Here is a 243,793-nt window from a genome sequence, read left to right as displayed (position 1 = left end):
CTTCACACGGTCCGTTGAAACAACGGCTGTGTGAACGGCCACATTGAATGACAAAGGTATGCGGGATGGCCGCTGTTTCAACGGACGTCACACGGACGTTTAAAACGCTCATGTAAATAAGGCCTAAAGTTAATGTGGGTGTATGTGACAGCAGAGGGTGATCTCGTGAGATCACGCTGTGCAGTGAATACAAATGGACATGAATGGAGAGAAGTATATGAGGCTGATTGGTCACTGATTGGTCAGCGTCATACACTTCTCTTTACAACACCCACTTGGTCAAAAGTTAAAAAACGCCCAGTTGTCTATTAAGAAACTAAATAGCATAAATCTAAAATTGCTCACAAGGTGCTCAAAAATGATCGTTTATCAAAAACCACTTCTGTTATCTACATTACAGCATTTATAATCTGGTGACAGAGCCAAAAGCCTGTCCTGTGTTATAAACAGAATCAGCTGCTACACAAGTTACATCTCCTCAGAACTGTGGGGTCCGCTTAGTTTCAAGATGTCACCATATGACGCCTCCCGTCAGTGAAGGGGACGAACCGTCATTTGTGCAGCCTATTTGTTGGCGGACTCGGGGACGCTGCCGCTGTGATTATCATGGCGACAGAACGGAAGCTGAAGAACTGGGCGGAACTCGTATTGGGGCGGGACTACGCGTAAGCGATGAGTGTGGAGTGACTAGACTAGCCACGCCCACCCTGCTCTTCAGTTTGCTGCTAGAGCTCCATGTTTATTATTGCTCCCCCTCCCTCCACAATATGGCGGCTCTTCCGGGGGCGGCCGGAGGGTAGGGGTGGGTCAGCCAGTAAAGCTACCGGAGGATAGTGATATACGAGGCCGGGCAGGGTCTGGTCTGGTATACACAGGCGAGGGACAACACTTGTTTATAATGCTGCGGGGATAGAGGAGCGGCTCGGCCGGCGGTAATCATGACCCTAAAGGTAAGACGAGAACCTGGGGACCAGTGCTTTGGTGCAAGCACTGGACATGGGGCGCTGAGGTGCGAGGGGGCACAGAACATACCGGGGACTGGTCCGGAGACAGCGGGACGATGTGTGATCACTGTGCCCGCCGGGTGTTGGATTAGGGGAAGATGACAGCGGTTACGGTGGGGTGACTGCAGCTGCATTACAGGGCATCGGGTGGTATTGGTGTATAGTGAGGAGCCGGCACTATACTGACAGGGCAGCGCTGTGTGACAGCTGACAGTAATAACGGCATGACATGCAGGGGGCTGTAGTGTTGGGTGACAGACGGGGGGCTGTAGCGTTGGGTGACAGACGGGGGGGCTGTAGTGTTGGGTGACAGACGGGGGCTGTAGTGTTGGGTGACAGACGGGGGGCTGTAGCGTTGGGTGGCAGACGTGGGGCTGTAGCGTTGGGTGGCAGACATGGGGGGGCTGTAGCGTTGGGTGGCAGACATGGGGGGGCTGTAGCGTTGGGTGGCAGACATGGGGGGGCTGTAGCGTTGGGTGGCAGACATGGGGGGGCTGTAGCGTTGGGTGACAGACATGGGGGGCTGTAGCGTTGTGTGACAGACATGGGGGGCTGTAGCGTTGTGTGACAGACATGGGGGGCTGTAGCGTTGTGTGACAGACATGGGGGGCTGTAGCGTTGTGTGACAGACATGGGGGGCTGTAGCGTTGTGTGACAGACATGGGGGGCTGTAGCGTTGTGTGACAGACATGGGGGGCTGTAGCGTTGTGTGACAGACATGGGGGGCTGTAGCGTTGTGTGACAGACATGGGGGGCTGTAGCGTTGTGTGACAGACATGGGGGGCTGTAGCGTTGTGTGACAGACATGGGGGGCTGTAGCGTTGTGTGACAGACATGGGGGGCTGTAGCGTTGTGTGACAGACATGGGGGGCTGTAGCGTTGTGTGACAGACATGGGGGGCTGTAGCGTTGTGTGACAGACATGGGGGGCTGTAGCGTTGTGTGACAGACATGGGGGGCTGTAGCGTTGGGTGACAGACATGGGGGGCTGTAGCGTTGGGTGACAGACATGGGGGGCTGTAGCGTTGGGTGACAGACATTGGGGGGCTGTAGCGTTGGGTGACAGACATTGGGGGGCTGTAGCGTTGGGTGACAGACATGGGGGGGCTGTAGCGTTGGGTGACAGACATGGGGGGGCTGTAGCGTTGGGTGACAGACATGGGGGGGCTGTAGCGTTGGGTGACAGACATGGGGGGGCTGTAGCGTTGGGTGACAGACATGGGACTGTAGCGTTGGGTGACAGACAGGGGGGCTGCTGTGTTGGGGGGCAGATGGGGGGCTGTGGTGTTGGGGGGCTTGAAGTGACGGGTGACGGCAGTGTTAGGGGTTAGGGTCATGTTGGGGGTAGTATTGATGGGTGACCAGTTTTGGTGGCATTGCAGTCATGAGTGATGGCAGTTTTGGGGGGGATTTCAGTGACAGCAGTTTTTGGGGGATTGTAGTGATGGATGGTATGATGAGTGACTGCAGGATGGGGGCTGTTGTATTTAGCAGTGATAGTTATGTAGGTTTTTTGACAGTAAAGCGTGGGGGGCTAGTGATGGGGGAGCTGACATCAGTGCAAGGCTAGAACGTGGAGGAAAGTACAATGAGAAGTTGTTGGCACCATGCTCGTTATTGGTGGTTTATGGAGCTGATGTTTTGAGAGTGTGTAGAAATGAGTTGGCATCAGATGACCCTGGCGAGTGCTGTAGAACCAGGTGATAAGTTTAGGGGTTTACAGCAGGGGGAGATTAGACAAGTGACCTCCGCAGGTGTTGGTGTTCAGGTGATGGACGTCATTCATATGTTCTTGGAGGTGTGCGCGTCTACCTTCAGTGTCTGATCTTCTGAATGACCGGCTCGCACTGGACTTGTCATCTAGCTGAGTGGTGTCCACGCTGGACTTTGACACTTTTTTTTGTCAAGTTCAGATCTGTCATGACTTTATGATGTGATACATGAGCTGAGTTGTCAGCAGTTGTGCTCGGTTGTATCTACAAGTAACATTTTACATCTATGATCTGCCTGTCTATTTCTACATATGTCCTATTACATATATCTGTTCAGTTTAGAAAGTCCCTGGTAATGGAGGCCATAGGTAAGAAGTCCTGTGCCAATAAATAGAGAGGTCCCTGTGATTTCTACCCGTGTCATGTCCGAACATCACCGCTATAAAATAAGCTCCGAGTCTCCCGTGTGACGTGTGTGTTTCTGTTTGTTATTGCTGTGATCAATATCTCCAGACAGCAATGGAGACCTGGGAAACACGAGAATCATGTAGTCCTATTGTCTTCTCGGGCAATGCGGGCACCACTTTATTCTGCAAGGACTATATGCCACTTGCCTCATAGCACAATACATTTTAACTGTGGTAAGTCATGGGTTATGTTATATTAAAGTACAATGGAAGTATCTGTAAAGACATGAAAAATGGAAATGGAAAACATGCTCTTCAAACAACATTTTCATGCGTTGAGAATAATGGAATATACAACAAATCCCTCTATATAACCACAATGTCAGTTTAGAATCAGATTTGCTGTGGCAACTCTTCCTGGCACTATGAACAGAAGGCTGGCATCAATTATGGTGTAGGGGCCGTTATGGCCATCGGTACATAAATACAGCGCCTCTTCTTCTTTCCCCATTCAAAGTATATTGAAGCCATAAACCACCCGTGTATTCTGCTGATGGAGACGTGGAGAGCAGCCGTGGGTGAGTTATTTATAGGAAGGTGCGGGCCGTAGAAGTGTACCCCAAAAGATAGCTCATGTCCTATCTTTTGCTTTTTACTGTCTGTTCTCCCATACTTTGCATGGGCTAAAAATGCTCTGCCCTAAAGTAGGCCATCCCTGTATTCTCCCCTGTTATGGGGGCGCTATGGTATTTTTCACACATCCAAAAGTTGTGTGTATTTTATTTACATGCCCGCACTTGTGGTTCTGTGTTCTCTTCATGTATACTTTGACAAGAACAGATCTCATGAGGTCTATTTCTGAAATTATAATTTTTTTTCCTTCAACCTGTTCTTAGCTAAATGATAATATATGGAGAAGATAAATACAGCTGTGTAAAAATAACCAAATATTTGCATTTGAAGCCCCCATAAGGCTTCGTTCACATCTGCGTCAGGGCTCCGTTCAGGCATTCCGTCGGAGCTTTCCGTCAGAACGGAACCCTGACTGTAACAAATGGAAACCATAGGTTTCTGTTTGCATCACCTTTGATTTCAATGGTGATGGATCCGGTGCAAATCGTTTCTGTTTGACTCCGTTGTGTAAGGGTTCCGTCGTTTTGACGGAAGCAATACTGTAGTCGACTGCGCTATTTATTCTGTAAAAAAAAAACTGAATCCTTACGGAACGGAGACAAATGGAAACCATTAGCAACGGAAGCATTGCCATAAAATCAATGCTAATGCAAACGAAAGCTATGGTTTCCGCTTGTCTTTTCGTTGATGGGTTCCGTCAGGGGACCCCATCAACGGAAACCGAATGATGTCAACACACCGTGTTTGTTTTTGTTTTTTCCATTTTTTTATTTTGACATATGTCTTTGTTTTTATATTTATCCTCTTTTTTTTTTTTTTTTTTTTTTTTTATTATGATACAAAAAAATGGCAGAAGAAAGACATACTTTGTGTATTGTTATGTGATTGTATTTTTGGCCTCTGTCTGGCTGGTATACAGCAAGGGAAAAAATAGAATGGTGTAGTAGACTGCTCTAATATTTCTAGTTTATTTTTTTTTAACATGGCGGCCTATGGGTGACGGATGCCTCTGTTAGACAAGAAGACAGAAGCACGGCAGCACATCCAAAAATAAAGGGAACTTTATTCACCCAGTGCGACGTTTCAGTCCAACAGGAGCTTTCTCATTGTGCTTCCGCCAGGTCCTGTTGGACTGAAAAGTCGCACTGGGTGAATAAATTTTCCGTTTTTTTTGGATGTGCTGCTTTGCTTCGGTCTTCTTGCCTACCTAAGGGGACCCAGGATCAAGTCCTATTGAGGCCTGCGCCCCTATCGTAGATAGCCATTGCTGTGATACTTTTTTGGATGCCTCTGTTAGACATTCATCAGTCTCCGTTTAACGTCTTCATCGAGAGATTTTTCCCGGCGTATATGAATGCTGGATGGGATCTGACTTGTATTATAGAACACAGCGCACACGACTTTTAGATCATTTATCAGAATCAGTGAGACGTGTATTGTCTGAAGTTCATCTTTGTGGTTTCCAGGTCTTGGCATGTGACCTGTGTAGGAAGAAAGGTGCTTTTGATCTCGTGTAAATTGTTGATCCATCACTATTATACGGGATTAGAACAGGGTTTTCTAGTTGGTGCTGCTTGCTTTGTTAGCTCTTTATGTGGAAAGAAATGTTTTATGAACTCGGTGACAGTAAGTTAATACTGGTGTAGTGCAAATATTGTAAACGGCTATTATATATAGTACTGCAGGTACACCTACATTTCTGTCAAAGTGTAAGTAAGGTGTAGACTAATGTCTTGCCCTTTTAATGGGAACATGTTTTTAAATCAGGTGTGTGTGTGTGTGTGTGTGTGTGTGTGTGTGTGTGTGTGTATATGATATATATTTACAAAAAATGTGAGCCGCACTGTCAAAAGGTAGTAGTATATGTATGTATGTATTGTAAATATATTTTTTTGACTTCCACATAAAAAAAAAATATATCTTAAAAGGAGTTGTAAAGGATTAGTAAAACATGACTGCTTTCTTTCCAAAACAGCGCCACATCTGTTTACAGCTTGTGTGTGGTATTGCAGCTCGGCTCCATTCACTTTAATGAATCAGAGCTGTGGACAAGAGTGACGCTTTTTTATTTTATTTATATATAGAAAGCAGCCACGTTAGGCCCCATGCACACAAACATATTTTTGCGGCCGCAATTCACCTGCAAATCTGCGAGTGAATTGCAACCCCATTCGTTTCAATGGGCCTGTGCACACGACCGTGCTTTCCACTGTCCATGCTTTGCCCAGGAGCCTGGACCGCAAAAAGATCGGACATGTCTTTTTACGGCCGCATCTTGCGGTCCAGGCTCATAGAAATAAATGCACGCGGCCATGTGGGCGGCCCGCGGGTGACACTCCGCGACCGTCCTAGCCGCATATCACAGCCGTGCACACCACTACTGTCTAGTGCATGAAGCCTAAGGGTATGTTCACACGAGGTCATTACGTCCGTAATTGACGGACGTATTTCGGCCGCAAGTACCGGACCGAACACAGTGCAGGGAGCCGGGCTCCTGGCATCATAGTTATGTACGACGCTAGGAGTCCCTGCCTCTCCGTGGAACTACTGTCCCATACTGAAAACATGATTACAGTACGGGACAGTTGTCCTACAGCGAGGCAGGGACTCCTAGCGTCGTACATAACTATGATTCTAGGAGCCCAGCTCCTGCACTGTGTTCGGTCCGGGACTTGCGGCCGAAATACGTCCGTCAATTACGGACGTAATGACCTCGTGTGAACATACCCGCATTCTGATTCCAATTGTCACACTTGCCGCTAGAGCTGACACTTCCTGATTTCTGCAGCTCACTTGACTTCTTTGCTATATGAACAGGGAGAAGATGAACAGTCCTCTCATTATCATTAGAGGGTGGGCAGGTTAATGACAGCTCTGTTGTACTGCTAGGCCTAGATAACACCATACACCCAGATAATGCTGTGTATGCATCTCCGCTGTCACTTCCTGGTCTTTGGGTTAGGGGGCTTGGCCAATTGACTCATTAATTTTAGCTGCCATAAAGCGCACACGAACACCCTGCTTCACCTCCCGTACAGACAATACAGAAAGGATGTGTCTCCAATATGGCTGCCCCCAGAAAAGTTTTTAAGGGTCCCAAACTGAAAAAATCATACACAATATTTCTCTTCTACAGACTTGCACACGACCGTAAAAAACCTCAGTTTTTGTGGACCGCAGTTTCGGTCCGCAAAAATGGACCCATTCAATTTCATTGAACACGGACACGTCTGTTCTTTTACTTTGTATGGGAGCACGGCCCGAAAATGCGGCTGTCAGTCGGCGGCCGGCCGTGCCTGCAATCGCGGGCCGTGATTCCGGGCACGGTCGTGGGTATGGTGTAGCTAAATGTTCAGCAAACTTCTGACATGTCATAGTGACATGTCAGAAGTTTGGATCGGTGGGGGTCCGAGCACTGAGACCCCCACCAATCGCTAGAACGAAGCAGCTGAAGTGCTTGTGTGAGCGCTCAGCCGCTTCCTGTCTGTTCGGCTTTTTCCGGAAATAAATGTATCGGTGTACGGACTCAATACAAAGTCTATGAGCCCGTACCCCGATACATCGACTTTCCGGAAAAAAGCCGAAAAGAAACGAAGCAGCTGAGTGTTCACACGAGTGCTGCAGCTGCTTCGTTCTAGTGATTGGTGGGGGTCTCAGTGCTCGGACCCCCACCAATCCAAACTTCTGACATGTCACTATGACATGTCAGAAGTTTGTCGAACGTTTAGCTACACTTTAATGAAACTAAAAACATGACATTCCCTGGGAATCTGTCAGCAGTTTGACTCCTCAAAACTGCTGATAGTGCTATATAGAGGCCCGGGAGAACAATGTAACCATACCCGAGGTGAGACATCTGTTTTATTATCCCCAGTGCTGTGATCGCAAGTGCTATGGAGACAGCACCTTCATGTGTTGTGCCCCAGTCTAGCTTCACTCTGCTCTGAGACCACCTAAGTAGTCCCTCCGAGCAGAGAGGAGGGGACGGAGAGCGTTTAGTGCAGAGAACCCAGAGCACTGCACGTGAAGGGACCGCCTCCATGGCACTTGCAATCGCGGCATCGGGAACAGTTTACTGTGGTTTTCACGGTAATTCAACCTGCATGACCATCACCCCAGTATACTGCTCTCCCCGTCTTCCATATAGCACTGTCAGCAGTTTTGAGGAGATGCCACCCCAGGAGCAGACAGATGTACATTCACAGCATTGCTTCAGACTAGATACATTCTGAAACTAAGGTCTTCATGCACTTCTTAGCAGGGTGAAGATCAGAAACCGTATTCTAGACTTCTCTTCCATTAGAATGGCTGAAATAAAGTATATTTTTAGGCCTTATTCAGACGAGCGTGTTCGTTTTGCGTTCATGTTTCTGCACTTCCTGTCGTCCGTGTTTTTCGCACACCCATAGACTTCAATGGGTGACATGTATGCAATAACGGACCAGAATAGGACATGCAGTCAGTTTCACGCAACAGACGCTGCGTGAAAAAACACAGATGTGTGAATAGTCCCATTGATTTGCATGGGCCAGTCTGCTGACTGTTATTTCAACGGAAAGCGCACGGACGTAAAATACGCTTGTCTGAATAAGGCCTTAGGCCCCATGCACACGACCGTAAAAACGCCCGTAATTACGGTGTATAATTACGGGCCCATAGACTTCTATTGGCCACGGGTACCTTCCTGTTTGCGTACGGGAAGGTGCCCTGGCCGTTAAAAGATATAGAACATGTCCTTTTTCAGGCCGTAATTTCGGTACGGGCAGGCCCATAGAAGTCTATGGGACTCCCGTAATTACGGGAGCGTTGCTATGTGACGTCAGGGGATTTCAATTTTTGAATAAAGAGAAGCAGAGAAAATGGCGTCTGAGCCATCATGTGACCCATTTCCAGCCCCTCTTTTTTTTTTACGGATCCGTAAATACGGGTGACAACGGACCCGTATTTACAGGCACGGGTCCGTAAATACGGGTTCAAGACGTGTGACAAAGGACCCGTATTTACGGCCAGTACTTACAGGGGGGAAAAAATAGTCGTGTGCATGGGGCCTATTTTGATTTTCCGTCTTCTGCTTCCTGCTAATTGGGCTGTCCTGTAGCCTGTAAACCTGGGACCTTGACCTGTGAAATTGTACATCCTGAATTATTTCACTTGTCACTGTTTTATCATCGTTGGGTTTTAGTCCTAGACTAATACTGTCAAAAGTCCCAGAAAGTGGCATGTGTATGTAGCTGAGCAACTGTAGCATAGCTCCCAATCGTCCCGGATCAGGCAGGAGAGTCCCGGTTTCTCACTGCTGTCCCGCCGCCCTGGGCAGTCTGCGAAATGTCCAGCTGGGCGCTGCAGCTGTATCAAAACAGCTGATCGCTGCTGACAGGTGCCCTGCATGCCAGACGACTGCAGCAGCGATCAGAAGAAGGCAGGCGTCTTGTGGCGGTGTTCTCACTAGGATCGATGCCGGCACGGGAGTGGACCAGTCCACTCCCAGGCCGACATCAACACCAGTGAGAACACCGCCACAAGACGCCTGCCTTCTTCTGACGGTGAGTGACGTCAAAGCAGAGCGGAGAGTGGCAGCAGTAGGCTACCTCTACCGCTCTCTGCTCTGGTGGCATTGTGGCACAAAGTATAAGGGGGTTCTGTTGCGCTATCTACAGGCGGAGCTGTGTGTGGAGCGGTCTACAGGCGGAGCTGTGTGTGGAGCGGTCTACAGGCGGAGCTGTGTGTGGAGCGGTCTACAGGCGGAGCTGTGTGTGGAGCGGTCTACAGGCGGAGCTGTGTGTGGAGCGGTCTACAGGCGGAGCTGTGTGTGGAGCGGTCTACAGGCGGAGCTGTGTGTGGAGCGGTCTACAGGCGGAGCTGTGTGTGGAGCGGTCTACAGGCGGAGCTGTGTGTGGAGCGGTCTACAGGCGGGGCTGTGTGGAGCGGTCTACAGGCGGGGCTGTGTGTGGAGCGGTCTACAGGCGGGGCTGTGTGTGGAGCGGTCTACAGGCGGGGCTGTGTGTGGAGCGGTCTACAGGCGGGGCTGTGTGTGGAGCGGTCTACAGGCGGGGCTGTGTGTGGAGCGATCTACAGGCGGGGCTGTGTGTGGAGCGATCTACAGGCGGGGCTGTGTGTGGAGCGATCTACAGGCGGGGCTGTGTGTGGAGCGATCTACAGGCGGGGCTGTGTCTGGTGGATGATTTTTCCATTGACCGGTAGCAGAGTTACTCAACTGGGAAAGAAAAAATCCCTATCGTGTAACTCTGCTACCTGTCAATTGAAAAGTCATCCACCACAGAGTCTCCCTCTTGACTTTCATTGTTCTCAGCCTTTTGGTTTGTCCTGCAGCTGCCGCCGTGATGAGCAAATGTTATACCCAAGTTAGGAAAAGTAACACAAAGACGACCTAACCGGATCCATAATATCTGTGATATCCAGACGGTCCTGAGATCCGCAGTGAGAATGTGTGCGTGTTATTTGCAGAAGGATCTGGCCGTGATTTGATGTGTTTATGCGGGATATTGGGCGTAGTTAGGGGCGTGGTTTAAAAATGTCCCTCTTTTCCGAATTCAAAAGTTGGGAGATATGACTGTAGAGTATGAAACAGCGTAGTGCAGCGAGCTCGACTGTTTCTGTAACTCCACTGCATGGCTAGCCAGTAAAGGCCTTAACCCCTTCGCGACATTTCACGTACAGTTACGTCATGGGAGATGGCCTTTTCGCGCATCTCCACGTAACTGTACGTCCTGGAGATGAAGCTGGCTCAGGAGCTGAGCCAGCGACATCACCGCCGGGTGACAGCTGTATGTTACAGCTGGCACCCTGAGGTATCAGCCAGGACCGGAGCTAGCCTCCGATCCGACCGATTAACCGCTCACATGCAGCGTTCAATAGAGATCGCAGCATGTGAGGAGTTTATAGCCACCGGCGCCCCAGCAACGTGATCGCTGAGTTGCCGGTGGCTGCAAAGGCGATCGGAGGGCTAATGCTTACCTCCCGATCAGCCTGTAACTGAATCCTCCTATGCCCCGTCGTCGGCGGGGCCCAGGAGGCTTCCGGTACCATCGGCAAGATGGCGCCGTCTCAGCTTCCGGCTCAGAAGCTGAGCCGGCGTCATTAGCAGTGGGTGTCCGCTGTATGTTACAGCGGACACCCCGATCTATCGGCAGGAACCGGAGCTAGCTCCGATTCCTGCCATTAACCCCTTCAATGCAGCGATTCAATGCAATCACTGCATCAAAGTGGTTTGTATGCAATCGGCAGCCTTGCCATGCGATGGCAAGGCTGGCGACTGCTACTATGGCAACAGGATGCCTAACAATGGCTTCCTATCTGCCATTACGTTAGCCGATTAGGCCCCGCCCGGAGGCGGAGCCTGATCGGCTTGCTGTCAGTGAACAACTGACAGTTCTAATACATTGCACTACATAGGTAGTGCAATGTATTAGAACATCAAACAAACATTTGGACCTTCAAGTCCCCTAATGGGACTAAAGAAAAGTGTAAAACAAAAAGTGTAAAAAAAGTAAAAATAAAAGTTTCAAATAATAACCCAAAACACAATCGCCCTTTTTCCCTTATCAAGTCATTTACATATTTGGTATCGCTGCGACCGTAACGACCTGAACTATAAAAATATTATGTTATTTATCCCGCGCAATGAACGGCGTAAAAAAAAAACTAAAAAAATACTGACATAATTGCTATTTTGTGGTCACTTTGTCTTCCAAAAATTGAAATAAAAAGTGATCAAAAAGTCGCATGTACCTATAAAAACTATAACTCGTCTCGCTAAAAACAAGCCCTCATACAGCTCCGTTGACGAAAAATGTAAAACCGTTATGGCTCTCACAACTTGGCGACAGAAAAAATCCATTCTCTTTACAAAAGTAATTTTATTGTGCAAAAAGTTGTAAAATATAAAAAGTGCTATAAATTAGGTATTACCGGAATCGGACTGACCCGCAGAATAAAGCTAACATGTAATTTATAATGCGTGGTGAACGCTGTATAAAAAAATATGCGAGAATTGCTGTTTTTTGGTCACCTTGCCTCCCCAAAAAAAAAGGATATCAAGTGATCAAAAAGTCGCATGTACCCCAATATGGTACCAATAAAAACTACAGCTCGTCCCACAACAAACCAGCCGTCATACCACTACATCTATGAAAAAAATAAAATTAGTCAAGGCACCAATAAGCCAGGAAATAAAAATATGCAGTTGTGCCGGCCCGAGGGGAACGTTTCTTCTGTTTCAAGTGGCAAATTATCAAGGCCCCTAAAATTAGGGAACCAGGAAGGGGAGGGCCCAAACCTATCTGCTGGAAGTGAGGGCGCCCGTATTATACCAGGACAACACTTTCCCAGCAAAATTCCCCAAACTGCAAAGGCGCGGAGTGTGGACCAAAAGGGGAATAAGTAAAGACCATTTATTAGTGCGACACCGGCCTGTGCAGAAAGGATTGCTCCCCAGCATAACACACATCTATGGATTATTTTATTGTTTTTTTTTACCCCACTATACCACCTGACTATGCCCCTTATATACTCCGCCCGGCTTACATGTACCCGCACATTATAAACTGAAACACCAGTAAGACTCAAAACAAAACTACTACAAGCAAAATCCACGCTCCAAAAGCCAAATGGCGCTACCTCCCTTCTGAACCCTACAGTGTGCCCAAACAGCAGTTTACTTCCACATATATGGCATCGCCATACCCGGGAGAACCCTTTTAACAATTTTTGGGGTGTGTGTCTCCAGTGGCACAAGCTGGGCGCCACATATTGGCATATCTATTGAAAAAACATTTTCACTCTGCAACATCGAGTGCACACCAATTTCCGCCAATCACCTGTGGGGTTAATATGCTCACTACACCCCTAGGTGAATAACTTGAGGGGTGTAGTTTCCAAAATGGGGTCACTTCTGGGGGGTTTCCACTGTTTTGGTCCCACAGGGACTTTGCAAATGCGACATAGCGCCCAGAAACCAATCCAGCAAAATCTGTACTCCAAAAGCCAAATGGCGCTCCTTCCCTTCTGAGCCCTACTCTGTGCCCAAACAGCAGTTTATGATCACATATGTGGTATTGCTGTACACAGGAGAAGTTGCTTTACAAGTGTTGGGGTGCTCTTTTACATTTATTTGTTGAGAATATGAAACATTTTCAGCTAAAACTACATCTTATTGAAGAAAAAGGTTTTTTTTTATTTTCACTGCCCAATTCCAATAAAATCTATGAAACACCTGTGGGGTCAAAATGCTCACTACACCCCTAGATGAATTCCTCAAGGGGTGTAGTTTTGTGAATCGAGTCACTTTTGGGGAGTTTCCACTGTACTGGCACCTTTAGGAGCTTTGCAAAAGTGACATGGTGTCAAGAAACCAATCCAGCAAAATCTGTGCTCCAAAAGCCAAATGGCACTCCTTCTCTTCTGATCCTTGCCGTGTGCACAAACAGCCGTTTATGACCACAAATTGGGTATTGCCGTACTCCAGAGAAGTTGCTTTACAAATGTTGGGGTTCTTTTATTCCTTTATTTGTTGAGAAAATGAAATTTTGAGCTAAAGCTACGTCTTATTGGAAAAAAATGTTTTTTTTTATCTTCACTGCCCAATTCTAATAAAATCTATGAAACCCCTGTGGGTTCAAAATGCTCACTACACCCCTAGATGGATTCTTCAAGGGGTGTAGTTTCCTAAATGGAGTCACTGTTTTGGTCCCTTAGGGGCTTTGCAAATGCGACGTGGTCTCCGCAAACCATTCCTGCTAAATTTGAGCTCCAAAAGACAAATGGCTCTCTTTCCCTTCTAAGCTCCGCAGTGTGTCCAAACAGCCGTTTATGACCACATGTGGGGTATTGTTTTACTCGGGAGAAATTGCTTTACAAAAGTAGTGGTGCATTTTCTCCTTTTTAGTCCTTGTGGAAATTAGAAAAAATTAGCTAACCTACATTTTCTTTGAAAGAATGTAGATTTTCATTTTCACGGCCTACTTCCAGTAATTTCTGCAAAAAACCTGCGGGGTCAAAATGCTAACTATACCCCTAGATAATTTCCTCAAGGGGTATAGTTTCCAAAATGGGGTCACTTTTGGGGGATGTCCACTGTTTTGGCGCCGCAAGAGCCTTTCAGACCCGACATGGTGCCTAAAATATTTTCTAATAAAAAGGAGGCCCCAAAATCCTCTAGGTGCTCCTTTGTTTCTGAGGCCGGTGCTTCAGTCCATTAGCACACTAGGGCCACGTGGGGTATTTCTAAAACCTGCAGAATCTGGGCAATAGATATGGAGTTGCGTTTCTCTGGTAAAACATTCTGTGTTACAAAAAAAATAGATGAAAAATGAATTTCTGCAAAAAAAAATCACATCTACTTTGCCTTAATTCCTGTGAAACATCTAAAGGGTTAAGAAACTTTCTAAATGCTGTTTTGAATAATTTGAGGGGTGAAGTTTTTAAAATGGGGTGACTTATCGAGGGTTTCTAATATATAAGGCCCTAAAATCCACTTCACAACTGAACTGGCCCCTATAAAAATAGCCTTTTGAAATTTTCTTGAAAATGTGAGAAATTGCTGCTAAAGTTCTAAGCCTTGTAACGTCATAGAAAAATAAAAGAATGTTAAAAAAACGATGCCAATATAAAGTAGACATATGGGTGATGTTAATTAGCAACAATTTTGTGTGGTATTACTATCTGTCTTACAAGCAGATACATATAAATTTAGAAAAATGGTAATTTTTGCAATTTTTCGCTACATTTTGGTGTTTTTCACAATTAAATACTTAATGTATCGAGCAAATTTTGCCAGTAACATAAAGTCCAATGTGTCACGAGAAAACAATCTCAGAATCGCTTGGATAGGTAAAAGCATTCCGGAGTTATTACCACATAAAGTGACACGTCAGATTTGAAAAAATAGTCTGTGTCCTTAAGGCCAAAACAGGCTCAGTCCTTAAGGGGTTAAAGATGAAAGAATAATGACATGGCCTTCTCCCTCACCTGACCTAAACTCTATTGAGAACTTGTGGGTCCTTCTTAAACGGCAGATTTACGGTGAAGGAAAACAGTACACCTTCTTTTTCCCACAAGCGTTTTTTTTCCGTTCGCTGGAAAAAACGCCTCTGCCTCCCATTGAAATCAATGGGAGGCTTTTTCTGACGATTTTTGGCGCTGTTTCCGCCTCAAAAACAGCACCGATAAACTTTGTGAACATACCCTAATAGTTGCCCAATAATTATGCACACACAGATATTCTCCTAAGAAAGCCAAAACCTCACTTATATGTTTTAAGGTTTATTAACATTTTGGATTGACCGACAGCACTATAGTTGTTCAATAATAAAATTAATCCTCAAATATATAACTTGCCTAATAATTGTGCACACGGTGTAGGAGAGCGGAGACGCAGATTTTCTTTAAAAGCTTTGTGTGTTTTTTGCCAATATTTTCTGTGGTTGGTTCAATGCATCTAAAGTAGAAAATGCAACACTATTGCACATAGTTTCGATTGAAATATTCTACTATTTTGTGTTTACAGCTCTTATGCAGAACTATATGTCTCCATGGGTACAGACTACAAACTGACCCTGTATCATGCAAAAGACAGAGTTGGTCGGCACCGCCTAACAAAGTGAAATAAATGGGCAGATGTGACTGCAAAGCAAACAAAAACAGACCCTGTATAGTCTTAGGCGCCGTTAGGGGCCTCTGTCGCAGATGTGGTACAAAATACTGGAAAAGAAACATCACAGAACGCTGCACTATTTTTTCCGGTAAAGAGACGGACACTATGACAAAAACCTGATGGAGCCCATTAAAGTCAATGGGTTAATTTGACACCATTGTTGTCCATCATGCAACAGATACGGCACTCCTGATTTTTCTTTTTTTTTTTTTTTCCTGCTTATGTGATGGAGCTGAACATCAGAAAACCGAATGCCATTTGATTGAGAAATTTTCTGTAAATCCGTTTGATACCCTTGAATGGGGTTGTTTTTGCAGCATGTGCATAGATTGCTGCAAGCCCCATTCAGATGAATATGACAGCCGCAGTGTGTGAAGTGACCTTAATCCTACTGTAGTTTTCTCTTTTTAGATGGATAAGAACAAAAGATATTTGTAAAAATGCACCAAAGACATATATCAAATACTAAGGGTATGTTCACACGGCTTACTTTCGGCAGTTCTTTGGGCCGTAAACGGCCGAAAAATCAGAAGCAGAACGCCTCCAAACAACCACCCATTGATTTCAATGGGGAAAACGGCGTTCTGTTCCGACGGGCCATTTTTTTACAAGGCCTTTTTGAAAAACGGCCGCAAAAAAGTGCAGGTCACTTCTTGGGATGTTTTTGGAGCTTTTTTCCATAGACTCTATTGAAAACCGCTCCAAAAACGGCCGTAAAAAACGCTGCGAGTGGCTTACAAAACATCTGAAAAACAGGAGCTCCGTATTTTCAGACGTTTTTGGTTAAGCGTGGGAACATGGCCTAAGACGTTCTGAAGTCTGTAAATATTCGTTTATTTTGTTAAAAATTTTAGATGCGTTGGAGCAATAAAAAAATATGGATTTACGAAAGTACACATAGCGTGCGCTGGCGTGAATTCCAGGACTATTCAAAACCTGATGGTCCAAGTTATCACAACATAATTTGAGAATGTTACAAAGTGTATCCTGTAATGTCCCTGAATGTTCGTCTAGGGTTGAGGTCAGGTGACTGTGGAGGGTTATCCATGACCGTCAGTTCTCCTTTTGACTTCACATCGTTCTTGTAAAGCTTTAGGCTCTTGTGTAAAAAAATAAAAAACATACTCTGGAACACGCCTACGTTTTTTTTTTTTTTCTTTTTAATGAAATCTGTAAGGGTATGTGCACACGCTAGCTGTCATTTACGTGTGAAAAGACAGACTGTTTTCAGGAGAAAACAGCTGCCTCGTTTCACTCGTAAATGCTCCTCGCATTTTGCGAGGCGTCTGAGACGCTCGTAAATCTTGAGCTGTGCTTCATTGAGTTCAATGAAGAACAGCTCAAATTACGTGGCAAAGAAGTGCCCTGCACTTCTTTGCCGAGGCAGTCCATTTACGCCTCGTTTACGTCTGAAAATAGGTTGTGTGAACCCAGCCTTAGTGCTAGATGTGGATACTGCCGTGGATTTCACCCTTTGCATAGAAATGGATGAAATCCACTGCATAAATCTGCAATATTTATGGTGGATTCACACATCACGGGCAAAATATGTGTTTTGGGTTTTTTGCTGCGATGATGGCAAGACGCAGCGGTTTTGGCACAGGTGTAACAAAAACCTGTTTTGACCGCGATGTGCGAATCCAGCCGTAGGGCAAGGCTCCAGGCCAAAAAAAAAAAAGAGTGAAATGATTTTTTTTTTTTCCGTCTGTAAATTAAAAACCACATTATTACATGTTAAAAAAACGAAACAAAAACCGTTTGCAATAGAAGGTTGAATGACCGGCATATATGCACATACTGTATATACACAACAGTCGCTTACCTTCATGGCAATAGTGCGCTCTGGAGATTGAAAATCCGCAGCATGCCTATAATCTGATGGAGTAGTTTTTTTCTTTTATGATCCATGTCAATGGGGTTTTGTAAACCCTGTGCCCGATGGACCTCATTGACTTATAAGTTTATCGTTTAGCTGTCCGTCATTTTGATGGGAAGAATAGCGCTGCATCTAATGCAGTTGTGAATAGAGCCTTACATAATTTTTGTTTTGGATCTCTATCTTGCAGCAGTATGAATCCTTCCCCATCAAAATCTAACTAGAAGGTATATCATATCTCTGAAGCACGGAGTTGTCAGGACGTAATCTATGTGGTGCACGTGTCCAGCCTGAGGGTAGATAAAGCACTCACCAGACTTCAATATTCCCACCACTTTGTTTCGCTATTTTGCCACACACTGGTATCGGTCTCCCTTCTGTTGCTGCCATAAATCCCAAACTTCAATACATCAAAATAGATATTTTTGCACTGATCTACTGTGAACTTCTGAGATGTGCAGCATAGTATGGGGACAGATCCGCTGCACTATTAGTACAAACAGCGCAAAAAAGAATAATATTGTAATGTTTGGCTAATAGAGCCCAATAAGGAATACAGCGAACTGGTAGTTATTGGTAGTCCGCTGCATTTATAAGGGGATACATGCAGGTACACGGATGCCATCAGTCATTAGGCCTCATGCCCACTTCAGTTATTTTCTTCAGGGTGCTATCCGTTCTTTGTTTTTGTTTTTTTTGTTTTTGTTTTTTTACGGCTGGCACACTGACACATTCATTTCTATGGGGCCAGGCACACTTCCGTTGTTTTAACGGTTCCGTGCGTCTATTCTGTCAAAAGTAGAACATATCCTATTTCTGTCCGCTGTTCAACATCCGTGTCGCCCATTAAAGCCCATGGGTCAATCAAAACAACTTACGGCACATGAAAGGCATTCGTGTGCCATCCGTTTTCCACGGTTCCGTTGCCAAGCAACGGCAGGGCGTGCCAAAGCACCCTGCATTCAACACACTAAATGGATTTTCATGGACCGGTTAAAACGGAACAGATGCCTAGTGACAACGGAAAACACACGGATGTCACAACAGATCAGTTTTAAAGGGACGTGAAAACGGTGAAGGCTATGTGCATGAGGCCTTAGGCGGGGGGGGGAGTGTTCCCCTTAATACAGTCGATTATAACTGATTCTGCGCTATTCTGTGTTAGGCTCAATTAGATAAATGGCACAATATATTTTAATGCCATTTGGGGTAATAGTGCACTGGACCTGTCCCCATAGTATGTTTCCCTTAAACATGGCAGCAGAGTTTGGTAACAGATCAAAAGTGATGGTGTGGTCACTTTTGGTCTGCTTGGTTGCACGCTGGAATCAACAAATCCAGTTTGGCAATACGTTTAAAGAGTTTGTGTTATTTACCATGGGCATTTTTTATGTCTATTTCCATCTGGATATGTCACAGAGGACTGATCGCCTCTCCTGACATGTCTATTTTACTAAATACTTGTATTCCCCATGAAATAACAATTCTGGAAAATATTTTCTTAGAACTATGTTGTGCCGTTCCTCTGTTATTTCTCCCAGCAACGTATACATAAATTGACAACTGGGTGTTACCATTCCCCTTGCGAAAGAGGCGTGTCTCTACAAAATGTCACTATGTCAGCACTGATTGGACATTGTCAGTCTGTGTGGACACGCCCTCAATTTGTAACACCCAGTTGTCCATTTATTCATACATTTCTAGGAGGAATAATAGAACAGCACAACGTAGAGTTTTGAGAAAAGATGCTCCAGAATTATTTAATGGCGAATTCAATTATTTACTAAAACCTTTTTAACCCCTACCCGCACCAGGACGTAACTGTACGTCGTTGCGGGAAGTTACTTCCCGCACGAGGACGTACAGTTACTGAGTTAATCCCGGTGCACACTGTCGGCGACAGTGTGCACCGGGAACCAGGAGGTCAGCTGTCGCCGACAGCTGACACTCCCCTCTTGCCGGCCAGCGGTCCTTTGCCGCTGATTTCGGCGCATTAACCCCTTAAATTCGGCGATCGGGTGCAATCGCCGAATTTTAGGGGTTTCTAACATATCGGCAGACCCCCGTCCGAAATCGCGGGGTCTGCCGATAGTTAGTATGGCAAACGGAAGCCAAACAATGGCTTCCGGGTCTGCCATGGACAGAAGCCCATCAGGACCAACCTTCGGCTGGTCCTGATAGGCTTCCTGTCAGAGTGACAGAAAGTCACTGTGCCGTTCCCGATGCACACTGTCGGCGACAGTGTGCATCGGGAACTTGGAGATCAGCTGTCCCCGACAGCTGACACTCTCCAGTGTTGCCGATCAGCGGCTCATCGCCGCTGATTTCGGCAATTAACCCGTTACATGCGGGGCTCGATTGCGATCTCCGCATGTAGCGGGTTTGTAGCGCATCAGCAGCCCCCATGCAATCGTGGGGGCTTCTGATGCTTGTGATGGCACCCGGGGGCCAGACAACGGCCCCCAGGTCTGCCATGTATGTCAGCCTATGAGGATCAGCCTCTGCTGATCCTCGTAGACCAACTGTCAGAGTGACTGTGACGTCACACTGACAGTTGGAATACGTTACACTACCTAGGTAGTGTAATGTATTCCAGCAGCGATCAGAGCTGCAGGTCAAAAAAGAAAGTGTAAAAAGTAAAAGAAAAGTTAATAAACAAAAATATAAAGTGTAAAAAGTAAAAAAAAGTTAATAAAAATGTTTTATAAAAGTGTAAAAATAAAAGGTTTTGTTTTCCTATAATAAGTCATTTATTATAGGGAAAAAATGAAAACGTTAAAAAAAAAGTACACATATTTGGTATCGCCGCGTTCGTAACGACCCAATCTATGAAACTATAATGTTAATTTTTCCGCACGGTGAACGCCGCAAACAAAATAAACGGAAAACTGTCAGCATCGCTATTTTTTGGTCACCACCCCTCCCAAGATATAGAATAAAAAGTGATCAAAAAGTCGCATTTACCCCAAAATGGTACCAATAAAAACTACAACCCGTCCCGCAAAAAACAAGACCTCCCACAGCTTTTTTGACGAAAAAATAAAAACGTTACGGCTCAAAATAGCGTGTCCCAGAAAATAAATTATTGTATAGAAACTTAATTTTATTGTACAAACGCTGCAAAACGTAAAAAAATCTATACACATATGGTATCGCCATAATCGTACCGACCGGCAGAATAAATTAAAACGTAATTTATTGCGCACGGTGAACGCTGTAATAAATAAAGAATTTAAAGCGCCAAAATCGCTGTTTTTTGGTCACCTTAGCTCTAAAAAAGATCCTGAGGGGCCAAAATCTCACTATACCCCTAGAAAAATTCCTTGAGGGGTGTAGATTCCAAAATGGGGTCACTTTTGGGGGGTTTACACTGTTTTGGTCCCTCCGGGGCGTTGCAAACCCGACATGGCACTGAAAACCAATCCAGCAAAATCTGCGCTCCAAAATCCAAAAGGCGCTCCTTCCCTCCTGAGCCCTGCTGTGGGTCCAAACATCAGTTTACGACCACATATGGGGTATTGCCGTAATCGGGAGAAATTGCTTTACAAATTTTGGGGTGCTTTTTCTCCTTTATTCCTTGTAAAAATGAAAAAATTCTATGTTTCCACAGAAAAATAGGTGATTTTCATCTTCACAGACTAATTCCACTAAATTCTGCAAAAAAACTGTGGGGTCAATATGCTATCTATACCCCTAGAAAAATGCCTTGAGGGGTGTAGTTTCCAAAATGGGGTCACTTTGGAGGGGTTTCGGCTGTTTAGGTACCACAAGACCGCCTCAAACCTGACATGGTGCCTAAAATATATTCCTAAAAAAAGGAGGCCCCGAAATCCACTAGCTGCTCCTTTGCTTCTGAGGCCTGTGTTTCAGTCCATTAGGACACTAGGGCCACATGTTGGATATTTCTAAAATCTGCAGAATCTGGGCAATAAATATTGAGTTGCGTTTCCCTGGTAAAACCTTCTGTGTTACAGATTTTTTTTTATTACAAATGAATTTCGGCAAAAAAAATGAAATTTGTAAATTTCACCTCTACTTTGCCTTAATTCCTGTGAAACGCCTAAAGGGTTAAAATATTTTCTGAATGTGGTTTTGAATACCTTGAGGGGTGCAGTTTTCAAAATGGGGTGATTTATGGGGACTTTCTAATATATAAGGCCCTCAAAGCCACTTCAGAACTGAACTGGTCCCTGAAAAAATAGCCTTTTGAAATTTTATTGAAAATATGAGAAATTGCTGCTAAAGTTCTAAGCCTTGTGACGTCCTAGAAAAATAAAAGTACGTGAACAAAAATGATGCAAACATAAAGTAGACATATAGGGGATGTTAACTAGTAACTATTTTGTGTGGTATTACTATCTGTTTCACAAGCAAATACATTTAAATTTAGAAAAATGCAAATTTTTGCAAATTTTTGCTAAAATTTGAAGTTTTTCACAAATAAATATTGAATTTATCGACCAAATTTTTTCACTAACATAAAGTACAATATGTCACGAGAAAACAATCTCAGAATCGCTTGGATCGGTAAAAGCATTCCGGAGTTATTACCACATAAAGTGACACATGTCAGATTTGAAAAAATAGGCTGTGTCCACAAGGCCAAAACAGGCTGTGTCCTAAAGGGGTTAATCTTGCTCCATTCTATGCCAATGGCCAACACCGTTAATCCATGGGAGACTTACAGCATAAGGCCTTATTCACGTGATCGGCATTTTTAACCGCAGTTAAATAGCTGTAAAATACTGACCCATTCATTTCTATCGTCCTCGGACACCTTCCCGTATATTTACGGGGGTGTGTCTTGGCCGTAGAAATGACCCGCAAAAAATAGGACCAGTCTTATTTTTTGCATTTCTTCACCGTCCTATACTTTTTAATGTGAGTACAGTCCACAAAAGCAGATGAAACACCACGGCCTGTCCGTGCAGTATTTACTGACTAAATACTGGATGATCGTGTGCATAAGGCCTAAATGTGCAGACCACAAATCTACAACATGGTGGTAAATATGGAGCAGAATCACAATGTTTTCCATTTCATTCCTCTTTCTGTTGTCTGGTCTCGAAATTGCTGTCATGCTTCTCTTATTTACATTCAGGCCTCTGTCTCCGCTTGTGGTTCAAGCTAGATGTTTAAAATTAGCTATTTGGCAATTACAATCTTCTTATAAGAATGGTCTCCAGGGGACGGTTCCTCCACACTGAGCAAGAATCTGCAAAAAAAAATCTTTCAAATTGAAAGCCTTCCTGGCTAGACAATAAAATTCTAATCACAAATTGTACATATACAATTTTCAGTCATAACAATAAATAGTAACTACAGTTTAATCAAACTTTTGATATGTTATAGAGACATATCAAAAGTTTAGGCCGGTGGGGGTCTAGGTATGGAGTCCCCCACCGTTGCTGCAACGAGTATGCAGAAGCGCTCAGCTGAGCGCCCCGCACCTTTGGCTGTGATCAACAGGCTGAAGACGCCTCACACAGAACGTCTAAGTAAGCCGTCTTCAGCTTGACCGGGATCACCGTCATCCCAGGAGGCCAGACTGGAGAAGACGTGGTGAACTCTTGGTAAGTATAACTTGATTTTTGCAGTGGAATCGCTGCGATTCCACCACAAATGTTGCAACACAAACTACTTTGTGTTTAAGCACCCCATTCAACGTGGAAAACCTGCAACACAAGAGCAGCGATTCCGCAGCATTAATTGACATGCTGCGGCTAAAAAAAAGAATGCACCGCATGTCAATTTATGTACGTTTTTTTTTTTCTGCAGCTTTTTTCTGCTGTCTGGGGATGAGCGTTCACCCACATTGCTGCTACTGTAATACACTGCGGATTTTCTGCAATGAAATCCGCTTCGGAAAATCCGCAGTCTATTACGCCTAGTGTGTTCTCACCCTTAGGGTACACACTTTGCGGATTTGTTGCAGAATTTTTCAAATCCAATGCGCAGCAAATTCTGCAGCCAATAACGCATGTGTTACGTGTTTTTGGCTGTAAACTCACTGCAAATTTGACCCCTTCTACATTGGAATGTTCACAGCGGATTACACCCTTTTCAAACAGAATGAGCATGCTGCAGTTTTTAACATTTGTCCTCTGTGGATCCGGCCTTACTGTAATCCAAGTAGGAAGATACAAATCTTTTAAATAAACGTACAGTTTTGGAAAAGATTTTCCACTGGTGCAGCCGGTCGGTTTACTTGCTCCGAGCCTCTGTACAAAACTCCAGATAGTGATTTAATGTACATAGTCATGTTGTGCCTCAATGGACGCCGCGTCACTAGGTGAGTAAAGCAGTGGACCGCGGTGGTGGAGACGCTCTCTTTTCAAGGCTGTAAATATAGTTCAAATATTTTTTATTTTCTGACATTGAGTACAGTAGGGAGCTTTCTGAAATTCACCTGGATTTTGGAAAACCTCTACGCTGAATTCAGACATTTGGAATCTTTTGCAGATTTTCATTCCGTTTTTGAGTCAAAGCCCTAAGTGGATCCAGGAGGAAAGCAAAGTAGAAGTTCTTCCTTTTATATTTACCATTGCTCTTGAAACCACTTCTGGTTTTGGCTCAATCTGCACCAAAATATGCAACAAATACGTGATGTGTGAATTCAGCCTTAAAGTCACCCATTTGGTGGCCACTTGTTGGCTGCAGTGAAGCTCCGTCCTTTGTGGCACATCCTCCCGCAGCAACAACTGGCCACTACAGTCACATAACCTGACGTCATTAACGAATTATCGCAGATGGCATAGCCGCTAATCACATTGCTGCTGGAGAAAAATGAAAGCTCCAATGTGCTGCAGTCTTCCCTTTGCTTTTATACGTTTCCCCAGTGCCCATCAAGTGGAGGTTTACTGCCTGGAACGGTAGCACTTTCGCCCTTCACATTACCAACACATGAGGCATGGAGTTCCCTCTATACAGTTACATAAGAACATGCCTTTACCCGAGACATGAAAAACGGAACCAACAGATGATGAAAGCGCTTTTACACAGCGTGCTGGCGTTTTCATGCTTCATTTCAGCTGAGGAGGTTATATAAAGAGAAACTTCCCAAGACGTCGTATACTGCGGACTTGTGAAATGAAGTGACAAATCGACTTCTGAAAATATCTTCTAATGTGATTAGTAGCAAAAATAATACAGAGGTGTCAGAATGTAGATAGAAAAGAAGACCTGACACGTAACTATTTATCCCACATCCATCCTTAGGGAGCCAGGGCTCCAGTTACTTCTGTGATGTTCATAATCTTCATATTATCTTCTCATCAGATCATGACAGTTGCATCATCTAATGATCATCGTGATGACGGAAGGTGCAAGTAAAGGAAAACCTGCAGGGGCGGCAGATCACCAATCCTGCTATTATGTCCACAATATAGGCATTTCCTACATTCTCGAACAGTAATTTAAAGTTGGACCTGTGCATGAATACAGTTTTATACGTTACATGTCCCCATATGGACTACACATAACTTCAACCGTATTGTTTACGTACAGCCACCGTGTAAACGGGAGCATAAATATGGTCTGTAGTTTTTTCATTACATTTTTTTCTATTCGCTCATTTCTACTATTAAAGGAAAAAAAAAAAGCTTTAGGCCTCGTTCAGACCTGCGTTGGAGAATCTGTTAGGAGCCTCCATCGTAGATGTGGTTGACAATAGCGCAGCATGCTGTGCTATTGTTTCCGGTAAAACCACGGACACCCCGAGGGAACCCATTATAAGTCAATGGTTACCGTCGGCTGGTGGGGGTGTCCGTCGTGCAACGGAACCGGCGCTTCCAGTATTTCCATTGTTTTTCTCATCTGACAGGGCAGAACAATGAAAAGTCGATTTGCAGGTGTGAACCCAGCCTTACCAGTGACCACCGCGCAGATGACTTACTAATGGCAACTAATCCAATTGGACCTTTTACGTTCTAAACTTCATAAGGAAAATGAGAATCCGGTTCTTTAGAAGAGTAGTGAGGGCAGAAAAAGACCAGGAGGTCCGTATAGTCCGTTACTAATGCTTCCACGGTGTGTCTGCACTGGCTTTCAGATGTGAGGTCCATCTCAGTGGGTTGTCTTCTAGAATGTGGAGTAGACTTAAACGCATCCTCTCCTAGTACAGAATTACTGGTAATAAGATCTCTAAAATAAGTATAATATGTGTATGTCACACGGGCGCATGTCACCAAATGGCTTTATGACTTTTTGTCCGTTTACCACGCCTAATGTTACAATGTAGTTCACATGGGCGGAGAAGCCATTTACGAACATCTGTTAATTGTTTCTCTGTACATAATATTGTGTATATTATATATTGTCATATGAGAGATTAAAGTGACCACACAATTGTGGGTTTTTAAAAATGTTTGTAAGTCAAAGCCCACATATGCGTAATGCTTATCTGCTATTTCTTCTTTAGTGTTAGAGGTTTTGCCGCTTTTTAGTTTCATAATGGAAACTCTGTGATAAGTATCTGCAGCTTAGCTGCATTGTCTACGGTGTTTCCAAACCAGCGTTCCCTGGAATCCTGGGGGCTCCTTGAGACCTGTTCAGGGGTTCCCCAGAAAACAGCAGCAGCCAGACCTGTCACTTTAGCAGTAGGGATGGCACAATACGGTTCTTGACGAGAATGATAGGAAGCTACTTTGACATTGCAATAGAGGTAGGGGTTCCCCTTGAAGTAGAGAAACATTTTAATGGGTTCTCCGTGTTAATATGGTGTGGAATCACTGGCCTACATGGAGTCCAAAGTTGGAATAAATTCTACTTTCTCCCTAATCCAGGTTCGGGCTGCTGCTTTGTCCACCCCATGTTTTGCACTGCAGCTCTGTTTGTTCAGATTTTTTGCTGTGTTTAAGTGCAAGCCCACCACTAGTCCGTCAGGGTATGTAGTAGTGATTTTATATTTCCGAAAGGATAGAATGATGAGTTGAAAGCAACTCAGCCCCTAGAAAGAAGATAAGGAAACTGCCACAAATATTGGCTTAGGAGTCTTAATGGGGTCGTCAGACGAAAGGATAAACTATTTTATTATTCTGCCTTTGTAAAATAAAGAAACTTTCTAATATACGGTACTTTAGTATTTAGTATCCTGAACAGATTGCAAGTTTTCAGTCCCCGTCGTGTGGACACGTTAATTCGGCGCTGCCGTTGTTGCAATTGTATGAGACAGTAATAAATTAACAGTTGCACCAATGTGACATGATGTATATTCTGACAGGACTCAATATATATTGACCGTTATGTCACTGGTGCTTCCCGACGTTTAATTTATGCTTGTGATGGATGCCTAACAATGGTATCCGTAGACATAGGCTCCAATGTTACAATTCCCAGCCACTCTGCCTGGGACACCCACCCTAGGGAAGCTCCTGACATCACTGTCCATATATGGACAGTTCTGTCAGGAGCTTCCTCAGGGCTGGAGTCACTGGGCAGATCCGATGGAAGGCCAAAACACGTTGTGAAGAGGGCGTAAGGTTTATTACCAGCAAATGTTGGCCTGGAGAAGAAACCGCATCATCAAAAGAGAACCCCTTATGCAATTTTCCTAGACACCGTGACGTGGAAACAGAAAAGTTTTAAGTGTATGAAACCATTTAGGTTTCTCGTCATTTCTTGGGGCTCAACCATATTGATGATTTTTCCTGGTTTCTGCCTCCCCCAGGTGCCGGATCCTATCCCAAATACATGAGTGTTAGGCTGGGTTCACACGACCTATTTTCAGATGTAAACGAGGCGTTTTACGCCTCGATTTACGTCTGAAAATACGGCTTCAATACGTCGGCAAAGATCTGCCCATTCATTTGAATGGGTTTGCCGACGTACTGTGCCGACGACCTGTCATTTAGGCGTCGCTGTCAAACGGCGACGCGTAAAAAAGACGGCTCGTCAAAAGAAGTGCAGGACACTTCTTGAGACGTAATTGAGCCGTTTTTAATTGATTCCAATGAAGAACAGCTCCAAATTACGGCCGTAATTGACGCCTCGCAAAACGCGAGTACATGCATTTACTTCTGAAATTACGGAGCTGTTTTCTCCTGAAAACAGCTCCGTAATTTCAGACGTAAATGCAGTTAGTGTGCACATACCCTAAGGTTTCTGTTTTTATTTCCAGAAACTGTTTTGCTGTATATTACTGTATGTTATTTCTTATATTTTTATTGATTTTAAGAATTTATTTTCTTTCCATCGTTAAACTAAATTAGACTTTAATAAGCTCTGTCTTGTGTTCTTAAATGATGTGCTGAATTTGGTGCCTAGAATGCTAAATTTTACAGCACATAATTGTTCAGAGAGCAGTATTTGATTAAGGCAAATTGGGATCATGTGAGTAAATGAGTGAGGTAGTAACTGAAGGCTTTGGCAACGTTCACAAGCTAAAGTAAAAACTGCTCTAAAATACGGAGCGGTTTTCAAGGGAAAACAGCCTCTGATTTTCAGACGATTTTAACCCCTTCCCGACATTTGACGTACGGTTACGTCATAGCCGGGTAAGGGAAGTATGGAGCGGGCTCACGGGCTGAGCCCGCTCCATACAATGCAGGTATCGGCTGTATGTCACAGCCGACACTTCACAGTAACAAGCGCGATCCCGCTGGTTTCACCCGTTAAATGCCGCAGTCAATAGCGACCACAGCATTTAAATCGTTAGAAAGGAAGAGGAGACCCCCTCTAGCAGCTCATCGCACCCCCCTGCAATGCAATCACGGGTTGGCGATGGTTGCTATGGCAGCCTGGGGGCCTAATGAAGGCCCCCAGGTCTGCCATCTTTGTGCTCCTATTAATAGAAGCCTGTCAGACTATATACGGCAATACATTTGTATTGCAGTATGTAGTGCAAGCGATCCAACGTTGAGAGGCTGATCCTCATAGGCTGACATACATGGCAGACCCGGGGGCCGTTGTCTGGCCCCCAGGTGCCATCACAAGCATCAGAAGCCCCCACGATTGCATGGGGGCTGCTGATGCGCTACAAACCCGTTACATGCGGAGATCGTAATCGAGCCCCGCATGTAACGGGTTAATTGCCGAAATCAGCGGCGATGAGCCGCTCATCGGCAACACTGGAGTGTCCGCTGTCGGGGACAGCTGATCTCCAAGTTCCCGATGCACACCTTGTCGCCGACAGTATGCATCGGGAACGACACAGTGACTTCCTGTCACTCTGACAGGAAGCCTATCAGGACCAGCCAAAGGTTGGTCCTGATGGGCTTCCGTCCATGGCAGACACGGAAGCCATTGTTTGGCTTCCGTTTGCCATACTAACTATCGGCAAACCCTGCGATTTCGGACCGGGGTCTGCCGATATGTTAGAAACCCCCAAAAGTTAATTCGCCAAAATCGGCGGCAAAGGACTGACCGCTCGTCGGCAAGAGTGGAGTGTCAGCTGTCGGCGACAGCTGACCTCCCGGTGCACACTATCGCCGACAGTGTGCTCCGGGAAAAACTCAGTAACTGTACGTCGTCGTGCGGGAAGTAACCTGCCGCAACGACTCAGTTACGTCCTCGTGCGGGTAGGGGTTAAGGCTGAAAATTCACGTCACTGTTTAAGTTTAAACCTCAGCCATAGGGTAAGTTTGCATAGGGCGAATACGCTCTGTAAAGGTACACAGCGTATTCGCCCTGTTGCCCACAGGTAATTCCGGCTGAAAAACCGCACCAAAAAAACAGCCATAGTTACCACGGTGGCGCGTCACTCTGACGTTCTGCAGCCCTGGGATGACGTTTCATCCTATGTGCCCACTGCAACCTGTAATTGGCTACAGAGGTCCCATTGGATGAAACGTCATCCCAGGAGGCCAGCCTGGACGAAGCACAGAATTCTGGGTAAGTATGTTTGTTTGTTTTTTTTTATTTCTGAGTTGCGGTTTGTTTGTTTTTTGCGGCAGAATTGCAGGTTTTCCGCTGCAAAAATCAGAACATCCGTTTCTTGCAGGATTTACCTCCCCATTGAATTCAATGGAGAAAATCCACAACAAAAACGCAGCGATTACGCAAATACAATTGACCTGCTGCGGATTAAGAAGCTCACCGCAGGTCAATTTATGAGTGTTTTTTCAGCTTATTTACGCAGCATGTGGATAAGATTTGCTTAGATCTCATCCACTCATGCTGCTACTATATTATGCTGTGGATTTTCCACAATCGAGTACATTGCGTAAATACTGCCGTTTTTCTGGAACGTATTTCGTAGTGTGAACTCTGCTTTATAGTGATCAGATATGAATTTGGGGATTATTACCATTGCGGACCGTCCAGGAGGCTTAGTATTGATAAAGCCTGTCCAGGTGTTCGAGACATATTGGCGGCAGCTTGTGGGATATTTTTATTTAAGAACTTAAGTGGATAAACTCTATGGTTCTTGCGAGAAGGAATACAGACTCTTTCACCAAAGACGGAACTCAATGTATTTTAAGACCTACAGTGCAAACCGTTTCCCCCCTCCCCTATCTTGTTTCTTTTCTCCATATTTAAATTTATTTGTACAAGGTGACTGAAGATGGCAGTTTTTGCATATAAACGCCAAACTAAAGATGTACTTGCTGCGCAATGTGAAGACCAAATAATTCCAGCCATTGCCAAGAACATAGAGCAGCTGATAGAAATTCTCTTGTAGGAAGACCATGACCAAAATAAAGGAGGACACAGCCCAGCTTTAGTGATGGGGTTTGCCGTGTTAATTGTACCAGCTGTACACTGCCTGGCCCTGATAATCAAAGAAGAAAGGGAGGGAGAGTCGTGCTGTCGATAGGTGTGGAGCAACGGTAATGCCCGTTACTCCAAAAAGCTCATTTGCATATAGGGAATATAAGGATTATCTCTGCAACTGCGCTACTGTGCTGCTGCTTTGATAGGCAGATTTCTGGTGACAGACTCCCTTTAAAGTGTAACTAAACTTCTAAAAAAACAAACAAAACCTTTTTGAGGTGTCAGTGACCTGTCAGAAGTTTTGATCGGTGGGGGTCGGAGCAGAGAGACCCCCCCCCCCCCCACACACCAATCGTGAAACCAATTGTCAAAAATGCTTGGGTGAGCGCCGTGCCGCTTAGTTTCTGATCAGCTTTCCATCTCAGATATTCTATTGAGACCGTACACCGCTCGCTCGACTTTCTGAGCAAAAACCATCAGAAACTAGCGCTTCTGCCACTTTGTTTTAACGATGGAGAGGGTCTTAGTGCTCGGATCACACCGATCAAAACTTCTGACGGGTCCGAAGTCTTTTAAAAGTTTAGTTACATGTTCATACTGACCTTTGTATAATACTTAATATTCTAAATGTGACTAAAGTGTATTGTAGTGCGGTAGCTATTAAGCCGGAAAATAAGCTTTTACCTGTAGTGGCAGCTATCCCTCATCAGCGGGCTAAGCTGTTAGAATTAACTGCTGAAGGTGGGGGGGGGGGGGATAGTCAAGAGGGCTGCAAGCTGACTGTACTAGTGACCTAGAATCTCAGCCCCTTTTAACCCCCTTTCTAGAACAAGCCATGGCAGACCATTTACCACTGACACCAGATGCTGATCAGCAGGTAAGAAGTAATGCATTCCAGCAAGAACAACCAACTCACCCTGACAGAGTAAGGGACCTTAGTATGCCCCAACTAAAAATATGGTCAGACAAGGGGGGCCTTGAATGGCCACTGGGCTGACTCTCCATATAAGGTATGTCCCTCGTTTCCTGTGATGCGATCATGGGCTCCCCCTTTCTAATTTTCACTTTGAAAGCCGCGGTCCGCTTTGATCGTGGCATTCAAGGGAATAACGGTGGAAATCAGAGGTTTGTCAGATCTCTGCCGTCAGAGCAGGGCTGCTGCTGTGTATTACAGCCACTGCCCTGCTCCTGATCCCGATCAATGTGATGTGGTGGGCACTGCACTAATAAGTGGCAGGCACTGAAGACAAAGGACATGGGGGTGTTTTGCAGTGCGCGCACCATGTTCTCGGTCTTCAGTACCGGCCGCATTACGTCATGCTAGTCACTAATTTTATGTATTCCAATACTATCTAAATACATTAATTTACGGTACTAAACCGTTTGAGGGTGCACAACATTGAAATAGTATTAATATTTCGATGAATCGTGCAACCCTACCAGGCACACGGATCTGGGAGCAGGGTACCTTCCCTCAACTGTAACGAAGGTAGAAGCTACCACTGCCTGGCACACCCCTACAGCTAAAAAGAGGTTAGTATTTTTTTTAGAGGCTGCCGGATAATGCCAGAGGTTTTCGTAAGTATTGTCCGTGGTTTTACCGGAAACAATAGCGCAGCATGCTGTGCTATTGTTTTCGGTATTTTCATCCGGATTTGTGACGGAGGTCCCTAACTAAGCCTCCAACGCAGATGTGAACAGGCACTTAGATTTCTAGTTTATTTCCTTTTATTTTAAGAAACTGTTTTGCTATTACTGTATGTCCTTTTTCGTTTTTTTATATTCAGCATTGTGACTATTCTTCATCATATTAAACTTTTGATAAGCACGGTCTTGTGTTCTTAAACGAGTTCATGTGCTAAACTTGGTGCCTAAAACGCTAAATTTTACGGCACATAATTGTTCAGGGAACAGTATTTGATTAAGACAAATTGGGATCATGTGTAGATGACTGAGGGAGTAACTGGAGGCTTAAAGAGTAACTACACATCAAACTTGCATGGGTGGGAGTTTGGGTGCTGAGACTCCCACCGTTGCTGAAACAAAGGTGCAGAAGCGCTCAGCTGAGCACCGTGCACTTTCTGCTTTGATCGGTGCTTCCTGTCAGGCTAAAGACGCGTACTCGACTACGCTATTGATTCTGTCAAAACGACGGAACCCGACGGAACCACCTGCACAACTGAGACAAACCATTGGCAATGGTGATGGAAATGGAAACCCCAGGTCGGAACGGAGCCCTGACGCAGATGTGAACGAAGCCTTACATAGAATGTTTATGAGCCCATCTTCAACATGACAGTGAGCGCTGATCACAGCCGAAGGTGCAAAGCCCTCAGCTGAGCGCTTCTGTACATTTGTTTCAGCAACGGCGTTGGTCTCCGCACCTGAACCCCCACCCTTCAAACTTTTGATATGTCTTTATGACATATTAAAAGTTTGATGACCGTGCAGTCACTCTTTTTAAAACGGTCAAAATGTGTTTTATTGCCAGATTAATAGTGAGTGTGTGATATAAATTGGGGGATTTTAATCATTTAAGACAGACCAGGTGGTTTTCTATTGATTAACCCTGTCACACCCACACATCTTGCGAACTCCAGTGAGGGTGTTTGGGACGTGGTATGAAGATGTGGATTTTTTTTAAGCCAGTAAAAGGGGTTTTCTGGGATTTAAAACTCCTTTCAATAGAACTAAAATGTGAATATAATAAACTTTCTAATAAAGTATATACTTTTCTATTTTCACTTTCTCCCGCTTCTAGTCTCACACTTTGTTCCAATCCTACTTGATCACGTAACCTCCTATATTCATTCTCTGCCTGGATGGGGCAGCCACCCCACCAGGTGGATTGGGGGACCCCCATTTTCTAGATGGATGCGCTACTCGGAGCTGGAACCCGCATCTATCAGACCTTTTATAGCATATCCTGTGGTGTTTTTAAGGACATTTTTTTATTTAAATTTATTTTTTTGGTGCGTTTTTTTATTCTGTGTTACACAGAGAGATGTGCTGTCAATAAGTGGCTATTTTTATGGCGGCATAAAAGATTCAATTAACCAATGAATGAGCGGTTACTTGTTCATCGGCCGATTGCTGCCCCGTTTACATGGGCCAGTGATCGGAACAAAGCATTCGTACAAGTGCTCGTTCGTCCGATCGTTGGTCTGTGTAAAAGAGCCATAAGTCCACTTTTATTTTCAGTTCTACATCTGTTTTCCTGTCGTGCGTGCATAAACAAGCGTTTACAACTGTTATAATTTCAGCCAGCGTGGTTTTCGGCCGCTACGTGTGGCCTCGACATTATACTCCAAATCTTTTTTTCATTTTAAATTAAGTGGGAAATCTTTATTTCGTTAATAGACAGGCGGGTGACAGACGGAAAAATGTAGGAGAACGTTTTATATTGTGCGTGTAATCTGGACTGGAGAAGTGGAAGCTGATGACCCTTCATATATTGTACAAGCGACTGTGGTGACTGTTCTTGGTGCTTGGGGAAAATAGGAACTGTGTCTGTTTCTCTTTTACTCTCTGTTAGTAGATCTGTTATTATCCTTTGCAATCTTTTTGATCAATCCACCTCTCCTTTAGTTTTTTACCCAAATTCCCCTCCGTTCCGCATCCTGTTTAGTGATTCTGGAAGATGTTTCCGGCTTCCAGTGAAGTGATGGAAAGGAAACTGCTTTTTCCCTTCGCTTTCATCATCCATTTTTATCCCTTTTTCCTGGTGGCAGAAAATTGGTCCGAAAATGGATGAGCCTTGCAGCATGCTTAACGTTTTGGGACCCTTATAAAGTCAGGTTCATACAGTGCTGAAGCAGGACAAGTATAAAGGGAAGTTTCCTATCTCATCTGGATGCTCTTCTGGTTTGGGTATTTTAATCGCATTAAAACTGCACTGTGTGAACCTGATCATTGGGAAGACATGACAATTTTCATATCACGCAAAAGTTGGCTGTTTTTTTTTTTTTTTGTTGTAAGTAACTGGATATAAAATGGTCAGAAAAAATGCAAGCAAATACCTTGAGTAGCAACTTATGCAATTTTTCATTCTCAATGTTTTTATACTGTGAATGTTAGGCGGCTGTTTGGTCATTTTTTTTTTTTTTTGCGCTTAGCATTTATCAATCTAGTACAGACCCTATTCAGCTATAGAAATTGTCAAAGCAACATGAAAACATAGAGGCTGATTTACTAAGACTGGCATTTCATACGCCAGTCTTAGGCTCTGTTCACATTGACTTTAATGGGTTCCATCTGCTTTCCGTCAGGGTGTCCGTGGTTTTAGTGGAAGCAGTGGTGTAGCATGCTGCGCTATTGTTTCCGGTAAGATCTGCTGGATCAACAACTGAGTCTCCAGCGCAAATGTAAACCGATCCTAAGGGCTTATTCAGACTAACGTTGTGTTTTTGCGCGTGCAAAAACCACTTGACAGCTCCGTGTGTCATCCGTGTATGATGCGCGGCTGCGTGATTTTCACGCAGCCGCCATCATAGAGATGAGTCTAGTCGACGTCGGGCACTGTCCAGGGTGCTGAAAGAGTTAACTGATCGGCAGTTAACTCTTTCAGCACCCTCGACAGTGAATGGCGATCACAATATCGAGAAACCTGTTTAAAAAAAAAAAAAAGAAAAAGTTCGTACTTACCGAGAACTTCCCTCCCGGCCGTTGCCTTGGTGACGCGCCTCTCGACATCGGGCCCCACCTCCCTGGATGACGCCGCAGTCCATGTGACCGCTGCAGCCTGTGATTGGCTGGAGCTGTCACTTGGACTGAATTGTCATCCCGGGAGGTCAGACTGGAGGAAGAAGCCGGGAGTTATCGGTAAGTCAGAACTTCTTCTTTTTTTTTTTTTTTTTTTTTTTTTTTTTACACATTCATGTATATTGGGATCGGAAGTCACTGTCCAGGGTGCTGAAACAGTTTAACTCTTTCAGCACCCTGGACAGTGACTATCTCCTGACGTCGCGTACCAGAATTTTTTTTAACGAGTTCGGCCGAACCCGGTGAAGTTCGGTTCGGTTGTCCGGGTTCGCTCATCTCAAAGACACTCCGTTTGGATGTTTGTAAACAGAAAAGCACGTGGTGCTTTTCTGTTTACATTCATCCTTTTGACAGCTGGTGCGAGAAACGGGCAGTTTGCACGGAAGTGCTTCCGTGCGACCTGCGTGGTTTTCACGCACCCATTGACTTCAATGGGTGCGTGATGCGCGAAATACGCGGAGATATTGACCATGTCGCGCTTTTTGCGTAGCGGACAAACGCTGCGCAAAAAGCACGGACTGTCTGTACTGCCCCATAGACTTGTATTGGTCTGTGCGTGGCGCGTGAAAACCACGCGGCCCGCACGGACCCAATACACGTTCGTGTGAATCCACCCTAAGTCTAAAGCCCGCAGGAGTAAAATGCAACAAATGGATTCATAGTCGACTCGCCTCTTAATAATTTTGTTGCATCTTGTACTAACGGTGCACCACAAAGTGAAATCTACGGCAGCTGGCATAGATTTCCTCTATAATTTATGCCAGTTTCTGACGTAAATTTGCCGGGCCACCCTTTCCATTAAGCCCTACTCCGCCTTTTTTTTTTTTTTTTTTAAATGCAAAAATAGTCGCATACCTATGGACTATTTCGTCACTGAACGCTCTTTTGGCCTCCGCTGGTATAACGGGATCCTATGGGTAGTTTGACATATGAACCAGGAGCTTTTCCGACACATACGTCAAACGTACATAGGGAAACGCAGTGTAAACAAGCCCTTAATGAATTTGGTACATTTTGACCTTCCAGCCAAAAAAATCTTTCTACCCTGCTTGTGCAGACGCAGATTTAAACCACAAATTTGCGGCTTTTCCCCCTTTATCTAATGAATTTGAACTAAACGACATAATTTTTCGTGTCTCTTTTCTAATTTGATGAGTGAGAAGAAAAGCTACAAAAATGTAAGAATCTGCCACACATTTTACGTAAACTTTTTTTTAAAAGAAAAAAAGCAAAAAAACTGTCCTAAGCACGTTGGTAAATGAGCCCCTATAGTATCTACACAATGGTTCAATGTTGTAGATTTTCCACACGGCAGAGCCCATATAGGGCATAAGCAGTAATAATATTCACACAGAATTACCCATACCATTGTGCCCATCACATAGCCGTGACCATAAAATAATCGCACAGCAATACCCACAGTACTGCTACGTCACTTCTCATATAAATGCACCAGCCACAGTGCTACTTTAATACAACGCATATGTCTACGCCGTGGTCCTGCACTACTCTCTACGCCGTGGTCCTGCACTACTCTCTACGCCGTGGTCCGGAGCAGACATTTAGGCCATGTTCACATTTTCGAGATTCTATCCGGGTTTGGGTGCAGATTCCACCCCTGCATCCTCGCATAATCCGCTCACATACCGATGTCTATGCATGTAAGGCTGTGTTCACACAACCTATTTTCAGGCGTAAACGAGGCGTATTATGCCTCGATTTACGCCTGAAAATACGGCTCCAATACGTCGGCAAACATCTGCCCATTCATTTGAATGGGTTTGCCGACGTACTGTGCCGACGACCTGTAATTTACGCGTCGTCGTTTGACAGCTGTCAAAAGACGACACGTAAAATTACAGCCTCGTCAAAAGAAGTGCAGGACACTTCTTTGGACGTTTTTGGAGCTGTTTTCTCATAGACTCCAATGAAAACCGCTCCAAAAACGGACGTAAAAAACGGCGCGAAAAACGCATCGAAAAATGCGAGTTGCTCAAAAAACGTCTGAAAATCAGAGGCTGTTTTCCCTTGAAAACAGCTCTGTATTTTCAGACGTTTTTGGTCACTACGTGTGCACATACCCTAAATGGAATATTTTATATCGCTTTCAAACGCTCCGGAAAGTATCAGCGCACAATAATAAATGTGCTGTAGATTATAAAATCATCAGGCAGAAGAAATCTGTTGTTGGAACGTCATGTGTCTCCTCTGAGGCCATCACGGATAAATATGTATTTTATTTTTGGTTTCTCTACCCTGTGTACATTAAAGAATGTAGCAAATGTTAGCGTTACAACTAATACGGTGAATGGACCGCATAGAACAGTTTATGTAATTTTGTATTTGCCGTTTTTGCATCTTCACTCTCAATGTGTCTAATGATCCGCTGCTCTTTTCTTTTCTCCAGGCCAGTCTCTCCATATGGGGTTGGGGAAGTCTTGGTGGCGTGCTCTTCCTCATAACGTTTGGACCTTTTGCTATATTTTATTTTGCCTTTTACATCCTCTGCTTCGTGAGTGGGTAAGTAATGTGAATTTACAGGTGACTACGTTTCCATTTTTATGAAAGACTGCAGGTTTATTGGTATGAAAATAGTCTGAGGCCTAATTCACACGAGCGTGTTCGGTCCGTGATCTAAGGTCCATGTCTGCAGTATTTCCCGGACCGAACACCGTGCAGGGAGGAACGTTACTAGCCTCATACTTATGTACGACGCTAGGAGTCCCTGCCTCGCTGCTGGAAAACTGTCCCGTACTGTAATCATGTTTTCACTATGGACAGTAGTTCCACGGGGAGACAGGAACTCCTAGCGTCATACATAACTATCATGCTAGGAGCCCAGCTCCCTGCACTGTTTCGTCCAGAAAATGCGGCCGACATGCGGACCGTATATCACGGACCGAACACGCTTGTGTGAATTAGGCCATACTGTGATGTCACTTTAGTGGAGCAGTAGTTGAGATATGTATGACACGTACTATACTATGACTTGTTAGATGTTTTACGGTGGATTATTTTCATTTTGGCGGACATCTGTAGCAAATAAATTTTTTGGGGTACAACTTACTTTAGTGATCTAATACGTATATTTACTTTTTTTTTTTTTTTACTCCTCTTACATGGTAAGGGACGTTTTACACGGCCGGATATGTGCCGTGAAAACAAACACCGATCAACAAGTTCATTGATCGGCGCTCATTTGCTCCTTTCCCAAGGAGCAGTGATTGGTTATGTATGGGGATGAGCGATCATTACTTGTCCCTGTTTCCATTATGTCGGCAGCACATCTCCCTGTTTACACAGGGAACCAAAAATATTTCCATAAAGCAGCGCTCGTGTGATAAAGTGGTGGGTGCAAAGCAACAAGAGCTTAATCCACCGCTCAAAATACCATACAAGAAAAAAAGATTGCAGCACTCCAACAAGGTCCAGTAAGAAAATCTGTGGTTTTATTTGCCCACGTTTACCCACAGTTTTTTTTTACTGGACCTTGCTGGAGTTCTGCAATCTCTTTTCTTGTATGTTTACACAGGGAGATATGCTGCCGACTAGCGACCATTTTATTGGCCACGTAAATGAGCAGATCAGCCAATGAATGAGCGTTCGCTGATTTGCCCCATAAATCATCGGCTGATCATTGCCCTGTTTTCACAGGGCAGTGACCGGGTACGAGCATTTATGTGAACACTCGTTTGCCTGATCATTAGCATGTGTAAAAGGGCTTTAAGAGCAAGAGCTGTTTTCCACACTCCAAAAACATACTGATAGGTTAATTGGCACTAGTGATCTGTTTTAGGTAGAGAAATTAGGTTTTTAGGCCCTTTGGGGACAGGGAGCGATGAACGATGGTGTTCTATAGGTAACTGGAAATAAAATAAATTGTTATCTTCCAGGTTTTCTTCTGTGGCACTTAAAGGGCATGTCTAATTTAAAATTTCATTTATTGGTGCCATATTGCTAGCATATTCCACCAGTTTCCGATTGGTGGGGCTCTGACAGCTGTCACACTTGCCAATCGCTATTATGAAGGCGCAGCAGTGGTATGAAAGCTCAATGCTACTTTGTCTCCTTTTTGGCTTTATTTGGCTCCCTCCAGATGGCCACATGGAGGCTTCTGATTATAAAGGGCTGTTCAGGTGGCTGTCTGGGGAAAAACCCTGTGGAGCCATCAGGAGATGGTGTCCCTATACCATAATATATATATTAGAGCCTATAGACAGGGTTTGTTTCATAACTGTTCATTTCCTTTCTTTATTGCTATGGAAGATGAATGCAATGTTACTATTCACATTATTACTATGATTTAGAGCTCCAACTTATCCGATAAACAGTCATTTACTAGATTCTACGGTTTGTCGTTCCTGAGGTAAATGCAATAACTATACAATTTAATGCTCTCAGGCTGATTACTCGGTACTTACTATAGCTTTCAAAGAACTCGTTGTATAGATAGAATCAGATCCTATGAGCAGTTTTCACAGCAGCTATGAAGCAGTTTACTGCAATTACACATAGTTGTATCACCAGCCTATAAAGCTGCTGTTTGTGTTACACTACAGTAGAGTTCAGGGTTCAGCAACACATGGGGCATGGTTTGCTGGCACACTTCCTTCTCCCGGTGTCCAGCGCTGTTGTTTGCTTGGCAGCGCTGAACACCGGAAGAGAGCGGTGCTTCATAGTTAGCTTTGTGGCATTGATCACTAGAAGAGAGCAGTTCCAGCGCTGCTCTCTCTCCTAGTGTTCAGCGTTGCCAAGCGTATAATGAAGCACTGTTTTCTCCCGGTGTTCAGTGCCGCAATGACCGATTTCTGTAACCCTTCTGTCAAAAAAAAAAAAATGTTAACAAATGTTGGCAGTTCTCACTCCTATGTTCACCCCCCAAGCTGATATTCTGTAGCTGCGGCCTCTCCTATGTGCACCCCCCTGGTTGGTGTTCAGTAGTCACGGTATCTTCTTTTTGCAGCCCTCCTACCCTAGCTAGTGTTCAGTAGTTGCTCTTTCCTGTCTGCAGTTCCCCAAGCTGGTTTTTAGTAGCCGCGGTCTCTCCTATATGCACCCTCCCAGCTGGTGTTCGATAGCTGCAGTCTCTCCTATGTGCACCTCCCCTTCCCAGCAGTTCAGTAGCCTCGTACGCACTAGAGATGGAATATCTTTCCAAAGAGAGTCACAGGCAAGGGTTATACTGAAATGTGTAAGTGATTTATGATACATACATGGTAACCGTTTTTGTTATATGACTTTCATGTTTGCGTAGCACACGGAGTACTTCATAAATTATTTTCATATCGGCACGCTATATAAAATAGGTTGCCAACCCCTGGTCTACTTGATCATGTATTCTTCCATTTCTACTCTTAGTGGGGCCTAATATATTTTATGGAGAATGGGAGATCTGCCTATCTATGTGCAAAACAAGAGTTCCACCCTAATTGTAAAATTGGTGATGTTTTAGTTAATCAGTCGTTAGAGCAGCAGACAGTTTGGTGATTGTTTGCTTTACTACTTAAAGGGGTTTTCCAGCCAGTAAAAATTGATGGCCTGTCCTTGGGATAGGCCATCAATAGCTGATCAGTCAGGGTCAGACTCCCAGGACCCCCCGCCGCTAAGCTGTTTTTGAAAGGCTTCCCCCGTCATTTCTACTTGCTCACTGTGAATCAGCGTCACACATGTAGCGGTGATTTACAGGTTCTGCAGTCTTTTCCCCCATTGAAGTGAATGGGAGAAGGCTGCAATACCTGTGAATCGCCGCTACATGTGTGTCGACAATTTTACAGTGAACAAGTACAAACTAAGGGGAAGCAGCTCTGCTACGAGCACTGCACTCCCTTCAAAACAGCTGATCGATGGGTGTCCTGGAAGTTGGACCCCGACCGATCAGCTATTCATGGCCTATCTGGTGGATAGGCCATACATTTTTACTGGCTGGAAAATCCCTTAAAAGAGAGAAATGTAGAACGGGCTTTAGGGGTCCAGCGGTGGGAACCACATTTATGGCATATCCCGTGGATATGCCATAAATGTCCAAGATGGGAAAACCCCTTTAAATTGGGATTTTTCCATTCGGTTGCAGCAGGAAGTGCAGCCATGTTGTCACCTTTGACTTAGCTTTTCAGGACTCGGTGATCAAATGTCATTCTGTCAGGATGTTCTGTCAGTAATAGTGACCATTTTACCACCAGTTGCTCAGAAGCGTATTCAAAAGTCACAACCAATATCGCTGCACTTGCTTCCAAATTGGCTGCCACCGCTGAATAGAAAACAAAACGAACATAGTCATCTTTTTGATACTTGTAAGAAATTTGCAGCTTATCCGCTAAATATGGATGCTACCCGTACATGTAGCTGCAGTGAGGCAGTAGTGTAACAGAGTGGCAAAACAGCACGCAGCTCCAATTTTTGCAATGCGGTTTGCGCAGTTGAAGCCATGTATACAAGCCACGCAACCGAAAACCATCTCAAAACCAATGCAATTTGCGATTAAACCGCATGGTTCTCCGCTGCACGGCATAATCGCGCTGCGTGTACGACCAGTATCCATTCTGAAGCCGCTGTACAAGGCCCTCATCACACACCCAGCTTCACACTGGTCATGATTTATAAAGCCTTGTAAATAAGAGCCATCGGCTGCACTTTTTTTCCCATTTTTTTTTTATTACTGACCTTCGGATATTATGATTTCTTATCTTCTACTTTCTCCTTGTAGATGCTTGTTATGTTCTGTTCTTTCCTGGAACTATTTACAAGTCTTGATATTGTTGTTGGCTTTTGCTTAGTTTGAGATGTCTGAGGCAAGTTCTCTTTTATGTGTTAGGGCCCGTCCACACGTAGCGGAATTGCGTATTTTCCGTCCGGAATTGCAGATGGAAAATACGCAGCAGAATGGGTGAGATTTCTCATCCACACGCTGCGTAAATATTCCGAGCAGAAATTGACTCGGCGGAGCATATTTTTCGGAACGCAACATGTCTATTCCTGAATTGTTGCGTTTTTGAGAAAAACGCAGCAAAATACGCACCATATTCTGCAGTCAAAAACGCAGGAAATTGTACGTTTTTGCCGAAGCTCAAAGTCTGCTACTTTCAACAGAATTGCTTCACAAATTTTCTGCAGCAATTCCGTTACGTGTGGACAAGCCCTTAATCTAAGCTCTGATTTATGGACACTCAAAACTTTCTGGTCTCTCATTATGTATTGGGTGAATATTTCGGTGCACCTTTTAGTTATACGGTCAGTGCGTTTTCACTATGGTCCTCTGCAATTTCGACACTTCTACTCTCTTAGATGTGTTATGTGAGTTTACTGACACAGCCAATGGATAAGATTGGAGCCGTGTCTGGGAGAAAGCAACCGTGCTTTTCTAGTATCATTCAACCCATTACTTGCATATCTTTTGTGAAAAAAATTATGCTAAGCAACAAGTTAGTTAAGAAAGTTACTGTATGGTTATACCAGCAAATAAATGTTATCCGGTCCGTGGTGGCAGTTTGTACCTGATGCTTCATGCTCAAGGCCGTGCCCGTAATCATGGTCCATGGTTACAGGCATTGTCGGCGTCTGACTGCCACAGACAGCCACCTGCATTTTCGGGCCGTAAAAAAATAGGACATATCCTTTCTTTTGCGGAGGCTTTATACGGCCCGGACACCTTCCCGTAAATATACAGGAAGGTGTCTGTGGTCAATAGATATGAAAGGGTCCTTAATTACGGATGAATTCTACGGTCGTGTGCATGGGGTTGAAGTCCTTTCATATAACATTAGAACATACTTCTGCATGCTGGTCACATGACCAGGTCGTTTTATGTGGCAACGTACTATGACATACCCTCTTTTTTTTCTATAACATGCCTGTGCCTCATGCACACCAAATTATTTTCTATTTCATTAGTTTTATTGTTTTGAATCAAGAAAATACAATATACAGTAGTTTTATTATTAGGCCTAGTTCACACAGCGTATTTTGCAGACATAAAAAAATCTGCCTCAAAATTTCTTCAGGAATTTTGAGGCAGATTTTGACCTGCCAGCACTTTCTAGCCGCGGTTTTCCTCCCAGTTTTTTTTTGTCAGCGGACATTGAGGACTGCGGGCAAAAAACCCTGCAAACAAATTTTTTTTTCTGCCTCCCATTGATTTCAGAGGTGGAACTGTGGCAAGAAAGAACGCTGCCCTAAAAGCCGCCAGAAAAAAAAAAAGCCTCTACCTGATTTCGGCAGTATTTTGGCGCTGATTCCGACGCGGTTTCTTCATCAAAATCTGCTCCAAAAAAAAATCTGTGTGAACTAAGCCTAATAATATAACATGTACAACTGGGTATATTGGAACCAAGGTAGAAGGGAAGACTTTTTACATTTAATACAATAATCTGGATAACCAGTAGTAAAAAGGACACTCATATCGGATATCATCATTGATATATGGGCCAGACTTGGCGAGGTCACAATAGGGGAATCGCTGAAATAGCGTATGGACAAAGATGATGGTGGCAAAACAGGGAACAGTAGGGAAAAAGGTGTAGAAAAGGAAGAGGAGAGGAGAAAGAAAAAAAGGGGAGGGGGTATTCTGGGTGGACTGTCAAGACAAAGGGGAGATGCGTGTGTAGTTAATAAATTAGGCTGGCCAATGTGATTTGATCAACTACGCTCATCCTCATCTGTAATCCTAAGTTGAAAAAAATTTAAATCGACAATGTTTCAAACAACTTCTAACAGTAAATATAGAATCAACTGTGTAATTGACTTATGGTTAAAAGTTCATGGTTTTATCCTTGCAAATTCTGTGTGAAGGTACTGCCACTAGGTGTCTCTCTTCCTGTAATCTGCTATCCACCCCTTGTCAATCAAAATTTGTCCCTAGTTACCTAGCAGAATTGACGGGCTACAAAAGGTGGGAGGGTGTTACTTTACTGCCTTTTCATACAAATCTATGGATAGGGGAGGGGGAGCAGCAGGAGGGAGCAGAGACTGACACTCTGCCCATACAAGTCTTCAGTGAGAGGAGGGGGGGGAAGCAGGTTGAGATACAGATAGACGCTGAAGAAGCTTCCTGGTATGTTAGATCTCACCCCACTGCTGGATTCTCTGCTATGCTGCTCATTACTGCTGTGTAATCTCCTCTATGCAGCTTCTATATATGTGATAGCGGTAGGAGAGCAGGATTCCCCTCTACTCTGTGTACTGCCTATGGGAGATATGATAGCAGTTAAGGCGGGATTCACACGACTGGGTTTCCCGGCCGGGTGCCGGCCGTTCATAAATCGGCCGGCACCCGGCTGCATTAGGAATAATAGACCCCTAATGGGGCTATTCACACGACCGATTTTTTTGACGGCCGGGAAAACCGGCCGTCAAAAAATAGTACATGCTCTATTTTCGGCCGGGTGCCCGGCTCCCGTAGAAGTCTATGGGGCCGGATAATACCCGGCCATCACCGGAATGTGTCCCGAGTGATGGCCGGGTCTACCGTCGCTCGCGCACTCTCTCTCCTCCTCCTCCTCACAGTGCAGAGTGCATGTGAGGAGGAGGGTCTTTTATTGCTCGCTGTAGGAGTCGGAATCCCCAATCCCCGGCCGGGGATTGGGGATTCCGCTACAGGAGAAGTGCGTGACTACACTGTCCAGATATGGACACAGCGTAGTCACTCACTTCTGCAGCGGAATCCCCGACTCTATGGCCGGGGATGCCGCTACAGGAGAAGTGCGTGACTACACTGTCCATATATGGACACAGTGACGTCACTCACTTCTGAAGCGGAATTCCCGACCTGTGGCAGGGAATTCCTCTTCAGGAGAAGTCAGTGACTACACTGTCCATATATGGACATTGAAGTCAGTGACTTCTCCTGGAAGGGGGGGGGGATGGGTGCAACCTACAGGGGGCTGTGTGGGATCACCTACAGGGGACTTGGTGGCATTACCTACAGGGGGCTGGGTGGCATTACCTACAGGGGGCTGGGTGGCATTACCTACAGTGAGCTGGGTGGCATTACCTACAGGGGACAGGGTGGTATTACTACAGGGGGCTGGGTGGCATCGCCTACAGGGGGCTGGGTGGCATCGCCTACAGGGGGCTGGGTGGCATCGCCTACAGGGGGCTGGGTGGCATCGCCTACAGGGGGCTGGGTGGCATCGCCTACAGGGGGCTGGGTGGCATCACCTACAGGGGGCTGGGTGGCATCACCTACAGGGGGCTGGGTGGCATCACCTACAGGGGGCTGGGTGGCATCACCTACAGGGGGCTGGGTGGCATCACCTACAGGGGGCTGGGTGGCATCACCTACAGGGGGCTGGGTGGCATCACCTACAGGGGGCTGGGTGGCATCACCTACAGGGGGCTGGGTGGCATCACCTACAGGGGGCTGTGTGGCATCACCTACAGGGGGCTGTGTGGCATCACCTACAGGGGGCTGTGTGGCATCACCTACAGGGGGCTGTGTGGCATCACCTACAGGGGGCTGTGTGGCATCACCTACAGGGGGCTGTGTGGCATCACCTACAGGGGGCTGTGTGGCATCACCTACAGGGGGCTGTGTGGCATCACCTACAGGGGGCTGTGTGGCATCACCTACAGGGGGCTGTGTGGCATCACCTACAGGGGGCTGTGTGGCATCACCTACAGGGGGCTGGGTGGCATCACCAACAGGGGGCTGGGTGGCATCACCAACAGGGGGCTGGGTGGCATCACCAACAGGGGGCTGGGTGGCATCACCAACAGGGGGCTGGGTGGCATCACCAACAGGGGGCTGGGTGGCATCACCAACAGGGGGCTGGGTGGCATCACCAACAGGGGGCTGGGTGGCATCACCAACAGGGGGCTGGGTGGCATCACCAACAGGGGGCTGGGTGGCATCACCAACAGGGGGCTGGGTGGCATCACCAACAGGGGGCTGGGTGGCATCACCAACAGGGGGCTGTGTGGCATTACCTACCAGGGGGGCTGTGTGGCATTATCTACAAAGGGGTGTGTGTGGCAACAAATTTAAATGAAATTCATCCGATTTTAAAACGGACAGGGAAAAAAACGGATGCAAATCGGGTCCAAATCGGCCGGTAAAAACGGCAACTCGGCCCGGAACGGAATCGGAACGGATGCAAATCTGATGCAAACCGGCCAGGAAAATCGGCCAAAAACGGCCGATTTTCCCGGCCGACACTCGGACCCTGTCGTGTGAATGAGGCCTTAGGCCTCATTCACACGGCAGGTTTTCCCGGCCGGGTGCCGGCCGTTCATAAATCGGCCGGCACCCGGCTGCATTAGGAATAATAGACCCCTAATGGGGCTATTCACACACCCGATTTTTTGACGGCCGGAAAAACCGGCTGTCAAAAAATAGGACATGCTCTATCTTCGCCCGGGTACCCGGCCGCCCTTCTCCCATAGAAGTCTATGGGGCCGGGTAATACACGGCCATCACCGGGATGTGTCCCGAGTGATGGCCGGGTTTTCCGGAGCCTGCACTCTATCTCCTCCTCCTCACAGCGCAGAGTGCATGTGAGGAGGAGGAGTTGATGCCATTCTGACGAATGGCATCGCTGTACAAAGTGTGGCAGGGTCGGGGTGTACAGCAGGTGGAAGGGAGCGCTGCGCTGGCTCCCTTCCCCTGCTTGAAAAGCATCCTGGCCCGGCGACACCTTCGATGGCGCCGCTAGCAGCTGCAGCTGCGGCTTCTACTACTGCAGCGACGCCACTATAGCAGAGCAGGGAGGTATCTCCCCGCTCTGCTATGTGCTAGCCGCACTTTAGCTCCTTGAAGGAGCGGAATCCCCGTGTTTTCGGGGATTCCGCTCCTGGACAGAGCGCTTGATGTCTCTGTCCATATCTGGGCAGTGACATCAGGGGAAACTCCTGAAGCGGAATCCTCGAACACATGGGGATTCCCCTTCAGGAGTTGCCGCTGATGTCACTGTCCGGATCTGCCCGGCCCGGCACGGATGCAAAACTGAATGCAAACCGGCCGGGCAAAATGGGCGATTTTACCGGCCGACACTCGGGCTCGGGAACGACCCGGTCGTGTGAATCCCGCCTTAAGGCTCCGTCCTCTAGCTCAGGGACAGCTGAGAATTCGAGATAAAGCCTGTAGAGGGGAAAACTGCAGAAAATGCCATATACAAGTCATATAGCAGGCAGAAATAGTGTTCTTCCTCACGTACACACATGACCGCTTATTTTGAAAAAGTGAGGTATGCTTTTTGAGGGATTTTTTTCATGTTTACCTAGTAGGATACTAGTCTATCCCTTATGAAAACCCATTCATCCCGGATTTGACGTCCTGTAGGGGGACATTTTTTTTTAATTTTTTTTTAATATCACGAGTGGGCGATAGTTTGTTTGGCCAAGGAGAAAAATGAGAAGACCAAATTGTGTTCATATGAGTGCTTAGTTTTCATGGTGTAGCAGCAGATAACCTTAAGGAGGCTATTTTTTATACCATAAATTCTTGACTGAAATCAAAACACTCTAGGACAAGTTGTACATTAAACAGAGCAGGTTGTGGGCACATCGCAATATACTATGATGTTCTAACCTGTACTATTATTGGCTAAATTGACGTTACAATAAAAAAATTTTTACCTAGGTGTTTCCATTTATTTATTAACATTATTTAAGCTATGGTCTTATGATCCATAATGGCATGCCTCGGTAACCTATCCCTATCCCCTGGGCTGCGCGTGTGGTACATCATTGGCCACTAGCATAAATCTCAGCTCTACTGATTTTGGCAGTACATTCCTGATTGACATTGCCCAGGCCGTGCTATATCATTACAAGCCAGAGTGGGGGACGTTAAGTCAGGAATCTTCAGCATTGTGGCTACGCCCAGATGACTCGTCACAGGTAATTTTGTATACATTGCGCGCTATTTTCTAGTTGGGTTATGCTGCATCAGCCTGGTGCATACAGGGGCATCTTTATAAACCTCTGCAGGTCAGGTGTTACAGCGCGGTGGTGGTTTAGAGGCTGGAAAGTCATGAAAGGTTCCTTTTTAAATGTGCCATTCCCAGTCACAGTCCAAATTCTAAAGAAAAAAAAAATATGGTAGAGCTGCTCTTGAGATGGCAGTCCAAGTCTTGTATGTTACAGAATGTAACGTCTGTTTTTCTTTCGTAGCTTTATAAGAATTGCGTAAAACGGCATAACTTAGAAACCATCTAAATAATTACAAATAAGAAGCAAATTCCTACTATAAGTTAGATATGTCGTTTTTTTTTTTTTTTTTCGAATATGCTTTTTTTTTTTTTTTTTTTTTTTTTTTTTTTTTCCTTCCAATCTCATTGAGTACTTTTTTTGTTTCCCTCCTAGGGGTATTGTGGTCACGCTACTCTTTGGAAAGATCACCTCTGAGAAATACCTCGAGAGATGTGAGCAGTCTTTTCTTCCTCCAACGTCTGTTGGAATCTCAAGGGTAGGTTAAGTGAGATGTAAAAATCTGTTAATATATAACTTGTGTGTGAACATGTTGGAAAAGGAAACTAATCCTCTTTTCTCCTCCGTCCCTGCTCTCTGCTATTATACCTACAAAAAAAAGTTCTGTACACCGTTTGTTTACACCCATATTACACACAGGCGTTGGATACAGGATGGGAGACATTCTAGAATTATTGTCGGGATCTTTGTTGTCAGGCGTTATGCAACGATGTATGTTGAGCAATGTAGATGTATTTGGCGTCCTTATACACAGGACATACAATAGTGAGAGAAATATATTGTGCTATAACACTTTTTCGTTATCTTCTTAAATTATGCAGAGGAAAAATATCAAAACGTTCTAATTTTTTTTTCCCCTTTTTTTTTTTTTTTTTTTTTTTTTTTTTTTTACGGTTTTTCCTCTCTAAAAAAAAAAAAACAACAATAAAAACCATACTGGATCTGTTTTGGTGCTATGGCAAAGCCTCATATGTTTTTACCACTTCCCAAGATTTGATGTACTTTTCCCAAGCCGCGTCCGCTCCATACGCCGTGGTCAATATCGACTATACATCTGTCGTTAAACTGAAGTGGGGTCACCCAATCACCCCCCCCCCCCCCCCGGGACACAATCGTTTGGTGCCGATGGATTGTCATGGCAGGCTAGGGGCCTACTGGGAGACGGCAAAATGCCCAGTACGCAAAATAGTATTCCAGTGTATTGTGCAAGCGATCTAAAGATCCTTTTTGTCCCCTTAGTGGCACTAAAAAAAAATTACAACATTTCAAAATTAGTTAATGTTTTAAGATTTTAGGAAAAAAAAAAAAAAAAACCCTTTCCGGTTTTTCCACTGAAGTAATATAAAAAAATAACATACTGTAATTGTGTAATCGCCAAGTTCGGAAAAGTCCAGACTGCGCACGGTGAACGCTGTAAAAAGAAAAATGCCAGAATTGCTGTTTGTTGGTCACCTTACCTCCCCAAAAAAATAATAATAAAAAGTTGCATGTACCCCAAAATTGTATTAATAAAAAATCTGCTCACCCCGTAAAAAACAAGCTCTCGCACCGCTCCATTGATAAAAAAAATAATAATAATTATGGATCGAACTAATTTTTATTTTAACAAACTTTTCTTATTTACTATATACATTTTGGTATCGTATTGACCAGCAGAATAAAGGGAACGCCGTTTTTACGGCATGGTGAACGCCCTAAAAACAAAACCCCAAAAAACAATGGAGGAATTAGTAATAAATAGTACGTTTCCCAGTACATTATATGGTATGTTAAATGGTGCCATTTAAAAACCACAGCTCGTCCCATTTTGCATTGGGGCTCAGGAGCTGTCTGATCCCCATGAAACAGAACTTACAGCTACTCCCATTTATGACATCCACCTGATATGCCATAAATTACTGATAGATGCAGGTACCAGCTTGGGTCCTGACCCCGTCCTCGCCTGGTGAAGCAGTCGCTGACCGCCGCATCCAGGTGGGCAATCCGTGGCAAGGTGGCTGGGATTACAAAAACCAAGCTTGCCGAGCTACGCTGTTTCCGTAACTCTCATAGACGTGAATGGGAATGATGGAAACTGCGAGCTACTCTGTTCTCATACCTCCAAATCTCCAGTATCCGCGTAGTTCGTGGTGCCACACGGTTTTCATAGCTCCCTTTTGCTTCTATGGGTGTTTCGAAAACTGTGTAGCTCAGCTGTTTCCTTAATCCTGGCCACATTGGCGCTGATTCCCCACCTGGATGGGGCAGTCAGCGGCCATCTTACCAGTTGGAGTCGGCGCACTCCCGTTCTTGAGATAGGTGTGGGTTCTAGAGCTGGGACCCGCGTTTATCAGACATTTATGGCACATCCTGTAGATATGCCATAAATGTCTGATATGGGAATCCCCCTTATAAAGAGAACCTTTCGCCTGCCTATACATGTGCAGCATGTAATGGGCAGGGCTGCACAAACCCTGGGGCCCTTTGAATTTTTTTCCTACCCTTCTTTGTTATTTAGATATCGGTGCTGTTTTATTTGGCGCCCGATATTTAAATAACCCCCTGAACTGTCAATGGGGCGTATAATGGCAAGGGGGCGTGTAGCATGGCTGTGACACTGTCCAATCAGCTACGGACAGCACCACCACAAGAGCTGGAGAGAGGAGAGCGTGTGTGCACGCTCTCATTCTTCAGCTCTCGGCAGACAAGGACAAGAGTGTGTGATCTCTCCAGAGATCGCACGGTCTTGTCCTTGTCTGTCGAGAGCTGAAGAGTGAGTGAAAGCATGCACGCGCACAGCTCCGATCTGAGCGTGCGCGCACATGCTCTCCTCTCTCCAGCTCTTGCTGTGGCACTGTCCATAGCTGATTGTACAGTGTCACAGCAATGTTATGTGCCCCATTGACCGTTCATGGGGTTATTTAAATATTGGGCGCCAAATATAATGGCACCGATATCTAAATAACAGAGGAGGGTAGGAAACAATTGTGAAGTGCCCCAGGGTTTGTGCAGCACTGCCCATTACATGCTGCACTCAGCTGCACATGTATGGACAGGTGAAATGTTCTCTTTAAACAAGAGAAATAAGGTGCCATTTTTTTAATTGTAATTCTTATGTAGATCGGTCGTTGATCCAGGTATTTATTCTGATTGCCATATTAAAGACTTGGATTAAAAATGTTTTTTTTTTTGTATTACATTTAAAGAGGCTCTGTCACCACATTATAAGTCGCCTATATTGTACATGATGTGATCGTCGTTGTAATGTAGATTACAGCAGTGTTTTTTATTTTATTTAGAAAAATGATCATTTTTGACGGAGTTATGACCTATTTTAGCTTTATGCTAATGAGTTTCTCAATGGACAACTGGGCGTGTTTTACTTTTTGGCCAAGTGGTCGTTGTGGAGAGAAGTATATGACGCTGACCAATCAGTGACCAATCAGCGTCATACACTTCTCCCCATTCATTTACACTGCACATAGCGATATATCTATATCGCTATGTGCAGCCACATAAACACACTATAACGTTACTGCAGTGTCCTGCCAGTGAATATACATCACCTCTAGCCAGGACGTCATGTCTATTCACAATCCTGACACTTCTGTAGCGTCTCTGTAAGATTTACAGCAAGGCAAGCGTAATCTCATTTTAAATGACAGGTTACATTGTAATCTCGTGTGATTACGCTTGCCTTGCTGTAAATATCACATAAATGCTACAGAAGTGTCAGGATTCTGAATAGACATCACGTCCTGGCTGGAGGTAATGTATATTCACTGTCAGGACACTTGGATAACGTTATAGTGTGTTTATATGGCTGCATGTAGCGATATAGCTATATCGCCATGTGCTGTGTAAATGAATGGGGAGAAGTGTATGACGCTGATTGGTCACTGATTGGTCAGCGTCATACACTTCTCTCCACAACGCCCACTTGGTCAAAAGTAAAACACGCCCAGTTGTCCATTAAGAAACTCATTAACATAAAGCTAAAATAGGTCATAACTCCGTCAAAAATTATCGTGTGCGTTAGGGCTCGTCCACACGCAACGGAAATGCCGCGTTTTTTACGGCCGAAAAAAACGCAGCAGGATACAGTAGCAGCATAATGGATGAGATTTAACAAATCTCATCCACATTCTGCAGAAACTTTCCGAGCTGAAATTGACCTGTGGTGCGTGTTTTTCAGACCTCAGCATGTCCATTCCTGCTGCGGAATTGCTGCGTTTTTCATAGATGTCTCCATCTCCTAACATTGGGTAAAACGCAGCAATTAACGCACCATTTTCTGCTGCAAAAATGCAGGAAAAAGCGCGTTTTTGCTGCAGCGGAAAGCCTTTGACTTTCAACAGAAGTGGACAAGCTCTTATTGGTTATTTTCTTTCTGGAGCTGTTGGCTTTCTACAGGAAACCTTACATTAGCATACTGCCATGAGATCTGCTCATCTTATTATGCCTTAGTCAGTCACTTAGGAGATAATGAATGAATCACTTGTATTGTGACCTCTGTGCGGCCTCCCTGCACTGGCTATATGATGGGTGTGTTCACTATATTGCGGTCATGCACCAGCTCACTTCAGTAGGCTGCAGATACACACAGACTAAGCAGTGCTGCGTACGTACGCGACCAGGCTCCGGTCCGCATAATGGAATCCGTGACAGTAAAGATCAGACTGTTTGAAGTTTGGGATCTTTATTCCTAAAAGTAGTAAATGATGTGAAGTCAAATCAAGATGCTGACTTCTCAAAGCAGCAGCTTCAGAGCTGTACTCTGTTTTCCAGGCCTGGTCTGCTTAACGATTTACTATGTTTGTAATCCTATGTTATTTGTTATTCGGACACTTCTTAACAAATCACTAGTATTTATTGTCAGACCAACGCACATATTTATACATATCTCCATTGAAAAAGTGGCCTGTTAATGTGGCCATACAACCTGGATGGAGAGCAATTAGCCGACTGCCATCTCCCCATGTCACCCACGTTCTGCTTGAGTGAGCGTTTATGTATATTTCAGTGGAAATTAGGACTTGTTCACATCAGCTTCTGTTCTTGGGTTCAGTTAGACCTTTTTGTCGGAAGAACCCACCGTTGAGCCTAGTTGACTGGGCTATTGTTTCCGCTAAGCAATCGGAAACCCTACAGAACGGACACAAACGGAAACCATTTGAAATGGGAACATTACCCTTACGATCAAGGGTAATGCAAACGGAAACTATGGTTTCCGTTTGCCTTTCCGTTCATGGGTTTCACCGATGGAAATGTCTAGCGGAACCCATGAACGGAAGGGTGACGCTGATGGGAACAGGCCCTTAGCTGCTTCAAGACAAGAACAAAGGATTACACTTGTTGAAATCACACATGCTTGAAACTCCCTCCCCCCCAACATTCTATTGGGGAATTGTTGGGTTCCCCCACACATATTAGATCATTTCCCGAACCCACTAAAAACTACTTGTTTAGCTGACTTTATCAATGGGTATTTCTATCTTTACTGATCCCTAGTTGACCTCTTACCTTGGCTCCTCTTCAAAGCGATATTGCTTTGCCATAACTTTGATAGACTTTTTCCTTTTCAATATTCGGTGTGGCTCAACATCACAGGTCATATTGGAAAGTGGCTCGCAGCCTACAAAAGGGGAAAAAGAGCAGATCTTGCAGTCGCTGACAGTCATCAATCCACAAAGTACTTCAATAATGATCCTCCTTTGTTGAACATGCTATTTGTTGTGGGGTGGACTTAACCTCTTCAACAGGCAATACAGATCTCAAAACAATCACAATAAAATGGCAACGGTACACCCTCGTCGTTAGTAGGATGTAATGATATCATTAAGAACGTACACTTTCTTAAAGCCACAAATCCATTACGTAATGACCTCAATAAAGGTGTATACTTAGTTAAGCAATGTCAAAAACCATAACATCATTATAAACATGCAATCACGGTTACATGCCACTGCAGCCAATCGCTGGCCTCAGCAGTCATGTGCTGTTCATGACCGCATCACCCCTGAGGCCAGCAATAGGCTGCAGTAGCACGTGACTACAGTGGGAGATCCCGGGGCCGGAGCAGCTGTGTACGGGGGTGTCATTGGCTCTAGCCAAATAAAATAAAATAAAAAAGTTTACACATGCGCATTTTTTACAATAGATAAATTTGATGAACTAGAAGTCCCAAAACCAAACTTAATATACACCTATTTCGTCACGACCGTAACACCCTGCACAATAAGTTTATAGCATCATTTATGATGATCGGTGTATGCTGTAAAAAAAGAATACTACAGTGAAACAGTTTTTTTTTTTTTTGTTTTTTTTGGGAGGGGTCATTTTAGGCCAAATAAAAATTATTTTTAATCAATGCATTGTGATCACCCATACCACTACCACTATATTTTGTACTATTTGTTATTTTTTGTATTGTATATAATGTCATATATATATATGTATTTATATATACTATAGTTGGACACCATTACTAGTGAAATCAGTGATATTGCTGAGGATTTAAAGGCTGTGTAATCTTTTTTAAATGTTTTTTTTTTTTTTTATAAATAAAAATGTCAGCGTGTTTGCAACTTAAAATAGTTTATCAAATTCTTTTTACTTTTTGAGATACAGCTGCTCTGTATCCTGTATACAGAGCACCTGTTTAGACGTGATAGATTACATTTGCCAGAGACACGCAAGACCCGCTGACACTAAATCAGTCAGGTCCGCCGGACTGATGGATTCCGGTCATTGTGAAAGATATATCTGCTCTGTATACGGGACACACGGCAGCTGTATCTCAAAAAGTAATATTTTTTTTTAATAAAACCTAATTTAAAAATAAAAAAAATATCACTTTTAAAGGTTTACATAGCCTTTAAGGATTGGACGCAAGCCAAAGTCCTATTACGTTGAGTGAAGAGAATAAAGGGGTTCTCCGGAACATTAACATTGATGGCCTATCCTTAGGATGTTTGATAGACGGGGTTCAGACTTCCGGAACCCATTCTGATCAGCACATTACAAGAGTGACGTCACTCATGCAAGTGCCTCCTCCCCTTCATTGTTTGCACCTGCACAGCGGCTCGTCCGCACTTGGTACTGCTATGTCCAATTGTTGCTAGAGACAAATCTATTTTGTTGCTAAGTAATTTCTTACATATAATAAAAAAAAAAAATCTTATTAATCAGGTCTCCGAAGAAATGAAACGGGAAGCTAGACCCATCAAGATTGACAGAAGGGTGACCGGCGCCAATATGATTGATGAACCCCTGCAGCAAGTAAGTGTTTAGCATAGATATTTTTTTACATTTCAGTTATACTCAAGACAAAATAAAAATAGAAGAGACAGACGTGTTGGAATAGTGAAAGAGGGCGGGGGGGGGGGGGGGGGTGACCAGGTCTTCAGCGGTTTTTAGTTTTTATTTTCCTTTCAGATCGGTAAATGCATCTCTCTGTTTTTTTTTTACACGTGGCGGGGATTTTCAGTTCTCTCTCCTCAGCATAAGATTATTTTGCTATTGTGGGCAGATCCGCTGAACGAGAACCTAATCTGTCTATTAGAGAGATTTCTTTAGAGGTCCCAAGCTATGTGTTCCTTCTCAATGTAGTAAGAAGGACAATAAATGATTCAGTGGTCGAGCATGTGTGCTGCCGCTCCATTCAAAGTCTATGGCCGTGACGGAAACAGCCGCGTACTGCGGTGCAGCTTTGAGGAGGGACAGGTGGTTTTATTACCTCTCTGGAAATTTCTCTAAGGGTAAGTTCACACTGAGTTTTTTTGACACACAAAAACCGTCTTGCGGGAAAAAGAAGCGACATGCCCTATTTTCAGGCGTTTACGTCCCTGACCTCCTATTGACATCAATGGGAGGCAGAGAAAGCTTATTTATTTATTTGCCCACGACGCTCAATAGCTGCGGGCCAAAATCGCCGTGCAGGCAGAGCTAAATCTGCCTCAAAATTCAAAACGAACCCAGCATAAGACAGATTAGGTTCTCTTTCTGTTCCTGCGATCGGTGGGGGGGCCCAGCGATCAGACTATTATTACCTATACTGTGGATAGGTGATAATTGTCTATTCTAGGACAACCCCTTCAGGGCTCATTTACACGAGCGTGTGCGTTTTGCGCACGCAAAAGGCACTTAACAGCGCTGTGTGTCATCAGCGTATGATGCGCGGCTGCGTGATTTTCGCGCAGCCGCCATCATTATGACGCTCCGTTTGGATGTTTGTAAACAGAAAAGCATGTGGTGCTTTTCTGTTTACATTCATAGTTTGACAGCTATTGCGCGAATCACGCGCATCCCACGGGAGTGCTTCCGTGTGGTGCGCGTGATTTTCACGCACCCATTGACTTCAATGGGTGCGTGAAGCGCGAACAACGTAGAAATATAGGACATGTCATGAGTTTTACGCAACGGACTCACGCTGCGCAAAAATCACGGACTGTCTGCACGGCCCCATAAACTTGCATAGGTCCGTGCGACACGCGTGAAAATCACGCGCGTTGCACGGACGTATATCACGTTTGTGTAAATAAGCCCTAAAGTAAGGGAATCTAGTCTAGTTGACACCCACTTATCTGTTCTAGGTAAAAAACAGAATGTTGTCCTAATTTGAGTTTTTTGTTTCTATTATTGTATTATATGACAAACCCAGAGACCACTTTTTTTCCATTACTTGTATAATCGCTGTATACTTGCTGTGTGTGCGTGTTTCGTAGTATGAAGCTTCTCACCTGCTCTTTTTGTTAAGCAGACAGGAAGTGACTTTTCACATAGACAATGAAAAAGGAAATTCTGCAATAACAATCTGCTGAGGACCTAGAAACATGTACCCGCTGTCAGCACTCGAGTGGGACGTGCACTTTCCTAATATATCACCTTGTTCGTTACAGTTTCAGTCACCTAGAGTAAAGTATTCTATAGTTCATGAAAGATATAAATAATTATCTGCTACAATATTTCTATGTAGATTTTTTTTTTTAATGATATATCAGTAATATTTTTCAGATTATATTGTTACCATGCCTCTTGCCATGACCGCTTTATACGTCTTCCTGCATATGAATCGGTTTCAGGCCTCTGCATTGTTATGTCAGACATTAGTTATTACACTTAGGGCTGATTCAGACGAACGCGCCGTTTTTGCACACGCAAAAACCGCGGCGTTTTGCGTGCGCAAATGGCACTTGACAGCTCAGTGTGCCTTGTTCATATGGATGCGCGGCTGTGTGCTTTTCGCGCAGCCGCCATCATTATGACACGCCGTTTGGATGTTTGTAAACAGAAAAGCACGCGGTGCTTTTCTGTTTACATTCATTGTTTTACTGCTGTTGCGCGAATAACGCTTGTCCCACGGAAGTGCTTCCGTGGGGCATGCGTGATTTTCACGCACCCATTGACTTCAATAGGTGCGTGATGCACGAAAAACGCCGACACATAGAACATGTCGCGAGTTTTACGCAGCGGACTAACGCTGCGCAAAACTCACGGACTGTCTGCACTGCCCCATAGACTTTTCTCTAGGTCCGCGCGAAAACCGCACGGACGCAAAACACGTTCGTCTGAATCCGCCCTTAAAGGGGTCTACATGGATTCAACCCTTCATTGTTTACACATGTATGAGCGCCCGTGCCTAGTATTAGTCTTATTCACCTATATTCCTTAATCAAGAATAGGCCGTCCATGTTTAAGTACCAAAGAAGATAGAACATTTTTTCACATAGAAACATATTTAATGTGACCGTGACACATTGCCACACAGAATTTTTTTTTTTTTTAGGCATACAACTTGTATGACCTAGTGACAGGTCCCATGTACACACGATGCCTATCCCTGAGATTTATCACCAATACCGGTTCTCATGACGTCCTTTTCCACATGACCACAGCAGCCAAAATCTAACCGCTGCTTTGAGGTCACTATGGATTAAGCCTCGCTATAGCAGCCAGCATGAGGAAGAGCCACACGTCATCGCTCCGTGTTGTCACCATTTTTCACACAACATATGGGATGGTTTTCTATGTATTTTAGGTGATCCAGTTTTCCTTGAGGGACTATATCCAGTATTGGTATTATACACTAAGTGAGGATGAATCATTTCTCCTTGAGATACGGCAGACCGTTCAGAATGCACTTGTTCAATTTTCCACCAGGTAAGTAAACCCTTTTATCATGTATGTCACGTTCTGCCTGATCGAAGGACACACAACCCCGCAGTACCATTAACTAACTTAGTAAAATAAGAGTTCTTCCGAGGCTAAAGATAGATTTATGGTCAATAAGGAAAGGATGAAGTGAGTAGCCGCTGTTCGTAGTCCAATATTTTCATTAGTGCTATGAAATAGTAAAGGGGTTAATAGTCTGAGCCTTTTTCTCATCCACAACAAATATTCTCCTGACGCCTGAGGCATATTAATCATTTTAAAGTTTTTAGTTTTATGTAAATAAAACTTTATATGAGTTTTCAAACTCTCTCACTAGTCTACGCCGTCGCTTTTGCAACTTTGTTCGCAGCTAATGAGTTAGAAAATTTCTCACAGCTTTAGAGTTGCTACAATTGTATCCAGTTCTGGCAATTCTCCAGGAGACAAATTTACCAGTGGCACAAATCTCTCCTGATTGCTACAAAGTATCACTGTTGGTAAACGGTATCATCCGGTTCGAAAGCCTTTTTAGAATTGGCCGCTCGGCGTTTCTTCAGCAGGAAAATGTCCTGCCATCTCGCTGGCATCCCCTCCCATCTAGGCGTGATTAACGTCCCTGTAGGGGACAGTGGGTGACGCTGGAAGTTGTCAATCCAATGTGAATGGGAGGGGTTGCTGCTGAGATCACAGGGCACTTCTCTGCTAAAGAGACGCCAAACGGACGCTTCTAAAGTAATTCGCTAGCTGCACGGAAGTTACTAAACTTAGTTTTCCGAGGTGTGCTTTATTATTGCTGGCACAAATCGGTAGGTTTGGAAATGTCTCTCTAGCCCCTATGTAGCAGTGCTCATGGTTTAGCGTGGTCAAAACTGCTGCCGGGTTCCTTTTAATATCAGTTAGCCAGTGCCTTTTCATAAAGGAAAGAAAATATAGCAAATTGAATGATCCTTTGAGGAACACTTATTTTTTTGGTCATATCCACTGATCCAGGGGAAAGATGAGTCATTGTAAACACACTTGAGTTTCTTCTTTAGGAAGCACGAGAAGAAAGAAACCTGATTGTGACCTGGATCTAATGTTGTCAGATACACAAACTGCTGTTAAATCTATTAGAGCTGAGAGAAATGATTTGCCATCTGTTACTCTGTTCTGCTGCTTAAGATGCTCCGGAAATGTGAAAGCTTAAACTCTGTACCAAGGACTGAAAATCTCTGATCCTATTAAACCTTTCGTTCTGTACGGAGGAAGGCTCTAAGAGGTGTGGAGGCAGCGTACCTGCACATACCAGTCCAGCCAGCACCCCAGTCCCCGGGAGCTCGAGGGTAAATATTGTTAGGACATGGTCAATCTTCAGTCAAAGTCCAGTTTTGAGGCTAAAGATTGGCTTTCAAATCCCCATTCCCCCCCCCCCCCTGTCTTCCTTAGTGGGGTATACCATTGAGTCCCCTGAGATGGAATGCGGATTGGACTGGTATGTGCAGGTAAGCAAAGCTACGTTCTGTCTCCACTCCTCATTCAGTCCCAATGCATAATTAAACGCTCTGTAGCATCAGAATATTGACACCTATCAATATATTAGAGTTGCGCCTTATTTAAGAGACGTTCACCTCTTAATAAATTAGGCACATATTACTCCAATTTTCTTTCGATTAAGACTTGCGTATGAAAAGGCCGGTCTTAATAAATTGCCATCAATGTCTTTCAATATGTGTTCGTCTGTATGTATATCTATCTAAATATTATTACTGTTACTATACGTATTATATAAGTAGGGGTTGCCGTTCTGTTGAGGGGTTTCATCTGAGGTTTCCGTTGGGTTAAAGAGGCTCTGTCACTACATTATAAGTGGCCTATCTTGTACATGATGTGATCGGCGCTGTAATGTAGATTACAGCAGTGTTTTTTATTTAGAAAAACGATCATTTTTTACAGAGTTATGACCTACTTTAGCTTTATGCTAATGAGTTTCTCAATGGACAACTGGGTGTGTTTTACTTTTTGGCCAAGAGGGAGTTGTACAGAGGAGTGTATGACACTGACCAATCAGCGTCATACACTTCTCTCCATTCATTTACACTGCAGATAGCGATATAGCTATATCGCTATGTGCAGCTTCATAAACACACTATAACATTACTGCAGTGTCCTGACAATGAATATACATTACCTCCAGCCAGGACGTGATGTGTATTCAGAATCTTGACCACTTCTCTGCACTTCTCTTGTGATTTATAGCACAGCACAGCGAATGATATAGCTATATCGCTATGTGCAGAGTAAATGAATGGAGAGAAGTGTATGACGCTGATTGGTCAGTGTCATACACTTCTCTCCACAACGCCCACTTGGTCAAAAAGTAAAACACGCCCAGTTGTCCATTGAGAAACTCATTAGCATAAAGCTAATATAGGTCATAACTCTGTCAAAAATGATAGTTTTTCTAAATAAAAAACACTGCTGTAATCTACATTACAGCGCCGATCACATCATGTACAATATAGGCCACTTATAATGTGGTGACAGAGCCTCTTTAACCCCTCAACGGAAAGGAAAACGGAAACATAAGCTTCCGTTTCCCTCACCATTGACATCAATGGTGACGGAAACATTGCTAAAGGTTTCCGTTGGGCACCGTTGTGACAGGGTACCGTTGTTTTGATTGAATCAAAAGCGTAGTCCACAGCGCTATTGATTCCGTCAAAACAATGGTACCCTGTCACAACGGTGCCCAACGGAAACCTTCATCAATGTTTCAGTCACCATTCATATCAATGGTGAGGGAAACGGAAGCTTAGGTTTCCGTTTGCCTTTCTGTTGAGGGGTTAACCCAACGGAAACCTCAGACGGAACCCCTCAACGGAAGGGCAACTGTGATGTGAACACAGCCTTATGTACATAGACATGAACTGTACTATTTATTCATGTCTGATGTAAAATAACTGTGTTCTTGTGTTTCCAGACATGAATATGTGTTGTGATAAAATATTTCCTCCATTTTTAAAAGGTCTAAAGAAATTGATTGGCAGCCTTATTTTACCACCCGATTAGTAGATGACTTTGCCACTCACCTCCGAGTGTTTAGAAAAGCTCAGCAGAGAATGGCAGAGAAAGAAGATCATAAGAAAGGTAATCATTCAATGGGGCAAATATAGAGGACAAGTCTTACCTTTCTCCAACTCTTATATCATTTTGAGTTTGATCAAAAAGCATTCCAAAGTTCTTAGTTAAAGGGGTATTCCCTTCATTCGCTGGAATATGCCATAACGTTATGATCGGTATAAGTCTGATCGCTCGGACACCTCCTATTTGGAGAACTAATGGATTGAGGTCTAGTCCGCATTACACCCTGCACAGCGGATCTCCCGGCCACCTGCCTGCAGGAAAATGAAAACACCACCCCATTCAAGTGAATAGTTCCCTGCACAGCGGGTGGCCAGGAGCAGCAGTGTTTAGGATCGCTGTACAGTATTATTTCACCATTAGTCTAGTGAAGAGCCAAAGCGAAGAATGCAATGTACTTTATATAAATATACTCCGTGTCCCGTGATAAAGAAACACTCCAGAATATATATATTTTTGCCTATATAGTGCAGCATACGCTGCTATTAAAGAATAATGTAGAGGCTCCTGTGTATGCCTTGTGTACAACCTGTTTTAGTTAATGTGCTATTTAGGGGTTGTCTGACATATTGGTTCCTTCTTCCCCTCTACATTAGGGGAGCCATATCATACTACATTTCCCACGATGCTTCTGGCTTTACAGAGGGGGCGGAGTCTCCTCACATTGCAGTTGCTATGCTCTGAGTCTTGTCTAAGGGCAGCAAGTGATAGATCAGTGACGTAGAAATTCTGTACTCACAATGCAGAATATCAGTGTATCCCTGTGTAGTTCCAACCTGTCATCTGCATTCTGCTTGTGATATATTTCTGTCAGTTTTTACACAGGAGGCAGTGAGGAGCTGCATCTCATAGACCTACACAGCATTCTCTGATCGTTTAGACAATTCGTGTAAGCCACGAAAGTTCTATAACTGTATCTAATCGTTGTATGGATTCGTCTATTATATCACTGCACTCCTGATCCCTTAGGGCAGAAATGATCTCTTCAGCAGCATTATATGCATGGGGGGACGACTACACACAGAGGAACAAGGGTGCGGAGGGGTATCAGTCCTTCTAGGAGGGATTTGATAGGTGATGTAAACCTGTAGTTCACAGGAAGTCAGACACGCAGGAGAGACGGACTTCCTGTCTACACATGAGAGCATGGTCCGTTCTGGTGGTCAGATTGAGATGACACATGACACAGGTGTCCATAATGAAAGAGTTCGAAATACATGAATGCAACTGAGCTGGGAAGAAACAAATGTCACTGCTAGAATATTGCTGCTGAGTTAGCATTATATGTACAAAATAATAAATAAAACATTTCTGGAGTGCTTCTTTAAGCCCTAGTCTTTGGGGATGAGGGGGGCAGTTGCTGACATACTAAACAAAATTGTACAATATTTGATGCTTTCTAAATGTCTATAAATTCCTACGCCGCTATTGTGGTTTAATATTCTTCTGCAGTCTATTTAGAAAATGTTTTATTAATTAGACTTCCATTTAGTTTGCATTGATTTATTACGTTGTCATCAGATAATGGTTTTATTTTTTGTTTCCTTTTAGTTTACTATTCTAAACTGCGTATTTTTTTGTGAGGGTTTTGTTTAGGATCATGAACTCTACATATTAGACATGAATATAATTAGTGCTGAATTAGCTGGTTTCCTTCGGCGCCCATCAATGTGTTTAATCACTTTTCTTTTACTTCCCCATTTGTGTTTTTACTTGCAGATGCAGCAGAAGATTTTGTAGCAACTTTTTTTGAGGTAGAAGTTGAAATGGAAAAAATGGTCTGCCGTGACCTCGTCTGCACTTCTTCCAATGATGAGGAAGGTTGGTTGAATCAATTGTGTAGAAATGTATTTTTAAACATCCCTGTTTGTAGTGTGTTTATTATTTAAAGGGGTATTCCCGAAAGCATAAATTATCACCTATCAACAGGATAGATGATAATTTTCTGATTGCTGGGTGTCCCACCGCCTGAGAGCGGAGGCTCCTGAACCTCCAGATCCTCCTCACTGCTTGACCACAGTGTGGAGGACATTGAATGGAACAGCTGTTAAGCATTCTCCCGCCGCTTCATTCACGGTCTGTGGGAATGAAGGAAACGGCGTTGGCTGTTTCCGTCATTCTCAGAGAGTGAATAGAGCGGCAGGCACATGCTTGACTGCCGCTCCAGTCAAGCTCCTCACTGTGGGGAGTGCAGCGAGGAGGATTTGGGGGTTCGGAACGCCTGTTCTCACAATCGGTGGGGGTCCCAGCAAAAAATGATCATCTATCCTGTGTAGGTGACCATTTATGATTTTGGGAATACCCCTTTAATATGAAGTCACTATTTTGTTGTTGTTTTGTGGTGTTTATGTGCTTTGAGATGCAAATGTCCTATTTTTAGCATTAAACAGATTAAGGTTCTTTCATTAAGACCTATATAAGTCGGCGCAGCTACTCTAACCCCCAGAAAATTTTAACCTCTAAGGTCCTAGTGCAGTTTATAAGTTAGTTCCATCCCTCCACTGTACATCTCCTCATCACCTTGTTTGTATGTTTTCAGGGTTCCTGAAGGATTTATGTGAAGTTTTACTGTATTTATTGCTACCTCCTGGAGACTTCCAGAACAAGATCATGCGATACTTTGTGAGGGTGAGAACATAAGGATTCTTAGTATAGCAATGCAACAACATTTTGCTTAGTTAATACATTAATGACATTGAGTGACTCTTATTCAGATAATGTATTTGTCTGCTTTTTCTTTTAGGAAATCCTTTCACGAGGAATTCTTCTTCCTTTAATAAACCAGCTCAGTGATCCTGATTATATTAATCAATATATCATTTGGATGGTAAGTTCATCAGTGACATTTTAATTCCCCTAAAAAAAAAAAAAAAAAGATGGAATAAGGGAATTTGACTGCTGTGCATAGTGTAGTACAGAAAATGGAACTGTAAGGCTATGTTCCCACAGGCAGGATATGCTGCAGATTTTGCATGCATGTTTTTAAACCAAAACCAGAATTTAATCCAGGAGAGCAGACCTATAAGGCCTTCCTTTTTATATATGTTTTGTTTAGGTACCGTTCCTGGTTTTGGCTTGGAAAATACAGTCAAAATCTGCAGCAAGTCTGCACTGTGGGAACATGCCCTGAGGAGCAGAAATGCCTCATATGTAGAATAATATTCTAATCATGGTTTGTTTTTATAATTGTAACTGGAATGGCATGTGATATGTCCTGTACCGGCCCTCAGATGGTGTGCGCGTTCTAGTTTTGATTGTTGTGGTCACTTAGAAAGAATTTATGATTCAAAATGTTTGTACATATATAATAATTATAAATAACTGGCGTGTAGAGAACACTGTTGGATTTATATGTATTCAGTGCAAAAAGTGTAATTCTCCATGATTTATTTATATTTTTCATTTAAATTTGGTGATTTTGCGTTTTTTTAAATTTTTTTTATTGTATTTTAAATTTGTTTTTGTATTTATTCATGCTGCGTATATAGCGCCAACATAATTTGCAGTGCTGTAGGGATTATCCGAGAAAAACACACACTGTCCCACAATTTTGGAGTGAGGGAGAAAACCAGAGCACCCCGGAGCAGCCAAAACAATTATAGGAAGAATATACAAACTCCATGCAGATCACTTAGCATTTATTTTTCAATTCAGCCAGGTGCTCTGCTTCCCCATATATACGTCTTTGTAAGAAGCAGTTCCTACCCCTGTATGTACCTCTAAATAGGTGGTGGTATGTAGGGAGTAATAAAGACACCATATTATTGTTTTCTGCTGTTTTCTCAATGGTGATGAACAGATTCTTGGTGACGGAGAAGGTTCCACATGACGTCATTAACGCTCAGTAGGCATCTTTACCGCAATTCCCCTTGTGTTCTCACAACTGAAATGTAGGATAGAAGAGTAACATTGAGACCGAGAATAAGTGCACCGTGTTCCAAATTATTATGCACATTGGATTTAAGTGTCATAAACATTTAATTATTAGTTTTTCAATTAAACTCATGGATGGTATTGTGTCTTAGGGCTCTTTGGATCATTGTAATCAATCTCAGACACCTGTGATAATTAGTTTGCCAGGTGTGCCCAATCAAAGGAAAACTACTTAAAGAGAACCTGTCACCAGCATTTCACCTATTAAACCAGCAATACCTGGTGGTAGGGGGTGAAAAATCATTTCTATGTAACCTATAATTGTCTTCTTAGTCATCTCTGAACCTTTAGTATTCAGTTTTTTAGTGCTCCTGCACTGAATGCTAATGCGAATAAGAGTCATATCTTCATCTGAAAAGAGTCATAAATAAATTTCTCAAGCCTTTCCGAGTTAACCCTGCCTCCTTACTTTTGATTGACAGCTCCTCGTCTCCCCCCCCCCCAGCAAATCCTTTGCTAGCGCATCGATGTCCTATCCCGGCGCGTGCGCACAAAGGGACACGAGATTATTACAATAAAAGGCACAAAACGTTTGCAGGCCGTTATTTACAGTCGGGGGAGGAGTTTAGGAGAGTGGATAATGGCAATGAACTTTTGACAGCAGTGGCCAGCGAGGGGCGAGTAGAGTTCAATAGGTGAAATGCTGGTGACAGGGGCCCTTTAAGAAGGACATTCCACATTATTAAGCAGGCCACAGGTTTCAAGCAATATGGGAAAGAAAAAGGATCTCTCTGCTGCCGAAAAGCGTGAAATAGTGCAATACCTTGGACAAGCTATGAAAACATTGGATATTTCAAGAAAACTTAAGCGTGATCATCGTACTGTGAAAAGATTTGTGGCTGATTCAGAGCACAGACTGGTTCGTTCAGATGAAGGCATAATGAGGAAGGTTTCTGCCAGACAAATTAATAGGATTAGGAGAGCAGCTGCTAAAATGCCATTGCAAAGCAGCAAACAGGTATTTGAAGCCGATGGTGCCTCTGGAGTCCCGCGAACCTCAAGATGTAGGATCCTCCAGAGGTTTGCAAGTGTGTATAAAGCTATTATTCGGCCACCCCTAAACAATGCTCACAAGCAGAAACGGTTGCAGTGGGCTCAGAAATACATGAAGACTAATTTTCAAACCGTATTTACTGATGAGTGCTGTGCAACCCTGGATGGTCCAGATGGATAGAGTAGTGGATGGTTGGTGAATGGCCACCATGTCCCAACAGGGCTGCGACGTCAGCAAGGAGGTGGCAGAGTCATGTTTTGGGCTGGAATCATGGGGAGAGAGCTGGTAGGCCCCTTTAGGGTCCCTTACGGTGTGAAAATGACCTCTGCAAAGTACGTAGAGTTTATGACTGACCACTTCCTTCCGTGGTACAAAAAGAAGAACCGTACCTTCCGTAGCAAGATTATCTTCATGCATGACAATGCACCATCTCATGCTGCAAAGAATACCTCTGTGTCATTGGCTGCTATGGGCATAAAAGGAGAAAAACTCATGGTGTGGCCCCCATGTTCCCCTGACCTCAACCCTATTGAGAACCTTTGGAGCATCCTCAAGCAAAATATCTGAGGGTGGGAGGCAGTTCACATCAAAACAGAAGCTCTGGGAGGCTATTCTGACATCCTGCAAAGATATTCAAGCAGAAACTGTCCAAATAATCACAAATTCAATGGATGCAAGAATTGTGAAGGTGATATCAAAGAAGGGGTCCTATGATAACCTGTAACTTGGCCTGTTAAGTTTTTTTTTTATTGAAAGAGCTTTTGATTTCTGTAAATATGGCCTCCTGATGCTGCAAATTCAACAAATTACCATTTTTGTTCTCTTTACAACCTTTTTAAATGTTTTGATCTCTGTTGTGCATAATAATGTGAAACAGTGCATTTTGAGTTTTTTTACTTCTAAATAAAAATCTGTTATTAGGAGATTTCTTCAATAAAATTCGCATTATACTCCAACGGTTGATGGCTTGAAGATTAGGCCTCATGCACACGACCGTAGCCGTGTGCACGGCCGTGATTTTCGGGTCGGCCGGCTGCGGACTGTCAGCCGCAGGCCGCCCGCAAGTCGCGGGACATGCACATGGCCGCCGCCATTGTTTTCAATGAGCCCGGACCGCAGAACCGGGCCGTAATAAGACATGCCCGTTCTTTCTGCGTCCGGGCTCCCGGGCCGTGCAAGGACCGCAAAAACTACGGTCGTGTTCATGGCCCCATAGAAAAGAATGGGGCCGCAATTCTCCCGTGGATTTTCGGGGGAATTGCGGCCGCAAAAACACGGTCGTGTGCATGGGGCCTTATACTGACTGTCATTTGCATCGACCATTTAGGAAAATCAGTGAAAAACAACATTTGCATAATAATTTGAAACGCGGTGTATTTGCTTTTATTTTCTCAGATTCGTGATTCCAATTGCAATTATGAGGCCTTCATGAATGTCATTAAGTTAAGTGACAATATTGGAGAGTTGGAAGCTGTGAGAGACAAAGCTGCTGAAGAATTACAATATCTCCGTTCATTAGATACTGTGGGAGATGGTAAGTAGTGGTGTTTGTTTGTTTCATTGCGCTGCCCGACATCTAATTGATCTAACATTGTTGTGTTGCACTGTTGAGACTAAATAAGCTCCTCTCGTTCATCATTTCTATCTTGAAATTGTCCTTGTGTACAGCACATTGAAACTGAACATGGATGGAGCGAGCTGCACATCCTCAACCCAGTGGCGTAAAGATAGAGGCGCAGACTGTACAGACTGACAACGTGCTCCCTCTTGAGGAGCAAGGAGCAGACATAACTTAAACTACCCTCACCCCCTTTGTGTTGCCCACCCCTGCCTTTGAGTGACAGAAGGAGAACCAATAATCTGGCAGTGATGTAATGCGCCAGCCAATAAGTAGGCAGTACAGATACGTTCGTTAGGTTGTGTGTTGCTGCCATGAAAGCCGGTGTGTAAATTTTTTAGTTACGATCTCTTCTGTGCCGTAAAGAAGGTCATTCTTTACGGCATGTGGTCATTCTGGGCCGAACACTAAAATGGATCTTCTAATCTACACCCAGGAGATAGCTGGTCATTGGAGGTTGGTGGACAATAATTCTATGCAGGCTGCGCCTAGTAGATATTAGTCCAGGAGACTGGTACCGTCACCAAGGAGGTTGAGCCCCTAGAGAGACTGGTACGTCCACCTGAGAGGCTGAGCCTCCAATAGAGGCTGGTAACTGCACAAAGGCGGCTGAGCCTCTAATAGAATGGTAGCTGCACCCAGGGGGCCCTATTCAAAGGTTCAACCCCTTCTATTTGTTCTATTATGGCAGTCCTAACTTCTGTACTATTTTATAGTGTGATGTGTGGCACGGTGTTAGGTCTACAAGGCAGCGATGCTAACTAAGTCCAGAGGTTGACATGACGCTGACATTTCTGTTTGCATGGATATCATCCAGGCACATCCGTTTTCTCTCATAGACTGGTTTGTAAGAATTTGGTCCTAATATGTATAGGATAAGGCTAATAGGGGGCATTGCTACCAATAATTATGAGAGTTGTGAATATTATGGTTTTCTTGGCTAATTCTCTTAATAAGTGGAGCAGTAAAGCTACGTTCTTTAACCAGTTCCTGCTCCATGACATATATTTTTGTCTGAAGATCAGCACAATATTCTTCTACATTATACCGGTGTCACAGGAACCAGGGTAAGTATCAGTGGTAGCTGATCTTAAGTTTCTGTTTTGGCCGGTGTCACTTTAAATCCGTATTACACAGTATTCCTCAAAGCTGTATACACGTTACTAGTGACATATGTCATGAAGTCATCAAAGTGCTGAGTAATATTATACATAGACTATTTTTAGAATGAAAAGCTGTTTATTTCTCTGTGGAGTCAATGATTATAAGCAATATTCATGTCTGTTGTCTTCCTGTTGTATATACAAGTTGTTAAAAAGGTGCTGCCTATGTTATCACGAGCTGCCATGACCTTTGTTCTCTGTTACGCAGCTGATCATCTTGCTTTACCTCATGTCATTTTTATTCTGCTTGTGTTTTAGTTCTGTATTATACATCATGTTGTCTTTTTTCATGTTAAGGCTTCGTTCACATTTGCGTTTGGCTCCCGTTCTGATGTTCCTTTGGAGGTGACCCTGAGCAGACACAAACTGACACCGATGGAAACCAGAGGTTTCCGTTTCCATCACCATTGACTTCAATGGTGACGGATCCGGTGCCCGTGGTTTCCGTATGTGTCTGTAGTGCACCGGACCCGTCGTTTTGCTGGAAGCAATAGTGTCGTCGACTACGCTATTGCTTCCGGCAAAACGACTGGTCCGGTGCACAAATGGAAACCATGGGCACCGAATGGGGATGGAAACTGAAACCTCTGCTTTCCGTCGTTGTCAGTTTGTGTCTGCTCAGGGTCCCGTTCTGACGGAAACCTCTGGAACGTCAGAACGGGACCCCAACGCAGATGTGAACAAAGCCTAATCTATGCAGGTTTCGTGATTTGTTTGTTTTATTTATTTTTTCAGTATTGGTTTGTAAAATTCGAGAAGAAAAATACTTGTTTACTTTACCCTTTGGAAGGCAAAGTACAGTGAGACCTTTGAGATGACCACGCAAAATTGCATTAAATTTTTTTCTTTTTAGATGGGTTGTTCCTCTAATAGCAGAGGGCCAATATACTGTACATATGATGTAGAGGAATTATAAATCTATCACACAAAATTCTGGTCTATATCAGAGTACTGAGGTCCCAGTAGGGTCAGCATGGCTCCATGCAGGAAGGGCAGTGAGCAAGACCCAATCGCCAAGTGGATTTTCTAGTGCCCGTGGCGATCACGTTTTCTTCAGACTTAATATCAATAGATATTTAATTTTTCTCCTTGGAATTTGCATTATATAACACAACAGGGAGAAGTAGAGGAAGATCTAAAAATCCATTGCTAGGAATTTTATTTGTATACATTTAAATAAGGCTTCAATCACATATTGGTTGTGTTTCTGTTGCTGTTCTCCATCATAGGAGCAGAACAATGAAAAGTGCCAGAAACGCCAGATTATTTTTACATGACTGAAACCATCGGTGCCTAATGGAACCCATTGACCTTAATTTATTTTTGTCCGGTTTCTGCACTGGTGTCCTTCGTTTTAACGGACAAAATAGAGCAGCATGCTGTGCTCCCCTTTTTTTTTTTGTCCGCCATTTTCACGGGATCTGTGACCGAGTTAAATGCAGACGTGAACAAGGCCTAAATGGAGCCAGGGATGTAAATGATGTATTAGACTTCAGCAGCCTTGAAAACATCCATATTGTACTCTTTATCTTTTAGACATCAACACTATCAAAAACCAGATAAACAGTTTACTGTTTGTAAAGAAAGTATGTGAAACACGAATACAGAGGTTGCAGTCTGGAAAAGTAAGTTTATATATTCACTTTGTTAAGGGTTGTCTGTACATTCTGCTTGGCCTGTGTCAATCTCTACTGCCATGAGCTGCTGAAGCGAGAGTATCTCTTTAAAATAAAAAAAAGCAATAATAATGGGGATTGTTCAGGATTAGATTAACCCCTTCACGACCACCCCACGTAGATTAACGGGTTGCAAAGCTGGTCGTTGTGCCTGCAGCCCGTTAATCCACGTGTGCTCCTAACAGAGCACACAGACGCTCCCCGCAGCCCGGCATCTCCCAGTACAGGCTGCTACTAGCAGCCTTAGTACTGGGGCAAAACATCGGGTCGGATCACAGCGGTGATCCGAACCGATTAACCCCTTAATTGCGGCAGTCAATAGTGACTGCCGCATTTAAGTTGTTATAGCAACATCGGCACCCCGCTACGCGATTGCGGGGGCCGATTGTTGCGGGGGGGCGATTGGTATGGCAACCGGAAGCCTAACAAAGGCTTCCTATCTGCCATTACGTTAGCCAATTAGGCCCCGCCCGGAGGCGGAGCCTGATCGGGCCTGCTGTCAGTGAACAACTGACAGTTCTAATACATTGCACTACATGGGTAGTGCAATCTATTAGAACATCAAACAAACAGTTGGACCTTCAAGTTCCCTAGTGGGACTAAAGAAAAGTGTAAAAAAAGTAAAAATAAAAGTTTTAAAAATACAATAAAAGTTTCAAATAATAACACAAAACACAATCGCCCTTTTTCCTTTATCAAGTCATTTATTATTGAAAAAATAATAATAAAGCCATACATATTTGGTATCGCTGCGACCGTAACGACCTAAACGATAAAAATATAATGTTATTTATTCCGCACAGTGAACGCCGTAAAAAAATAAAATAAAAAATACTGACATAATTGCTATTTTTTGGTCACTTTGTCTTCCAAAAATTGAAATAAAAAGTGATCAAAAAGTCGCATGTACCCAAAAATGGTACATATAAAAACTATAACTCGTCTCGCTAAAAATAAGCCCTCATACAGCTCCGTCAACGAAAAAATTAAAACCATTATGGCTCTCACAACATGGCGACAGAAAAAATCCATTCTCTTTACAAAAGTTATTTTATTGTGCAAAAAGTTGTAAAATATAAAAAAGTTCTATAAATTATGTATCGTCGGAATCGGACCGACCCGCAGAATAAAGCTAACATGTAATTTATAACGCGTGTTGAGCGCTGTATAAAAAGAATTAAAAAATAATGTCAGAATTGCTGTTTTTTGGGCACATTACCTCCCAAAAAAAAAAGGATAACGTGATCAAAAAGTCACATGTACCCCAAAATGGTACCAATAAAAACTACAGCTCGTCCCGCAAAAAAAACAGCCCTCATACCACTACGTCTATGAAAAAATAAAATTAGTTAAGGCTCCAATAAGCCAGGAAATAAAAATATGCAGATGTGCCGGCCCGAGGGGAACGTTTCTTCTGTTTCAAGTGGCGAATTATCAAGGCCCCTAAAATTAGGGAACCAGGAAGGGGACGGCCCAAACATATCTGCTGGAAGCAACGGTGCCCGTATTATACCAGGAAAACACTTCTCAGCAAAATTCCTCAAACTGCAAAGGTGCGGAGTGTGGACCAAAAGGGGATAAGAAAGGACACAGTTTATCAGTGCGACACCGGCCTGTGCAGAAAGTATTGTGTCACAGTGTAACACACATCTATGGATTATTTTATTGTTTTTGTTTACCCCACTATACCACCTGACTATGCCCCTTATATACTCCGCCCGGCTTACATGTACCCGCACATTATAAACGGAAACACCAGTAAGACTCAATACAAAACTACTACAAGCAAAATCCACGCTCCAAAAGCCAAATGGCGCTACCTCCCTTCTGAACCCTACAGTGTGCCCAAACAGCAGTTTACTTCCACATATATGGCATCACCATACCCGTGAGAACCCTTTTAACAATTTTTGGAGTGTGTGTCTCCAGTGGCACAAGCTGGGCGCCACATATTGGCATATCTATAGAAAAAATCCCATTTTCACTCTGCAACATCGAGTGCACACCAATTTCTGCCAATCAGTGTTAATATGCTCACTACACCCTTAAGTGAATACCTTGAGGGGTGTAGTTTCCAAAATGGGGTCACTTCTGGTGGGGATCCACTGTTTTGGTCCCACAGGGACTTTGCAAATGGGACATAGCGCCCAGAAACCAATCCAGCAAAATCTGTACTCCAAAAGCCAAATGGCGCTCCTTCCCTTCTGAGCCCTACTCTGTGCCCAAACAGCAGTTTATGACCACATATGTGGTATTGCCGTACACAGGAGAAGTTGCTTTACAAGTGTTGTGGTGCTTTTTTTCATTTATTTGTTGAGAAAATGAAACATTTTCAGCTAAAACTACGTCTTATTGAAGAAAAAGGATTTTTTTTAATTTTCGCTGCCCAATTCTAATAAAATCTATGAAACACCTGTGGGGTCAAAATGCTCACTACACCCCTAGATGAATTCCTCAAGGGGTGTAGTTTTGTGAATGGAATCACTTTTGGGGAGTTTCAACTGTACTGACACCTTAGGAGCTTTGCAAAAGTGACATGGTGTCAAGAAACCAATCCAGCAAAATCTGTGCTCCAAAAGCCAAATGGCGCTCCTTCTCTTCTGATCCTTGCCGTGTGCACAAACAGCAGTTTATGACCACAAATGGGGTATGTCCGTAATCCAGAGAAGTTGCTTTACAAATGTTTTTTTTTTTATTCCTTTATTTGATGAAAAAATGAAAAATTTTGAGCTAAAGCTACGTCTTATTGGAAAAAAAGGATTTTTTTTTTTTTCACTGCCCAATTCTAATAAAATCTATGAAACCCCTATGGGTTCAAAATGCTCACTACACCCCTAGATGGATTCTTCAAGGGGTGTAGTTTCCTAAATGGAGTCACTTTTTTTGTGTTTTCACTGTTTTGGTCCCTTAGGGGCTTTGCAAATGCAACGTGGTCTCCGCAAACCATTCCTGCTAAATTTGAGCTGCAAAAGCCAAATGGCGCACTTTCCCTTCTAAGCCCTGCCGTGTGTCCAAACAACCGTTTATGACCGCATGTGGGGTATTGTTTTACTCGGGAGAAATTTCTTTACAAATGTAGTGGTGCATTTTCTCCTTAGTCCTTGTGGAAATTAGAAAAAATTTCATTTTCACGGCCTACTTCCAATAATTTCTCCAAAAAACCTGTGGGGTCAAAATGCTCACTATACCCCTAGATAATTTCCTCAAGGGGTATAGTTTCCGAAATGGGGTCACTTTTGGGGGATTTCCACTGTTTTGGCGCCACAAGAGCCTTTCAGACCCGACATGGTGCCTAAAATATTTTCTAATAAAAAAGGAGGCCCCAAACTTTCTAAAAACTGCAGAATCTGGGCAATAGATATTGAGTTGCGTTTCTCTGGTAAAACTTTCTGTGTTACAAAAAAAATAGATGAAAAAATTTAATTTCTGCAAAAAAAAAAAGAAATTTGAAAATTTCACATCTACTTTGCCTTAATTCCTGTGAAACATATAAAGGGTTAAGAAACGTTCTAAATGCTGTTTTGAATACTTTGAGGGGTGAAGTTTTTAAAATGGGGTGACTTATCGAGGGTTTCTAATATATAAGGCCCTAAAATCCACTTCACAACTGAACTGGCCCCTGTAAAAATAGCCTTTTGACATTTTCTTGAAAATGTGAGAAATTGCTGCTAAAGTTCTATGCCTTGTGATGTCATAGAAAAATAAAAGGATGTTCAAAAAACAATGCCAATCTAAAGTAGACATATGGGTGATGTTAATTAGCAACAATTTTGTGTGGTATTTCCATCTGTCTTACATGCAGATACATATAAATTTAGAAAAATGCTAATTTTTGCAATTTTTCGCAAAATTTTGGTGTTTTTCACAATTAAATACTTAATGTATCGAGCAAATTTTGCCAGTAACACAAAGTCCAATGTGTCACGAGAAAACAATCTCAGAATCGCTTGGATAGGTAAAAGCATTCCGAAGTTATTACCAATAAAGTGAAACGTGTCAGATTTGAAAAAATTGGCTGCGTCCTGAAGGCCAAAACAGGCTGTGTCCTGAAGGGGTTAAAGGGGCTGCTCTTTTTCCCAGAAGCAGCGCCACTCTGGTCTATGAACGGTCTAGTACAGATCATCCCCATTGAGATGCTGCATTACCAGACACTACCTATGGACAAGAGTTCTGCTGTTTCTCGAGGGGGGAAAAAACCGCAGACCTTTTTTTCTAATCCTGGACAACACCTTCTATATCGGCCGAGCTCATACTAACCGTTTCCCATTCCTCCCATCCATCCCCCTTCCTCCCAGCGGTGGCATGCTCTATCCCTGCCAAAAATGCATGTAAAAAGCATGGGGGTAGTTTCGTTAAAACAAGGAAAAACCAGTATGCAGCTTTGCACTACATCACTACTGCCAAGTGTGAATGTAACCATACAGTGCACCTGTATAGCTATGCCATATTTACTAAACAATATTTTTCCCTGCATTTAAATTTTTTCTGCTATACCTTCCTTCTATTCTACCTATATATTATCTTGATCATAAGGTTGCATTTTTTTTTTATAATTGGACTTCTACTATTGTTTTTGTATGGTCACCACTTCAATGGGTTTTCCAGAACATTTAAAAACAGGCTCCAGGCAGGGTATGTGCGGAAATAACCAAATAAGTAATGCTCACCTGGCAAACCCCCCCCCCCCCCCCCACTGTCGCCCCGTTCTGTTAAATAAGTTCTCTGGCAATTCCCCCCCCCCCACCCGTTTCAAAATGTGATGATGTGAAAGTTAGGGTCACATTAGCCGCACTACCCAAATCCTACAGCGTCTGGCTCTCAATGTAAGTCTATGGAACTCACATTGAGGCTTTCATAGGCTTGTATTGAAAGACTGTTTTCCGGTTCCTAAATCAGACGCTGTAGGATTCAGGGAGTACTTCTTTAACCCCTTAGTGACCACTAATACGCCTTTTTACGTGATTCACTACTGGGCTTTAGGCTAGGCTGACGCCTTTTCACGTCAGCCTAGTCTAAGTCCTGCACGGGTCTCCCGTGCAGGCAGGAGCCGGGGCTCTGCTGTCTGATGACAGCTGAGCTCCTGCTCCAACGCCCGCGATCGAAGTTTACTTCGATCGCGGCCGTTTAACCCGTTAAATGCCGCCGTCAATAGCGACCGCGGCATTTAACTTTGTTTACAGAGGGAGTGCGCTCCCTCTGTCACCCATCGGCGGCCCGCGAATGCAATCGCGGGTCTCCGATGGGGTGTCATGGCAGCCGGGGGACTGACAAAAGCCCCCAGGTCTGCCCTGGACATATATATGCCTGTTAGGACGCGCCGGAGGCACGTCCTAACAGATTGCCTGTCAGATTTACACTGACAGGCAATAATGCTCTGGTATACGAAGTATACCAGAGCATTATAGCAGCGATCGGAACATCGCACAGTAAAGTCCCCTAGTGGGACTAATAAAATAAATAATAAATGTGAAATAAAGATTATTAATAAAGTACAGTAAAAAAATAAATCCATTTTTTTCCATAAAAAGTGGTTTTATTTAGTAAAAGTGTAAAAAAAGTACACATATGTGGTATCGCCGCGACCGTAATGACTCCATTAATAAAGTTAATATGTAATTTAAACCGCAAAGTGAACACCGTAAAAAAAAAACGCCAAAAACTATGGCGAAATTGCAATTTTTTTCCATTGCCCCCCAAAAAAGTCATAATAAAAATGAATCAATAAGTCCCATGTACCCCAAAACAGTACCATTCAAAACTACGTGTTGTCCCGCAGAAAACAAGCCCAAAAAATCACTACATTGATGGAAAAATAAAAAAATTACGGCTCTTGGAAAGCGACGATGCAAAACCAAATAATTTTAGTTCAAAAGTGTTTTTATTGTGCAAAAGTCGTAAAACATAAAAAAACCTCCACATATGTGGTATCGCCGTAATCGTACCGACCCATAGAATAAGGTCACATGTTAATTACGTCGCACAGTGAACGGCGTCAATTTAAAAACGCATAGAACAATGGCGGAATTTCAGGTTTTTTTATAATCCCCCCCCCAAAAAGGTTAATAAAAGTTAATATAAAAATTATATGTACCCAAAAATGGTGCCATTAAAAAGCACAACTAATCCCGCAAAAAACAAGTCCTCATACAGCTATGTAGACGAAAAAATAAAAACGTTATAGCTCTTTGAATGCGACTATAGAAAAACGAATAAAATAGCTTGGTCATTAAGGCCTAAAATGGGCTGGTCACTAAGGGGTTAACTTTGACAGGAAGTGACGATGTCGCGTTCCATCCATGTGACCACTGCAGTTAATTACTGGCCTCAGCGATGACCCTGCGTTCCTGCCAGCATCACCACTGAGACCAGTGTTAGGCTGCATAGGTCACATGGATGGTACGGAACGTCATCATTTCCTGTCAAAGTTAAGACTGGCGGGGATCACTGGAGCGGAGGGGATTTACCAGATGAGTGTTACTTTTTGTTAGAACATTCCCTGTAGGCAGCCAGTCTTTTAAATGTCCCGGACAACCCCTATAATATGATTATTAGATTGTTTCTATGGTAACACCGTTAATATTAAATGTCTCTAAAGAGTTGGCCGACACATTAAAAGATGACCTTCTTTTCTCCGAACACATTAACACAAAGTGCGTTGTGGCTTATGTAAGCATCTGAAACCTAACCCTCATGACCGCTGTTTATTTAGGCATTATAGGTGCTGACATGTAGCTGGAAGTCTCTGTACTGATGTGTTTTCTCGTAGGGGAAAGTTAAGTCTTCTGTATGTGGCTTACTGGGGAAATGAATTCTAAAACTTTAAACATTGATGACCTATCCATTCATTTTTATCGGTGGGGTATGAGAACCCGGTCAGCACAATGAAGCAACACTCATACTGGGGAAGGGGTTGTGGTGGGAAGTTGCTTTAGTTTAAAAATGTCAAAAATCTTAATTGATAGGCTGTCAATGTTCAAATTCCAGGAAACCCCTTTAAAGGGAACCGGTCACCAGCATTTCACCTATTGAACGCTACTCTCCCCTCGCTGGCCACTGCTGTCAAGAGTTAATTGCCGATATCCCCTCTCCTAAACTCCTCCTCCAACCGTAAATAACGGTCAGCAAACATTTTGCGCCATTTATGGTAATCTGCGGGTCTCGTTCGCTCCTCTTCTTATGCCCGTCCTGAATGCCGAAATCTCGTCTGAGATAGCGCGCATGCGCCCGTCATATACGGTCCTATAGCCTTCCCTGATTCGCCCGGGCCTCAAATCTATTTACTGCGCATGTGATGTCCCGTTGTGCGCACACAACAGAACAGGACATCGATGCACAAGTTGCGGAATTTTCTGTGTGTGCTGGTGGGAGGCAAGGGGCTGTCAATCAAAAGTAAGGAGGTATGTTTTTCTGGCAACACATTGCCTTTAACCCTGTTTGTTTTTTTTAAATTAAACATTTAGTGTGTGGGTGATTAAACATTGTTCAAATTTTTTTTATTTTTTTCACGAGTCAGGAAATATTATAAATTAATTCTAATTTAGAATACTTCCCATTTCTGGTCACTAGATGGAGCTATTCCCAAAATTGCAGCAATGCAAAATTGGGTAAAAAGCCCTCGCTCTAGTGAGCTCTCAGCATCCCCCCCTCCTTTATCCTGGCTAGTGCCGGGATAAACGAGGGGTTTGAACGGTGTAACCTCCTACACTGTGTGTCGCCATTTTTTGAGCTAACACACAGTGTAGTAGGTTTACATACAGTAGTAAACACACACAAACACGAACATACATTGAAATCTCTTACCTGCTCCTGCCGCCGCGGCTCCCTCCGGCCCGTCCGCTCCGTCTGCTGCCGCTGGTCCAAGTGCACAAGTCCGGAAGCCGCGACCGGAAGTAGTAATATTACTGTCCGGCCGCGACTTCCGGTCCACAGGAAAATGGCGCCGGACGGCGCCAATTTCAAATTGGACTGTGTGGGAGCGGCGCATGCGCAATTCCCACACAGACGCCGTACACACAAGTGAATGGGACGGGAGCCGTTCGCAGTCCCTATGGGACTGTGGCTGCCGTATTCCATGTCTGTATGTGTCGTTAATCGACACACACAGAAATGGAACAAAAAATGGCAGCCCCCATAGGGAAGAAAAAGTGTAAAAATAAGAAAAAGTAAAACACAAACACACAAATATAAACGTTTTTAATAAAGCACTAACATCTTTAACATATAAAAAAATAATTTGTGATGACACTGTTCCTTTAAGTCGGAAAGACTTGAGGGATGAAGATCTGACTCTTCAAACTAAGATATGACTCTTATGCTCATTAGCATACCGTGCGGGAACACTAAAAAACTGAATACTAACCGATGCCTGTACAGAGCTACTTAGAAGATAATTGTAGGTTACATAAAAATGATTTTTCAGCCAGTTCCACCAGGTATTGCTGGTTTAATAGGTGAAATGCTGGTGACCGGTTCTCTTTAATGATTTCTTTATGGGACAATCCACCAGAAGAAACAGGTTCCTTTCAACAACCATTTGAAAGCCATTTAGATTCCTGAAAAGTAAAGCCTAAAATGTCGACTCGTTGTGAGCAGGAAATCATTATGGCGGATAGGCTTAGAATTTCATATAAAGGCCTGGCCCAAGTCTTTAAACATCCTGCGCCCCGGTTGACTAACATTCCTTCATGTGTTGTCGTCATTGCTCCTGCAACATGTTTCTGTGTAGACATTACACTAAACCATGTCTGCTCTTTCTGCGTACCTTTAGAGACCATGATTAGAGATTTGTGTAAATATCCTGGAAACATCAAATCACGCTGCACATCTCTTACAGGAAATTGATACTGTGAAGTTGGCTGCAAACTTTGGAAAACTTTGCACAGTCCCGCTGGACAGAATTCTCATACACAATGTTGCACTACAGTTTTTTATGGGTGAGTCAAAACCAATTATATAATTTTGCTTTTTTACCATATCACTTTTAAAAAAGCGGTTTAATCTATACCTAATAAAGGGGTTACTTGGGTTTCTTATGCTGATTGTAGAAGTAAGGCTCTCTTTACGTTCTATGATTTATTTATTTTTTTAAGTTCCCTTGGCTGTTGCAATTTTTTTTGCAAAACAAGCACTTCACATATACAATAGATTAGTGCGTATTTACACGGTCATTTTATTTATTAACCCCTTAATGATAGCCTTTTTTAGGCCTTAATGACAAAGCCAGTGATTTATTCAGTTTCCAAATCATACGTGATTTATTTCATTTATTGCCAAGCTCCATTACAATAATATCATTCAGGAGGGGTGTAGGCTTTGATTTCAGCCAATCATCTACAATATGATAATGACTGTGATTCAGCCAATGAGAATATTTCAATGCATTATGATTCCTCACCCCTCAGGTTCCCTGTCCTTTGTCACATGGGGAAGACACCGTGTGTCTACTTCTTATCTCACTAGAGAATGGAGACTGCAGATAAGATGGCCCAACATTAAAGAGGCTCTGTCCCCACATTATAAGTGCCCTATGTCCTACATAAGGAGATGGGCGCTGTAATGTAGGTGACAGTAATGCTTTTTATTTAAAAAAACGATCTATTTTCACAACGTTAGGAGCGATTTTGGTTTATGCCAATGAGCTTTCTTAATGCCCAAGTGGGCGTATTTTTACTTTCGACCAAGTGGGCGTTGTACAGAGGAGTGCATGACGCTGACCAATCGGCATCATGCACTCCTCTCCATTCATTTAGACAGCAGAATCGCGTTCTTACTAGAACATGATCTGCAGACACATACACAGCGATTCTGCTTGATTAACATTAATCCAGTGTCCTGATAATGAATACACATGACCTCCAGCCTGGACGTCATGTGTATTCAGAATCCTGACACTTCTGACTCTTTTCTGTGAGATTTACAGCAAGGGAAACGAAATCTCGTTTACCTCCGTAACCTCGCGAGATTTCGTATCCGTTGCTGGAATCTCACAGAAAAGATTCAGAAGTGTCAGTATTCTGCATACACATGACGTTACTGTTATCTACGTTGCAGCGCCGATCACATGCAATAGGAGATAGGGATTTGATAATCTGGTGACAGAGCCTCTTTAAATCATTTAAACAGAGCCCTTCTCAAGGCTGACCCCCCTCCCTTATGGTAAACAATGTCATTCTCCATTCTTCCAAGGATAATTGATCTGCTCCTTACAAGAATAATAAAACATTCAATTCAAGAACACATAACATAGAATTGCTTCAGGACTGCTGCTGAATTAATATATTACTTATTAATCTCAAGATGGCTCCTTCAGGCCAAAAGGTGGATTCCAACGATTCAAAATGGAGTCCATGCGTTATCTTTTAAACATATTCTAACCACTTTCACAACACTGTTGAGCACTTCTGTTTTAGTAAATGGACATTAATCGTCCAAAAGATGTTACTAGTGCATGGGATTACTTTCGTCAATCGTTTTATATTCATTTATTTTGTCTTATACTTTGTTTTCTTCCTGAAAACAATCCTCAGGACTGCCCCCCCCCCCATCCTCTCAACAGCAGCAAAAGATGTTCGTGTCCCTTTAATAAGAATGTATCCGGCTGCCTGCGCTGTTTTGTATGTAGGATTAAAAGGAAACTACTATAAAGTCATTGTGGACAATGATTTAATTCCAGCAATACTACCAGCTTCTCTGATATACTGCTGGTCTCTGCAGACCTGAAATTACCCTTTACATATTGTTCCTAGCTGTGAAATCCTTTCAGGATCAGTCAATATTTGTAGTGTCTGATCCTCCTCGTGTGGTGTGCGTTACATTACTAGAGGAGTAAAACAAACCAATCACGTAGAATGGATTTATATTGCATGGATGGGAGATTTGAGCTGTATATTCACGTTTAACCCTTTCATGACCAAGGGTCATTGATGCCCCTGTATCCAGGTCAAATTTTCCATTTCTGATGTGCACTTCTTTAAATGATTAATATTTTTTGCAACCGCTTTGAATATCACAACTATTTTTACTTTGTTTTTTACAAGACTTATGAGGCTTTTATTTTCTAGATTTGTTAAATTAATTCCAAGTTTGTAATTTTTATTAGGAGCAGACAAATCACTAAAAATGTGAAAAACAAATTTTTTGTTTTTTTATCGTTGGGCTGGATTCACACGACCTATTTGCAGACGTAATGGAGGCGTTTTACGCCTCGAATTACGCCTGCAAAAACGCCTCCAATACGTCGGCAAACATCTGCCCATTACTTTCAATGGGCTTTACGATGTTCTGTGCCGACGACCTGTCATTTACATGTCGCTGTCAAAAGACGGCGCGTAAAATAACAGCCTCGTCAAAAGAAGTGCAGGACACTTCTTGGGACGTTATTGCAGCTCTGCTGTAACAATTAGTCGTTTCACATGACATGAAAAAAAGGGTAGTTAACAACGGATCAATTGTCAGTTTTTCATTGCTATTTTGCATCAGTGTTTCTCAAAATTTATATCCACTTCCCGGCCATCTGACCGTTTTTAACCGCCATTTGCAATCCGTTTTTCATGGATGATAAAAAATACATTTTTTATTTTAGTGTTTTTTTTTTTTGGTCCCAGCCAGCTGAAAACACTTTAGTGCCCATGTAGATAGTGCCATATTGTCCACTGTAAATAGTGCTACAGTTCCCACATAGTGCCACACACAGTGCCCATGTAGATAGTGCCACGGTGTCCCCTGTAGGTAGTGCCCACATAATGCCACAGTGCCTATGTAGATAGTGCCAGCCCCTGCAGATCGTGCCCAACCTGTTTTAGATGGCACACTCACCCCCCCCTGTAAATGGCACCCCCTTCTTGTAGATGGCACCACTGTAGTGCCCTGTAGTAGCAGAATCCCACTGGCTGAGGATTCCGCTCCTAGAGGGAGCCCCTGATATACCTGTCTATATATGGACAGTGGCATCAGAGGCTCGATCTGAGTGGAATCCCCTGCCAGAGCATAGGCAGCACACTGGTTGGGGATTCTGCCCCAGGAGTAGTCCCTGACATTACTGTCCAAATATGGATAGTGATGCCAGGGGCTTCTCCATTAGCGGAAACCCTGGCCAGAGTGTCGTCCGGGGATTCCACTCCTAGGGAGAGCCCCTGATGTCACTGTCCAAATATGGACAAAGACATTAGGGGCTACTGCTAGAGCGGAATCCCCAGCCAGAGCGATCTGACCAGGGATTCCGCTCCTAGAGGGACCCTAGGTTGCACTATCTGCAGGGGGGGGGGGATACTACAGGGGGGTGGAGAGACTCTCCCGTGAGAGTGTAGCGCTGCAACACGCCATGAGTAAGGACAAGTGATTTGTCTGAAATGCGTAGGCCTGCTATCTGATGCATCCAGCCCTTTGTATATGGACATCTTAATATATTCGGAATAAAGTTGGAATATTACTTTCTTTTAAACCCAGCGCTGGATCAAGTTTCTCTTTTTCTGCTCTGCAGCGCTGCTTACACTGAAGCAGCACTGCACTCATTAAACCCTGTTCCAGGCTGCCAACGTTTATATACGTGACAACTGCATGGGGCATCGGCAATTGGAACGTATATAGCCATATGGCAGTCGAGATGGGGTTAAAGATTTATCGCTTCTAAACATACTACATATTTTTCTAAATGCTTAGGCCTCATGCACACAGCATGCCCGTAATCACGTCCCGCGATTGAGGGCACTGCCAGCCTCCGCGGGTCGCAGCCTGCATTTTCGGGCCGTGCTCCCATAAAAAGTATGGGAGCACGGCCCGTATAATTCCCGGCACAGACACCTACCCGTAGCGATACGGAAAGGTGTACGCGGCCAATAGAACTCAATAGGTCCATAATTGCGAACCGTATAATGGTCTGCAATTACGTCGTTTTTTGTTTTTTTGGTCGTGTGCATGGGGCCTAAGACATTTATAGTTGGTAATGTCAATGTATGAAATAGGTATTCATCAAAGGTATTCATCAAATTTCCTGGGTCTGTGTGGCCTAAGGAGAATTGTTAAGTTATGGAAATATTTTGGTTCTTAAAAGTGAGATTCCACAAATCGATGAAGTTGAGAAGTAACGTCTTTACTTATAAGATGTATTGTGCTGTATCTTGTGTGGAGCAGTATATGGTAGAGTTGTCCCAAGGGAACATATTTGGTGACACTATTAATTATGGAGATTGTAACTTGCTGCATATCTATGAAGCCATATTATATTTAATGCACTTCAAATACATTTAAAGATCGATTCCCTCCAGTATTGATCCTTTGTGTAGGGCATTTGTACCCTTAGAAACTATATTAATCTATTAACCCTTTCCCGCCGCAGTCATTTTTCGGATTTCCACTTTAGTTTTTTTTTTCCCCACCTTCCAAAAGCCATAACTTTTTTATTTTGCCATCAGTATCGCCGTATGAGGGCTTATTTTTTGCAGGACAATTTGTAGATTTTCATGGCACCATTTATTGTACCATATAATGTAGTGGGGAAACTGGAAAACAAAATATTTGTGAGGTGGAATAGGAAAGAAACTGATTCATCAATCTTTTTTTTCTTTTTTTGGGGAGGGTTGTTTTTACAGTGTTCACCGTGCGGCAAAAACGGCATGTCCACTTTATTCTGCGGGTCAATGCGATTATGGTGATACCAAAGTTCTATAGTTTGTTTTTTTTTTTTGTTTTTTTTTTTATGTTTTACTACTTTTACAAGGAAAAAACAGATTGTTAATAATTTATCGCCACGTTCTGGGAGACATAATTTTTTACATTTTTCCGTTGATTGAGCGAAATGAGGGCTTCGTTTTTTGCGGGGCGAGCTGTCTATCGTGTTTTATTTTTTATTTTTTGGGGTTTTTTTTAATCCATTTTTGTTCCTGTTTTGTGGGACTTGGATCTCTTGCATGATATTCTGCAATACTAATGTATTGCAATATATTGTGATACTGACCCTCTCATAGGAGTACAAAGATGGCATGGCAACCAACGGCACTCCGCGATTGTGTCGTGGGGGGGACGGACGTTGCAACATTACAGGGGGCCCCCTGTTGCTAGTCATTTAAATGCCGTGGTCGCTATTGACCACGGCATTTAACATGTTAAACCAGCGGGATCCCGCTCATTACACTGAAGTGTCGGCTGTAACACAAAGCTCATTCTATGGAGTGGGCTCTGCCTGTGAGCCCGCTCGATATTCCCTCACCCGACGCGCGCCGTGTATATATGGCAGATGTCGGGAAGAGGTTAAATAATTATTTTTTTTAATTTTATAATATTTATCCACATTAACAATGACATCACCGTTGGGCCCTGTTTGGAGACAACAGGTTTGTTAAGAATAAAACAAAAGACAGTACAATACATGTGAATGGTGTTTTAAGTCATGACGTGTTACATATATAACTGAAGGACCATTCAATAAAGGAGTTGGGAAAAAAAAGTTGAGTGCGATTAAAAATGATAAATGCAAATCTGATTTACTGTATAGTGCTGACACAACTCGTTCTAATGAGGAAGTCGCTCCCTTCCCCCCATAACTATTATAATCTGATTATTGCACAGATCTGATCATCACTTAAACACCAACATATGTAGTTCTTATCTCTAGCACCAATTAGCCATGACAGAAATATACTTGTTTTCAGTATAATACAGAATCAGTTGAGCAATTCTCAAGAGCGGAGTATTATTTCTATTTAAGTGTCATTGGCTAAAGCAATCCAAAACTGGATTTGCTCTTCCTCCATCACCTGCCTTACATTTACTGCACTGTTCCATGTAGTTTTATAGACCTGCTGTCTGGAAATGTCCAGGTGTCCATATAGAAGCTTAGTCTCATCATTTTCTCGAACATTGAGAAGCCGCTAAACCTTAAACCAGATAGTTGCTGCAAAAAGTTTGCCTTTTTGGGTCTTCCCAAACCCCCATCCCCAGCACTCAAATGATAGTGACAAATGCTGTCCTGGGCCTTGTCTCTCCATACCGGCTGGGGGCTACATACTGCTTCCTTCCCCACAACCATACTTTTACACCCCAACATGAGGAAAAGATTATGTTGGCTAATATGGAATGCATTTCCACAAACGATGAAATGCTGCCAGAAGTATTCATCATTATTTTCACTCTCTGTACGGGACTTTTTTATTTTTTTCCCTCTCTATTTTCAGTTTAATTCTTTGTTTCTAATAATCATTGCCGCCCATTAAGGGCTCATTCAGACTAAAGTGAATAACGTCCGTGTGCTGCGCATGGAAATCGCGCGCAGCACACGGAACCATTGATTTCAATGGGGCTGTTCACACACGCAGGAGTTTTCACGCAGCGAGAGTCCCTTGTGTGAAACTCACTGCATGTCGTATATTGGTGTGTTATCACGCACCTACGTGCCCATTGAAGTCAATGGGTGCGTGAAAACCACGCACAACACACGGATGCACATCTGTGTCTGCGGTGTGCGATTTGCGCAGCAGTTCAATTGAAAATAATAAAACTAAAAAATGTACTTTGCGAGTGCGTGAATAACACAGGCCACTAGCAAAGCACGCTGATGCATAACGCAACACACACGGACCAGATTTACGTGCGTTTTTCACGCTCGTGTGAATTTAGCCTAACCCTCCAATAAAGCCCTGGAATTGATAGACCTTCACCTATTTATAGTGGGGCACAAGTCGGTAGCCACTTACAGCTGCATTGCCGATACCACCGCACCACACAAGGGCAGTATTTTTTTGTTTTTTAAGGAACGCCTGGTTCGAAGATTTGTTCACTGACCGCTAAAATGTTCACATAGGAAAACAGATTAACATGAGAGAGGACGTGGACGGCTTAAAGCCGAAACCTATATTTCTGACTGAAGAAGCAGAAGGTGGTTAATTATATATGATGAGTTTAGGACATAATTGTCCACTTTTACGGCTTCTTTCTGGATTATATGGGAAACAAATGACCTAGAGAAAGCTTTAAAGTGAGGGGCGTCCGGCATCCTATCTCCCCTTTGGAGCGCATGCACACTGAGTGTTTAGACCTTGTTGGTGGCTATACAGAATACAACTTTGACGTATTGCTCCTTACAAACCTAAAATCGAGTCTGATCATTGCCATTTCTCTATAGATCAGGTGTTCTATAGGCATTCTGATGTTGACAATGGCATGATTTCTATGTGTATGTACGGCTTCCTCCTGATGTAACTCTTAACAACTCTCTGATTTCTAAACCACCAGTGACTTGAGATCCTCGGGCTGTGGAAGTTTCACTCACTCATACTTCAGCCTTTAGTAAGGCGCTGCTCACATATACACTTGTACATCGGATATCTAAGATATTATCTTGAGGCAGTATTGTTTTTGTCCCTCCTCCCTGAAAAAATTTTGACAAAAACAAAAAGCTATTTTTTCCAGTTGTGATAATAAACTCTTTCTGGTTGGTGCTTGTTTTGCAGCAGTTTCCACAATGTATAATAAACACTGATCAGCCATAACGTTTAAAGTACCTACCTAATAATATATGTGTAAGCAGGTGGTTCAGTCCCAGGCCAACTTCTTCCATGGTCCAGTTCTGATGCTCACGTGCACATTTTTGGTGGCGGACGGGGGTCAGCATGGACAGTCTGACCGGTCAAGCTGTGATGCAATGTGGTTTTTAACACCTTTCTATCATAGCTAGCATTACTGTTTTCAGCAGTTTGTGCTACAGTAGCTCTTCTGTAGGATTGGACCAGACGGGCCAGCTTTTACTCCCCACGCACATCACTGAGCCTTGGGTGCACATGACCCTGTGGCTGTTTTGGAGATGCTCTAACCCAGTCGTCTAGCCATTTCCGTTTGGCCCTTGTCGCTCAGATCCTTACGCTCGCCCAGTTTTCCAACTCTCTCAACACATCAATTTCTGTTTACTTGCTTCCTAATATATCCCACCCCCTGACAGGCGCCACTGCAGCAAGATATCAATGTTCTTTACTTCACCTGTGGTATTAATGTTGTGGTTGAAGTGTGTGTGTATGTATATATATATATATATATGTGTGTGTGTGTGTATCATCACCCATACTAATAAATGTACTTAGTCCAAGGATCGGGACTACTTTCTGGGCACCCAGATACAGATACAATTCCTTCCTAAAGTGAGTGCTGCTGTTTTTCTTCGTGTGTGTGTGTGTGTGTGTGTGTGTGTGTGTGTGTGTGTGTGTGTGTGTGTGTGTGTGTATATATGTATGTATGTGTGTGTGTGTGTATATATATATATATATATGTATGTGTGTGTGTGTATCATCACCCATACTAATAAATACTATGTCATTTTGCATTCTAATAATTATCATGTTTGTGTTATTTCTTGAAGGATAAATGTATGTGTCCTTTTTCTCATTAGCATTCTTGTTGCCTTAGATTTTATGCAGCAGACCGGTGGGCAAGCACATCTCTTCTTCTGGCTTACAGTGGAGGGGTACCGGGTGACTGCACAGCAACAGCTTGAGGTGCTGCGTAGCCGGCAACGTGATGGAAAACACCAAACCAACCAAACTAAGGGGCTGTTAAGGGCAGCTGCAGTTGGAGTGTTTGACCAGTACTTATCAGAAAAGGTATAAAAATGTCTGGTTTATAGTAAAAGATACAATTCCAGTTTGTAGAAACTTTTATTTACTCTGATTAATTCGTATTTGTTTGGAAACTTGGAAACCCTTTACTGTTGAGGGGTGCTTAGACAAATTCATTATTTCAGCCGTCTTCCATTAAACCAACCTCTCAGAGGAGAGACGAAATGTTTGATAGGAGCCGAAGGAATATAGGACTATGCAAAGTACTTGGTTCTAGCGATCCATGAGTGTCACAGCAACCTGACCCCCACCAATATAAAATGTAATGACAAGACAAGTAGTCTTTGAGACTCCATTATGAATGTTCTTTGCAGATGTACAGAGCCCATAATAGTTTGGCCGGCTGCCTTGCAACAGACATGGGTGACCGCTGTATGTGCAGATGAGAGTGGTCACTTCTTCTACAGAAGTGCTAGTCACATAAGTATAACAATCTATTCCCGGTCCAGCCCTATGCAGATGTAGGAGGCTCATGTGGGGGTGGAATGGCAGGAGAGACTGCGTCTCCTGAACAGGGTTTTTTAAACGGAAGGCATTAACCTATCTCTTATTATAACAAAAAAATAAGCGGAATAACTCTCTTCCCCCGATTTGTTTTATTTTATTATTGGATAACTATAATGGATGAAAGAAAATGTCTTGTATAAAGTACAAATGAAAACCGGCTACTTAAGAAACTCTTTGAGATTGGGCTTCAAAAGTTTAGAACTTGGTTGAGACTTCCACCATCACTTCCCTGTACCCAAATAACATGATAATAAATAAATAATGGGTTATGCCTGCTCTTTCTATATAGACACGTATATTCCAATTATGGGAAACTAAACTGAATATTTATATCACTATCAGCATCTCCGCTCGTTGATTTGTGTTACAGGCATCACCGAGAGTTCACATTGATGATTATTTGTTGGCAAAGCTGGAGGAGGGGGTGAACAATGAAGACCCGACGCCGGAGATCTTTGATGAGGTCCAAAAAAAGGCAAGTGTCTTAAGTTTTCTATCATGTTTAAAGAGGCTCTGTCACCACATTATAAGTGCCCTATCTTGTATAGACAAAGGAGGTAAAGAACTGGATCCAGCGCTGGAAATGAGAGCATCTGTTAAAAACAGGAAGCTTCCAAGTTTTATTTTCATACGGTTTAAAAGCGGTGAAATGTAGTAAATGCAGGTTTAGTCCAGAGTACAAAGGATGATTTGACAAAATAGGCAGTAGCCTACGCGTTTCAGACGCTTGTTGCGTCCTTAGTCATGGCTTGTTGTCATGCCAGGACTAAGGACGCAGCAAGCGTCTGAAACGCGTAGGCTACTGCCTATTTTGTCAAATCATCCTTTGTACTCTGGACTAAACCTGCATTTACTACATTTCACTGCTTTTAAACCGTATGAAAATAAAACTTGGAAGAAGCTTCCTGTTTTTAACAGATGCACTAATTTCCAGCGCTGGATCCAGTTTTTTACCTCTGTCTATGCAAATTTGTGTGCCGACACGAGGACCCGTGCGCTAACCACTATACCCGTGCGCTAACCACTATACCCGTGCGCTAACCACTATACCCGTTAGCTAACCACTATACCCGTGATAAGGTGAGCTGGAGGAACCCTCCCATCTTTTTGGCCTATCTTGTACATGATGTGATCGGCGCTGTAATGTAGATTACAGCAGTGTTTTTTTATTTAGAAAAATGATCATTTTTGACGGAGTTATGACCTATATTAGCTTTATGTTAATGACTTTCTCAATGGACAACTGAGCGTGTTTTACTTTTTGGCCAAGTGGGCGTTGTACAGAGGAGTGTATGACGCTGACCAATCAGTGACCAATCAGCATCATACACTTCTCCCCATTCATTTACACTGCACATCACGATATAGCTATATCGCTATGTGCAACCACATAAACACACTATAACGTTACTGCAGTGTCCTGACAATGAATATACATTACCTCCAGCCAGGACGTGATGTCTATTCAGAAACCTGACACTTTGCTAATACAATCCCGACACTACAGCACCGCAAGCGTAATCTCGTTTGAAATGACAGGTTACATTGTAATCTCGTGAGATTACGCTTCCTGTGCTGTAGTGTCTGGATTGTATTAGCGAAGTGTCAGGATTCTGAATACACATCCCGTCCTGGCTGGAGGTAATGTATATTCATTATCAGGACACTGCAGTAATAGTGTTAGTGTTTGTGTATGTGGCTGCAGATAGCGATATGGCTATATTGCTATGTGCTGTGTAAATTAATGGGGAGAAGTGTATGACGCTGATTAGTCCGCATCATACACTTATCTCCACAATGCCCACTTGGTCATTTAGTAAAACACGCCCAGTTGTCCATTGAGAAAGTCATTAGCATAAAGCTAATATAGGTCATAACTCCGGCAAAAATGATCATTTTTCTAAATAAAAAACGCTGTTACCTACATTACAGCACCGATCACATTATGTACAAGATAGGGCATTTATAATGCGGTGACAGAGCCTCTTTAAGCTGTTTTTCTTTCTGTGTATGGAGTACCTTACATGTTTTACCGCACATAAAAAGGCATATTATGTAACATTGCAAAACATCTGCCCATTGGGTGACTTCGACCATATTCATGTGCATCTGCTTCCAGAGCAGCCCTTTTGTGTATCGTGCACAAGATTTTATGGTAAAGAAAGATAACCGTTATATGCCATAGATATGTAATGGTCCAGGGCCTCACTTATGGCTCACAAGCACAGTTGGCTGTTTCCTTAAATCCCATAGACTTTGCTGCAGAGAGGCACACACGTGTGCCTTCATTTTCTCCCCTCCTAATGTGCGGCCGCCGCCAGCTACCTTGGCATGAGTACTGTACAGTGGAGCTGGTACCTAAATGCATAGTATGCTGCAAGTGTTTTCTATGCAAGCTCAGGAATAAAATGTTTTGTCTTTAATGATTTCTAGGCCTTGATCTGTGTATCTTTATCATGGGGTACTCACGATATCACAATTTGGACTTAAATACCGATACTTTGTGTAGTATTGCGACACTCGATACCAAAATGATACTTTGCCAACAATAAAAAGCTGTGTCCTTCCGCTGTCTGGTGTGAGGCGCAGGGTGTTATCAATGTTGAACCTCCATGTGCCTCACATTAATTGTAATTAACCCTATTATGTACCTCACACATTAACCCAATGTTGCCCATTATGACTGTAAGCGAGGAACTTGATGAGATCGCTTACTATGATGGGGTTAATTAATATTAGGCCTTATTCACATGGCAGTGTTTGGTTCGTGATATACAGACCGTATGTCGCCCGCACTTCCTGGACTGAACACCATTCAGGAAGCCGGGCTCCTAGCGTCAGTTATGTATGATGCTAGGAGTCCCTGCCTCCTAGTGGGAATACTGTCCTGCACGATTATCATGCTTTCAGTACGGGACCGTTTTCCCGGGGGGGGAGGCAGTGACTCCTAGCATCATACATAACTGATGCTAGGAGCCCGGCTTCCTGAATTGTGTTCGGTCCACGAAATGCCAGCGGCATACAGTCCGTATGTCATGGACCAAACACCGCCATGTGAATAAGGCCTAATAGTAATTAACCCCATCATTTCCCTCAGATTAACCCAATGTTGCCCATTATAGTAAGAGATCCCATCAAGAACCTCGCTCAGTCATAAGGGACGATATTGGGTTAATGTGTGAGGTACATGATGGGGTTAATTACTATTAAAGTGAGGCACATGGAGGTACAAAATTCATAACACCTTGTGCCTCACATAAATAATTGACCATTTCCCTCACATAATGGCAACATTGGTGTTAATGCGGGTCACATTATCCCCAATGTACATCAATGCTGGCTACAAAAAAATACTGGTGCCTAGTCTGGTGCCTAGTCTGGTGCCTAGTCTGGTGCCTAGTCTGGTGCCTAGTCTGGTGCCTAGTCTGGTGCCTAGTCTGGTGCCTAGTCTGGTGCCTAGTCTGGTGCCTAGTCTGGTGCCTAGTCTGGTGCCTAGTCTGGTGCCTAGTCTGGTGCCTAGTCTGGTGCCTAGTCTGGTGCCTACTCTGGTGCCTACTCTGGTGCCTAGTCTGGTGCCTACTCTGGTGCCTACTCTGGTGCCTAGTCTGGTGCCTTTATTTCAAGCTTTTGCTCTGTTCCAACTAATACCTGTCCGTGGCTGGTCTGTCACTACACTGCAGCGCAGTCCTGATTCCACACTAGTGCCGCTCGCAACATTGCCCACTCCCCCTTCTCACATACCCCAATTTCTAATTATTGGCAGTAGAGAAAGGAGGGAGGAGCGTTCCTCCCTCCTAATGAGACACGGCCGGCACTAATGTCCGGGGGCGGTAATTGAAGGAAGGAAACATTGCGGGCACGCCTTGTTCTCCTTTTATTTCAATACCAAACTGCGGCCGCACAGCTTAGTATCGAAATATATAAATTGACAATACTGAACAGTCCCGTCCCGTCCCCGCACAGCATCAAAATGGTATTGAAGTTTTCAATGCATCGTGCGTCCCTACTTTATCTTATAATTTAGTGTCTATATGACCTATATGGCTAATTTTATAGTTTTATCTGATTTCTAAACTAAAGGGATTTCCGTTACTTTCTTTTTCTGGAAACAATTCATAATCGCTGTATAAATGAAAAGTTCTACAACCTTCTAATATACTTTGTTAATTAATTACTCACCGTTTTCAGGATACTTGTTTGCTGCCAGTGAATGATAACACTGTTGTTTATATTCACTGGCTGCAAGCTACTACATAGCTAGTCCTGCTCTCCGCTAAGAAGTGTATACAATTGTATCCCGTCTAGGCAATCCTCTGCAAGCTATATACCGATCAGCGGCTGCTGCACCAATCTCTCTGGTAGTTTCTCTCAGCGTTGGGTTCTGTTAGACCTTACCATTGGAGGAACCCACGAATGGACAGACAAACGGAAACCATAGCTTCTGTTTTCATTACCATTGATTTCAATGGTAATACTTTCATTGCAAATGGTTTCCGTTTGTCTTCATTCCGCAAGGTTTCCGTTTTTTTTTTTAGCTGATACATTAGCCTAATCGACTTCTACTTCTCAGCTAGGAGCAGGGCTAGGTATGTCGGGGTTTGTAAACCACTGAATGTGAACGGGAAGGTTCTCACTCACTGACAGCAAGCAAAGATCTTGAAAATGCTGAGGTATTGAAACACATGTGGGAGATGTATCAATGCTGCTGCAAAGTAAAACTGGAGTAGTTACCAATGGCAACCAATTAGGTGACTTCTTTCGTCTTCCAAAGGGCATTGAAAAATAATTAAAGGCATCTAATTTGGTGCCATGGGCAACTCCTCCACATTTCCTCTGCACAAGCTTTGATATTCTGGATCTACCCCAAAGTATATTAGAAAGTTGTAGAACTTTTCATTTGTACAAGTTTATTTACATAAAACCCCAAAATGTCCTGCTTTGTATATGATCTAGCGCACATTTGTCACCCAGTAATGTGACATATGATTTATTTTCTTTCTTGACGTTTTAGGTTTATGACATCATGTTGCGGGATGAACGTTTTTATCCCTCTTTTCGCCACAACGCTCTCTATATACGGATGCTAGCGGAGCTGGACATGCTGAAAGAACCCAGCTTTAAAGGATCTGATGATGGAGATGGAGGTAATGGGCCGCTTACTCCGTGAAGGAGCCTGCACTATTTCTAGGTAGCCACGTGCCATATACTCCTCGATAACAGAGCACTGCCTTCAGATTTATTCCGAAATTATTTATTATTCATAACTCTATTAACGTTGCTGTATTGATCGTCAGGCATCATGTTCCAGTAAGAATTATTCTGTTATCGCAGGTCTTGAATGCATTCTTATGTGGGGCATCTTACATTCCTGGACATTAGTATCTTGTTTAATATCCTGATGAGAATCAAATATAGAAAACCTATTTTAGAAAATGATTAATGACTTCTAGCTGTGTGTGGCCTAAAATAGCAACTAGGCCGTCCACAGCTCACCTTTTACATACACGGCACATGACCGCAGTGGCCAGTGGAGGTCATGTTCGGTATAGAGCGCAGCGTGGCACCATCAGAGCTGGGTATGTAAAAGGGGAGTGTGCCCATTTTTTCTTTTTACCAGCCATAAGATTTAATTTTTCTTGGTGTAAAAAAAAAATAAAAAAGTCTGAAAAAGCCCTTCAAGATGGTCATATACTTGAGATTAAATAGGCCGACAGATGCATGTCTTATGGGTGGCCTGCCAGTACTCTCCTCATTGGTGGGTGACGTGACCTATTAATGGCCGGCAATATAAAAAAAAACTGTCAGAGTTGTTTGTTTCAGCCAAAAATCATCTCGTGCCTATGACCGTCAGTACTAGATTCAATACTGAAGGACCTCAAATTAACATTTTCTCATATCTGGGTATATTAGTTCAAGGATAAGTTCCTGCCCAGGTCTGAAAGCCAGTGTGGAAGAAGGGTCTTGTGATAGTATTCCCCATTCACAGGACCGTAGATTTCGTCTGTGATTACGGACTCATTCATTTCTATGGCCAACGGACACCTTCCCGTGAATTTACGGGAAGGTGTCCGTGCTGTAGAAACCTGTAAAAAATAGGACATGTCCTATTTTTTTTATTTTACGGACCATGCTCTCATACTTTTATAATGGGAGCACGGCCCGCAAATGCGGGTGACTGGCTGTCCATGCCCATAATCACGCACTGTGATTACGGGCACGGTCGTGTGCATGGGGCCTAAGTAACGAAGTGCAGTGATTCATTGTAACTGTAAAATGTTTGACTTTTCTGTATAGGTTGAACATGACACCTGCCTTGTGTTATATTGCCCTCTAGTGGCCAACCTTTGCCTATTGAAATTGCTAAGAGTATGGAAAGTCAAAAGCTGTAACTACCCTCAGAATACCCTCAATAATGTTTATTAGGTTTTCAGGTATATAACGCAGAACAGAGTCGGTTACCCTTTATGGCACTGATAATAGAGTAGTGTGACACATTGTGCACGTAAACAAAGTAGATGAATGTCAATCACAAATCTGCAGCATACATGGCAAAGATCGTAAAGCATGGATGATCAAACAAGAATCCGTTAGGGAACTCTGACAATTTTAATGAGCTTTGGAATGTTTATATCCTTTGACAGCAAGCAGAGATCCAGAAAATGTTAAATAATTCAAAGTACATTAGAACGTTGGATTTCATTATACAATAATTTAATTGTCAGTCCAGTTATACTCTCCTGTGGAGAAATGGCCATGCACGCTGCGCGGTCCAGTTGCCATGGGAACCGATCGGCACTCAGAGTATGGTGTACAGGGTCCACGGCAACTGTACCGCCCAGCGTGCATGAGCGTCTTTCCACGGCCTGATGTTGGTATGGACAGTAAAGTATAACTGGAATAACCAGGAAACACCTTTATGTGTTATGGACTCCTTTTGGTTTCTTATGTACTTTTTTTTTTTTTTAGATATAATTTTTTTTAACCTCTTCCCACATCATCGTGTGTGTGTATATATTGTTTAAATCATTGGGGGCACCACATCATGGATCTTGGCCCTTGCCACTAGGAGACTGACGATAGGCAGTCGTGACCCTTCCCACAGACACTAACTTAATAAGTTTTATCTTCGTGTCGTAGGATTCAGACTTGACCTGATTCTAAGGTCTACTGCTATTTTTTTATTTATTTATATGTTTTCTCTCCCTAGCTGCAGGTTGGCTGTTACCCTGCTCAGCAGCCCAGTCAACCAAGTAGTTTTCTGCACTGAATTTCCCTCCCCACCGGTCCCCTTACCTCATTCTCTGCATCCGCTGGCAGTGTGTCAGTAACTCCACTATAAGGGTATGTTCACACAGGGTGGATACGCTGCGTAAAAGCACACAGTGTATCCGACCTTGCACCGCAGGGAATCCCAGCCGAAAAACCGCACCAAATTGTGGTGCAGTTTTTCGGCCAGAATGTCCTCTGCGGAGAACTGCACACAAAAAAAAATTCTTTCATACTTGCATAGCCATGGCGACGCGTCCCTCTTCTGTCCTGCAGCCCGGCATCCTGGGTTGAAGTTTAATCCCATGTGACCACCACAGCCTGTGAGTGGCTGCGGCGGTCACATGGGATGAAAGATCCCAGGAGGCCGGCCTGGACAAAGGTGCACAGAATTCTGGGATATAAGAAAAAAAAATTCTCTTGAGTTGTGATTTTGTTCCGGTGGAATCGCAGCTTTTCTGCTGCAAAAATCGGAACATCTGCTATTTGTTGCGGATTTTACCCCCCCCATTGAATTCAATGGAAAAAAACCTGCAACAAATAAGCAGCGATTACACAAATACAATTGACCGGTTGCAGATTAAAAAATGCCCCGCAGGTCAATTTCTGAGCGTTTTTTCCACTTATTTACGCAGCGCGTGAATGAGATTTGTTCAAATATCATCCGCTCTGCTGCTACTGTATCCTGCTGTGCGTTTTACGTAATGAAATCCGTTGGTAAAATCCATGGTATTTACGCTACGTGTGAACTTGCCCTAAGTGCAAGGTTAGTAAAGAGTTGAGAGTGAAGAGTTGACCCTCCACACGCCTGAAGACTGTTGAGGGCGAGCATGAAAATCTTCCCCCTAATACCACCCCCCCTCCACTATTTGGATAGGGGAAGGCAAAGGGGAACGAACGCTGAACTTATGACCTTCACTGCTCTGGGGACATTTTTTAAGCCAGTGTGTATGGGAAGGGTATGGCCTGCCTGGGCAAAGCCAAGACTTTTCCCACCTAGTCTCCGCTTCCTAGTGACAGGGGCCTAAACCCATGGTGCTGTGCCCCCTATTGACTAAAACGAGAAAAAGATTTTACGGTGAGTATAAAAAATATATATATTTAAGGCCCCACAGAGCTGGGCTAAAACGTTGCATATGGGTGAATAAAGACCTTCACTTTATCGTCGTTGGAGTGCTGCCTCGTCTTTGAACTAACTGTGTGTGTGTGTATATGAATGTGTGTATATATATATATATATATATATATATACCGTTAATCCTTTGAGGGGTTATTACCATCTTGGACATTTATGTGTATCTACAGGATATGCCATAAATGTACGATAGATGCGTGTCCCACCTACAGGGCTCATACCTAATTCTGGAATGGGGCCCTTTGACACCCGTCCTACCTTTTCTTGCTCTGTGGCCACTGACAGACCAGGTGGTCAGGAGTCTGGAAACAGCAGAGTCTTGGCTGTTCCCGTAACTCCTATAGAATTGAATGGGAGCTATGGAAACAGCGTGCTGTGCTGTTTCTAGAGCTTTCGAGATCCAGAAACTGCGTAGCTCACTACACTACGCTGTTTCCGTTACACCGTTTACGTAACTCACATAAGTGAATGAGAGTAACTCAGCAGGCTCGACTGTTTCCATACTCCTGACCACCTCGTCCGTCAGCGGCCAGAGAGCAGCAACAGAAAAAAAAAAAAAGGGAAGACGAATCAGGGGGCACTGTTCTAGAAATAAGTTTATGTCCCAGAGGTGGGACCCATATCTATTGGACATTTATGGCATATCCTGGAAATATCCAAACATGTCCAAGATGGAAAAGCCCCTTTAAAGCCAAAATTGACTTTGTCCATACGAGGTTAAATAAATCACTAAGTGCAGAACCTAAAAGACACGGAGTTACATGACACAGCCCATTGAGATGTGATCTACTGATCGCTGTTGCTGTGACCTGTTCCTCACTTGTTGCAGGTGCACATGTGTCTGTTTATGTTGAAGACCTATAGGGGATTGTGAGCTCGGGTGTGTGCCGTCAACTGCTCTGTTTTGTATTTTAACTGATGGGATTTTTTTTTTTAGGTCACAGATGTTTATACCTCTATATATAATATTTTTTTTTATTTTTTTTCATTATCTATAGAGTCTTTTAATGGATCACCAACAGGCAGCTTTAATTTGGTATGTAATTCTTACAAAAATATTTGAATTACTTGAAAATTGGTCTTGTACATCGTATTTGCATTTTTAAAATGTGTTTTGTTTTTTTTCCATTAATAACCTATTATCCATTATTAACAAAGCACCAACCTGTTCTGGAGCCGAGTACAAGAATAAATTCACTCACATCAGACATAGAAGTGAATACAGGTTACGGAAACAGTCGTGCACCCCCTGTTCTGGAGATGCGGAAAGGTGGGACCCGCATATATGACATCATTATGGCATATCCTATGGATATGCTTTAAATGTGTATAATGGGAATACCACTTTAAATCCTCCGCGTCTACTCTCCTGGCACAATCCGCAGAATACAGGCTTGTCTACCACACCTGCACCTCCCTACCATTAACTCAATAGAGCGGATATCTTAACGGTTACCTTAGAAAAAGATTACAAGCTGTACATTTTATACATAATGGTGAATGGACTGTTAGTTCGTAGCCTGCTGCTAAGAAGACCACAAGTAGGCAAATAGCATGCAGCAAATCACTGATGCTACACTTTAAGGCTATGTTCATACAGGGCGCATACGCTGCATAAAGGGACACCAGGACGAGGTGGTCAGGAGTATGGAAACAGTCGAGCCTGCTGATTTACACCGTTTACGTAACTCAAATAAGTGAATGAGGGTAACGGAAACAGCGTAGTGTGGTGAGCAACGCAGTTTCTGGATCTCGAAAGCTCTAGAAACAGCACAGCATGCTGTTTCCATAACTCCCATTCAATTCTATAGGAGTTAGGGGAACAGCCAAGACTCTGCTGTTTCCAGACTCCTGACCATCTGTTCTGTCAGTGGCCACAGAGCAAGAAAAGGTAGGAAGGAGGTCAAGGGGCCCCATTCCAGAAATAGGTATGAGCGCTGTACGTGGGACACGCATCTATCGTACAATTATGGCATATCCTGTAGATACACATAAATGTCCAAGATGGTAATAACCCCTCAAAGGATTAACGGTGTATATATATATATATATATATATATATATATATATATATATACACACATTCATATACACACACATTTATTTAGTTCAAAGACGAGGCAGCACTCCAACGACGATAAAGTGAAGGTCTTTATTCACACATATGCAACGTTTTAGCCCAGCTCTATGAGGCCTTAAATATATATTATATATATTTTTTAGGATTTTTGTTATACTCCCCGTAAAATCTTTTTCTCGTTTTATTAATTGGGGGGCACAGCACCATGGGTATAGGCCCCTGTCACTAGGAAGCGGAGACTAGGTGGGAAAAGTCTTGGCTTTGCCCAGGCAGGCCATACCCTTCCCATACACACTGGCTTAAAAAAATGTCCCCAGAGCAGTGAAGGTCATAAGTTCAGCGTTGGTTTCCCATTGCCTTCCCCTATCCAAATAGGGGGGGGGAATAGTATTAGGGGAAGATTTTCATGCTCGCCCTCAACAGTCTTCAGGCGTGTGGAGGGTCAACTCTTCACTAACCTTGCACTTAGGGTAAGTTCACACGTAGCGTAAATACCATGGATTTTACCAACGGATTTAGTTGCGTAAAACGCACAGCAGGATACAGTAGCAGCAGAGCGGATGATATTTGAACAAATCTCATTCACACGCTGCGTAAATAAGTGGCTGCAGGGCATTTTTTCATCTGCAGCCGGTCAATTGTATTTGTGTAATCGCTGTTTATTTGTTGCAGGTTTTTTTCCATTGAATTCAATGAGGGGGGGGGGTAAAACCCGCAACAAGTGGCAGCAAAATTGCAACTCAGAGAATTTTTTTTTCTTATATCCCCGAATTCTGTGCATCTTCGTCCAGGCCGGCCACCTGGGATGAGGTTTCATCCCATGTGACCGCTGCAGCCAATCACAGGCTGTGGTGGTCACGTGGGATTAAACTTCATCCCAGGATGCCGGGATGCAGGACGGAAGAGGAAGCGTCGCTATGTAAGAATGAAAGAATTTTTTTTGTGTGCAGTTCTCCGCAGCGGACATTCTGGCCGAAAAACTGCACCACAATTTGGTGCGGTTTTTTGGCTGGAATTCCCTGCGGTTCAAGGTCTGATAGACTGTGCTTTTACGCAGCGTATCCACCCCGTGTGAACATGCCCTTATAGTGGAGTTACTGACGCTCCGCCTGCGGATGCAGAGAATGAGGTAAGGGGACCGGTGGGGAGGAAAATTCACTGCAGAAAACTACCTGGTGTCCCTTTATGCAGCGTATGTGCCCTGTATGAACATAGCCTTAAAGTGTAGCATCAGTGATTTGCTGCATGCTATTTGCTTGCTATTTGCTTGCTATTTGCCTACTTGTGGTCTTCTTAGCAGCAGGCTACGAACTAACAGTCCATTCACCATTATGTATAAAATGTACAGCTTGTAATCTTTAACTAAGGTAACTGTTAAGATATCTGCTCTATTGAGTTAATGGTAGGGACAAGTCCTCAATTCACAGGCAGAGCGCAGGTGTGGTAGACAAGCCTGTATTCTGCTGGTTGGGCCAGAAGAGCAGACGCAGAGGCTTTAAAGTGGTATTCCCATTATACACATTTAAAGCATATCCATAGGATATGCCATAATGATCTCATATATGCAGGTCCCACCTTTCCGCATCTCCAGAACAGGGGTGCTCGACGGTTTCCATAACCTGTATTCACTTCTATGGGAGTTATTCCATAATTACCGACCACCTCTCCATTCATCCTCTGTCTGGATGCAGTGACCAGCGGCCACCTCGTTAGGAGGAAAGGGGTTTTGGGGGGACACGTTCTGGAGATAGGTATGGGTTCCAGCATCTTTTAGTCATTTATGTATGTTTAAGGAATAACGCTTTAACTTCACCTCTGCTGTTCTATGTTCACTAAAGGCGGAGTATATGCAATTACTTAGCATATAGTTTAAAATGGTTCCAAAGGTTCAAGTTCACTTACGTTTTCCTATCTCCCTACTTTTGCGTGAGTATTTCATGGATAATAACTACATGCTACTTTATTCATATAATGACTTTGTGTGGGAGCCTTATATTTCGTACCAAATCAGAATCGAAACCAATCAATTTCCATCAGGGGAAAGCAGGACCTTTCCCTATTAACAACAAGAAATCAAAACGCGTTTTTCTCCTTTCTGGATCTGAATCCTTTTGGACACTAAGTGAGTGGCCTGCAGATGGCGCTGTAATAAAGTGTTGTTTGATGGCCAATTGTGGAATGGGAAGAACATTGTTTTTTACTGAATTGCAAGTTGATCAAATGAATAATTGCAAAGTTCTTCCAATTTCACATTGCTATCTTCTGACACCCTGATGGTTATCTCGGAGTACCAATGAAACCTTAATATGAATGAATGTTGTGTTTTTTTTAGTGTGGACCTGTAAATTTTAGTCAAGTAGATATGACTTGGGCTCTTCATAAAAGCTGAACATCCAGCACTTGCTCTGTGTATGACGTGCTGTGTAAAAAAGCTCTGTTTTTAGTAGGCCGATCTGTTGACCATAATAAACTATATCCATCACTCATGTTGTTACTGACCTCTCTGGTGAAGGAAAGTGTCCGCTTGCTCCAGTGAATGGCATTCTTGTGTTATTAATGTTGAAAGGAACGTTTCACTGAGTGAGAAGGAAACATTGGTGTTGGTATGAGGTCCGGGAAACAATAGTGTGTATATGAAGGAATCTCTTACTTTCCTCTCCGTGTGTAATGTTTAGTGCTATTCTGGGACTGCCGTGCTTTTGCAGGTGTTTGAACACTAGCAGATTAGTTGTTTCTGGCCTGACTCCATGTCTGGAGTGAATGCCTACTCCAATAATACAGCTCCCCTGTGTCACTCCGTTACAATAAACAGAACAGGCAATGAATTGGGGGGAAAGGTCATTCTGAAGGTCATTGCGGTGCCAAATTTTCAGCACTTTTTAAAGGGAGAGGGAAAGTATGAATAAATGCCTATTTTACACTCCTCAACATTGAAATTGCAACACCAAGAATGAAACGTTTTGGAATTATGAAAATCACAGGATTGATAGACATGTTAATGATATTCAAATGATAAAAAATGGAAATAAAATATTTCAAACATCTTGATTTATTCAGTATAGAATATGAGCACCACACAGAATTACACGCCTTGGCATCGTATCAATGAGGTTATTAATGGTTGTCTGAGGAATGTTATGCCACGCTGAATGCGCTTGGTCACGCAAATCATCAAGATTGGCTGCTGGCAGCTCCCTTTGCAATTGCCGACCAATGATGTCCCAGATGTGCTCAATGGGAGACTAGTCCAGAGACTGCGCAGGCCACGGTAGCACGTTTAGGCCACGCAGGCTGCTCACCGTAGCACAAGCAACATGTGGCCTGGCGTTGTCCTGTTAAAAAATGGCTACTGGGACACTTTGGAATAATGGCCATACCACTGGTTCCACAACCAAATCTAGAGGGGTCTGGCTACCGTACATTATGCCACACCACACCATAATCCCAAGAGTAAGACTGGTGTAACTTTCCCTTGTGAAGGACTCTTCATGGTGTTGCCTAGGTGGTCTTCAGACCAATCTCCGGCTATCATTGCATTCAAAACAAAAGCGGGACTCCTCACTGAAGAGGCTAGACCTCCATTCCAGCCTTCGTTGAGGTATTGCTGTACACCATGATAGCCTTTGAGAGCGGTGGCGTGTGGTCAATGGAACACCTGTAGCTGGACATCTGGCTCGTAGCCCAATGTGTTGCCACCGCCTTCTGATGGTTTGTGTCGAAACTGGTTACTGCCCTAGGCTTGGGATGTGATGTCCGATTTCACTTGCAGTACAGAAGAGATCACTACGCGCCATTCTTCCAATCAGATGATCCGTCTGTGCAGAGGTCTGCCTCTGCACACCTCTTGCTGTCATTCCCGTTTATTGTTCTCCCAACCTCCGGGACACGCATCGTTAAACAGAGCTGACATCTCAGCCTAGGCGCGTAGCGATCTGCTGGAGTGGTAAACCAAAATCTCTCAGTTTTAAGGATTCTCTCCCTCTCATTTTGTGGCGATAACTGGCACGACGACTGACAGGAGGCATCACAATCATCCCACGCCACTTGACCTGATTTCTGTGGATTCTTGTGGCTAAAAACGTTGCTTTCAATCTGCCTTTTATGCCCCCAACCCCCCCCCACACATGCCACAGATTCGAAGTAGGTGCTTGAAAATTTGATAATTTCCACATCTTAGCGACACCGGCTGCTTCCTCGATTTGCATAACCCTACGGCTTGTCCTACTTGGTGTTGCAATTTTAATGTTGAGGAGTGTATATACAAAATGTATCACGTGAATGTTTATTTTTATTTAAATTTTTATTTCTATTTTTGATCACCCAACAATTCAAACTGCTCGTAGTATTATTTATTCGATTTATAATGGAATGTAAAAAATTTTTTTTAAAATGTTTGTTTGTTTTTTAGTCTCTGGATGACCTGTCAAACATCACCACTGAGGAGCTGGTACTAATCCATGCTTATATATCTGACACTGGTGAGAGATTGTACTTTCCTCTATCATTTTCCCCTCACATGTTTGTCACTTCATGAATGTATTTATTTTTCGGTCTATTTCTTTTATGTGTGCACACATCTGTCATCCTTTGACAATAGATGCCTAATATTAGAGATAGATCTTTGGTTTTCCCTCCATGTAAAAACTGTTGTCTACCCCAAATGGTATCTTTTTTTTTTTTTTCTATCCTTCATTGCAGTTAATGAGAGAGAGAAGGAGGGAGAGAGTAGGAGCGAGAGAGAGAGAGAACTTGCTCTCTTACCCAAACAGGGAATTACAATATGTCTGTGTGATTGTAGAGGGAGCTTGGAGCTGTCACTAGGGGGGTAAAAATGACAATATACTGCAATACATTAGTCTTGTACCAGTGATCTAACGATCGCGGGTTCAAGTCCTAGGGGACTAATAAAATGTGTAAAATAAAACTTGAATCAAGTTTAGTAGTGAAAAAATAATAACATTTAAAAGATTTAAAAAAATGGGAAAGTTTTTTTTTTTTTTTTTTTTTACACTAAAGAAATGTTTAAAAAAAAAATAAAAGTTAACGTAACTGGTATCGCCGCATCCATAAAATCCTGAACTATTACAATATAGCGTTATTTAACCTTCTCGGTGAATGCTGTAAAAAAATATATATTTTTAAAACGCCCAAATTTCTGTTCTTTGGTCGCCTTAACTCCCCAAAAAAAATAGAATAAAAAGTTATCAAAAAGACGCATGTACCCCAAAATGGTACCAATGAAAACTACAGCTCACCCTGCAAAAAATAAGCCCTTACATTGCGTCATTTTTTAATGTAGATTGAGCAATCTGTTTTTTGCCCATTTCACCCCACACATATATTTTTTTTTTTCAGTTTCCCAGTACAGTTTATAATACATTAAATGGTACCATGAAAAACGACAACTTGTGCCGCAAAAAACAAGCCCTCATACGGCTATGTCGACTAATAAATAAAAAAAAATATGGCTTTTAGAAGGAGGGGGAGAAAAAAACGAATTGAAAAACCGAAAAAATTGTCCGTGTCCTTAAGGGGTTAATAATACAATCCTGTGATCACAGCAGCATCAGCACGGATTCAAACAGTCTCTTCAAATAAAGTAGCAATCACGGATACAGATATTTTTCATCGTTTACATTCCACTGAAAACACAAAAGTCGGCAAGTTAAGGGACTGACCTAGTGAAAGTTGTTGTTTCACTGAAACTATTCGTAGCCACATCCTAGTAAGGTGACTACACTATTGTTGTTTAGTGTTTTGTTGTCGCATTATACATCACTAGTTAACGTTTATGTATTTTAACCCTAAGACGTTACTGTGGCCAATTGAGATAAATGCTAAGATCTAGTTTCAGCACATGCAGTAATTCCACACAATTTCTTGCCATTTCTTCCCCTGAATGGATATCCAGGTTCTGCTGGACAGTATCAGAAGCGCACTTAGTCTCCGTACATTAGGATTACTTGACAGTGCTAAATGTTCTCCTGAACTATAAATCTTTTAATAGGCGAGTCACATACCATATGAAAGAGGATACCAGCCGCTTGACATGAAGTATGTGTTCACTGTCCGAGCACATGAAAAGCCCACACATTCTTCAAGTGCTTTTAAACTTTTCTCACTTTATCTTATATTTGGGAAAAAAATTCCTAATGCCGCTCTGCTACTAACGTTATTATATTAATAGGTGATATATGTTCTAAGAAGCGATGTAGTATAATTCTACTAAATAGACTTTTGCAGGACCAGTTTTAAGGTATAAATGAGGTTGTCCTAAACCGTATTCGCTCACATCAACATACATAGACCCCAAATAAGGAGCACATCAGTGTTCACCTAATAAGAAAAAGACAGCGCTTGAATATCCGGTCACCATCCACTTGCACTTAAGGGGCTTTTTGGCCTCCACCACGAACTACTTGTTCTTTTATTTGTGACCCTATATATCTATGGGCAGCTTTCCCAGTTTCACTAACCAGGTCAATCAGGCTCTGTTTACATTGGCATCATAGTATCCATTCATTAACTTATAGTGGGGTCCGCCGTCATGTTCATTTTGTAAAAAATAAAAAAAAAATGTAACTTTTTTTGTAAAAAGAACAAAAACCCAATAAAAGGGGAATAACACTAAAGGTGCATTATAATAGGCTAATATATTTCCTCGGTAACATCCATGAAATCAATAGCTGAGGCACATAATACACTCCTCTACGTCCTTTTGATTTAATATTCTGGTTCTACTTATAAGCTGTTTTTACATTATTGCTCATTATTGGGATGACCCACAAAATATCCACCTCTTCTTTGTATAGACCACAGGTATTCTGAAGCCTAGGACATAGGATTGTCTGCTTTGATTTCATTTTCTGTTCATTTCATACTCTTTCTTCTATCCCTTTTTGTATGTGCATTTGTCTTTGTACATTTTAAACTACCAGTTCATGTTGACTGTGACCCATATGCTGTGGCAGGAGTTTGTAATGAACATGGGAAAACCTATGCACTGTATGCCATCACTGTCCAGCGGCGAGGCTTAGATGGCATTGAAGATATATGGAAAACCTATCGCCGTTACAGTGACTTCCATGACTTCCACATGCGGATCACTGAACAGGTATGGAACTAGGCTTTGAAATCGCATATCGGGAACCCATATACATTGTGAGTGTGTTCACTATGGGTAGAATCTGAGAAGTCTTATTTCCTTAAAGTATTTTTTCCACTGCAAAACATTTATGGCATATCGATAAGATCTTTGGAAGTTTAACCGACCCCATGAATAGGTCTGCCCAGTCTCCTGTTTTGGCAGATCAATGGCCATGTATGCAGTGTCACTATCCCTTAGACTGGGTTCATGCTGTGCTTTTCAGTTGTGTTTTTTAGCATTTTTTTTTTGTTTTGGTTGTTAAACTCATGGGAGTTCATAGGTCAACACAAAAAACACTTGTTATAGATGCAACAAAAACACATAGTGTAAACCCAGCCTTGGAGTGAATGGGAAGCATGGGCGCAGCTAAATGAATGCTTTGCTGTTTCTGGATCTCCCATTCACTATAGTGGTGAGTGACTAGACATGCTTGCCCACGTCTCTACTAGGAATAGGGAACTGGACCCTGTTCTTGGTATTGGTTGGACCCCAATCCGATCAGACATTTATGGCATATTTAATCGATATGTTAAAAAATATCTTTTGTGGGAAATTCTTTTGGAGATTCGGATTTTTCTTAAATTCCTCTGTTTTCTAAAGTTTCTAGGGACCTCTAATTCAGAGAGAGCATGTTTTTATGTTATAAAAAGAATTGCATACACTATATTTTACGAGTGTGTGTATAAATGTACAAGTAGTCGCACAAGCTTACAATCTAATGGAACTGGAGATGGACCAGAAGCTTTCTGTTACTCACATGGAAGAGCTGGTGTGATCAATCAGTCCCACTGAAAAACAAGGATCGGTTCCTTTGCAGTGGGTTCCTACCAATTTCAGTCTTGCGAAAAAATTTAACCTGCTTCGGAGATGTCAGCAGTGCTGGAGTGGAGAGGTGTTGGTCAATGATCACACTGCCTACAATTATCAGATCCTCCGTATCCACCTGGTCCGTCAGAACCAAAAGTAACTGCCAACAGTAAAACAAGAAAACCTTCTCCTACAGGTCTGCAAGGGTGAGTCTCCATCTGATCTGGGCCTGTTCACATCAGTGTTGGGCTTCCGTTTGGCTTTCCGTTCATCTGTTCCGTCAGAGGGACAGACGAACGGAAAGTATTGTTTATGGTATTTTTTTTTTTTTGTCAGTTTGCCTAAGTTTCCGTCTTTTTCACGGAAACAATAGCACAGTACACTACGCTGCCGCGAGTAAAAATGGAAATCTAGCGTAACGGAGGCAAACTGAAACCAAAAAAAATACCATTGCAATTAGTTTGTATTTCCGTTTGTCTGTTCCTCCGACGCAATAATGAACGGAAAGCAAGACGCACGCTGATGTGAACAGGCCCTTACTGAACTGGAGCAGGAATATTCTACAGATTTGAAGAAGTGGATATCAATATTTTATCCTTTTCACTGTCTTGTGTATTTGGCAGTAATGTATACCACCGCTCCGTTCTGAAGCACAATCCTATTTATATTGTAACCAGATCATTTCTGGACTAATGCTGAGAAGCGCAGAAGAATGGCGGTGGAACAGTGGCACACATAATTTGTTGTATTGGTCACACGGCTTAGGAAGGAAAAAAACGGAGCTTGGGAATTGAGTGTATGGGCTTTGGTTGACAGCTCATGGGTCTGTGGGGTCTGAGCTGAGACAGCTGGAGGCTTTTCTTTGTGCCACCAGAAATATGCCTTTTATTGGCTCACATTTATTGTTCTATTAACTTGTAAACTGAGGTAAGGACTTGTCTTTGGAAATGCTTTCTACTATTGGATCATGTATTTTATAGTGTTAACCTCCCGCTAGCCGCTATGGGAGACAATGACTTGTCTCTGCCTCAAATATCATTTTGCCCCCTTCTGGGGGAACTTTTTTAGTTTTGTTTTTTTTCTATTCTGTGCACAAAGCTGTTTGGGTTTTTTTTTTTGGGTGTTTAATTGACGTGAATGAAATGAAGTGACTTAAGTGTCAAATCTCAAGAAACGTGTTTTGAACCTAAAGTGACCTCTCCAGATTCATTGTTATAGTGGATGAGGCAATGTGAATACAGATCCTACTTCCAGCTGTCCATAAACTCCTGATCTCAAGGCTTAGCAGGGTTTCCCACCCACTGAATTCAGTACTTGTTCAACAACGTAGAAAATCAGCCTAACACTTTATCTCAATTACCTTATAACCTAGCGCGTGACATATTTTACCTGTTGTCATTGGTTTCAAGACCATGAGTAGTGCAGCGGCTGCAGGAGAATACATGAGGTGATATGCTATGTTTCTACACTGGGATAATACATTGTATTTAAGTTTTGCTTTGGGATACAGGTTGTTTTTTTTTTTGTTTTTTTTTGTTTTTTTTTGTTTTTTTTTACCTTTTAATAACTGCTGTGAATTGGAAAGAGAAGAGCTTTGTTTTATTAAAGTGGACCTGCCATCTATGATATGTTGCCCCATCTGAGGGCAGCATATTATTAAGGGGAAGATATGGAACAGGAGCTTTTGTATTTTTGATATTTTCTGTTTCACACGTCCAGCTGCCTCCAACACTGTTTGACAATCAGGGAAGCCAGAAAGTGGGACTCGTTGAGAAACCCAAAGCCAGCGAGTAGTAGAAAAATAAAAAAATTGTCAGTATTCTTCATGATCACTTTTTTAAATCACAAGATTTCTCCACTCCACCGCTTCCCTTTTCGATTCTTCCTGTTTATGGTAAGATTCACTTACGTTCTGAAATATCCATTGGAGACAAATGACCAGCTGTGCTGTTCTGCCCCTTTAAGATGTAAACCAGACAAATATGTCAACAGGGCACTAATTCTGCCCACATTGTCTTCATACAGACTTATGGGAATAAAAGTTTTTTCATTTGTACTTACTTTTTTTTTTTGCTTGGTGTACTTCAGGCCTCATATAAAGCCTAAAAGTGGGGAGTTCAGAGTCCGCGAGCGGATCTACAGCATGGCCCCCTAAAGGATGTACTACTGCCCCTAGCATGATGACCACCACATTACACTGAAATATATGCACAGAAGTTGTGGCTACCTATGGTCCATGCATATCTACTTCTATATAGATATGTAAATACATAAACTGTTAATCTCCCTTCCCCAATTCTGCACTGTAGTACCTTTTAAAAAAAAATAATTTCAATCTCCAATAATTCAGTGTGTGTCATTACTTTGGTAAACACATGTTTACAGGGGTTGTCCACTTCGGATCCATTTTGTGTTAGAATGGTCCCTCAGAAATAAGCTGATTATAGGCTATCCCACTGCTGGGACCGCCAGCTATTAACTATAATCTGTTAACCCATCAGCAAGTGTTCATTTTCCCTGCAGCACCATCACAGGAGTAATTAAGTATTGCACAGTTCCCATTGAAGTCCCAATGCATGGACATATTGGGTCATCCAGAGTGAGACACCTCTTTGTAGCCACTCTAAGCCCTAGCCAATAGCTGAGGATCCTGAACAAGAGACCCCCTTGTATTTTATTCAGAATTCCCAAATAGTATATGTGAAAAAAGCTTTTGCAAACCGGAGAAACCCCTTTTTTAAGTGTGCCTTCCCCAACTTTTTTTTAGAAATAAACAGAGAAAAGATGCTCAGGGAACGACCATGATGACCTAATGTTGTATCAATTCTGGCCATCTTAATAGGTTGGATAGTAGAGCGGTAGCTTCTCGTAGCTGCTCCATTAGCCATTTAAGCTGGGATATCTGTCAACATTTGTCTTGTGTCCATTTATCTATCAATAACGGAGTGTATGAGAGACTTGTTAAGCAAGGCCATATTCACACAACATTAGTAGTGTGTTTTTCTGTTCTACTGCCACCGTGCATAACCAACCCTACAGAATTTCCACTTGTGTCTGAGTGCTTCAATAGTCTTTCTAATCAGTTATCTTTTTTTTTTTAATTAATTTTTTTAGTTTGAAAACCTGGCTGGTCTCCTCAAGCTGCCAGGAAAAAAGACTTTCAATAACATGGATAAAGAATTTTTGGAAAAGAGGAAAGTGGATTTAAATGCGTACTTACAGGTAAAGTGTTGGTCTTCAGCCTGAGCAACAAAGCTATTTGTTTCAAAGCTTTTCTTATGCATCATTACATATTTTAGGACCAGCAGATATATCGATCTTAGGACGCACCCGGATTTAGACAACAGAAAATAGGGGGAAAAAAAATTCTAACTTCACTGGAGGAGTTGATGTCACTAGTTCATATCTTGTTACCTGGCGACCTAGGATAGAAGAGGTGTTACTATTTTATTCTATGATGGTCTTGGATAAAATAAGGGGTTAATACCTGGTCGTCTAGAAGATAGAAGGTGTATTTTTCTTCCCTGGTGATCTAGGGTAAAATAGGGGATTTATACCATTTAGTGCTGGACAGGGACCGGACTGTGCGGATATAAATAACTGCACAGTTCTCGATGATCGGGCAGATCACCCTATAAATTACTATATTTAAGATTTTTATTCTTTTGACAGGTCTGAAATGTTGAGCGTTTATTGTTTGTATTATTTGCTTGTAGTTATTACTAAGTCCTGAGTTGCTGAAGGCCTGTCCTGCTCTTGCTCCTTGTGTATTTGACTTTCTTGAAAACAAAGCCTACAATAAAGGGAAGGGGGACTTTGCACGTAAGGTATGTATTAAGAAAAAAAAAGCCCCTTTCAAAAAGGGTATTTCCCATTCCCATTTTAGGTTTCTAAATATTTTTATATAACTTGCGAAATATGAGTTAATGTAAGGATGCATCAGACTATGTAGAAATAAGGCAAGAGGGAAATATTTAAGTTGACCCCTCAATGTGTTATTGGTTTTGATTTGGACCACAATGCAATTTGGCAGCATCTGGACTGGATGAATCATGTGTAGCATGCAGAGCGCTCTTCCCATTAACTCCTGTGTGTGGGGAAGAAAAAAATGGCAAACCCACTTGGCGCTCCAAAAAAAAAAAGGGACCTGGAGTGGTTGACACAGAATGATGGAGGAAAGGATAGTGGGAATTGTGGTACAGTTAAAAAGCATATTTATCAGACCCGGTAACATGATTAAGGGAAGGAAAGTTCTGTTTAAAGAATTTTAGCTTTGATAAGGCATCCGCTTACAATGGTACAGTATCATTTTAAAAAATTCATGCACTCTATATGTGCAAATATCAAACAAAATGACAATATTAGAAAAGTTGTAGCTGATCAAAGTTGCCTCTATTGTTCCTTGTAGATGGACACGTTTGTAAATCCACTGCGCAATTCAATGAGGAATGTCTCCAATGCGGTGAAATCCATACCAGACAGCTTCGCTGAAGGGATGAATAAGATGTCTGACAACGTGGGCAAAATGTCAGAAAAAATCGGACAAGATCTAAAGCAATCCTTTTTTAAGGTCTGTTCCTTATTTAATACCTATAAATGATATCATATGGTACAAGAAGACTACAGATGCATGGTGCAGATATCCTGTAAATGACACCATGTAGCTACACATTGCTGTTATGGCTGTACATTTTCTAAAAAATCGGAGCCTTCCGTTGTCCTTGCTCAATTCTGCAGTTGGCCATAAATGTAATTATTTTGATTTAAAATGGATAAATAGTATTGTTTGGATCTTATAAGCCCTTATTCACACGACAGGATTTCCCGGCCGGGTGATGGCCGTTCATAAAACGGCCGTCACACGGCTGCAGTAGGAAGAATAGACCCCCTAATGGGGCTATTCACACCGATTTTTTGACGGCCCGGGAAACCCGGCCGTCAAAAAATGGGACATGCCCTATTTTCGGCCGTTCGCCCGGCTCCCATAGAAGACTATGGGGCTGTGTAATACGCGGCCATCACTGGAATGTGTCCCGAGTAACGGCCGTGTCTACCGTCGCTCGCTCTCTCCTCACAGAGCAGAGTGCATGTGAGGAGGAGGAGTTAATGCCATTCGGACGAAGCGCTGTATGCTGCAGGTAAGTTTCTACACTGTCGGGGTGCCCTTATAGAGGGGTACTGCGTGGCAGGGCCGAGGTGTACAGCAGGTGGAAAGGGGTGCTGCGCTGGTTCCCTTCCCCTGCTGGTTTTAAAAGTGCTCTGGCTCGACGACACCTCCCATGGCCGATGGCGCCGCTAGCTGTGGCTGCTACTGCTGTAGCGACGCCACTATAGCAGAGCAGGGAGGTATCTCCCTGCTCTATGTGCTAGCCCCACTTTAGTGTATATGGACAGTGACATCAGGGGCAATGCCTGAAGCGGAATCCCCGAACACTCTGTGACCGGGGATTCCACACCAGGCGAAGCCAGTAACGTTCAGTGTCCATAAATGGACACAGACGACAGGGGCTTTTCCTGAAGTGGAATCACCGGCCACATGGAGATTCCACTTCAGGAGTTGCCCCTGATGTCACTGTCCAGATATGCCCGGCCCGCAACGGAATCGGAACGGATGCATAAACGGCCGATTTTAATCAGCCGACACTCGGACCCTGTCGTGTGAATAAGGCCTTAGGCCCTGTTCACACAAAGTTTTTTTTGCCGCGGCGATAACCGCGGCAAAAAGCGGCCGAACTTTACTCCCATCGATTTCAATGGGAGATGGAAGCATTTTTTTTACCGCGAGCAAAAAAAAAATTGCTCACGGGAAAAAGAAGCGACATGCCCTATCTTGAGGCGTTTTCCGCCTCAAAAACCCCATTGAAATCAATGGGAGACGGAAGTAAACGTTTTTTTGACGCGTTTTCGGCAAAAATAAAGAGATAGCTAAAAAATACTGTGGCATAAAACGCGTGTGGTTCAAAACCACTTAAAAAAAAAAAAGCTGGATCTGATTTCTCTAGGCAGAATTTTCTGCCTGCAAAAAAACTCTGTGTGAACATACCTTAATAATTGGTCATCCTGTAAACAAAGCAATTGATCTAAACAATTTTAAATATCATGAAACATGAGAGGGGCTTGGTTTTTAAATGTTTTCTCTTCTATTTTTTTTTTTATTGTTGGGGCTTTCCATTTTATTTTTTTAAATGTTTTGTTTTAATTTTATTTTTTTTTACAACTGTGTTCTATTACATTTATCCCTCCCAGGGCAGGGGGAAGCTAGGGTAACTGATCTGTGCTCTCTCTGTGCTCTCTCATTCCTCTTTAAAGGGGTATTCCCAGAATTGACAATTATAACCTCTCTACGGGATAGGTGCTAAGTCTATGATCGCTGCTGACCCCACCGCTCTCTTGAACCCGCTGTTCCATCTCACTGCACGACCGCCGTGAGAAGAAGTTTGAATGGAGCTTGCGCGCTGCCACTCAATTCAAAATCTATGGGACTGACGGAGACCGTACCCGTTTATTTTTTTTACACTCTCCCCTTTGCTACTGCAAAACTCCTGGCTAACACCTTTTAAATGATTACATTCTGGTTTCATGCAGCCGCCAACATATTTTTTATTTTATTTTATATTGTCTTCCTTCATTAAGGCTCCAATCCTTGTTCCAAAGACCGATTCAGATCCTGAACATTGCCGAGTGTCTGCGCAACTAGATGACAATGTGAGTACATAATTCTCTTAAAATATCTAGTGAAATTGGTCGCTGTGGGGACACATTCTTATACTATATAAGTACAGGTAAAACCACTTTGTAGAGGTCTTTATTTTCTGACATTCCTCATTCTGTCCTTTTGTGTTTTAGCTCTGTCATAAATCTTCAGACTTTATTGATTTTATCTTTATTTTTTAATGTGATATCAAATTTTATCCAGAGACGAGAGAAGACTATTATTTGGGGCAGAGAGTGACTACAAAGAGGGTCTATGTCCCTGGAGGACCCTGCACATAGGTGCGTTATGTGGACGGCCCATTGATTTTAAATGCTTAATTTCCATTATGATGGCGCTGTAGGGGAATTAAAAACGTAGGGTAAGTTCACACAGGGTGGATACGCAGAGTAAAAGTACACAGCGTGTCCACCCTGGCGGCCGCCGGAGATTCCTGACAAAAAAAGCATCAAATTGTGCTGCAGTTTTTCGATCTGAATGTCCGCTGCGAAAAACAGAAGAGAAAAAATACGCGCATACTTACCCTCTGCCGTCCAGCAGCCTGGCCTCCACGGATGATTTCATCCCATGTGAGCGTTACAGCCTGTGATTGGCTGCAGCAGGCACATGGGATGAAGTGTCATCCCAGGAGCCCTACCTGGGCGAAGAGGCACAGAATTCTGGGTAAGTGTAAGATTTTTTTTTTTTTCCTGAGTTGCGTTTTTTTTTTTTTTTGCAGCTGAATCACAGCTTTTCTACCAAAAGATAAGCATGTCGTCTGCTATTTGTTGCAGGTTTTACCTCCACATTGAATTCAATGGGGAACACCCGCAACGAAAATACAGCGATTCCGCCAATACAATTGGCTGCAAATTAAAAAACTGCAGGTTAATTTCTAAGCGTTTTTTCCGCTTATGAGTTATTTGTTCAAATCTCGTCCACTCTGCTGCTACTATATTATGCTTCAAATTTTCCGCATTGAAATACATTAAGGAAAATCCGCTGTATTTACGCTAAGTGTGAACCTGGCCTTACTGCCGATTCCCCCACAGATTACATCAGATTGCCAGGGATCCCAGCAGCAGGATATCCTTCGATCAGGTCATTTTCAGGGGGACCTGTGTAACAAAAAGGTATTGTGTACAGCAGAAAAACTCCTACTGCTGATTGTACCGAGCTATGCTCAGGCAAGGAGAAAAGGACTTTACTCTTCTTCCTAAGCACAGCTAGGACAGTACTGTTGGTGCAAAGAGCGCTGCTCCGCAGCAGTCTCTTCTCCCATTACACCCTCCCATCTGCACATGCTGAGGGAAAAGCAACTGTAGCTACGTGAGGGGGAGCTGCATGCTGTATGTATCCGCTTTCCCTGACTGTTTCTTAAGGCCCCATGCACACGACAGCAAAAAACCTCCGTTTTTGGGGACCGCAATTGCGGTCCGCAAAAACGGAGCCATTCACTTTCATTGAACACTGACACCTTTCCGTAGCACTACGGAAGGGTGTCAGTGCCGTGGAAATGTTACGGGAATTATGGAACATGTCCGTTCTTTCGCATTTTGCGGGCCGTGCTCCCATACTTTGTATGGGAGCACGGCCCGAAAATGCGGCTGTCAGTCAGCGGCCGGCCGTGCCCGCAATCGCGGGCCGTGATTGCGGGCACGGTCGTGTGCATGGGGCCTAAAGTGAACATGTCACAGACTTTATGCTGCCTTCTCTGAGGGCTGCATAATGCAGTGACAGGCACTATAATTTCAGCAGTCTGTCACTCATGTATGATCGTTTAGTGAATAGGATAACTTACATATTGAATGCGAGGGAGAAGTCTGGCATATTCATGAGCTCCCAAGCCCCCAGCCGCCGATGATTGGCAGCTTTTACTATATACAATAGTGGGTAGCATCAGCGACCAATCAGCGTCATACACTTCTCATTGTTCCAGCCCAGCTTCTTTCACAATCACACTGTAACAATGGGCTGGAACAATGAGAAGTGTATGACACTGATTGGTCAGCGTCACACACTCCTCTGTACAATGCCCAGTTGGTAAAAATTAAAAACACGCCCAGTTGTCTATTAAGAAACTAATTAGCATAAATATAAAATTGCTCATAACTTGCTCAAAAATGATAGTTTTTCAAAATAAAAACCACTGTTATCTACATTACAGCGCCAGTCACATTATGTAGGGCACTTATAATCTGGTGACAGCACCTCTTTAAATGATAAATCTTGATGCCAGTAGCCACCACTAGGGGAGCTTGTAGTATACACCTAGCATTGAGTTCAATGGGAGCTGTAAAAATCCATATGAAGTGAACTCCCCCTAGTGGTGTATAAGTGGTTGCAAGGTTACATAGTACGGTTGAAAAATGACACATGTCCATCAAGTTCAACCAAGGGATGGGAAAATGGAAGGGAAAAATGTCTACACATAGCAGTTAATATTTTTTTTGTTCTAGAAAATTATCTAAGCCTTTTTTAAAGCCATCTACTGTCCCTGCTGTGACCAGCTCCTGCGGTGACTATTCCATAGATTCACAGTTCTCACAGTAAAGAAGGCTTGTCGCCTCTGCAGGTTGAACCTTTTTTTCTCCAGACGGAGGGAGTGCCCCCTTGTTTTTTAGGGGGTTTTACATGGAACAGGATTTCACCATATTTTTTGTATGTACCATTCATATTTTTTTATAAGCTAATCATGTCCCCCCTTAGTCGTCTCTTTTCAAGGCTAAATAGGTTTAATTATTTTAATCTATTAAGGTGGCAAAATAAAAAGGGAAGACGTGTTTTCTTTTGTTTTTTAAATTAAAGAAAACGAAATATGGATAGAAAGTAAACCTCATAACGACCAGGCCTAATTTTAGGCATTGATGACAAAGCATTCTTTTTAGTTTTTTCATAGTCGCATTCCAAGATTCATAACTTTTTTATTTTATTTTGCCGTTGAAATGGCTGTATGAGGGCTTGTTCTTTTCGAAGAAAATGACATCCTTTTTGGGTACATATAATATATTCATTAACTTTTATAAACCTCCTTTGGGGGGGTAAAAAAAAAAAAAAGAACAGCTATTCCACCATTTTTCTTTTTTTGCGTTTTTAATCTTACGCCGTTCACAAAACTAATGTGTTAATTTTTTTTTCTATGGGTCGGTACGATTACAGCGATACCAAATATGTATACATGTTTTACTACTATTGCACAATAAAAACACTTTTAACCCCTTTAGGACGCAGCCTGTTTTGGCCTTGTGGACACAGCCTATTTTTTCAAATCTGACATGTGTCACTTTATGTGGTAATAACTCCGGAATGCTTTTACCTATCCAAGCGATTCTGAGATTGTTTTCTCGTGACATATTGTACTTTATGTTAGTGAAAAAATTTGGTCGATAAATTCAATATTTATTTGTGAAAAACTTCAAATTTTAGCAAAAATTTGCAAAAATTAGCATTTTTCTAAATTTAAATGTATTTGCTTGTGAAACAGATAGTAATACCACACAAAATAGTTACTAGTTAACATCCCCCATATGTCTAATTAATGTTTGCATCATTTTTTTTCACGTACTTTTATTTTTCTAGGACGTTACGAGGCTTAGAACTTTAGCAGCAATTTCTCATATTTTCAATAAAATTTCAAAAGGCTATTTTTTCAGGGACCAGTTCAGTTCTGAAGTGGCTTTGAGGGCCTTATATATTAGAAAGTCCCCATAAATCACCCCATTTTGAAAACTGTACCCCTCAAGGTATTCAAAACCACATTCAGAAAATATTTTAACCCTTTAGGCGTTTCACAGGAATTAAGGCAAAGTAGAGCTGAAATTTACAAATTTCATTTTTTTTGCCGAAATTCATTTGTAATAAAAAAAAATCTGTAACACAGAAGGTTTTACCAGGGAAACGCAACTCAATATTTATTGCCCAGATTCTGCAGATTTTAGAAATATCCAACATGTGGCCCTAGTGTCCTAATGGACTGAAACACAGGCCTCAGAAGCAAAGGAGCAGCTAGTGGATTTCGGGGCCTCCTTTTTTTAGGAATATATTTTAGGCACCATGTCAGGTTTGAGGAGGTCTTGTGGTACCTAAACAGCCGAAACCCCCCCAAAGTGACCCCATTTTGGAAACTACACCCCTCAATGCATTTTTCTAGGGGTATAGTTAGAATTTTGACCCCACAGTTTTTTTGCAGAATTTAGTGGAATTAGTCTGTGAAGATGAAAATCACCTATTTTTCTGTGGAAACATAGAATTTTTTCATTTTTACAAGGAATAAAGGAGAAAAAGCACCCCAAAATTTGTAAAGCAATTTCTCCCGATTACGGCAATACCCCATATGTGGTCGTAAACTGATGTTTGGACCCACAGCAGGGCTCAGAAGGGAGGGAGCGCCTTTTGGATTTTGGAGCGCAGATTTTGCTGGATTGGTTTTCAGTGCCGTGTCGGGTTTGCAACGCCCCGGAGGGACCAAAACAGTGGAAACCCGCCAAAAGTGACCCCATTTTGGAATCTACACCCCTCAAGGAATTTTTCTAGTGGTATAGTGAGCATTTTGGCCCCTCAGGATCTTTTTTAGAGCTAAGGTGACCAAAAAACAGCGATTTTTGGCGCTTTAAATTCTTTATTTATTACAGCGTTCACCGTGCGCAATAAATTACGTTTTAATTTATTCTGCCGGTCGGTACGATTACGCCGATACCATATGTGTATAGTTTTTTTTAAGTTTTGCAGCGTTTGCACAATAAAATTAAGTTTCTATAAAATAATTTATTTTCTGGGACACGCTATTCTGAGCCGTAACTTTTTTATTTTTTCATCAAAAAAGCTGTGGGAGGTCTTGTTTTTTGCGGGACGGGTTGTAGTTTTTATTGGTACCATTTTGGGGTAAATGCGACTTTTTGATCACTTTTTATTCTATATCTTGGGAGGGGTGGTGACCAAAAAATAGTGATGCTGACAGTTTTCCGTTTATTTTGTTTCCGGCGTTCACCGTGCGGAAAAATTAACATTATAGTTTCATAGATTGGGTCGTTACGAACGCGGCGATACCAAATATGTGTACTTTTTTTAACGTTTTCATTTTTTCCCTATAATAAATGACTTATTATAGGAAAACAAAACCTTTTTATTTTTACACTTTTATAAAACATTTTTATTAACTTTTTTTTACTTTTTACACTTTATATTTTTGTTTATGAACTTTTCTTTTACTTTTTACACTTTCTTTTTTTGACCTGCAGCTCTGATCGCTGCTAGAATACATTACACTACCTAGGTAGTGTAATGTATTCCAACTGTCAGTGTGACGTCACAGTCACTCTGACAGTTGGTCTACGAGGATCAGCAGAGGCTGATCCTCATAGGCTGACATACATGGCAGACCTGGGGGCCGTTGTCTGGCCCCCGGGTGCCATCACAAGCATCAGAAGCCCCCACGATTGCATGGAGGCTGCTGATGCGCTACAAACCCGCTACATGCGGAGATCGCAATCGAGCCCCGCATGTAACGGGTTAATTGCCGAAATCAGCGGCGATGAGCCGCTGATCGGCAACACTGGAGAGTGTCAGCTGTCGGGGACAGCTGATCTCCAAGTTCCCGATGCACAGTGTCGCCGACAGTGTGCATCGGGAACGGCACAGTGACTTTCTGTCACTCTGACAGGAAGCCTATCAGGACCAGCCGAAGGTTGGTCCTGATGGGCTTCTGTCCATGGCAGACCCGGAAGCCATTGTTTGGCTTCCGTTTGCCATACTAACATTTACACGAGCGTAATATACGCACGTGCTTTTCACGCGTGTCGTACGCACCTATATTACTCTATGGGGCAGTGCAGACAATGCGTGAATTTTGCGCAGCGCGAGTGCGTTGCGTAAAACGCACGACATGTTCTATTATCGTGCGTTTTTCGCGCATCACGCACCCATTGAAGTCAATGGGTGCGTGAAAAACACGCATGACACACAGAAGCTCCTGCGTTGCATGCGCGAATTTCACGCATCACTTGTTATGTCCTTGAAAAAGAGTTTATAAAGCTGGACAAAGCAAACAAAAAGCAGGAAGTGCTTGCGGTTTCACTGCGAGTGGGCAAGCCTGTTGTCTGAGAAATTTCACTCCACTGAGATCTGCTGCCATGCCGCGTGGGATTGACGTAGAGCACCTCATCACCCTGGTCCAGGGCCATGGGGCTATTTGGGACACTCGCGCGGAGGCGTACCACGACCGCACGGTCAAGGAGGACGCCTGGGAGGACGTAGCAAAGGAGCTTTTTGGAGAGGAATGGGAGAGTGGCCGAACCCGGGACCGCAGTCGGTTGGGTGAGTACCATGTTTTTTCCTGCAATGCAATGTCATCCCTATTGAAGAACTGTGGCCCTGTATGTGTCTTCCGCGCAATTGCCCAATGACCTTTTGTGGAGCAGGCGCATCACTGTGTACCATGTCATTGGCAGGGTAGGGCCCCTCATTTTAGTGAGAGGGCAGAGTTCTTATGGCGTTATATTTGTTTTTCCTCCAACAGTCCAAGATATAAAAACACGGTGGCGGAGCTGCCGTGACCAATTCAGGAGACAAATGGGGGAAAAGGGACGCAGCGGAGATGGGGGCTTGCGTAAGCGCCCCTACATGTATACCAAGCAATTGATGTTCTTCATTGACTAAGTAATAGCAACTGCACACATACCTCAAGGTCACAAGCAGACGTTCCTCTGGCGAAATGCAGCGTCTCATGTTGGTATTCTTGTAGGTGATACCAGAGCGAATCTGCTCAAGCAGAAGGTAAAATGTGCCCACAGACATGCGGCAGAACGCTCTGAATTTTTCAGGATGCCGTCGTAAGTCCTCATACAGGCTATGGAAATGGCCTTTCGTCGTACGTTGGGCCACAATGAACCCAAATGCGACATCTTCCACGCGTCTGGTGCTGCAGCATGGGTTGACGCTCCCCAAAACGACACAAGATCATCCAGGCAAGAAGCACACGTGCCAGCGACTGAGAAGGCATAAGTGTGCCATGCAAAGCCAATTACAACTTCAATGGAGAAACACACACTGGGGTTTCAGCAGAGGCGGAAATTAAGGTGCAAAACCGGCTTTTCCCAGCACGCAGGGGTTGGGCCAGCTGGCTTATTTGTAGGCTGGCCTCGCAATAATCACCTCTGCGTTTTTTACGCGCGTTGCAAACGCTGGTCGTGCGTGCGTTTAAAACGCAACAACGCTGCATATACGCAGCGTTTTTTTCGCGCGCAATAGGCACACGCTCGTGTAAATGAGGCCTAAAACTGACAGGTAGTTTACTCGGGTGTGCCTCTGGCACGGTGTAATAGCTACACAGGCCTGGGGGACTTTGCTAGGCCCCCGGCTGCCATGGCAACTTATCTGTGGCCAACTATCACGTTCATGGGGCCACTGATAGGTGATAGAGGGAGTCCCATCTCTCTGTCAAATCACTTAAATCAAGCGCTCGCTGGTGACCACAGCATTCCTAGCTGTTGCATCGGGAGCACGGCTGTCAGCGCAGGCACAGCTTCTGTTCCCATGTGATAACTATCATGTACATGCACACCGGGATGCGGCATAGGAACCTCTCCGGTGACATAACTGTATGTGAAAATGCAAGAAGATGTTAAAAGCTAAATTAAGTATAAAAAAATTGAAAAAAAATCTCAAAACAAGTTATGCTTGTTAGATTGCAGAGGGGTAAACAATTTTACTGGTCTTTAAGTTACTATGTCATTAAGGGTTAATATGCACTTAAGAGATTAAAATTATGTGGCAACTATGTTTATATTTCAATATCTACAATAAAAAATGGTGTCATTTTTGGGAATTTTATTCATTTTGGCTCCGATATTTCATTGTTTATTCAAATATCCATACAAATACCAATGTACAACATATTATATGGAGATATATGGGTGTTTACAATCTGGTGTTTGACTGGTTAGATTACCAACACTTAAACATATATTCATAGTTTACACCCAAAAGCCCACGTTGCTGTTGATGATGTATTTTTTTCAGAAGATCAAAAAAAATAAAAAAACCTTAAAAGATTTCCTATCCCATTTGGAAAACCTTGATCTTTGACTAGAACTTACAGCACAGAGATTATTGGTAATTATATGGGTATTGGTCATCGTCATAAATCTGCACCTGTCCTCCACTGTGAATTTTTATATGTCACAACAAAGCATTCCACGGTGTCTCCCTGAACATCCCCGTGTTACCATCACATTGATAAATGCCTTTGTATTAAAGTACTTCAGATTGTTCGTCATGGCTGTAAAATGATCAGGTGCTTCGCTTACCATGTTCCCATCTTGTCTTTAAATACTGTTTTTTACCTACAGTTGACTGCCACAATGGTTTGAAATATTTTTAAAAAAATTCTATTAATGTTTTCTCTCCCGGTAGTAGAAAAAAAAAAAATTATCAGAAAATATCCTAATATAAATATGAAATCGCTTAAAAAAAAAAAAAAAAAAAAAACCCTACATGTGCTCGACTCTCATATCAGAGTTGGATCCTTCATTCTGATTTCAGGAACCAAAAAGAACAATAGTGTGACGGCATCCATGCAGGAAAAAAGTGTCGTGTTCTTTTTATCCATCCAATACATGAAAAAAATGTAACGTCTCAACCCATGCAGGGTCCTTGTCAACCCGGAACCAAGGCAGCATATTGGAAAAAACTGTTGCGCATATTTTTCTATTGTCGTTGGATATGTTCCTGGATTGTTTTTATTTCTTTTTGCAATACCACATGCAGCCCATGGACAAGAGTGGAGCTGTTTCTAGGGGAAAAAAACAATCAGAAAACCTATACAGTCTTTGATTTATTGGTTAATTCTTCACTTGATAAACTTTAAACGTGTTTTCACGTGTCATTTCATGTATCCTGGGGCTGGCAATGGACAGTCCGTGTTTGACATCTTAACTGAGAGATCATATAAATCTTGTTTTGTTAGGTTGATGACAATATCCCTCTTCGTGTAATGCTGCTGCTCATGGATGAAGTCTTTGACCTTAAAGAAAGAAATCAATGGCTAAGAAGACAAATCACCAGCCTTCTCCAGCAGCTCATTAGGGCGACATATGGAGACACAATTAATCGGTAACCGCTGACTGTTTACTGTATGGAAAAGGACGACTCCCGAAACAAAAAGGAATGGTTTTTTGGAACTAACAATGAAATTCCTTTTTTTTATCACCAGAAAAATAGTTGATCATGTGGAGTCCATGACCTCTCCTGATCAAGTAGCAGATTATGTCAAGCATTTCAGGTAAGCCGGTAATATATCTGTGATAAGTGTAATAAGAATTCAATAATAAACAGTAATAATATGGGATGGAAGGCAAAAAAATTACGTCATATATATAATTTTATGAACACGTTCTCGCCCTGTACATTATTTAACTTCCCTTAAGAGATAATAATCATGCTACAAAAGTTGTCACCAGAATGTAAAATTTTCCTTACTTTGTAATTCTAAACGTATTTACACCAGATCTAATTTGAAATACTGTTCACTATCGGATATTGCAGAGACTCGTTTTGGCCTAACGGGATATTGGCAGAGACTGCGCCACACAGAGACCGAAGTATACGAATGCGTACAAGAGTTTCTGCAAAAACGAAGCTGCTGGAAGTTATGCCAGGTAATGTAAGCCATGCTTTTTTTTTTTATATGACACATTTAGGCCGGGTTCACACACAGTTTTTTGCAGGAGGAAAATCTGCCTGCATGCCAATTTTCGCTGCGTTTTTCACCCGCGGCCATAAAACGCTGCGAAATACGCTTTCTCTGCCTCCCATTGATGTCAATGGGAGGTCAGAGGCATAAACGCCCGAAGATAGGGCATGTCCCTTTTTCCCGCAAGCCGGTTTTTTCCGCTCGCGGAAAAAAAACGCCTCTGCCTCCCATTGAAATCAATGGGAGGTATTTCAGCCATTTTTTGGCGCGTTATGCGGTGCGGTTTCCGCATCAAAAAACTCAGTGTGAACTCGCCCTTATCGGACTGAAATATTTTCTTATTCAACAGAGCTATGATCAAAAGATTGATTTAGATGCAAAGGAACCCAATTGGGCACATTTATTAACCCCTTCCCACAAAATGAAGTGCATGTATGTCATCAGCAGGATGTAGTTCCCGCAGAATGCTGTGCATATACGTTTTTCCTGATCGGGTGTGGGGGGACAACAGCTGTGCCTGTGCGATAAGGAACGAGATTGTGGCTGTGATTGACAGTCACACTCCTGCTTCAATGGCCGGGATCGAAGAAAAACCTGATCTGGGCCATTTAAAAGGGGTTTTCCCATCCAGGACCTTTATGAAATATCCACAGAATATCCAATAAATGTCAGATAGATGCGAGTCCCACCTCTGGGACCCGCGAGCTTCGCAGTTTCCGTAACTACCATTCAGTACTATGGAACTTACGGAAACCGCGTAGCTCAGCGTTTTCTTCTTCATGGTCGGGATTCACACAAGTCAGCCGGAGCACAGAGAGGTAGAAATACTGCGAAGTAGTTCCCATTAGAAAGGACACCAGAAACATCATACTGTGCATGCGATGAGTAAAGAGCAGGGATGCGCGCGCGTTAAGACAGAGGCCAGGCAGCTGATCACGCTGCCTGGCCCCTGTCGATCAATGTAAGAAGAGAGGGGGGTTGAACCGGGTAGCGATGTAGGAGCCTTTAGGGGCAACGGTGACTCCCTGGTTGCATCTAAATGCTCATTAGCATAAAGTTAATAAAACTGATTTCTCTACAAAGGAGGCAGTAAGCAGAAATTGAAAATAAACATTAGAAACAGGTTAGTCTCCTCTACAATACCCTTTTATTCGTTTAATATGGACATTCTGGTGACTCCCTGGTGACAAACTTTTTGTAAAAAAAAAAAAAGTATCAAATATCAATATTGCAATGCCTAGGGCTTGAACACCTCTGCATCGCAGATCCGGTAAAAAATGCCAGGCAAAATAGCGATATTTTGTCAGGCAAAATAACGGACGCCATGATGAAAACCGAGAGAACCCATTAAAGCCAATGGGTTCCATCCGGCACAGTCGGTGTCAGTTATGCGACGTATCCAGCACTTTCTTATTTTTATTATTCTGCTCCTTTGATGGAGCAGAACAATGGAAAACCGGAACGCAGATGTGAACATTGCAAAATATTATTTTCAAAATAAATACATTTTATTTAATCAACGTTACAAAAACACATCAATTATATATAACCCTACACTCCCCTTGACCCATACTATAAAGTCACGCCCTTTATTATTTTTAACCGTGAACACTATAAAGAAAATAAATTAAGAGACATGTCGGAATTGCCTTTTTTTTTTTCTTATGCATTTCCCTACACTAAAAAATTCCTATAAATTAAAGCTCTTAAATAGCTACGGAACCTTAAAAATAAAAAGATGTATTGCTGACGAAATGCGTTAAAACAAAAACATTCACTTGTTCCTAAAGGCCAAAATACCCGCGTATTTAACCTCTTCCCGCGCTGCGCCGCAACTGTACGTCCTGGAGAGGGTTTGCTTTCCGCACCAGGACATACAGATGCGGAGCGGTTCCCGGCGCATACTGTCTTAATGGACAGTGTCCGGGAACCGGGAGGTCAGCTGTCCCCGACAGCTGACACTCCAGTCTTGCCGGTCAGCGGACCATCGCCGCTGATTTTGGCAATTTACCCCATAAATGCGGCGACCGATTGCGATCGCCACATTTAAGGGGTTTGAAGCACATCGGCAGCCCGCACTAATTGATTGTGGAGGCTGCCGATGCTTGTCGTGCTAATCGGAGGCCCAACAATGGCCTCCGGGTTGCCATGTACGGAAGCCTCGGAGAAGCAGCCTCCGGCTGAGTGGGGCAAGTAAAAAAAAAGGTAATGTTTTAAAAAAAAAAAAAGTGTAAAAATAAAAGTTATAACTTTTATATAAACAAAAATGCTTTTTTTCCTATAAGAAGACTTTCATTATAGGCAAAAAATGAACACGTTAAAAAAAGTACACATATCTGGTATCCCCGCATTCGTAACAACCCAATCTATAAAATTGTAATGTTGTTTTTCCCACACGATGAACACCCCAAAAAATCAATAAAAAAATAAAGTTATGGCTCTCAGAATATGGTGACACAGAAAATAAATTATTTTATAAAAAAAGTGATTTTATTGCGCAAACTCTGCAAAACATAAAGAAACCTATATACATATGGTATCGCAGTAATCATATTGACCTGCAAATAAAGTAAAATTGTCATTTATAGCACATGGTGAACGCCGCAAAAAAAAACTAAAAAACATTGTCAGAATTGCTTGTTTTTGGTCACCCGGCTTGCAAAAAAATGGAATAAAAAGTGATCAAAGAATCGCATATACCCCAAAATGGTACCAATAAAAACTACAGCTCGTCCCGCAAAAAGTAAGACCTCCCACCGCTCAATCAACCGAAAAATAAAAACTTACAGCTCTCAGAATGTAGTGAAACAAACCAATTTTTATTTTAACAATTCGATTTTTCTTGGTAAATGTAGTATAGCACAGCGACAGTTGTAAAAACGAAACCCCCAGAAAATGTAATCAGATTTTTTTCCGATTTCAGCCTGCAAAGAATCTTTTTTTCAGTTTCCCAGTACATTTTATGGCACTTTAAATGGTGTCAATAGAAACTACAACTCCTCCTGCAAGAAATAAGCCCTCACAACACTGACGGGAAAAAAAAAAAAAAGTTATAGCTCTTGGAAGGCGGAGAGTGAAAAACGAAAATAAGAAAGCAAAAAAATTAATCTGTCCTGAAATGGTTAATTTCTAATGAAAAAAATGTATGACCACATGTGGGGTATTTCCGTACTCGGGAAAAATTGCTTTACAAAAATTGTTTGTTTTTTTTTTTCTCCTTTATCCCATGTGAAAATGAGAAAATTCAACATTTTAGTGGAAAAAAATTGTGATATTAATTTTCGCGGCCTAATTCTAATAAATTCTGCAAAAAACCTGTGTGGTCCAAATGCTAACTATATCCCTAGAAAAATTCTTTGAGGTGTGATTCCAAAATGGGGTCACTTTTGGGGGGGGGGGGTTCCACTGTTTTCGTTCCTCCATGGCGTTGCAAACGCGACATGGCACTGAAAACGAATCCAGCAAAATCCATTCTCCAAAATCCAATGATGCTCCTTCCCTTCTGAGCCCTGCCATGGGTCCAATCAGCAGTTTATTACCATATATGGGTTATTGCTGTAATCAGGAGAAATTGCTTTACAAATGTGGTTCTTTTTTTCCTTTATTCCAAGTAAAAATTAAAAATGTCTGGTTTTTCAGAAAAAAAGTAGATTTTCATTTTCACTGTCTAATTTCACTAAATTCTGCAAAAAAACTGTGGTCAAAATTCTAACTAAACCCCTAGATAAATTTCTTGAGAGGTGTAGTTTCCAAAATGTGGTCACTTTTGGGGGGTTTCCACTGCTTTGGTCCCTCCTTGGCGTTGCAAACGCGACATGGCACCGAAAACATTCTAGCAAAATCTGTGCTCCAAAATCCAAATTGCGCTCCTTTCCTTCTTGAGCCCTGCTGTGAGTCCAATTAGCAGTTTATTACAACATGTGGGGTAATGCTGTAATCAGGAGACATTGCTTTACAAATCTTTGGGTGCATTTTCTTCGTTATTCCTTGTAAATATAAAAAATTTCTGTTTTTTTCAGAAAAAAAGTAGATTTTCATTTTTACAGACTAATTCCAATATATTTAGTGAAAAACCTGTGTGGTCAAAGTGCTAACTATACCCTTAGATAAATTCTTTGTGAATGCTGATTCGAATACCTTGAGGGGTGCAGTTTTCAAAATGATTTCTGGGGATTTTCTCATGTATAAGGCCCTCAAAGGCACTTCAGAACTGAACTGGTCCCTGAAAAAATAGCCTTTTGAAATTTTCTTTAAAATATGAGAAATTGCTGCTAAAGTTCTAAGCCTTGTAACGTCCTAGTAAAATAAAAGTACGTTAAAAAAAAACTATGCAAACATATAAAGTAGACATATGGGAAATGTTAATTAGTAACTATTTTGTGTGGTATTGCGATGTGTTTTACAAGCAGATATGTTTAAATTTAGAAAAATGCACATTTTTGCAAATTGTCTCTAAATTTTGGTGTTTTTCAGAAATAAATACAAAATGTATCTACCAAATTTTTTCACTAACATAAAGTACAATCTCAGAATCACTTGGATAGGTAAAAGCATTCCGAAGTTATTACCACATAAAGTGACACGTCAGATTTAAAAAAATCGGCTGTGTCCTGGAGGCCAAAACAGGCTTAGTCCTGAAGGGGTTAAAGGGTTAAAGTGCGCCTCAATGAAATGAAGGGGCAGAAGTGCTATATACTTACTATAATGTGTGGGGGACACCTCCACGGTGGCAGTGTCATAGAGGAATAGAATACTTACTCTGAAAAAGTGGTTTGAAACCGTTAATAAAACAGTCGCTCTATATGCAACTCAAGGGCCATCCCTTTTTAAGAAAGTCTTTATTGCAGAAAGCGGAAATAGTTACATTTATAAATCTCACCCATTGCAACTAGATAGGGCAATAGTGGTGCAAGTTGTCCTCTAGAGGTGGTGTTCTTTTAGATGGAGACGTTATGTGCCAGTATTAAGCTCTCTAAATCTTTTACAATTGTAGCCGGGCAGGTGAGTCAATTTTTAGCCAAATTCTGCAGATTCAGCCTTCAGTCTTCCTTATCCGGATTTCTCAATTTCCCACATGGAAGAAAAGCCGGTGAGGCTCTGTGTAGGTATGCAAACCTTTCTAGTGTCCCCGAGTGGTTACTGCAGTCATTGCTGTGCGCTTTTTTTTTTTTTTTTTTAAAGTTTAGTTTTTTGTCCGCACAAGGACCACAGGCAAAAAAACACCGGGAAAACCGTTTGGAAACGAGTGTCTCTCAGGTTTTTTTTTCTGCCTCCCAATGATTTCAACAAGAGGTCAGAGGCAGAATCTTCGGCAATAAAGGACCTGCTGCTTTTTTTTTCTCGCAAGCAGCCAAAAGCCACCTGGGAGAAAAAAAACGCCTTCTGCGCCTAAATCAGCACCAAAAAAACTCCATGTGAACAGGGCCTTACAGTGTAAAGTTACTCGTGCTTATTGCTGCATAATTCCGCCGTTCTAGCCCAGATGCCGATGGTTTTCACACCACCGCGGTAGAGCTGCAGCAGGAATATTGTGTATTTCTATATCTTTATTATACTGTGATATCTCATGAATAATTTCCTTTTTCCCCCCTCAGATGAACTGAAGCACATCATCGGGGCAGAAACAACTAGAAAGGGAATCCTTCGGGTCTTTGAAATGTTTCAGCACACCCAACTGAACAGGAGACTTGTGTATGTTTTTTTAGAAGGCTTTCTGGAATCCTTATTTTCACAATGCAAATTCCATGAGCTTTTTAACAAACTGCACTCCAGGTCAGAGCGAATGAAGAAATATAGACAAAGACCGCAATCTTCTCATGCCCCTGCCTTACAGAAGAGGTGACACTCTGGTCTGTCAAGTTGTGCCCCAGAAACTCTGCAGTGTTGTATCCAGGAATAGCGGTCTGGACATAATATCCGGGGCTCAAAAATGGCTACTGATGTTTCCACACCCGTCATATCTTGTCATATAGATTATCAATGCATCCATAAGCTGTGCGGCCCTCTCCATCCTACCTGCTGGGCAACCATTCATTGATTGGGATTGTGTATGTCTTAAGTTGGTGCATTCGAGTCACGATGAAGAACCAGGACCTCAGATAGTACCTCCTGGATCCAGACATAGAAGAGCGTGATGAGCTATGCGTTCCAGTGGTGGAATAAGTTCCAGATTGTATTTTTCTACATTAATATCAAGCACAAATACATTGCTACACCGGAGGATCAAGCAGGGTTGTGTTAAAGCTGGGAAATTGTGCAATGGTGGCAATGCGGCAGGAGTCAAGGCTTCATTGGCTAGGAGAAACATTCCTATGTAGCAAATAGTAAGAGCGGGCAATAGATTAAATCCGTATCCGAGGACTTGTGGGTTCACCAGGCCGCTGCCTATAACTTTAATATCATCAATCGTTTCGCAACAGACCTCTTAAGCTCCGTATGTGCAGATCTGTATTACTTTGAGAGGGGGGGGGGGGGGGGTTGGGGTTTTCTTTTTTAAATTTAGATTTTTCTTCTTTCTTAATATGCAATCAGTCTTGATGGTATCTATTTCATTTTTCATTCTTTTTATTATTTTGACTTTTTGATCTTTTTAAAGATGGCGACCAGCTGCTGAAGGTAATATCATAGCTCCGTATCAAACATCCTACGAGCGGGTCATTCTATATAAGCGGAATGAGATTTAACCCTCAAAACGTGTACCCATTGTGTATCTCTAGCATGTATAGTTGCAAGTATATGGCATATAGTCTTTCCCAACAATTTTAATGATGGTGTCATGGCTGCTTTGTGAGCACAATGGCGGTGCCGGTCTTTTCTATTTTGGTCACGGTTGCACTTACTGTGTTATTTTGAAATTATATCTCTATATTGAGATGAAAAATATCACACTCGTCACTTGTAAAGCTGCTTACTTCATTTAGAGATGATCAGCATTTTGTGTTTTTGGGTTTTTTGTTTTTTTTACTGCTACATATCTCAGACTTTCGTTCTTTGATCCGAAAAGAAAATTAGTGTTCAGCTTCTTTTCTCGTTTTTCATATATTATCTGACTCTTACTGGGGCTTCAATGCATTCAAAAATTAACATGTCCCCATAAATAAATAAATGGTTGATCCCTGGGTCACGTGAATGCAGAGAAACTTGGGGGATGGGAGTGTGGTGCGTTTTCTCATTGTCTGCTCTCAACATCCTGACTCCCTCAGGGGTTAATGGAGTGGGGTCCTAATCTCCCCCTTCTATTTATAATTAGATCCTCTTTCTGTTAAATAGTATGGGATCCAGCAGGTTTAGTATTTCAGATAGTACGGTGGCTAAACCTAGGGTCATGGTTTTAAATGTGTCCAGAGCAACACCTGTATGGAGCGTGTATGTACTCCCCGTGCTTGCATGGGGTTTGCCCCGTACTCTGGTTTTGTGTGGGTTGTGTAATTGACCCTAGTGTGTGCCTGAGTTAGGGAAATTAGGTTGTCGGCCCCTTTTGGGGCAATAACTGATATAAGTGTATTATGCTGCAGAATTTGTTGCCACTGTAAAGGCAGATAAATAGAGAATTTGAGACGACTACCAAGGATGTGATTATCAGATAAAAACTGTTGCTTTGCTGGTTTACGCAGGCAGATTTGTGCCCATAATGAGCGCGATCGTTGATCATTACTGGCCGATCAGTGATCGTTTAAAGGCCCTTACAAAGCCAATGTAATACAGTTTACATAATGTCGGCAGCACATCCTTTATTTATATGGGGAGATGTGCAGCTGACAGTGATTATTTTCAGGGCAGCATAAAAGATGAAATCAGACAAAAAAAAAAGTGATTGCCAGTTCATCGGCTGATCGCTGCCCTATTACATAGGGCAATGATTGGGAGCGAGCGTTAGTACAAACACTCACTCCCGATCATTGCCCTAGTAAATGGGCCTTTATGAAGACCACATATTTTTAAATAAAGCCGATGTAGTTTTCCGGCTCCCCACATCTCCGGCAAACAGCGGATTTTGCCAAGGGAAGCTTCTATTGGCTTTACATTTCCCCCCAGTGGTCGCTGCAGGGTAAATGTAGTATTACATGGCAGCCATCTTCTAATTAGAGGTCGCACAGATTTTCATTAATCTTTTAGCTTTAATTAAAAGGATAAATGTGCATATATTAGATTGACCTGCAAAAACGACAGTAAATCCTATCTCGATTTAGATTTTTATAGTTCTTTTCTGCAGACTTTTACCCCAGCAGCACATGTGGTGTTACACTGTAGGCCTTTTTCAGTGGTCTCATGTTATTGCACGTGCTGGGCTGGTGGGGTAATCTGTGTTGCAACATCTATACATTCAATAGTCCTATTAAACTGTGTTTCTTTGTCTTGATCCTGTGTTTACATCATCAAGTTCATATAATTTATATATGGCAGTCGCGAGATTTTCACTCCGTGGAAGGAAAGTCGTTCTGACTGGTTTGTCTGTGACGTGGCCATTGCACATTAATCCGTAGTGTCAGTCTGTGTTTTATATGTGTGAGAAATTCTGGCAGAGTTTTAAGTAAAAGAACATATATTTTTTTAATATTGAATTAGGTTTTTCTCATTAGTCTGTGACTCTGCAGAGCGCCGCTCAATATCTGCTGTATCAGACTGTGAAACAGTTCATAATCTAGTCCTGCCTTTAATCCGTTGTATCCTCATAAAATCCTGCAAATTGATTGTATGATATGGTGTATAAAACCGAGCACTCATGTCTGAGTTCAATGGTCGAGGTTCAGATCGTTGCTGGAATTTATTGTGCCATTGTCCAAAGCAAATGCACTTGTTTTAGCCTTAATATTTTTTTTAAGCAAAATGGCAGTAATAGAGATTCTGTGGCTCCGTGTCAGGAGTTGGGACTAGATATAAACATTTTGTCATGCTGTAAGAAGAATGTGCACCAGGTTTTAAAGTAAGTTTTTAAAAAAAAAAAATGTAGCTTTATTTTTTATTTTTAATATTGTGCAATATATTCAGCTGTCTAACCAGTAAAAATGTCTGGGTACTTGTTAGAAGTTCCTCCTTTAATACCCTGTTCTGACTCCATGTAACAACGTCTAGGGTTAGTCTACATTTAGTGTTCTTCCAAAAATGTAAATGCAACATAAATCCTTTTTTTTTGTGAACTAGCCCTTAAAGGGGTTGTCCACTACCAGACAACTGACGAACTATCCACCGGATAGCTCATCCGTATATGATCTATGGGGGTCCGACACCCGAGCAGATCAGTTGCTCCGGTGGCCTGTGGGAACCGGATGTCATTGCACAGTATGCAATGTACGGAGCTGGAAGCAGTTGGCTCTGTACATTGCATAGTGGCCGTGCTGCAGAACTGCAGCTCTTCTCCTATTCAATTGAAAAGGAGCAGACAGCAGTACTGCAGCTCGGCCGCTATTTCGTGGCCGGAGCCACCTACTTCCGGCATGGACGTCCGGCGCCTGGACGCCACCGGAGCAGCTGGTCAGTGCGGGGACTAGGTGTCGGACCCCCATAAATCCAATAATGATGACTTATCCAGTGGATAGGTCATCAGTTGTCTGGTAGTGGACAACCCCCTTTAAGGATATGTCTACGCGTGGCAGATTTGTTACAGAAATTTCTGCGCCTTTTCTGTATATCTGAATGAAGTTTGTAAAATCCATGCACATGCTGCGGAAACAATCCCATTGCGATGCAAGGAAGACCTTTTTAATCACAGAAATTTCTGCAAGAAAGCTGCCACATGTGAATTAACCCTAATGAGGTTTTCCTGGGATAAAAAAAAAATTAAATTTTCACTCTACTCAAAATGCTAAATTAATAAACTTCTCAATATACTATAGCTTTAGGATTCCTCTTCATTCTCTTGGCAAAGCTGTTCAGGTCCCCCACCGTGTCGTCTTACATGTCTTTGTGAAGACCATCACGTTAACGGCTGGCCAATTACGGTACGCTGCGGTAACATATCATCTATGGTGATGTCACTACAGCAGACTGTAACTGGCTGGCCCTATCACGTGATGTCATTCTGCACACCGGTAAACAGAGCTGGAGAGGCGCCAAACAGCAGCATAAGGGAAACCGTGGGGGATTCTAAAAGTTCTTAAAGTTTACCTCCAATTTTATATACAAAAACTACTATGGAGCAGGCTTTTGCAAAATTATTATTCTATATAACTTGTTTAGCAGAATCTACTTCTGTATGGCAGCACGGACCTGCCGCAGTCATAACATAAGTAGGAGACAGAGCTCTCTCCTAGGCTCCTGTCTCCAGTACGTTATGTGCTACAGTGCTGGTTCCAGTGCTGGAGACTGGAGCCTAGGAAAGAGCTCTGTCTCCTACCACAGAATTATTAGCAGCACGGACAGCGACTCTGCTAAATAAGTTATATAGAATGATTATTTTGCAAAATCATGCACTATAATAGTGTTTCTATATAACTGGAGGTATACTTTTTAAAGTTTTTCTTTTTATCCCTGGAAAACTCCTTTAAAGTACTGGCTGAATAATTGGCTCTTGGGATTTTTATTAATTTTGTTAAAGTGTACTGCTCATGTGTAACTTTTGAATGCACTTCTACCTTTTTTTTCTGGGTGATCCTAATGTAGACTAGTTATTGTCTTACTCGTGCCCAATATCTACATATAGTTATATATTTCTTGATCTAAATAACTGGTTAAATATTTGCTGAGCTTGAACATGAAGGGGTTGTATGACCTACTTTTTTTTTTTCCACAGAAACAGCGCCACTCCTGTCCTTTGGCTATGTTTGGCATTGCATTTCCGTTTACTTGACCTTTTCTGAAATCTCATACAACCCCTTTAATGTCATCACGGTGGGAATAGCACCTGGTTCATTTTATCATGTCTGTCATGACCGTACAGTTAGAGGAGGCTGTCTAAACTCTCCGGAATTATAATAGTTTGGATTATTGTATCGGTCACTTGATTTTAAAATCTGTAAAATATTACACTTATTTAATTGTCACAAAGGTTCCCACATAAAAATTGCTGCTTTGACGCGTGAAATGACTAAAAACATTATCATTTAAGGGTGGAAATAGATTCAATGATGTTATGAAATACATTCCTTTTTGTTGCTGCGTAGCTATATTACATGTGTACCATATACCTACACGCAGCAAGGACAGCCATGTTCTGGGCCGCACCAGTATATAGCTGGGAATACTATGATGCCGCTAGCTCTTATTGAACTGTTGGGCTGAATTCTCATGAGCTTTACACCCCAATACAATACAAAAATGTCTGCTGCCACAGAGTATAATGACGGGTACACGTTAAGGACTTGTTTTATAAGTCTCAGTTGTCACGCCAGGTTCTCTTACAGTGTGTCCTATTGTCCTTGGCATATATTTAAATAGCATATGTCATGAATAGAACTGTTTTTAATATGAATTGTGCATATCATGTACAGTAAATTGTTTTGTGCATTGTTGTATGAATGCTATTTCCACCTTTTTTATATCTTTTTTTTTTTTTTTATTATTTCATTTTTTTTTTTTCTTGCTCTTTTTTTTTTTTTTTTCTCGAGCAGAGGGTAAAACAGATTGTTACAGCTATTTTACTGGGGAGAAAGGAGCATTTTTTTTCTTTTTTTCTTTATATCTCCATTAAGTTTTGTTCAACTGAGAAGCTGGAATACTGGTAACACTAATAAAGTATTAATAGAAGCTGTTTTACAGAATGTGTCGCCTTTTACTCCTGCTTTTGACAAGATGGTAATCTGGGTTCGCCAGCAATAGACGTAGGATTTCCTCAGTTCACACAACTTGCTCACATACAGTTAGGCTGAGTTCACACGTTGCGGTTTTGATGCAAATCTGCGCTGAAAATCTGCGTGAAATCCACGACGTGTAAACTCGGCCTTAACCAGACCTGAAGCAGTGGCCTGAAAGCTTGCCGTCCTTTGTTTTCAGCATGACATCCAAACCATTGTCAATAAGCAAAGCCGGTCACAGATTTGCAGGGTTGTTTCATCAAGTCCATCTAAATTTAAGCCCGTCTGGGGGTCAATGATCACAGCCAAGCAAATGTGGTATTACATGCTGGGCATTGCAAAGAGTTAGCTGACCATGTAATACATGGACCTGCTGGGTCCGCCAAACTAGAGACAGTAATCATTAGCGGCTTCTACTTTGTCTAATAGAAGGTGGTCACCAACGGAAGACCTCCCTCTATGACATCCGCATGCCCTAATAGGCAACATGGAAAGGAGCTGTCCTTTAAAGTATGTCCCTCCACACCAAGCCAACAAATGTTCTGGTGTTTTGTATTACTAGGACACTCGCCTTTGCATGATAGGCTTTTTATGATGAAAGTTAATTCCGTCTTTGCAGATATAATTCTCATGCAAATTCTTAGCTAGGTTTTACATGATCGTAGCGTTTCTGAAAAAAATGTAGCATGTCCAATACATTTTCTAACCGCATTCCCATTTGTCTGTACTGCACATTTTAGTACTGTACTATATTGGTCAGTTAGTTGATGATGGTCATAATAAGGGTTGTATGAGATTAGAAAAAAAGTCAGCTTTTCTTCTTTTTTTTTTTCTCCCAAACTGCGCCATCACTTAAAGGTTATCCAGGACTTTTAAAAAGAAAGTAGGTAATGGTATAAAAATATAAACTATATGATACCCCTGAAATTTCCCCTCCACGCTCAAGCACAGCGGCTCTGGTCCTCTGTGCTCTGTCCCCGGAAACTCCTGCAGCGGTAACTAGCATTTCATGGCAGCTTCACCGCTAAAGCCGATTATTGGCTGCAATGGCATGTGACCGCTGCAGGAGCCGGAGCTGCTGCCCTGGAGCAAGGAGGCATTTCAGGGGTGGGTATTTATGAAATGTATGTTATACCATTACTTGCCCCAGGATTTTTTTTATTTTTTTTTAATACAAGTCCCAAGTAACCCCTTTTTAAATGGGACTGAGCTGTAGTACCAGGCACAGTCCATGAACAAGAATGACACTGCTTTTTCTAATCTCATAGAATCCGGTGTGTAATCAGAAAATGACCTATTATTTAAAGGCTATGTAGTTAGATATAACTTAGATGTGATCGATTACAGGTGGTTCCTGCGTGTCAGACACGAAGGACCTGCAGACACTGAACCCGTCAGATCCGTGGGACTGACCGATTTCAGTGTAAGGCTGGGTTCACACGACCTATTTTCAGACGTAAACGAGGCGTATAATGCCTCGTTTTACGTCTGAAAATAGGGCTCCAATACGTCGGCAAACATCTGCCCATTCATTTGAATGGGTTTGCCGACGTACTGTGCAGACAACCTGTCATTTACGCGTCGTCGTTTGACAGCTGTCAAACAACAACGCGTAAAATTGACTGCCTCGGCAAAGAAGTGCAGGACACTTCTTTGCTACGTAATTTGAGCCGTTCTTCATTGAAGTCAATGAAGAGCAGCTCAAGATTTACGAGCGTCAGACGCCTCGCATAATACGAGGAGGAGGTTTTACGTCTGAAACGACGCAGCTGGTTTCTCCTGAAAACAGTCTGTCTTTTCAGACGTAAAAGCAAGCTAGCGTGTGCACATACCCTAAAGCAAATGATACAGCAGTTCTGTACTCTCTATACAGAACTGCTGTATCTCCAAACGTAAAAGGAATTTTTAATAAAACCTGTTTACAAAGTTACACTAATCACACTGACAAATCTATTGATTTATTTTTATTTTAAAAAAAATGCCCTTAAAAGGCGTCCATAGCCTTAAAAAAAAAAAAAATGTTTACCAAAAAAAAAAAAAACTTCATTTAATGAACTTTTAGTAATTTTTTATTTTTATTTTCTGTCATGATTTATATATATAAAAATCCTAAAATCATGCCGTTTTCACTCTGGTCACTGAGCCTCACAATAGACTGACCCTTCCTGTTCTTATCTCATTATCACCGGCAGGCATACAGCGAAAGTTAACACCTACAGTGGATCTAAAAAGTCTACACACCCCTGTTAAAATGCCAGGTTTTTGTCATGTCAAAAAAATCAGTCCAAGATGAATGATTTCAGAACTTTTTCCATCTTTAATGTGACCCATAATCTGTACAATCCCATTGAAAAACAAACTGAAATCATTTAGAGGGGAAAAATAGAAATAACAAAACTACAATAATGTGTTGCGTAAGTGTGAACACCCTCTTATAATTGGGGTTGTGATTAGGCTCAGAATTAGCCAATCACATTTAAATATGTTATAGTAGTCCGTACACAGCTGCCATTATTTAAAGTGATTCTGAGTAACTCCATTTAAAGTCCAGCTGTTCTAGTACGATTTTCCTGACATTGTCTTTGTTAAATGTGACTACAAAAGCCATGGTCTGTAAAGAGCTTACAACACATCAAAGGGATCTGATTGTTGAACGGCATCAGTCAGGAGAAGGGTACCAAAGAATTTCCAAGGCATTAGATATACCATGGAGCACAGTGAAGACTGTCATCAAGAAGTGGATTACATTTGGCACAACAGTGAAAATACCAAGAACAAAACCTGCAGGCCTCTGCTAAGAAGATGAAGAGGAATTTCAGCACGACAAGGACCCAAAGCATACTTCCAAATCAATAAAAGAATGGCTTCACCAGAAGATTAAAGTTTTGGAATGGCCCAGCCAGAGCCCAGACCTGAATCCCATTTAAAATCTGGTGTGACCTGAAGAGGGCTGTACACAGGGGATGCCCTCGCAAACGGACGGATTTGGAGCGCTTTTGTAAGGAAGAGTGGGCAACACTTATCAAGTCAAAATGTGGCATGCTGATAGACATACCCAAAAAGACTGAATGCCGTCATAAAGACAAACGGTAATTCAAAAAGGTATTAGTTTAAGTGTGTGCATATTTATGCAACCACGTTATTTTTGTTCTTATATTTTTATTTTTCCACCCTAAAAGATTTCTGTTATTTTGTTCAATACAATTGTGCAGATTATGGGTCACATTGAAGGTGGAGAAAGTTCTGAAATGATCTTGGACTGATTTTGTAACCTGACAAAAACCTGGCATATTAACAGGAGTGTGTAGACTTTTTATATCCACTGTATATGTTGATAACACACGACTCACCATTAACAGTAGGTGTTGAAACAGCTCCCGCTCCCTGCACAATGACCTCGGCGCAGGTCACAGACCATGCCTAGAACAATCTGATAGAAGTCAATAGATCCCCTCCAGTTTACAGGTTCCTATGGTCAATGTGGCTGCTGTAAAGACTATCTCTAAATGATCAGCTCAGGCAAATTTTAATAAAAAATAATATATGTATACGTATATATGCACACGCATAAAGGTAATACATTCCCTTTGAGTCTCTGTTCGGCTCACTTGGTTATGTAATAAAGCTTATGTCAAATTTCCCACCTCAGTCACACTTTCACGTGATGGATAAGGATTGTATGAGAAAACAGTAGCTAACTTTTGGATCTACTATAAGTAAACCACCAATGAGAAACACATGAACATCTTTTAACTCCTTGACGCATCGGTATGTCCTGTATTGCAGTCCTTTAAGGTACCGGTACGTCCTGGCTAACAACTGTCACCCTGTCAAAGGACAAGGTGACAGAACTGTGCCATCAACTGTTTATGACAGTTGATCAGCACAGTAAGATGGTAGAGGGCCAATCACAGCGGTTCCCTGCCGGCAATCGCGATGATTGGTCAGTCACAGCAGACTGACCAATTGCAGCTCCTTGAGAACGTGTATGTGATGGAGCTGGCTCAGAAGCCGAGCCATCACCATCACCGCCGGGTGTCTGCTGTATATTACAGCTGACACCCCGCTGTAACAGCCATTACCGGAGCTAGGCTCTGATCCGGCCGATTAACCCCTTAGATCGCACCCTATGGTTGCTAATGGCAACCGGAGGCCTAGCAATGGCCTAGTGCGGAAGCTTAATAGGCTTGCTGTCAATGAATAGCGGACCGCTCTAATACACTGCACTATGTAGGTATTGTAGTGTATTAGAATAGCGATCAGGGCTTCATGCCTTCAAGTCCCCTAGTGGGGAAAAAAAAGAAGTTAATAAAAAAGTAAAAAAAAAATAAGTTTCACGATAAAAACGCAATAACAGCCTTTTTTTTTCCCCATAATAAGTCTTTTATTATAGGGAAAAATGGAAAACATTAAAAAAGAAGCACACGTGTGGTATCACCGCGTCCGTAACAACCCGAACTATAAAAATATCACGCTATTTTGCCTGCGCGGTGAACAATTTTAGAATCGCTGTTTTTTAGTCATTACTCCTCCCAAAACAGAATAAAAAAAGGATCTAAAAGTTGCATGTACCCCAAAATTATACCATTAAAAACTACAGCCCGTCCTGCAAAAAAAAAGCCCTCCCACAGCTTTTTTTATTTACGGAAAAATAAAGTTATGGCTCTCAGAATATGGCGACACAAAAAATAAATTATTTGAAACAAAAGTGATTTTATTGTGCAGATGCTGCAAAACATAAAAAAACCTATTTACATATGGTATCGCCGTAATCGTACCGACCCGCAAAATAAAGTAAAATTGTCATTCATAGCGCATGGTGAACACTGCAAAAGAAAAAAAAAAGAACAAAAACATCAGAATTGCTAGTTTTTGGTCACCTTGCTTGCCAAAAAATGAAATAAAAAGTGATCACACATACTCCAAAATGGTACCAATGAAAACTACAGATTGTCCCGCAACAAAGAAGCCCTCACACAGCTCTGGCTCTCAGAATATGGCGATGCAAAATGTACAGAGCGTTCCAAAAGCAGATGCGATTTTTTTATTTTAATTTTTTTATCAGTGCGAAACTGGCCCCACATCTGTGGGTTATTTATTTACCGCATTATTATACCCTCTTATTATGCCCTGATGTACTCCGCACAGCTTCAGTATACCCCCACATTATAAACTGAAATACCAGCAAAAGCCAAATGCCTTCTGAGCCCTGCAGCGTGCCCAAACAGCCGTTTACGTCCACATATATGGCATCGCCATACCCGGGAGAACCCGCTTAACAGTTTGAGGTATTTGTCTTCAGTGGCACGAACTGGGCACAACATATTGTGCACTAAAATGGCATATACCTGTGGAATATTGCAATTTTCACTTTGCACCATCCACTGGGCATTCATTTCTAATAAAAAAACAAAAACTGTGGGATCAAAATGCTCATTACACCCCTTAAAAAATACCTTGAAGGGTGCAGTTTCCAAAATAGGGGTCACTACTTGGGGTTTGTTTTACTATTTGACCCCAGAGCCCTGTAATCGTGGGCCATTGCTGCGAAAATCACCAAAATAGGCCTCACATGCGCATTTGCTCTTTCACTCCTAAGCCCTGTCATATGTCCGGGCAAATGATAAATGCCTTGAGGGGTGCAGTTTACAAAATAGGGTCACTTCTCAGAGTTTTACACTCTATTCTGGTACCTAAGGCAGCTCTGCAAATGCGACATGGCGCCTGTACACCAGTCCAGCAAAATCTGCGCTCTAAAAGCCAAATGGCGCTTATTTCATTTTGAGCTCTGCCATGTGCCAAACAGCCGTTTAGGGCCACGCATGCGGTATTGCCGTACTCGGGAGAAATTGGGTAACAAATTGTGTGGTGTTTTTTCTCCTATTACCCCTTGTGAAAATACTAAATTGGGCTTCTAATTGTTAATAAATTAATCCAGGGATACAACAGCTCAATGGTTTGCTAGCAGAATTGACTGAAGGCATAAAAACCCTCCAAGCAACTCAATGACTGGTACTTTTCAGTAACCACCTCAAAGATGCAGGTAAATTTCCACAATGTAAAGTTAGGTAATTTATCAGAATGGTAGAAATATGGATAAGCTGTAAATCTGCCTAAAGCAGACTGTGCAAGTAAAGAACTCTGGAAAGAAGGGCACGAAGATACCTATGACAACTCTGAAGGCAGATGCGTAGCTAGGTACTCCAGCAGCCGGGGCAAAGATTCAGTTTGGCGCCCCCACCCCAACCTCTTTCCCGACATCTCCTTCCCCCTCGCCATGTTTGTTTTTCCTACCAATCAATGACGTGTCATTTATTTTCCAAATTTTTTTATGTAACTCAAGCATAAAAACATTTGTACATTTTACAAGCAATATAGTTCTTATACACCAGAACCAAGCTCATTACATATATACAGCACCAGAACACAGCTAATTACATATATACAGCACCAGAACCAAGCTCAGTACATAAATACAGCATCAGAACCAAGCTCAATACATATATACATCCCCAGAACCAAGCTCAGTACATATATACAGCACCAGAACAAAGCTCATTACATATATACAGCACCAGAACAAGCTCCGCACATAAATACAGCTCAAGAACCAAGATCATTGCATATATACAGCACCAGAACAAAGCTCAGTACATAAATACAGCTCCATAACCAAGCTCAGTACATATATATAGTACCAGAACAAAACTCAGTACATATATACAGCACCAGAACACAGCTCATTACCTATATACAACACCAGCACAAATACAGCTCAATTTAGTGCAAACCCTGCCGTATAAGTTTGCACTAAATTGTTTCCAGCTCCCAGCATGGCCCAAACAATGGTAAGGATATGCTGGAAGTTGCTGTTTCTAAAAAATCATATCATAATCACACCACCCATCATCTCGCTGCAGATTATACAGTGACTACAGTACTGATTAGAGGCAGAATAAAAATTTACATTAAGTGTCACCGGTGACGTCTCAGATTCTAGATATTTTTCTCCTTCCGGTCCAGACCTCTATGATGACTTCTCCCGGCCACAGCCCATTTCTGCAGTTTGCCGCTCAGATGTCTTCAGCTTCTCACTTTTCCAACATTTCTACACCTATAAACAAAAATAAAGTTCTCTCACGACACCTCACACTATATACCTCACACTACGCCCCTAAATATAATAGCGCCATACACTGCACCTCTAATTATAATAGCACCATACACTGTCTCACACACACACACACACACACACACACACACACACACACACACACACACACCATGCCCCCTGTAGATAGTACCTGCCATAGGTCCCCCTGTAGATAGTGCCCCCCATATAGCCCACCCCTGTATATAGTGTCCCACATATAGCTCCCACTATAGTGCTCCACAGATAGCCCACCCCTGTATATAGCCCCCTGTAGATATAGCCCACCCCTGTATATAGTGCTCCACATATATCCCACCACTGTATATAGTGCTCCAGAGATAGCCCCCCCCCCCTCATAGATAATGCCACACACTTTTATCGCGAGGGGGGGGGGTTGTGAGCCGCAAAAAGAATGTGCCTTGAGACACAAGAGTTTCTAAAATAATAAAATAATGTCATTTATTTTATGATTTTAGAAACGCTAGTGTTCCCAGGCACTAAATTGTTTACACTGTCTACTCACCACTGTTCTGTGTTTTCTTGTCCTCTGCAGTGCTCTGCTCCGGTGTGTCTGCTCCCTCTCTCCAGGCAGACTGCTGCATCATGGATGGTGCAGTGCTGGCGCTCCCTCTAAGTTGCGCCCCTGCTGAAGGTATTCGGCCGGATTCACACGAGCGTGTTCAGTACGTGATATACGGTCCATATGTTGGCCACATTTCCCGGACCGAAAACACTGCAGGGAGCCGGGCACTTATCGTCATAGTTATCTACAGAGTCCCTTTAGTACTGCAGAAAAACTGTCCCGTACTGTAATCATGTTTTCAGTACGGGACAGAAGAGGCAGGGACACCTAGCGTCATAGATAACTATGGTTCTAGGAGCCCGGCTCCCTGCAGTGTGTACGGACCGGGAAATTCGGCCGACATACAGACCGTATATCACGGACCGAACTCCCTCATGTGAAACCGGCCTTACAGGTTTCTAAGGCCTAATGCACACGACTGTGATGATTTTGCAGTCCGCAAAACCACAGAACCGTTGTCTGTATTTGCGGTCCGTTTGTCCGGAAAAAAAAACGAGTGTCATAAGTATTCACGGATCTGCAAAAAAAAAAAAAAAAGGAAGGGTGGAATTGATGTCACCAGTTTGTCCGAAACCCCTGAGTAGGTCACATGATCTGCAGATACAGACAGTAAAATGACATGTCCTGAGTTTTTGCAGCCTGGATTGGCAGCCCCCCACACAGATTCGTGAATATCACATTCGTGTGCATGGTGCCATTTAAATGAATGGGTCCATGTGCTATGTGCAAAATTGCGGATAGTACACAGACAAAAAAACCATGGTCATGTGATTTAGGCCTAACACTGAGATTGGAGAGTCACGGAATACATCAATTGTTGACTAGGTGCCCCACCAGTCACGGCTTCATAGGATGTGGCAGTGAGAAAAATAAGGGTGTATGTTCTTATGAGAACTTCTTAGGTTACAGTTACACAACAACTTTGGTTACCCTCCAAACACGACAATACCACAATGCAACCTCTGTTTCCTATGGGAAATAAGATCATGGTCAAACCCGTAACTATCATAAATAGTCGGACACAGTTGGAACGTTGCCCTAGGGAAGGAAACATTGTGTTTGCCATGATTTTACCGCGACTTGTACGTAACCACTGCTGCCTGCAAGCAAACTGCAATTTTTAGAAGGCTTTTCTACTATCACATGATGGAAATGACCTAAATTTTTAACATTAAGTATACCGCTCCCGTGCGGAGCTGCTAAACAGTGTTAAGAATAAGTCATGAGGACGTATTCAAATCTTGTGGTAATGCGGCAGCGCAGAAAGCTGTAAAACCGCATGTTAATACATGTGTTTTGCTGTAATTGGCATAAGAATTTTGTTTCATGCTGCAGTTTTTGGTTCAAATGCAATACTAGGAACATTTCCTGGAATTGCCTGTTAAAAAACTAAGTGTCCTGGCAGTTCAAGAGGGTGAATTAATGATTATTTACGGGCCATATATGTACCAGTATTATAACTCGTCGTGAATGCCATATATTAGGCGCAAGGAAATAAGTTTGGATCCTGTTGGGGGATTGCAGAAAATATTTAACATAGATTTTTTTTTTTAGGGGGGTGGGTTGAGATTTTCCTGCGTTCCCCTGGTGGCAATCTTTGACTCCTACCCAAGCCCTTCCTGGCTCATTCTTCCCTAATAGCTCATATTCTTATTGCTTGTGGCCAGGTGTGAGGCCCTGTCCCTTTAAGTCTGCCCTTTGTATTTTCATTAGTATCTAAACTAACACATTTTGTGGGAAAGCTGGTGCTGAAAACTCCCTGTGGGGAAATTGTTTTGGAAGCTTTTATTCCACACAAATAACCCCATGCTTTTTATTTTTGCACCTGCATAAAATAAATGAACAATAGGACCATGTATTGCAGTTCCTTCTTGAAATGCTATTGTCACCTTTAGTCCCCAGATCAGGACATTTCTTTCTTTGGTGATTTGTGTGTATAACAGCTGCGTATGTGACTGAAATGTCCAGATTTTCCATGATTGATTGGGTTTGTAATACATATTTTATTTTTCCCCATAAGCACTTTACATGTTTGTAGCTGACGTTGTAGTTTTGTATAGTAATAGTATTTGGTAAGTAATCATAACTTATAATTTCTTACAGGAGAACTTACAAAATACAATTGCAAACTCGTATCACATGAGATCTGTAAGGTGCTTAGCGGACAGGATTCTCTTTTCTTGGTTCCAATGACAACACTTCTGGTGCGGCGCCACTTGTCAAAGGAAATATTTTTGGGGGTTGACATTTTGTTCCATACAATGTCCACATGTAGATAAATAATAGAGGAATCCTCCAGCTCACCAGTATGTATGTCCAGGTTCAGAATGCGTACGGATCCACGTGGCGGCACACAGTGTGATCAGAACAAGTACATGAAATTAATTCCAGCGCTGATTTGATTTAATGTGTATTCATTAGGGCAATTTTTGCGTCCGGTATTATCTACCGTGACAAACCTTTGAATAAAAACTAGCATGGTAGTAATGGTACATGATCTGTGGTTTAGCAAGAGAATCGTACTATGGTGACAACAAATTTATGCACCGCTGATGTTGGACTTCTTTGTGTCCGTTACATTGATTAGACATTGAGTGAAACGGGAAAATCTTAATGGAGCACTAACCGGATATAAATGCAGGTTGTTTTGTTTGCAGCTTTCATAATGTGCAATGACTAAGGACAGGCGATCTGTCTGAAACGCGTAGGCTTATTGCTGAGGCAACCGCCCCCACACACATTGGATTTTACCATTACCACTATTTCCTTTTAAATCAAATCAGCGCTGGATTGACTTTCATCTACTTGTTCCAATGTCCACATCTAACTGCCAGTGTTGGGTATGGGCGCATACTGTACCTCCCCCTGCCCCCGATTTTTACAGAGGCACAAAGATTATTTTGTATATATCAGTGAAAAAAAATAAAGCATGCATGCCATATTACAGAGATAGTCTCCCATAGAATTGCTTCATAGATATATCATACGGTGGCACACAAAGTCTACGAATCCATAATATAAACCCATCTTTACGTGTGGCCAGTTTAAGGTCTCGTGCACATGGTAAAGATATTGAGGGGGGATTTATTAACAGTTAATACCGCTTTTGTGGCATAAAGAAGTCGTGAAATTTGGCGCAAGCCATATGTGCACTAAAATATGCGACTTTTCTCAGTGGCGATACAAGTGAGCAGGGTTTACCACCGGACTGGCTGAATTGTTATTATTTATGACAGGAATTGGTGCCGTTCTTTGAGCCATACACAGGAGTGAACACGAGTTTCCTCTACTTTCCCTACCTTTTGTATCTCCTTAATTTGGGACAAAAACGGCATTAGAAATGGCATCAAAACTGCATGTGTGAAGCCTATCCAGCAGTCTTCCATTTCATCATGATCTCTTGTAGCAAGGAGTTTTCTACTTTGTAGAATACACTACAAGGCCAATATAGATATATAGTGTATTAACTGAATGGCCATTTGAGACACCTGGCCTTTCACGATTGGAGCTACCTTGTATGAAAATTTAAACCGGTGACTACTGAGTGCAGCATTAAATTAAGTGAGCAAGTTTTGAAGTTTTCAGTGTGAATCCACATAAGAATGGTAAAATCAAACAATCTAAGTGTCTTCGAATGAAGCCTGGTCATTGGTGCTAGACTAGCCAGTTCCAGTATTTCAAAAACTGCCAACCTTGTGGGGTCTTCTCATGCAACGTTGATAGTATACCGAGAATGGTGTGATCGAGGAAAAACATTCAGCGAGAGGGGATCCTGTGGAGGTCATCAACATGTCGACAAAAAGGGGTCAAAGGGGAATGTCAAGGATGTTTGACGAACAGGCAGTACACGGTCAAGCAAACTGCATCGGAATACAATGCTGGTGCTCCAACTAACATTTCTGAACGCACAACTCGTTCCTTAGCACGGATGGGCTATAGCAGCAGATGACCAGTTCCAATGCCATTGCTGTCTAAGGGAAACAGAATTAGAAAATAAGATTACTGTGTATTGGAAAAATATCACCTGGTCCGATGAATCCAGATTTCTGTTGCACCATGCTGATGGGAGAATCAGAGTTTGGCGCAAGCATCATGAATCGATCACTGGTGGAGGTGGAGTAATGGTGTGGGGAATGTTTTCTTGGCACACTCTGTGTCCTTTGATACCTGGGGATGAACGTTTGAACACTGGGGCTTACCTAAGCATTCTGGTCGACCAAGTTCATCCCTTCATGGCAGCTGTTTACCCTATGGCAGAAGGACACTTTAGTGGCAACTGCGAGAGCCATCCTGTCCACATGGACCAATATTCCTGCAGAACATTTTCAACCCCTAGTGGATTCTATTCCACAATGAATTGCTGCAGTTCTGAAGGCCAAAGGAGGTTGAACATGATACTAGATGGGTGTCTCTAATAAAGTGACCATTCAGTATATTTAGATGTGTAGATATGCCCCCGTAATTTATTATAAAATATACACACATTGGTAATTATATGGGATAATGCCTCCACTATTAGATTGGCATTCACTATTCCAGTATAATCAACAATATATTTATTTTGTGGTTACTTGGTACCCTAATTCTGCATCCTACCAAATGTTTTCGCCTTGGAGCTGTGGAGGAATCTGTGCCTATCTACCTGCTCTCTGCCATCATCTTGGCATTGCGGATTATCTATGGGCAGAAACATAGGTAGGGATTCTGTCATTGTGCTGCCCAGCTGACTCAGAGGCTGCTCATTGGCGTAACATTCACATAAAAAAACTGTGTAGTTTTGATACACATGAAGTTGAGTATACAGCATATCATAATATGTAGAGTGCCTTAGGTAGTATCATTTGGAGCATATTTCGAAAACGCCCTTTGTCCATGTCACTCATTATAATATATATGAAGTGTTAAAAGGCCACCAGCCATTGGAATCATATTACATAATATAACATTACACTATAAAACACTATACAAGGAGAGCAGTGCAGGATCCCTACTGTAGCACAATAAGTTAGGAATATATATATATACATACATACATACATACATACGTGTGTGTGTGTGTGTGTGTGTGTGTGTGTGTGTGTGTGTGTGTGTGTGTTTTTTTGTTTTATGGTTACAACAGATTTTCTAGAAATTGTTTGAAGTGTTTTCATTTGAAACCACTGCTCATAAACCCTTCTGTATAATTTATGACCGGTAATTTCTCTTCCAGTGTTGAAATGAAAACACCTTGTTAAGCGCTTTGCCAGTATTGGCTGAAATAATTATCTTAATATTTTGGATTATTTAAATTACTGAGCAAACATATTTTTTTCTATTTTTATTTTATGCTGCAGGTATATAAGAAATTGTGTATGCACATGGATATGAAACACAAAGTATAAACCTCATTGTAGTCATAAAAATGTATTAACTAATCAAATGAGCAATGTGTATATATAAGATTACTTAAGGTAAAAAAACAATCTGAAACTGCAATATATTTTTTAAATATACAATTATTATTATTATTTATTTTTTTTTCCTTAACTGTGCAAAATTCTTAAAATATTTTTCATGCAAAAAACAAAAGTATTTTGCGGTTACTCGCTGGTTTACGTTGTGTTATACAAGACTCCCATCTGCTGGCCAATCAGATATTGACACAAGATTGGCAAAATATAGAGTGGCATTAACTTTAGCAAATCAAAAGCCAAAGACAGGTTACAAGTACAAAGCTCTAAACGCACTGATATAGTTTGACAGCTTTGTTTTCTTTACCATTCTTTTTAACCTACGAACTGTTAAACGCTACTGTGTCCAAGCCATTAGTTACATATACGGTATTACTGCCATGAAATCAATGTGAGACAATTACTTGTGTGTAATATATGAACTTATATAGGCGACCATACTAGTTATTCTGAATGACAACAGCAAGACAGTCTTAGAAGAATTATACATACACAGTTCACATATGACATTTTAAATCATCACTAGAAAGTAATCGTTTTTATGAAAAATAATCCAGATAAAAAAATGACCGTTTCAGATGTCTTTTTCCTCTACTAGACCTAGTGGCCCTTGAGGCTGAGCCCTCTTATCACGTATAGGTTATAGCTGGGGTCATTGGGGGGGGGGGTGACTATTTGACTCTAAACTGTGACGGGCAAGTGTGACTATTTCTTTGGAAAATATAAAATCAGTAATATCAGTTCTTGAGTTGTCCTCCTGTGAAATTGTTAGGATAAGGCAAACTCTAGGGTAATGGCCGTGTGGTGTGGGCAAAACTATTATATACCTGCAAAATTGTGCCACCATAAGTGAATAGACCCTTGTGACCGCACAAGGTTGCCCCATGTATGGCCTTAACGTTAGAAATTCAGTTTCTTAGGCTCCTTTCAGATCACATGCTAGGGATACGTTCTTCGCTTATCTTTTTATTTCTTATCAAAAGGATCAGATCCTGGCACAAGATAGGGAAACATTCTCGAAGCATTGAGCTTCGACTGATGACTGGGATACATGTGAGTATATTCTCTCTACAGTACTGCTGAACATGTTGGTGCCATATAAATACTGGGTCATACATAGATATGGGGTCCACTACATATGGCAATATACGGTCTCTTAATTAATCCAGATCAGCTGTATGTATGTTCTGTGCTGTTCATATCTGACTCTGGGGTAATATATAAATTATTTTCAATGTTTCTGCCCATGAGGCTGCTTTAATGTCTAGTGTTAAAATATTACATTATAAGACCCACATGCCACTCTACTAAACCAACACACATATTAAATTCTCAAACTTTCTGATGGACAGAATTGCAGTGTCCTGATCGTGGAAGTGTGGACCTTACTCTGGTTATGTCCAAAATCTCATGGATCAAGGCCAATCAAAATCTCATAAATTCTTAATAATCGTCAAAAACGTTCTGAAGAATATGATCCCCGTGATCCTTTACTTTATCCTCAAGGTGCCTTACCCCAGGGTATGGAACAATTTTTTGGGGTTTGGGATCTCTTGTGGAGCTCAAGTCTTCCAATGTGCACTTTATGTGGCGTTTTTCTTTTATATATGCTCTCATGATGATACTCATTATTGAAACTTTTTTCTACACAGTATCTTTGTAATTTATCTTCCTCTACATATTTTTGTGTATTTTTGTATTGTATACTTTGTACCTCTCTTAAACCTTAACAAACATGAACATAAAATATGAGATCGTACTAAAATCATAGCCTTTTTTTTACCCCTCAACCGGCCTGAAGGAACCTCACTCTTCTATAAGCAGCCATGAGCAGATCAGTGTGTCCTGTAGTGATTTATGGTCCTTAGAAGACAACTCTTTGAAAGTCCTGTTTGGCAGCTATCGGTGTCAAGCACCGCTCCACGCCAGCGAGGTAATCATGTCCCTTTGGGAAACAGTTTTGCTGCAGGTGTTTTCTCTTTCTTCCTCTGCAAAGGTCACCCAAGCATGAAATCTGTCCTAATGCAGCCTCCCTACTAATCACATATAGGATTGAAGGAAAGTGTGACCAAGTATTGAGTAAAGTCAACTGGCACCTGTTTTCACCATCTCAATTTGTTTTTCTTCTCAGTGCATTTTACACCTTTTAATTTAATTTGTCACTGGCTCTCTCTCCCCCCAGCTGTCTACATCCTCAGAGCATATATTACAGCTGCTGTTATCAATGGCTTAGTCTTGCTGGGGTCCTGAGCCAAAAGAATTAGTGAGGTCGTGTAGATTGCTGGAGTCCCAGTGCTATCCCGGCCTTATCTCCCTGAGTTGTGGTAACCTGACTCTATAGTCCAGGACTACTCGAGAATTTTAGTGTTATTGCCAGAGTCTTTCCTATTCTCTAATGATGTTGTTTTTGGCTTAGAAATGATTTTTACCCAACAAAAGGATTCATTTAAAAGCCCTGGGCAGAACACAATGTAAATACATTTAATTTGCACCATGGTATCACATTTACACATGCTTAAAAGACTATTGTATATGGAATATGTTATCGCTGAACACGCTGAAAGGATTTGTCCTTTTATACTTTTGTCTTTCGACTCGACCATTAGTTTCATGTAAGAATGTAGCACTAAAATGCCTTCTCCGTAGTGAATGTTTTGCTTTTCAGTGGACACACGTCACATATACAAGCACTTGTCTATAGATATCCCATTAGATAAAATATTTGATTCTTAATTGGATTTAACAAAATGTTTAATGCTGTGTGGCAATGGTATAAATATATTATTGTCCTGAAAATAAATAAAATCTTTGCAAACTATGAAAGTTGGGAATGAAGTGGAGGAAATCAACCAATATTTCTAGAATTTTTCATGTGTTTTATTAATATAATTCCATCATACTGATCCCCTCATTCAGACGAGCGTGTTACTCGTCTGTGTTCTGTTGTGCGTTGAAATAACTGACAGCACACAGACCCATTCCTTTCAATGGGGCTATACACACATGCAGAAGTTTTCACGCAGCGAGTGTCCGTTGCGTGAAACCCACTGCATGTCCTATATTGGTGCGTTTTTGCGCATCTATTTGCCCATTGAAGTCTATGGGTGGGTGAAAAGCACAGACCGCACACGGACGACATCTGTGTTCTGTCCGTATTTCACGCATACGTTACAAAGAAATGCAGAAAAATCTATTTTTCTTTTAAAAAAAAGTGCTTGAATGGATGTGAATAATGCATGCCACACGCAAAGCACACTGATGCCAATACGCAATGCACACTGATGGCACACGGACATGAAATGTAGAAAAAACGCTGCATTTTTTACGCACGCAAGTTGGACACGCTCATCTGAATGTAGCCTAAGGGTTTTGTTCTTGTAAACTATTTGACGTAAACAGGCCACAGAGCTCATGTTTCCTTTATATTTAACATTAATACACAGGTTTATGTTTGGTTAGGCAGACTATCTAATAACAGAGAATGGCAGGGAAGTACAAATTATCCGCCTTTGCCCTGAGAGTCCATCCATGTTTATTTCAACCTATATTCTGCCTAACATATAGAAGACACAGGTTATTAATAATAATAATAATAATAATAATCTTTATTTATATAGCGCCAACATATTACGCAGCACTTTACAATTTAGAGGGAACATGAAACAAACAATATCAGACATTACATAGTGACAAAGTTCATTTACAATTCAAACCTGGGGAGTGAGGACCCTGCTCGCAAGAGCTTACAATCTATGAGGACATAAGGGAGACACAAAGTGTAACAGTGTTTGTTCTGCACAATAGTCCGGCCATTTTTATACACATGCGGTGGTAACATAAAGCTGCATGAGCCGGTCACCAGCCACTATCCGTGTATGACGGACATGAAGAGAAGGAGTGTGAGGGAATCTTATTCTGATGACTAATCTAAATGGAGGGCCATGGAAAGGAGTCAGATTAGGGAATGTTATAGGCCTGTCTAAATAGATGTGTTTTCAGGGCACGTTTAAAACTGTGGATATTGGGAATTAATCTGATTGTCTGGGGTAGCACATTCCAGAGGACGGGTGCAGCACGAGAGAAATCCTGGAGACGGTAGTGGGAGGTTCGGATTATGGAGGATTTTAATCTAAGGTCGTTGGCAGAACGTAGAGCCCGAGTAGGGTGGTAGACCGAGATGAGGGAGGAGATGTAAGGAGGTGCAGCACTGTGGAGAGCTTTGTGGGTGAGAGTAATAAGTTTGAATTTTATTCGGAAGGGGATGGGCAACCAGTGCAGTGACTGGCACAGATTAGAGGCGTTGGTGTAGCGGTTGGTCATAAAGATGAGCCTGGCTGCTGCATTGAGGATAGATTGGAGAGGGGAGAGTTTAGTGAGGGGAAGACCGACTAGTAATGAGTTACAGTAGTCAAGACGAGAGTGAATCAGAGCAACAATGAGAGTTTTGGCAGTTTCCTCCGTAAGAAAAGAGCGGATTCTGGAGATGTTTTTGAGGTGAAAATGACAGGAGCGTGAAAGTGATTGTATGTGAGGAGTAAAGGAAAGATCTGAGTCAAAAATAACCCCGAGACAGCGGGCGTGCTGCTTAGAAGTTATGATAGTGCCACACACAGAGATGGAGACATCAGGTTTAGGGAGGTTAGTAGATGGTGGGAACACAAGGAGCTCAGTTTTAGAAAGATTCAGTTTCAGATAGAGAGAGGACATGATGTTAGAGACAGCGGACAGACAATCACTGGTGTTCTGTATTAGAGCAGGGGTGATGTCACGGGAAGAGGTATATAATTGGGTGTCATCAGCGTAGAGATGGTACTGGAAGCCAAATCTGCTGATGCTTTGTCCAATAGGAGCTGTGTAGAGAGAAAAGAGGAGTGGACCTAGGACTGATCCCTGAGGAACCCCGATATCAAGGGGAAGAGGAGAAGAGGTGGAACCAGCAAATGACACACTGAATGAGCGGTCAGAGAGATAGGAGGAAAACCAAGAGAGAGCCGCGTCCTTGAGGCCAATAGAGTGGAGCATGTTAAGTAGGAGTTTGTGGTCTACAGTGTCAAAGGCTGCAGAGAGATCCAAAAGAATCAGGAGAGAGGATTTACCGTCCGATTTAGCCGCCAAGAGTTCATTTGAGACTTTAGTAAGGGCAGTTTCTGTGGAGTGTAGAGTGCGGAAACCAGATTGTAAGGGGTCAAGAATGGAGTTAGCAGAGAGATAGCGGATAAGGCGAGAGTAGACCAAGCGTTCCAGGAGTTTGGAGATGAAGGGCAGATTAGAGACTGGTCGGTAGTTGGCAGCGCTGGATGGGTCAAGTGTTGGTTTTTTCAATAATGGGTTTATAATGGCATGTTTAAAAGCGGAGGGAAAGATACCAGAGGAAAGAGAGAGGTTAAATATTTTAGTCAGGTGACTAGTGACAGCTGGGGAGAGGGACTGGAGGAGGTGTGAGGGGACAGGATCACTAGGGCAGGTAGTAGGACGAGAAGAAGAGAGGAGCCTCGAGACTTCTTCTTCAGTTATTGGGTCAAATGCTGAGAGTGAAGAAGAGGGAGTGCGGGGGGGAAGGGGATCGATGTTACTAGGGGACTGGGAGATAATATCATGCCGGATGTTGTCAATTTTAACTTTAAAATAATTGGCCAGGTCTTCAGCACTGAGATCTGTGATTGGCGTCTGCACTTTAGGACTAAGGAGGGAGTGAAAAGTATCAAAGAGGCGTTTTGGATTATTAGATAGTGTGGAGATGAGAGAAGTGAAGTAGACTTGTTTGGCGCGGTGAAGGGCAGAGTTGTAAGTTTTGAGCATAAATTTGTAATGGAGGAAATCTGCATCCAAATGCGATTTTCTCCACAGTCGTTCAGCACATCTCAAGCACCGGTGAAGAAAGCGGGATTGAGGCGTGTGCCAGGGTTGTCGTCGTCTTTGTCGGGTGGTTCGGAGTGTAGTGGGGGCTGCTTCATCCAATGCATTTTTGAGGTTGTGTGTGGTGACACCCAGAGGGGTACTGTGAAGTTCCTGTCACAATTCAAAATCCGTAACAGAGCCGTCCAACTATCTGGTGTCATTTATAGTACTGATCTCCTTATATGGGGAGGGGGACATTTTGGGTCCTGGTGCGCCCATAACATCTACAGCTCCTACAGCTATGCCCCTGGTTACATCCCACACTCAGCAAGGTGCAGCTAGCCACTTTTCACACAAGGTTTCTTAAAGAATACTTTTTATGTGAAAATAAAACTTATTGGCTGCACCCAGCACCTTACTGACTTCCAGTCTATACTCCCTAATGAATAATCAGCAATTGCAAAGAAACATGATCGAAATCACTGCAAAAAAATGGCAAGTCCACACAGCGATATCTGCAAACCATTAAATGCTATGTACACCTTTTGAGGGCTTTTTGTTTTTAAAATAAATAGATTGGTCAGTGTGATTAATATAATTTTATAAATAGTTTTTATAAAATATTTGTTTTACATTTGGAGATACAGCTGTTCTGTATTTTCTATACAGAACAGCTGTATTCGCTTTACACTGAATCCGTCAGTCCCGTGGACGTGACAGGTTCAGTGTCGGCGGGTCCTCCGTGTCTATGACAAGCAGAATCCACCTGTAATCGATCAGAGACACGCAGGATCCGCTGACACTGAACCTGTCACTTCAATGGGAGAAGAAGGCTGCAATACCTGTGAATCGCCGCTAGACGCGTGTCGGAGATTCACAGTGAGCAAGTAGAAAAGAAGGGGAAGCAGCGCTCATACGAGCGCTGCACCCCCTTCAAAACAGCTGATCGGCAGGGATCCCGGGAGTCTAACCCTGACTTATCAGCTATTGATGGCCTATCCTGTGAATAGGCCATCAATTTTTAGCGACTGGAGATTGCCCCATATACAGTGAAGGAAATAAGTATTTGATCCCTTGCTGATTTTGTAAGTTTGCCCACTGTCAAAGACATGAACAGTCTAGAATTTTTAGGCTAGATTAATTTTACCAGTGAGAGATAGATTATATAAAAAAAAATTAAAAAAAATCACATAGTCAAAATTATATATATTTATTTGCATTGTGCACAGAGAAATAAGTATTTGATCCCTTTGGCAAACAAGACTTAAAACTTGGTGGCAAAACCCTTGTTGGCAAGCACAGGAGTCAGACGTTTTTTGTAGTTGATGATGAGGTTTGCACACATGTTAGATGGAATTTTGTCCCACTCCTCTTTGCAGATCATCTGTAAATCATTACGATTTCGAGGTTGTCGCTTGGCAACTCGGATCTTCAGCTCCCTCCATAAGTTTTCGATGGGATTAAGGTCTGCAGACTGGCTAGGCCACTGCATGACCTTAATGTGCTTCTTTTTGAGCCACTCCTTTGTTGCCTTGGCTGTATGTTTCGGGTCATTGTCGTGCTGGAAGACCCAGCCACGAGCCATTTTTAATGTCCTGGTCGGGGGAAGGAGGTTGTCACTCAGGATTTGACGGTACATGGCTCCATCCATTCTCCCATTGATGCGGTGAAGTAGTCCTGTGCCCTTAGCCATCTACTTCCGGCATGTACGTCCGTGGCTCAGAGGCAGCTGAAGCGGTTTAATGGTGCGGGGTCTGGGTGTCGGACCCCCACAGATCATGTACTGATGACCTATCCATGTACAGTACATGGTGGCAATGCAAACCGCTCACGAGTAGTGGGGATGGAGAAAAAACACCTGTGACAATAAGGGGATGTATATAAGCTACTCCTATTTAAGGAAGCAGATTAGATTTACATTTAACCTTTACCTGCTTCATTTGGTCTCACTTAGCCACTGGACGTACATATAAGCAATTCGCTGTATCGAGAGTGCCTTAGGCTATGTTCACACGGAGTATTTTGCAGGCAGAATTTCTGCCTCAAAATTCCGTTTGGAAGTTTGAGGCAGATTTTCCTCTCCTGCACGCCAATTTTCGCAGCGTTTTTCGCCCGCGGCCATTGGGCGCTGCGGGCATAAAACGCCACAAAATACGCTTTCTCTGCCTCCCATTGAAGTCAATGGGAGGTCAGAGGCGGAAACGCCCGAAGATAGGGCATGTCGCTTCTTTTTCCCGCGAGACGGTTTTACCGCTCGCGGGAGAAAACCGCCCCCGCCTCCAATTGAAATCGATCGGTGGCATTTTCGGGCCGTTTTTGACGAGCTTTTTGGCGCGGTTTCCGCGTCAAAAAACTTGTAAAAAAACTCAGTGTGAACATAGCCTTATATGTCTGGAATATTTGTAGCACTACAGCCGTCTAGCATGCATACAACTAGAGCTTTAACTCATGACTATTATTATACTTATATAGAATACCAATGCTTTTGAGAGTCTGTAAGAACTCGACTACACATTTTGTCCCTGGTATCTCTAGCGGGATAGCGAAAATGGTGCATATTGAAAATTTATCAAAATGGCTAATGGGACATGGTAAATTTGGCACAAGGAATGTTAGGAATTTTGCTTAGTGAATCTCTCCCTATGTTCCCGAAACAACAGTCCTAAAGATTTGAACAACATGTTAACACATTATGGGCCTCATTTAGCAAAACTGTGTAACAGGAAAAGGCCCCATGTTACCCATAGTAACCAATCACAGCGCAGCTTTCGTTTCTTAATCTGCTCTGGAAAAATGAAAGCTGCACTATGGTTGCTATGGGCAACAAGGCAGATTTTTTGTTGTTCGGCCGATGTGAAAAATGAGGCCCATGTATTAGTAAGTTAGAGCACAACACGTGCTCAATTATTTTAGCCATTTTTAGCTCTTTAAAATAAATCTTTGGAAGATTAACCCTACAATGCCAGGGGAACCATATATTAAATTGTATGCTTCCACTTGGCAATAATGTAATAATTCCACAAAGTTCAAGATGAGGATCACACCACGACTTGGAGAACATCATAAGAATGAGCTAAGTGTTACAACCATTATGTTCTACAGCTGCTCTGCCCCGTTCCTTGTCACTTGACTTCCATTTCACTCTGTCACCCTCTAAAGACTCCACTTTCTAGTTCAGCAAACAATTCCTTGTTATGGTAGAGCACAGCAGACCAGGAATCCTTTGAACTACAGTTCAAGTATGCAGTGAAAAGTGCAGCTACATAAATTCAAGCACCAAACGTTTTAGCACCTTAAGGACAATCTCAAGAAGGAGACAGACTTTTGGACTTCTGCTCATAGTCTTAGTTTTTCTAGACTTGTTTTTTCCTATGTGGAAATATCTCCGCTCCTCAGGATGTTCTCACGTTTTATAGTTTACGAGGTTTGTTGTTGTTGTTGACAATCTATTTTACTGCGTCACATATTGTGCAACATTTTTCTATAGTTAGGCTATGTTCACACAGAGTTTTTTTTGCAGGCGGGATTTCTGCCTCAAAATTCCATTTGGAAGTTTGAGGCAGATTTTCCTCTCCCTGCATGCCGATTTTCACAGCGTTTTTCGGCTGCGGCCATTGAGCGCTACGGGCATAAAACTCTGCGAAATACACTTTCTCTGCCTCACATTGATGTCAATGGGAGGTCAGAGGCGTAAACGCGCGAAGATAGAGCATGTCCCTTCTTTCTCCCTCGAGGCGGTTTTACCGCTCGTGGGAAAAAACCGTCCCCGCCTCCCATTGAAATCAATGGGAGGCATTTTGGACGGTTTTTGATGAGTCTTGCGGAGCGGTTTCCGCGCCAAAAAGCTCCTCAAAATACTCTGTGTGAACAGGGCTATAGTAGAAGAATTTGGGAAAGTTCTCATACATAAGAGCATATTAATGCTACATACAGCCTTTGTGTCATATGGAGCCATGATACAGCACCCATAGGCTTCTTTGGGGCCGTACTTTACCTCCATATGACTTCGATTTCATACAGAGACATAAAAAAAAATTCTGTTGGATTCTGTATGACTCCAGCAAAAAAAAATAATGGTGCCATGTTCAGTCAGATGGCAAAACCACCCCTGATTCATGTAAATTAGTATAAACCACGCCTTATTTGCAGTACAGTTCTTGGGACAGTGGTGTGAAAATTAGGACTGTAGGCAAGTATGCCTCGAAAGTGTTTGCACACAGATTGTGGGATACGGTAATATGTGGTAGATTTGTTTGATCTGCCACTAGTGTTTTTCGGCTAGGAGGATACATAATCGAGGCAGAGCTTCTGGGACCCAATATAAAAATGTTTTAAAACTGGTGCAGTCTGATGTGGCAGGAGAGCCAGGACCTAATTGTGACTGCTACCTCTGCATCCCCTATAGCTATGATGCTGATAGAAAACAAAATTTTTGGGAACCCTACAGGAGACAATGAGATGGTAAGAGAATATTTTTGAATTGGCATCGACAAAAAACATTTTAATTGTGTTTCTAAAAAAAAGTAGCACCACAATGTGCAAGGTGCAGAACATCTCCGTAGTAACTTTGAAGTATTTTTACAATTTTATTGTAGTATGTTGGTACTATTACATCACTGTTAGCCATTAAATATGCCAGAGACATTCTTCTATGGACTTGATAATTGGAAATACACACTTTTCCCCATTCACACAACAGAGCAGGTAAAGTCATCTGCGCTTTACATTTCAGATATAAACGTGATCACATTTCTGAGACAACTTACTATAAAATAGCAGATGGTACACCATAAACCCAAACCGGGAAGGAACCGATATCTTATTAACCCTGCTGATGAGAGGAACGGTGGTGAAGTAGACACTTGATTTTTATAATGTTAGATTGGGTCATGTAATGCTGAATCATATGAATATACATACACACACACACACACACACACACACACACACACACACACACACACACACACACACACACACACTCAGGCTGGGTTCATACGAGCATGTTACGTCCGTAATGGACGGAACGTATTTCGGCCGCAAGTCCCGGACCGAACACACTGCAGGGAGCCGGGCTCCTAGCATCATAGTTATGTACGACGCTAGGAGTCCCTTCCTCTCCGTGGAATTACTGTCCCGTACTGAAAACATGATTACAGTACGGGACAGTTGTCCGGCAGCGAGGCAGGGACTCCTAGCATCGTACATAACTATGATGCTAGGAGCCCGGCTCCCTGCAGTGTGTTCGGTCCGGGACTTGCGGCCAAAATACGTTCCGTCCATTACGGACCTAACATGCTTGTGTGAACCCAGCCTCATACAGACACACATATACACACAGACATAGATCATCCCTAACATTAAAACCATTGACAGGTGAAGTGAATAACATTGATTATCTCTATACAATGGCGTCTGCCAAGGGCTGGGATATATTTGGCAGCAAGTGAACAGTCAGATCTTGAAGTTGATGTGCTGGAAGAAAGAAAAACGGTCAAGTGTAACGAACTGAGGGACTGTGACAAGGGCAAAATTGTGATGGCTTCTCTTGTGGGGTGTTCCTGATATACAGGGGTTTGTACCTACCAAAAGTGGTGCAGGGAAGGACAACAGGTGAACTGGCAATGGGATTATGGGCACCTAATAGTTTTTTTAATTTTTCGATGTTCGCAAGAAAGGAACATGAGCTCAAAAATATATTTGTCATGACTGGTGGGTATGTGGACCCACTGGGCCGTACCGGGATAGTAGCTGGCCAAACAGGATACCAGGTAAAGTCTATAGTCCAAGCAAGGGTACCTGTGAAAGTTCAGATAGTAGCGATGGTTAGGCTCGGATGGGACCTTGGCAGCAGGCAGACACCAGGCGTGGTGTAACACAGCAGGTGTAGTATACGGCACAACAAAACTCCAACTCACTATGGCACAGGAACAAGGTAGCATGGGGTACAGGATACAGGTAGCAGGTATGGTAACACTGGGAACTGGAAAACACTAAGGGACCATTTGCAAAAACTAACACGGATAAACACAAAAACGCTCAGGCAATGAAGGAAGGGGCAGGGCCCTTCTTATAGTCCAGTGTGATCATGGGCTAATTTGACATCCTTTTCAGGTGCGCGCGGACACAGCAGACTGAAGCCGAATTGATCACTGGCGTCTCTTAAGGAGGAGATGCGGGTCAGCGCTCACTGATCTATGGCTGCAGCCGTCAGGGGGTGAGTAATCCTAACGGTCCGTGGCCATGGTTGTCACAGTATCCCCCCTCTTATGCCCCCTCCTCTTGGAACCAGAGCGGGAGAGAAACCTCTTCACGAGGGTAGGAGCATTGAGGTTCTCCTCTGGCTCCCAGGACCTCTCTTCTGGGCTAAACCCCCTCCAATCCACCAAATAAAAAGTTCTTCATCCTACTTTCTTGGTGTCCAGGATCTCCTTAACCTCGAATGTATCCAATGAACCGCTGGGGGCAACTGCAGGACTAGGAGTCTTGGTGTAGCGGTTCAGGAACACAGGCTTCAGGAGGGAGACATGGAAGGAGTTGGGGATCTTGAGGGTAGGAGGCAGCTGAAGCTTGTTGGAGACAGGGTTGATCTGTTGCAAGATCTCAAAGCGTCCGAGGAACCTGGGAGCAAACTTGTATGATGGTACCCTCAGCCGGATATTCCTAGAGGACAGCCAGACCTTGGTACCCGGAAGAAACCGGGGAGGCTCTCTTCTCCTTGTGTCTGCCCTTCGTTTCATGCAGTCAACCACCAGTAGAATAGAGGATCGGGTCCGCTGCCAGATCTGCAGGAAGTCCCTGAAAGCAGAATCAGCTGCGGGCACCTGTGAGGTAACGGACACTGGGAGAGGAATTCGTGGGTGTTGGCCGTAGACAATGAAGAATGGTGTGGTTCTTGTGGGCTCGCTTGTATGGTTATTATAAGAGAACTCGGCCCAAGGAAGAAGCTGCACTCAGTCATCATGCTGCCTGGAGATGAAGTGTCGTAGGTAGTTCTCCATGATCCGATTGTTCCTCTCGAATCGACCATTGGACTGGGGATGGTAGGCTGAGGAAAAGTCCAACTTTACATCGAGGAGTTTACAGAGGACTCTCCAGAACTTTGAGGTGAACTGAACCCCCCGATCAGACACGATATGCAGAGGTAAGCCGTGCAGGCGGAAGATGTGTTGAATGAAGAGGTTGGCCAGTCGAGAAGCAGAAGGTAGGTTGATCAGCGGAACGAAATGAGCCATGTTCGAAAATCGGTCCACCACCACCCAGACCATACTGCATCCAGCAAAGGGAGGCAGGTCCGTGACAAAATCCATTGCTATATGCTCCAGGGAGCATTGGGCACAGGCAGCAGCTGGAGCAGGCCAGTAGGTTTGGAGTGAGAAACCTTGTAAGCCACGCTCACCGTACAGGACGAGACAAAGTCCATGATGTCTTTGGGCAGCGTGGGCCACCAGAAATGACGGGCAATCAGGTCTCGGGTTTTACGGGCACCGCACGTGACCCACCAGTTTAGAACTGTGTTCCCAGCGGAGGATTCTCCGTCTGTCTGCCAGGCGCACAATAGTCCTCCCCGGAGGGATGTCTCTAACTTGCAGAGGGTTGACAGGGATAATGCAGGACAGATCAATAATATTTGGTGGAGACTCCATGGTGTCCTCTGTCTCGAAACGACCTGGACAAGGCATCGGCCCTCACATTCTTGTTGGCAGGGCGGTAGTGGATCTCAAACTGGAACCGGGCAAAGAACAGCGACCACGTAGCTTGACGGGGATTCAGACGTTGGGCCATCTGGAGATAGGTGAGGTTCTCGTGGTGGGTAAATATAAGGATGGGGTGAGCTGCGCCCTCTAGTAGATGTCTCCACTCCTCCAGAGCCAATTTGATGGCCAGTAACTCCTGATCCCCAATCGAGTAATTGTGCTCTGCAGAAGAAAAAGGTTTAGAGTAATAGCCACATACAACTGGCTTCCCTTTGGGACCTCTCTGGAACAGAAGTGCGCCTGCACCAACAGAGGAGGCATCCACCTCCAACGAAAACTGTCGAGATACATCAGGATGGTAGAGGGTTGAGGCTGACGTGAAGGAACTCTTCAGGCTTTTAAATGCAGATTCTGCCTCTGGAGTCCACACCTTGGCGTTCATGCTTTTTTTTGGTGAGGGTAGAGATGGGGGCTGTCAGTGAGGAGAAGTTTGGGATGAACTGCTGGTAGAAGTTGGCGAATCCCAAGAAACGCTGTATGGACCTTAAGCCTTGAGGACGTGGCCATTCTACAACGGACTTTACGCTCTCAGGATCCATCTTGAGGCCTTGATCCGAGATGATGTAGCCCAGGAAGGGTAGAGAATTTTTCTCGAACACGCACTTCTCCAGCTTTGCATACAGGCGATTCTCCCTTAATCGCAGCAAAACTGGACGGACATGTCTCTGATGCGTTGTCGGGTCTGGAGAAAAAATTAAGATGTCATCGAGATAGACCACAACACATACATAGAGGTTGTCACGAAAGATGTCATTAATGAACTGTTGGAAGACTGGGGGAGCGTTACACAGACCAAAGGGCATCACCAGGTATCCATAGTGCCAGTCTTGTGTGTTAAATGCCGTCTTCCATTTGTCACCCCGGCGGATCCGGATTAGGTTGTAAGCCCCACGCAGGTCAAGCTTGATACGCCCAGTGTAGGAGCAGCGTCTCTGCCTCCCTCTTGCTGAAGACATCCGAAAACTGTGAATAGTGAGAAGGCAATCCTGCCAATGACTGAGGCAGGGGAGGCTGGGCAGGATGGATCTGCCCCAGGCAGCAGTTGAGGCACTTGGGACCCCACTGGAGAACCTCTCTAGAATTCCAGTCCAGAACTGGGGCATGTAGTCAAAACCAAGGCAGACCCAGCAGCACAAGGTTGACGGCCTTGGGCAGGACGAGGAAAGAAATTAGCTCTGAGTGAAGAGCTCCAACTTGGAGCCTCAGCGGTTTGGTCACAGATACATTTGGGTCGGGCAAAGGCAGTCTATTCACTGAGGCAACGATCAACGGCCTCTCCAGGGGGGTTGTGGGCAACTGGAGAAGATCCACCAGGTCTCTCTGAATGAAGTTATCTGCGGATCCAGAGTCCAGATAGGCAGAGACCTGGTGCGTCTTTTCACCAGACACTATGGTCACGGGGATGGACAATTTGGAAGAAAGTCCTTCTCCACCCAGAGTTGTCTCTCCAACCAACCCTGCAAGTGAGGAGATTATGAAGGCGATCTTTACGTCATCAGAAGGGATGGCCTCTGCATACAATGTGAAGTGAATCTGGCATTGGTTCAGAAGTCCCCTGCAGGTCCTCGTGCCTCCATCATAGCGATGAGGTAGTGGCAGAGAAAATCAGGAGTTAGCGCTGCCTGGAGGTGTAGTAGGAGCAACAGCAGAGGTAACAGGAGCAGGTGCCAGAAAGGCTGCAGCTTGCGTATCCAGCTGATGTGCAATGATGTTCACCGACTGGAGGAGTTGGTCTTGTCGTGGCCGGAGGTTTAGCATATCTGCCTGCATGACTTGTGACGTCGTCATGGTCTTGGGTTGACCAGCGGGGTCCATGGCCTGAGCGTACTGCCACGATGGTTATGTGGACCCACTGGGCCGTACCGCCATAGCAGGATAGCAGCTGCCAAACAGGATACCAGGTAAAGTCTATAGTCCAAGCAAGGGAACCTGTGAAAGTTCAGCAGAGTGAAGCGGAAGTGAGCGCTGGCGTCTCCTGAGGAGGAAATGCGGGCCAGCGCTCACTGATCCATGGCTGCGGCCGTCGGGGGTCCGTAATCCCGACGGTCTGCGGCCATGGGTGTCACAATATTGACCATTTTGAGCTAACTTTGTGTCATTTGCCAACTCACTGATTTTCTTCTCTACAATTTCCTAGGTTAGTAAGCTATAGTTATTAGTCAGAAGATTATTACAATTATAGGGAAATCAGAAGATTTACAGTGATTCGTTTTTGAAGCGGAAAATGTGAAAAAAAAAAAACGCAAGGTAAGAAGAAAGATATTTCATTACATGAAGAGCTCTGTATTTAGTGTTAAATAATATAAGGAACTCTACTGCCCTCTGCTGGTAAAACTATATACACACACCTTAAGAATGTGCATATGAATCAAGAAAAAACGTAATAGTTTAATTTACTTAAAGAGGCTCTGTCACCACATTATAAGTGGCCTATCTCCTACATAAGGAGATGGGCGCTATAATGTAGGTGACAGCAGTGCTTTTTATTTAGAAAAACTATCTATTTTTACCACGTTAGGAGCGATTTTAGATTTATACTAATTCGTTTCTTAATGCCCAAGTGGGCGTGTTTTTACTTTAGACCAAGTGGGTGTTGTACAAAGAGTGTATGACGCTGACCAATCAGTGACCAATCAGCGTCATGCACTTCTCCCCATTCATTAAGTCAGCGCATAGTGACACTGAAGTGTTCGCTATGTGCTGTCTTATACTGACACATTAACGTTACTGAAGTGTTTCGACCGTGACTAGACATTCCTTCCAGCCAGGACGGGATGTCTGTTCACAATCCCTGCACTTCGTTAACATTTGTTTGGCACTTACAGCAGAGCAAAGCGTAACCTCGCTGTAACCTGTCGTTTACAGAGACATCTCGCGAGATTACGCTTGCTCTGCTGTAAGTATGCCTTTGCATCTAAAATAAGATAAATTTAAAGACTATGTGCAAAGCTCCTTCATTTTTTTTTTGTGTTAACAATATCCTGACGTTTCGTGTCTACAGCTTCTAAGCAAATCTATGTCTCCATGGTTACAGAATACAAACACACCTATGTAGTCTGATTGTAATGATGGGGGTAGGGAAACGGACAAGTGAGCCCTAATCTACCCGCCACTCTGTCCCTGCCTACTTGCAACGACCCGCCCTAGGCGACGAGGTACAACTGGGCGGCGGTCCCTATGCTCAGTAAGTGCACGAGACAAACAGACAAGGGTAGACAAAGCTAAGGGAAATGGGGCAGTTGCCCACGGCAACACCGTGAGCAACAAGAGTGGTGAACGAGCCGAGTCAAAGCAGGAGAGAACGAGGTACCAAATGCAGAGCAGGAGAGTAGTCAGAAAGCCAGGGTCAGTATGGAGCAGGATCAAATAGTAGATGCTGTAGCTGGGCCAGGAAACCACACGAGAAGAATCACAAGCAAAGGAGGAACAGGAAAGGCAGGTATAAATAGACAGAGGGCGGGAGCTAGCTCCGTCTGGCCAGGCTGCGATAGGCTCTCCCACTCCTAAGCCGGCCATCCTGAGTGGTGGAAGACGGAGTCAGTCTCAGAGACATAGACTCAGGTGCAGACTGATTACCTATGGGCGTATACACAGAAGTTGTGCCTGGCAGATCCTTTACACTGATGCTGTAGTCATGCTCCTTGCTATCTACCTATACTACATGTACTGTACTGCTATCTACCTATACTACATGTACTGTACTGCTATCTACCTATACTGCATGTACCAAAAAAGAGAACGTGAAGCAGCACTCAAATAAAGTGAATTTATTCATCCAACATGGAACCACAACGTTTCACCTCCTCTATGAAGGCATTTTCAAGTGTTTTCACTTGAAAATGCCTTCATAGAGGAGGTGAAACGTTGTGGTTCCATGTTGGATGAATAAATTCACTTTATTTGAGTGCTGTTTCATGTTCTCTTTTTTGGATATCTAACACATAAGGAGAGGTCTCTCCTTTATTTTTGAAGCTTTGCACCAGCCTAGTCAGGCATTTGTTCACAGTGCTGCTCCAATCCTCTGCTTTTTTATACTACATGTACTGTACTGCCCTGTACCTATACTACATGTACTGTACTGATCTCTACCTATACTACATGTACTGTACTGATCTCTACCTGTTCTACATGTACTGTACTGATCTCTACCTGTACTACATGTACTGTACTGATCTCTACCTATACTACATGTACTGTACTGATCTCTACCTGTACTACATGTACTGTACTGATCTCTACCTGTACTACATGTACTGTACTGATCTCTACCTATACTACATGTACTGTACTGATCTCTACCTGTACTACATGTACTGTACTGATCTCTACCTATACTACATGTACTGTACTGATCTCTACCTATACTACATGTACTGTACTGATCTCTACCTGTACTACATGTACTGTACTGATCTCTACCTGTACTACATGTACTGTACTGCTCTCTACCTGCACTACATGTACTGTACTGATCTCTACCTGTACTACATGTAAAGCACCGATCTCTACCTGTACTACATGTACTGCACTGCTATCTACCTGTACTACATGTACCGTACTGCTCTTGACCTATACTACATGTACAGCACTGATCTCTACCTGTACTACATGTACAGCACTGATCTCTACCTGTACTACATGTACTGTACTGCTATCTACCTGTACTACATGTACTGTTCTGCTCTCTACCTGTACTACATTTACTATACTGCTCTCTACCTGTACTACATGTTCTCTACTGCTCTCGACCTGTACTACATGTACAGCACTGCTATCTACCTATACTACATGTACTGCACTGCTCTTTACCTTTACTACATTTACTATACTGCTATCTACCTATAATACATATACTGTACTGCTATCTACCTGTACTACATGTACTGTACTGCTCTCTACCTGTACTACATGTACAGCAGTGATCTCTACCAGTACTACATATATTATACTGCTCTCTACCTATACTACATGTACTATACTGCTCTCTAGCTGTAGTACATGTACTATACTGCACTCTACCTGTACTGCATGTACTGTACTGCTATCTACCTATACTACAAGTACTGTTCTGCTCTGTACCCGTACTACATGTACTGTACTGCTCTCTACCTGTACTACACATACTATACTGCTCTCTACCAGTACTGCATGTACTGTACTCCACTCTACCTGTACTACATGTACTATACTGCTCTCTACCTGTACTACATGTACTGTACTGCTCTCTACCTCTACTACATGTACTGTACTGCTATCTACCTATACTACATGTACTGTACTGCTATCTACCTATACAACATGTACTGTACTGCTCTGTACCTGTACCAGTATGAGCTTTTCCTATAGGCTCCAATTTCTCAGTGCAAATTGCACTGTATCTAAGTCATAGGAGTTCTGTTCAGTATAATCCTGTGAAGCTTTGAAAAAATTGGGATTCACTTTAAGATGTACAGTAAATACGTATCCTCTTTCAATCACTTTGTAAAATTCTTTCAATCTCAGTGAAAAGCGTGGTGTACTTTTTCCTGCATGTTTGTATTTTTCTTGGAATTTTGTCAGCAAGACATCAAATCAGTTCTAGAAATGTTCCATCCATCACCCCAACCTTATTAATCATTAACACGGCAGGTACAGCGATTGACTGTTTCCAGGCACAATGCATTCTTGAAGCTGATCCAGATCTCTGGGTTTCCAGCCAGAAGCAGTTCCTATACAGCACAAAACAGAGAAGTAAATCTGATATCCGAGGAGGCCAGGCCATTAAGAATCGATTCTGATAGAGCAAAACATAAATACGCTGTAAGCCTGTGTCACATAGTCTATAGGTAGTGCAGATATATTAAAAGCAGTTTCGGTGAAAAACTCTCCAGCTGATGAGGCTTTTAATAAACATCTGGTATTCAGCCTAATAAACTGTTCAGGTGAGCAGACGTTTTAATGCAGGAAAAATTAAATATTAGAAAGTCGACAATATTAACCTATTTTTATACATCCACTAACTAGTAAAGTGGATATGTTTTGTTAAATTGGTGCACCTTTGAAGCCCAACCCACATAGGTGGAGCAGGGAGTCCAGAAATATGGTGTTTAGTTAAAAATTATGTGTTTTTTTTGTTGATGTCATTAGAAGTGCAGTAAGGCCAGTACCTGCGGCTGTAACACGGACACTAAGATGTGTCCACATTACGGCTGTCTGAATGTGGCCTTACTAATTATTACATAAGGTATGCCTTAACAGTCATTATCCTCAAATAGCCCTTTGTTAGGCCCATGATGGTCGCATTAAACCGTTGGCCCAGGCGGATGATGGGGACAAAAGAAGCCCCCTTCCTTTGTTGATGGCGCAATTATTTTTGCAGCATTTACAAGGGTGAAATGGCCAGGATCTGAGTGTTCTTCTATCCCGGCCGTTGCCACGAGGTGAAGGCTGTCATTCACAGTCGCAGCCCATAGGTAAATGCCTGGGCATCAAGTCCCAGTTGCCTGTGCTGTACATTTAGGGTGCAGGGTGGGAAGTGGTAAACATCAAATGACAAATACGTGGCAGAGAGTCTATAGTGATAGAACTGTAGTCCTGAGCTCTTGGGCATATCCATCAGGCTAGCAGATATAGCAGTTGCTGAAGAACACAAAAACTGAGGGGGCATCTTCGCTCAGATAGGAGATGCAATTAGTGATCATTGTGGATGATGGAAAAGGAGTTTGAGAAAATGAATGCAGATTACTGGCAGACCAAAGAAGAGAGGGGGATTAGGTAGAGGGAGCAGTGCTACATGCCGATTCCTTTGCAATTTTTAACCCCTTCCCACCGCAGCTGTTTTTCGGATTTTCACTTTAGTTTTTACCTCCCCACATTCCAAAAGCCGTAATTTTGTTATTTTTCCATCAATATTGCCGCATAAGGGCTTATTTTTTGCGGCACAATTTACTGTACCATATAATGTAGTGGGAAACTGGGAAAAAAATATTTGTGGAATGGAATAGGAAAAAAACTGTGATTCCTACATTTTTTGGGTGGTTTTGTTTTTACGGCGTTCACCGTGCGGCATGTGAACTTTATTCTGCGTGTCAATACGATTACAGCGATACGAAATTGATTTTAGTTTTTTTTATGTTTCACTACTTTTAAAAGGAAAAAACTGATTGTTAAAAATAAAATTTGAGTTTTGTCGCCATAACTTTTTCATTTTCTGTCGATTTAGTGGTATGAGGCTTATTTTTTGCAGGGCAAGCTGTAGATTATATTGGTACCATTTTGGGGTACATGAGACTTTTTGATCACTTTTGATTGAATTTTTTGTGGGAGATAAATTGAACAAAAAAAACAGCAATTCTGACGGTTTTAATTTTTTACGGCGTTCAACGTGCGGACTAAATAATGATATTTAGTTCAGACTTTTACGGATGCGTAAATATCAGTTATGTTAATTTTTTTACATTGTGCTTGAGGGAAAATGGGAAAAGGGTTTTATTTCTAGCTTTTAAATTTTTTATTTATTTATTATGTACTGCAATACTAATGTATTCCACTATATCATGATACGGAGAGTCTTCTATGAGGCCCTCATAGGAGAACGAAGATGGCGGACCTGAGGGCCTTCTTCAGGTCCCCAGGCTGCTATGCCAACCAACAGCACCCACCAATCACGCTGCGGGGGGAGGGGAGGTGTCGTTTGAACGTTACGGGGAGTCACCCCCCTGCTTTTAGTAATTTAAATGCAGTGGTCGCTATTGACTGCGGGCTCCCGCTCGTTACCCAGAAGTGTCGGCTGTAACACACAGCCGACACGCTCATTCTATGGGCTCGCTCCAAACTCCCCCACCCGATGTTTGCCGTATATGTACGGCGGATGTCGGGAAGAGGTTAATGAGGATTTAGCGGCGGATTTCACGAATTACTTTGCAATTAATTAAATATGCGACATTAAAACAACCGATAGGATTTGCAGTGGATTTAAAATTCCGCAGCATGTCTGGAATCCACTGCAGATTTTTTACATTGTAAGTGAATGAGGTTTGTTAAAACACCATTCACTTACATCGTACTGTATTATGTCGCTGAATTTCTGTGTGCATTCCGCAACCGACATTCTGCAACAAAAACTATGTATGAACCTGACCTGAGCCGTTCTGGCACCGGGAAATTGTTGCAGTTTACAGGAGTATAAACTATTTTTTTTCACAGTATATGTAATAGATTAATATAGGGATTTGGAATTTATCAAAATGTACATGCTGAAATGCAACACATGTTTTATTCCTGCACTGTTATGAGGGATGAAGTAGAATCCTAACGAAAAAAAATCCAGAACTTTTCAAGGAATGATCATATTCAAAGAGTAATATTGCCACCTTGTGGCACCTCAAAGAACTTCAATTACATTCTCATGATTTTTTTTTTCTATATTATACTTTACCCCTTCCCTTTGTACCTGATTAGTGCTTCCTTCTTGTATTATTATTTTTTTGTTTTTTTATACATTGTAACCCTTACAGAGGCTGAAGCCCGCAGCCTATGAGAATGCAAGGTGACTACCTACTTGAATAGGCTTTAATGTAATGTGGTGGTCACCTTGCTAAGAGAACGACAGCATCTTTTTGCCTAACAATGATTATTTAGGCACAAATAACTTCCTGTGTGGAAAGTCATACTCCCGCCTGTCAGTCACTCTCACAGAACTAAACACAGCATAGCACTAACTTATCAATGAAAGCAGAAAACTTGCAAAAGAGAAGCCAGTAGGACAAAAACAGGGCTCAAAAATAAAAAAAATGTGTTCTTCAGGCTTGAGTTGTTCTCTGATATAGCCTGTCAGCTGGTAGCCACCACTAGGGGAACCACATCTGCATTTATACGGATCTCATTATCAATGGGTCAATGGGCGTTTTGTGAATTTGTGTGCTGCAAGCTCCCCCTAGTGGCAGCTATAGGCTGCAGGCAGACAGAATTGTGTTATTTAACCAGTTGCGGATCGCTCATAGACTATAAACGTCTGGGCGGTCCGCATTTAACTCTGCAAGGACATTTCAGAGCATCCTGCAGAGTTAGCTGGTTTGCCACTCCTCTGTCTCACGGAGCTTCTTGTGATCGCTGTGATAACCTGTCACAATGATCACATTGCGCGCCAACGGTAAGGAGCTCCATTAGGCCCCATGCACATGAACGTGCTTTTGCGGTCACAATTCCCCCGAAAATCCACGGTAGACTAGCGGCACCATTCACTTCTATGGGGCCATGCACACGACCGTGGTTTCTACGGTATGTGCATGGCCCAGGAGCCTGGACCGCAGAAAAAACGGACATGTCTTATTATGGCTCGCGGTTGACCCTCCGCTCCTGGCCGACCCGAAAATCATGGCCGTGTATATGGCTATGGTCGTGTGCATGATGCCTTAGACCACAGTCTATAGACAGCTGTATCCTGGAGCTTCATCCAGAGACTCAGTGTGCAACCTCTGGTCCCCACGGAACATGGAAGCCAAAGATATCATTTAACAACTGTTGTATCTCTGCCCAGAAGGGAATTATGAGGTCACACCTCCACCAGACATGTAGTAAAGAACCAACAAATGGGAGACACATTGGGAAATAATTTGGATAAGCGGTATACAGTCATGCACGGTGGCTCAGTGGTTAGCACTATTGCCTTGCAGCACTGGGGTCCTGGGTTCAAATCCAACCAAATACAACATCTGCATGGTGTTTGTATGTTTTCCCTGTGTTTGTGTGGGTTTCCTCCAGGTACTCTGGTTTCCTCCCAAAAACATACCAATAGGGAATTTAGATTGTGAGCCCCAATCGGGACAGTAAAAAAAGAGGACCTCTGTACAGCGCTGTGTAATATGTTGGTGCTATATAAGTAACTGAAATAATAGTATTCGGATAACACAAACCTCCCTTAGCTATAGACAAATGCAATATTTTCGTAGCAACCCTCACCCTTTTACCATTCCAAATAAACCTCGTAAAAATAGTTTGAATACGCCTCAATAGAGATTTGGGAACCGGAATAGGAAGGTTTCGAATGTAGTACAACACCTTAGGAAGCAATAACATTTTGGAGGCAGATATGCGACCCATCCAAGACAAAGGAAACCTGGAGTAAGATACGACATCTTTGTTTAAAGTGTGCATCAAGGTATTATAATTTATCGATACCAACTTACTACAAGGATAAGTAAGAGAGATACTTAAGTAAGGAATCATTCCCTCAGACCATTTAAAAGGAAAGTCCCTTTGCCTTGATCTCGAAGAATCTTAGTACTTCGAGCAAATGCTTTCCTCCTGGCTAGGGTAGCCGCAGACAGGTCAGCAAATATGGAGATGTGGTGAAATCTTGCAGGTAGGGCAGGTTCAGCACGAGAAGCCTCCACCAATCTCTCTTTAATGTGAAAGAAATGGATGTGTACTATGACATTCCTCGGACCTGAAGAAGGCAAACTTTTCAGCTTAGGTAAGCGATGAGCCCCATCAATGATTAGATCAGTTGGAGAGGCAGAAGGGAGCAAACTCGTGAAAAAGTCCACCATGAATTCTGAAAGTTGATCCGCCTTCATTTGCTCAGGGATACCTCTGAACCTCAGGTTGTTCCTCCTGGAACGATCCTCGATATCAGCAAGCTTAGCTTTAAGAGATTCAAGATTGTCTTCCATAGCAGTGGATACATCCACAATTTCATTATGGGCTGCAGTGAGTTCAGACATTGTTTGCTCTATATGAGAAGTGCGTTCTCCCAGTGAAGTAACCTCCGCCTGCATGTTCCCCATTGCTCTCAACAAATCACTATGCAACGATTTGTGCAGGTCAGCCAACAAAAGTTTCATAGTAGCTACAGTCACAAGGGACTCCGGACTAGGATGAGCAGGGGGTTGCAAGGGAGGGGATGAGGGAAGATTAGAGCAGTCATCCCACGCAATAGGAGTTGCTTGTAAAGAGGAGCAAGAGGAAACGGAATTAGACAGGAGAGATTCAGCCATCCGCCCAACAGCTCGGCGCTCGGTGCCATTTTGGGAGGAATCAGAAGCCGGGAAAAACGTTGTCAACTACATTGGGCTTTTCTTTTTTCGACCTCTCACATGCTTTGATAGATCCCAGGTGTAGCAGGGACAAGGTAGGAAAGTTTGTAAGGCTAATGAGCTGCGTAGTGCCGCTAATATCGCCGTTCCAGCAGGAGCTCGGAGATCACACGTCCGACTTCATGCAATGCTAGCCACGTCCCTCTTGTGGTATGTTTTTATATGTGCATATCTTTTTGCTGGGTATATTTTTTTCCTTCATTTGTGCCTACCCATTGTTGTGCACAGTTTGAAGTTTTTGCACATTTTTGCTTTTTCTATTTGTGCATTTGCGTCTCTAGGTCCCACCTCTGTACCAGGTATCCACTATAAAGAATTGGCTAGACCATTAATAGGATATTTAGGGTACAGGTTGGAGTCGTCCCTTGAGTAGGGGCGTTACTCCAACTAGGAAGGGTGACCAGATAGGGTATACCAGGGTCTGTTGTTTTTCTTGTTCTCTCAACTCAATTAACTAAAGGGGAAAAAAAATATTTCACCCTTATTATTATTTTTTGCATCATTGTTTGGAGGGATAATAATTTTCCCCTTTTTTATCCAAGTTTATGTTTTACTGTGTGATTTTTTTTGATCAGCTGATTTTTCTGTGATTTCTTTTTTGGCTACATAATCACTGACTATACCTTTGTCCTGCTAAAGCCGCTATATTTGTTTGGTTCTGTGAGCATACTTGATTTCACCAGTGAGGAAGATCTGGCACAGATTACAAGCTTATGGCTGATATCCAAGGAGGGACATGTAACAGAAGGGGAATGTGGAAACATATCGTCAAAATGCGTGGGCTTCATGGCGACACAGGGGCGCCCACGAGTCATGGTATACTTTTAGGGGTTAGAGGTTATTACTTTGCGTTTCCTGGAAGCCTAAATGTTTATATTAAATGCTTGAGGTCTGAGGTGTCTTAAGAATTAATAATGACTATTCCTACAGTGATTCAGGGGTTAACCATAATATTCATTGTGATCTAGAGAGGTTAATGGTAAAAACCCTGGTACTCTAGGGTAGAAAAAGGGTTAATGTCAGCATTCCTGATGGTCTAGGGCAGTGTTTCTCAATGACTCCAAGCCAAGTATTCAAATAGATCATATCAAAGTTCCCCCAAGGCTATGATCATACCACATACTGAAAGTATTAAAAGAACTGCATGAAGACTGGTCGAGTACCCCCTAGAGACATGGCATGTAACCTAAGCATAGGCCATCATTGTTAATATCCCGGTGTACCCATTTAAGGACAATCTTCCATTCCTCCACCTTCTTCCCCTGTCATACTTTTAATGGTAAAAGGAGCTCATATCTTTACTGTTTGGACTCGGAGGGTTCTGGCGCTGAGAGCTGCTTTATCCATTCCTATGCAGCATGTGACATGGAAATGTGATCACTGGTGAATTTCTTGCCCAACAAATCAGTGGTTCTGCAGGATCTGGTTTTTAATTCTTGACAGAGATAATATTTTGTTTGTCAGGGAAATAAAATGATTGGTTACTAATATGATGATGTCACATGATGATGTCACAATACTGGGTCTATTCCTGCCAGTCCATAGGCTCCTCCTTCTCTCATTGATGTCCATGAATATTCATAATTGCTATAATCATGAATGTCTTCATTCTGATATTTAAAAATGAATTCAGAACAAAATCTTGCAGCTTTAGCACACAATAAATTTATATATATATATATATATATATATATATATATATATATATATATATATACACATTGTATATATTTATTTAAATTTTGCCTGTTTGATATGAACCTGTATGTCTGTATGTGACCAGTCAAATAAAAATACCAAAAAGTGTCACTCCAGCCACTGTAACCTCTGGATACCTTCTACTCCGCAAATAAAGACACACTAGTTTCCCAGTTTAATATGTTCCATATGAGAAACTGGAAAGAAGACTATAGAGTAAAATTCATATACTTTGTGGTGCGAGAAAAATAAATTACTGGAAAACATTCCCCATAATCCTTCCTAATGATATTCTTTTGGGAAGGAAAGTTATGGATGTTCCCAGCAATTTTGTTGACAGCATTAATTTGTGGGGAATTTCTTCCAAGAACTCTTATCATCTCCAATACATCTTGACTTCAGACATGTTCACACTACAGCAATAACCGAACTACTACCATTTGCTCTATGATGAGAGTAAGAGTATGACTAAAAACATGGGGGGAATGAATTAACTTTTCGAAGACCGTTTTGTGTCGTATAAAAGTCGCAAACGCATCAAAAGTCATTTGCATAGTTTTAGGACTGTCTACAGGGTGGGCCATTTATATGGATACACCTAAATAAAATGGGAATGGTTGGTGATATTAGCTTCCTTTTTGTGGCACATTAGTATATGGGAGGGGGGAAACTTTTCAAGCTGGGTGTTGACCATGGTGGCCATTTTGAAGTCGGCCATTTTGTATCCAACTTTCCCATTTTATTTAGATGTATCCATATAAATGGCCCACCCTGTATATCGTCTATGAGCCTTATGTTATATGATGGATTATACAACAAACATTATACATGGATTATTTCTCGCATGACATGTCTGGATTCAGTGTACAATATCAGTCATTAAATGTTCATACATTTTAATTAGATCAAACACAAATGCTCCGAGGAGGAAAATCTGAGAGGAAACGACTTCTGTGATGGAATGTCTGGTTGTTTTGGTCTTTCTGTAATAAAATCACTTTCCTTCCAATACTTGCAGTAAAAAGCCTATTTTTTTCCAGGCCGCATTTATAAGCTTGAGGGCTTGAAATTATAAATCGTTGACAAAATTGCCCTTATATAATTCCTTGCCTGTGTTTTCCTTTCTAAATGACTCATTAAACAACCGTTGCAAAGACATCATTACTTCTATTTTCAAACAACTGCGATCAGAAACTCTGGGAAATCCCTCCATACAGTGCTCCGCTGAAGTTTTCAGAAGTTTTTTCTGAAGCATTACTAAACAGCAAGCCATTAAATGTGACGTTTTACCTCATTTAATATTATCCAGAAAGGTAAATGTCTAACTCCAGATACAAACAATATAGCAGCTAGCAAAACCAAGGGATTTATTGACCCTGCAGAACCGCTATTTTCTAAGTCAAGGGAAAAAAATCTACCATGACCTCTATGTTCCTTCCACATCACAGGCAGGAACAGATACCGCGTCTCTCCAGTGTGTGGACCCCACCAAACAACTGCTCATATCTCAGCAGTTTTCTCTTCCGAGTTCAGTTTACTAAGCGTTCAAACATACAGTATATACCGTAATACAAGGCTTGTGGCCAATTTTGCTTCATAGGTGAAAAAAATAATCCTTCCTGACCCCACTAGGACAGTCGAATAATTTTTGTGGATGAATTTAACAACATTCTTTCCCTTTTCATTATAACTTTCAATGTCAGAACTTTTTACAATCCTGTCATTGTTTTTTTATGTTTACCTCTTGCTTAGGGTATTTCAGAGTTTTACCACTCTTACTGTAAAGAACCCTTTGCTATAGTCCTCCACATAAATGATAGTCCCTTGTCCATTATATAGTTCATAGAATTAATAGTTTGTGTACCAAATCTCTGTATTGACTCTGGATATAGTTAAACTTATTAATAAGATCACCTAAAAGTCTTTTTCTCAAGCTAAACAAACCATATTTTTCCAGCCTTTAGTTCCAACAGACACTTCCCATCCCATGCATTAATATACTTTTCTGACTTTGAACATTTTCCGGCTCCCCTACATACTTGTATAATATCAAACCTTCACTGCACCCCCTATTCAAGAAGAAAGTCTTACAAGGCATTTATAGAGGGACTATATACGCTTTCAATCACAGGTATTATCTTTGTCTTTACATTAAACTGCATTCCAAATTATTATGCAAATGTTATTTTTCGCTGATTTTCCTAAATAGTCGATGCAAATGACAGTCAGTATAATCTTCAAGCCATCAACCGTTGGAGTATAATGCAAATTTTATTGAACAAATCTCCTAATGATAACAGATTTTTTTTTAGAAGCAAAAAACTCAAAATGCACTGTTTCAAATTATTATGCACAACAGAGATCAAAACATTTTAAAGGTTGTAAAGAGAACTAAAATGGTAATTTGTTGAATTTGCAGCATCAGGAGGTCATATTTACAGAAATCAAAAGCTCTTTCAATCAAAAAAACTTAACAGGCCAAGTTACATGTTAACATAGGACCCCTTCTTTGATATCACCTTCACAATTCTTGCATTCATTGAATTTGTGAGTATTTGGACAGTTTTTGCTTGAATATCTTTGCAGGATGTCAGAATAGCCTCCCAGAGCTTCTGTTTTGATGTAAACTGCCTCTCACCCTCATAGATATTTTGCTTGAGGATGCTCCAAAGGTTCTCAATAGGGTTGGGGTCAGGGGAACATGGGGGCCATACCATGAGTTTCTCTCCTTTTACGACCATAGCAGCTAATGACACAGAGGTATTCTTTGCAGCATGAGATGGTGCATTGTCATGCATGAAGATAATTTTGCTACGGAAGGCACGGTTCTTCTTTTTGTACCACGGCAGAAAGTGGTCAGTCATAAACTCTACGTACTTTGCAGAGGTCATTTTCACACCGTCAGGGACCCTAAAGGGGCCTACCAGCTCTCTCCCCGTGATTCCAGCCCAAAACATGACTGCTTGCTGACGTCGCAGCCTTGTTGGGACATGGTGGCCATTCACCAACGATCTACTACTCCATCCATCTGGACCATCCAGGGTTGCACGGCACTTATCAGTAAACAACACGGTTTGAAAATTAGTCTTCATGTATTTCTGAGCCCACTGCAACCATTTCTGCTTGTGAGCATTGTTTAGGGGTGGCCGAATAATAGCTTTATGCACACTTGTAAACCTCTGGACGATCCTACACCTTGAGGTTTGCGGGACTCCAGAGGCACCAGCGGCTTCAAATACCCGTTTGCTGCTTTGCAACGGCATTTTAGCAGCTGCTCTCCTAATCCTATTAATTTGTCTGTCAGAAACCTTCCTCATTATTCCTTTATCTGAAGAAACCCGTCTGTGCTCTGAATCAGCCACAAATCTTTTCACAGTACGATGATCACGCTTAAGTTTCCTTGAAATATCCAATGTTTTCATACCTTGTCCAAGGTATTGCACTATTTCACGCTTTTCGGCAACAGAGAGATCCTTTTTCTTTCCCATATTGCTTGAAACCTGTGGCCTGCTTAATAATGTGGAACGTCCTTATTAAGTAGTTTTCCTTTGATTGGGCACACCTGGCAAACTAATTATCACAAGTGACTGAGATTGATTACAATGATCCAAAGAGCCCTAAGACACAATACCATCCATGAGTTTAATTGAAAAACTAATAATTAAATGTTTATGACACTTAAATCCAATGTACATAATAATTTGGAACACGGTGTATATAGGATAGAAGCTGCTGTTCTAACCAATTTGACATGCAGAGACCCCTGGTAAAACATTGGCAAAATTTATTTCGAGCAACCATGTGCACCCTGTTACATTCTTCAAGATGTGAAATGTGAAATAAGTGAGTAAATGGTATCTGCATTCATACTATGCTGCCCTGTCCAAGGGCAGCATAGTATGGGGATAGTTCCACCCCAATATTAGCCCAAATGGCACAAAATATGTTTTGCCGTTTGACTAACAGCAGCTATCAAAAAATGCAGCGGACTCTTACTTATGATCCACTGTATTCATGAGGATAGCCCTACTCTCGCCTCTCTCAGTAGTGATTAATAGCTGCCATGTGTACATGCAGATACACGACAGCCTGTCAGTCCCTGTCGAGAGGGGCGGGGGGGGGGGAACGATCCCCTCATGAATACAGCGGACTTATAATTATGAGTCTGTTGTATTAATTGTTAGCTGCTAATAGCCAAATGGCACAATATTTGTTTGTGCAGTTCTGGCTATTAGAGCAGCGGACCAGTTTTCATACTATGCTGCCATATTTACTTTAATGTGCATGTATTTCTCCAGTATCCGAACCATTCAACCCTCAGGTCTCATGCACATGGCTGCATTACAGTTTAGTTTTGTATAGAGCCATAATAGGGCTGCCATAGAGGTGCATGAGCCTTCCCCATATGCCTCCGATTTCATACGGAGACATATGGAATCAGAAGAAAAACATGGCATGTTCCATCCGACTCTGTAGGTGAGGAAGGCATACGCACCCATAAGATTGCTTCTAGGAGAAAATATCTCCATACATACAGATTCTGACAGAACATGTATGGAAGCACATGGAGGCTGTACGACTCTGTACTAAAGGAGTCATACAGGTGCATTGCCAGTGTGCACGAACCCTTAGAGTCATTTACATAGATGAGAAGATTGGACAAACAATAAGGGATTATAAAACATACATTTATATATGAAAATTAGACCAAAGACTTATTTAGTAGAAGCGTCAACAGGTTGCTGTTGATAGATCTCTAGTTAGTACTTTGAATGCATAATGCTGTAAATGGGCTTTGGGTCTTATTGTCTCTGTTGGCAAGGCACTCATATAATAAATCAATCAATAAATAAAAACTTAATGCAAGTCTAAAGTATTTCTATGTTTATCAGACTTTATATTCGGATTTCAAAGCAAATTAGAGTACAATGAAAAAGGTGAAAAAAGGTTTAACAAATCCCATTTGAATACAGTGGAGAAGATCAGTGTGGATTTTAGGACTTGCTACAGATATTTAAATCTTAAACCCTCCCTATATGTTACAGATTTCATCCTTTGCAATGCATAGGATAAAATCTGCAACAAAATCCTCTATAAAAACCAGATGTAACACATTTTGTCCTGGATTTAGCTACAAAGTGGAACATTTCCATTACGTCTGAACATAGCCTTATGATTTATCCTGGGTGCCATACACATGCCATAATAAGCAAAAGAATCCAGCTATTATAAGATCCATCAACAGCATATAGCTGAAGTTGACTATGGGAGATTTTTCTGCACTGAATAGAGTAAAAATGCAGTAAAAATCAAAATGGCAAAAAATTATAGATTTTACTAACTACATAGCCAATGATAATAAAGGGGGGTCATCTTTTTTCATTGGCAGGCAACGTACAAATAAATATTTCAGTCTTTTCCATCTCTGGCCTGCAGAGGGTGGCAACCATTCATTTGCTACAGAAAAACAACTGTTTAACATGAACAGGCCAGAGAGGAAGAAGGCGAGAAAAAAAAAGAGAGAGGTCATCTAAACTGTGAGAGAAGGAAAACTGGCCAGCTCGACAGCTCAGAGAGCAACAAAGCATCTGCTAGAGGAGATATGTGACCAGTGCAAACATTTCAGTGGAAAAGACATATAAACATTATACACGGAACCACCACTACAACTGCAATGAACATTATATCTGACTTAGGTTCACAGAGGCATAACTTGAAGCTCCTGGCCCCCCCCCCCCCCCCCTATGTGCCATTTAGGTGTTTCTTTATAGCCCTCCCCTTAGGGAACAGGACCCGGGTGTGACTGCTACTTCTGCGCCCTCTATATCTACAGCCCTGGAGGTGCAGCGTTAAGACCAGAACTTACTTTAGGCGTACATAAGATCAGACATGCTCACACACCGATTACTCGTTTTTTGGTCTGAGGGCCATATAATAAGATTGAAAGGGCCACAATTACATCTCAGTTGCTTAAACTAGAATTTGTACAGTTTTCTATAGGAACCCCATTTTTAGAAAGTCATTACACCCACCAAAAAATAGGTCAGCTGCAAAGAGACTGTGACACAAAGGGGCACTGCAGTCAAGCTTCAATGCACAGTGGTATCATACAGCCAATGGCGGATCATCATAGGGCGTTTTGGGCGGCCGCTCGGGGCCCGAGGCTCCGGGAATTGTGGCAAAAACCACAACGAAACGGCATTGTATATGTCCTGAAAAAGGACCTTTAGACATATGGTCACATGACCTCATCTCTGAAGTTCTTACTATTGTTTAGAGACCTGCTGGTCACATGACCACAGGACCTTGAGCAGCAGCAAGACTCCACAGAGAAGACTAAGGTGAGCTGCTATGTAAGTATAAGGGGATGGATTTGTTTGAGGGGTCTGGTGTGGGGACTGTATTTAGGGGGTGTGGTTTGGTGACTATTTAGGGGGACTATTTAAGTGGTCTGGTCTGTATTTAGGAAGTTTGGCGTTTGTATTAGTTTAAGGGGTCTGGGGTCTGTACCAGTTTAAGTGGTTTAGGGTCTGTATATTTAGGGGTCTGTGTTAGTTTAACGGGTCTCAGGTCTGTATTTAGGGGATCTGTATTAGTCTGCCGTCTGGGGTCTGTATTAGTTTACAGGGTCTATTTAGGGGGCCTGTTCTATGGTCTGTATTAGTTTAGGGGTCTGTATTTAGGGGTCTGGTCTGGGGTCTGTATTTAGGGGGTCTGTATTTAGGGGGCCTGGTCTAGGGTCTGTATTAGTTTAGGGTTCTTTATTTAGGGGTCTGCATTTAGGGGTCTGGTCTGGGGTCTGTATTAGATTAGGGGGTCTGGTTTGGGTTCTGTATTACTTAAGGTAGTCAGGTCTCGGTCATTATTCGTGTAGGAGGTCATGTGTGGGGTCTGTATTAGTTTGAGGTCTGGGGTCTGTATTGAGGGATCTGTATTTAGGGGTCTAGGGTCTGTATATAGGGGGCCTGGTCTAGGGTCTGTATTAGTTTAGGGGTATCATTTAAGGGAGTCAGGTTTGGGGTCATTATTAGTGTAGAGGGTCGGGTCTGGGGTCTGTATTTAGGGGTCCTGTCTGAGCTCTGTATTTATTTAGGGTGCTTGTTCTGGGGTCTGGTCTGGTGACTGCAATAGTTTAGAAGGTCTGGGTCTGTATGTATTCTATGATCTAGTCTGGGGTCCAAACTTATTAGTCTGAGTAAAAGGGGTTGTCTGGGCACATCGATAGGTCATAAGTATAAAAAACGGTCTGTGCACGGACAACCCCTTTACTGTATGGTTCTGGGCCTTGGTGTCTAAGTTTGTGTGTTTCTATAGATGCTGGAAATGGCTGCAGAAGTGATTTTTCAAAGATGTCTCATCAGGAGAAGTTGCCATAACAGTCTGTGTCAGATGGAGAAGAAAAGAAAACGACTCCCATCAGAGAAGACATCACCTGTGAGTCACTGGATCTATAGGGGAACTGTCCCCTCTCCTGACATATCTGTTGTAGGAAATCCTTGTATTCTACATATTCCTTGTGTACCCAGGACTAATAGACAAATGTGTGTTACCATTCCCATTGTCAAGAGGAAGTGTGATACAGTCATCGATGGTTGGAGACTGTCAGTATGTAGGGACACAGTCCTTTGACAAGGGGAAACGTAACACCCATTTGTCAATGCCCGCACAAAAAGGTGGTGTTCACTATGGACATGGCAGAGCGGCGTTGGGGAAGGGGGTCCATAGTTTGGGGAACAACCCAGGGCCTATGGTCTACTTAATCTGCCACCGCATACAGCAACCTTACTGCCCTACTGCTGTGACAGAATTACACGCTGCCTATACTGCAGCAAACGTGCAGTAAAGTACAGCTGCAAGTGGTTCTAAATGCTACTGGCACTGCTATATCCAGCTCCTTTCTCTGCAAGGTCCTAGAAATCATTAAGAAACCAAAGACGACAGCTATATATGAATTGTGCCTACCATGGATCACATAGAACAGAATCACAGCGCATATGTGGCCTCAAAGCCACTCATTATTCTTGGATGTACCAGGGCACACGACTACTATTGGCCTATGGTAGGAGCAGCACTGAACTACTTCACCTGCTTGTTATCAGACTTTTATATTTTTTACTTTTTATTTTGCAGCTCCCATTTAGTACTTCTATCAATGCTATTTTTTATAGAAAAGAGCTGAAAGATTGTCACAGACCCAACTCTATTGTCAGAACCACTAAACAGTAAAATAATTTTGTTTAACTCCTTAACTAACTTATTTTGGCCTTAAAGTGGCTATCTGGGAATTTAATTTCACTTGCATGGGATAATTTTTAATTTCACTTGAATGGGATAACGCTGAAATACCTCACACAGCCGCTATAAAAAGGAATGCAGTTCCTAAGGATAGGCCATCAATTTTAATATCCTGGAGAACCCCTTTAAGGACCAAGCATTAATTTTTATTTATTCATTGACCCTTTAAAGAGTCATACATTTATTTTTCTGTCAGCAAAGCTGTATGAGAGCCTATTTTTGTTGGATGAGTTGTTTTTTTTTCAATTGCACCATTTTTATTCCATTTTTGAAGAGGAAAGCAGTTCTAAATTTGCGCTGTTCACCGTGTGACATAAATAACATGATACCTTTATCTTTGGGTTAGTACGATTACGTCAATACTACATATGTAGAGTTTTTTTTTTGTTTCACTACTTATGAACAATAAAAACACTAAAAAAAAATTGTTTTTATTTTGCCGTCTTCCTAGAGCCAAAATGTTTTAATTTTTCCATTGATGTAGCTTTATGTTGGCTTGTTTTTTTGCGAGATGAGATGCCGTTTTCATTGATACCATTTTGGGGTACTTCAGACGTTTTAATTAACTTTTGTTTGATTTTTTGGGGAGTGATGGAGAAAAATAATAATTACAACTTTGTTTTTGTTGTTTTTTACACTTTTACAAAATATAACCACTTTTTATGGAATTTTTTTTTTTTTTACTGTTTACCTTTTTTTGCAATTAACATTTTTTCACATTATTTTTTATTTTTTTTTAAACCCACTTGGGGATTTTACAAAGTAATCTGGTATAATGATTTAGTATACCAAACCATCTTTGCCTGTCAGGCCTTTCTCTGGCTTTTGTTAGGCCCCTGACAGCTACAGATACTTTCCTCTCTCTGTCAAACCACTTCAATGTCGCTACTGACTGTGGCATTTATGGGGTTAAATGGTCGGAAACCGAGTTATCTCCAAGTCCAGCCATTTCAGCGGGAGCCTGACTGCCAGTATAATGTTTGAGTATATCACTCTGTATTAAGGGATTAAAGAGGATTTCCACTTAACACGTAAAATGCCCAGAAACTTAGGTGCAATGTCCCTTTAAATACCATTCTTGTTTGGCACAGTATAACACATTTCATTCTTATGTATACTTACAATCTATTAATGTTAGTTTGAGGTTTTATGTTATATTCAGCCCTCAAGTTTAGATGCCATTATTACCAAAAGAGATTCCACAATGAGAGGAATGCATTTAAAAACTCTCAGATGTTAAAATGTCCACTCTCATTTACCCTTGTTTTTCTAGCAGTCTCTGGCGTCAGGAGCGGCACAGTCTTTTGCTGTTTAAAAGTTGGAAAACTTACGCTGGATCAAATAAATGAATGACGAATCTTATTTACTGGAAATGTTCTTATTTTCGTTTTTACAAGTTTTATTTTTTTCCAATTCCATGGCAGAAATGTGCATTTTATGAATGCATGATGGAAAAACGTATCTACTGCAAATAATTATCCATGAAGCAGGATCACCAAAGATGGTCTTTCCCTGCAAAATATGGAAAACTAAGGGTATGTTCACACAGACTATTTTCAGCCGTTTGTCGGGCCGTAAACGCCACGAAAAATGGCTAAAATGGCTGAACGCCTCCAAACATCTGCCCATTGATCTCAATGGGAAAAACGGCGTTCCGTTCCCATGGGGCGTTTTTTTTTAAAACGGCCATGTAAAAAAAAAGCCTCATAAAAAGAAGTGTATGTCACTTCTTGAGCCCTTTTTGGAGCCGTTTCAATAGAAAAACAGCGCCAAAAACGGCCGTAAAAAACGCCGCAAAAAACACAAGATGCTTAAAAAACTGCTGAAAATCAGGGCCTGTTTTCCATTGAAAACAGCTCCGTATTTACAGCTGGTTTTTGTTAAGCGTGTGAACATAGCCTAAAAAGTCCAATATGCTGACATGAATGTTAACCCTGGTTCTATTTTAGAGAGGAATCTTAAATTATTCTAGTATAAAAAAATAATCTATTCTCTTATCGAAATTAAAGCAGAAAAACAACCCCTATGGCCAATTATCCTTATTAAAGAGAAAAATTGTGACTATGTGAATTAGAATAAGGACTCATGGTCTCGAGTGTATCACAAATGTATAATTAGGCCTCTTGCCCACGACCGTTGTGCCACTTGAGCCGTTTTTGATGGCATCCGAGTGGCACCCGATAGTCTTGCCAAAAATTTCTGCAACTAAAAATCCACTCCATACATGTGAGTGGGGTTGCTTCTGCAGCATGTGCATGGATTTTTACAAACTCCGTTCAGATGAATGAGACAAAGTATCTGATCTATAATATCAGGGAAGCATTCTGCAATAGGGTTACCAAATATCCCGATCAGAGTAGAAGGTGTTTATTCCAATTTATACTTTGTAACCATTTCCTTCCAAATTGCTATTGAATTGCAATTACTGGAAACTCCCTGACACTGTTCAATAACTGCTTATCACCTATCCATAACAATCCTAAACACTTATAACAACCTAATATTTCATCTTCCAACTCCACCAACTGAGCCATTCTATCTTCTTTAAAGGCTATGAACACCTTTGAAAACGATTTATTTATTTTAATTAAAAATAAATGTGTATCAGTGGGTTTGGTGCAACTTTGTAAATACTTTTAATTAAAAAATATTTTAACTTTTTGAGATACAGCTGCTTTATATCCTGTATACAGAGCAGCTGTGTATCTAACGCTGAAACCTGAATCCGTCAGGTCAGCGGACTGACAGGTTCAGTGTCAGCAGGTCCTGCGTGTCTCTGACACACAGGATTGAGCTGTTACTGATCACATCTAAGTTATTAACTTATTTATTGGCCTATTGTTTTTTTTACAAATACAATTTTTGGGGCCTTTCCGATTTAAAGATCCTACATAGAAAATTGAAACTGTGCTTGCAAACATTAAGATTTGTCACCTACATAAGGCTATATAAAGGCTTCATTCAGAAGGATGTCTAGATAACAATTGGGAGATTAAAGTTCTTGAAAATATAAATTCTGGAAGGTGCTTATGACATAACATAACAACACATAGTACTATATCCAATGGACACCTTAGATGAATGTGCACACCCAAAAATAATAATTATCCTGATATCAAAAACATTATTCAGTTCAATTCAATACTCTACAGACTACTCATATAAAAACCCTTAAAAGCAAATGTAAATCAATGGTTCATGGACAATAACAATGGACCTACTATAGTAATTACCAATATTAATGTGGTCAGAGAAGTATATTGAGAAAAATGCAAAATATTCATCCACAAAGAGACGTATATTATGCACAAATATCAAAATGCATGCACAGAGAAATATATAATAAATATAATAAAAGTTCATACGTATAAATCAATGCACCAATTCATAAAAAAATTCTTGATTTGAGATCAAGTGCTCTATCATAGGCGGGGTGTGCGACCTGTGCCATTGCATAGGGCGCATCACTCCAGCAGGTGGAAGGGGTCGCTGCACTGGCTCCCTTCCCCTCCTTGTTTCAGAAGTGCCCGGGCCCGGCGACTCAGCAGCCGCCTTTCTGCCCGGGCGCTTCTTCACTCAGTGGCGTCGCTACCGCTGTAGCAGCCATAGCGGCTGCTAGCGGCGACACTGGGCACGAGGGCTGCTACAGCGGTAGCGACGCCACTATAGCAGAGCAGGGAGGTATCTCCCTGCTCTGCTATCTACTAGCACCACTGTAGCTCCCTGAAGGAGCGGAATCCCTGTGTGGCTGGGGATTCCGCTCCTGGACGGAGCGCTTGATGTCTCTGTCCATATATGGACAGTGACATCAGGGGCAACTTCTGAAGCGGAATCCCTGTCCACAGCTTTGCCGACTCTCTGTGACCGAGGATTCCACTCCAGGAGAAGCCAGTGTGGTCACTGTGCATAAATGGACACAGACAGCAGGGGCTTCTCCTGGAGTGGAAATCCCGGTCACAGCGACGGCAAAACTGTGGACGGTGATTCCTCTTCAGGAGTTGCCTCTGAAGTCACTGTCTATATATGGAAAGAGACATCAAGCGGTGCACTCCAGTAGAGGAAACCACGGCCACAGGGGGATTTCGCTCCTTCAGGGAGCTACAGAGGCGCTATCTACAAGGCGGCTGTGGGCTGTGTGGCCCTACCTACAAGGGGGCTGTATAGCACTACTTACAAGGGGGCTGTGAGGCACTACCTACCAGGGGGCTGTATGGCACTATCTATCAGGGGTCTGTGTGGCATTATCTACAAGGGGTCTGTGAGAGCACTACCTACAGGAGGTTGTGTGGCACTACCTATAAGTGGCTTTGTGGCACTACCTACGGGGGGCTGTGTAGCACTACCTATGGGGGGGCTGTGTGGCACTAACTACGGGGGGCTGTGTGGCACTACCCACAAGGGGCTGTGTGGCACTATCTACAGGGGGCTGTGTGGCACTACCTACAGAAGGAATCTGTGAGTGGCGGGCTGATGGTCATTTTACCGTCAGTGGGGGGCTGATAGTGTTCAAGTGGTTTCCACCTCTGAGCTCCAATTGAATTTAATAGGAGGCAGAAAATACCTGCGGCGCTTGTTTGGAGTGCTTTTTGCCTGCGTCTTTTGCTTCAACGGCTTAACAAAAACGCAAAAAAAAGGTCAAACAACGCTGTCAATTCATAATCTGCATCAAAATTCCTGAAGGAATTCTGAGGCAGATTTTTTTTGCCTAACAAAAAATGCTTTGTGAACATACCATACGGGTGTAGTGCTTGTTTTTAGCCATTTTCTGTCTTTCTCTAAACAATTTTTGCTAGGGGTGCCCTGAGGAAATTGTATTTTTCCAGTGGTGCCTCGAGTCTGAAAAGGTTGGGAAACTCTGTACTAGGTTACAGGATCACGCCGCCTACGCAAGGATCCTGTCGTGGAGCAGCTCAGTTCGTCATGGGAATGGGGCCTAGGTGAGTACAAGGGGAGATGGGGGGCTGTATGGCACCGTCTACAAGGAGGAGGTGGGGGATTATGGCACTGTCTACAGGGAGGCTGTATTACACGGTCTACAAGGGTGGGTGGGGGAAGTATGGCACTGTCTACAAGGAGGAAGTGGGGGATTATGACACGATCTACAAGGAGGAGGTGGGGGATTATGGCACTGTCTACAGGGAGGCTGTATGACACAATCTACAGGGGGCAGTATCTACAGAGGGGGGGGGCCTTTGTGTGGCAGCCAGGGGAGGTGGGGATTATACTGTGTGGGGGCCACTAAGCGGACATTATACTGTGTAGGGGTACTACAGGGGGCCATATACTGTGTGTGGCAGTTAGGGGGCATAATACTGTGTGGGCACAATTAGAGGACAAAATACTGTGTCCTTGAAGGGGTTATAATGTATTATATTATTAAATATTATTATTATACTGAATGGGAGGCACTAAAGGGTCATTATACTGTGTATGGGCACTATACACTTTTTTTTATGATGGGGTGGGACGCCGAAAAATTATTTTGCACAGGCCACCATCTATCCTAAGGCCGGCCCTGATCATAGGCTAAACACCACATGCAGAAATCACAATGACTATATGTATACACTCAATATAGAATGTTAAAAAGTATATATTAACCCCATCCCCCTGCTTGCATTCTGGGCCCTAATGACCATGCCATTTTTTACGTTTTTCCATCGTCACATTCGAAGAGCTATAACTTTTTTATTTTTGCGTCGACTTAGCTGTATAAGGTTTTGTTTTTTGCGGGACAAGTTGTATTTTTTAATAGCACCATTTTGGGGTACATATAATTTATTGAATAACTTTTATTAACTTTTTTTGCGGGGGATAGGAGAAAACCTGAAATTTTGCAACTCTTTTATGCGTCATAAATCTACGCCGTTTACCGTGTGGTATAAATAACACTAACTTTATTCAACGGGTTGTTACGATTGCAAAGATACCAAATTTGTATAGATTTTGTATGTTTTACTGCTTACACAGTAAAAACACTTTTTTTTCAAAATTATTTGTTTATGTGTCTCCATATTTCAAGAGCCATAACTTTTTTTTATCGTTTTTTGCGGGACGACTTGTAGTTTTTATTGGTACCATTTTAGAGTAGATGCGACTTTTTGATCACTTTTTATCACATTTTTTTTAAGCCAGGATTCACAGAAAACAGCAATTTTTCCATCGTTTTTTATTACATTTTTTACGGCGTTCACCGTGCGGGTCAAATAATGTAATAGCTTTATAGTCGGGGTCGTTACGGACGCGGCGATACAAATATGTGTAACTTTTTTGCTTTATTGTGGTTTTTTTTTTTAATAGTAAAGCATTTTGTTAGGTGGAAATAGTGGGTTTTTCATTTTTTTTTTCACACATGTTTTTTTATTAACTTTATTCAACTTTTTTTTAACTTTTATACTAGTCCCACTAGGGGACTTTACTATGCGATCATCCGATCGCTTTTATAATACACTGCAATACTTTTGAATTGCAGTGTATTACTGCCTGTCCGTTTAAAACCAGAGACATGACCTAGCAGGCATTCACTATAGACAGACCGGAGGGCCTTTATTAGGCCCCCAGCTGCCATAGAAGACACCGGCACCAGGCAATCTTATCGCCAGGTGCCGGTGGGATGAGAGGGAGGGAGTCTCCAAAACCACTCAGATGCGGCGCTCGCTATTGAGCGCCGCAACTGAGGGGTTAAACGGGTGAGATCGATACTAATATCGATCTCACACGTTCGAGCAGGGATACCCCCAGCCCTCACCTACCTCTGGCAGCTGAGAGCAGGGAGATATAACAGCTCCCTGCTGTTTATTTATTCCGATGCAGCGCCGTGAAATGGCTATTGCATCAGAATAAAGCCCACTAATGACCGCCGTGAAAAGGCTTATTGGCAGTCATTAAGTGACATTATGATCTGAATGAAACAAAGAGAAAAAAATTTACACAGTAAAAAAATAAAAGTATAGTCTAGAAATATACATGACCCAAAATACTGCAGTACGAAAGCTTCCTATGAGTATCACTGCCTCCTATTGAAGCTTCGTCAGGGGAGAGGATAATGAATAGCTCTAGCCCATATATATCTACATGAATACTTAAATGGATTCACCAATAAGCAACAGGTATGGGGAATAAAGGTATGTGCACACGTAGTGTTTTCAGCCGTTTTTCAGGCCGTAAACATCCCGAAATACGGCTGAAAAATCGGAAGCAGAACGCCTACAAACATCTGCCCATTGATTTCAATGGGACTTACGGTGTTCTGTTCCGACGGGGTGTTTTTTTACGTCTCGTTTTCCAAAAACGCCATGTAAAAGACGCACGCGAAAAAGAAGTGCATGTCACTTCTTGGGACGTTTTTGGAGCCGTTTTTTATTGACTCTATGGAAGAACAGCTCCAAAAACGTCCGTAAAAAATCCTGCGAAAGACACGAGTTTGATTAAAAAACGGCTGAAAATCAGGAGCTGTTTTCCCTTCAAAACATCTCCGTATTTTCAGAAGTTATTTTTGCTAACGGTGTGAACATACCCTCACTGTGTATTCCCTTTCATACGAGGACGGCACATCCCAGCGTCCAGAAGTGCACAGTGCGTAGGACCATGGCTGGCTACTCCCACATGCGCTAGGACGTGTATCATCCCCACAATCCAATAGATGACTCCGTCAGTCCACCCATGATTGATAAGATATTGAAATAAGCACTAAATAAAGACGCATACGGATAATAGCACGCACTGTGTCAAATACAGGCTCGTGCGCAAATTGTAGATCCACTCAATATTGAACTTCTCCCCAGTAATAAAGGAATAATAATATTGTGCATGATCCATTGACAATAACATATAAGCACAAGTTATTGGATCAGTCTTAGAGGATAATTATACTGAATGGAGGACATATGTTAAAAATACATCTTAGGGCCTGTTCACATCAGCGTTGCCCTTCTATTGAGGGATTCTGTTGGAGGTTTCCGTCAGGTTTCAGTCGACTGCGCTATTGATTCCGTGAAAACAACGGAACCCTGTCACAATGGTGACCAACGGAAACCATTAACAACATCTCCGTCACCATTGAGATCAATGGTGAGGGAAACGGGAGCTAAGGTTTCCGTTTGCCTTTCCATTGAAGGGTTAACCTGACGTAATCCTCCGATGGAACCCCTCAACAGAAGGGCAACGCTGATGTGAACAGGCCCTTACATTCTCAGTAAGTTCTAAAACAATCAAAAAACAAACAAGCAAACAAAAAGATCTCTGCTCTTGTTTTCAACATAAAGAGCAATGAAAGCAAAAACAGAAAGCTGCTATAAAGAGGTTATGAGATTGATTCTTCCGAGACAAAATAAGATATATGAACAATAATTTTCCAACCACAGCCCTCAGAGGTCATACTAAGTCAGAGTGATAATGAAGTTTATGGTTTATGGTTTGACATACCAGTACTTAACCTCAATACATTTCCTGTGATTGTCATTATTTTGTATTAAATCCTCATGAGACTTATCATTTATTAGTTCAAGTGCAGTGGTGAATGGCAGAACTACAAAGTATAAGGGATAACTCTGTAGTGGCCTTCTTATAGCACATGGTATTCTTTGTTATCAGACATAGTCAGATCGTAGTCAGTGTTAAAGCAGTTTTCTGGGGGTAAAACATTGATGGCCTATAACCCTAGGGATTCAATCCTAATGACCTTCTATGACCAGTAGAATGAAGGGGTTATCTCAAGATCAACATTAGGACCTATCTACAGGATAGGTGATGAATGGCTAACCACTGAGCTCCCCAGCAATCACTAGAATCAGGGTCCCCAGTGAGGAGAACTTTGAAGGCGTGGTGCCACTCCATTCAAAGTCTGTATGACTGAAGAAGAGAGCGGAGTACAGCGCTCGGATATTTCCATCAGCCTTTTAGACTTTGAATGGAGCAGAAGGCGCATGCCTGACTGCCCCTCCATTCAAGCTCCTCAGTATGGGAGGTGCGGTGAGGGGAAACTGAGAAATCTGGATCTTGGGAAAACTCCATTAAGTGAACGGGACTAAGCTGCAATACCAGGCACAGACAGAACATCTACGATCAGCAGAATGAAGGGGTCATTCAAGTGAATGGGACAGAGTTGCACAAGCCACTGTGTCCGTATAAACAGTGAAGATTAGACCAGCAATGTTTAAGGGTGCGTTCACATATATCAGTTGCATCCGCATCAGTTTTTTTTTGTCTCAAGTGATTACAAAAATGTATACAAAAATGTATCAGTTGCCATCAGGTTTTTCACAATTTTTACTACAAAACCATCAGTTGTCATTAGTTGTAATCCGTTTTTACCATCAGTTTTTAACACCAGTTTTTAACATCAGTTTTTACCACAGTGGTCCACCAAAAATGTTGTCTAGGGTCTGAAAATGTGCCAATTTTATCAGAGTGGTGCATAGCTTGTGGTAGATTGGATACATAATAGATGAGATAAATTTTGTGTACCATGTCAGGGCTCTCCTTCTCTGCTACGGCCTCAGCGCTACACTGAAGTCTGACACATACATTGTAATGTCCCGTGTATCATATTCAGTGCAGTGCCAAGGCCGGCGCCAAGAGAGAGAGCCCAGAAGGCAGCTGCTGTCCACTGACCTCAAATCAGATCTTCGAAGCAGTTAGTGAGCCTGCAAAGATGCCAAACACTAGCCATAACTTCAGGGAGTAGCTAGTTTTTGGCGCCTTTACAACTACCCAATCCCACCCAGCATCTCTTACCCACTCCAAAACACGCTGGGATTGCTGTTGTTTCTATTCACACAATCGGTTTTGGGTGTCGGCTGTTATAAACGGCCGTCTAGGTCAGTTTTTGACAGCCATTTTGCATCTATTTTGTAACTGTTCCGTGTCCGTGTTTTCCGTTTTTGACAAACTTTTTAAAAACAGATGAATTTCATGTGTAGATAATGCTGCAGTGCCCTCTGTAGATAATGCCACACTGCCCTCTGTATATAGTGCCCTCTGTATACAGTGCCACACACCCCCTGTAGATAATGAAACAGTGCCCTCTGTATATAGTGCCACACTCCCCCCTGTACATAATGCCGCAGTGCCCTCCTTAGTGCCACACACCCCCTGTAGATAATGCCACAGTGCCCTCTGTACATAGTGCCACACACCCCCTATAAATAATGCCGCAGTGCCCTCTTTATATAGCGTCACACCCCCTGTAGATAATGCCAGTGTCTTCTTTAGATAGTGCCACACCCCCCCTGTATATAGTGCCACACCCCCCTGTAGATATAACCACGGTGCCCTATGTATATAGTGCCACACCCCCTGTGGATAATGCCACAGTGTCCTCTGTATATAGTGCCACTTCCCCTGTAGATAATGCCGCAGTGCCTTCTGTATATAATGCCACAGTACCCCTTGCAGATAGCGACACACAGCGCTTACTGTAGATGGTGCCACACAGTGCCCCCCTGTAGATCGCGCTACCCTCAATGTATATAACATTAACCCCCTTCCCCTGCAGATAGCGCCACTGAAGCTCCCTTAAGCAGAGGAATCCCCGGCCAGAGCATTGTGGATGCTGTGGCCGGGGATTCCCTCCAGGAGGAGTCCCTGACGCCACTGTCCATATATGGACAGTGACGTTAGGGGTTACTCCCTGAACGGAATCCATGGCCACAGCATTGCCGACGGAATCCCCGTTCCATCAAAGAAAAAATAAAAATAAGTTCTTGGTCTCAGAATATGGTGACACAAAACTATTTTTTTTTAACAAAAGGTTTTTCTTTTGTAAAAATTGTAAAACATAAAAATAACTATATAAATTTGGTATCACCATAATCGTAATGAGCTGTAGAATAAAATGTTTTTTTTCCATTCCACCACACAAAATAATTTTTCAAAGTATCCCGGTACATTAAATATATGGTACATTAAGCGGTGCCATTAAGAACTTCAACTCATCTAACAACAAAAAAAAGCTGTCATATGACCATGTCAATGAAAAAATAAAAAAGTTATGGCTCTTGGCAGAGGAAGGAAAAACGAAAATGAAAAAGCGAAAAATGGCCTGGTCATTAAGTGGACACTAACTTTTCAAACAACTTAAGATAATCTAATAGTATTCATGATATAGATCAACTCTGTAATTTACTTACTCTTTAAAGGGAATGTGTTGTTAGCAAAAAATTTATATTTTTTTTTTAGTTAAACAATTAATGTGTGGGTGATTAAACATTGTTCTAATTTTTTTTATTTTTTTCAGGAGTCAGGAAATATTATAAATTGGATTCTAATTTATAATATTTCCCATTGCTGGTCACTAGATGGAGCAATTCCCAAAATTGCAGCATTGCATGTGGTAAAGCAACCACATTGCTTTATGCTTCAAAATTGGGAAAAAATCCCTCGCTCTAGTGAGCTCTCAGAATCCCCCCCTCCTTTATCCTGGCTAGTGCCGGGAGAAACAAGGGGATTGAACGGTCTAACCTCCTACACTGTGTGTCGCCATTTTTTGAGCTAACACACAGTGTAGTAGGTTAACATACACTAGTAAACACACACTGAAACACGAACATACATAGAAATCACTTACCTGCTCCAGTCGCCGCCGCTCCCTCCGGTCCGTCCGCTCCGTCTGCTGCCGCTGCTCCATGTGCACAAGTCCGGAAGCCGCGACCGGAAGTAGTAATCTTACTGTCCGGCCGCGACTTCCGGTCCACAGGAAAATGGCGCCGGACGGCGCGCATTTCAAATTGGACTGTGTGGGAGCGGAGCATGCGCCGTTCCCACACAGACGGCGTACACCATAGTGGATGGAACGGGCCCCGTTCGCATTCCCTATGGGACTGGAGCTGCCGTATTCCATGTCTGTATTTGTCGTTAATCGACACATACAGAAATGGAAAAAAAAATGGCAGCCCCCATAGGGAAGAAAAAGTGTAAAAATAAAAAAAAGTAACACACAAACACACAAATTAATCCAAACGTTTTTAATAAAACACTAAGATCAAACTGATATTAAAATTTTTTTGGGGGTGACACTGTTCCTTTAAATTTAGTTGTTTTATTCATGCAAATTCTGTGTGAAGATACTGCCACTAGGTGTTTCCCCTCCTGTTATCTGCTGTCCACCCCCTAATGTCAAGCAAAGTCCGTCCCTAGTTAAGAAGCAGAATTTACGGACTGCAGAAGGTGGGGGTGTGTCTCTTCACTATTTGCCTATACAAATCTATGGAGAAAGGAGGGGGAGCAGGAGCAGAGAGGGAAGGACAGATGTTAGGAAATGCCTGTTCTCTTAAGATTACCATGACTATGGTTCTGGCTTCTGGGCGTGTCTGGTTTACCTTGAGTCTATCTCTTTTGTCTGTCAACCAGTGTCTGGAGAATGAAAACACATTGCCTCCAGCCAGGAGGTGATGTCTTTTCATTCACCCGACACTCCGGTAAAGTTAATGTGGGATTTAGTGACAGCACAGCGTGATCTCGCGAGATCACGCTGTGCTGTGAGTACAGCCGAACATGAATGAAGAGTAGGGTATGACTCTGATTGGTTAAGGTCGAACACTTCTCTTCATTACACCCATTTGGTGAAAAGTAAAAAAACGCCCACTTGAGGAGAACTAATACGAAACGCGAGTCCAGGTGGCTATACACGCTAGTCACTGCACCTTCTCTCATGTGAGTAAGAGTTCACTTTCTCTTTTTGGCAAGGACATAGTCAAATATGTATGTATAGTCACATCTAGAGGTTTTCCAAATTGGCGACTCAATATACCTCCACTGTGATATGTTTTGACTTTCACATACTGACATGGATCCGTAACACATTCTTGTTGCTATGCTATGTCCACAAAATGTAGCAAAACAGTACCACACATTACTCCATTGAAACAATTTGGCGTTGTATATTGGTGTTATCATCTTTTTATTTTATTTTTGTCATACATTATAAGCTTGTGTTTTTATCTTTGTTGTCGTAATTTAATAAATAAATATATTTTGTGATACAATATATACTCTAGTCTATATGCTCCTTTTTGCTCGTTTTTGGTTTGTATTATGGTTTGAGATGGATTTCTATAGGAATAACTGCTCCCTACATGTACTACATGTACTGTTTACCCTTTACGCGTACTACATGTACTGTATTGCTCTCCACCTGTATACATGTACCATACTGCTCTCCACCTGTACTACCTGTTCTATACTGCTATCTACATGTACTGTACTGCTCTCTACCTGTGCTACATGTACTGTACTGCTCTCTATCTTTACTATACTGCTCTCTACCTGTACTACATGTACTGTATTGCTCTCTACCTGTTCTACATGTACCGTACTGCTCTCCACCTGTACTACCTGTTTTGTACTGCTATGTACCTGTTCTACATGTACTGTACTGCTCTCTACCTTTAATACATGTACTGTACTACTCTCTTCCTGTACTATAATGCTCTCTACCTGTACTATGTGTACTGTATTGCTCCCCAACTGTATTACATGGACTAAATCGCTCTCTACCTGTACTAAATGGACTAAACCGCTCTCTACCTGTACTACATGTACTGTACTGCTCTCTACCTGTACTATACTGCTCTCTACCTGTGCTACATGTGTTGTACTGCTCTCTACCTGTGCTACATGTATTGTACTGCTCTCTACCTGTACTATATTGCTCTCTACCTGTACTACATGTACTGTATTTCTCTCTACCTGTTCTACATGTACCGTACTGCTCTCCACCTGTACTACCTGTTTTGTACTGCTATTTACCTGTTCTACATGTACTGTACTGCTCTCTACCTTTAATACATGTACTGTACTACTCTCTTCCTGTACTATAATGCTCTCTACCTGTACTATGTGTACTGTATTGCTCCCCAACTGTACTACATGGACTAAACCGCTCTCTACCTGTACTAAATGGACTAAACCGCTCTCTACCTGTACTACATGTACTGTACTGCTCTCTACCTGTACTATACTGCTCTCTACCTGTGCTACATGTGTTGTACTGCTCTCTACCTGTGCTACATGTATTGTACTGCTCTCTACCTGTACTATATTGCTCTCTACCTGTTCTACATTTACTGTACTGCCCTCTACCCGTACTACATGTACTGTATTGCTATCCACCTGTTCTACATGTACCGTACTGCTCTCCACCTGTACTACATGTACTGTACTGCTCTCTTCCTGTACTATAATGCTCTCTACCTGTACTATGTGTACTGCACTGCTCTCTACCTGTACTACATGGACTAAACTGCTCTCTACCTGTACTTCATGGACTGTACTGCTCTTTACCTGTACTACATGCACTGTACTGCTCTCTACCTGTACTACATGTACTGTACTGCTCTCTACCTGTACTATACTGCTCTTTACCTGTACTACATGTACTGTACTTCTCCCTTCCCCTGTGCTAAATGTACTGTACACTTTACTACATATACTGTACTGCTATCTACCTGTACTACACGTACTGTACTTCTCTTTACCTGTACTACACATGCTGTACTGCTCTCTAACTGTATTACATGAACTGTACTGCACTATACCTGTACTACATGTACTGTACTGCTCTTTACCTGTACTACATGCACTGTACTGCTCACTACCTCTACCACATGTACTGTACTGCTATCTACCTGTACTACATGTACTATACTACTCTTTACCTGTACTACATGAACTGTACTGCTCTCTACCTGTACTACATATTCTGTTATGATCTTTAGCTGTACTTCAAGCACGGTACTGCTCTCTACTTGTACATGTACTGTACTGCTCTCTTCCTGTACTACATGTACTGTACTTCTCTCTACCTGTACTACATGCATTGTTCTATTATTTGTCTGTACTACATGTATTTTCCTGCTCTCTACTTGTGCTACATGTACTGTACTGCTCTTTACCTGTACTATATGTACTGTAGTTCTCTCTACATGTATTGTTCTATTATTTATCTGTATTACATTCACTGTACTGTTCTCTACTTGTACATGTACTCTACTACTCTCTACCTGTACCACAAGTACTGTACTGCTCTCTAGCTGTACCACAAGTACTGTACTGCTCTCTACCTGTACTACATGTACTGTACTGCTCTCTACCTGTACTACATGTACTGTACTGCTCTCTACCTGTACTACATGTACTGTACTGCTCTCTACCTGTACTACATGTACTGTACTGCTCTCTACCTGTATTACATGTACTGTACTGCTTTCTACCTGTGCTAAATTTACTGTACTGCTCTCTACCTGTACTACATGTACTGTACTGCTCTCTACCTGTACTACAGGTACTGTATTCCTCTCTATCTGTACTATATTTACTGTACTGCTTTCTACCTGTACTACATGTACTGTACCACTCCCTACCTGTACTACATATTATGTTATCATCTTCATCTTTACTACATACACAGTACTGCTCTCTACCTGTACTACATGTACTGTACTGCTCTCTACCTATACTACATGTACTGTAGTACTCTCTACGTGTACTACATGTACTGTACTGCTTTTTATCTGTACTAAATTTACTGTACTGCTCTCTACCTGTACTACATATACTGTACTGCTCTCTACCTGTACTACATATTCTGTTATGATCTTTAGTTGTACTTCAAGCACAGTAATGTTTTCTACTTGTACATGTACTGTACTTCTATCTGTACTACATGTTCTGTACTGCTCCCTACCTGTACTATATATACTGTACTGCTTTCTACCTATACTACATGTGCTGTACCGCTCTCTACCTGTACTACATTTTCAGTTATATAATGTAAAAATATGTGCTGTTTATAATAACACAGGGCCAGGAGGTGGCACTGCGTTATTATAACACCATGGGATGATAGAACAATAATGTAACCACAGAATACAGGCAAATTATGCAAACAAGTAATGTATACAATATAATCTATGCTAAATTTAGGCTGTTAGTCCTAAAGCATTAGCTAATAGGAGATTAACAAGGAATGAGTGAGGTTTTTCTGCAACTATCATGTGATGATCAGTCATACACTTCTATCACTAGAACTACTTGTGAGCTCCCTACCATTTCCAGAATAAAGGGGCTATGATGCTATATAAAGTGACCTGAACTTCTTTGGCTCAGCTCAGACACTCAATAACTGTAAATCTCTGGCCAGATTGGCACTACAGAGCACCAGAGTATCCTCTGGTGCGCCAAGACTGACACAGTAATGGACCCTAAAGGTTCAGCAGAAGACCGTCCCATTTTGAGCTGTCTTGGGATCCAATCACTTGCCATTAGGGTCTATTCCTTATGAGTTTATTCACAAATTACCAATTATACCTTATTGATTATTTTCCCCTGCTCTAACGTCCGGGATCAAAGAGACCTCTTATATTCAGGCTCTTTAAGTCTTTAGATTCCATGGTCCATAATGACTGTAGCATCTAAGGATTTTTAAAGAAGGAGGAGGCTTACTCTGTCAGCCTATCATAACTCCTGCGAGGTGATCACAGTGTGCGAAGGGTTACAGTGGCAGCCGGGGACCAAACAAAGGCTCCCAGTTCTGCCATAACTATGTGGCTAAAAGGCAGAGGCATGGACTAATAGATTGTCTGTCAGTGAAACACCTACTGTCATCAATGTTTCGGAATACTAAGTATTCCAAGCCACTGGCGTAGCTATAGGGGTCGCAGCGGTCGCAATTGCGACCGGGCCCCGAAGCCAGAGGGGGCCCACGGCCCCCCGCACCACATCAATAAAAAGTTACTATAGTAACTCGGGCCGCGGGCCCCTGTTACTATAGTAACATACTTTACTTACCTTCCTGGTTCCGGATCGCAGCGGAGGTCCTGACGTCAAGCGTTGTGCGCAGCGCATGACGTCACAGCGCTATGCGCCGCGCACAGCATCGAGACGACAGAACTCCCGCCGCGGCCGAAGAGGAAGGTAAGGTTAGCCCTGACTGGCGGGGTCCGACTCCCGGGACCCGCCAATCAGCTGTTTTGAAGGGGCCGCAGCACTCGTACGAGAGCTGCTCCCCTTCATTCTGGTCACTTCATTCCGGTCACACTGTGAATCGGTGTCGGCGATTCACAGTGTGAGCAAGTAGTGACATGAAGGGGAAGCAGCTCTCGTACGAGTGCTGCGGCCCCTTCAAAACAGCTGATTTGCGGGTCCCGGGCGACACATCAGCTATTGATGGCCTATCCTGTGGATAGGCCATCAATGTTTAGGGACTGCACAACCCCTAAGCCTACGATGTAGCAGGCTTAGGGGGCCCATGAGACAGGATCACAGATTGTGTGATCCTGTCTGCTGGGCCCTGTATCTAAGCCAATCACATGGTAGGCTTAGATACATGGCCCATGCGTGATCCTGTCTGCTGGGCCCTGTATCTAAGCCTACCACACTGTAGGTTTAGATACAGGGCCCCAGCACACAGTAATCTTATACTGTATAAGATTACTGTCTGCTGGACCCTGTATCTAAGCCTACCTTGTGGTAGGCTTAGATACATGGTCCCACAGACAGTATCACACATGGGCCCTGTATCTAAGCCTTAGGGTATGTGCACAGACACTAATTACGTCCGTAATTGACGGACGTATTTCGGCCGCAAGTACCGGACCGAACACAGTGCAGGGAGCCGGGCTCCTAGCATCATAGTTATGTACGATGCTAGGAGTCCCTGCCTCGCTGCAGGACAACTGTCCCATACTGTAAACATGTTTTCAGTACGGGACAGTTGTCCGGCAGCGAGGCAGGGACTCCTAGCGTCGTACATAAATACGACGCTAGGAGCCCGGCTCCCTGCACTGTGTTCGGTCCGGTACTTGCGGCCGAAATACGTCTGTCAATTATGGACGTAATTAGTGTGTGTGCACATACCCTAACACATGTGTTACTAATCATTTTTTGTGTGTTTTCTAACAGGTTCGGTCGTTGGATTACGGCGGATTCCAGGACTACTTCGATGACGTTTTTTTTTTTATTACTAAAATGGTTAATGAGGGTTGTGTGTGTTTTTTTTTTATTTCAATAAAATATTTTTTCTATGTCTGTGTTTTTTTTAAAACTATATTACTACCGCCTTAGTAATGGCCGCCGGCTGATTGGCAGCATCCATTGCTAAGGCGGGGCTTAGTGTTAGCCGATGCAGAGGCTAACACTAACCCCCATTATTACCCCGGTACCCACCGCCACCAGGGGTGCTGGGAAGAGCCGGGTACGATCCAGTACTTGACCATCTGTAGTGATGGTCGGCCATTGGGGTGGCCGCAGGCTGGTATTATCAGGAGAGGAAAGGCCAAAAACAGTGGCCCTTCCCACCCTGGTGATGCTAGGCTGCTGCTGCTTTATTGTATCTGGCTGGTTATGAAAAATGGGGGGGATCCCACGTCATTTAAAAAAATATAAAATAAAAAATAATTGGAAAGAACGATGTCGGGTCCCCCCCAATTTTCATAACCAGCCAGATGCAACACAGCAGCAGCAGGCAGCATTACAAGGGTGGGAAGGGCCACTGTTTTTGGCCTTCCCCAGCCTAATACTACCAACCTGCGGCCACCCCGGTGCCTGCCCGTCACTACAGATGGTCGGGTACTGGTTCGTACCCGGCTCTTCCCAGTACTCCTAGTGGCGGTGGGTACCGGGGTAATAATGGGGGTTAGTGTAGCCTCTGCACCGGCTAACATTAAGCCCCGCCTTAGTAATGGAGGTTGTCAATCAGCCAGCGGCCATTACTAAGGCGGTGATAATAAAGTTTAAAAAGATACAAGCACATAGAAAAAATATTTTATTGAAATAAAAAAACACAACCCACATTAACCATTTTATTGAGAATAAAAAAAACGCCGTCATTGAAGTCCTCGTATCCGAAGTACAACAACCGAACCTGTAAAAAAACACAAACACACAAAAATAATCAGTAACACATAAAGAAGCAAAATTATTATTCTTACCTGTCCTGGGTCCAGCGCTGGAGCCGCAATGTCAGCGTGCTGGGCCATGTATCTAATCCAATCATGTGTGATACTGTCTGCTGAGCTGTGTATCTAATCCAATCATGTGTGATACTGTCTGCTGGGCCCTGTATCTAATCGTATCTTGTGTGATACTGTCTGCTGGGCCCTATATCTAATCCGATCATGTGTGATACTGTCTGCTGAGCCACTGTATCTAATCCTATCATGTGTGATACTGCCTTCTGAGCCACTGTATCTAATCCTATCATGTGTGGTACTGTCTGCTGAGCCACTGTATCTAATCCTATCATGTGTGATACTGCCTTCTGAGCCACTGTATCTAATCCTATCATGTGTGATACTGTCTGCTGGGCCACTGTATCTAATCCTATCATGTGTGATACTGCCTTCTGAGCCACTGTATCTAATCCTATCATGTGTGATACTGTCTGCTCAGCCACTGTATCTAATCCTATCCATAGTTTATAGGGTCGTAGTGCTATAGATATGCTATGCTGTCTCATATACACACTTTTTTTTGGGCGGACACATATGTATTGGGGCTATTTCCCGGACATTTTAAGCCCTGAGGGTATGTTCACACGGCAGCGTCTGTTACGGCTGAAATTTTCAGGAGAAAACAGCACCGTAATTTCAGCCGTAATGGCATGTTCAGGCGTCTTTCGCTGCGTCCATTACGGAAGTAATTGAAGCTGGTTTTCTATGGAGTCCATGGAAAACGGCTCCATTTACGTCTGAAGAAGTGACAGGCACTTTTTTGACGCGGGCGTCTTTTTTACGCGCCGCCTTTTGACAGCGGCGCGTAAAAAAAAATGACCTTTGGCACAAAACATCGTAAGACCCATTCAAATGAATGGGCAGATGTTTGCCGACGCTTTTGAGCCGCATTTTCGGACGTAATTCAATGCTAAAACGCCCGAATTACGTCCGTAAATAGTGTGTGTGAACCCAGCCTTAGTGACGCCCCCGGCTGCTAGTGCTGCATTGTTGGGTCACTTAGGAGACCCAGCGATGCAGCTGAAAGCGGACCGTCGGCCATGAGAAGATTGCGGGGGGGGGGCCCAGTAGGAATTTTTGCATCGGGGCCCATGGGCCTCTAGCTACGCCTCTGTTCCAAGCATTATATTAGCGATCAAATAACTGCACCTTCTAGTCCCCTAGTGGGGCAAAAGACCCAAAAGAAACGGCATCTTTAAGGGGTTAATATGCTTAAAACTAGAAAATAAAATATATCTTTTTTAATCCGCTGTACGCAATGATGACCATGTGACGTCACATCATGTGATCACTGCAGCCAATCAAGGCACGCCGCTATGACTTTCCACTTTTGCTAAAGTCACATCATGCAGTTGTGATTGGCTGATGCAATTACATGATGTGACATCACACGAACGTCACATCACTGCATACAGTTGATAAACAAGAAAGCCCAGGATCGGAGACTCAAGAACAGCACAGTTTCACTAAACTAAGTATGTTGCCATTTATTTTAGTCGGACATCCTTGTTTCAATAGGATAGAGGTAACTGCTTTTAGCCACTACTGCCATCCTGGCCATAGTCATAGTGACCAATGTCACCATGAGACTACTACTGCATCCCCACAATGGTAATAGGGGGGATGCCAGTCTGAGGTGCTCTCTACCCTGTGCTGATGCTTATAATTAGACATCAGCATATTGTAAGTGAATGGAGCAAGCGGGCACATTTGATGACGTCACTCACCAGCGTTTGCTTGTTTCTCCCTTTTGAGCCTGTAGGAGGAGCCACAGGGAAACACATGAGAGGTGAGTATTTCTATTTTAATGTCCCTACCAGTGCTTAATATATCCAACGCAGCGCACTGAAAAACTGTCCAGTCATCCGACTGGAAAGTTGTTTTAAAACGTATTTATAAATCATGTTTTGGGGGGTTTAGACACTTTATTAAATGCCATATTATAGAGTTGTTCTCCCCTACAATCAATGCTTCTAGGGTAGAATATCTTTCTTAGATAGCTCCTGACAGACCTGGTAAAAAGCTGCATGGGGCTCTGCGGTGTGCATGAATCCTGATGCAGATGACACAGTATATACGGTACTTGTATTTGCCATATGATGTCATGTTTTCAGAGTTTTATATTATTTTAGTAAGATAAACATCATGAAAAGGTTGTTAATGTTGATCTTTTTTTACAGCTTATTCTTGATGCTATTAAAATGCGTAAAACTGAATTGCATAAGCCAAGTAACTAGTAACATTATAATATTTCAGTACAAAAGGGGAGAAAAGAAATCCTGGACCGCACATCCACTTTGCTATACTTGATCTATTGCGGCTCAGATCAAACTGTATAAGCCCACTTTCCACTTCACGGCGAGCTATTTTAAGTGGGTCCCTACTCTATGAAGTGCAGTATCGCATGGCAACCAGTGCCGCTGCAACACAGTACGGAGCGACCCAGGTTTCTAGCAGCACCCACATAAAATAGGCCGCCGTGAAGTGGAAAGTGGGCTTATCAAAATGTAAACTAAGAACCTCATGTTCATAAATTTTTTATTTTGCTGAGCCGCAATAGATCAAGTATAGCAAAGTGGATGTGCGGTCCAGGTTTCCTTTTCTCCCCTTATGATCTTAATATTTCAATTGATAGAGGAAGGTAATTATTACAAAATGTGCAAGATGCAGTAATGCTTAGAGGGATGTCCACGTTTAGTAAATGAGACTTAGTAGATAGCAATCATAAACATAAAATGCCTAACTAATGTAGGTCGTGTTCTAGGATCTGCATGTTCTTCATTCTGGGTCTACTTCAGAATAACAATATCCATTCAACACCTGTAGTGACACAGCTATAGGTGTGTGTGTGCGTGTGCGTGTGCGTGTGTGTGTGTGCATGTGTGTGTGTGTGTGTGTGTGTGTGTGTGTGTGTGTGTGGGTGTGTGTGTGTATATAATATATATATACAGTACATATCTTGTTCCACTAAGTTGGGAGCACACTGCACTAAGCCAAGTAAAATAAAGTTTTCACCCACACAGACACAAGTATATGTTTGTAGGGCCACCATTTCTGGGCACCATACAGCAAAATCCCCCACCCCCACATTACTAGTTCTCTATATTGTACCCCAGCACTCTCGGCCCTTATTACGGCTGCCTTTCTTGCTGTTTCTTGATCCATCTTAGAGCCCATGCACATGTGGTGTGTAATAGGCTAAGTGGAGGGAGGGGGCAAAATCTAACAGGGACCAAGTTCTCTATGGGGGAGAGGGGCCCCTCTCCCCCATAGAGACAATGCCTTCTGTTAAATTGTGCCTCCTCCCTTCACTGGGCCATTGGCCTCAGGGGCTCAATCTAACATGGGCCAAGTTCTCTAGGAGGGAGAGGGGCTGCTCCTCCACTGTTAAATTGTGCCCCCTCCCTCAACAGGGCCTCTCCCCCCTCTGTTAACTTGTGCCCCTCCCACAACTGGGCCTTTGGCCTCAGGGGGTTCAATCTATCAGGGACTGTGGGAATAGAGTGACAAAAATGTATAATTATAATTTGGCCATACTTGCTCTGGGAACCAATCATTACACAGTGCAACTGGTTGACGATTTTGTCCGATCCACCTTTCCGGGGCAATCATTTCCTAGTTCATTGCTCCGGTTCTACTCTGACGCGGGTTCCAATTCAGTTTGGTTTTTAATTTAATTTTAAAACATCTTTTATTGTTTTAAACATGTAAAAAACAGTACAGAAAAGAAGGCATTATGAACGTTAAATGTCTTGGCCAATATACAGAAGTATATATTAAAAAACAAATGAAGAGTAGTGTGAAGGCCAGATAAAAAACATATGGCTCCGTAAGAGACCATGGAGCATGAAAATATATATTACAAAATCAAATACAAATGTTACCTTCTCAGAAGAAGATATAAAGGAAACAAAGAACTTGGGGATCCGGAGGAGGGGAAAAATAAGGGAAGAAAAGGAGAGTATTTAAATCGTTGACCAAAAATAGATCAAGTAATATGTTGCATTTATTGACCAGTTGGTACAAACTTCTTATAGAGTAGGGTCTTCTTACTTAAACACTAGAGAACTTCCTATGTGTGATCCGTTTGTCCCAAATACTTAAGAATTTATTTTTTGAGTGACTTTCCCAATGGGCTAAATCTTCAAGTCTATATAGATGATCACAATTATTTAAGCATTATTGCACATGAGGAGTGGAAGTTTGTTTCCAATATAGAGGTAATAGTGTTCTCGCTGCCAACAACAAAATAGCAATAAGCTTGTTATCTCATGCAGGGCACTGCAATCGGGGAGTAACCCTAAAAGACATGACTGAGAGTTTACCGGGAGGGTGATTGAACGTATTTGTGATATTTTCTGGCAAATCTTCTGACCAAAACCGAGCAATAGCCACCACATATGTTAGAAAGATCCAGATTCGCTAGAGCATCTCCAGCAAAGAGGGCTAACAGAAGGATATATTTTATGTAAACGTGAGGGAGTAAAATACCACCTCGTGAGAACTTTATAGTGATTGTCTTGAATAGTAATGCATCTGGAGATCTTGGGAGTTTTAGTCTCTGCCTGTGTGAAGTGAACCGCTATGGGTCTACTCATTGGAGCTCGAAAGACTGCAGGAGAATTGAGTAAAACATCCCTAATCTGTGTTAAAGGAGAGGGGAATGGTGCTAATAGTGATTGAAGGTGAGACTGGTGCCACATTTGGAGAACGTCTCTGGTCAGAATATTATGTTTAGCCTCGAGATCTTTTGGGAAGGATCTATTTTAGTTTGGTTTTTAAATCATGCCTGAGTGAGATTGGTTTAAATCCGGCTCCCAGTCATTTTGCAGAGGAGCAGCAATGGTGGTCGATGCTTGTGGTTTCTAGGAGGGTTTGTAGAGACTAGGTAGGTGTAAGTCAGAATGTTACCATTCATTTGACAGGCCGAGCTTGATGACTTGTTAGTTGGAAGTTTTGTTTCTTTGTTCTGTTTCGTGTATAGGTCCCTGTTGGTCTCAAGTTTGGTCTCTGTTGATGGCAGCCTCTCACGCCGCTGAAGCTCACCTCCTAGCCTGGCTTCTGTCACTCCTAGTGCATGCGCCCTGACTCTTCCTGCCTTAAAGGGCCAGCACACACAAAAATATCCCAGCCTTACCAGAGCAATTAGGTTCCTTTCTAGCTTGCTAGTGATACCCTGCACTATACTTTGTTTGGATTTAATGTAATTGATCTCTGTTTGTACCAGTGACTATCCTTGCTTGCTGCCTGCTATGACCTCTTGCTTGTTACCAGTGGCAAACCTGTGCCACCTGTCCTTCAGCTCTACCACCTGCCCTGACTTTTGCTATACCTGACTTTGTATACCATCTGCTATTTCTGTATCTCAGCAGCTTGCGTCGTACTACTGCTCCTGCTTGTATATATAGTACAGCTGGGTCAGTCAGATGACGAAGAGTCGTATCATCATCAAAGAAGGCTGTGCAAGTAGACTTCTGGTCTCCCGGCAGCACTATAAAAATCTATGCAAATCTCATAATAAGCGCAACGGGGGACCGGAATGTATATTAGCGAGTGTACTCACATACTGCAGTGAGTACACTGCTAATAATTTGTGGTCCCTGCATAACCCCTTTAACCATTTAGAAACCCACGTGCATACATAAAAGAATGTGAATGCCTATTCTAATTCGTGGTTTTACCCTTTTTATTTACACCCGTTGTATAATATCCAGCATATAAAATAATATATACATTTTCTATACACAAACAATAGCAGATGGTATTACATCAATTTCTAGACCTGTCTGGTAAACTCTAAGTGCAGTTATTTTCTTATGTCTATCAACAACAATGGCGCACTTGCAAAGAGATAGGCTTCATAGACAAATTGTCAGAATGGCACCACCCTCACGGCATTGTCAAGGTTTTCTCCAGTGTAGGAAATGGCATACTGTTGCTAGAAAGATCTTTATGCAAGAGTAGAATCTGTCTACATCTGTTTGAAGTGGAAAGTGTTGGCATAAACAATCCTCTAACTTGATGCTTTGGTGTCAACAATGTCCAGCCCTTTGTTGGTATCAGTATCTGCGTTATTTCTACATTGATGTAAAACTCTTGATAGATTTTAATTACCTTTTTTGTAAATAGAAAAAAAGTGAAAATTGGATCTACTATATAATATCTTTAAAAGTAGTCTTACTAGGAGGCCCATCATTTACATTAGATGCACCTTACATATGCTCTAATAATACTGAAGCAGTGGGTGTAAGTGCCTCTTTAAAAAAAAAGCTTTCCACAATTCCCTTTTGAGCCCTCTAGGCTATTCAACAGAGTCAAGACACCCTTCACTACTTTAGACTACCAGGAATTTTGAAGTTCTAAAAAACTGTCTAAATGGGGCTAGCAGGGGAACCTATACACATTACCCAGGGCCCAACTTTGTATAAACCCGGCCCTGCATGACAAGTTAATTCAACCAGTGAGTAGAGTTAAGGTCCTCTTACACGGCCCGTCCTGGTTCGTGTAAACGAGCGCTGATCAACAAGACAGTTTGTTGATCGGTGCTCGCTTGCTCCTTTCACAAGGAGCTATGTATGGGGATGAGCGCTCATTACTCCGATCGCTCGTCCCCATACATTATTATCATGTCGATAGCACATCTCCCTGTTTACACTGGGAGATGTGCTGCCGACAACGATAATATTTTACTTTTTTAAAACGATACGATCAGCAGATGATCAAGCATTTGCTCATCATCTGCTGATCGCAGCTCTGTTTACACAAGGCAATTATTGGCAACGAGCGTTTTATGAGCGATCGTTTGCCCGATAATTGGCCTGTGTAAAAGGGCCTTAAGTGCATTTGTGGGGGACTTATGATTTGTGTAAGTAGACACATCAGAGTTTTTACAATAGTTATGCCAAAGTGTATTTTTCCTGTCAATACTTAAATTCGAATTTACAGAGTAGAAGAAAACAGAAATACAAGTGTTTTGCGAGTTATAAAATAACTGTACATTCTCACAAGATCAGCGAATAGCCAAAATATTATTATCCTACAATAATGTTCAAATACAGCTCACTAATGAATGGAACATGGCAGCGGATGGCATTTCTGAGCAGTCTTCCTCCAAAAAATTGCATGTTATTATGTCTCATCCACTCATTTCTTTGATCTCAATGGGAAAGTGATTTTTATGAATAGCAGAAATAGAAAAATATTTCAGAACAAGCATCAAATGCCTTTATCGGATTGCACTGGACATTTTATGCAAAGCTTTGGAAGACAAATGTGTTTTCATTGCTCTGAATTGAAAGGCCAACTCCTTGTGCAGATGGTAGAGGAAGTTGTGCACAAGAAGTGTTATACAAATCTTAGACACACAAGTTGCAGAACTTAAATGTTTTAGCTTTCTATTGGCATCCTGTGGTATGTAACATCCTCATTGTGACACCATGATGTTCTAGGCCCAAAAGGGACTAAATATGGCCAGGTCTAGTAAATTAACCTGGCCTTCAGGAACACAGGATTATAATAACTAGTCATAACTTTTTTGTTTTTCCATCGACTTAGCTGGGGTTTTGTTTTTTTGCGGGATAATTTTTCAATGGCACCATTTTGGTGTACATATAACTTATTGATTAACTTTTATTAACTATTTCTGGGAGGAATGGATAAAAACAGCAATATATGTGCGTTTTTCACTATTTTACATGCATGCACACATACACACCACATACAATCAAACAAACCTATGCTTTTACATCTACTACATAGACACACTTACAAAGGTTTACTATATACAGGCGTGCACACCTCCTAAATACTGTACATAACAAACTCACAACACAGATGAACACACTGTAACGCTCTATACTCGACTATAAGCCCAAGAGCATGCTCAGTAAGTCGAAACTTGGGTGATGGTTCAAGACTGACAGAACGTGAACAGACTTCAGTGACACTATGCATCTTGTCAGAAATGGAAGAGAGGATTGGCAGCACAGGAGAGGTTTGGCAGCCTGCAAAGAAGACAAGTGGCAGAGACCGTTATTGAGTTGACGCAGGCTATCCAAAAGGTACAAAGCCTAAAGAATTGTTTTCACCCATAAACCCAGTAAGGAGGTATGGACTTTGCCAGGAAGGTCCCCAGGATAGTTCCCAATAGGTTTAGACACATCAGCCTTATAAAACTTACAATCATCAATGTTTTATTATAGGACATCTAGACAAGTTGCAAGTAACTATAGTGCCCCACAAGGCCCCCTTCCGTAAGACAACTGGGTGCAGGACAATAGCCTCATCTGAAGCTGTCACGTGAATCAATGACTTTCTGCTCCACTCAGCTGACCAATCAGCTGCTTAAAGGACGAGTGTCGCGAAAAAAAATTTTTTTATAGCAATTTGCTTTTAGTGTTTTATTTAAAAAAAAAATCTTTATTTGTGTGTTTGTGTTTTACTTTTTTTTATTTTTTCACTTTTTCTTGTCTATGGGGGCTGCCATTTTTTTTTCCATCTCTGTATGCGTCGATTAACGACACATATAGACATGGAATACAGCACATACAGCCCCATAGTGAATGTGAATGGGGCCCGTTCCATCCACTATGCTGTACACCGTCCATGCGCCGCTCCCACACAGTCCAAATTGAAGGTCTTCGGCCGAGCGACGTCCGGCGCCATTTTCTTGTGTACCGGAAGCCGCGGCCGGACAGTAAGATTACTACTTCCGGTCGCGGCTTCCGGACATGTGCACTTGGAGCGGAGGGTGCAGACGGAGCGGACGGACCGGAGGGAGCGGCGGCGGCAGGAGCAGGTAAGTTAGGTCTGTGTATGTACGTGTTTTACTGTGTGTTTACTACTGTATGTAAACCTACTACACTGTGTGTTAGCTCACAAAATGGCGACACACAGTGTAGGAGGTTTGACCGTTCAATCCCCTCCTTTCTCCCGGCACTAGCCAGGATAAAGGAGGGGGGATTCTGTGAGCTCACTAGAGCGAGTGAGTTTTCTCAAATTTTGCAGCATAAAGCAATGTGGTTGCTTTACCACATGTCAATGCTGCAATTTTGGGAATTGCTCCATCTAGTGACCAGCACTGGTAAATGTTATAAATTAGAATCTAATTTATAATATTTCCTGACTCATGAAAAAATAAAAAAAATTAGAACAATGTTTAATCACCTATACACTAACTGTTTAATTAAAAAAAAAAATATTCTAGCGACACATTACCTTTAAGGGACATCATCACACGTGTATGGTGACATTGCTAATCCAGATACTTGCAGTCTTCTTCTGCACCCTAAGACTTCTGTCCCTTCTGCCTTATCCCATTGCCTGTTTTTAGTTTCATTTCTATCGCTTATAAGGCAACAAAATAAGAAAAAAATGTAACGTTAACTATCAGTATAACTCTGTACTGGTATCCAACCAGTAAAAGTACAGAATCAACATATATTAAATTATCCTGCCAAGGATTGGAAATGGTTTACAATGTAATTTGTTCTGTGTTGGTATTGTGGTCAAGTGATTGATATTTTAACACTTATACGCACCCGGTTATTTTTAGTATTGTTTACAACCAATCTTACAAATTAATGGAATTGGATATTATATAAAAATATAGTTCACAAAAATACAGAAAAAACTTGGCAGAGTAGAACAAGGACAGAATTGTGAATTGGTTTGGAATGGTATGTTTTATGTAAGTTTTAGTAACTAAGATTTGTGCCTGGTACAAATTAAACTTGATTGTTCTGTTCTTTGGAAGGTTTAATGAAAACCAGATGCATTGCTGTTATGAGAGCAATAAAGTAAAAGGAGCAAAAAAAATTTCAAAAAAATTTGTGGACAGTATGATTAACAAAAAGAACCACAAATGTGTATGTGCAGGGCTATCTATAGCAAGACTGATAAAGTCCAGTATTTATAGCTGTGGCGAGTAAATCTTGCAACATTTTGCAACAAGACTAGACAACCTTGTTTCCAAATCCTTAGGTGTATTTACATGTTTATATTCACAAAGACTCTAAAACTTACATTTCATTTGCCATTTATTAAAAGGTACCATTTATTTTTAACACCTATAACATAGGGATAAAATTGCTGCACTACATTTTCAGTTCATATAGGATTGATGGTTTGTCTATTATAATCCTACTAAACGGTTGGACAGGCAATGTATAATAACTGTTCTGCCCCTGTCTTTGAAGGAGCGTTCTGGAATCAAAGACGTGCGGTATCACTTATTCCTATCTCACATCCATTGATAACACTTGAGCCAGTGCGTATCTATGTACCCTTGGTATTGATACCCTTTTGGGTTGATGTATAACCAATATAAATGATATCAGCATTAAATTTGGGGACTAGTAAAACCAGTTGTTTAAGATGTTTAACATGAACAGTAATGTATAATATGTAATATAATGTGTGTATAAATAAGTTTCATGTTATCTAAGTGTCTGACTATTAAATGTTATGTACATCATTAAATGAGAAACCAATGGAAATATTTATCAGATATATTATGCCTAGAAAATATGCACTTAGAACTGAATGCTGAATAAGTATACTCTGCATAGAAGGGCTGCATGCCATGAAAGCATCTGGTTTCTATCATGATCAAATGTAACAAACACTGCCTATTTTGAGGCTAGCGGGAAGATCCACATGCTCCGAAAATCTATGGCTAGATTTACACGAGCGTTTCCGTTTTGCGTCCGCAAAAAAGGACAAGTTTTTTCATGCATTGCAGTTCCGTGTGCCATCAGGGTTTGTTCCGTGTGGCATTAGTTGTTGATGTCAGTGTTGGTGCACATTTTTTATTTTTGTTTCTCTGCATTTCAAGGAACTTCTGCGCGTGAATCATGGACAGCACATTGACTTCAATGTGTGCGTGATCCGCAAAAAATGCACAAGAATAGGACATGCAGTGATCTTCACGCAACGGAAACACGCTTTGTGAAAAACACTGCATGTCTGAATGCCCCCATTGAATTTTTAGGTCCGTGTGACAGCCGTTGTTTTAACGGCCGTCACACGGAGGTATTCAACGTTCGTGTGAATAAGGCCTAAGGAGGTGGGATGATAAGAATTTACATCAATGGTTGGAGCAACTACCCCCACCTGATACAATGAAGCACTGATCTGTTATATGTACTAGCGTAGTGATTTCAAATCTCTTCAGGAATAAAGATATGAGAGAAGTAGTACGATAAACTTCATCTGATAACCATTGCGCAGTCCCGATTGGAAGATATCTTGCTTAGAGAACGCGATGGCATCCCAGTCTCCATGGTTACTAGTAATAGTCCAACACAAGCCGTGACAGCTGTGGTCCAAAGTGCCAAACAGGAACAGGAACGTCAGTAGTACGTGTGATGCACTGATTGGCTGCTGAAGAGGCTGGAGAAAAGAGGGGGAATAGTTTATCATATAAAAGCGCCATACTAAGGAAAAACAGTGGGGTTGATATTAATGCTTGTCGCAAAGTCTTGCAGCTACAGAACAATGACATGGATAATATGTGCTAGAACGCTCTAGACCCCTGATGATGTATGTTGATACAGAAATGCATAGTCAAGTGTAATCCGTGGCTGTGAGGTAGGCAGGGGCTTAGCTAGGGTTTTCTTCACCCAGAATGAAAATTCAGTTTGGCGCTCACCCTCATTTGAAACTTGATACTCCCCTCACCAATTAATGTAACGTAATTTTCTTTTACATTGTGTTTTTTATATATATATATATATATATATATATATATATATATATATATATATATATATGTATATATGTATATATACAGTTAGGTCCAGAATTATTTGGACAGTGACACAATCTTCATGATTTGGGCTCTGCATGCCAACACATTGGATTTGAAATGAAACAACTGAGATGCAATTGAAGTGCAGATATTCATGTTTAATTCAAGGGGTTGAACAAAAATATCTTGTGAAACGTTTAGGAATTGCAATCATTTTTCTACACAACCTCTTCATTTCAGAGGCTCAAAAGTAAATTCACAAACTAACACTACCATAAATAAAATGTTTTTTTAAAAAAATACTTTGCAGAGAATCCTTTGCAGGCAATGACTGCCTGAAGTCTGGAACTCATGGACATCCCCAAACGCTGGGTTTCCTCCTTTGTGATGCTTTGCCAGGCCTTTATTGCAGCTGTCCTCAGTTGTTGCTTGTTTGTGGGTTTTTCTGCCTTAAGTTTTGTCTTAAGCAAGTGAAATGCAGCTCGATCGGGTTGAGATCTGGTGATTGACTTGGCCATTGCAAAATATTCCACTTCTTTGCCTTAAAAAACTCCTGGGTAGCTTCGCAGTATGTTTTGGGTCATTGTCCATCTGTACTGTGAAGCGACGTCCAATCAACCTTGCTGCATTTGGTTGAATCTGAGCAGAAAGTATATTCCTGAACACTTCAGAATTCATCCGGCTGCTTCTGTCTTCAGTCACATCAATAATCACTAGTGACCCAGTGCCTTTGGCAGACATGCATGCCCATGCCATGACGCTGCCTCCACCATGTTTTACAGAGGATGTGGTGTGCTTTAGATCATGAGCTGTTCCATGCCATCTCCATACTTTCTTCCTCCCATCATTCTGGTACAGGTTGATCTTAGTTTCATCTGTACAATGAATGCTGTTCCAGAACTGGTCGGCTTCTTTAGATGTTGGTTGGCAAAGTCTAATATGGCCTTTCTATTTTTGAGGCTGATTAATAGTTTGCACCTTGTGGTGAACCCCCTATATTACTCTCATGAAGTCTTCTCTTTATGGTAGATTTAGATACTGATAAACCTACTTCCAGAAGAGTGTTCTTCACTTGGTTAGATGTTGTGAAGCAGTTTTTCTTCACCATGGAAAGGATTCTGCGATCATCCACCACTGTTGTCTCCCATGGACGTCCACGCCTTTTGGAGTTCACGAGATCACCAGTGCGCTCCTTTTTTTCAAGAATGTACCAAACTGTTGATTTTGCCATTCCTAACATTTGTGCTATCTCTCTGATGGATTTCTTCATTTTTTTCAGCTTAACGATGGTCTGTTTCACTTGCATTGAGAGCTCCTTTGACCTCATGTTGTGGGTTCACAGCAACAGCTTCCAAATGCAAATGCCACACCTGGAATCAACTCCAGACTTTTTGCCTGCTTACTTGATGATGGATTAACCCATGCAGCCCATGAAATAGCTTCTGTGATAATTGTTCAATTACCTTTGGTCCCTTGAAAATGAGGCAGCTACAGATTAAAGAGCTGCAATTCCTAAACCCTTTCTCAAATTAGGATGTGAATACCCTCAAACTAAAGCTGAGAGTCTGCACTTTAAGCCCATATTGATTATGTAGCTGTATATATATATATATATATATATATATATATATATATATATATTCATTTGAAGTATCACATTCATATAATTAATTTAATCAGTCAGGCTAATTCAAGCTTCCAGCATATCTACAGGGCTCCATTCACCCGACAGAGGTCATAAGAGTGTCATTTTAGTGTCGTTGGGCTGGTATGCTGCAAAAAAATTAGGTATCGAATAGCGTAGCAGACTACACTATTCCAGTAAACAGTATGCTGTAAATAGAAAAGAATACCACACAGTATACGTTTTTTTTTTTTTTACAGTGGGGTCCTATTTGCAACGTATCCCACTGTATGCCTATACAGTGGAATATGTTGCAGTCTTACATCTTGCTTCCGAATTGTACCTCTGATGGCTTCATGCAGAGAGAAAGGAAGAGAGGAGGGAAAGCTGGGGATAATGCCAGTGTCACTAGATGGGGCTGTAGGCAGAAGTAACACCACATCACACAACTCCGGCAGCAATAATCTAGTCAGAAGGCCAGGTCGCTCCCAGGGCCGCCATCAGGGGGGTATTAGGGGTACTACTGTAGGGGGCCCGGCCAAACGTAATTGAAAGGGGGGCCCGGCAACTGCCGCGACTTGCCTTTGGTAGAAAAAAACAGGCCCCTGCAATGGGGCCTGTTTTTTTCACCAAAACAATGTCGTGAGCTGCGGGCCCCCCTCTCGTGAAACACCGCCGTGAGCTGCGGGCCCCCCTCTCATCACCGCCGCGAAACACCGCCCGCTTGCGCCGCGCGCGAACGACCGCAAGCCGCCGAGAGGGAGGCGGTGCGCCCGCAACACAAGATCTAGGGGGAAGGACAGCCACACTGGAAAGCAGCGCAGTCTACTTACCTGCTGGCCCGCCTCCGACTCGTCCGCCTCCGACTCCGCCTCCTCGTCCGACTCTGCCTCCTCGTCCGACTCCGCCTCCTCCTCCTTCTCCAGAGCATGGCTGCGTAAAGAGAGGGGGAGGAGTCTAGTTGTTGCGCGGCGGCAGTTCTACGATCCCCGCCATTTTCTGGAGCCTGGAGGTGAAGGACGACATCTGGACCGAAGACATCGCCTGAAGAGGACTGGAGTGGGAGCAGCTCTTCTGACACGGTGAGTAAAGTGTCTCAAAGTTCTGTTTATGTATGGCCCTGTTCACACAGAGTATTTTGCAGGCCGAAAAAATCTGCCTCAAAATTCCTTAAAGAATTTTGAGGCAGATTTTGACCTGCCCACACTATCTTGCCGCGTTTTTTGCTGCGTTTTTTGCCCGCTGCGATTGAGGACAGCAGACAAAAAAACCAGCGAAAAATGCATTTTCTGCCTCCCATTGATTTTGATGGGAGGTCAGAGGCGGAACCGCGGCAAGAAAGGACGTGCTGCTTTTTCTTTTTTCCGCGACTGGCTCCCATTGATTTCAGATTAAATCAATGGGAGGCGGTTTTGGAAGTTGTTTGGTGCTGATTCTGACGCAGTGTCCGAGTCAATATCAAGGCCCAAAAACTCTGTGAACTGGACCTTATTGTTAGGGCTTATTCAGACGAACGTGTAATACATCCGTGCAACGTGTGTGATTTTCACACGCCTCGCACGGACCTATGTTACTCTGGGGCCGTGCAGACTGTCAGTGATTTTCACGCAGCGTGTGTCCGTGTGTCCGCTGCGTAAAACTCACGACATGTCCTATATTTGTGCACTGTTGGCGCATCACGCACCCATTGAAGTCAATGGGTGCGTGAAAATCACGCCCAGCACTTCCCAGCAGTATAAACTATGAATGAAAACAGAAAAGCACCACGTGCTACAAACATACAAACTGTGTCATAATGATGGCGGCTGCGCGAAAATCACGCAGCCGTGCATCATATGCTGCTGACACACGGAGCTGTTATGGACCTTTTGCATGCGCTAAACGCCACGTTTTTGCGCACACAAAAAGCACACGCTTGTGTAAATCCGGCCTTAGGGTAGGAACGCACTAGGCATGAACACTGCGGATTTTATGCAACACATTTTATTGTGGAAAATCCGCAGCGTATTACAGTCGCAGCAGAGTGGGTGAGATATGAACAAATCTCATCCACACGCTGCAAAAATAATGGACCTGCAGTGTGGCTTTTGGCTTTTTAAGCCGCAGCATGTCAATTTATGCTGCAGAATCGCTGCTCCTCTGTTGCGGAAATGCTGCGGTTCTGCCGCAAAAATCACACATGAGAAAAAAAAGGTACTTTTTTACATTTATAAAAAAGTTTAGACTTACCCCGGCCGTAGTCCTGGTGACGCGATCCTCTATTCTTAGCGCAGCCCGGCCTCCTGTCATGACGTTTCATCCCATGTGACTGCTGCAGCGGTCACATGGTCTACAGCGTCATCCCAGGAGGCGGGGCTACGTTCAGAAGAGAGAGATGCGTCATCTAAACTACGGCCGGGGCAAGTCTAAACTTTTTTTTCCCTGCAGGATTCTCGCAGCGGACATGCCTCACGAAACCTGCGCCACTATTTGGTGCGGTTTTGCTGTCGGAATTCCCTGCGGCTACCGGGGCGGATAAGCTGTGTAGTTTTACTCAGCATATCCGCCTAGTGTGTCCCTTATGATGTCGCTCCTGGAGCTGCTGCCGGTCTCTAAATAGGCAGTTGGTCCAGTAGAATGTGCTTTTTGTGTGCGCAAAAACGTGGCGTTTTGCGCATGCAAAAGGTCCATAACAGCTCCGTGTGTCAGCAGCGTATGATGCGTGGCTGCGTGATTTTCGCGCAGCCGCCATCATTATGACACTCTGTTTATATGTTTGTAACACGTGGTGCTTTTCTGTTTTCATTCATAGTTTATACTGCTGGGAAGTGCTGGGCGGGATTTTCACGCACCCATTGACTTCAATGGGTGAGTGATGGGCGAACAATGCACAAATATCGGACATGTCGTGAGTTTTACGCAGAGGACACACGGACACACGCTGCATGAAACTCACTGACAGTCTGCACGGCCCCATAGAGTAACATAGGTCCGTGCGAGGCGCGTGAAAATCACACACGTTGCACGGATGTATTACACGTTCGTCTGAATAAGCCCTAACAATAAGGCCCAGTTCACAGAGTTTTTGGGCCTTGATATTGACTCGGACACTGCGTCAGAATCAGCACCAAAAAACTTCCAAAACCGCCTCCCATTGATTTAATCTGAAATCAATGGGAGCCAGTCGCGGAAAAAAGAAAAAGCAGCACGTCCTTTCTTGCCGCGGTTCTGCCTCTGACCTCCCATCGAAATCAATGGGAGGCAGAAAATGCATTTTTCCCTGCGTTTTTTGTCTGCTGTCCTCAATCGCCGCGGGCAAAAAACGCGGCAAGATAGTATGGGCAGGTCAAAATCTGCCTCAAAATTCGGTGCGCGGTTCCAGGCGGTCGCGGGTGCGCATGCGCGGGAGTTTGCGGGTGCGCGCGATCGGTCGCACGGGCGGCAGTGTTTGACGGCCCCCATGACGACCCCCATGCTACCCAGGGCCGCCATCAGGGGGGGGTATTATGGGTACTGATGTGAGAGGCCCGGCCAAACCTAATTGAAAGGGGGGCCCGCAGCTCACGACATTCTTTTGGTGAAAAAAACGGGCCCCATTGCAGGGGCCTGTTTTTTTTCTACCAAAGGCAAGTCGCGGCAGTTGCCGGGCCCCCCTTTCAATTAGGTTTGGCCGGGCCTCTCACATCAGTACCCATAATACCGCCCCTGATGGCGGCCCTGGGTACCATGATATAGTGCTGGACGGAGTACCGTTAACAGGCGGTGCCACGGTAGGGGGGCCCAGAAAATTTAGCTGTAGGGGGCCCTGAAATTCCTGATGGCGGCCCTGGTCGCTCCACCTGATGACAGGCACTAGGTGACCCCATTGTGATTGCTTTACTATATAGGAGACTGGAAGACATTACAGTTCTCCTACCTGCATTGGGTGTTCGAGGGCACTGCCTCCTCCCCTGGCTGAGGTATGCCAAATGCTCTTCCTCCTCCACTTTGTGTTGATGTGCACGGGGATAGCCTGAGGTCTGCACACCCTCTACAAGAGGCTCAAAGAACATGGCAAGCAGGAGCAGCTGCAGTGCAAGACTGGCCAAGGTGACAACACTCTCACAAAGGCAACCTAGAAACTGGCAGAAACCAGCTAATGCAGCAGCTACCCGCCTCTGCGCACTTATCAGCGATTTGTAAGTGTGCAAGGGTGGGCGGCTGCTGCATCCACTTCTTTCTTACAGAGCGACTTGGTTGAGAGTGTTCAGCTGGGTTGGCACCAGGGGCATTGCTAGGGTCTTAAAGGGAAGGTGTCATGACATTTTTTATTTTTTTTATCATATTGCTTTTAATATGATATTAACATAAATTTTATTTATTTGTTTTCTCATGTTCTACTTTTTACTTTATTCTTACTTTTACTTCTCTATGGGGGCTGCCATTTTTTTTTTCATCTCTGTAAGTGTCGATTAACGACACATACAGAGATGGAATACGGCACATACAACCCCATAGAGAATGCAAACGGGAGCCGTTCAATTCTCTGAAACATACACCGTCTGTGTGGGAACGGCGCATGCGCCGCTCCCAGACAGACCAAAACGAAGCTCGTTCGCAGAGCGAAATCCGGCGCCATATTCATGTGGTCCGGAAGCCGCTGCCGGACAGTAAGATGACGACTTCCGATCGCGGCTTCCGGCCATATGTTCTAGGAAGCAAAGGCGCAAGGAATAGGAGCGGAGGCGGCGGCAGGAGAAGGTAATTTATGTTCGTGTATGTGATGTGTGTATTATGTTCATGTATGTTTGTGTTATACTGTCTGCTGAGCACTGTATCTAATCCTCCTACACTGTGCAGTCGCTCAGAAAATGGCGGCACACAGTGTAGGAGGTTTGAAGATTCAAAGCCAACATAGATGTCCCCAAACAGTATAATGCCCACACAGATGCCCCATACAGTACAATGCCCACACAGATGACCCCATGCAGTATAATGCCAACACAAATGGCCCCATACAGTATGATTCCCAAACAAATTCCCCCATAAAGCATAATGCCCCATAGCTGCCCCTATACAGCATAATGCCCATATAGCTGCCCCCATACAATAGAATGCCCACACAGATACCACCATACAGTATACTGCCCACACAGATGCCCCATATGGTATAATGCCCAAATAAATTCCCTTATACAGCATAATGCCCCATAGCTGCCCCATACAGCATAATGGCCCCATAGCTATCCCCATACAGCATAATGCCCCCGTAGCTACCCACAAACAGTATAATGTCCCCATAGATGCCCCGATACAGTATAATGCCCAATACAGTATAATGCACACATATATGCCCCATACAGTATAATGCCCACACAGATGCCCCCATATAGTATAATGCCCACACAGATGTTCCCATACACTATAATGCCCACACAGATGCTTCCATACAGAATAATGCCCCCATAGCTGCTCCCATACAGCATCATTTCACCATAGCTGCCCCATATTGTATAATGCCCCCATAGCTGCCCACATGCAGTATAATGCCCCCTTAACTACCCTTGCTGCCAGTGCCCACGTAGACAGTGCCACAGTGCCCATGTAGATAGTTCCACCCACTGTGCCCATGTTAATAGTCCCACAGTGTCTCCTGTAGATAGTGCACCTATAGAGTGCCACAGTGCCCATGTAGATATCGCCCATGAATCACACGCCACTGTAGATAGCGCTACACCCTGTAGAGAACACCATTGGGGCTCCCTCTAGGAGCGGAATCCTCAGCAAGAGCATTGGCCGTGCTGTGGCTGAGGATTCCGCTCCGGGAAAAGCCCCTGACGTCACCATCCATGTATGGACAGTGACGTCAGGGGTTCCCTCTAGGAGAGGAATCTCGGGCTAGAGCTTCGGCAACCCTCTGGCAGGGGATTCTGCTCCAGGATTAGCCCCTGGCGTCACTGTCCATATATGGATAGTAAAGCCAGGGGCTTTTCCAGGAGCGGAATCCCAGGCCAGGGTGTCGGCAACGCTTTTGCTGGAGATTCCACTTCTGGAGGAGCCACTGACCTCACCGCCCACATATGGACAGTGACTTCAGGGGTTCCCTCTAGAAGTGGAATCTCCGGCCACGGACATCGCTAGAAGAACGAAAGAGACCCCAAATCCTATCCTATGAGGGTTCAATTAGATTGTGCTTGTTCGCAATCTATATATACTAAGTTCGTAAACACTAATGATGTATTTCTCGTTGCTTGTAGCCTGGCAACGATTAGTTGATGTCGATTTCGGGTCTCGTCCAGTCGGCGCATGCGTGCTGCGGATTGGTGACGCTTGCGTACCATGCTTTATAAACCTTGGATTGTGTATGTATCACCATGCTTGAAAAAAGTCCTAATGTTGGACTGAAACGTCGCACTTTTTCTATGTTGGCTTAAATAAAAAAAACACCGTTTTCATCTATTCTATCGGAGTGCTGCAAGATTTATTTCTTTGGGATATCGATATAGTCTCTGGATCTAGACTACTTGCTGGCACCCGTTTCCATATCAACTTGACTGTGTTGGAGTGCTGCTGTCTTTTCTGCTGGTATATATATATATATATATATATATATATATATATATATATATATATATAAAAACAAAGAAAAAGCAGCACCGTTCCCTCAGTATAGGGTGCAAAAGTTCCCGTTCACACGACCAGTGTCCCAAATAGCCAACACACTCCAAGATACGAGACAGCACTCCAGTAGTAGTGAAAAATAGGATCACTTTAATCACCCCTTGCGATGTTTCAGCCCTACTCCATGGGGCCTTTCTCAAGCAATACAGCTCAGTGAACAGTGCACATTTAAATACATGATTTGTCAACACAGAGATTTAAACATCCCAATATGATCACAGAGGAAGTGGAGGCTCTTGCAGAATTAAAGGGAAATACTAGGATAACAATCAAGCAAGCAGATAAGGGGGGAGCAGTAGTGATCATGGATACTAAGGAATATATTGAAGAGATTATGAGACAACTACAGGATAGACAGGTGTATGGAGAGTTGATAACTGATCCTAGGGTTTACTATAGGAAGACTTATAGAGAGAACGCTAGAGGAAGCTATACAAAATAGTATTATTGATAAAGACCTAAAACAATTTTTGACTGTATTACATCCAGTTACACCAATTATATATGTACTTCCAAAGATACATAAGTTCCTTGTGAAACCCCCTGGAAGACCTATAGTTTCCAGTATCGGGTCTATCCTTGGTAAAATCTCTATCTTTTTGGATAAAATATTACACAAGTATGCAATTGAGGTACCCTCATATATCCGGGATACCTCTGACTTTTTTTATTAAAATTGAGAGATATTATTATCCCGGCCTCTGCTGTGCTATGCTCGTTTGACGTAGTGAGCTTATATACATCGATCGACCACGACAGAGGTATTTTATTGATTCGTAAAGCTCTGTTAAATAGTGAACATACACCTGCATGCATAGAGTTTCTACTCTCCCTACTAGACATCGTTTTGAGACATAATTATTTTCTGTTTTAGGATAAATTTTATATCCAATTGAGAGGTACGGCAATGGGGGCCAATGTGGCACCATCTTATGCCAACATTTTTATGGTGACCTTAGAGAGGGAGTCGGTCTATGCATCCCACCACTTCAGACAGGTTCTGAGGTGGTGGAGATACATAGATGACATCTTCTTTATTTGGCTGGGGACAGTTGAGGAACTTGATTTGTTTCATAAATTTATGAATGATATTGACAAGGACGTACAATTCACTTTGGGCTTATGGTCCAATACTTCAATACAATTCTTGGATACTACAATTACTAAATCAGAATTGAAACTATCGTCAGATATTTACACAAAAACCACTGACAGGAATAACCTCCTGAGATTTGGGAGCAGTCATCCAAGGGGCTTAATAAGGGCACTTCCATACAACCAATTATTAAGGGTGAGACGAATAGTCGATATGGAAGAGACAAGTAATAAGAGACTTGACGAAATGGGTGAGAAGTTCATTACACGGGGATATCCAAGGAAATTGGTCCAACAACATAGGGATAGAGTCTCGAAGTCCAACAGAGAGGAGCTCCTATCCACACAAATGTCTAAACAAATAAGTAAAAAGAATACCAACAAAAGAATACCATTTGTATCTACATACAATGAAACTAGCAGAGATATAGCAAAAATAATAAACAAACATTGACCGATACTTAACTTAAGATACGTCTCTGAATTTTCGGCACCTCCACTTTTGTCATATAAGCGCTCAAGAAATTTTAAAGATAAATTAATTAATGCAGATGTCGGTTCCAATAAAAAACGAACACAAACTTTCTTGGGTAAGCAGAAGTTGGGATGTTTTCCTTGCCTCAGTGGCGTAAACTGTAGGTATATGGTTAAAGGAGAAACTTTTACTCATCCCATTACTGAAACTGAGTATAGAATAAAACAATTCCTTACCTGTACATCGGAATGGATCATCTATATGATACAATGTCCTTGCAATCTTCTATATATAGGGGAGACCACTTTGGATTGCAAAACACGTATGAATAACCATAGGTTTACTATGCGTAAAAAAAGGATGGATTTACCAGTATCCAAACATTTTGTGGAAGCAAATCATACGGAAAAAGATTTACGTTTCAGAATCATAGATCACATTACAAGACCTAGACGAGGTGGTAATAGAGTATCTTTTCTGAAAAAACGCGAGTTAGAGTGGATTTATAGATTAAACACACTACGTCCATATGGATTAAATGCTGATTTTAAATTGAGTGGTATAGGATAGGAGGTGATTTGCCCATTTGCCCTGCAGTATACTTTATATATTGGGCTGAAATGGATTAGACAGAATGTATATACTATTCAAATGAATGAGATTTTTTTTTGTTCTCTGTCTATTGCAGATCAATTGTGAAGACTCACCCAGCACAGATCCCCTCATTCAAATAGCATGCATATGGCTTGAAGAATTACGAATATTGGCTGTTACCATACTCATTTTTATACCTCAATGTTTATCTCTAAAGTACAAATTTGAAAGTGATTGAAAACATTAAACAAACACAAAATTTAAGTCTAATCTAGGACATAGTCCTGCTTCTAATTTCCCCCTCACGAGTGGTTATAATGGCTCTCCTGGGACGACATATGCACGATCTGTGTGAAACAGATCGGGCATTGTGCCATGCCCTATCAAGGGTGTAATGTCTCCATTCTAAGGGGACTGTCACCTCTTGTTGAGCCTCACATTAACCCAGAGGGTAGAATCTTTATATATCTTTGTTATTTAAACAATAAAGAATAATCGACTTATACTGTGTTGTTCCTGAGCGGGACACATAAGGTTAAACTATTGCGAATGAGATCAGTCAATTAGAGCATCCACGAGATGCATTCAACTTACCAGCGCGTGTCATGACTCAGGATGGAATGAAAGGGTAGGAACAGTCATGCGCGAGATATCAGGCGTAGCGCATGCACACCTGTTCTCAGAAGTTACCGAGACATCAAAACAGCATGGAGGAAGTGAGGGGATCCGCCGGAGGGTGAGCTTAATATTAATGATTAAAAGCTTTTTAATGTTTTGTATGTCATACACCTGCGCTTTATTTATTGGCACTTAATTAGATCATATTTAGATCTTTTTATACAGTATGGGTGATATGCAATCGTAATAGCTTTTGTACACAGTAATTACCAGATCATATTGAAACGCACTGGAGATTTTTTATTGTAAACTTTGTATCTGAATCAGAGAACCATGCAATATTGCGTATATTGTATTTTTTATTGCTCAATTATGTATTTGACAAATCATGTATTTCAATGTGCACTGTTCACTGAGATGTATTGCTTGAGAAAGGCCCCATGGAGTAGGGCTGAAACATTGCAAGGGGTGATTAAAGTGATCCTATTTTTCACTACTACTGGAGTGCTGTCTCGTATCTTGGAGTGTGTGTTTTATATATATATATATATATATATATATATATATATATATATATATATATATATATATATATATAGTGATTCAAAATGGATGATGCAAAATGAAAGGCCTGGTCAGGTAAATGGTCACTTACTGATAATTAAAGCTGAACTGGCTTAGTTGCCCATAGCAACCAATTACAGCACAGCTTTCATTTTCAAGAGCCGAATTTGATATGTGCTTACATAGTGTGGCATAAGATGGTGACATCGAAGCAAGAAAAAGCATTTTACGTGTTGGAATTTGCAAGAACATGGTCTGTTATGACAGTACAGCGAAACTTTCAGAATAAATTTGGTAAATGTGCTCTGCATAGAAACTGCATTTCGCGTTGGGTGAAGTAATTCGAAACCACTGGGCGTATATGTCATGGGAAACGTCCGGGTTGCCCAAAGACTTGGGAAGAGACAGTGAACAGGATTCGAGCCGAGTACAAGCATAGTCCTAGAAAGTCGACCAGGCTGACTAGTATGGATCTACAGGTGCCACAATCTATGGTATGGCGTATCCTACGAAAACGTCTGCGTTGTAAGCCATACAGATAACATCTACGTCAGGAGCTCAAACCAAAATGCTGTGACTTTTGTATTGACTTGCAGGACCGATTGGAAGATGTCCAATTCGCTGACAGGCTGGTGTTCAGAGATGAGGCGACCTTTCACCTCAGTTGGAAGGTCAATCACAACAACGTAGGAATTTCAGGCTACAAAAAAACGTAAGAAGTAATTGTTCTGTGCAATGAGCAGACGCAAAGCCTATGGCCCCTTCTTTTTTTCCCGAGTATTCTTGCACTGGCCACTCCTTCATTTTAAAGGAATGGTTTATGCCACAGATAGACTACGTTTGGCAGATCTTCCTCTATCAGCAGGATGGTGCACCTCCACATTTCCATTTAGATCGGAACGCTGGATCGGCCGCGTCGGAAACAATGATTCACCAATGTTGCGCTGGCCTCCACTATCGCCGGATCTAACGCCCTTCGACTTCTTTCTGTGGGGCTACATCAAGGACTTAGTGTATCTGCCCCCCTCCAGTCACAGGATCTGAACTACCTGAGGCAACGCATCACTGAAATAGTGATGTCCATCCGAGGATATGCTGGCATGCCTCTGGACAGAATTGGACTATAGCCTAGACATCTGCTGTGTCACTAATGGAAATCACTTTGAACATTTATAGTGTATAGATAAAACTTAGATAGACAGTGTGACTTTTCATGTTATTAAAACTGTCTTATGTTCTGGTGTTATGTTCCCGAGGCTATAATTTTGCGCCATCCTTTTTTAATCAAACTGCATATATATATATATATATATATATATATATATATATATATATATATATATACACAAAATATAGTTAAAAGGGTTGTAATTTCATTAACAGGTGAAGGGTCTGCAGCGCTCTGCAGGTACTGCAGAAATTCTGTTTCTGGTTCAGAGCAGCATTGTGCAGAGAAAATGCCAAAGGAGCTTCATTTCATAATATTTGAATATCCTTGAAAAATAAACAGAATATTAAATTAACTCATGTATTTTTTGTGTATTCTCATACAGAAAAGTACTGTTTCCCTCCTTTACACCACCCAACAACCTGAAGAAAGTAAAGCTTAGACGATAATAAAGAAATCTGTCTGGATACAACGTCACAGCTCTTTGCCAATTCCATTGTTTTGTTGTTAGCATTAGGAGTATGAAATTGCTGTGTTGCTGTGACTTTATGTTTAGACATGCTCTGGTTTTGGAATGTCTTTTGATGGCATTTTAAAAAAGAAAAATAATGTCCAACATCAGCACTGATTGCCTGTGCCAGGAGGCATTTGATATTGTGAAGGAAACTTAAAAGAGTCCACTTAGCTTGCCACCGCTGAAGCCTTTTGAGTTAAGTGCCTGTGACTCATTTCTCACTTCATACAATATGTAGCTGTGCTTTTAAGACCCTGGGCCAGTGTGGAGCCAGCACTGTGACATCTGGCTCCCAGTGGTGAAGCAACATGATATTTCTTAGAGTTCAGTCTTTTCCATAAAATTTGGCAGTAATGGGCCTATTGAAATAAATAAATAGCAAGAACAAGAAGAAACAAATACGAACAGCTCAAACAACCAGAGAAACTGAGGAATGAATACAAAAGAACAGTGTGATTGTCTCCCCAAGAGAGTGAAAGAGGACAATAGATGGTTGTTGGGGTACTCAACTCTTATGTCATCTAACAAGATGGGAAAGTAGGTTTTGGAATGCAGAAGAAAACAATGTAAAACTATTATTTAGACCATCAGGATCTAATACATACTGTACACTTAATATCACCATAATACTAGTAATCTAATCTAATTGTCTCTTATAGGGAGAGTTTATTTATGATAAGAACAAGTTTTGCAAATCAAATTATATTTTTGCTCAAGGGATGTTTATATATTTTTTTTTCCTGTACAGCACAACATTTAGTATATGTGGAAATCTTATTTACACCAACTTTTGCAACATATTAGCAGCTTACTTTTTCCAACTTGATAGCAAATTCATAGATGATTCTACTTTATGGTGAAGATTTGTGCATGTTATCTTTAATAACTAATATACTTAATGGTGTAATCCCTTCATGGGAATAGCACCCCCTCGGGAATTCTTATTTAAGTTATACAATAATCACAGGTTTTTGTTGCTTTTATAAAATTACATACATATAGAAAGTATGATTTATTTGGATGGATTTACATTTTGTAGCTTAACCCCTTAATGACCGGGCCATTTTGCACGTTAATGACCAAGGATTATTTTTTGTTTTTTCATGGTCGCATTCCAAGAGTCGTAACTGTTTTTGTATTCCGTCTATATAGCCGTATAAGGGCTTGTTTTTTGCGGGACGAGTTGTATTTTGTAATTGTACCATTTTTAGAGGCTTATAACATATTGATTAACTTTTATTAACTTTATTTTAGGAGAGAATTGAAAATAAGCAGCTATTCCAGCATTAATTTTCACGTTATAAATTTACGCCGTTTACTATGCAGCGTAAATAACATGTTAACTTTATTCTATGGGTCGGCACAATTACGGGGATACCAAATATGTATCGGTTTTATATGTTTTTCCTACGTTTGCACAATAAAAACCCTTTTAGAAAAAAATTACTTGTTTTTGCATCGCCGCGTTCCAAGAGCCGTCATTTTTTTATTTTTCAGTCGATGTGGCTGTATGTGGGCTTGATTTTTGCGGGACAATGTGTAGTTTTCATTAGTACTATTTTGGGGTACATAGGACTTATAGATTAACTTTTATTTTATTTTTTATGGGGGGAATGGGAGAAAAGAGAGAATTTTGCCGTTGTTTTTTGCGTTTTCTTTGGACGCCGTTCATCCGGCGGTTTAATTAATGTGTTCATTTTATTGGTCAAGTTGTTACGATCGCGGGGATACCATATATGTGTATGTGTGATTTGTTTTGACCGTTTTATTAAATAAAACCACTTTTTGGGGCAAAAAAGTAGTTTTATTTGACTTTGACTGTAATTTTTTTTAGTTTTTTTTTCACAAACTTTATTTAACTGTTTTACTTTTTTTTTTTTAGTCCCACCAGGGGACTTCACTATGCGATCTGCTGATCGCATATATAATGCTTTGGTATACTTCGTATACCAAAGCATTATTGCCTGTCAGTGTAAAACTGACAGGCAACCTATTAGGTCATGCCTCCGACATCGCCTAACAGGCAGATGCTGAAGACAGACCTGGGGGTCTTTGTTAGACCCCCGGCTGTCATGGAAACCCGACGGCGACCCGCGATTTGTTTGCGGGGGCGCCGATCGGGTGACAGAGGGAGCTCCCCCTTCTGTCAAACACATTAAATGCCGCTGTCACTATTGACAGCGGCATTTAATGGGTTAAACTGCCGGAATCGGCGCGCGCTTCGATTCCGGCAGTTGCAGCAGGAGCCAGGCTGTGTATAACAGCCGTGCTCCTGCCGCTGATCGCATGGGTACGCTGTCAGTACCCGCGCGATCACAGGACGGATATATCCGTCCTCCTGCGCGAACTAGCAGCTGCTGAGGACGGATATATCCGTCCTTCGGCGTTAAGGGGTTAAAGGGGTTGTCCAGGAAAAAAACAAATTCTAAAAAGTGACCCCCAGCCTTGGTTTGCCTTCCCTAATACCCCTATTAAACTTCTAGCCAGTTTCTGTTTGATTTCCATCGTCACTGCTGCTCTTTCTGTTTGTTTACATCCCTTGCTGTTTGTTTACATCCCTTACTGTCTGTTTCCTGTCTTGTAACCCACCATACCCATGATCCCCTGTAGTGTAGATGTTACCTGCAGTCCTATGTAACACCTCAGATAACACAGTGATAACTCTCTGCTTACAGATAATGTGGTAGATATTGCCTGCAGTCCTATGTAACAACACAGATAACAGTGATAACTCTCTGAGAACAGATAATGTAGTAGATGTAAGAGACAAACACATGCAGAGAGACACACACACACACACACACACACACACACACAGACAGAGACACATACTGTATACACACTACACAAACAGTGGCGTAACTACCGCGGTAGCAGCTGCTACGGGGCCCGGGGCTTGAGGGGGCCCGGTGGCGCCGCTAGCAGCCGTTATGGCTACTACAGCGGTAGCGTCGCTACTGTGGGGCCCGCGACGCCGAGCCTTACACAGGCCCTCTCATGCCTGTAGGTGTCGCTAGCACCGGAGGGGGCCCCAGTGCTAGCGGCAGCCAAATACATGTATTAGCACTGAATGGCCGGGCATGTTCCGTGCCTGACCATCCAGTGCCTTACAATGACACTGATTGGCTAGCGGCGCGATGACATCATCGCGCCGCTTCCATGCTTGGAAGGTGCTGATTGGCGGGGCAAGTCATTCTGCCCCGCCAATCAGCGTCATTGGAGGACGCTCGTTCAGCTCCTGCAGACATGCTCAGAAGAGAGCATGTCTGCATCGCCAGTGAACAGCGTGGGAACCGGAGAATGTGAGTATGTCAAGTTTTTGTTTTTTTTCCCTCATAAAAATGTGAATGGCATTATCTATAGTGGGGGGGTGGTCATCTTTATGTGGGCTATTATATATAGGGGGTCTATGTGTGGGGCAGTAGCTACAGGGGGGTCTAGATGTGGGGGTGTGGGCCATTATATACAGGGGGCTCTATACGTGGGCCATTATATACAGGGGGCTCTATATGTTGGCCACTATATACAGGGGGGGTCCATATGTGGGCCACTATATACAGGGGGGTCTATATGTGGGCCACTATATACAGGGGGGTCTATATGTGTTACACTATATACAGGGGTGGGTTACCTGTGGGGCACTAGCAACAGGGTGGCTATATGTAGTGCACAGTCTACAGGGGTGGGCTATATGTGGGACACTATATACAGGGGGAGCTATATGTGAGACACTATATACAGAGGTGGGCTATACGTGGAGCACTAACTATAGGGGAAGCTATATGTAGGGCAGCACGGTGGCTCAGTGGTTAGCACTATTGCCTTGCAGCTCTGGAGTCCATATGTGGGCACTATCTACAGGGGCTTCTATGTAGGTCACTATCTACAGGGGGCACGGTGTGTGTGTGTGTGTGTGTGTGTGTGTGTGTGTGACAGTTATATTTAGATGTGTTGAGAATTTTAACTTTGTTTATAGGTGCAGAAATGTTTTAATAGTGAGAAGCTGAAGACATCTAAACGGAAAACTGCAGAAATGGGTCATGGCCGGGAGAAATCCATCATAGATGTCTGAACCGGAGGGAGAAGAAAAGAACTAGAATCTGAGACGTCACCGGTGAGTCACTTAATGTAAATGTTTATTCTGCCTCTAATCAGTAATGTAGTCACTGTATGATCTGCAGCGAGATGATGGTGATAGGATTTTTTTTGTGAAACCGCATCTCCCAGCATATCCTTACCATTGTTCCGGCCATGCTGGGAGCTGTAGTTTTACGCCGTACAAACCTATACGAAGTGGCGTAACTACCGCTATAGCAGCCGTAGCGACTTCTACAGGGCCTGCAGCATGAGGGGGCCCGTGCCACCCGCCGGCACGGCCCCCTCCCATGGCCGCAGGCTCCGCTAGCAGCCGCTATGGCTGCTACAGCGCGACGCCACTGAAGGGGTTGTTCCTACATAAAGACATGTATCCCCTATCCACAGGATAGGGGATACATGTGTGATCGCTGGCAGCGATGAGGAGAACGGGGGACCGAAAGTCCCCCCTAAGTTCTCCATGACAAACCTTGGACTTCCGGGGTCTGTGTCGGCAGCTCCGTAGAAATGAATGGAGCGCCGGTTGCGCTTGTGCGCATGCGTGACTAGCGCTCCTTTCATTTTTATTGAACTGCGCAGACGCCGGAAGTCCGAGGTTAGTCATGGAGAACTTCGGGGGACTTTCGGTCCCCCGTTCTCCTTATCACTGCCAGCGATCACACATGTATCCCCTATCCTGTGGATAGGGGATGCATGTCTTTTGTAGGACAAACTATAGGACGTTTTTTTGGGGGGGGGGGGGGCTATATGGCGTTATCTACAGAGGGGTTCTGTATGGCGTTATCTACAGGGGGGGCTGTATGGCGTTCTCTACAGGGGGGACTGTATGGCGTTATCTACAGGGGGGCTGTATGGCGTTATCTACAGAGGGGGTCTGTATGGCGTTATCTACAGGGGGGCTGTATGGCGTTATCTGCAGGGGACTGTGTATGGTGCTATCTATAGGGGGCGCTATGTGGTGGAATCTATAGGGAGGCACTATCTACAAGGGGGGGGGGTTGTGTGATACCCAGCAGAGGGGGGGCCCCAGTCAAAAGTTTGCTATGGGGCCCAGTCTTTCCTAGTTACGCCCCTGTACACAAACATAAACACACAGACACTCACCATGTCTCCTTGCTGACAGCATCACATGTCAGGATGGGCTGTGGGCGGAGCTTCCTCTCTGCTTCTCGGCGTGTGTAACAGCAGAGCACAGAGTAGAGGCAGAGCTGCAAGGCTGCAGCACGGGAGTGGACCTGTCCCCTGACCGGAGTCATCTGACCTCATGTCACTGACGTGAGGTAAGGTGACCGGACTGGTCCACTCCCTGGCCGTCACAGACCCCAGTCAGAACGCCGTAATTTCCTGGCTCTTCCTAAAGCTGCTGCAGGTGTCCGACATACGGGGCGCCTGTCAGCAGCGATCAGCTGCTCTTCGGCGCCACCCCCTTCCCTACCACCTAGTTGCGCCCGTGTGCCGCGTGTTGGATAATTCCTTATGAAAGCCTACTATGTGTAGGCTTTGGCAGCGTATGATTTAAAAGTGCCGATGCTGCCACTGTACCTCGTAGACTGGGCTAGTCCTACGCAGGTGTCATCCTTTTTCACTGTGAACACGCATAGGCGCGCTCACAGTGAAAAGCTACATAGGCTGGGCGGGCAGTAATCAACCAGCACCCGCCGAAACGACACGTCACCAGTGACATGTCGTATCCCATCCGAGGTCTCTCTGGGGCAAGACCATGTGATCGGGATACGACATGACAGTGGAGGAGACTGAAAAAGTGACGTCAGAAGTCATGTGATCCGAAGAAAAGAACAGCCAGACCGGAGAACAGAAGCAAGATTGCATGGGTAAGTATATTATTCAACTGTAAATATGTGCAATGTGTGTTTCAATTTACTGAAAAAATAAATCTCGGACAACCCCTTTAAAGGGAATCTGTCACCACCTCTAACTACCTCAACTTTCAGAAAATATGTCATAGTGTAACAGACGATGAGTCTAGTGACTTCCTTCATCTTTACTCACATGCATCCCCCCGCAATTTGCCCGAAAAGTTTCTGTAATGTACAGTGGATATAAAAAGTCTAAACACCCGTTAAAATTCCAGGTTTTTGTCATGTTACAAAATCAGTCCAAAATTAATAATTTCAGACATTTTTCCACCTTTAATGTCACCTATAATGTGTACAATTGTACAAACAAACTGAAATCTTTTAGGTTAGAAAAATAACAATAAAGAACAAAAATAATGTGGTTGCAAAAATATGCACACCCTTAAACTAATACTTTGTTGAATTACCCTTTGATTTTATGACATAATTCAGTCTTTTTGGGTAGAAGCATGGCACATATTGACTTGGAAATTATAGCCCACTCTTCCCTGCAAAAGCGCTCCAAATCTATCAGATTGTCTGTCACCCCACAGATTTTCAATGGGATTCAGGTCTGGGCTCTGGCTGGGCCATTCCAAAACTTTGATCTTCTTCTGGTGAAGCCATTCTTTTATTGATTTGGAGGTATGCTTTGGATCGTTGTCGTGCTGAAAGGTGAAATTCATCTTCAGCTGTTTAGCACAGGTCTGCAGGTATTGTGCCAAAATTGCCTGATATTTGGAACTGTTCATAATTCCCTTCACCTTGACTAAAGCCCCAGTTCCAGCTGCAGAAAAACGGCCCCAAAGCATAATGCTGCCTCCACTATGCTTCACTGTGGGTATGGTGTTCTTTTGGTGATGTGCAGTGTTGGCTTTGCGCCAAACATACCTTTAAGAATTATGGCCAAAAAGTTAAACGTTTGTCTCATCAGACCAAAACACATTTTCACACATGCTTTTGGCAAACTTGATGTAGGTCTTTGCAAAACATAGCCAGGCTTGGATGTTTTTCTTTGTTAGAAAAGGCTTCCGTCTTGCCACCCTACCCCACAGCCCAGACTTATGAAGACTAAGGGAGATTGTTGTCACATGCACTACACAACAAGTACCTGCCAGAAAGTCCTGCAGCTCCTTTAGTGTTGCTGTAAGCCTCTTGGTAGCCTCCCGGCCAATTTTTGTCTAGTCTTTTCATCAAGTTTTGAAGGACGTTCAGTTCTTGGTAATGTCACTGTTGTGCCAAATGTAATCCACTTCTTGATGACCATCCTCACTGTGTTCCATGGTATATCTAATGCCTTGGAAATTCTTTGGTACCCTTTCCCTGACTGATGCCTTTCAACAATCAGATCCCTTTGATGTGTTGTAAGCTCTTTACGGACTATCGCTTTTGCTGTCACACGCCACAAAGAAAATGTCAGGAAAATCCTTAATTATAAGAGGGTGTTCACACTTATGCAACCACATTATTGTAGTTTTGTAATTTTTATTTTTCCCCTCTAAATGATTTCAGTTTGTTTTTCAATGGAATTGTACAGATTATGGGTCACATTAAAAGTGGAAAAAGTTCTGAAATCATTCATCTTGGACTGATTTTTTGACAGGACAAAAAGCTGGCATTTTAACAGGGGTGTGCAGACTTTTTATACCCACTGTACATGTCAATCATCTCAAAACCACGCCTACTCTGCTTCTGCTCCCTGCCCCACATCATAAATATTTATCTTCAACAGCACTGTATGTAAAATCATTTTCAATAGTCATCTAGGCAGTGCCGTAGGCATCAGAAGTCATGGTAAGCTGGCTGTTATTATGCGCATTCTGCCTTGATTGTCATCCCGCTCGGCAGGGCTGGCGTTTGAAGTCAGCACTAGCTCTGCCGAGTGTGAAATAGGTTAAGCCAGAATGCGTGTATTAATAGCCAGCTTACCATGACTTTTCATCTCTCCAGCACCGCCTAAATGACTGCTGGAAATGGATTTACAGCTTGTGGCAAGTTAGAATTGCAATTTCTTACACATAGTACAACGGTCGATTTCTACAGGGGCATGTCAACAAAGGTATTTGCAAATACTACAACACCATTGTGTCTGTTTAATGTCCTAAAATCTTCTGACAGGTTCCCATTAAAATAATATATATTTGTGTAGTAGTAATAATAATAATACTAATAAACATCTTAAAAATCAGGGTTCCCATACATGACTGGAAACTCACAAAATAATGGAATATCTTATGGAAGAATAGGCAGACCTCTTCGTTGCTGCTATTCTTCAAAAAAATATTCACACTTGCATTCGGGAGTTCCATCAGAGTTTACATTAAAGTTAATATGGTACGAGACAGGGATGTCTCCTAGCCCTATATTTTTTATTTTGTCCATCGTATCCCTGGCAGAAATGCTCCGTATTAACCCTGATATTTCGGTACTTCGGGTGGTGATACTATGCATAAAGTGGCACTATTTGTGGACGATGTTCTGTTGGCCTGCACGAATCCATTCATGTCCCTCCCAGTGACCTTTAACCTATTGGACCAATATCGTTGGGTCTCATATTACAAACTAAATAGGGACAAGTCACAAATTCTTACTTCTCATGTCCCTCCCCATTTGCTTCATCTTCTGAAACAAACATTTCTGCTTGATTGGCGCAGTGAGGAAATCTCTAACTTAGGTATCAAATTGACCTCCCCTTGTCCAAAACATACAAGACCAATTTCCCGCCTATGCTGAATGCCCTACCTGAGGATATCTTACAATACTCCAAAAATATTATATCCTGGTTCGGTAGAGTGGCTGCATACAAGATGGTACTTCTTCCGAAACTACTATACCTCTTTAGAATCCTCCCAATCCATATACCAGTTTATTTTTTCTCCCAAGCCCATAAGATGCTTATGTACGTTATATGGAGTAACAAATGTCCATGTACCGTGGCCTCAATTCTAATTAAACACAGGAAAGCAGGTGGCATAGGTTTAACCAACATTAGGGACTCTTACAAAGCTTGTATACTCGTCCAATTGTCCATTTGGTGGCGGCATAATAGAGACAAGCAATGGGTCAACATTGAGTCGCATATGTGTGGGAACACATGATTACAGTCTACTCTTCTCTTAATGCACTTTGGCAATGCAAGAAACTGGTGATCACAAGATACTGAAAATCCATCTTGCAACCTCATAGACGAGAAATCTTAAATTTAGTAAATACTACCTGTATGTATGAAAAATTGATCTCGTCACAACTCTTGCAATTCTCCAAATTTACTTACAATTGGGAGGGCTAGGTTCATAGCTCCTACTATAAAGAATTATTTCCAACTACACTAGGAACTTAATTGTTAACACGTCTGTACCGTATTCTGGGATGGGGTGTAGGTTGTCCCTCGCTTATACCTGAACAAATTGTTTCGAGCATATTTTTATCTGTATTCAGGAATTACCGAGGTAATGAGTGCCTAGATGCTATAATATCTGCATAATTGTTAATTTGAATGTTATTATATTTCGAATGTAAGTACTTGTGATACCTCTGTACATTTATGCTTCATTGATAAGATTAATTTATGGATACATTGTAAACAGATCCTTTACAGCAGTCATGGCTCTCTTATAAATGGTAGCCATGATGCCTATGTCATACACTTTAGATGCATTGGGAAAGACAACTTCTAATAGGTTCCCTTGATAAAACCCACCACTTCTTGTGTCTCAGTCTTATAAACAGTAAGGTGGCAGCGGTGGTGATTTTACATTTATTTGCCAATCTGAACATTGCCTTAAAGAGACTCTGTCACCAAATTATAAGTGCCCTGTCTCCTATATAAGGAGATGGGTGCTGTAATGTAGGTGACAGTAATGCTTTTTATTTAAAAAAACTATCTTTTTTCACAAAGTTAGGAGCGATTTAAGTTTATGCTAATGAGCTTTCTTAATGCCCAAGTGGGCGTACTTTTACTTTCGACCAAGTGGGCGTTTTACAGAGGAGTGCATGACGCTGACCAATCAGCATCATGCACTCCTCTCCATTCATTTACACTGCAATAGCGATATAGATATATCGCTATGTGCAGCCTCATACACAAGCCCTAACATTACTACAGTGTCCTGATAATGAATACACATGAAATCCAGCCTGGACGTCATGTGTACTCAGAATCCTGACACTTCTGACTCTTTTTTGTGAGATTCCAGCAACGGATACGAAATCTCGCGAGATCTCGGAGCTAAACGAGATTTGGTTTCACTTGCCGGAATCTCACAAAAAAAGTTTCAGAAGTGTCAGGATTCTGAGTACACATGACGTCCAGGCTGGATTTCATGTGTATTCATTATCAGGACACTGTAGTAATGTTAGGGCTTGTGTATGAGGCTGCACATAGTGATATATCTATATCGCTAGTGCAGTGTAAATGAATGGAGAGGAGTGCATGATGCTGATTGGTCAGCGTCATGCACTCCTCTGTACAACGCCCACTTGGTCGAAAGTAAAAGTACGCCCACTTGGGCATTAAGAAAGCTCATTAGCATAAACTTAAATCGCTCCTAACTTTGTGAAAAAAGATAGTTTTTTTAAATAAAAAGCATTACTGTCACCTACATTACAGCGCCGATCTACTTATGTAGGAGACAGGCCACTTATAATGTGGTGACAGAGTCTCTTTAAGAAGATAATGTGAGAATATTTTATTTGATTGATTGATTGATTGATTGATTGATTGATTGATTGATTGATTGATTGAGGCGTGGATTAGGAATGGAAGCGGTTGTCCTTACTTAAAGGGAATGTCATGTATTTAATTGTAATTTTATTAATTAGGTTTATGTTAAAGAGAAGTAATGCATTTATAATTTTTTATGCATATTTTTTTCATTTATAAAAAAAAGCTTCCCTGGTGATGACTATATTGGAGGCACACACTTCCTTCCTGTATCATCTGTATAGACAGTGCAGCAGTGTGTTTGTGCTTTATGGCAGCTACAATAAATGGGAGTCAATGGACAGAAAAGTGTCCATAAACCAATACAGTCTCCAGGAAGAGACCAGAGACTTCTATGAGAGATGCATACAACTTTCTGAATCCTGTCTAATCTAGGTCTTTAGCACTACAATAGACCTGTTATCTTTTATTCAATTCTTAATCTACACAGCAAAACTGAAAAAGGAGCTGGCACATTTGAACAGGGCTTACTGCTATCCTTCACCTAACATTCATTCCTGTACTCTGCCACAGAACTACTCTATATAGTTCTATTATTTTTATCTTTGTTATACCAATAAAATTGGAACAGGAGTTCCTTTTTAACGCACACCCAGCGCTGGATCTTGGTTCTGTTTTTTCTTCCTGTTGTTTACCGCTGGCCGCGCGGGAATCCGGGCGCTGTCTGCACTCAGACACAACTAAACGGTGAGCTGGAGGTCTACCTCCCCCTCTTCCCCATTCATAAATTTTGTGAAAAAGGAGCTGCAAAGAATCGAAAGGTTGAGCTTGTGATTTTTTATAGTAATAGACACATAGAAAATCATTAAAAATATTAAATGCATAAATAAAATATATCTGATTATAATAAAACCCTGGTTTAAGTGATATGTAATCTGATTATAGAGTGCATTTAAGAGACTTTACAATTTGTGAAGTGAATCTCCACATTTCTATCATTGTATACATCAAATCAGACCAGCTTTTCCAGGCCTTTGCCTACATCAGGGGTCTCAAACTTGGCCGGGGGAAATGGGCCACACACAGAAAAAAATGTGAAGTTGACGGGCCGCATTATTTTCAAATTTTAAACAATACAAAATTATTGTTAATCGATTAATTATTTGAACTACTATAACAATACTACATTACTATAACAAAACTACATTACTATAATAATAGCGCTAGGTTTAAACCTACCGGAAATTTGCGCATTTACTCCACATGCTTATTTTAACTATCCAGTTTTCCAGTTTAGGTGTCGCAAAATGCAGTCTGACTGCTCAGTTTGCAGCTGTGGCAGAGACAAGAATGTCAAGATTGGGCAGCTCTTTTTACATAATGCCAGTGTCCTCTGTAAATATTACCACAGTGCCCTCTGTAGAAAATGCCACAATGCCCTTTGTAGATAATGCCATAGTGCCCTCTGTAGATAGTGCCACACCCCCGTAGATAATGCCACAGTGCCCTCTGTAGATAGTGCCACACCTCCCATAGATAATGCCACAGTGCCCTCTGTAGATAATGCCATAGTGCACTCTGTAGAGGGGCGCGTGTTTGTGACCCCTGGCCTGCATCTATTATTTTGGGTTCAGTTTTCTCATGAGCAACCAAAATCTTTGACTTGCACGTCTCTTACAGCAAAATAAATGCTCCCTTGTAGGAGGTTTATGGTAAAGACAAGGAGGGTCTTTTGACTCAGGACTTTAGATGAGCTAACATAAATTCATGATGACTCAGAAGGTCCAACTCTGCCAGATTATGACAGACTAGGAAAAAAACAACAGAAGGTTATGAGTACAAAAACCATTTCGCTTATAAAGCGGTATAAAGTATGCACATTAGTGGTCTACTATACAATGGAAAACAGATCTTTCTTAAAAACATTGCATCCTAACGCATTTATTGACTTGTCTTGAGTCCCTTCTAGCTTTCTTTCCATTGTGCCCACTGTATAATAGGGTCACTTGAGTAATCCTTCACTCTGTTTTCAATTAGCAGATGAGCACATGTGAGTCGAAATTGGCATAGACGCCTTCACACTGGATATCTAGACATCTAGATATCCCATAGTGAAGAGTACTGGTGGCTGCATATTTATTTGAAATGGTCTGCAGAATTTTCTGTAACTACTTTGTTAAGTCATGGGAGAAACCTGAGCAGAACAGAAAAGTAGAGTAACATTAATGCCAAATCAAGGCAGAACTTGGAACTTTAAAGGGAATGTCCACTTTAGAGAATCTCTTTTTGCTAGATGGCTCCCTTAAAAATAAGCAGATCACAGGGCATACTGCTACCAAGGCCTGAAGTGATCATCTTTAATCTGTTCTGCAACATGGCAACAAGTGGTCAGTTCCGCTGCAGCACTACCACAGGGGAAAGGAAGCATTACACATGCCGGATCCATCATAGAGAAATGCTATTTGTAGTTGCTCTTCACTGGTTATTTAATGGACTCCCCTCTATTTACTGTGAATGTTCTAATAGCGTGTTGGAAAATAGGTTTTCCAAACCAGGCAATGCTTTTAAATTATATTTTTCACAGGCAGTACAGTATATTTCTAATTGATAATGATAATAAAAAAAATAATGTGTTTAACATTATCATCATTAATGGAATGGAATAGCGTTGCAATTCTAGCTACAGCTTATAGACAAGAATGGAGCTTGGAAAAAAAAATAACTTTTTTATTATTTTATAATACTGCTCTAAACTTTCTCTATTACAATGCGAAAATATGCAAAGAAGAATTTATCAGAAATAAACTTCTTGGATTATAAATATTTCCATTTAGCTATTTAATGTGCTCTAATTATTCTGTCTGTCCAAGCATTTATGAATTGTAGAGTACAGTATTACCCCGAAACTCTTTCCCTAAATGTAGTATCTGAGTGACATTTATTTAGTGTTTAAATGGATTTGTCTGGGTATGATTATCTTTTGTTGCAAGGAATTGTAAGCCAAACATCTTGATTTCTAAACTGCAGTGGTTGGTTATACTATACGTAGATAAACTGTATATTATCATTATAAATTGTAGTAAAGCACTAATGACAAGCAAGTTATATTACAATAAATCAAATGTATCAATAACCAGATTTCATTTACTACTTCTACAATGCAAAGGATAATTTTATTCCTCCAGAACACACAATGTCCATCTGGATTTACCCTCAGAGATAGAACAATTATCCAAACTGTTCCACACTGAGTTTTTTGCAGGAGGAAAATCTGCCTGAAAATTCCATTTGGAATTTTGAGGCAGATTTTCCTCTGCCTGCATGCTTATTCTCACAGCGTCTTTCGCCCGCGGCCATTGAGCGTCGCGGGCATAAAACGCAGCAAAATATGCTTTCTCTGCCTCCCATTGATGTCAAAGGGAGGTCAGAGGTGTAAACGCCCGAAGATAGGGCATGTCACTTCTTTTCCCCCGCGAACCGGTTTTTCCGCTCGCGGGAAAAAGACGACTCCACCTCCCATTGAAATCAATGGGCGGCATTTTCGGCTGTTTTCTGGCGCGTTTTCCGACGCGGTTTCCGTGTCAAAAAACGTGTCAAAAGACTCTGCGTGAACTGGCCCTTAGTCCTAAAATTAGGTAAATACAACCTCAGATAACCAACAACACATGACAATTTACTGCGTATCATTATTTAGCAAACACTAGGCCAAAATGGAAAAGCCATGTGTAAAAAACAGCTTGTAGAACCATCTTTGCATCAAAAACTTCAAGTAATCATTTTCTGTATGACTTTATTAGTCTCTTATATCGTACTGGAGGAATTTTGGCCCACTCTTCTTTACAACTTTGCCTCAGTTTATTGAGGATTGTGGAGATTCATTTATGCACAGCACTCTCAACCCCTTAACACCGAAGGTGTTTTAAACTTTAATGACCAAGCAATTTTTTTAGTTTTTCCATCGTCGCATTCAAAAAGCTCTAACTTTTTTAGTTTTCCGTCGACATAGCTGTATAAGGACTTGTTTTTTTGTGGGAAAAGTAATATTTTCAATAGCACATTTTTGGGGTACTTATAATTTTTTGATTAACTTTTATTAACTTTTTTGGTAGGTAGTAGGAAATAAAACTGAAATTTCGCCACTTTTTTAAGCTGTTTACTGTGTGGTATAAATAACATAATAACTTTATTCAGTGGCTCATTACGATTGCGGCAATTCCAAATTTATATAGTCTTTTTATGTTTTAATACTTTTACACAGTAAAAACACTTTTTTTCCTAAATTATTTGTTTTTGTGTCGCCACATTTTAAGAGCCATAACTTTTTTATTTTTCTACGGTCATAACTGCATAAGGTTTTTTTTTGTGGGACGACTTGTAGTTTCTATTGGTACCATCACATTTTTTTAAAGACAGGATGAACAGAAAACAGCAATTCTGGCGTTTTTTATTTAATTTTTTTACGACGTTCACCGTGCGGGTTAAATAATGTAATCATTTTATAGTTGGGGTTGTTACGTACGTGGTGATACCAACTATGTGTAACTTTCACTTTTTTTCATCATAAAGTATTTTGTAAGTGGAAAAAGTGGGTTTTACTTTTTTTTTTACTTGGGACTTTTATTTATTTATTACAAACTTTATTAAACTTTTTTTTAACTTTTTTTTAGTCTTACTAGGGGACTTTACTGTGCGATCTTTTGATTGCTTTTATAATGCACTGCAATACTTCTGTCTAACAGGCATTTACTAAAGGCAGACCTGGGGTCTTTCTTAGGCCCCCAGTCTGCCATAGAAACCTTCAACACCCCGCCAGTATTGTGAGAGAGGGAGCCCCCACCCTCTAAAACCAGTCAGATACGCTGGTCGCTATTAGGCGCCGCATCTGAACATGATTGGAGACCACTGCAAGTGGTCTCCGATCGATGCCCTTCAGCCCGAGGCTGTTAGCAACAGCCCGGGCTTCAGGAGCACCTCGCCCCATGCAGGAAAACTTCTTCTGAAGCGCCGATGTGAAAAGGCAGTGCATCAGAAGAACTACCCCTAATGGCTGATGTAGAAACATTATACGCCGGTCGTTAAGGGGTTAAGGTCGCGCCACAGCATTTCAATTGGGTTGAGGTCTGGACATTGCAGCACCTTGATTATTTTATGTTTCAGCCATTCTGTTGTAGATGTATTTGGTGTGCTTGGCATCATTCTCCTGTTCCATGACCCTGTTCCGTCCAAGCTTTTAGCTGTTGGATAGGTGGCTTCACATTTGACTCTAGAATACTTTGGTATAGGGAGGAGTTCTTGGTTAACTTAATGCAATGCAATGTGTTCAGGTCCTGTGTCTGCAAAACAAGCCCAAATCATCACCCCTCCACTACCGTGCTTGACAGCTGGTATGAGGTGTTTGTGCTGATATGCTGTATTTGGTTTTCTCCAACCATGGTGCTGGGCATTATGGCCAAACATCTCCACTTTGGTCTCATCTGTCCAAAGGACATTATTTCAGAAGTCTAGTAGTTTGTTCAGATGCAACTTTGCAAACTTAAGTCGTGGTGCCATGCTCCTTTTAAAAAGAAAAGGCTTTCTCCTGGCAACCCTTCCAAACAAGTCATAATTGTTAAGTCTTTTTCTATTTGTACCATCATGAACCTGAACATTTCACATGCTAACTGAGGCCAGTAGAGTCCAAGATGTAGCTCTTGGGTTTTTTGCAATTTCTCTGAACATTGCACTGTCTAACCTTGGGGTAAATATGCTGGGATGTCCACTCCTGGGAAGACTGTCAACTGCCTTGAATGGTTTCCACTTGTGAGTAATCGTTCTCACTGTAGAGTGATAGACTTGAAATTGTTTGTAAATGGCCTTATAATCCTTCCCAGATTGATGGACAGCAACAGTTGCTTCTCTAAGATCATTGCTGATCAATGCCTGAATGTTCCAGACCAGGAAACTGCAAAAACGTCTGCCTTTCTAGAGGTGGTCACACTTGCTGATGATCAATTAATTAATTAAGGACACTTCATAAGCAGCACCTGGATGTTACTTACCCTCTTAATTCCTTTGGAAGCAGTAAGGGTGTACTTAGATTTTCACACATTACTTTTCCATCTTGGCCTAGTTTTTGTTAAATAATGAACAATTTGTCATGCGTTGTTGTACATCTGAGGTTGTCATTACCTAATTTGATCCCCTTCCCGACTTTTGTCGTAAGTAAACATCATGGAAAGCCAGTGCTTCCCGCAAATTGTCGTATACTTATGACAAATGGATGGCAGCGGCTCAGAAGCTGAGTCGGTGCCATCATTCCCGGATGTCAACTGTATCTTACAGCTGGCACCCTGCTGTAATGGCGGGGACTGAAGTTTGCTTCGATCCCCGCCATTAACCCCTTAAATGCAGCAGTCAAAAGCGATCGCTGCATTTAAGGTGTTTGCA

At 42.5% G+C, this 243,793-nt stretch overlaps 1 protein-coding gene and 1 long non-coding RNA gene across 2 annotated transcripts; one reads left to right on the top strand and one right to left on the bottom strand.

The window, feature by feature from the left end:
* The first annotated feature begins 733 nt into the window (after positions 1-733).
* On the top strand, positions 734-129,647 carry SNX13 (sorting nexin 13). Its single transcript, XM_075827299.1, has 26 exons — positions 734-950; positions 37,122-37,234; positions 48,011-48,113; positions 54,806-54,895; positions 57,654-57,775; positions 60,771-60,892; positions 62,606-62,707; positions 63,426-63,514; positions 63,630-63,713; positions 67,209-67,347; positions 70,131-70,219; positions 79,104-79,203; positions 87,659-87,852; positions 88,745-88,849; positions 93,386-93,518; positions 97,774-97,811; positions 103,264-103,333; positions 105,827-105,969; positions 109,924-110,031; positions 110,526-110,636; positions 111,218-111,379; positions 113,443-113,514; positions 122,463-122,608; positions 122,709-122,777; positions 123,041-123,153; positions 128,783-129,647. Exons 1-26 carry the CDS (start codon positions 939-941, stop codon positions 129,028-129,030), a joined length of 2,877 nt encoding a protein of 958 aa, XP_075683414.1. The 5' UTR covers positions 734-938; the 3' UTR covers positions 129,031-129,647.
* A 37,567-nt stretch (positions 129,648-167,214) lies between these two features.
* Positions 167,215-174,217, bottom strand: LOC142652961 (uncharacterized). Its single transcript, XR_012847995.1, has 2 exons — positions 174,045-174,217; positions 167,215-167,406 (listed from the first exon to the last, which is right to left on the bottom strand). It is a non-coding gene; the product is annotated as an uncharacterized LOC142652961 (long non-coding RNA).
* Positions 174,218-243,793: the final 69,576 nt, after the last annotated feature.

This window comes from Rhinoderma darwinii, chromosome 5, assembly GCF_050947455.1.
Source record: "Rhinoderma darwinii isolate aRhiDar2 chromosome 5, aRhiDar2.hap1, whole genome shotgun sequence".
NCBI classification, from domain to species: domain Eukaryota; kingdom Metazoa; phylum Chordata; class Amphibia; order Anura; family Rhinodermatidae; genus Rhinoderma; species Rhinoderma darwinii.
Note: the sequence above shows the minus strand (reverse complement) of the source record. Positions and strands in the feature narration are given on the sequence as shown.

Coding starts and splice junctions, on each gene's coding strand:
- SNX13 (XM_075827299.1), top strand. Junction 37,235..48,010: donor ATCCTCTGCTTCGTGAGTGG/GTAAGTAATGTG, acceptor TTTCCCTCCTAG/GGGTATTGTGGTCACGCTAC. Junction 57,776..60,770: donor CTTGTTCAATTTTCCACCAG/GTAAGTAAACCC, acceptor CATTTTTAAAAG/GTCTAAAGAAATTGATTGGC.